Here is a 288,358-nt window from a genome sequence, read left to right as displayed (position 1 = left end):
CGATTAATCTAGTAGTTTAGACAAGCATAACAAAAAGGTAATACTTACCTGAAACACTAAAGGTTTTAACATCAATTTCTCCACGACCCCATCATCAAACAACATATGTGACTTTTTCAACCAAAAGGTACCACATTGTCGCTTGTCGATAAGGTTGATTTCTAATTAAAGCTATGGAAATAGCGCCTTACTGACAAGCGACAATAAGTACCCTTTTGATTGAAAACGGTACATATATTCTACTCATCCTACTCTGGGAGTAATAGGACAAAATATATCAATTTGTAATTTTTTGTTAGTTGTTAATAAATCAAGTAATAATTATTAACTTTTTATCTCCTCTACACGATGGGCCATCGTACTGGCCCACTTAGATAGGCCAGCGTGTAGAGGTTAGTGGACTTAGTGGTGTCGGATGGCTTATGTTGCGGCGGGATGGCGATGGGATGGCCACGGTGTCAGTTTTTCGACGGCACATCAAAGGTAATGGGCCAGCGATGGTGCGTACGTACGTGGGCCATTCCATAGTGCATGGTCTCAACCATCACATGGCCATCTCGCTGGTCCAGCGCGGAGCAAAATCCATCGTGTAGAGGAGCCATCATCATCATCATCGTCATCCTGTCCTGGCCGGTTTCGGCCACGGCGACTGATAGGTTTGTACTGGCTAGTGAGAGCGACGATCGTGAGCTCTCACGTGGCTGACGTAGCCTATTTTTGCAGTGAATGTACGGCCACATTCACCGCAGGTCATCACCCCTCCGACAAAATTGTAATTGATGACCGCAGGTGGTCGGGCCTTTAACTCGTCACGCTTCGCGTCGAGTTCCACTCGTCTCTGCTCTTCGAAGGCCTGCACTTTTGTACTCACTGTATGCCTCCACTTCGGCCGATCTTGTGCCGAAGTCTGCCAGTGCAATTGGTCAATGTCACATCTCCGCATGTGGCGCTTCAGTACATCTAGAGGAGCCATAACCATCGCATGGCCATCTAGCTGGTCCAGCGCTGGGCCATCGTGTAGAGGAGCCATTAAACAGACTTCCAAACACCTGTTAATAGTTCTACAACGACCCCTAACCCCAAATATCGATTCCAAAACTCCCGTAAACTCTGACACGAAAGCCTCTTAAAATGAGAGAGCAATACTATGTCCTTACCTATAACTTAGCGTAAAAAACTAAAAGCAGGATTAAGCGCCCCGGGGCACCCTTTTTACGAAAAAGGTAGTAAGTCGTATAGTAAAACCCCGATAACATGGATCTCAAAGAAATCGCTCAAAAATTCGTGTTTAACGTTCGTATTATGTAACCATGATTCCTTTTTTTTCGTACAATAAAGTGTTTACTTGCTTACTTATGATGAAGGAAACAGTCTTAGAGAAGTTTTTGCTGTTTTTTTGTTATTTTTAGCTCTATTAAATAATTTAAAGTTACAGATGTGAAACCATTAGTTGTTTTCTCATTTTGGTGACCATTATATTCTTTTGAGTATTGTTTTTCTTTGAGTTACAGAGAATCTTCAATATGGGATTTTAATAGACTTATATTGACCGGGATATAGACCGTGATTACCTTTTGTATTATTTGTGAGCTCCCGATATTGCGACGCAGTTACATGCATCATGTTCACGGGTGACTGAAGATAGCGGGTGGGTGTCAAAGTTGTGTAGACAGCGCTCTTCGGGAGCGCTTCTTCTCTCATATCGGGAGCTCACAAATAATACAAAAGGTAATCACGGTCTATATCCCGGTCAATATAAGTCTAGTGAAACTAACAGTGAATCATTCAAAACTCTAATGGGATTTTAATTTTTGTATATAGGTGTTGTAGAGGTATGATAGTCTGTTATTTTTAGTTATGTTAATATATATTTTTCTGGATTAGCATCGGCAAACCGTTAATTAAGTATTTCCTCTTAGTCACATCACATATTTTGAGTACCTAAGGTTTAGGCCTTTGAGCGAAGGAAAAAGCATTCCACTTCGAGTTATTGAACTTTAGGTTTAGGTTTAAGATTCTTTATTCTCACTAAGAATTTGACAATTCACTTACATGAGAACTTAAAACTACACAAATACATTTATTTTGCATGAAATTAGCGAAAGAACTAATAACATAGAGGGTATTTAAACATACAGTAAAATAAAATCGGCCGACTTTTAACAAAACAAGGTGATTAGTGGTTAACATTTCGTCTACTTGAGATGTACACAAAACGTTTTGTAGTTGACAATAAGCTAAGGCCCAGTTTAACTTATTTCCGAGATTCGTAATAACTGTGCGTCAGCGGGGATCATCCCTGTACTGGTCAGTATAATGGGTAAGTAGACCGTAGGTGTCGCGAATGTCGGGACTGGTTTTTAGTTGCTATGAGTTTATTAAATATTCAACTATCGATCTTATTACCTAGTTATGTTAGGGTCTTTTTTTGTAATGGTCATTTACATATTTTATTTATCGTATGAATGGTACAATGCAGTGCAGCAAGTACGCTAACTTACAGATACTGGAAGTGGCAATGTTTTTATGTTTTATTACAATTATATTATAGTTTTATTACAGTTATTGTTTTTATTTTATTTATTAGGTGTTCAATTTTATAACTCTAAGCGTTCTTGGTAATGTGATATGTAGATTATATACACAATGATATATTATAAAGGTGCTATTTAGGTATATACAGACAAGATTAAATTTTAAATGGTCAATTTTTTTTGGTAATTGAAAAAAATTTGGTAACTTTTCCAACTTAAAAGGGATATTTTGTAAGGTTTGTATCCGATTTTTTTAATTAAATTTTTAATCGAGGTTCAATTTATCAAGGTTCCACTATATAAGGTAACTTACGACTTTTCTCTAAGGGAGCGGATTCATTTTCCCAGCGCCTACTTAACGGTAGCCTCAGAACTACCACTATAACTATGATCCCCGTTTATATAGAGATTATACAGACCGACGGATCCATACTAACTGGTTTATGGTAGAAAGTGGTAGGCAAGTGGTGTGGATGTGAGGCGAACACGTGAAACCACTCAGTGGTGGCTATTAGTGGCTTGGAGGCTTTTTAAAGTTGAGCTAATACGAGAGTTTTCTAGGTTCATAGTTTTTTGAAGACGTTAAGTATTTTTTCTTTCAGGTGGTTTTTAGGATTCCGTACCCAAAGGGTAAAAACGGGACCCTATTACTAAGACTTCGCTGTCTGTCTGGCTGTCCGTCTGTCACTAGGCTGTATCTCATGAATCGTGATAGCTAGACTGTTGAAATTTTCGGAGATAATGTAATTTTGTTGCCGCTATAACAACAAATACTAAAAACAGAATAAAATAAATATATCCCATACAACAAACGTCATTTTTTTTGCCGTTTTTATAGATAATGGTACGGAACCGTTAGTGCGCGAGTCCGGTTTTTTATTTTCTATAATACCTTCACAATAAAAATATGCCAATTCTCAGCTACATATTATGACAGCCGTTTTTTTTTTTTTTAATAGGCCTCCAACAGTCACCCGTTGACCACGAACGCTGTAAAGGGTTCGAAACGTTAAGGGTTCGTTCGGGATGTATTATAAAGTCAATATACGTGATATAATCCGTTTTCATAGTTTTATTTCATGAGTAACTATCGCGGTAGAAAATATTAGGCCTCCAAATTTCAAAGGATTTAAGCAGTTTTCTACAGACCATTTTAGACTAAAATTGCAACGAAAAAAGTACGAATAAAAAAAACTGAACGGCCATTGAGTAAGGTTTGTTTTCGAAACAATTTCATCGCGAATGTACCTACCTGTAATTTCATAGCGAGTGTACCTACCTGTAATTTCATCGCGAGTGTACCTACCTGTAATTTCATCACGAGTGTACATACCTGTAATGTCATCGCGAGTCTACCAACCTGTAATTTCATAGCGAGTGTACCTACCTGTAATTTCATAGCGAGTGTACCTACCTGTAATTTCATCGCGAGTGTACCTACCTGTAATTTCATCACGAGTGTACCTACCTGTAATGTCATCACGAGTGTACCTACCTGTAATTTAATCGCGAGTGTAGCTACCTGTAATTTTTGATACCAGTAGGCCGAGCACATGATTGACGCGACAGTATCTCGCCGCGAGATAGACTACCCGTCTTTAACTAACTGTATGAATTAAAGGGGGACGAGTAGTCTATGTCGCGGCGAGATACTCTCGCGCCAATCATGTGCTAGCCCGGCTGTAACTGTAAATGTCAGCCACATTTCTCCTTTAATACGACCTGACCTGAAAAAATTACAGCCCATAATTTCTGCACATTTTTAGCCCAAAAATATACGCCAGTTTGACGCACTTAATTATGGATACCAATTTCAAAAAGTCTGTAGCATTCCCTTGGCTATATATACTACTAAATACATAAATGCCCCATTTACAATATAATTTATATTGTACCATCACTTATATTGAACCTGGAGGCTCGCAATATCTATGCTTACACTGATACTACAGTTAGATAAGATAAGATAAAATTTATTTAATTGAAAGTTGGTTTACAAACTTTTTAGTACCTATGAATTAAGGTGATTTCTCCTTATAAATGTGCATATTAAAATCTTTTATTTCTTAAATCGTGTATGGTGAGTCTTAGAAAAAATGTTGCAAACCGGGTAACTTTTGTAAGGTCCACAGAAAAGACGCCGTCTTTTACCCGAACGTTTTTGATCTACTTACTCGTACATTTAAAAATAAAAATTAAAATCAGATTTGCGACAAGAAATGAACCTAAAAAATTCCTATAGTAGTTATTATCACAAACCTATAGTAGTTATTTTTACGTTATGAAGTCACAAATCATACAAAGGAAGTCATACAATATGTTAGTTTTGACGTTAAATTAACAATATTCACAATTTTTCTTTCAAAATAGTAGGATACAATAAATTTGTTAACTTTATAACGCGTGACGTTCTGAGGAACGGTATAATTAGATATCGTCCTAATATTTTCGCCAATAAATAATAGTTTTACGAGTTAGAACTTATAACAAAATTCTGTCACATTAATTGGCGTTGTATAAGATTGTTATGACCTGTTTTTTGTATAACATATAAGTAGAATAAAACAAAAAGACAATGCAGGGACCAAATAGATTACCTAAATTTGTTTTTTTTCTCTAAAAAATAAAAAAAATTTAAGTGTGATTCTATTTTTAGTAAGTAAAGTTTCCCAACAAATAATCCAAGATGAATAATTTTAGAATAATTTACATTTTTACAAAGTTTTTTTTTATCATTCAGTCAGCCGGGTCAGCCCTATTTTCTCGTCACATTATGACGTACTCGCGACCTTGTTTGCGACTTACGACAAGACCGCGACCGCGACAAAACGCGTCGCGACAAATAACTAGGCCAGAATGTAGGGTGATTAAGAAAAATTGGATTAACACGGAAAGATGATTTGTGAGATGTAAATAAAGGAATTCACGTTTTTACTGTTTATTTCGGGATTTTGGTGTCATTGAAATGCGAGCTTGTAATATTTTATCTAGCTCGTTATGCTTTGACATGATTTTTCCTGTGAAGATTTTGGCAGACGCTAGTTCGAATCCAGCATTGGGCATTTTTCTTTTGTATACATCACATATTTTAATTTTTAACTATCAGATGGTAGCTATAATGTAAGGTGGCTAAATTTAGTTCGTGTGTTTTATCCAAAAAATAGGGCCGTGTCATTTTGTAAAGACAATCAATTTGATTTTGTGATTCATCCTATACCTACTAGCTTCTTCCCAAAACATCGTCTGAGTGAAATGATGATGATGATTAATGAAAGCTACCGCTAATCGCTTCAGCGGTTTAAGCGTCAAGAGGTAACAAACAGACAGACAGAGGTACCGTCAGCTACAGAGAAAAGTCACCCCCCCTGCATACACTTACAAAGTTCTGTAAATTGGTATGGACGTGGGGTACCTTTTCTTTGCAGCTGACGTACTATCGTAAATATTTATTATAACTTTTCCCCGCGGCTTTGTCTGCGTAGAGTTAGTAATTTGGGTAGCTTATTTTTTATCCAATCTGCTTTTTACCGATTCCCCATACAAACTTCCACCCCTCTTTTCACCCCCTTAAAGGATGACTTCTGAGACAAAAACTATGTTCTTACCCAAGACTCAAACTATGTCTACATATACCAAATTTCGACTAAATTGTAATTAATGTCATAACCGGGTATAACGCGATTAAATTTTATTATTTTACCTTTTTTCCGCCGTTTCAGCTAGGTTGCACTAGCTGTGGTCAGGGAAGACTGACGTCCCAGCAAAATGTCAAACATCAAACATCAAACATTTATTCAGCAAATAGGCCACAGGGGCACTTTTACATGTCAATTTCTACAACCAATACAATTAACCAAAATTTACAAAAAACAATTACAAATATGGAATTGAGATTTCAATTTTCAACTAAATCGGTTCATTGGTTTAAGCATGAAGAGGTAACAGACAGACAGACACACTTTCGCAATTATAATATTAAGTAATTATGGATAAATACTATTAGTAGGGATTATAACCCACTTCTATGTAGATAGCAGGAGAAATAAACTACTTATTGCAATGGCATATTTTTTTTCTCATTTTAGTCTATTAAAATTCCTACAAATTGAATCCCCAACAACACGGCGAATAAGCGATATTTCAACTATCGCTCCTTTGTGCATATAAATTAGTTCGCTTAATGACATCCTAGGCCGATCCATCACGCCGCTGCAAGGGACGGTATATTTTACGCGTGCAAGCGGCGATTTATTAAGCTTACTTTATGGCTCCACACGATTTATGATGGCCGCGAAGATTATGCACTTGTTAGGTTTTTTGGAATGGTTTGGGAACGATTGAATCGTATGTCGCTAGTAGAAGTAGTACCACTACCTGTAGTAACATTGCCTCTTTAAAATTCTTCATAACAAAAAAGATGATTAATTTTGTATCAAACAGAAAAATCTGCGAACGACAGAAGTCTGCGAGAAGGTATCTGTTTATTTCTAAGCTTAATATCATGGAGACTATATAAAGGAGCCAAATCTCTATGTATGAAAAGTGTCCATCAAAAAACTTAGGCGGCGCCACCATACACCGAAATACTACCAAAAACAACCTACGTAATTTGGTCGAGTTATTTGTTGGTTCATGTTATACTCATGTCCCAGAGCCTAACTAGCGCCACCGGAGAGATTAGGAACTATTATTTAAAGCTGAAAGCGGTCACTTTTGCAACAATTCTGCCATAAGAGATTGGCATCCTTTCTATACCATCCATACTTAATATCGTTCACAGACTTTTCTGCTTGATGCTTGATAAAGAATTAATTTAGTATGGGATAGCGCATCGTTACTGGTGAATTCACAATATGACTTGGAACTCCGGTAGCCGTTTAAGAAGTGTAACACTCTTACGGTAGATGTCGCTAGAGGCTCCCTAATGGCTAATATATGGTGGAAATATTCGCTGCATTGGGTACGGCTTGGTGGCTCAGATGGTAGAGAGATCCAGTGGTCGTCGGTTCAAGCCCCACCCAAGACAGTGAATTTTTCCATTTTTAATTTATATCTGTGGTGGTCATTTATGTCCTCAAGTGTGCCCTATAACGGGTTGAAGGGATAGAAAACCTTCGAGTAGCATTGGATTTTGGGTATTAAGTCTTTTGACAGATTTTGGCATTACAAATGTAGTGCAAATGACCTGAATTTCTCATTGAACTTTATGAAAACGCTTTAAATGCTGTAGCATTGTTACATTGTCACAAAAATTGTTACATTTTACGAATACATTAAATTAAATTAACGATTTGACGAATCATGATTTATTCGAATTAAAATCACAGTGTATAAATTTACTGTATATTTCAAAATTAATCTCATTACTGATCGTGATTTGTACAGCATCTCAGATATATAAACATTTTAGACCACGCAAAAGCAAGTGCGCACTAGTATGCCTAAAGTTCACCCAATCTATTGCGTCATATTTATGTGATTAAGTATCAAACGTGCAAACTTCCTCATCAAATCGCTTCCTGCGGTCTGTCTGTCCCTATGTATGCTTATATTTTTAAAACTACGCAACGGATTTTGATGGAGTTTTTAAAATAGATGAGTGATTCAAGAGGAAGGTTTATATGTATAATATTCATCAGCATTGCACCCGTGCAAAGCCGGGGGGCGGGTCGCTAGTTTGTAATAAACTCGGGATTATTCTTCTAACTTCTAACTAGCCCACCCTACTTTGGGTAAAAGTTTAAACTCAGATCAATTAACAGTAACGTAACCACCTAAGGCGTACCATACAAAATAAAAATACCATTTGAATTTGAAAGCAATAGTAAAATAAATATGGTTGAATTTCTTTTCTTTTGCAGAAATGCAACTTATTGAAAACGGTTCAGATTATATTGAAGTATTCAGTACTACAGGCACGTCTGGCCTTACGAGGTGCTTTTTATTTGTTTATTTATTTGTTTATTTGCAAAAGTCATGTACATGAGATGTTATTGAAGTTATATATATATATTATAAGCTTCCATAACACCCTGTCAGGGCACACAAAGTCTTATATCTAGCTTATTACTAAATTACATTTATAGGCCATGCATGCTATTATTTATAATTAATAATTGAATTAATGTATAATTAATAATTGGTTAGAGAGATTTTGAGGTATAAATAATTACAATAATAAATTCAATATCAATATTTGCTGAATTGCTATGCTTGATAGTTAATTTCTCTTACAGCGACTAGGTTTCCTCATTTAAAAGCTCCTCCACTGAGTAGTAACATTTCTGTATGAGAAAAGTTTTTAATTTTTTGTGAAACTGTTTGTCATTTGGTTTGGTTTGGTTTATGCGACGTCTATTTCGATCTATGTCTGTGTACAACATTTAGTTGCCTTCATATAAACTACAAGATTAACCACCGCGTTAAACTGTTGGCATCATACAAAGGCACTTACAATGTTGGCAATAATGCCACTAAGCGACTGATAAAATCGGACTAATCCCAATAAGGCTTAGTTTTTCTCTGGAAAGGGTGTGGAGGGTCAGATGGCAGTCGCTTTCCTAAAACTAGTGCCTACGCCAATTTTTGGGATACGTTGAGCGGACTGTAGCACACAAAGCTGGGACAACGCTTGGAAGGTGATTTATTTAATCGTATGGCATGCATATTTAGGCAATCAGAGTACAGCTCTGAGGTTGTTAAGCCAGGTAACCACGTCGGGTGTCAGGGCATCCAGGTCCTCAGCTGGGCCACGATAGGAGTGAAGAGGGCAGCGCCGAAATATGTGCTCAGTGGTTTGGTCTTCTTCGCCGCACTCGCAGAGGGGAGACTCCTTCCAACCCCACTTATGTTGAGAATAATTACAGCGGCCATGACCTGTTCTCAACCTATTCAGACGACAAGGAAGGTGATGATACGTCAGTTTGGATATTAGCACATATAATTTATTTTTCTAATTTAGAAAGCGCTTTAAAAGCGCTGCAATTCTGGCTTCTATTCATATTGTTTGTCTGTGTACAACATTTAGTTTCCTTCATATAAACTACAAGATTAACCACCGCGTTAAACTGTTGGCATCATACAAACACATACAATGTTATTTATTGTCATTATCATTAACCACCATGCCGTGCCGTGTGGTTGCCGGCTTAAGAATAGCCCACTCCGTGCTTATCCATGGATGTCGTAAAAGGCGACTAAAGGAGTAAAAGGACAGTCACCTAAGTCAACTAGGGATTCCCAAGGAGGGTTAACGTCAGGCAGGCGGCCGGTTGTAAAAACTCAATGCCAAATCCTTTTAGCAGCATGAGTATCGGACTAAATGAGATGAGCGACAGGGCTAGGGCGTACCCCGCAGGCGACGCGCAGGGGCAGCACCCGGCTCCGGTGGGAAATGGACAAGGGTTGTCGCACCAGCCCGGGCGGGGGCGACGTAAGAAGCGAGCCCGGGAACCTAAGTATGTGAGATTGAGGTATGCCAGCTGGAATATAGGGACGATGACTGGGAAGGGGAGAGAACTAGCAGATGTAATGAAAGGAAGAAGGATAAATGTAGCTTTTTTGCAGGAAACAAAGTGGAAGGGTGCGAGGGCTAGAGAGATTGGGGAAGGATATAAATTTTATTACTGTGGGAGTGACGGCAGGCGAAATGGTGTCGGTATAGTACTCGATCGTCATCTAAAACAGAATGTCACAAATGTTGACAGGAAGAGTGATAGAATCATAGCGATGAAAGTGATGCTGGAAAACGTCACACTCAATTTAATAAGTGTGTATGCACCCCAGAGTGGATGTGACGATGTAGCGAAAGAGAAGTTTTGGGAGGATTTTGACGCAGTGACCATGACTATACCGGCAAATGAGGAGATATATGTGGGTGGGGATTTTAATGGACATGTTGGAAGAATGAATGTTGGGTATGAAAGAGTGCATGGGGGTTTCGGTTTCGGAACACGTAACACACAGGGTGAAGCATTGCTGCAAGCAGCTACTGCCTTGGACATGGCAATTGCCAATACCTGGTTCCAAAAAAGGGATGAACACCTGATAACCTACAAAAGTGGCAATCACGCCACGCAGATTGATTATTTCCTTGTGAAGCGAAATAAGATCAACTGTATCAAAGACAGTAAAATAATACCAGGAGAACACCTTACTTCACAGCATAGGCTGCTTGTAATCGATGTAAACATTAAAATCCAGTTTTGTATCAGAACCGAACGGCCCCCTGCAAAGATAAGATGGCATATGCTAGAGAAGAATGAATGTGCTATAAAGTTTAAAGAACGTGTGATAGATAAAATGATAGAAATGAATGGAATGGAAGGATTGAATGCAAACGAATGTTGGAACGAGATGGCAAATTATATACGAAGAGTAGCAAAAGATGTCTTGGGAGAGTCGAAAGGGAAAGGTGTGATAGATATGGAAACGTGGTGGTGGAATGAGGAGGTACAGGGAGTATTAAAGAAAAAGAAGCAGGCATTTAAAGAATGGCAAAGTGTTGAAACTGGGCAGGAAGTTGAGAAGGAAATGAAGAGGACAGAGTATATAGAATGTAAGAAGAAAGCAAAGCGTGCAGTTGCTATAGCCAGAACCGCAGCACAGGACAATTTGTACGAGTCTTTAAATAGCCCTAAAGGCGAAAAGCAGCTGTACCGCCTAGCGAAAGCGAGAGAAAGAAGTTCTCGGGATATGGCTCATATAAAATGTGTGAAAGATGATGCAGGTAAGGTGATTACGAAAGATGAAGCGATAAAAGAACGTTGGAAAGTCTACTTCGAAAGGTTGATGAATGAAGAAAATGAATGGGGCAGGGTGCTAGAGCACAGGCTGATAAATATGGGTGCAGTGAAAGAAATATGTATGGATGAAGTAAGAACGGCTGTGAGAAGTATGAAAAATGGAAAATCGGTAGGACCAGATGATATACCAGGAGAGGTATGGAAGTTATTGCGTGAGGATGGATGTATGTGGCTGACTTTATTCTTCAATAAGTTGTTGCATGAAGAAACAATCCCCGACGAATGGTGTGACAGTTTGCTGGTGCCCATTTTTAAAAACAAAGGGGATGTACAGGAATGCAACAACTATAGAGGAATAAAGCTCATGTCACATAGCATGAAAATATGGGAAAAAGTGATAGAGAGACGCCTGAGAGATGAGAGTGATATAACACAAAACCAGTTCGGGTTTATGCCGGGGAGAGGTACAACAGACGCCATTTTTGCAGTTCGCCAAATGTGCGAAAAATACAGACATGCTAAAAAGAACCTGCATATGGTGTTTGTTGACCTCGAAAAAGCATACGATCGAGTACCCCGAGAGGTTTTGTGGTGGGCTCTGAAAGAGAAATGCGTGCCTGGGAAGTATGTGGAGCTAATCCGGTCAATGTACAACCGATGTTGTACACGCGTCCGGTCAGCAGCTGGCACCACCGACAGGTTCAGTGTCACAGTAGGCTTGCACCAGGGATCGGCTTTAAGCCCTTACCTCTTCCTGCTAGTTATGGACGCACTGTCATCGGACATACAGGAGGAGGCACCTTGGTGTATGCTGTTTGCTGATGACATTGTGCTTGTAGGTGAAAACGAACTAGAGGTGCAGAGCAGACTTGAGAAATGGCGGCAAAAATTGGAGAATGTTGGTCTAAAGATCAGCAGATCTAAAACAGAACACATGTTCTGCGATTTTGGTGGTCTCTCCAGTTTTGCTGCCATAGAACTCGATAGCGTTACATTGCCGGTCTGCTCCGACTTCAAGTACCTCGGTTCGCTCGTACAGTGCGATGGCGATATTGACCGCGACGTGAAAAACCGGATTAGCACAGGATGGATGAAATGGCGACAGGTTACGGGAACCATTTGTGACGCCCGTATGCCCCTTCGGTTGAAGGGTAAAATTTATAAAACGATCATAAGACCTGTCGTCATGTATGGATCAGAGTGTTGGGCCCTAAAGGTGAAGGATGAAAAGAGATTGCATGTAGCGGAGATGAGAATGTTAAGGTGGATGTGTGGCGTGACGAGAATGGATAGGATAAGGAATGAGTATATAAGAGGAAGCCTGAAAGTTGCACCCATAACAGAAAAAGTAAGGGCAAATCGCCTAGCATGGTACGGGCATGTGATGCGGAGGGATGAAAGTCATGTGACGAGAAAGGTATTAAGAATGAATGTGGAGGGAAGTACGAGGAGAGGAAAACCGAGGAAAAGGTGGATGGACTGTGTGAAAGATGATATGAAACTAACGCAAGTGAATGATGAGATGACGGGTGACAGAGATGTATGGAAGAAAAAGACATGCTGCGCCGACCCCAAGTGAATGGGACAAGGGCAAGCGAATGATGATCATTAACCACCATCTTGCTTTTAACGAAACTATTAGTAGGCGACGATTATGCAATACAAAGTAAGGGATTATTGAGAGGGGACAGGAAGATAGATGATAATATTTATTTACGATACAAGTGCGGAAAAGAGGAAATTCGAAACGAGTGGCGATAAATTAAAACACGACCGCAGGGAGTGTTTTAAATCGACACGAGTTGCGAATTACCTATTCGCACGTGTATCGTACAACGTTTTACAGTACATATGGCCCTTTAAACTTTCGACATATGCACGAAAAGTGCTCTTTTCCGCATTAGTGAGAGAAAGTAGCACCATATGTACTGTAAATACAATTATATACTTAATATATTTAAAATTGGATCACGACATAATGGTGATATTCGGATTGAGACTGCAGGTTTTAAATGTTATTGGTGCTGCATTCTGTCGCGATTAACGTTCAAACCGTCAGTCATTTTATCAAGAAAATTGACAGGAACGTAGCTCATTTCTCGCTGCTGCAATGCTAATGTTGCTGCAGTCAGAATCGTAATGTTAACTGTAGGTACGTGAATGTCAATGACAGTCGGTACTAAACAACTATAACATTTAATTAATGTTATTACCGGGTCTAACGCGATTTTTCATTATTTTACCTTTTTTCCGACGTTTCAGCCAGGTTGCACTAGCTGTGGTCACGGAAGACTGATGCCCCAGCAAAATTTCAATGGAGATATTGGTAAACAACACTAAACTACCCGACAATAGAAAGAGATCCCTGAAAGGGATAAGTTCGCCATTGTACAAATGATGCGTTTTTCTCTTGTTTTATGTTTCACATACATACATACATCCATACATATAATCACGCCTTTTTCCCGGAGGGGTAGGCAGAGACCACGGATTTCCACTTGCTACGGTCCTGACATACCTCTTTCGCTTCCTTCACTTTCATAACATTCCTCGCCGGTTTAGGGTGCATCAGAGAAAGTCCGCCGAGGTCTGCCCCTTCCAACTCCCGTTTCTACCTCTCCCTTATACACTCTCTTTGTTAGTTTTATGTTTCACTTTGTATAATAAAGAGTTTTACTACTACTACTACTACAATAGTTTATATAAATGTTAGGGGTGCCGTGGATAATAAACATTAAACAAAAACGGGTAAATCAATTTATTTGTCTACCCCGAACATTTATATAAACTAATGTCAGGTAGTTTAGTGTTGTTTAACAATATCTCCATTGACATTTTGCTGGGACGTCAGTCTTCCGTGACCACAGCTAGTGCAACCTGGCTGAAACGTCGGAAAAAAGGTAAAATAATGAAATTTTATCGCGTTAGATCCGTTAGTAACATTAATTATGTGTACAAAACGCGAGAGCTTAAAGTGTTACTATAACATTTTAAAGAAGAAATAATGGATTTACTAGATACAGTCGAAGGAAAAAATATCGTTCCAGACAAATGGCTCAAAAATATATTAACACCACTTTATTGTCTAAGATATAAGAGCGTACACATATTTTTGAAACTTTGGGAATGTATATATATTTATGCCCTTGACTGTACATACCAAACACAGAGTACATTTACTGTTAGGAATATAATTGCTACATATCCCAGCTCTTTAAACAGTTATCTGCCCATTTAGCGAAGCAGTTATGGTAATGGCACCTTAACGCAACATTTGCACGAGAGGTGGCGACACACGTTTACGACAAATTTAATGTTACGAGTAGACCTGGCGAGATACGGAAATCGTATTTATGAACAGTTTCTAAGTACGATCAAATGTGCCATTTTCAACCAAAAGGGTACTTATTATCGCTTGTCAGTAAGGCGCTATTTCCATATAGCCTCAATTAGAAATTAACCTTATCAACAAGCGACAATGTGGTACCTTTTGGTTGAAAACGTCACAAATACAGAAACATGTGGAAACGCTCATGAAACTTATAATAGCTGTGCCCGCGGCTGCAGAACCCGGTATAAGAATAACCAAAAAAAGAAGAAAAGAGCGTACTACCTTCTTAAAGGCCGGAAACGCACTTGCACCCCCGAAAAAATCACACATTTTTCACAATTTGGACTGTGATTCTAGTTCTTAAGGGGCCCACTGATTATCAGTCCGCCGGGCGATATCAGCCTGTCAGTCAGAATAAAAAATTGACAGTTCCGAACAACTGACAGGCCGATGTCGTCCGGCGGACTGGTAATCAGTGGACCCCTTTAGCGGTGGTGGTAAGCCTGGTGGGGTAAAGGCACCATTACTGTGGTTGTACTGTTATGTTATTGCTCTGTATTAGACCACTGCGATGCTAATAATTATGCATACGTCAGTTCTTGATATCGTGGTCTAGGGTTCCTATTTATTTTGTCCCTCTCACCGAGTCTCATATTTTTAACGAATTTATTAACTTTTCTACCACTAAGTCGCATAAAATTATGCGTTGCGACTAATTAGTCGCACATAACCGTAAAGCTCTTAACACACGAGCGGTAAATCGAGGCTGCACCTGTCGTGTGTGGCGATGGCTTTTATTGCCATATTTTACCTATGCTATTTTAAATTGCTACTAAAGATAAATAAACGAAAACACTTAGGGAATAATGCATAAGTTTATTAATAAATGTAGAGTCCGTGTAAGCTAACTTTGCATCAAAATGAATTGAACAAAATGAGGGAGTGTCATTACAATCATAAAGGTCATATTTTCATAGAAATTTGACATCAGTGATGACATGGTCACACTGTCATTGTAAATACAATGCAGAGTTAACTTGGTCCGACCCTAAGCTCTAAAAAAGCATTAAAAGGCGCCTATATTTATTTATGGGCGCTCTCATTAGGCTCCCGTTTTTACCCTTTGGGTACGGAACCCTAAAAAAGGTATTCTGGGATTCATTTTGAAACTATTCCATTTTGAGATCGAGGAATTACCCGCAACACCGCAGAGCAGTTGTAAGTGCGTTGCAGGCTTTTAATATGGTAGTACGGTTATTTCTTGAAGGTTTGAATGCCGAATCGGTCCGGGAATACCGCGTGCACAGGGCAGAAACGCTATACCTACATCAAAAATCACTTGCGTTTCTATGTGTGTACACGCGGCATGCGTCATTGTGTGAGTAAGTTGTTTAAAAACAGTACTGAGCGGTCGGCAAAAGGTCGTGAATCTGCTGTCGCGGGGCGAGGTAATTCGAATCGGGGCGGGGTGGTGCGTGGCCGTTCTGTATGATAATACTATTACTTATTCTGTGCCGCGGGCGACAGTTTATTCCGCGGTTTAGCTGTGTGTGATTGTAACGACAAACCAGGTGCGCAGACCGTTCCTGTTGCATTTGGCGCGCTCCGCACCATCGCCATCCGACACCGCACAAATGTTATTCGGTGCAGATCTAAATAAAGAACTATTACAGTGTAGCTTGGTGTAAGCCTACTCTTTAAACTTAGGCCTAAATGTAAAACTTGTGGACATTAAATAAATATTATGGGACAATCTTATTTCAATTTAATCTAAGCTTTGTGTATGGTACTAGAGAACAAACGATCAATTTAAATCCATTTAGATTTATAAAAATATGCAATTATATCTTTGGCCCAGCATACCTCAGTCCCTTCAGAAGCTTAATAAAGATAGGTATTGTGGATACTTATATACTAAACATATAAATGAGGCTGATGAGGCGTCGGAACCAATTACATGAGCCCAGCGCATCATCGAAATAATTAGTTTTAATTAGTTTTTAGGTATTTATTGTTTTACTACATAGTGTACATACTAACATAGATATAGGTAGCATATTATAATTTTTGTACTAACACTATATGTGTTCTCCTCTGTGCCTGAAATAAATATTTTCAATTTCAATTAATAACGGGTCACTCACGTACTCTCGGTACGGAGTGAAACGTGCAATGTCAAAAGTGCTTATTAATTTATTATTAAGCCTACTTTAATAAACGATTTTTGAAGTTGAAGTTGAAAACATGTCGAGCGTTTTCGACTTGAAATACGTGAGTGACCCGTTATTAATATGTTTAATATGTCTGTGTCTCACGGAAGTTTTGTTATTAATAATTATATACTCGCAAATAGAAAACACCCATAACACAGGAACAAAGTGTGATATACACACATATAAATGCCATATTCTAAACTAGGCACTACCGACTGCGCTAGAATCCATACAATCCGCAATACAAACTAACACATACTCCATCATAAACAGATTAGCCAATATACCTGCAGGGTTGCCACATGTTGCAATTACTAACAGCTGACAACCCTAAGCCGGTCGTTGTCGCCTAGGCACTACATCAGATACTATATCTTACACTATAACCACTTAATCAAGCCAATTTTAAGCTTATATGTATGGTAATAAGAGGGTGGTAGACTGCACGTAATTGCCGGTATGCCATTAGTAACTATTAGTTAGACTAAGCCGAGTAATGAAGACTAATCGACGATTAAATCAACAGGTTAACTGGATTTTCCAGATTTAACGCGTTTAGTGTTAAAAGGAGGGGTTTGGAATGTAAGGAATTGCCTTGTTTGGAAATGGAGGTAATTTTCTTTTATTTAATTAACGGTATGATATATTTCTTCTCTTACCTTCAGTTTAATTTTTCTATATTTATTTCATGTTTTAGCTTCATAATGTGGTCAATTACGCTTCTGTATCTTCTACGGGTACGTACAGTTCGTATGATTCATGGATAATTTAGACCATAGACATATATATTACTTCGTAAAGACTGGCCTTACGAGCACTACGAATGTGGCCGATATATTAGAGTCAAAATCGCATTTAGTTACACCAGCGCGCTCAGTCCTGTGGCGAATTGCGCAGTGGTAAGGTCGATTCGTTCGGTCACAAAACAGTCATTAGCTGTTTAGGGGTATTGTTGACCTGTAATTTGCTTGGCACCGAAAAAAAAGTACGGTCGAAATAATCCAGTCGTGTGTTAAAGTCGAATAAAAAGGGCAGATGAAATCGATGTCTCTTTTCCGCATCCTTAAGCTGGCTATACACACTAGGGTACGCCTGCGCAGTTTTGCCTGTACAGTTCAACTGCACAGTCGAAGCTGGTTAGAAAACTGCACAGTCAAATGCCACATACGCTACGTTTTAACTGCGCAGGCATACCGTAGTGTGTATGGCCAGCTTTAGGCACTTCTAAGAATTACCGCAAGTCTGGCGTGTTGCTACAATGTACCATCGCACAAACTGTCAACTGACAGTTCGTAGACCTTATTACGAAAGGCATAAAGTCCACCGATGGAGAGTTAAGTGTATTGCTGTTTGTACGATCTTTGTTTAGACGTGCGAGAATAAACGGTATGGACGGACCACTATTTAATACGGGAGTTAATGTATCTCTTTATCCTAAATTCAACAAAGTAGGCAACTGCAACTACATGCATATATTAACTCTTATCTTATTAGATTATTTTAAACCGGGTCACTCACGTATTATTAAGTCGAATAGCTCGACATGTTTCGGTCCAATTTACGAGGACCGTCTTCACGGAGACACGACACGTCTTCACTGGTCGAGGGCGCGGCGTGTACTGCGGGCCAAAGCCCGACTCGCCCGGCCGCTCACGACAGACAGATAATACGTGAGTGACCCGGTTTAAAATAATCTAATATGTTTGAGTCTCACGGAAGTTTTATAGTTAACTCTTAACTGTCCAATCTATCGGTCCTTATGACTGTGCAGCAAAAAGGTAACGTCAAAATAGCCATGTCAGATGAACGTCATTCCATGCATTGTGTATGACCATTGGCCGACTATTTTCGACAGAGGCGAATGCCGGTAGTAGTAGCCATTAGGCTACTCCGTTATTGACTGATTAACAGACACTATTAGAAAAAAATCCTGAAGAAAGGCCAGGTCAAGAGCACCCTAAACCGGCGAGCGTGTATGAGGAATGTTATGAAAGTGAAGGAAGCGAAAGAGGTATGTCAGGATCGTAGCAAGTGGAAATCCGTGGTCTCTGCCTACCCCTCCGGGAAATAGGCGTGATTATATGTATGTATGTATGTATTAGAAAAAAAAACTAACCAGTACGGCTACCATCAGTTTGGCACTGACATAAACGCTAGGGTGAACGCAACTTACTTTCTATGCATCTCGTTAGAGTATTATGTCAGTTTTGACACTGTCAGAGTGACTCATGATACGGGTATTGATCTGATTAACTCACTGTGAACTTGTTTACTATATTTTATGTCATTGCAAAGTTATATTAAGTCTACTTTTGATTTAGTAGTTAATCTAACCCCGTTTGTAACCGTCGCAACTATTTACAAATACTGTTATTAAGGCGGTTCCCTGAGCCAGAAGGCGAAAAATCTCCTTATATAATCATGTATTTCTAAGAGGCGTTGATATTCGTAGACGTGGAAAAAATATATGTAGTTCTTGACTATATTATCTTTAACAATATAGCTTCCGATACACGAATTATGACACTTCGCTCGATACAATTAATTCCCAAAGTAACCTCTAACTCGGACTTTTAATCCTACTTTACTCGGTTATTTATTATGTGATACTATAAACAAAAAAAGAAGAAAAAACAATCTTAACATAAATAGTAATTTCATAGCTTTATAATTTCGATATTGTAGGGTAACGTTTTTAAAATAAATAAAAACCGACAAAATTCGATCAAATTTGACACTTGGCGCGTATGTTCTTTCCCGTTCTTTCTTGCGAAATGTGACAAAGACAGTGGCAACCCGATGGAACGGCCTTAATAGCCAATTTCACTATTAATAATTATGATCTTTACCGATGATGTATGAGGTGCTTTGTCAGGCGTAGCGAATTAAAAGTAGTAGATTTATCGTAGGTACATAATAGATCATAGTGCAAATTATACTTTGCAACTAGCAATTTTCAACAAAATTATGCAATGGCAGAACTGATGGCCGGTGGGGCCGGAAGGTTCTGGAGTGGCGTCCGCGTACCGGAAGACGAACTGCCGGTAGGCCTCCAACGAGGTGGAGCGACGACCTGGTGAAGGTCGCGGGAATTCGGTGGATGCGAGCGGCACAGTATCGGTCGGAGTGGCGAGCCTTGGGGGAGGCCTATGTCCAGCAGTGGACGTCTATCGGCTGACATGATGATGATGATGATGCAATGGTTGGCACAAAAAAAGTACAGTTAATTATTCGAAGTAGGTATACAGGGAGAAATTATATGCTAAGTTAATTACGTCATGCCTTATATAACAAATACACAATGAAAAGAAATGGAATGTTTGCTTAGATAAGTATGTGCACTCAAAATGCAGGAAGATTCTTGCAATTTTAATAACAAAACTTCCGTGAGACACAGACATAAATATATTAATAACGAGTCACTCACGCATTTTAAGTCGAAAAACGATCGACATGTCGCTGTACGGAGTGAAACATGTCAAGCGTTTTTCGACTTAAAATACGTGAGTGACCCGTTATTAATATATTTAAGATTCTTGAAAGTTTCTGGAAACGAAAGATAAAAAAGATAAAGATAGTTTATTATTCAAGTAGGCATTACAATGCGCGATCGTCAAATAAAGCTACGGCTCTAACCCTACACCTCTCGAGAAGATTTAAATCCCCCCTCAATTGGAGGAGGGTATCCCAATATGGGACCGGCAACAAACTCGGCGGGACACATCTTTTCAAAACATTACATCGTATAATTAACAAGCATTACGAGTAAATAAGAAAAAATACAATTTAAACAACCGTTTGTTTTATTATTTTCAATGAACAGATACATGTGCCATTCTCAATCAAAAGGGTACTTATTGTCGGTTTTCAATAAGGCGCTATTTCCATATAGCTTCAATTTGAAATCAACCTTATGTACAAGCGACAATGTGGTACCTTTTGGTTGAGAATAGGTGTCTATGGTTAGAAATCTGCATACATCTGTGAAGAAATTTAAAGCTGTAACTATCCACACTGGTTCATAAGTGTATTTCTTTTCTGATCACGGAACAGCACTAACCACAGTATTCCGGACATTTGGGACACGTGCGAGAAGCCGAAGCCAACACGTAGATGTAGATACGGACAAGTACGAGCAAAATGCACGATAACTGAATGACATCAGTTAGATGTAGTTCTGATATCAGTGTACATTCGAATTTGCCTATCTGTCAATCTGCAGATAATGTGCCGCCGGGAGGCAAATTAATTCCTTTCAGGACGAGGTCATCACCCATCATCATGCATGGCCATATGAAATAATATTACTTATACTGTTGTATATTTAAATTGTATTCATCATCTTCCAAGACACTATATCTTTTCAACCTAGGTACCTTATCGCATCCACACTCGTCGACAATTTCATAAAACAATAAACTAAACTACAAGCGCCAATTAGGGTTGCCACAGCGATTATTTTAAGCCGTCCATATCCGTCCCAATACCACTTCAACGTATCTAAGTTTACCACACGTACATCAGTCGCCATCAGATATATCGGAGCAGTCGAGGTGCTCAAAAATATCTGAATACTCACTCTAACGTCTTGACAATAGAGGCGTGTTCAGATATTCGTGAGCACCTTGGCCACCCCGATATATCTGATGGCGATTGTACGTATGTATATAAATAATATACCGCTGTTACCTTGAGATAAAAGGGCTTATTCACTCGTGAAACAGGTTGTCTTAAGTTTAGCTTGACAATAATAACATGCGTGTAACATAGCCTTTAATAATGGGGGAGAAGGTTGCAAATGCAAGGAGTTGGAGGTGGGTGGGAAAGAATAAACAGTAGAGTGTATAGCGGGTGTGTGCTTGTTGTATAATTTCGTTTTGTGACAACCCTATAGTGTTGTGTTTGTGTGTCATCGACATGTGATTTTTATTTATTTATATTAATTTTAAAGAGATTTTTTCAGGCAGTCTAAAAAAATCGATCGACGCATCGAAAACTTCTGGTCCATTAAGGCGCTAATGAAGGGCAACCTTCCACCGACACTAAAGCGCAAACTCGTCGACATGTGTATCCTGCCTATCTTGGGATACGGCCTACGGCGCCCAAACTTGGTCATTAACGGAAGCCCAGAAGTCCCGACTCCAGATTTGCCAGCGAGCATTTGAGTGCAGCATACTAGGAGTTCGAAGAACCGATCGAGTTAGGGACACGGAACTGCGCTCCAGAACTGGTATCGTAGCTAACCTTAACGCGGATTGGGCGGGACATGTCTGCCGTATGCACCCAGATCGGTGGGCCAAATTGGCTACCGAATGGACACCGCAGATTAGCCGGGGCAGAGGCAGACCAAAAAAAGAGATGGCGGGATGACATCGACACTTTTTGCAGCGACTGGCGGGAGTATGCACCATACCGTGATGAGTGGCGGAAGAATGGGGTGGCATTTGCCCAGCAGTGGGACACAATATAGGCCATTAAAAAAATATATTTTTATAATTGAAACCCAACATTGAATGCAACCCAGCAATAATATAAATCTTTTTTTTGGATTTAGAAATTCCATAGTAGCTGAAAAATAACACAATATATGATTTTGCCATTTAGCACATTAAGTAAGTTATGAACAATTATAAATATATATCATCATCATCATTTGCTTGCCCTTGTCCCATTCACTTGGAGTCGGCGCAGCATGTCTTTTTCTTCCATACCTCTCTGTCACCCGTCATCTCATCATTCACTTGCGTTCATTTCATATCATCTTTCACACAGTCCATCCACCTTTTCCTCGGTTTTCCTCTCCTCGTACCTCCCTCCACATTCATTCTTAATACCTTTCTCGTCACATGACTTTCATCCCTCCGCATCACATGTTCGCATGCATTATAAACATAAATAAAGATGCTTTTATGCAAGTTAAAAAATGCAATAATTCTCCAAATATTTACCTTTTCTCCAGTTACCTCCTGTTTACCGGATCTGCATTGATTTATGTTTTACAAACTGTACGTCAGCTGTCATACAAAATTCTCCATTTGCAAGCGGATGTTGTAAAAATCAAGGTGAAATAATTTTACTTCGCTGTTTTGAATTCGTGGGTAGTGAGAATCGTCTATTTTAGTAATTCCAAAGAAGCTTTTTTATTTGATCTACCTAAAATCTTATTGTAAAGAAATAAGGAAAGCTTGCTAATGTACTAATAATGCACCTAAAATGGACTTATCCATAAGTGTGCTAACCTGCGACGGTAGGGGTAAAATTCAACGAGTTAAATAGTGCCCAGTTTGAGAAATACAATGCTACTTACAACACTGTACCGTATTGCTCTATATCAAATGGTAAATCTATCAACCTAATAAAAAAAACTAAAATTAAACGTCCCTCAAGTTAAGGACCAAGTTATCCCTTATCCCATTGGGCAATATAAATCGATAGTTCCCAATGGACAAAAAAAATATCGATAGTTCTAATTGCTTTGGCCCCATCACTACGCGGTTCATTAAGGACGTAAAGTGCGGAGTGTCACACACATCACTTGCGTCTTGTTTAGTTTTGCCCGAACCGCTTCAGGTAATCGATTCGGAGATATAACATAATTTAATGCGAGTTTTCAATTATAATGGAAATAACAAAAATTTTATGTAGAATAGAATAAAAATAATTTATTCGTGAGCACAAACACAAAAATAGATAATTGTACAAAACAGAAAAACATAAAAAGAGAAAGTGCCACGAAATGGTCTCACCTCAGCATGTTGCTGGCGACTTCCAGCGCTGATCTTCCTTTGAGACCATCCGGTGAAACTTTCAGGCTTCCTCTTATATACTCATTCAACAGTTTGCATTCAAAAGTATCTGGCATAATCTAATTGTTCTACATAATTAAAGAGACACATTTCTTTTTGATAAGCTATTAGATAATGATGCGCAAGGCTCCTAGCTGTGTCCAGGCCAGAGTCGGGACAATGGCTGCACGCCTATCCTTCACCCAACACCGGCACATTTATCGACCCAACTACTCTTATAATTGCCATCGGTCTCCGGGTCGAGGCTGATGTATGTGTGGACCACAGCTGCGCCTCATGTGGAGCCTCCGTTGATCGCCTCGGCCATCACGGACTAGCCTGCTCCTCGGGCGCCGGCCGCCTATCCCGTCATGCCGCGCTCAACGACATCCCGAGGAGAGCGCTCGTCAGCGCCAACGTCCCTGCGGCTCTGGAGCCCCAGATCGCAAGGGATGACGGCAAGCGTCCCGACGGGATGTCGTTGATCCCCTGGCGGAGGTCGCGCGCTGGTGTGGGACGCCAACTGCGCAGACACGGCGGCGTCCTACATTTCAGCCACCAGCAAACAGGCCGGGGCGGCGGCTGACGTCCGAGAACGCTTCAAGGCGAATAAATATAGTTGTCTCGGAGCACACTACGAGTTTGTGGCTTTTGGCGTCGAGACACTAGGCCCTTGGGGTAAGGGGGCACGGGGGCTCCACAAAGCGCTTAGCAAACGCCTGAGGGAGGCCACAGGTGACCCTCGCGCGGGCGGCTTTCTCGCGCAAAGATTGGCTATAGCAATCCAGCGCGGGAATGCCGCCTGCGTGATGGGCACCTTGCCTAGGGGACAAAATTTAGAAGGGCCTTTTATGTAAGTATTTTTAAGTTTATTTTTACTTTAGTATTATTTAGTATTATTATTTAGTTTGTAATTTGTTTATTGTTAAAACAGTATGTCAGATGTCAGGCCAAGTCGTCTGTGACGTCTGTCAAGTTTGTGATTGTGAAACATGGCACCTGAAGGGTCTCTACAAACCTCATTAGATAATGGTATAGATAATTTTGTCTGAAAAAAAAAACTGGAATCGGTATCTAATTGTATTTGTATTGTTTGGTTAAAAAGGTGATGTCTCAAATTAAGACTCGTATAGGCAAGTTTTTTTACCTAGTGCCTAAAACAAGATCTAAGCTTATATCATCTACGACCTAGAACAAGATTTCGAAATGTAAAATAATAATTCAAAACTCTTTCAGCCGCGATTTCCTAATATTTTTATTATGGCATACGCTGCAATAAAAGCTAATCAGACCGAAATATCGCACACGAAAATAAACACCCGCCGGCTGTGAATTACCTGGCTGAGCTGATCGACAGTTGAGGTCAAAGCTTCTTGATACTTGATATGAAAACTAAAAAACTAAAATATTTAATTATATTGAGAGTTGGATTAAGGGCCACCACACACTAGCGTTTTTTGAGCGTCAGCGTCTAGTCAGCCCTAAAGGCCACCCCACAATTGCGTCTTTTGAGCGTCAGCGTCTAGTCAGCCCTAAAGACTACCCCACACTAGCGTCTTCCGAGTGTCGGCGTCTAGTCAAGTCAATGGCTGCTGCTGCTCAACGCAGCGTTGGCGCAACTACGCTGCGACGCCAATTTCCATATCGCTGACTAGACGCTAACGCTCAAAATACGCTAATGTGGGGTTGCCCTAAGGGGTTAAGCTAACACGATTTATATTTGCACTCATAATTTTAAACTAAAACGGTATCTAATAGTGTGCAATTTCTTAATTTATAATGCCTGGCGTTTCAAACGTGACGCATTCGTAGTCACAGGCAGACTGGCGAGGAATCGTATCAACTATAAAATCTTTGACTTTTCTGACAATTTAACTTGTTTAAATATTTATAAGCTCAAGTATCAATAATATTATAGCGCCGTCCTAACCATCTGTTTCTCGTCGCACGCGCACGCCGCAATCACCATTACCTGTGTGTATTTTTACACAAGCTCGATCTCGAGGTAAACTCATGTTCGATTACAAACTAACAGCCGCATTATATTTACTTGGGTAACATATATTTTTAATAGAATAGAATAGAATAGAATTTCTTTATTTGCCAGAATACGTGTATAAGATGACAACAGAAAAGGTTTACATGTATCAGTATTCAGTCGAGGACACGACATGCAAATAATTGACAATTTAATAATTTTAACATAAAATAAAGTACAATATAGAAAATATTACGACAGAAATGAAAACAGTGGGTAATTTTTCCTGTTAAAATAGATTTTTTGCCGACACTTTCGACAATTGAACAGGCTATTAGGCCAATCTGAACGAACCTACACTGATATCAGAATTGATATCTAACTTATGTCATTCAAATATCGTGATTTCGCACGTACTTTTCCGTACATGTATTGGCGCGGAGACGCATGATACCTACCTAAATAACATGATTTAAATATCATTCTAATGTCAGTGTACGTTCTAATCGGCCTGTATTTAAGTCGATAAGAACTGATAGTACGATGCATACGCCTTAATACCATTCGATACGATTATACGATTAAACGTGGCATAGGTGCCTCAAATGAAGATAGTTTTTTTTATACCACGTCGGTGGCAATCAAGCATACGGCCCGCCTGATGGTAAGCAGTTACCGTAGCCTATGGACGCCTGCAACACCGGAGATATTACACGCGCGTTGCCGACCCTAACACTCCTCTCCCTCGTTGAGCTCTGGCAACCTTACTTACCGGCAGAAACACAACACTACAAATTGATCATTTAGCCTCAATGTAAGGCGTTTTCCTTCTCCTCAATCCAACGTCTGCCTTTGTGTCTATCGTTCTTGTATACATTTTTATTATAAATACAACGTGAGCTACAAATCTCAGGTTCCATTTCCAACGCACTCGAAAAGCACTACCTATTAATGAAGTGGAACTGCTGTGATGGACACTAAAGAAAAGTCTCCAAGAGTTTTTTAGATTTAATGCTTATACCTAAATATGATCGAGTTAAAGTGAAACTGATCATAGAGACCATAAAATGATCAACTGGACTTGGTAAATAAATAATACATAGAAGCTATTTTTAGGCTACTTGTATAATGTATATTGGTGGTAATGGTGGTGGATACAAATCTCGACCAGTGCAGATGAATTTCTTGGATATAGATATACACGAAATACTAAATATTTGAAGTTAAACGAAGAGTAATTGTCTTCTATAAAGAATAAACAAGCCAAAATCATAGCTTAAAATTGACCCTAACTCCCTTAAAAACAACGAGGAAAGCGATACGATTCAGCGACGCATTGAATAAAGTTTCAAAAATAGATCGCTCTGCAATCATCTCACCTTAGCACATAATTGCGCGCGAGTTGACACCGATCACTCGTTGCTAGCGCCGGCGGCCAACGCCCAGTATTCAGGGTTGCCTCTATCCATCGTGTTAAAACGGTTGTTCCTTATGTACGTGTATGTGTTACTGTAACACAATCCCAGGAATTGGCGCAGACACTGATTATACTTAAGAAAGCGTTATGTGAACTGACTGAACGCCGCAGTGAGCTCGACAGGAAACGAGATGAGCTTAAGGCTCGGTCGCCAACCTCGATTCCCTACAACTATGTAGGTGGTGCGCTGACGTGCCCAAAATGTGCTCGAGTATTTAGCAAGAAGATAGGGTACGTGAGCCACCTAAGGGCGCACCAGAGAGCGGATCAGCTACACTCTAATAACGCGAATTAAAAATTGCCTACTCCAGAGCACACAGTCGCTGTGGCCGAAATCGGTCAGGAGAGAGCAGCATGTGAATTTTTAACATTAGGGTTGGTCTGTCTTCCTCTCGATATTTTCCTCCACAAGGTAGATAAATTTAGCTTGGCTTTTGTTTAATAATAGTATTTTTGCTGTTACCTATCTATATTATTTGATTTATTTGTGTCTTGAATGTTTTGAACAAGATAGGAATACGGTCGCTTCCACAATTTTCTAACTTAAGATCCGAACCGAAGACTGAACGAGTACGAAGGGCGAACAAAGTGTAGCTTATCCTGCTTGGACAAAAATGCTTTCGTATCAGCTGTTCTCGCAATTCCAATAATTTGGTATACCTATGTTTTATTTGTCGATTTAGATTTTGTATTTTTTCAGAATGACTGCGCCCTCTATGACTCCTCACTCTACAGCTGATAGAGCTACTATAGTACATTTTATATTGTTAGCACCGTTACTGTTACCCCTAACCGCCCAGCGCGCGGCACGCGAAGCACGCACGTGGCTAAACCGCAGCGGGCACGCCACAAGCACGCAACAAGCATGCGACGCACGCGCACATCGACGACAGCACGAGCTTATTGCGATTTATCGATCGAATGCCTCGGTAAAGGTGAGAGTTAAAACGGCTGGAGAATTGGAGCTAGGTTGAGATTGGAATGATTGATTTAGTGCTTGGTAATTGATGCAGGTGGAATGCTCACGCCCTGTAGGTAGGAATTAGATCACCTGAGACTATATTTGTGTGTGGGGATCAGATGACGATGAGCAGTGCACCACTATTTCTTGACACGTGGCAAACCGAAAACAAGTGGGTATCTCGCTCGTTTTTGCCCAGAACGTGAAAGTTGTGGAATGAGCTACCTTCTGAGGTGTTTCCCTTGCGCTATGACATGGGGTTCTTCAAGAAGCAGGTATTTAGGGTTCTCAAAAGAGGGCAACGCATAAGTGGCTCCTCTGGTGTTGCTTATGTCCATGGGCGGCGATGACAGCTTCCCATCAGGCGGCTCGTCTGCTCGTTTGCTTCCTTTTACATAAAAAAAAACTATTAGATATATGGAGCCAAGCCTTCGACCATTCTATAGCTGACGCCTCAGTAAAGCGGGTGTACCTACCTTTACTAGTGGCATCAGGCATTATTTTGCGAAGTCAAAAAAATTGAGGGTGCCGTCTAGTCAGCGCAGCTATGAAAAGTGACGTCGCTGTGCAGTTGCGCACATGTTGCCTCGCTCGAGCAACAGCCATACAGTTGACTAGACGCTGATGCTCGAGAGACGCTAGTGTGGGGTGGCCCTTTGACCCCTGCGTATACATTTTTGTACATATTCTACAATCTACTTTGAACTTTTATCGTCTAACTAAGGCCACTAAGGGTCTAAATTAGAAAATAAAACAACTACTTATGGGTAACAGGAGGACAAAAAACATCGACATCATCAGCCAAAACGTATTAAAAAGTAATTTTTTGGGAGGGTAATCCCTTAATAAATATATTAAATTTACGTCACAAACTATAAAAGAAACTGTATCTTTAGGTATTTAAAGAAAAGTAAACCAAATCTACCCTCAAATGGCTCCTTAAGCCAGTTGAGGGTAGTTGAAAACATTACATGATCAAATATTGTAGGTTAAAGTCAGGTCGTTCAGTGACAGATCCAAGCGGTTTTGTATTTGGTCGGTTAACCAATAAATGTTATAACTACCCGAAAAAATACAAATCGTTTGTTTACTTTTATTTACCTAAATAAACAGAAAATAAGGCTAAGAGTTTAATAAACATTCTGTATTAAATAGAACGTAAATAGAGAGTCAAATCACGCTAAAGTGGCACTTAAACTATCGTGAGACATATTTCAAAATATTTATCAGTACGGTTTTTACTCACTATTATTTTTAGTCGCTTTTGGCGACATGTTTCGGATTCTTTGGGAATCCATCCTCAGGCACGAGTGTCCGCGGCGGTTGTACGTCGTGCACTGCCCGCGCCGCCCGCCTCGTCGTTCGTTGCGCACGCGCTGATGGGGCGGGGGCGGGGGGCGCGGGGCAGTCCGCAGATGGAGTCGTCAAGTGAAGGTCTGGTAGGGCGGCTGTATCGAACGAAGTCAAGCACACTGCACTCACTATGTCCCCGCGATCGTCACAACACACTTGCCGCTTGCTTATTATAGTAAAGTGCTACATCAAGGTATGGATCTTAAAGGGATATGTAGACATTCTTACTTCTATGTTTGTGAAAAGTTAGCGTGGTCAGAGTCTATTTTCCTACCGTATTTCTTAGTACCTAATAACCTTTAATTGTTTTATTTATAAGTCATCAGGTGTGCGCTATTCCGAGTGTAGCCGTTAGCAATGTGCTGCACGTTTTGTATGGTTGTTCATTGTTTCTGTTTTTAGTTGAGGGTTATACTGCACCTTTTATAGGCATAACAGCGTTTGTATTACATTTACATACTAAAATACTGTGCCGAGAAATGGTACTGATTGCGTTGAAAGAAATGTTAGTTAGAAAATGAATTATGAAAAAAACCGGCCAAGTGCGAGTCGGACTCGCGCACCGAGGGTTCCGTACATTTTACACGACTGCCCAAAAAAGAGAGTGTAATGTTTTTAGTATTTGTTGTTATAGCGGCAACAGAAATATATTCATCTGTGAAAATTTCAACTGTCCAGCTATCACGTTTCATGAGATACAGCCTGGTGACAGACAGATAGACGGACAGCGGAGTCTTAGTAATAGGGTCCCGTTTTTACCTTTTGGGTACGGAACCCTAAAAATTAACTTTTTGTATTTCTAACCTCCAATTTCATTCAGGTGTACAAAATCGATGGTCTTACTTATCAGGCTTAGTAGTTTTGGCGCAACACTACAAAGATAACACGTTGCAAAGATAATTATCCACCCGCGTAGGTGGGTATAGTGGGTATTAGGTATATAAACAGCTAAATTTTTTTTCTTTTAGGATCTGTATCTGGTATAAATAGGATAATTGGCAGAAAACGAATAAGAAAATTTACAATACAATACAATACAATAATTTTATTTGCAAAAAAAGGGTAACGTTTACAGGTGTTAATGTAAGTAAACAGTGGTTTGTTTCACCTTTTCACTTTTTCTTTGTGTACAACAACATGCAAATCCACGAAGGCATCTTAAAAATATGTAATTACTTACATTTGAAAACTTAATAACTAACAACAACTTAATAACTAACAACATCTTATTAATATTATCAAATATTATATAATAACAGCCATTCATATATGTAGTTACTTAGGAAACACTGCCAAAAATCCACATAAAAAAAAAAGTTGCTCAATATTGAAAATATACTTTTTAATTCCACGATTATACCTACTTGTATAAAACATATATTTCTAAAATAATTTAAAACAATTTGCAGTAAAAATTATATGATTATGTAGCCTATTTCGCAATTTTCACATTCATTATTTCCCCAATTTCCATTAAAATTTAAATTAACCGTAACGTCAACCCTCTCGCTGCCGTATAATTTTTCGGTACACTTTTCGTAGGTAGATAACGTCGGTACTTTGTAAATTACCCCCATAACGCCATCTTGATAAAACTTAAACCATCCGCGGAAAATTCACTTACAAAATTGTAATTGCGGTCACAGTTAAAAGAGACAGTATATATATTGATCTAAAGAATGGTCGGCCATATTTGAATTAAGGACTACGCTAACAAAACGCTTTAATATTGTCTTCGGTTACCGCGATAGTTACGCATGAAATAAAACTATAAAAACGGATTATGTCGACTCTAATGTTAGCTGGAAGAGATCCCTTATTTATATGAATTTCATGTTAACCATTTTTTTTGTACAATAAAGTGATTTACTACTACTACTATATCGCGTATATTGAATTTATAATACATCCCGACGTTTCGAACCCTTTACAGCGTTTGTGCATGGTCAACGGGTGACTGAGGAAAAGCTACAAAGTGCAAATTCAATATTATACGCGATATAATCCGTTTTAATGCATAGTTTTGTTTAATGAATACGGTTTTACTCAAGTATGAGTGACTAAGACATATACAGTTCAAATTCGATTAATTTAGGATTACTTCATCTAATGAAATGATCTCATCACTATGTTGTTTTGACATCAATGGTCATGTGTATCTGTGACATAAGTGTATCTCGCTCGTAGTTTTGTATAGTCGTGCAAGGTAAAAGAGATACACTGTACATAATAAATAGTAAAACGAAATAAATTTATAAAATTCAAAAGGAATTTAGATACATTATTGTGTTCGGATGCCAGGCTGAATATTAAAAATTTTAAATTTTTTGATATAGATAATAGGTACAGTCGAGGGCATAAATATATATACATTCTCAAAGTTTCAAAAATATGTGTACGCTTTTAAGGTGTCTTAGAGAATAAAGTCGTGTTCACATATTTTTGAGCCATTTGTCTGGATCGATACTTTTGCCGTCGACTGTACTTGCATGTTTAGCGTCAAATATCTAAGATAAAAGAAAAATGGCTTCGCGTCGACTTCACTTCACTTACGAATACGAATTTGCACTAAATTGGCTTTTTGATGTCGCAAATAAGTACCTATATAACTTTAGAACATAGGTGAAATCCTAACTAAATGGGATTTCGCGTTGTTTGCAACAAGCACTTTTTTTTTTAATACATCAGGGAGTTAAAATACTGTCTAAAATATTTAACCAACAAAACGGACGCTGACGAGATTACCTTATCTTTGAAATTGTAACTTTGCCGAAACAGGTGAACTTTTGGGGCAAATTGAAAATTTCTCCAAGGTTGGAATTAATTGTGTTATCAGATATTAATGGTGGCCGCTTAATTACCGTGTTGGAAATTGTGTACTTTCCGTGCCGGGAGTTAAAGGTCCCTTTTTATAGTTTTCAAAGTTCCGTACCCAAATGGTAAAAACGGGACCCTTATACTAAGACTCCGCTGTCCATCTGTCCGTCTGTCCGTCTGTCTGTCTGTCACCAGGCTGTATCTCATGAACCGTGATAGCTAGACAGTTGAAATTTTCACAGATGATATATTTCTGTTGCCGTTATAACAACAAATACTAAAAACAGAATAATACAAATATTTAAGTGGTGCTCCCATACAACAAACGTGATTTTTTTGCTGTTTTTTTCCATAATGGTACGGAACCCTTCGTGTGCGAGTCCGACTTGCACTTGGCCGGTTTTTTTTTCGTTAATAATTACCTCCAGTGTCAGTTTCACGTGCTATTTTTGGGACACCGTGTATATCTATTTTGTAGGAAATTTTATATAGATTTACGTATAAGACTATTTATTGCTATGGGGTACCGTTTACGAGTCATTACAATATTTATTTGCGTGCATATGTAGGCATAATGGTTGTTGTAGTATGCGTAACCACTGAAGACGACCCCGCGGCCTGACTACGCGGATGTAGGATCCTACATCCGATATCGCATCGGACAATGTGGAAACGCTTTGAGACGAAAACGCGCATATTTCTCTAATTGCGTACTCTCTTCATCAATACGTTTGTTTGCCAGCATTTGCATATCAATATTTATTAGTTTATCACTGTATGTAATTAGACTACTAATTAAAAAACTGTAACAGATGTCATATATTAAAGAAAAAGTGACGAAGCCCTCCAGTGGTGAAGGCCGGATTCGAACCGGCGTCCTTAGCTATCGCGGCTAACGCCATGAACCCCTAGGCCACCCCGCCACGGCGGTGCCCGTCCGAATTTCTCGACTATATGCCATCTTAGTAAGACTAGGCTTCTTTGACGAGACGAGTTGAGTTTTTGAGAGTGATTTGTCTTTAATAAAATAATTGGATTTGTTCCCAAACTTGTTCATAGACTATTACTAATTGTTGGTATATTTTTTAGTGTGTGTCCAAAATGTATTAGGTATCTATAGCAAAAATTTTTGTATTAGCAAGAATATTGTCTGGAAGAGAACGCTCTTAAGCGATACGACCGCCTGTTATTACCTCTACCCAATTGTCTTTGTTTATGTTACTGTACATTTATTATATTTGACGACCGGTCTGGCCTAGTGGGTAGTGACCCTGCCTGTGAAGCCGATGGTCCTGGGTTCGAATCCCGGTAAGGGCATTTATTTGTGTGATGAGCACAGATATTTGTTCCTGAGTCATGGGTGTTTTCAATGTATTTAAGTATTTATATATTATGTATATCGTTGTCTGAGTACCCATAACACAAGCCTCCTTGGGCTTACCGTGGGACTAAGTCAATCTGTGTAAGAATGTCCTATAATATTTATTTATTTATTTATAAACTATGTGAGGTATGTAATAAGAGTATTGTATTGTAATATTGTTTCTTCAAACAATTATAACCGCCTCTTTTAACACCATGGGTGTTCTGAAAGTTTGTTTTATATTTCAACCCCCACATCCTTAAACAGGATGCCTGATTCACACTCTTAAAATAACCAGGTAACGTTCGGTAGAAATAACCGTTATTTTAAAATCGCGGTTCCAATTATGTAGTTTGCAGTGAAGGTACAGTCAAACGAATAAAGACGTTAAATTTAGAGCGCGGAACACCTGGCGTCGAGTGCACGTTTTGACTGTATTTCGAATACTTAGTATACTCATAGAGCAGCCACAACAAGTTACACCTACATAAGTACATAATCAATCGATCAATCAATTCAAATTTAATTCAAAAACATAATGTCCATAGCTGTTAGTAACAAAAGTTTAATTAGAGCTAGTGTTAGTACCTAAAATTAATAATTACATACACACCTAGCGACCCGACATATAAACCTTCCCCTTGAATCACTCTATCTATGAAAAAACCGCATCAAAATCCGTTACGTAGTTTTAAAGATCTAAGCAAACAGACATCCATCTAGACAGCAGGAAGGACTTTTATACTATGTAGTGATGATAGTGATATCACAGTCCAAAACCATCATACATAACCTAGTGAGCAATGTAAAAGGTTCCAGTGCTCCTGGAAGCGCCCCTCACATCGATCTGCAATGGTGTTTAGTATGATGTTTGGGCTGCCCCGCAACCTCAATAATGAGTAGTTCATTTTTATATGATTAAGAATCACACGAGTCTAGTCGAGAAGTTACGTTCTCATTTTAAAACGATATTCTGAATTAAAAATAAATTTTACATGAACCATTCAAGTTACGTACCTATCATATATACAGGGTGGCTAAGAAATAAGTGCATTCCCGTTGCCAGGGAGGTTTTGGGATTATACTGAGCAACTTTTACTGCGGGACCAACCACGAAATCGCAAAAAAAAAAATTACCCTCATAGAAAATGGACCAGCCAAAATGTATGAAACAGCCAAATATTCCTTCGCGATTTCGGGGTTGGTCCCATAGTAAAAGTTGCTTAGTATAATCCCAAAATCTCCTTGGTAACGAGAATTTTTTAGCCACCGTTGTTGCGAACGCAACCTTTTATGTGTATAATGCAGTAGCAAAACGCAGCCGTCGGGCTCGCTTACTATGCGGAGGCTTATTTAAATGCACCAATAGGAGCGCTCCACATAACCTGTATCGCGGCCTATTAGAGGCACCTAAATTTATTAGACTACCATTTTAACATTCAAAATTAGCTAATTACTATCGCATCAGCCTCCATACTATTACCACCACTTCTACACCTTTAACCGTTTACGTCAACTGGACCTTGTAAAGCAACCAGCACCTATATGATTACACGTTTACTTCAAATCGAAGTCTTTTTATTTGTCGTCGAGACCTGCACGGCGGCTATAACCGTGTATATCTCTATCTGTAAATATGTTATGTAAACGTTCATGACAAATTTCATTTAACTTCAGCATGTCGTTTTAAAATGGAAGCGTAACATCTGTTGTATGGGAGTGGTTTTTAGCGGTGAGTTCTTGTAGCTCTTGAATATAATTTAAATCATTCAAAATTTTATTGCGCAACAGCCGAAGGAAGTCACAAGATTGTAAAGGTGGTAATATCAGCTCTATACACATGTATCACACATTCCACATTTATTCCGGTAACCTTACCGAGAAACCTTCGAGACGTTGTAAAACTGGATACACTTACATTATTTACTGCCCGCTTTTATTGACCGACTGTACTTTCGTTTCATAGAATTTTTATTGGGTCGAGTGTATTTGGTGATACAGTTAGCATTAAAAGTAACAGATCAGACTACGCGTCAAAAGTATCTACGACCTATATATTCTCTGATAACAATTTTTCGTACAGTCAGCTGTATGGCTAAAAATTGTTTCAAAAGGAAAGATTTCGCATGAATGAATGAATGAATAAATGAATGAATATGTATTTATTGCCACAATAGCGAATACAGAAAACAAAAAAGAATATCAAAAAAGTTACTTAACCTAATAAACATTATACCTAAAATCCATAATCATAACCTAATATCTGTAACTTAATAACTAAACATTTGCTGTGACAAGTGGTTTGGGCGTCAGCATAATTAATTTAACTAAGTTTGATTTGTTTCAGGGAAAAAACAGACTAGAGTTAAACCAAGATAAGTCTGCAGAGAGTTTGACAACACACGCAGTGCAGGTGTTAATTTAAACGTCAAACTTCTATGAAATTGTATAAATATGTGCTGTCAAAATCTGTGCAGACTTTTCTTGGTCTCACTCTATTACTTTTAATTATTGTATATGTATAATGGCTCAACTGCACTTTAGCTGACGCGGAGTTCAGGGCTCATATTTTTTTTGTAGAAAGTACACATCATAAGCAATCTCCCCACCAAGTCCTATGGTGCGGAACCCCATAGATTTCGAGAAAAAAAATCTTAAAGTTCCCATACAAATTTAAAACGGCTCTGGCGCATTCAGTTGTCAAAACTGAATACTACGCATCTAAGGACAAGAAGAGTACCATAAGCACTGGCACCATAAGACTTGGTGGGGAGATTCCTTATGATGAGTACTTTCTATAAAAAAATATGAGCCCTGAACTCCGCGTCAGCTAAAGTGCAGTTCACAAAAAAAATAAAAAAAATACAGTTCGTACAATTGTCATCAGGAGCCCGATTACGATTTATCAATTTGTGACGGTTTTGATCTTATTTGGATACGACCTTATAGATCGTTCACACGGATTGGATCATTTCAGATTACTGGTCATCACTGTATCTTAAATAACATACGAATACATTTTATACCATCGTTAAACCTAGATTCATAAGATATAAATGTCAAATCTAGGTCGTCCATAGCTTACCTAGTTAACGGTGTCCGTAGGACATAAAACGTATAACATTAGTTCAAATCACAAATTCATGTCACACTTAATATAGCTTATAATAATTTAGTATTTGGTTTATGATTATTAAACAGTTATTATTAGGTGTTCTGTGAATTTTGACAATAAATAGTTACAAAATACACTTTATTGCATACATAAGGAAATAGAAAAATAAAGTAAATGGACTACGATTTTAGTTTCATCGCTCAAAAAGGTCCCTGTTGCGGATTAAAGAAAAAAATTCCAAATTATTCTCAAACTGCCCGGGATATAGAAACCAAAATTAGGTAACAACATGGGTATTCAAATATTGGCCACTTAAATAAAACTGTTACCATTCGCCTACTGAAAATTATAGATTAGATTAGATATATATTTCCCTGTATATTCATCTAAATGCAACAAAAGTCCTTGCAGTTAAGCGTGTGATACCTTCATTCTCCAAAACCACAACAAAACAGCTACAGCCGTTAATTACAATGAAATAAATCGTTTCTCCATTTTCACGGTCGAAGCTAGATCAAAGAGTTCTGTACAGCCCTCCACATACACCTGTATACATCTCAGGGTATTATCACCTTTAAAGTTAAGGAAATAGAGGTGATAGGTGGGATTAAAGGTGAGTGTAGTGATGGTGTGTGTATTAAGGGAGAGACCCTCTGGACTGTCCACCCTTGTTTTTGAGGTATAGCTTGTACGGCAATTTAGGGTGCGTAGTTTATCCTCGTGAGTCTAAATGTACATATTCGTTGCAATCTAATTTGAACCTTTCATGAAACAAATAAAGTTGCATTTCTATTGTTTCATTGCGTTGTAAAACAAACGAAATTCGTTCCAATTTACTTATAGAATAAGGTTCAAATTAAAAATTGGAAAACTTTCTATGGTGGGTCTTACGAGGTTAAAATACTTATAGCACTGGGTATCTAGCTTAAAAATGATCAGCTTGTGAAAAGAGCAAACACCCGTTTCCAAATGCTTTTTTCCTCCAAAATATTGCATTCTGAACCTAAGGAAAGATTATTTTTAGGGTAAATTAAATAATTATTCTTGTTATTTAATTAACTATTTTGCTAACCAAAAAAACTATGACTACTATGTATAATAGGTATTTCCAAAAAAATATTAAGATTTTCTTTACAATAAATTACTTTTTTTTTTTGTTTTATTTTGTTTATTTTTGATAATAAGTATATTTGTTATTTAAGATAAAGTTATTTACATCCTCATCATCTTCATCTTTCGTTTCTGTATCTTGGTGTTGCTGTTGTCCATGGGGGACGGTAATCGCTTACCAACAGGCGATTTGTCTGCTCGTTTGCTTCCTCTAGGACACAAAACATAAAAAAATATCAATTCAGTACACTTCAAATACCAGGTAAAAGGTGACGCTCAGGTAGCAACTGTAGCTGCATTACTGTTGCAACATTTTTGCTGCGGCCTTAACGCGAGCGCTGTCTCTGTCAATTTCCTTTATAAAATGAGTGACGTTCGGAGCCCCGTTACTGCCGCGATTATAATGTACAATCGATCGCTCATTTTATCAAGGGAATTGACAGATACAGCGGCGGTATCCCAGCAGTAATGTCGCAACAGTAATGCAGGTGCAGTTATTATCCGAATATAACCTTTAATATTGACGACCGGTCTGGCCTAGGTAGTGACCCTGCCTATGAATCCGATGGTCCTGGGTTCGAATCCCGGTAAGGGCATTTATTTGTGAGCACAGATATTTGTTCCTAAGTCATGAATGTTTTCTATGTATTTAAGTATTTGTATATATCGTTGTCTGGGTACCCGCAACACAAGCCTTCTTGAGCTTACCGTGGGACTTAGTCAATTTGTGTAAGAATGTCCCTATAATATAAAAAAAACTGGTAAATCCAGGGATTCCAGGGTTGTCAAAGGCGCGCACCATGTTTCCGTGTACGTATCGTACGCAGTCTAATGCACGCATCTCGATACGACACCTGAGTACACTGCACCCCTGTAGGGGAACGTGTGACGAGTGTGGAGACGGCTTTTAGGGACCTGGCTTTTGTTCTATATCGTTGCTTAATTCCGCTGGAGACATATATATTCAAATTAATACATAATAAATAATTCTTAAGGTACATAAAGGTACAAAAAATACAATGTTATATACCAAAAATGCCTTAACATCGTATTAGAAAAGAGCTGATACTCTTTAAACTGCTGGATCGATTTTTATCAAACATAGCTAAGAACCGCTGCAAGGATACTCGCTATTACGTAAAAAACCGCATCAAAATTGGTCCATCCGTTTGAGAGCTACGATGCCACAAACAGACAGACACTGTAATATATTTATAATGATACGCAATTAATTAATGCTTCATTCTTTATTTGCACTATATAAAAACGATCTTACAGTCAAGACGCCATATTGGAGAAGAACGAGACCTACCACAGATTAGAGTGACCAGATGCACTTAAGGCTGACATACACGGGTATACCACAGACAGACACGCTGAGGGTGCACCAGCTACAGTCGCGTCACTATGCGCACTTCAGTTCGTTCGTGGTCCGCGGCCGCTGCAAATTGCTGCATTGGATACTATCCAAGCGCGGACTTCAGGCCGAAAGGTGTGCTGTTTCGGTGGTACCGGAGCAACCTGCCGAATCCTAAACCAAGTCAGACGCAATGGAGCCACGCTGTTATAATAATATTTTCCGTAATGTCAATACACAGGGAAGAAAATCGGGACTACGTTTGTACAAAGATGCTGTCGCCCACTATCTACATAACTAGGTATGTTAAAACTTAAACTATCGGACCACTCTCTCTCCATTTTACAATCACACTCTCCTGTCAATCACAATGCAAGCTTATCGCACCATCAGATTTACTGTACAAAATACAAAAAATACAAAAAAAATACAAAAATTCTTTATTTAATAAATTAGCAATATATAATGATTTAAAGGGATGGAGCCGCCCAGTAAGCATAAGAATGCCTGTGTCGGGAGACACCGCTCTTCCCTAACTATGTTTTTACATAGAAACAATAACACGACTAATACAATCAATTCTAAATTTAACATGCTAACTATAAACTATAACTATGTAAATAAAGTAACCTAAACTAAACAAACATATACATTAATCTAACATTTTAGAATTAACATTTATATTACATTAGGAATTAAAAGAAACACAATTTAAAAAGTTACATGAAATATGAAATAATATGAGCGTAAAGAGAGATCTTTTCTGTGTGTGTGTAAGAGCGTGTGTGGATGTGTGATGTGAGTGTAGGTGTGTATGTGCGTGTGTGTGCATGTGCGTGTGCATGTGTGTGTGTGTGTGTGTGCGATTGTTTAGATTCAACGTAGTAAGTTCTCTGTCTCATCATATGATTTAGTTTTTAGCCAATGTGCTAGGAGCTTTTTACACTCATGGTAAGATTTGGAGTGTATGTCTAGTAATTTATTAATTTTATTGTAAAGGTGTGCGGATTTTATGTTAAACTGTGAGCTAGCAAATGAGGTTCTAGTTTTAGATGGATTAGCTATATTGACGATAAATCTTTTCTTTTTGTAGTTTGGGTTGAATGGTAGAGTCCTATGTTTTTTAAGGGAAGTCTGCAGAATGTACAATTTTCTGACAGATAGAAGTCCACTAATTTGGTATAGTAGTTCAGTAGGAAATCTATTCTTTTTGAAATACATGATCTTGATAAGTGCTCGTTGTGCTCTTTCAATGTCTATGAACCGGCTTTTAGCAGCACCCCCCCAGACAGTGATGCAATACATCAAGACAGACTGTACCAAGGACGTGTATATTTCATTTAAAATGTTACGACTTTTTGTTTCTTTCGTGATTATTGTTACAGGCACAATATGTCTTAGTGTCTTAAATATCCAGAGTAGCTTTCTGATCCTAGATATTACCTGGTCTATGTGCGAGTACCAACTTAGATGCTCATCTACTAGAACTCCCAGATACTTGATTTGTGCAACTTTTTCGATAGATGGGCATCCACAATTTGTACCAACACAAGATTGATCAAAATGTATTTTGATATCCATATTCTGTTTGGGCTGTGAGCTACTTGTAATACTGAAACACATATATTTTGTTTTTCCGGTGTTCAGTGTCAATAGGTTCATTCGCAACCATTTAGAGATCTCGGTCATTCCTAGTTCAGCGCTGATTTTCACTAAGTCCCATGATTTGCCGGTATATACAACAGCCGTATCATCCGCGTACGAATAAAGTTTTGCGTTAGGAATCGTCATGTTACAGAGATCATTGATGTATATTAGAAATAATGTAGGTCCTAAAACACTTCCCTGGGGTACACCGTAAGAGACATTCTCATCAGTACTGGTGCGTTGTGATATTTTAACTCTTTGCTTCCTGTTAGTGATATAATTTTTAAGTAGCAAGAGTGGTGTACCTCTTACACCAATTTTCTCAAGTTTTTGTAGAAGAATAGGGACAGAGACGGTGTCGAAAGCCTTCTTAAGGTCTAGGAAGACTGCCAAGCACTTGTTGTTATTATCAAGATTATCTACTATAAGCGATGTGAGATCAGTTACTGCGTCTTCAGTAGACTTTCCGTGCCTGAATCCGTACTGTGCGGTAGATAGGAGATTAAATTTGTTTAAATAGCTAAGCAGTCTAGTATTGAGAAGTTTTTCTAGAATCTTAGATATTGTAGGCAGTACCGATATTGGCCTATAATTACTGACGTCGTCTCTGTCCCCACTCTTGTACACGGGTGTAATCAGCGAATGTTTCAAGGACTGCGGGAATATTCCTTGGTTAAAGCTAAGATTAGCTAAATGTGTAATGATGGGGACTATTTCTGCAGAGATAAATTTCAAAAAGCTACTAGTGATGTTATCCCAGCCCGGTGCGCTATTAGATTTAAGGTTAGTCAAGGTATTGTAGACTTCATCGACAGTAGCAGGTAATAATACAAATGATCCAGTTTGAGTAGGGATACGACTAAGGTACTGGTTGATATCGTCTTGCGGGTTGGGGACAATTTGTTGGGCAAGTTTTTCCCCAATGTTAGCGAAGTAATTGTTAACAAAGTTTGCTGATTCGGCAGCATTGTCTTTTATATTCAATAGCTCTGAGTTGACTTTGTTAGATTTGTTAAACGTTAAATTTTTTATATTTTTCCATAACAACTTATTATTATTAACAGAGTTAACGAGGAGTTCCCTTTCAAATTTTCTTTTTAAGTTTTTTATAAGTTTGTTGCAGAAGTTTCTGTATCGGGTATATGTAATCTTAATAATATTGTCGTCAGGATTATTACGTGCCTTTTTTTGTAGCTGATTTCGGTTTCTTATGCATCTCAATATTCCGGGGGTTATCCATGGTTTGATAATACGTTTTTTGCTTGGTATCACATTAGTTTTAGTATTTTCTGCTAAGGATTGGGTAAGCATGAATATTAAGCGGTCTGTAAGAGCGTTGGGGTCATTACAGAACCTTAGTTCCGATATATTATTTTCCCTGAGGTATTTTAATGCGTTTTCAAAGTTAATAGTCGTTTTGGTTTTATTTATAGGAGGTGTATTTTTAATTTTAGAAAGTGATAGAAAAATAGTGAAGTGATCTGTTATCGTGGTTTTTATAATTGCTATAGTAGGGGAGTACAAAATTTTGTTAATTTTTAAAATGAAATGGTCGAGGCAGGTTTTTTCCCTGGTAGGTTTAGTATGACCGGCTAAGAGTCCAAATGCCGATAAGGTGTTTAAATAATTTATTCTATTTTTAAGTTCGTGTGACGGTTCTAGTGTTTTTGGATTAATATTAATGTTTATATCACCTGTGATTATAATACTATTTCCCGACTTTAATGTTTCTAAATGGGTCCTTAGGGAGTCAATAAAGCTCTCTGCGTTTTTATTTGCAGGAGAACGATAAATACAGAGTATAGAGTTTTTAAGTATACTGTATTCCACCTTTAAAATTCACCTCCGTAAATTCATACTGGCTAAGCAAAAATGCAACACTTAGGCAACCGTGCACACTCAGTCACTCACACACAAATCGCATAGACACTTACATACATACATACACACGAACATTCATAAGACTTAGGTATAGGCTAATTTTAATTAAGTAATTTGATTGTTATTTTTATTTAAGCTTTCCCTTATTTATTTTTTACATTGTGTTTACTAGTCCATCTACTGGGCCTTACTGAAAATCAGCGTCGCGGAGTGTGCCATGTTGGCTCACACCGTGACACCAAGCTGAGTAAGGACCATTTAGCGCAACCTCATTCTGTTTAATTATTTCTAGTTTTAGTCTTGTTATGTTGTGCTAATAAATGCTTTTTCTTTATTCCTTTCGTATCACAAAACCACAACACAATCCTATTCCATACTAACCATTTAAACATATTCTATCACGCATTAGGGGTGGCCAGCGAAAAAATTGTCGTACGAACAATTATGCGGCATCTGGCAACCCTGACGCTATGCGCCGCCGGCAGCTGAAGAAAACACCTTCGAGTTTATGCTTTAAGTAGTGGTGATAAGGTTGTTTTTGGGTTGAGATTATGAGATCTTGCATTATCAGTCGATATGCTGATTGGATTTACACTGCATGAGTAGAATAAATTAAGAGAACACACGGGGGATGGTAATAGGTTTTTTGTTTCGGATTGAATGGACATGTGTTGTAAAATGTGATGACCTTCGAAATCCTATAAGTAAATTATAAAAAAACTAATCCAAGACTTGCTTTGGGTCCAAACTTAAAGAAGCAATATACGTATCATTACAGAAATATAAAAATTAACTACAAAAAATGCACCTACCACCAGTCTGATCAAGATTTAACAACTAAATATTCCGTAACAGCAACTTAGATCTTATTTTAATATGAACTTGAAGATTACGCTGATTGATGAAAGTCAAATGAAGTAAAAATCATCATGTGCGCCAATCGTCAAGTCTATCATCACAGTCAGTATCAAAACCATAACAAGATGTTAAACTTGAATTGGGCTCCAAATCAAAGCAACTCAAACCATAGACATAGACATAATTTGTGGTATTTCCTATAAAAAGGGACCATATTGCCGATGGCGCTTACGCCATTATAAACGATGCTCCGATATAAATACAATGCCGCGCGACGCTGTGCGGCGTAAGCGCCATCGACAATAAGGTCCCTTTTCATAGAAAATGCCCCATTTATTGGTAATAAGGTATTACAGGTAACAATTTTTAACTTATTTCTACACATCTTACATATTTTATACCCCTATTATACCCCTAAATACCTAACTACCTACGCTTACCTAATAGAACATGATGAGATAAGGTCAGCATAAGGTAATTAAGCTCAGCAACACTCGGTGCTTGATTAATGCGTGCTAATCACAGCAGTCGCTGCACGCGTGCAGTGCATTAGTGCACCTATGCACTATGTGGACACTGCCTTTTGACCTCATTCAGAGTAAATTATTTCAATTTTAGAGTATACCTATATAGGTACCAAAAAGGCGTGTTTAGAGTTATGTATTTTAATTACATATACATACCTATGTAAAGGATTTTATCTTAATTATTACAAAATTACATTTTCCTTATTTAAAAATAGGTTTGTAAATAAGCCAGCCAGAAGAGGGGCGCGGACCCGGCAGGCCCAGACGGAGATGGCGGGACGACCTAGACACCTTTCTCAACAACTGGCCGGAGGAGGCACTATATCGGGAGTCGTGGAAGACAAGGGGAGAGGCCTTTGCCCAGCAGTGGGACACCATAATAGGCTAGTAAAAAAAAATAGGCTCGAAAACAGGGTACTTTTATTACAGAGAGTCGAATTATTATCATGAGATTTAGTCGAGAAACTGACGACAGTACAGAACCTTAGATGATCATATTTTACGTATTTATTTATTTAACATTTATTGCACACTATAAAACTGTACAAAAGGCCATGGAATAAAGACAGCAAAATCAGCTCTGTCTGCAATTTCCTGTTCTTATCAGTTTGCACTAGAAATTAAAATAAACTTATCATAAAGTTCAGACATTTTTCGTTTAAAGGCTAGGCGATCGCCATGAATCAACTAGCGTCGAGCATTCGCGCTAATTAAGGAGACAAATAGCGACGCACGCGCGTGCGCTTCGAGGAAAACTGACGTGAATTCATACAACACAAATTTTTACTTCATTTGAAATATTTTTTTACATTCTTTCATTTAAGACGTCCGAATTGAAGGAAAAATTGTTCAAACATATGAACTGTAAAGTATTACATCGCTATCTGTCGCTTTTCGATGAAAAATAACATAAATACCTAATTTTGAAAGCCACAAATCCTAATAAGGTCTTACTCTGGGTTTCTTATATATAGCTATCCTTACTCAGTCGATCGTGAATCGTACGTCTGATTAAATTAATCGTATCGGGTTCGGATTCGATTAATTTAATGAGATGATTAGATAAGAAGATATTTTCCGTTACGGAACCCTCGGTGGGCGATTATGACTCGCACTTGTCAGGATTTTTTTTTAAATATTAGTATGAAACTAATCGTCTACAATCGGTCCTTACAATTGAAGTAGTAATTAACCCTTTTTATGTGCAAATAAATGATTATGATTATGAATATTATGATTTAAAAAAAAAATGTACGAAAACCTTATAGACAACGACACTCATGAACATTTTCGTATCACAAATAACAGTGAAGAAAACGCAACAGACTTCAAAACTTTTATAGAAAAACATTTCAATCTAAGTTTTCTTGAAGATCTTATCAATTTAAACGAATTGATAGAAGACGAAAACTCTATAGAATCACCAAATTGGAGCGAAGCAATAGAGTTTATCGTAATAACAATTCTATGGTTTACTGCTGCGACTTCTTCTCTTGTTTTGCAGAAAATTGTTACATAAAATGTAATGTTTCGCAGAATTTTCATTTCATAGAAAACATATTTTTTCACAAAGTGTGACAGTTCGAACCTAATCTAACCTACTTTTCTGTTAGACTGGGTTCTATACAATGACCTTTTAACTGTACCTAAAAAGTTTTTGAAAAATGAAATGAAAATTCTGCGAAACACTACATTCTTATGAAACAATTTTCTTTGAAAGAAGCGAACACCCTGCTTTTCTTCTGGCATTCATCTTTGGTATTGATTGTGATCTGGAAATTCATAATCAAATGGAGATTCTTCAGAAACTGTATTTGTCAACATAAGCTTTGCGGCCACTGTGTGTGCATTTACTGTGCCATTACTAATTTTTGATTCGTATTTGACTACGATTTTTCTTAAATGGAGTAGGTTGTCATTCATCATTAGTTACTAGCAGCATCTTGTATTACTTTTTATGTTGACATTTTGAAAATATTTACGTCTTCTTGTGCAATTGCGCATTTAGCACCTTCACCCACGGAGAGTTTAACTTTTTTGTGTACATAACACCTTCATAAACTAATTCGCATGACTACGGATAGAACGGCATATAGGCATAAGGTCGCCAACCTCTGGGATGAAGAAGGCACTAGAAGAAAAAGAAGAACACCTTCATCAATTGGATTTAAGGCTTTTAAGGCCTAGAAACATGAAATCTAAAAGTATGAAGCTATTCATAATAGTTTCAAATACATATTTATCGTCTTAAATCAAAATCTTAAAAATATGACATAGCGCGTTCATCCACTCACGTCTTCAATTTATTAAATTAGAATGACCTCCAAGTACAAAAATAATATTAATAATAAAATCGAATTTAAACTGTCGTGACTTACTAACATTAAATAATTTTACGGTTTAGACTCGTTATTAGTCTCCAAAACATGTCGCGCGAGTGACTAAAAACAAGTGAGTCTAAACCGTAAAATTATTTAATAATAATATCAATACAAATCTTGAACCCATGTGAAATGCGCCCTTAGTATAGGTTCACAATTAGAAAGCATTGTCTCGAATGACTAATCAGGTGTCGGCGGGCGGTTCGCGACATGCATCTAAACGTGCGGAACGCTTGTTACATTAATAACTGCTAAACTGGTACATTTAACTTTCTCATACTTTATTTTATTAAAATATGTTTTGAAGCAGGAGCATTCCACAAAACTGTCTACCGTTGTTCCGTTATTCTACAGGTTTGCAGGTATAAGAGTAATTTGTTTGCTACACCCGATTTAAAAGGGCTCATAAAATACATTCGCTGAAAACAAGAAAATACACGAATTTAAATGCCTTAGGACCGGCCCCAGCAGTGACAATTAGCTCAGATAACACTTTTAACATAGATTACATTATATAAAATTATAACTAATGAAAAAAGATAATACTATTTATCGAAAATACACATTAGAAATCATAAGTAATAAAATGCACTACTTAATGACTTTATGACTTTGAACGACGTAGCCATATATGTTTATATTATTTATAATTAATTAAAGTACCAAAAGTTATCAAGTTTTCGTAATAAGTATAGATTATTTCCAATCTACATTCATACCGCATATATCGATTCTAGAAATAATACCCATTTTACCTACATTCATATCAAAGTAATAGATTTTATCACCATCAATGAATACAAACCCCGAACCATCAACGTAACCAATACATGCTCAAACACCAATACAATATTTATGAAACACACCCTTATTCTGATTTTATCGGCAACTAAATCGTTTTTCGGCAAAGTATCGTTTTTACAACGACTGAAATTACCAACATAACTTTTCCACCCGTCAAACTTCCCAACCTTTAAAACTTGATGAATACAGTTGGTTACAGGTTGTTTTATGTTTAGTCGGTTGCAAAGTTAAGTTTGTGTTTGTGTGTAATTGTCTAATGCCCCTACAGACGTTGTATTACCATTTTAACGCAGTTATTGAAGTGATCGCGATATAAAAAGCTTATTTAGCTGCGTCTAGACGTCACGGTAGGGAACGGAGGTGTAGTAATGAGGTTTGGAGGAATTAGTCGATGTCATTTCGTTTTATTGCCTTTGGAGTGGTTCTGTGTTGGCTAAGTTGTGTTGGCAATTGATGCTGTTTTCCAGAAAATAAAATGCTCATTCATTTAAAATGTATGTAGGTACAGTGTGCAATAAGTATATTAGTTGGGGTTATTTTAGTAATGATTGATTAATATTTTGTAGTAACGATAACTGGTTACTTTTCTGCACTTATATTTATAGCTAGCTTCTGCTTGCGACTTCGTCTGCGTGGAATGACGATGATAATGATTGATAAAAAAGTCCTACGCCGGGCCTCAAACTATCTCCATACCAAAATATCATCTAGGTACCTGAATAAGTTTAGCGGTTTAAGCGTGAAGTTACACAGACAGAGTTACTTACGCATTTATTTATAATATTATAAAATAGGGATTCCGACGCCTTATATTTTTGAAACTAAAGTAGCCCGATATTCAAGATAAATATAAAGATCTTAAGTAAAGATAGTTTATTTTTCAATTAGGCATATTACAATGCGCTTATGAACGTCAAAATAATGCTACGCCGGCTCTAACCGTAGGGTTAGAGCATTCTCACGCAGAGGTGTAGACCTCTACTCGAGAAGATTTAAATTCCTTCTTAACAAGCAATTATCAACATTTTTAATGAATATGCTTACACTTCTTGTAACTAAAATATTGATGCTTCATAAAACTCTCATATTTTAACAGTCCTAGTTTTTGACTGATATAAAATACTATTTATAAATTTCCTCGTGAAATTGTCGTATCAATTCATCGTTGTGACTTTCATTAGTTATTCTTAAATTTTAACCTTTTCACTACCTATTATTAATGTATCCTAACTATCAAGGAGCCACTTACTAACCTAGTGACAAAACAATGTACTTTAATCTCTCATTAAAATCCATCGAACAAATCGCCTCTATTCACAAAGACAGATCATCGATAGGTGCAAAACATCAAAGTCGCTCAGCGGCACCGAACTTAGACCCATAGGTAACCGCGCAAAGTCGAAAGTGCCTTAACGTTGTAATGAAAGCGGTGTAATGACAGATTAGAAAAGTAAGAACAATGTCAAAGATATCTTTTTCAGCTTGTATAGTTCCTATTACGAAGTGTTAAAGTTGAAAAATGTGTGGTTTAAGAGTTTGAAGGATCTCATTTGACCAGTGGCCCATCAATCAGTTGGACAGTGATGGAGGCGTGTAATCCAGTTTGTCGGCTGTCTGTCCGTACCTCGGCAAACACCTCGTGATGTTATTTTGAGCAGGTGCCTTTTGGGGTATTGCAAAGTTCAGAGTCCTGAACAAATACCGTTATGTTGGATATTAATCTGATAATCTGTCTTGTCGTGTGACATGGAAACTGATGAGTTTTGTGTTAGTTTTTATCGAAATATTTTTATACATATTAAATACTGTTTCATTTTAGATTTTAGACTAAAGTTGTAAGGATCTCCGTACAGTTTCATTTAGTTCTAATCTTTAAGTTATTGATAAAAATTCTATTAGTATTTCAATAGGTATTATTTATGTGACCTTTTTAGCCTAATGAGTTATAATAAAATTCGTGTATTATTAGTACCTTTTATAATAAAAACGTATTTAATAAAGGAGATTTTATCAAAATGAACCCAAGAACATTATATTAATATAAAATGATTCTGCCTTTTCAGAAATTGGAGAGTATAATAAAACCTTATAAGTTCCTTACTTCAGTTTATTAAAATTGAACCTTAGTCAATTTACCGTGTAAATTACGTTATTGTACAAAACATACGTGTATAAACCACATAATAAATCTTATATAGATTGCTACCAAACGCCACAGTATTCAAAAAGCTCAATCAACCCTTGTATTAGGGTTAAACGTTCGCAGCCCCGGGCAATCATATCGAGTGCCATTGTTGAGATAAAAAGGTGAAAAACCGGAGCGTGAGGGGTGGAGGAGGTTGTATATTTCCCATATGGGCATATGCATGTTATTGCTGATGTTCCGATATGATTAATATACTTTTTATATCTAGTGTTTGTGATGTATTTAAATAAATTAATAGAAATTAATTAATAAAAAAGATCCAGATACGTAAGTTCCATGTTTTATTTTCGTAAATTTCGAATACGTTTGAAATATACTAAAATATAAAGTCTAAAAATAACATTTTATTTACTAGATATTAATGAGGTAACTTTAAGGTCTAAATAGTACTTGATATACATATATGCCACTATTTTTACTAATAACCTGTTCAGCTATCCATCAGCGTAATCTGTATTATAACAAGAGCCTTTATAATAGGAAAGGAACCTATGCAAAACAAAAAATGCAGTAAAACCTGAAGATACTGTTAGAAGTATTAGAACAAATTAAATTATTTACAGAAAATAATTTAATTTGTTTTTATTTTAAGTAGAAACACTACTATATAAATTATAAACTGAAATAAATGTCATATTACTAAGAGAAAATTCCAAACCAAAAATTCCAAATTCCAGCTTGGGGCACTGGAGGCCTTGGTCATTTTTCTTAGTATATGACATTTATTTCAATTTAAACCTGAAGATCATGAAAATTTTAATGATATATGAGTTTCCATACTCATCCATCATCCATATTATCGTTTGGTTTGGTTAACATTGAAAACATTGCCCCAGTATCAAACTTACCCACCCGTACCCACGCCACGCGCCACGTTGGCCCTCAGGCCACGGTATTGTATGCTTTTTGTTCCCGGGACAAAGGTGTATTAAATGAAACCACTTCAACGTTCAACAGCCCATCTGTCTGTAGGTAAGCTTGTTTGAATTGATGCAATTTTTAGTTAAGTTTGGTGCACACTAATTTATATTCTTTTAATGTTGTTTTTTTCATTATCTTAATCCCAATATACTTTTAATACTATCAGTAATAATGATATAATTTTTTACAGTTTAAGCCATGCACGTAAACTCAGCCCCTGAATTGCGAATTCTCGCGTTCTCGCCATATATATAGGACGGCCTGTTAAATATGAAGTTTTTCGGAACTCATGTACGAAATATGAATTCATATTAACCAGTTGCTTTGTATTGATAGAACTCGTCCGTCGACAACGAACAACTAGAAAGATGCTTCCTATTGACTAATGATTGAAATTAAATTAAATGACATTAAAATTAATTTGCCAAGATACATTGATTATCGCACGATAGTTTCTGGACCACAAAAGAACCAGTACTGGTCGGTCTTCAAAGTGAAAGTTAATTACTCCTGTAGGTACCGAAAATTTCAAAATGCATCCCCAAAGCCACATAAGATACGTGGGCAGTTTACACGAGTGTATTTGCGGCGAATCGCAAAAAGGTGAAAACCTCAGCCGCAATCACACACTTATTCAAACATGTCCTCTGGGGTAACATTCCGAACGCTTTGCAGTTAGTATGCAAGTCGCAGAACATTCTCAAAATTCCCAAATATTTCTGGAAACTTATAAGAAAATTCTCATGTAAGTTTCCACTTAGAAAATTTCCGTTCAGGTGGATTACTCAATGTTCTTAATTGTTGTCGACTGTTTCATTTACTATTTAGGTACGTCACTCATTGGTCTATATTTAAAGTGTCATAGAAATCGAAAGTAACTGTAAGGTTTGGCAATAATAAGCGCGCACAAAAAATACCTGACCTGATTTTTTTTTACATTCCTTTTGGCACATTGTTATTTGCAGTAGATAGTCGCCATATTTGTAGTTGTGTTGGAGGTTTGTCTTGGACGACAACTTCGGCTGCGTTAACTCTCTCTTTCACTCCTTGGTGTTTTAAGTTTTTTTTTTGGTGGTTCCCTCATGACTCAACCCCGATCTTGATGATCACTAAGTAGTCTACATTTAGAGGCTATGATTTGATTTACTCATCTTTAACAACTGAGAAAACTAGGAGGAAGATGAATCCTTTTATAAAGAAGCGGACCATCTGATGGTCGGAGATCGACCTCTGAGCATTTTCCAAACAAAAATTGTAAATTTTCTTCTTACAAATCTGGACTTTCTTGGCCTCATTTTAGTCAAAATCTTCAGCAGTCTACCATACCATTAAAAAAATATTTTCCTAAAATATCCGTTCCATTACGTCACCTTTTAGTGTGATTTTTAGGGTTCCGTACCCAAAGGGGACCCTATTACTAAGACTCCGCTGTCCGTCTGTTCGTCCGTCTATCCGTCTGTCTGTCACCAGGCTGTATCTCATGAACCGTGATAGCTAGACAGTTGAAATTTTCACAGATGATGTATTTCTGTTGCTGCTATAACAAAAAATACTAAAAACAGAATAATATAAATATTTAAATGGAGCTCCCATACAACAAACGTGATTTTTTTTCCGTAATGGTACGGAACCCTTCGTGCGCGAGTCCGACTCGCACTTGGCCGGTTTTTTCCACTTTTATGTGCGTTATAATGAGGGCTCAATTCAAACTGGTTACCACACGGATTTGACTAGCAATATTCCTGAGAATACGAAAGCTAGGCTACAAAGCAGTCTGCCGCGTAATAACGCTTTTGAATGCGTCCATGTTTTTTCGCGACATATCTGTAAAGTTGCGTATTAGGGAGTTAATTAAAAACGGGTACTGGTGGTTTTGAATGAAATTTTGTGCATTATAAATCTACAAATATATTTTGAGAATAAGTAGTATAATATTCAAAACTGCTGTAAATTACGTCAAAGAAGGTAAATAATAGAGTTTAAGAACGTTAAAGACAATCAAAAAGTAATTGATAAAGTTATAAACAATATTTGTAATTGTTACCAACAACAATCTCTAAGTAAATAATAAAATTACATACCTTAGGTAGGTATGTAATTGTATGGGCGTCATAATAGCAACACACGCAATCGTTACAAGGAAAGACTTGGACTACCCCATCCACAAACTCTCTGATAGTCGATCGGTACTACAATCTCTGAAAAGTTACACTGTACCTCAGGGCTAATCTACGGATGCTATAAAGCCCTGTCAGAGGTATGTACCTACCACCAATAAGTAGTGTAACTCTGCAGTGGATCAAAGGACACAGCAACTCGCGAGGTAACGATGCAGCTGAAGGTGGCAGAACCTGAGTCAATTCTACCTCTAATATCTTACGCCTGGCTCCGCAAAATTAAATAGTAATGCCTATGGCTGAGTGGGGATCCTATTTTAGTGTCTAACGTTTTTTATGTCTGCATTTCTTCTTTTTCTTTATGTAAATACTAGGTATATCGAGGTGTTTTAAGCAAATGTTTTTCTTTCTAATATTTTTTTTTGTTTATCCTAGTTTTTATCAGTTCCATAGATGGCTATTTATGTGGTAATTTTATTACCCGGAAATGACAAACAAGCCATTATCAACATCTAAACGAAACTCCCCAAAAACAATAAAAATTATAAACAGCCAAAAATCTTTTCAGCACAATTAAACACAGCCCATTTGCATACCGCCAACTTCTTAATTACCTGAACCGTAATTATTTTACCAAACAGACTTACCTAAAACTCATTAGAAGAAGCGACAATCTTCATTATTTACCTTAGACTTTAATTAATTCCTTGTCATGGTTTTTGCTTCGAGTTATATCTTCAGGAGGATGACAGGATGAACGAAACAAAAGATACGAAGCTTTATAAGAAAGACCAGGATGGATGTATGTCTCCGGTACCTGATTAACATCTTTTAGCAATTAGTAAAACACACAAAACTCCACCCTGGCCGTGTTCTGCTCCCCTGGTAGGTGATACTTAATATTCCCTCGTAAATTACTTGAAACTTACTGAGGTAGTGTAGATTTAAATTTAAATGCACTTGCGGAGTCTAGATAAGGTGGCCGGGTAATTAATGTAACAAGTTGTTGAAAAATTGCGGTGGGTTTTTGGTAGAGTTATGGTGTTTATTGAATTATGATGGTAAGGAATATTAACGGAGGTTGCTATTGATTGTGGCAGTCAGAGAGTTCTGTCATTTTTTACCTAACTGACGAAGGAAAATAGTTATGTGAGTGTATGTTTATTAAAAATATTTATCAGTACGGTTTTTACTCACTATTATTTTTAGTCGCTTTTGGCGACATGTTTCGGATTCTTTGGGAATCCATCCTCAGGCACGAGTGTGCACGACGTACAACCGCCGCGGACACTCGTGCCTGAGGATGGATTCCCAAAGAATCCGAAACATGTCGCCAAAAGCGACTAAAAATTATAGTGAGTAAAAACCGTACTGATAAATATTTTGAAATATGTCTCACGATAGTTTAAGTGCGATGTATGTTTATTGTTAAATATTTTTACGGTTTAGACTAACTTGTTTTAGTCACTCGCGCGACATGTTTCGGAGAGCCTAGGTCTCCTTTCTCAAGCACTAACAGTGCGAACAGCGTTCACGACGGCCGTGTATCGCGACAACACAACAACGCAACGCAACGCAACAAACAACAACAACAAGTGAAGTTCTAAACCGTAAAATTATTTAATGTTAGTATGTCTCACAACAGTTTAAATTCGATTATGTGTATTTGCAGGTATGTGTTTTTATAACTTTTCTTGTTTTTAAGGTTCCGGACCCAAAGGGTAAACGGGACCCTATTAATAAGACTCCACTGTCCGCCTATCATGCTGTGCCTATCATGAACTTTGATAGCTAGACAGTTGAAATTATAGCAGATAATGTATTTCTGTTGCCGCTATAACAACAAATATTAAAAACAATTGATAATAGTACGGAACCCTTCGTGCGCGTATTTAAATCAAATGAAGTGATGTCACTTTTGAGTTTTTTGGATATTAGTGTCCCAAATAAGATTATATGTTGGAAACTTTAATACGTATATTAAGTATTATTTTAAAAATCTAACTTTCAACATCCTGATCTGTTCTGTCAGTGATTTTATTTAAAAAATGTACAAAATTTCGTAAAATTGTCTTTATATTCTTGCCTCGCCTTAAATACCTATCATGTAATATAAAATTTAGCCTATAACTCCATTATACAGAGACTCAGACAAAGTCAAACCTCGAATCCTAACCCAGATAACACAACCCTACAATCAAATTTAAAACTTTTAAATCTTCCTAATTTCGTTTAATTAAACCGCCCCACAACCGCACCAAATATCCGATTTCCAAAATAACCTTTTTAAAACCAATTGAGGATTTTCCACGCGGTCAAATGTGAAAAAGATACGATTCACAAAAGTGGAATTAATTTAAAATTACTGGCTCAGAGGCTCTGGAATTCCGTTGCGAATCGTATTGACACGTATTGTTTTACGTTGTTAAATGGCTATTATTTGTGTCAGTAGGAATGATCAAATAACTAGGTACATGAATACCGAAAAATGTGTCTACTTTGGTCCCCACAGATCCGATCCGGTCCGATCCGATATCGGATGTCGGAAAGAAGTAAAATGTATGATATATTATATGTGTTTCTCTGTATTCATTTATGCATTTATTATTATTCAGTAAGCAGGCAGGCCGAAAAATGTGCCTACTTTGGTCCCCACAGAGCCGACCCGGTCCGATCCGATATCGGATGTCGGAAAGAAGTAAAATGTAAGATATATTATATGTGTTTTTCTGTATTCATTTATGCATTTATTATTATTCAGTAAGCAGGCAGGCCGAAAAATGTGCCTACTTTGGTCCCCACAGATCCGATCCGGTCCGATCCGATATCGGATGTCGGAAAGAAGTAAAATGTAAGATATATTATATGTGTTTCTCTGTATTCATTTATGCATTTATTATTATTATTATTCAGTAAGCAGGCAGGCAGTTGTGACAACTGATTTAGCCTGTATCCAGTTATCATTGACAGTTATCATTAGATGGTAGATGTAGAGGTATGCTTGTCTAACTTGTTTTTTGTTTTTGATTTAATAAATCATTACTAAAAAACGACAAATAACGCAAAAAGGCGGATTTAATGCCAATGGCACTGTCGTGCAGCTGTTTTTGTTAAAGGCGCCTTCCGACATCCGATATCGGAAAGGCGCTTCCGATAAATTCAGCCATGTCGGAGCCCCCCGTCAGCTATTGGACCGATAATATTTGTTACACAGTGCGTATGTGTACGCATAATGCTTGTTGTAGTGTGTGCCCCCGCGGCCTGACTACGCGGATGTAGGATCCTACATCCGATATCGGATCGGACAATGTGAAAACGCTCTTACGCTATCAGTGTAATCAATACCAAACTTCAGTGTGGTCCCTTTTTTCCCAGAGGTAATTTCATTATACCATTTTTCTAAATCCACTAACAAGAATTCTCTATTTAAACTTCCAAAGAGTTTAACGGCTGACTAAAATCCTAGCCGTCAACCGTGTTCGAATTTTGAATCCAACGGATAGATGCGTCTACTGCGAAATGAGGCGTGTGCATCGTGTGTGGCGATCTTTACATCTACTGTATCTCTTACTTAAAACTACTAATTTGAGTCTTAATTACATCTACTTAAAGTGCAATTTAAAATGAGTTAGGGTTCGATTTAGATTAGATTCTTAGCGATTTTAGACTTTAAGTTCTTTGAAATAGAGTTGCGAGAAAATGGTAAAGGTGAGTTTGATTTGAATTATTACAAATATAATTAGGACTCACAGGTGATTCGTAGAATGTTTAATTTGATGCGTAATGGTTAAATGAGAAAAGATTTCATGGTGATTTGTATGAAATGGCTGTCGTGAGTAAGTGTATTTTCACATTAAACTGATTGAATCACTGAAAAGGACTAACGCGCCAAAATACTACACAAACCTTGCTTGTAAAAAAAGCCGGCCAAGTGCGAGTCGGACTCGTGCACCGAGGGTTCCGTACTTTTTAGTATTTGTTGTTATAGCGGCAACAGAAATACATCATCTGTGAAAATTTCAACTGTCTAGCTATAACGGTTCATGAGATACAGCCTGGTGACAGACAGACAGACGGACAGCGGAGTCTTAGTAATAGGGTCCCGTTTTTACCCTTTGGGTACGGAACCCTTAAAATGATGTCGCGTAATTTTTACACCTTTTTATGAAATATTTGCGAGTGAATGTCACCTTTAAGGTTACATTCGGATAGCAACTACAATAACTTTTAGGGTGACGTTTGAATATCAACTGCAGCTGCATTACTGGCGTCGTTGTTGTTGTCGCCACTTGCCGCTGTATCTGTCAATTTTCTTGATAAAATGAGTGTCGGTACAATGCTGGTGTAGGCAACCACGATAACGATAGGGATACCTACTTATAAAAAAACACACAAAACTTACGGCCCAATTAGAACTTTAAGATATTAGGTCTACTCTAGCCTCCTAAGTCCTGCGGTACCAAATTTTGTACATAATAAAATTCACCCTTCAGTCCCAGCATTAAGTAAAGTACTATAGTAATAAACATAATTTCGGTACAAATTGTTTAGATGCTTTCAAAATAGGAGGCTAGATACGATATAGATCGGATATGTTAGTATCAAAAGTGACATTTCTTCAAACAAAAACGTCACATTTGGCACTGACCTAATCCATATCGTATCTATACCTAATATTTGACGTATCTTAAAGCGAATCATGCCGCTAGTTTGAATTTGTCGAGCGTCCGGACTCCGGAGGGCAAGCTATACGCTACACGCTAGGGGGCGTTATGACGCGTGTCCCCGTAGTCCACCCCGCTTCCGGCCAGCAATGTCTTGTGTCTTGTGTTTTCTTTGTGCTTTCCTGGACACTATTCATAGGCAGATGATTTGGTAGCGAGATTCATTTTAACATGCATTTGTTTACAGTTTTGTGTTAGGTGATTTGAGTCTGCTGTGCGAATGGGAAAACCGTAATTAAGTGTCTTGCCTGTCTCTAAATTGATGCCAATTGATCTTAAGGGGGCCACTGACTATCAGTCCGCCGGACGATATCGTCCTGTCAGTTAGAACAAAAATTTGACAGTTCCGAACAACTGACAGGCCGATATCGTCCGGCGGGATAGTCAGTGGATCCCTTTACAATTATTAGCATAGGTCGGACAAATTATCGCAAAACCATTAAAAATCATTTATATCTCAAATAGGACAATATTTATTAAACTCGTATTATGTAGGAGTTTTGAATAAAATTTCCAGATTATACTCAAAACTGCAGTTCAAAATTGTTCAATTTTTTTTTAATCCTGTTCCATGCCATATTTATTTTTGCGATAATTTGTCCGAACTATGATTATTAGTTTAGATAGTATATGTACCTTGATTCCATCAATAAGCTTTCGCATTTTAGTGTTATATCGCTGCATTCTAGGACTTTGAGGTCCATATTATCAACGTAATCCCAAAAAACTTATTTAACTAATTACGAATAGAATTAATCAAGTTTCACTCTTCAAAACTCAAAAAACTTTAATCAAGTTTCATCAAGGTGTTTTCCTTTGAGTTAGTCAGATGAGTTTTTGAAGTGTTTTTTGTTTGTTTTGTTTTTTGCGGTGTGCACTTCCCATATATGCAGATCGTCGGTATCGGCCATCTATATCTGTCAATTTCATTTATAAAATGAATGACGTTAACATAAGGAAACAACTCAAAATTTGCACCTGATTACTTTGCCCCACATGTGGATAAAATGCCACTTTCTCATCAGTATTTGAACAATCTAGAGAGCCTTTACCAGCTATTGTGGTAAAAATATTTTTAAACAGATTCGCAGTATGAAAAATAACTTGCTACACTATGTTTTTCTATAACACAGGCCTAGAAATTTCCGGCCAAAGTTATTGTTGGTCTGAAATTTACCCCACCCCTGCTCCAAGAATATGATTATGTAAGAACATGCGCCGGGTTTATGATCACCTCGCCGGTGACCGCTACTCAGGGTTGCCAGCACAAAAAAAATTTTTTTTCTGATTTATGAAATCGTGAAGTTACGCGAAACTCCAAGATTCCAGTAGGAAGGCAGTATTCACCACTTCTTTTGGCCATTGGGCAAAATCGCACGCGCCACATGTCACTATGAAATGTAACTACACTACTACTACAAACTACACTAAACACTACACTACACTACACTACAACAGTACTAAATGTAACTTTTAAATATATGTAATTTAATTTTAAGTTTAATAATATGTACTTCTATGGATATAAAGCCTGATATATGATCATTGCCAAGCGGGCGCTGTTCATTCTCATGTATAGGGTGACAGCTCATATAGTATGAAAAAATTAGTTCCAGTGAAATTCCGCAATATGGCGCGTGATCATATATTCCTGGTCAGGCTTTAATTATAATCCGAAATAAAAGCTTTTTAATTTAATTTTTATTTAGTATCAGTCAGCCTGGAACACTCACTACACAGATTTTTCGACACAATCCTCGGACATGACGAAGTTTCAAAATTTTTTTGCAATTCCATTTGAGGTTCCTCGAGCATCAATGTTAAAAGGACCGTATCAAAATCAATCAGGTTTTTTTTTTTGAAAAGCAATCTTGCGCGTACGCAGCCACTGTAGTGTGCATGCCATAGAATTCAATATAAAAAATATAATTTTATTTGAAATTTAATACATTAACAAAATATATATATATATTTCATACTTTTAAAGAGACAAAAAACAAAAAGCAAGCATGATCCATCCTAGACTGCATCGGCACTTACCATCAGGTGAGATTGCGGTTGTAATAAATAAAAAAAAAAGCAATACAAAAAAATTAAATTTGATTTATTCGGATTTTTTTAGTCCCCGGCAAGCTCGGTTCTCCGTACAAACGTAGTTACGCTCTCATTTTAAAACAACTAGCTAGATTGCTCTGAAACTTTGTACTTACAATTAAATAAGGTATATCTATGTCTGTAATTAGTTTATGTAGCTTCAGATACCATAGTTAAAACAATACAGCGAATTTAAGTTTTTCAAACAAAACTGGTTTTTGCTCTATTTCGTTTGTTTTATAAAACTTGCTATATAAACTAATTACAGACGTAGATATACCTCATGTTATGGTATATGCAAAGTTTCGTTACAATCCAACACGTAGTTTTAAAATGATACGGAACAGCATTTGTATGGGAAGGTGAAATTCGGCCGAGCTTGCCGGGAACTCTTAAGAAAGAAGTTTTTTTACAAATTTAAGGCAGCCCTGCCTAGCCAGGAAGTTTGTCCGCAGATTCTTTATATTTATATTCACCTTGTCGCGGCAGATTTATTCACTTCTTTAGAGCACGCGCACTGACCGTGTCCACGGATCGCCCCTTGCGTGGCCACCCTACTAGTATACGCACTGGGATTTTTCTGATTTTGATTTGCTAAGAAAACAAATTTTATTTATTTAATCTTTATTGTACATAGGAAAACACATTGTACAAAAGGCAAACTTAATGCCATAAGGCATTCTCTACTAGCCAACCTTTAGAAAAAGAAGATACGTTGCAGGCGGTGCTAAAATATGTATAGATGATACAATTAGGTAATTTTAACCTGAAAGATAGCAATTATTGAGGATCAACAACAAAACGTGATATTTGGATATGAACAACAGAACTAACATACCCAATGTTTGTATTATGGCATAATTTAATATTTATCTGTTGTATTTTTCAAAATATCGATAAACATTTAGAATATGTGTTAAGTAGTATTTACTTATAAAATTATATTCATTTATCTTTTTTTACGATAATTAATATATTACATAAATATGGACTGACGAATATAAATGTCTTTGAAATTCCCCAGATAGCATAGAAAACAAAAAAACTAAGTTAAAATTATATTTAATATTTAATTTGATAATAGAACATATACTATATGCATGTTAGTAATAATCAAGTAGTAGGTATAGCAACTTCGTTGTACCTAAGTAATACATATTTCTACGCCGATAGAGGCAGAATATGACGCACTTATTGTAATTTGACCATCTTTGTACCATATTCCATGAAATAAACATTTGTATTTGTATTTTTGTAATTGTATTAAAAAACTAGATCCTTCTGATTTTTTTATTAAGTACCTATATACAAGATATATACAGTGGTACTACGTAAACGAAATTAATAACTAGCTTAATTCTAAAATAGGCCCTTGAGGCATTGTACCAAGGATGCTGGCGGCATTTTCCCGCTGTATCGCAATGCTGATACGTTGTGCGAGAAAGCCGCCAGCTCTTCGGTCACCAAGACCTATATAGTTGTAAAATTTCCACAAAGTTACCTCCAACCCGCACAGTGCGTATCCCTATACCCCTGTCCACTATGATATGTGTTGCGTAAAATTTTGTTTTTCAGAAGTCGAGAAGGCAAAGGTATCGCTGACAAATGCCGGACAGTTTATTACGGGACCGTCCGACATGAAAGGAGGGTCACCCTACCCCTGTTTTGATAGTTCTTGGAGGATTAACTTGTAAGTATGTGTGTTTTTTGGATTTAGATTTATGCAGATTTAGGGTTTGTTTTGACACATTTGTTATACAAATATATCAAGGTATATACAAACCATTTTAAAGACTTCCGGTTCGAACGCCATCTTGATAGTAGCCTCGTGATTAATTCCTTTGTTTTTTGCTCATTAATATTGTTTAAAGTGTAATATCGATAGCTTTATTATACAATAATCTAATGTGGTAGTGTGCAGTGAATGGAGAATTAATCTCAAAGCGTGTTTAACCACCATTTTGGAGTCAACGGCCGGTAGTCCACGTGCTTCTCGTAAAATCCAGCTATCGGTTTTACGAGACAACTACAACAACCACCGAACAGCGTCGTGCTCTAAGAGCATTTATTTTGTTCCTACCCTTTTACGTGACATTGGCTACGGGCAACACCGCCCTCAAGTCCATCAAGAAAAGAAAGAACTATTTAAATTGCGCATCCTTTTATAGTATACTTATCATCTTATAGACGCAGAGAAAACAAGCACAACAAGAATCTATACTTTTGTCGTGTTTAAGAACCGTATGAGCTCCGGAGATGGGCACGCATTTTAGAATGATTAATTTCTAGTTATTTCACATTTTTCAAGTAAAACACAAAAGCACTTAGGTACCTACTAGGTATATACTCATCGTCAAATTTAAAGGAACGCAAAAAAGAGGGGGGTCCTTTCGTTTGACATAATTATTGAAAGTCATAATGTAATGATTGTCATATTATCATTAGTCATAATTCTGAAACCGTTAACTTTTCAGGATTTTCCTCAGGTTATCCTATAGATAGGTTAGGTTAGGTTTGTTTTATGGCAATCCTGAAAAGTTACGCGTTTCTGAGAAAAATCAAATTATGACTAACGAAAATGTGGACAAACAATACATTATGACTTAAAACTAAATGGGAAACAATAGAGACCCAAAAAAAGGTTTAATTACTGGATTATAGCACCTAAAGTAATTTCAAAATTAGCAATTAAACTCTTTTTTTGCGTTTCTCTTGACCATGAGTGTAGGTGTTTCTGTTTAACGGTCTGTCTTTGTTTGGTTGCCTGTCGTAAATTGGTCTAATTTTTTGTCTTTAGGAATACGAACCGCTTACCACGGTGTAAAATAGCGTAGTTGAATTTTATTCCTAGAAATATTCTCGATGCACCAACTAAATTGATACGATCGTCAATGTAACTATAGTTATCCCAATACAAATTGCATCTCAGAATAGCCGGCGTTTGCGAGTAGCGAACGCGTGAGCTGTATACATCACCGATGAAGCGCGACTAGATATAATGTCGATTGTTAGGGGTGAACATGGTGAGGTATCGATATCGAAAAATATTAGTATATAAAAATACCCAAAAATACGCACGAAGCGTTTCGCTTCCACATTTTTTATGCGAACTGCCAAGGAGTGGAACGCCTTACCCGAGTCTGTGTTTCCGCATGAGTACAATCTGGGGCTCTTCAAGGCAAGAGTTAATGGGTATCTCATAGGTAAGCGTGCTCCACCGTAGACCGCATCATCACTTACCATCAGGTGGGATCGTGGTCAAACGCCTCATTAAAAAAATATCGATTTGATGTCATTAGGATGAAAAACTGATGAAAACAGCTCATAATAAAACAGAAAGATGAGAAAACTTTCTAAGCATATCAAAATGGTTGGGAAGAGTTACTAAGTAAAAACAGAAGGGAGAAAATGAATACAGACTAATAATTAAAATGGCGAAATAATCAACTGCAACTGATGATAAATGTATCACTTTAACTTAAAGTGCTTAGATAGCTTTTTAGCGATAAGACCGCCATTACAAGTATTACCAAGATTTTTTTTATTTGCTTTGTATTTTTACATATAAAATGTAATGTTATTAGTGTAATAAAGAATATTCACTTACATACTCATACATACAGCGAACGTGAGCTGTATCCTACATCACCGATGGAGTGCGAGCGCGAATTTAGATATAACTAGCGACCCGCCCCGGCTTTCCACGGGTACACAGGTAGCAAAGTTACGTCGCTGACGTCATAATGACGTGTAAATGCTACCTGGGTAGTAACACAAACTAGATGCAATGTAATCCCTTTAATTGAAAGATATGTGTAAGACTTACGTCGCTAAGCTTATTTTTCGTAGGCGACGATAAAGTGAGCCATGGTAAAGGATAACGCTAGGAAATATCGATACGTTTTTCCTACCGAACACTCCCATCCCTTAAACTTGTCAATGGGTTCGTTTTGTCCCACCTCGGTAATGATCCATCATTAGCCACCTTTATTGACTCCAAAAATACCTGTTTGATGATAGTATCGGCCGTTTGATTTATGCCATAGACTGTACTTTGAAACTATTGTTTCAGTCTGCAAGATTAGAATCGTACGAAGGAAAAGTCACCTTATTTTGATTGGCTAAGGTAGCTATTGGTTTGGAAAGGTTGTGAGATAGGATCACGTACCCGATCAAATGTCAGTATTAAAGAATTAATTAATATTTATAGATAATACATTTATACATTACGTAATCTGCAAGTGCAAAGTAAGGCGAGATATATATATACATGAAATATCGGACCTTTGATATTTTTTTACTAGTTAGAGTTTGGTGAATGACAATATATATATTATATATTGGTTATATTTGGTGTAACTAACCGTTATGGGCCAGTGTTGACTTAAATAAATAAATTGAAATTGAATTGAATATCGTCAGAAAACCTGTGTAGGTACACACAGGTTGGAAAAAAATTATGGGTCCTGTAGGGCTAAGATGGTCGCCTTTCTATCATTTGTCACCATTCTTGTCACGTTCTAACAAAGTATTAAAAGTGCGAAAGCGACGCATGACATGACAGGTGATAAAAATGCGACCATGATATCCGTGCAGGAGGGAAAGTGCCTTAAAACCTTAAGTTAGCTCATTTTACTTAAAGGAAACATTCTTTTATTTTTAAAAAGAAACAACACCGCATTAACAGTATTTTCTTTTTTTTTTTCAATTTCGCTAAATATTCGATTTTATGGATATTTTGTACGAAAGACGTGTAAGACCTAATGTTTCTTGGAGAAATGTTATCATTAACATTAACTGTATCGACTAGTAGAATAAAATAGTAAGTTTATTGTTTTGGAATTTTTAGTCGGTTCGATTCCCGGGCCAGACAAGCGAATTAAAAAAAACTGAATGCAGTTTTTTTTTTTTTTTAATAACTAACAACGTGTGTTTCCAACACTAATGTATTCAATGTCAACAAATAACAACTGTTAAATTTTTGTAGTTTTGATCTTATATTTTATAATCGTTTCTAATAAGGAGTAAACTCCAGTCATGCGTCGGAGCTGACACACAGACACTTTTTCTTCTGAAATAACATAATATCCATACTAATATTATAAATGCGAAAGTCTGTCTGTCTGTCTGTCTTTAGAGATACGTTGAGTCCCTGAGAAGGACATAGGATAGTTTTTATCCCGAAAAATCATCCCTTCAGAAAGTAAAAAGCGGGGTGGAATTGAGATAATTAATGAAGTGCCTGCTAATTTGTGTGCATAATGTGCTCAAATTGAATGATTGCTATAAGACTATCTCCAGGCGCTATTCTTACTTTAGCTGGGGTTACTAAGTCCACGCAGACGAAGTCGCGGGTAAAAGCTAGTATAACAATGAACAGAAAAAACCAACTAAAGAAGTTATGAAAGGGTACAACTTCCATACAACCTCAAAAAAATACAAAGCTTAATTTTATAATTACAAAATCATGTAACACTTAGTGTACAAAAACAAGTACTTAGTTAAAACTTAAGAATGCTATGTCTCACGGTTAGAAAACACCACACATAATATATTGAGGCTTAACCCTTCGTATGTCAAAAAAAAATCGTTTATTTCAGACGTACGTCCATCGGATTCAGTATCATTATTCATCATCATCATCATCATGTCAGCCGATAGACGTCCACTGCTGGACATAGGCCTCCCCCAAGGCTCGCCACTCCGACCGATCCTGTGCCGCTCGCATCCACCGAATTCCCGCGACCTTCACCAGGTCGTCGCTCCATCTCATTGGAGGCCTACCGGCAGTTCGTCTTCCGGTACGCGGACGTATCATTATTACTAAACTTAAAATTATGAAATTGCCTTCGGTTACCGCGATAGTTACTCATGAAATAAAACTATGAAAACGGATTATATCGCGTATATTGAATACTCCCACCCGTTGACCACGAACGCTGTAAAGGGTTCGAAACGTCGGGATGTATTATAAATTCAATATACGCGATATAATCCGTTTTCATAGTTTCATTTCATTAAAATTATGAATTTAAAAATCCATTGTTTAATTCATTAGGTTCAAATTCGTTCGCACTGATCAGTGCTTAGACATACGATGATAAGTCTATTGATCAGTAATTCAAATATTTATTAAAGAGTTGTTAATTCATTTTAGTTGAGTTTGAATTGTATTAGAAATCAATTAAAACAACATTAGGTCCAGAGCAGGGGCAGTCAATCCGGACAATGCATCGATCGGCTATTATCTCTAATCGCTCCCGCGGTGGACGGCTGCCCTATTCTGAAGGGTGCTGTTAAATTGTGAGGTGGGTAATAATAATACGGATATGGATAATTTAATTGATTTTTTAAACTAGTTTTTTTTAAAGAAGATTAATTTGTAGTAAATCGTGGCATTACACACGTGGCGTAACAAATAGTGTCTTCTCATTTACTTATAATTTTACAATATATCGTTAATCATTCTTCACCACACCAACTTTTAAAGGCTCTCTTTATTCTTTAAACTGTTGAAAAAGTTGCATTTTATCCACAAGAGTGGCAAAGTAATAAAATGCAAGTTTGAGTTGTTTCCTCGTGTTGGCTCGTGGAATTGAGTTTTAAGTGATGATCTTGAATAGCATCCAATTTTATTTGTAATATTTTACATTTAATATATTCCACGCGTTGGTGTAATCAAAAAACCGGCCAAGTGCGAGTCGGACTCGCGCACCGAGGGTTCCGTACTTTTTAGTATTTGTTGTTATAGCGGCAACAGAAATACATCAATTGTGAAAATTTCAACTGTCTAGCTATCACGGTTCATGAGACAGCCTGGTGACAGACAGACAGACGGACAGACGGGCAGACGGACAGACGGACAGCGAAGTCTTAGTAATAGGGTCCCGTTTTTACCCCTTGGGTACGGAACCCTAGAAATAGTGTTTCACTCTGTAGCAAAGTTTGTTTAACCCTTGAAACGCTTGTAACATTTCACTTTTCGAACCACACGCTGTGGTTCGAAAACCGTGGTTTAATTTTGGGAAGCTTGCTAAAGTATCAATACAAAATGTTAAACAAAAAAATCGCCCTCTTGTAAAACAATAAACTATTGTACGTACAAAAACAAAAAAAAACCCTCTATATGCCAATAAAGAACCATTTTAGGTTAAAAATGCCTTATATCATTGTGGAAAAGAGCGGATACTTTCAAACTACTGGATTTATTTCTATCAAATTAGCTAAAAACTACTACAAGAAAACACGTTTTCACTTAAAAAACTGCATCGAAATCGGTCAATCCGTTGGAGAGCTACGATGCCACAGACAGACAGACATTGGCGTCAAACATATAACACCCCTCTCTTTTTTTTAGAGATCCCTGAAAGGGATAAGTTCGCCTTTGTAAAATGATGTGTGTTTTTTCCTGTTTTATGTTTTTTTTGTACAATAAAGAATTTTACTACTATTTAAGTACTAAGGTGCGTTGGGATAAGATTGAACGGGTTTTTCATGAGTAAGACAAAAAAAAATTTTTTTTCTTCTTTCTGTGCATGTTTTCTATAATGTTTTTTGTGAAATTTAAGTGGATTGTGTTTTTTTTGTTTTGTCTCTTGTGCAATGTTTTTTTTTTCTGGTATTGGTATTGGCAATAAAACTTTTTTTTTATGTTAAAAAAATCGTCCGTATGCCGAAGCATTACGGGTGACTGTTCATCTTACCCCACATGAAAAACCTTTTCAATCTTACCCCAACGCACTTTACTACTTTATGCGTCGGCGGTTTAAATTTGGTGATTGTACAGAATTGGTGCCCGTGGTTTAATCCACCTGGCGGTAACCGGATTGCGGCGTGATTGGTCGCGCGCGAGATTACGCCGGTAAGCTTATTGCGTATCAAAACATGATACAATGGATGCAGTCATACACGCTTCGGGGAGCTGATTCCTGGCGCTCATTTCACCAACTTCACTATAAAGTTTAAAATAAATAAATTAAATGTATAATAATGTGGAAATAATTGTCAATTGTCAATCGCTCTCGCAGACTTCCAAGATACAGGCTCATGTAAACAAACTTTATGATAATAAACTATTTGTATTTGTATTTTGTATTTGTAAATAGAATAAAATAGAATAGTTTTTATTCGTAGACACAGACAATCGACATAAAAAAGAACATAGTGAAAATAAAGTGTCATGAAATGGCCCCATCTCAGCATGTTGCTGGCGACTTTCAGCGCTGATCTTCCAATGAGACCATCAAGTGAGAAATAATCACGGAAGGTAACAGAAAAAAGAAAGAAAAATAAAAAAAACATAAAATAAGCCGAAAAATAAATTACATACAGATTACACAAACTAATACAAAAAAGATATACAACATGACGACATAAGTACATGACACTAAGTTTAAGTAGAAAATTGCACGGATCAGCTCTTTCATTCATCCATTCATTCATAAATGACAGCTAATGTTGTTTTTAAATAGCTTAAGCTTAGCTTAAAAGTTTTTAATTAAATGATATTGTTAATTATTCATAATTATGACTTCCGCCGCGATTCGGGAAACGAATTAGAGATTCACTAAATATGAAATAGTAAAGAAATGTGACGTTCCACGGCAAAAGGTACGGCGTTCATAATAGCGTAAGCCCCAACCGCCATAAAGGTACCTTTATCTGTGGGACGTCACATATCTTTACTATTTCATATCTAGTAAATCTCTAATTCATTTTTTTTAATACCACGACGGTGGCAAACAAGCATACGACCCGCCTGATGGTAAGCAGTCACCGTAGCCTATAGACGCCTGCAACACCAGAGATATTACATGCGCGTTGCCGACCCTTTAAAAACCTGTACACTCCTTTATTGAAGAACCTTCATTTCCCGAATCGCGCCGTTCAATTGTTTAATTTGTTATATTGTTTATCTGAATGATCTTAAATAAATCAAATCAAATTTTTATCTACTTGGAGTATCTAGAGCCCTAACAGATACCTAGGTGTCCACTGTAGAGCATGATTTCTAAACTTATGACCGTAAGCTGTAATATATTTGGTCCGTCCGTCCATCCGTCACGCCGTAGGTGAGCGGGGGCCAAATATTATTAATGGAAGGGGTGAATAATTACAGAACAGATGAAATGCAAAGGGTTATATTTAACGGTGAACTTACTTACTTTTGGCCTGCGGCTTTGCACGCGTTACATGGGGACAATACCATTTAAAGGTACTCTTTTTAGGGTTCCGTACCCAACGGGTAAAAACAGGACCCTATTACTAAGACTCCGCTGTCTGTCTGTCTGTCCGTTTGTCACCAGGCTGTATCTCATGAACCATGATAGCTAGAAGTTGAATGTTTCACAGATGATGTATTTCTGTTGCCGCTATAACAACAAATACTAAAAACAGAATAAAATCAATATTTAAGGGGGGCTCCCATACAATAAACGTGACTTTTTTGCCGTTTATTGCGTAATGGTACGGAACCCTTCGTGCGCGAGTCCAGTCATACAGACAGACTGACAGACAGACAGACGGACAGAGGAGTCTTAGTAATAGGGTCCCGTTTTTACCCTTTGGGTACGGAAACCTAAAAAGTATGACCCGTAAAAATTTAGAGATTTAGAAAGAAGCACCACCCTACCTTGCACCTTGCATCCTACGTCATTCATATTCCATACCACTCATAACCTCATCTATTACAAACAATAGAAAATTCACCAAAACTACTTAAAAATCGAACACGAACAATTAAACATCTTGTATCTACTTCACTCATAATTACCATTCACTCAAAATCGATCCATTCGATCCCTCATTCGTTCACTTATTATTACTACCCCAGGCAATAGGGGCCCAACTATTCTTGTAACCACATTAAAATACCGTTTGTTTCAGTCTTATAGACTTTTAAATAGGGTTGAGAATGGTTTAAAAGAGGTGTATAAGGGTTTAAGGTATTGTTCCACTTGAACATTTTAATTTGAACCCACGTAGGTGATATTTATTTTATTTGGCAAATAAAACGGTGCCCGCGGCGTAACGGTCATCGTTATGAGATTTTTTATTTATTTACCGGGATTATAGAGTAATAAAGGTGAATGTAAATAATGTGGCAGATGCGGATTATTAAAACGATCGGGTTATGTTTTAAATGGTGAATTCGTTAAATTGAGACCCGAATAGATTGTTTCATAGAAAACATATGTACAGTCAAGGGCATATATATATATATATATATATATATATTATATATATACATTCCCAAAGTTTCAAAAATATGTGTACGCTCGTAAGAGTGTAGCTCGTGAGAGGTGTAAACCTTAGACAATAAAGTCGTGTTCACATATTTTTGAGCCATTTGTCTGTATGGATATTTTTGCCTTCGACTGTAAGTAAGTACTATGTAAGCTAGTAGGTGAGTGATACAACCTTAAAATGTAAAATATTTATAATAAGTACGGAAGGAAAAGGCATTTATTTACAAAAATGATAAAACAGTACTTTACAGTAAGGATATAAAAACTTAGATACTTAAACAATAAACATATTACAAACTAAATTAAATGATAATACTAAAAATAAGAATAAAGTGAAAATAAACTTAAAAATACTCACGTAAAAGGACATACGTTAACATTACGTATATTAAAATAATTTTATACAAACCCAAATTTTGATAAATAGTTTTTTATGCATACTCAAATTCGAGATATTACATGTTTGCCTTTCAAGGCAAATAAAAGCCTAAACTGCTTTAGCAGGTGAACAAATTCTAAGCTTGGTTATGGTTATAAGCAACATATTTCCTAATCTTAAAAAGCATACACGCTGGAATCACGAAATTGCCATAATTTATCTCGTATAAATACTTCTTAGAAATAATATTTTTCAAACTAAAATAAATATTTTTGTAATCATTCATTTTTCTCTATCGGTCTCATATATTTTGTTGTTTTATTTCACCGCAAAATTAATCACAAAATATCTCAGCAGCGTGAGAATACCACTCATTTCCTAACGCGCGTCGCATCTCCCAGAACGTGCTAAAAGTACCGCTACTCGCCGCTAGGGGCGCTGGCGACATGTAAACAAAGCGCTCGAACCAATAATATGTTACGCTTCCAATAATTTCATAGAGAATTTAATCCTGTATTTTTGTTTCACATTTTTTGAGTAAATGGAATTTGGTAATAGCTATAATAATAGTATTACATTGTGTGAGTAGATTTACACTTTTTAGTCTTAAAGGTTCAATCTGAATCACTTATATTATCAATAGATTTAATTAATTATATGATATGATATTGCTTACCTATTCTTATATTGTAATGCATTGTACTATAATTTGACGACCATTACGAGATACCTAAGTATAACTAGCCATATTGACATCTTTTTCGTAACCATGCTAATATTGACATCGTATATTTATTTCCCAACATTTATTTGACTTTGTGATGAATTTTTATCTGTATTGACATTTGTATATAATAAGTGACGATCATAATATATATTCGTATAGATTAAGTTAAAATAATTTATAATGTAATTTAATATTATGAAATAAATAAATCTAAATCTAAATCTAATCTAAATCTTATATATTATTAGCGAAATAATTGATGAAATTCAATTTTTACAGTACCTACTTTAACTAATTTTGATATTTATTTTATATTTTTGTTAATTATAACACGACGTTATAATATTATAACACATTATATTATATGCAAAACATTTCTTCCGGTGACGGAAGTGAATTTATTTATTTTTATTTTATTTCCAAATATGCAAGTTTACAGTTCTGAACCAAAGCACTTACATACTTCAATGAATCATATATTATTATTAAATAAGTGTATACAGTTTAGCTTTACTAGATTAGTTTTAATTTTATAATATAGATAGAGGTGTAATTATATAATAATTATTAAATTATATTAAATCATGCATGTCAAACTATAATTTAAATCTTTATTCTTAAACTATTAATTGTACTCAGTCATAGGTAACTTCTCCAGTTACATAGTTAAAGTAGACTATAGTAGACTGAAGTAGATTATATGGGCATCTCTCAAGATTTTTAACTATACATTTTCCTATAGATACATAGGTATTTCGGCTTTATTTGTCTCACGGTGAAGGAAACATCAACGCAATTAGACCCGAGATTTGATTAAGATGGATCGAGCGGATATCATTATTCATCGAGATAATTATTTAATTAATATCGTAACTTGAACACGGAGATTTTAAGGTGTATGTTTAACTATAAATAACTAAATCTTATCTTTCGGGGGCCCTTGCGAATACACTTCGACCCCGAAATAACTAAAACTTATTATAGAAAAGTTTTGCTTTTAGAACGTCACTCATGATGATCATGGATGAAAGCGAGCCAATTGAAACCACAGTGTAAAAAGATAAAATAATTTAACAGTCTTGAATTATTCACGGTTAGTTTCACTAGACTTATATCGACCGAGATATGGTCCGTGGTAATCCCGGTCCATAATGTCCATGTACATATAAGTCTAAACTAATTTAAATCATTACACCTTAACTTATAAAACAAAGTCCTCCTCCGTGTCTGTTTGTGTGTAGGTATGTATGTTCGCGATAAACTCGAAAACTACTGAACGGAATTTCATGCGGTTTTCGCCTTTCCCTTACAGCACAGACTGATACGATAATGCCTTGGACTGAAAAATTCTAGCTTTGACCATATTCACGTTTGCCGCTTCAGAACGATATCGATCGATCGTGTATTTGATTATTATTCGCTTTGAATGCGGTCTGGCTATATTTTGGGGTCAGTAACCTGTGGAGTGAGGGTCAAGCAAGGACGTGCTCGTGACGGCCGGGAGGACAAAATGTAGGTAGCTATAAAATCCTTTAATTTGTGGTTTTATATAATATTGAAATTGAAATTGAAATATTTATTGCAGACCGTGGTCCATAGTGTGTTAGTATAGGTACATTTAATATTTACATGTAGGTAACATAGGTAATTAAATTATGGTTAGTTATTACATAGGACACAAAACAAAACAATTACAAAAAAATATTAAAGTTACACAACATAATATTACATCCTAGACTGGGTAGGCGCTCTAACATGAAGCTCCATGCAGTGCTTCTGAAAAGGACAATATTACATCCCTTTTTAATTAAGAAACATTGTTATTTTATATAATAATAAGAAGATCAGTGTACAGAAAGAAACTAAGGTATTTATTTGAGCGTAAAGTTATAAAGCACGATCGTGCGTGTCAGGACGGAGTTCGTCAATTTTTATTGTTTTTGCGAATTCATATTTTATTTATTTTCGCCTAATTATTGGCGGAAATTATGTTTCTGTATGTAATTAACTTCCTTGAATCCGACTTTGATGATTAGATACGTCGCAACTCAAAAAAATATGATCATGAGACCAGTTCAGAAAAAAGTGACGATGAAATTCAGACTGACCCCGAGTCCGATCCGACATAGTTCTGTAAGGTCGGTCTTTTAAACGTTTTTTAACGTTTCGTCGTGTTGGAGGACGACAATGGCGTTAACCTATTAGAACTCTCATGCCGTGACGACTTCTTTACACCATCCGATCTGAAGAATTTCTGGTGTGGTCGGCCTTTTAACCTATTAAGCCTTTCTTGATCAAAATAGAAAACGCTGCACTGTTTATTATGTAGGTTACGGCAGCGATGGCGTCAACTACCGTGCGGAGACGATCTCCTCACATCGTGCGATCCGAGAAATTCATAAATAATCTGTGCGTACATGTTGAGTGTTTACGAAATTACACATCGTTTGCATAATGACAAATTTGTACATTAGAAACAAGAAACACATTTGCCTTACCACCGCGCGTAATCGTCATGCGTTCCTCACATAATCGATAACACACGACACATTTGCCTTGATATTTGCATAGAGTAACTTACGGAGTTATATCTATTTTTGATATTTGTAATGTTGGTGAGTTTTGTTTCTCATTTATAAAAAGGCCATATTTGTTTCTAGTTTCGTGATCCTCTTTACATCAACTACAAAACCCCGTACCTTATAAACGGCCCCGCGAATACCCACGTACCTTAATCAACCCCGGCAGGGGTGGAATCAATTAATTAATATTTCTCGCAAGCTTAATAAACGCTAAGATTTCGGGAAGGGGCTGTGATTGATTTGTCATCGTAATGTAGTAATTACTGGGTTATCTTTCTTAGCTTTTATTTTCGGGGTGATAAGGTTGGTTTTCGCTTGAAGTTTAGGTACCTGGTTTTGATTCTGTGGTGTTTGAGTTGTTTAAGATAAATTCGCTGTAAATGATAATGTTTTGTATTTTCTAAATATTTCACGTGGTTTTTAAAGCATGTAGTAATTACGTTAAGTTTTTGTAATATAAATCTACTTAACAATAATTCTACCAAATATACCTAATGTTATTGTAATGAAAGACTGTCGAAGGTTGGTAGATAAAAAAATAGATAAATTTAAAAGTGGAAAAAATACTGCCTTGGGTGAGACTTGAACTCACGGCCTCTGGATCGATACTCCAGCGCTCTGCCAACTGCCAAAAATTCATTTATTTTTTGTTAAAAATTAATTTAGAATGGGTAGCACATCGTAACTGGTGAATTTCCAATATGACTTGGAACTCCGGTGGCCGTTTAAGAAGTGTAACACTCTTACGGTAGATGTCGCTAGGGTCCCCTAGACCCATATAGTGGGAAGATTTGCTGACTATGGATGAGGTCTTGGTGGCTCAGTTGGCAGAGCGCTGGAGTATCGATCCAGAGGCCGTGAGTTCAAGTCTCACCCAAGGCAGTAATTTTTCCACTTTTAAATTTATTCTAAGCTTAATAGCATCGATCGCAGACGTTTCTGCTTGTTAAAAATTAATTTAAAAAAATAGATGTTACGTGAAAATCTGATAATAAATTTGTGAATAAGCAGAATACCAATATTAATGCATGATTATATTGAGTATAGTTTTAATGAAAAGAGCAGTAAAAACACCGAATAGTATTATCAGTTTCATGTGAAGCTAATAGGTACAAAAATATTTACCAAAACCATTCATATGCTCACAATACCGATTGATAGCAAAAAAGTTGTCGTTGAAATATTTTCGCAATTCGAGTGCCGCCTTGTTAATTGGTACCAATTACCAATTATCATAATACTTAAATTGTTTTATGTATATATTCTCTTAAATAAATAACCTCGCTTCCCACCTGTTAAAAAAAGATGCCTAAGCCAAGCAAATATGGATCATATCCCATTGACTTAAGTAAAAAGAACAAGCAGTGAATGACATGTCTAACAAATTAATAGTTAGGTGTCTACATAAAGTGGTAAATGATTTGTCTTCAAATTAACCGTTTATTTTAAACGACCGTGAAGCCGTTAGGATTATGAAACGTTCTCTAAAATAGTTTTTTTTTTTTTAATTTTTACAACAATTATAACAGTGGGTAAACAATGACAAACTTAAAGGGGCCCACTGACTATCAGTCCGCCGGACGATATCGGCCTGTCAGTTAGAACAAAAATTTTACAGTTCCGAACAACTGACAGGCCGATATCGTACGGCGGACTGATAGTCTGTGGGCCCCTTAACACGTCTGTGGACGGTAAGTGACGTCATGTGTGATAAGCCAAAAAGAAACAAAACTACGCAACTGCTGCTATGTCCGCGAAAGATAATGACATCTTAGCAAAGATAGATATAACTCCGTAATAGATGGATACAGTCTAAGGAAAAAACGTGCCTCGAAAATCACGAAAATTTGATTCTCGATCAGAGGGCGCTACTAGCTTTGGCCTACTGTCGTATAGATGGCGTTGACGGTTTCGTTTGTTATTTAACAATTTTAACGCATATTAGTGAAAGAACATGGGTTAAAATCATAAAAATAATTAATGCAAATAAAAAAAAAACATTTATCCATATTTAAATACATTCTATCGTATTTTTATAAATATTCATTTTCAGTTTTAAAGTGTGTCGATAGATGGCAGTGAATTTACAGTGGTTACAAAATTTACTATGACAGTACCGCTCTATCTTATTATATCCTTTTTGATTTTAGCAAGAAGTCATTATCTATTTGTGACGTTTTCAACCAAAAGGTACCACATTGTCGCTTGTCGATAAGGTTGATTTCTATTTGAAGCTATGTGGAAATAGCGCCTTACTGACAAGCGACAATAAGTACCCTTTTGGTTGAAAATGGCACATTTATTTAGTCAAAATACTGCAATGAACCTAGTTTTAGACAGTAGGTATAATTTAACTACTTTTTGCCATAGGCATCGATGAGATGTTATAAAAGCAAAAAGAAAAATAAGTGTGACATAATGACATTTACAGCACATATGGTGCTACTTTACCGCACTAGTGCGATAATTAGCACATTACGTAACTATGTTGAAAATTTAAAGGGCCATATGTACTGTAAAACGTTGTACAATACATGTGCGAATAGGTAATTCGCAACTCGCGTCGACTTAAAACACTCCCTTCGGTCGTGTTTTAAAATTTATTGGCACTCGTTGCGAATTTTCTATTTTTTGCACTTGTATCGTAATGTACTATTGTCGCACTTAAACTATCGTGAGACATATTTCAAAATATTTATCAGTACGGTTTTTACTCACTATTATTTTTAGTCGCTTTTGGCGACATGTTTCGGATTCTTTGCGTCAGGCAGTTGCTACGCTCTCCAAAGGACAAGGACCCGCTGGGGAGCCCGGGGGTATACGAGATACCTTGCGATTGTGGTAGGGCGTATGTCGGTGAGACCGGAAGGAATGTCTCCACTAGGTTGTCGGAACACATACGCAGCGTAAAGAACATGGACACCAGGAACTCAGCTGTGGCAGAGCATGCGAACGATATAGGCGCGTCCCATTTCATTCGTTTCGATAAAGCGAGATTACTGGTACGGGAGAAATGTTTTGTGCCGCGTAAGATTCGCGAGGCGATTGAAATTTCACGCCGCCCTAATTTCAATCGGGACGGAGGCTGGATGTTGCCACCTGCATGGAAGCCTATAATACCTAGGGTCAAGCGGCAAGTGTGTTGTGACGATCGCGGGGACATAGTGAGTGCAGTGTGCTTAACTTCGTTCGATACAGCCGCCCTACCAGACCTTCACTTGACGACTCCATCTGCGGACTGCCCCGCGCCCCCCGCCCCCGCCCCATCAGCGCGTGCGCAACGAGCGACGAGGCGGGCGGCGCGGGCAGTGCACGACGAACAACCGCCGCGGACACTCGTGCCTGAGGATGGATTCCCAAAGAATCCGAAACATGTCGCCAAAAGCGACTAAAAATAATAGTGAGTAAAAACCGTACTGATAAATATGTACTATTGTGTAAAAGTAGCAAAATCTTGAAGTGCGTAATTTTTAGTAGCAGACGATAATTTATTATTTATGTATACTAAACAGTTTTATTACTTAAATACTGACAGGCAACGCACAGTCTTAAACGTTAAAAGGACTGATATTTATACCTTACACGTATTCACACTTTGTAGAACATAACTAAAAGCTTTTTTGAAGATTGTTTAAATGCGGACAATGTCAAAGATTTCTGGTATTATAATCCACACTGTGTTCATCCTCACAGCCTCACACCCTAGAACCTAAATGGTCGCGTACTGTGGTTTAAGAGGAATTTCCTCCCGCGGACGCTTCGGCTGTGGAATGAGCTCCCTGCCGAGGTTTTCCCGAGGGGCTACAGTATGGGGTTTTTAAAGGTTCGGCAACGCGCGTGTAATATCCCTGGTGTTGCAGGCGTCTATGGGCTACGGTAACTGCTTACCATCAGGCGGGCCGTATGCTTGATTGCCACCGACGTGGTATAAAAAAAACACTATTATATTATAAATGCGAGTCTGTCTGTCTATCGGTCTGTCTGTGTGATACCTCTTCACGCTTAAATCGCTGAACCGATTTAGTTGAAATTTGGCATAGATATAGTTTGAGTCCCGGGGAAGGACATAGGATAGTTTTTATGTCGGAAATCATCCCTAAAGAGAGTGAAAAGGGGGGTAAAATTGAGAGATTTAATGAATTGCCTGATAATTGATGTCAAGCAATTAGGCGTATGCTCAAACTGATTGCTATTACACTTTATCCAGGCGCTAAACTTACTCTAGCTGACTGATTCCACGCAGACGAAGTCGCGGGCAAAAGCTAGTATTATATTATTTGTAGAAAGATAACGGTAAGTTAAAGCTTAAAGCCTACTTCACGTCAAGCACCTGACAATGACAGGCGTAGACATTGTCTTAAAGAGCTTTCAGAACTTTGTGAAAGGTGTTGCCTGAGTGAGCACGGGTTTAATCCTTGTTATTTAATTTATAGTTAATTATGAAATAAAACTATGAAAACGGATTATATCGAGTATGTTGTCCTGTCACCCGTTCACCACGAACGCTGTAAAGGGTTATATACGCGATATAATCCGTTTTCATAGTTTTATTTCATGAGTAACTATCGCGGTAACCGAAGACAATTTGACTAACTTAGCGGTTTCACTCACGTTTTTTCCCGCTACCTCTACTCACTCAGGCACTGTTAGTGCTTAAAAATGGAGACTAGGCTCTCCGAAATATGTCGCGCGAGTGACTAAAAATACGTGAGTGTAACCGCTAAGTTAGTTAAGTTAATATGTCTCACGATAGTTTAAATTCGAAGACAATGCATGGACAATCATCAATGCATCTTTGTCCTTAAACTGCGTCCGGACCCGGATATGTCCTTAAACTACGTCCAAAATAGAGGAATGGGCACTGTGAATGACATCTCGCTTTGTGTGGTAGGGCACAGGACAGCGGATGTCATTCCAGATCTAGAGCAGAGCCCAACTGGGGAAGTACCTCCACCTTACAGAAAACCGCAACCAAATAACACTAGACCCTACTCATAGTGTTGTGTTCCTGCCGGTGAGTAAGATTGCCAGAGCTCAACGAGGGAGAGGAGTGTTAGGGTCGGCAACGCGCGTGTAATATCTCCAGTGTTGCAGGCGTCCATAGGCTACGGTAACTGCTTACCATCAGGCGGGCCGTATGCTTGATTGCCACCGACGTGGTATAATTTTTTTTATAGTTAATTGTATACAAGGTTTCGATTATTGGTGTTTTTAGAGGCATTCTGTTATTTTATCTTATTTTGTAAAAAGACAACACAAAGTGTAACAAAAAGTATTCGTTTTTAATATTGATTACGTCCGCGCAAATTGCTAAAAATTTTGAACCTCATTTCTGCCCTTTCAGTGGTTGAATTTAGAAAAATCCTATTTCAAGGGAGCTCTACAATATTTTTAAGAATTTAAATAATAATATAAAATTTCGAGAGCTGCTACTCAGTCAGTAAATAAACTTAAAAAAAATACTTACATTAAAATTATTTTATAAACAAAAAATTACAAACACATAAATGAACACCAGCGGCCGTAGCACGGTCTCATTTTTATCACCCGTCACCATGCCTGTCACGTTCTTTCTAACAAGTACGTAAGTGCGAAAGTTACAGGCATAGTGACAGGCGATAAAAATGGAGCCATGCTGACACGGTGACACAGCTGGATTTTTCTAAAAACACGCAGACAGTGTTACCGATGACATTCGTAAACTAAACTACATCTACGCATTTTTCTTTACTTCCCTAACGAAAGATACACCTTACAAACTTACCACGATCAACTAAAATTTGGTAACTCAAAACCAGTCCAAAATACACCTAACAACCTTGAATATAAGGGTGTGAAGTTATTGGAATGAAGGTAAAATTAAGTTGGTAATCGCGACACCGTGATATAAATGCATGCGTCACAGAAAGTCACCTGAGAGTTTTATATTTTTTTGAAATTAGAACACGTCTGTTTGACACAGAGTAAAATAAACGTTCCAATTTTAAACGCTTTGATCATGGAATTTGATTTATTCGGCTAGTTTCCTGCATTTTATTAGTGGCCAGTGAGTGAAAACTGTTAAGGTGGGTGGGTCGTGTTTAAGTGGAAAAAGTTGTAGTTTTCTTGTTAGGAATGTTCTAGTAATAGAAAGTTGGTGGCACATAATGTTTTTCTATATTTGTCAGATTTCAGTGAGTTTTTAGGACTACAATTTTTTTAATTAAAGGAAAAATGTAAAAATATCATCGTGCTAGATTTGAAATTGCGATTATTTGGAACACCGGTCTAATCGCTCTTAACCAACTGATCTACCGAAAGCCTACCAGAAGCGTGCGAATTTTTCCATGCCTTCCTTTGGTTTTGTTATGATTTTTTCCTTAAATTTAAAAATTTGTAGTTTCGGTTGCAGATCTATCTGCTCGAGAAACAATATTTTTTTAGACTACATTGTAAATTATAAAATAGATTGTATCTGTTTAAGATATATACTTTGGTCAATCTTTTCTGCATATTTTGAACTGCGCGCCTTTTTTAGACTACTAAAAATAAACAATCGTTAAATGAAATCACGATGCTTCCCTACTTCAAATACAAAGTGAATTAATTACCTTAAAATAAAGATCTCTCCCTGATTACTCCGTGTACAGATAAGTACCTTTAAGATACAATTTCAAAAACATGGGCCAGTTTCTCAAGCCCCAGTTAAGGCGGAATTAAGTAGCTTAACTAAATTTATAGCGCGACCGCGAGATTTAACTTCTAGTTAGTCTTATCTTGTTCTTTTCCCGGTTCGAGGTTTGGGGCTGTTGCTGATGGCAGTTAAACGAAGTTAAAAGTTTGATTAAATAAATTTTTTCATCCCTACTAAAATTATAAATGCGAAAGTCTTTGTCTGTCCATCTGTGTGTCTGTTACCTCTTTACGCTTAAACCGAATTGGATGAAATTTGGTGTGATATAGTTTCAGATCCGATGATCATAGGATAGGTGGTTATTATCAATCATCATAATCATCATCAATCCACACAGACGAAGTCGCGGGCAGAAGCTAGTCTTTAAAAAAAGCAGAGAAGGGAAACCAAAAAGTGTAACCTAAAGAGACAACTAAACTATGTTGTAGCAAATACGAAAAATACGCGATGTGTTTATTATATTGTAGACAAGTCCAAATCATATTTATATTTTAATGTTAAATCGGAATAATAATCAGTCTGACTAACAACTGAAATACTAATTAATTATGTACATACAACATCTTCAAAGTTCTATATCGGTATCGGTAATAATATGTTACACAACGCCGCAAGAATGAAAAGTAAAAAAGAAAGAAAGAAGGGAAGAAGAGGTGGAAAGAATGAGTGAAAGAAGGCTAACAAAGAGAGTGTATAAGGGAGAGGTAGAAACGGGAGTTGGAAGGGGCAGACCTCGGCGGACTTTCTCTGATCAGATCGGAGAAATTCTGAAGAAAGGCCAGGTCAAGAGCACCCTAAACCGGCGAGCGTGTATGAGGAATGTTATGAAAGTGAAGGAAGCGAAAGAGGTATGTCAGGATCGTAGCAAGTGGAAATCCGTGGTCTCTGCCTACCCCTCCGGGAAATAGGCGTGATTATATGTATGTATGTACAACGCCGCAAGGCCGCAAAAATATCGGACTGGATCTTATTTGTAGAGCCATAAGAGCGTGTCATATATTTTTGCGGCCTTCGAAGAGTTACATATTAATGCAGGTGACTAGCTGTACCCTATGTGAACGGTTTTGGATTACCGTGTGTAAAAAAATCTTAAAATTTAGGATGTTTAATGACACAATCAAGGAAAATCAAGATTTACATGATATATCTATATTTTTTTCTTGGCCTACTTTGGCCATATGTTTTCATGTAGGTATTAAATATTATAATTTTTATTACTTATAGACCCTGAGCATAAGCAGTTTGAAGCTAACAGTCTCTCCAAACTGCTCGCTATTCAACTCGCCCTGCTTCAGTTAAACATCGTTGTACAAACATTCAATTAAAATCCCCGGTTACTGAAGGTGGTTCCACTGGCCTATAACCGAAAAGACATAAGTACAATACATTCAAATATATTTTACGTCTTTTTTATAAATTTCTTTGCGATTCCCTGTTGTAGTAAGGACATAAGTAAATATTTTTAAGAATGAAACAAGGACTTTTGTAGATTTATAGGGCACTGTATCTTAGTTATTCAAAGACGGAGTGGTAAATATTGACTTAGAAGGTAAAAGGTTTTTAGGAAAATCTTTGTCTTGTTAACACTTCGTTAACTTAACAATTCGTTGGTCTCGGGCTCACACGAGATCATTAACCCGGCCTCAGAAGCTGGTCTCGGGCTCATACGAGATCATTAACCCACAGAAGGGACAGGGTCACCTTCCCTGCCCTCCAATGTGGTAATACCTGACCGGCGCGAAAATAAATCGCTTCGAGCAAGATTTTTAGTCGCGACGCGAGCTTTCGGGAGACCGTATAACCGTAACCGGTGGTATTTCGGTTATACGGTTTACATTAATAATTGTAAATGTTATAAGTATTTAATTTCATATCATTTATTGCAGAACCATGGTTACATTAAGGTGTTAACATGTATTAAGTGCATGCATGGTTACCCTGTCAGGGCATAGCAATACAATTCTAATTAAAAACTGATTAGGTACTAAAGTAAATACATAATTAAACATAAAATAGCTTTCAAGTAAAAGCTAGGAATTAATTACAATACAAATAAAGGAACAATACAATATTAAACATTTCAAATAAGTATAGTAGTTATAGTCATAAATCCAGATTCAAGTAAAAATTGTAAGACATAATCATAGTACATGTAAATTGAAATTCATTATTGAATAAATTTATGATAGCTACTGAAGATATAATTCGTAAATAAAAACTTAAAATAAAACGACACACACACACACACACACACACACACACACACACACACACACACACTACTATGCAACTACTACTACTACTTGGCAAACTAGTTAATTCATTATAAATTTATAATGTTAATGTTAACTTTATTTACTTCTCTTAGTATAGATTTAAAAAAAATGTAATTCTGGAAGAGCGAGGTCTCCTGATACAGGTACTTCATACCTAATAGGAGGACTCGACCACTATGTATTTACCAACTAAGATTGAAATGAAATAAATTATTATCTTATCTTATCTTATCTTATCTTATCTTATCTTATCTTATCTTATCTTATCTTATGATAGACCTAATTCATAGGGTTCATAATTTACAAATAATTAATACATTAATCAAAAAAACGAACAAAGGTTCTAATAGTGTGTTCCTGCCGGTGAGTAAGGTTGCCAGAGCTCGAGGGAGGGGAGTGTTGGGGTCGGCAACGCGCATGAAACTCCTCTGGAGTTGCAGGCGTGCATAGGCTATGGAGACTGCTTAACATCAGGCGGGCCGTATGCTTGTTTGCCACCGACGTAGTATAAAAAAAGGTGTAATTTCTAGGTCAAATCATAAATTTGTATCTGTCATAAACTCTTCGAACTTTAATGAAGAATAAACGCTGTAAAAACGCTGTGTTAAATTTATATTTATCATGGATAGTTTTGTTTATCTTTAGTACAACTTAGCACGAAAACATATTTTCTTATTTCATAATTTAAGTCATTATTCGTTCACGTTAAGAATGCAGTAAATACCTACATCATTGTCCGCCGGCCTAGCTAAGCCCTAAGTATGCCTTCAATTGGTCACTGTGAACGCAATGACTTTCTAATTATAGTCTGTCAAGCTGGATATGTCAGTAGTAAAGCAAACTAAAATAATTATGGTATCCCTAGGAAACGAACAAAAAGCAGCAGTGTACATCGAACAACTATAAACTGTGAACAAAACAGCTCCACAGATAAGATAAAAATGACACGCGATTTTCGAACAATTCAAACGTAATGTTGCTAACCCGCGATTTTTCAGCCGCCTTTTTCTACTGACAATATTTGCTTGGCCAAGTATATGAACGATTTGATTGGTTACGGGCGTGGCTAGGCTAGGACAGTGATGATATTACTGCGTTCTAAACGCGAACGAACTATTATATACATAGTGTTGCATTAAATCCGTGGTAAGTCAAGTTGCGGACTCGAAGTCATTCATAAAGCTTAAAGAAGCAACCACACTTAATTTTACGAAGATCCTTCTTAATACAGGGAAGTAATTCGTTGTAACGAAGTGAAACAAGTTATTACCTACACACAGAATGCTCTCGACTCGACTTTCTTGTTAAAAAAACCGGCCAAGTGCGAGTCGGACTCGCTCACCGAGGGTTCCGTACTTTTTAGTATTTGTTGTTATAGCGGCAACAGAAATACATCATCTGTGAAAATTTCAACTGTCTAGCTATCACGGTTCATGAGATACAGCCTGGTGACAGACAGACAGACGGACAGACGGACAGCGGAGTCTTAGTAATAGGGTCCCGTTTTTACCCTTTGGGTACGGAACCCTAAAAAGTAAGTGCAAATGTAAATAATTTTAAACACCTTGCTTGCTTAGCTATTTAGCTACGACGATAGCTACGACCGGTCTGGCCTAGTGCGCCCTGCTTGTGAAGCCGATGGTCCTGGGTTCAAATCCCGGTAAGGGCATTTATTTGTGTGATGAGCTGATGAACGCAGATATTTGTTCTTGAGTTATGGGTGTTTTCTAATAGTATTTATGAATGAATGAATGAAATGAATGAATGAATGAAATCATTTAATCCAGAAAATGTTTCCATATAAGGTTAAAACATTTAAAACGAATTACATAATAATATATGATTAAATTAAATTCAGAGATTTATATATTTAATATTATATATATCGTTGTCTGAGTACCCATAACACAAGCCTCCTTGGGCTTACTGTGGGACTTAGTCAATCTGTGTAAGAATGTCCTACAATATTTATTTATTTATTATTTATTTGTAGCTGTACCTAAAGAAAATATTCAGCATTTTCGATATGCCACATGTCAAAATTTAATCGATCGTAATGTTTGTTTGTATTGTGGCCGTGCGCGTTGGAGGGTCTGCCATCTTGTGGCCGGAATCGGAAACATAAACTGTACATTGACACTTCACGCCAAAGCAGGTGCTGCCCTCTACAGTTCACGTACGTTTTCTTGTGCATTGTAGGTTCTGCCATCTTGTGAGCTACATTAGAAGCTTAATCTTTGTAATTTACACTTCGTGCCAATAAACAGAAAGCCCATGTGCTGCCCCCTACAGTTCATGTACGTTCCCTGCCGTATAAAACAATGGATGGAAAAACAAAAAAAAACCGGCCAAGTGCGAGTTGGACTCGCATACGAAGGGTTCCGTACCATTACGCAAAAAACGGCAATAAATCACATTTGTTGTATGGGAGCCACACGAATATTTATTATATTCTGCTTTTAGTATTTGTATTTTTATTTTATTAGTATTTGTATTTTAGTATTTGTATTTTTATTTTATTAGTATTTGTATTTTAGTATTTGTATTTTTATTTTATTAGTATTTGTATTTTAGTATTTGTATTTTTATTTTATTAGTATTTGTATTTTAGTATTTGTATTTTTATTTTATTAGTATTTGTATTTTAGTATTTGTGTCGTTTAGTATTTGTAGTAATCTTCAATAGCGGCAACAGAAATACATCATCTGTGAAAATTTCAACTCTCTAGCTATCACGGTTCATGAGATACAGCCGGTGACAGAAGGACAGACAGACGGACAGACAGCGGAGTCTTAGTAATAGGGTCCAAGTCAAGTCAAGTTAAGTCAATATATTATTTATTCAAATAGGCCTAGCAACAAGCACTTTTAAATTGTCAAGTCCCGTTTTTACCCTTTGGGTACGGAACCCTAAAAAAAGACTGGTACTAACATAATTTAATATTAAATTTAAAAGTTCTAATGCCTCATTTTCCATCACAGGAGTTTTCAGGTGCCCTATTTTGTTACGCGCTGTTACTTACATTTGTAAAATCTCATTGTTTATTAACAAATACAATAAATTCTAACCCCCATTAAAGTGCACTTTAAAGAAAATGAAATTGCCTCATTTAAAATCAATTTACAGCACTTATGGAACGGTGCTTGTTCGGAATCGAACCCCCGTTGCGGGGCGAGCGGCCGCCTACTGCGCACAGTGGTCAGCGGATAATGGGTACCTTTTGTCTACAACGTCCACCTTTTGACAGCTATTTATATGCGTAAAATAATAAAAATATAAAGGTTTAATTGAGTCGTGAATTGTATTGGAAATACAATAGACATAAGGTTTTTGTGGTGGACAATGCATTATTTTTTAAATGAATTAAATTTTATGAATTGGTCATAACAAAATGGTCTTTGTACGTTCGGATTCGGATGTGGTATGCATTTAAATATAATTATAAGTAAGTGACGGTTTAAAACAAACACATAAAATACCTAATTAAAAGTTATACAATCGATCGTTCAAAATATATCATTGAAACTAACACACTACAGCCACAGCACACACTACACACACACACACACACACACGCACACACAGCTACACTACACACACAGCTACACACACACACACACACACACACACACACACACACACACACATACTACACAGCTACATCAGTACTACTATATAACAGGAATACGAGCCATAAAGTTGCCATCTTTTTTTTTGCCTGACAAATAAGATTCAAGCTTCACGTAATCATATTCCCGAGTCCCTTGTTTATTAATCTTCAACACATACCTTCGCGTTAATAAATAGTTCTAGGGCAGAAAGCCAAGCCTTACGCACCCCCCGCGGTCAGAAATATGGAACCTATCAAACGAAACACAGACAGTATACCGAATGACCAAATTTGTTTATGTACCGCAACACATACGTTTTGCATTTGTACAATTTTTGTAATATATGTTCAGTTGGAGCTATATTTTGGTGCAGTTTTAGGTTCGACGGGAAATATTCTTTATATTTGCAGTTTGGTCTGTAATTTATTTTGTAATGTTACAGAATATTTTATAAATGCGGATATTCGTATTTTGAACAGAATATAATTATTTTTTGAATAAAATTGTGAGGGATCGCTTATAGGTGTGAGTTGTTGCCCAAACACATGCACATCTAGTTTGCAGTTCCTTGAAAAAAAAAATTCTTCACTGTCTGTTTGTGTGTATGTAGATAATTATGTTCGCGATAAACTCGAAAACTGAACAGATTTTCATCCGGTTTTCACCTATCAATAGAGTGATTCTTGAGGAAGGTGTGTAATTTGTTAAGTTTTTGTGTAACCCGTGCGAAGTCGGGGCGAGTCGCTAGTACTTAATATTGCGGAGCGGAGAAGATGTGATAATGCAGGTTTACTAATGTATTGCCAAAAATCGTTTCCCAAAGTATTACTTCCCAAACTATTTTACGCAAATTATCATTTGGCAAAATTTCATTTCGCAAATTTTCATAATCCAACCTTTTTTTTTTTCCGTCAGAAAATGCTTTTACGCATACCCGGGCTTGTAGAGGGAGCCCGGGTTATGCAGGACTTGACGGGTGTATGTTGCCCGTAATACCTGCTAAAAACTGACGTTGGCCGCTTCGCTGGCTTTAGGTGGGAACACGGGTCCACTTGCGTATTCTCCGCGGACCCACCAGCAGCTGACTAGTAATGACTAGAACAATAAAGGGGGGAGAAATCACACTTCCCCCCCGGGCTGACCTAGCAGAAACGCGCTTTGCCGAGCTTCCACGCGCTTCCCGCTCGAGGGGATCAGCTTGGAGCGACGGAAACCCTCCATCTCCGCCGCCCGCTACCCTTATTTAGGGTGGGAGATTTCGGTCGTGCGCAGCGCGCCTCCTCCCTACTCTTCGACGGCGAGTGGAGTCTGCTTCCGCCGCAATCTCCCTTTCGCGCTCATTTTTCTCTTTCTGCGCCACCACTTCCTCGCAGAAGGAGAGCATCGCCTGCCACGCCGTGTCTTGCCTCACCATGGCAGCAATCACTGCCGGCAAGGACAAGTCCGACCCTACTACAGGAATGAGTACGGATCGCTGCGAGCCCCATGCTGGACACACTTCCAGCGTGTGCTGGGCCGTATCTTGTTCCGCTCCGCATTCGTGGCATTCAGGGGTTGGTTCACGACCCACAATTTTCCACAGGAACCGACCAAAGCAGCCGTGCCCCGACAGGATCTGGGTCAGACGGAAGGTCAGGACCCCATGCCGCCTTTCCACCCAATCTTTTAGGACCGGGCGGATGGCTTCTATCGTACGGGAGCCAGCTATTGGCCGCTCTAGACGGCACTCCCAGGTTCCCATCGCGTCATTGAGAAAATCAGCGCGTCGAGCCTCAATCTCAGAGGGAGTAGGCCAATGATCTCGCTCCCAAGCCGCCACTCGCCAGAAGTAAAGTTCCGCCAGAACTTTGGCTTTCAAGTCCCAGGGTAGGGATCCGGCCAAAACGCACGCAGCATCAGTGGATACAGTGCGGTACCCACGCACCGTTCGCAGCGCCATCGCCCTCTGCGATCTCCGCAGATGAGCTGTGCACTGTCTGCCAATGGCATCAGCCCACACGGGTGCGCCATAAAGGGCTATGGAGCGCACAACTCCCGTGTATAAACGGCGGCGTGTATAAACCTAACCTAACCCAACCTAGTACGTCATTTTCATTTCGCAATATGGGGTTGGGAAATGAAATGGTTGCGAAGTAAAAAACTTGCTAAAATTTCATTTGGAACATGAAACTGATGCCATAAGTTTGTTGGGAAGTGAAATTTGGCGAAAAATATTTTGGCTAAACGACGGTATCCCGCTAATGCAACCAATGCTATTTGTTGATTCTCGCACGTCTCCCCTCATCACCGCTCATTTTCATCAGTGGAAAGGCAATCTTAAACTGCTGATAAAATTTGCGTTCATATCATATAATTCTCATGTTTATTCATAAATAAAATAATATGATTGGTCGACTCGGTATGTTACATTACCTACCTACAGTATCTGAATAGTTTAAGAAATTTCCACGTGCCAAGGTGTGACCGTTATCTGTGGGCGTGAAATTCCATGAAATTCAGCCCTTGCCCTTGTGTTTAAATATAATGTCGCCCATTCCCTAACTAGCGAACATATGAAACTAACGTTTAGTGTTCTACGCAGAGGCCGATTCTAACAACTTAATAAAGTTTTGTTTTGATACTACTCGTCATTAGACATCTTATTTGATTGATTGACCTCTTAGCCCAAGGAGAAATATTGGCTCTATGTATGTACAACGCTGGGGAATGATCGGAATAACATTTTGAATTGGTGCCATGTGTCGCGATTTTATCACCGCAACTTCCGCCAGAAGAGCAAAGCTCCATCCCACTTCTTAGGTACACGACACACCAAGAATAAGCGGACTTCTCGCTCGTTTCTTCCTATAACGTGCAGAATGTAAAAGAGAAAATCGGACAAGTGCGATATAACTATTAGAGACGACGCACCCAAACAATGAAAGTGTCGCAATCACAACATGTACCACGCAAACAAAACGTTGTAGGCGCCGTATCTCATTTCATTTCATTTCATTTATTGCAGAACCATGGTTACATTAAGGTGTTATCATGTATTAGGTGCATGCATGGTTACCCTGTCAGGGCATAGCAACACAATTCTAAAAACGAATTAGGTACTAAAATAAATACATAGTTAAACATTCAGGTAAAAGCTAGGAATTAATTACAATTAAAATAAAGGAACAATACAATAATAAACATTTCAAATACAGTAGTTATAGTCATAAATCCAGATTTAAGTAAAAATTGCAAGAAATAATCATAATATATGTAAATTGAAATTCATTATTGATTAAATTTATAAAACAGACATAATTCATAATTCATAAGTACATTATCCAAATTTTATTATAATTTATTTACAAGTAATTAATACATTAATCAAAACAAACAAAGGCGTAATTTCTAGGTCAAATCATAAATTTGTATCTGTCATAAACTCTTCGACTGAGTAGTAAGCTTTAGAGGTTAAGAAGTTCTTCAGTCTATTCTTGTACACGTTGAATTCGGTCTCGTTCTTTATGTCTATTGGGAGCTTATTATAAATTTGTATTCATGGCGCGTCACTGTCCGCTTCTATGATTTGATGCCAAAACGGCAGCAACTCATGGCGCGAAACACTGGTTCTCTGTACCGGTTCTATACCGGCTCAGCGACCCAAAATGAGACTTGGCCTCCGACACAAGACAGCGCCACTTTTCTCGGTCCTGTGCGACCTCTCGCCAATTGGTTGATTGGTTCGCGCAGATCCGCCTCCACCATGTCGCACCAGCGATACCTGGGGCGTCTGACAGGACGTCTTCTTGCTAGGCGGCCCAGGTCTGCTCTTTTCACGTTCCTATCTTCATCCATTCTCTCAAGATGGCTCAACCAACGGAGTCTGTGAGCTTTAGTCTCTCCCATGATGTTAGGTTCAGCCACTAGGTCTTCAATCTCATGGTTCCTAAGGACTAAGGACTGTCCAGCTTCCATCCGATCTTTAATAATAATAAACCGTACGGTACGGTCCGGTTAGTAATAATAGTTCAATGTATTTTCGATTGCTTATTTACGTTTCTATGGGCGATTTCTATCAACGATTGGCATCTTGGCCAAACCCTGATATCAATAACAAATCGATAATCAGAATCGGCCCCATGGCCGCTATTTGGCACTACGCAGTATCGTAAAACTTCTCTTTGATATTTTATAGCGTCGCTAGAACATATATTGTTTAGCTTTAGTCGTATATCTCGGGTATATTATTTACTTTGTTCAGGTGCATAATAAATAGCGGCGCTTTTCAAGAAATGAATTAGATATGAAAAAGTAAAGATAAGTGACATTTCACGGCAAAAGGTACCTTATCCCGGCTGGCGATAACGTCGCATAGCATAATTATTGCGGCGCTATGCGACGTAAGCGCCATCCAATATTAATTGAAGCGGCGTTAATAATAGCGTAAGGTCCAACCACCATAAGGTACCTTAACCCGTGGGACTCTTTACTATTTCATATCTAGTGAATCTCTAATTCATTTCCCGAATCGCGCCGTAGGTATATGGGCGTTATCGACGGTTTGAGAATGTTGAAATTACTAGCTTATATTTAAGACCACTCGTTTTGAGTCAATTAATGATATTGCAATTATAATCAGAGATGGCGCTGACGTGAGTGGATGCGTTTGGTGATAGATACGAGTAATAAGGCCGTGTTGTACGGTTGCGTTCGTGGCCCACAAATGGTCTCGCTATAAGACGAGCGCTGACTTTGGGGTTAGCATTATGCTGAGGCGGGACCATTTCGTGGTAAACTATATACTTTTGGTTTTAAATATACTTTTTCTTTGTAATACTTTTAAGTATGAATTGTAGTTTGCCATGAATAAATGAATTACTAATCAGTTACTGTGGAACTTAGTCAATCCTATAATATTTATTTATTTTATGTGTTTATCAGTGTCACTAACGGGTTGTTAATAAACTAGGGTACATAAACAAACACTACTAAAAATGTTGGCTTGTTATAACTAAAATTGTGTCATCTATTGGTATTTCTTTCGTACGCAATAAATATAAGTAAAAACTGTTTACTTAAGCAATGTTGCTTATGAACATTGTTAATATTAATCGAATTTAAACATGTCGCGCGAGTGACTAAAACAAGTGTCTAAACCGTAAAATTATTTAATCGTTAATATTCTTGGTTAAGAACATTATAGTCGAATGTAAAGCCACTTTAAGAGTTGTATCATATGTGCAACGTTGCCTTGACAAGCCTAAATGCGAATTCGAACGTACACTGACATCAGAATACACAATAATATATTTATATAGCTCATAATATATAAGGTGTAGGTTTAGTTTGTCTAGAAAGAAAAGTATATTGAAAATTTTATAAATTATATCAAGTAAACATTTTACCTAATCGAAAGCCAAATTCAACACCGATCAGCTATATTATACCCATTTATATTACCCTAATGAAATTAAGCGTAATCGCCCAAACATTTCACCCACATAAACAGTTTACACTACTACAATAACTGCCCAGTGTAAAGCTCATAAATTTCGCAACAACTTCAAACGCCAGCAAAGAGATTTCCCTCAACGGCCGGCCAGCAAAAGTGCATGAGAACGTTTTCACACCTCCGCTTTGCCGGCGCCGGGGAGACAAAACAACGAAAATAAAACACTTAATGCGCTATCTATCATGCTCATGCAATTTTTGTCGACACGCTGGCCAAAACTAACAGTGTTATGGGAAAGAAAACGTGAATGATTAGATTGGATCGAAATAGGTGGTGATTCGAGTTTTATGTGGGTGTGTGCTTTATTTTGTTTTGGTAACCTTGTTGGGTTTGAAAGTTTAGATTTGAAGTGTGTGTGATGTGTTGATGATGGTGATGCTGTAAGCTTTTTTACTGGGTGTTATAAGTATTTTTTACCGTATTATTATGAACGTGGCACGATGCGCTCCAGGAAATCATTTTGGGTAGAAGTCCAAAGGTGGTTTTAAAACGGTAAATAAATAATGAAAAAAATTGCACGTATCGTCGTCATCAATCTAAGTTATCGCCACTGAGCTCGATCGTTAGCTCTCCTCCTCTAATTACTGCCTGGCTGCCTTCCGGATATCATCGCCCCCAATAGTTACAAGCGCCTATTACTGTGTATGCCGTCCCGTGGTCTCCAATCGAGAACCAGTCTGCCACAGCGGCCATTAGTTCTTCTTCGGCATATATGGCTTGCCCACTGCCACTTCAGCTTGCTAATTCGTTTAGCTATGGCGGTAACGGGTCTCTGACGAATAACTTTGGTATTGGACGGATATCTAAGAATACCTAAAGTGGATGAACTATCTGAAAGACTAAGAATGATGACCAGCGAGGTTCCGAAGAAAAAAAATGCTGATACGAGGGCAAAGCCAAGTTTTTATACAAATAAAATTCTCTCAACATAATTTCGCAAGAATATCATCACCTATCCCCAATTGCTTCACTTCAGTGTAAACCGTGCGATACCGGTTGCGCGAAGGTAAACAGCTGTCACGTCAATCATCTGTCGGCGTTTTTAACGCCACCGGAAATACGTGGACTCAACGTAACTAGGGGCTCTCTACAGTGGGCGCAAGATGGAGATCCAAAGAAGTCGAAACCAGCAGGTTTAGCATTTCTTTTATGATAGGTATAGAAGACAAAGCAGATGAATCGCTTGATGGTTAGCAATGACCGTAGCTCATGAACTCCTGCAATACCACAGAAGTTATTAGTGCGTTGCCGGTATTTAAGAGTATGCTCTTTTATTGTAAGTTTGAAGGTTGTATCGATGTTTCTTCGAATGTTCTCGCTTATTGTTCATGATGTTTCTTTGGACAGTGATTATTAAGGTAAAGGGAGAAATAAAATAGAATATGATCAATCAAGGCAAAGGTATAAGGAATCAGATATATAACATAGATACTTACAGGAGGACATATGCTACATTTTGTCATTTTTTTGTATTTCGACATTTAAAGACTGGATACATCTCTAGTAAAGTATCTAATATTTCATTGGTTCCATATTTGTAATAGTGTTTTTGTAATTTTTTGTTAATTTAATTGCTTGTAAAAATTTACATGTAAAAGTGCCCCTGGGTTTACTTGTGACACGGCCATAAAATGATACCAGCGAACTCCATATTTTCTTCTCTATTGCTATCTATTTTGCAGTATCAAATGAAAATAACACTATGTGCTATGTGCTAGAAGTATGCTTCTAGCACATTAAAAATCAAATAAATATAAAAATACTGCTTCAATTCTGCGCCCACTGTCGAACATCCGCAGCAATCACGCCGTGTTTACATCTTCAATTCGCGTTTTAATTCACCTCACAAATGCACCTTTCATACTGTTTGGCTAACACAGATACCTACCTACTGGCTTCCGATGCTATTTGCGGGCTTTGCGCAATGGAAATATGCAATGTGAATGAATACTCCTACCTCCTACGTACATATGTTAAACAAACAAAATACCTACTTATTATGTATAAATACAGTCAGAAAAATATAGGAAGTCTATCCCGTACTGGTATAAATAGGTATCAGTAGACTGTTTGAAGACTAAGTCTACTTACTTACTTACTTACTTCGCTGGCTCAGCGACCCGAAGTGGATCTTGGCCTCCGATACTAGGCTTCGCCATTCGTTCCTATCCTGTGCGATCCGACGCCATTCAGCCGCCTGGATGTCACATAGGTCCTTCTGGACCTCCTCGATCCACCGGTACCTAGGCCTTCCGACCGGACGTCTCCCAGTTAGTCGCCCCAGATAAGCTCTCTTGGCCGCACAATCCTCTCCCATCCTCTCCACGTGGCCGAGCCAGCGAAGCCGAGCAGCCTTGCCACTTGCTTAAGTCTACTAAATTACCTTATTAAAATATCTCTAGTCTACGAAAATCAGAAATTCGGCGATCTCCGTATAATATATGTGGACTTTAAGACGCAGTATTTCAGCCTCATCGGCTCATCGGCCTATAAAACCGAATCACCGTTTATACGTTCCTCGAATATTACCGGCTAGCACCTGGGCAGTAAACGTAGTGTAAACGGACATCAAAACACGGTTAATGGGGTTTATTTATGTGGATAAAGGTGAATTACGGAAGGATTCAGATCAGATTCAGAGAAATTTGGTTCAGAGTTCGGTAGATCACTGAAGCATACAAATCACCTAAGAACTATATTGGTAAATCTCTATCGGAAATATTTTCCGTTGGAGAAAGACTAATGTGAGCAATAATGGTCACGCTTGTACCTTCTGTGACTTTGGCCATCACTGTCTAAATAGCTATGTGAGAGTAATGTATGTCACGGTACACGATAAATGTGTAACCATCATATATCCATCATCATACCAGAAAGCTTGGGAGAGGCTGAGAGCAGTAGAAAGGCCAAATAAATGTTAGCTGGATGTCACATCTCAATGGTGCCAACAATTCCATACAAAATGATGCCGTTCTATTGGATCATTCGAAGTGGAAGAGAAAAATTTAGTTCGAAGTGGAAGAGAAAAAAAATGTAGACACTAGACTTTGAAACAGTAGCCGAGGATGTAACTGTGTTACCTAATTGCTGTCAGCAGAGAAAAAAAGAATTCGGTACAGAACAATACATATGATAAAGGAAAAGTGTTATTTGTAGACTGAACGAAGATGAAGTGACAAAAATTGAGAAAGGTATGTTAAGATGGTTTGGATACGTGGAAAGAAGAAGAGGCTAACAAAGAGAGTATATAAGGGAGAAGCAGAAGCGGGAGTTCAAAGGGGTATCACCTTGGCTTAGACAAGGGGTAGACCTCGGCGGACTTTCTCTGATCAGATCGGGGAAATCCTGAAGAAAGGCCAGGTCAAGAGCACCCTAAACCGGCGAGCGTGTATGAGCAATGACAGAAATGTTATGAAAGGTAAGGAAGCGAAAAAGGTATGTCAAGATCGTGGCAAGTGGAAATCCGTGGTCTCTGCCTACCCCTCCGAGAAATAGGCATGACTATATGTATGTATTTACTCGTACAATACATATGCTATATTACCTATAAATGGCACTACAATTTCTCTCATAATATTTTAAGAAGCTAAAATTGTACAAAATAAAACTGTTGCAGATTTCCTCGTAAATAAGACTTTACAACCATAGTCGTATCATAAATAAGCTGTTGATTCTCTGCAATCGGAACCTGATTGTGGGTTCACCTTGAAAGTAGGCAGATTTTGTAAGCCACATAAAAATAGATCTACAAATCGACATGCGCTTTACTGTAGGCACTACAAAAATGGAAGCAGCAAACGAACGCATTTGTACCGCAGTTCCCCACATCAGCGCCATCTTTAAATAACAAGTTGTTCGAATATGGAATGCGCCGGGAATAGAAGTCAGGTACGGGCATAAATCGAGCCCGCCTCACCCACATTCCGGGCTAAATATACCGAATTAAAACACGAATAAAGCGTTAGAGAAATCTAGACTTATATTGACCGGGATATAGACCGTGATTACCTTTTGTATTATTTGTGAGCTCCCGATCACCCGTGAACATGATGCATGTAACTGCGTCGAAATATCGGGAGCTCACAAATAATACAAAAGGTAATCACGGTCTATATCCCGGTCAATATAAGTCTAGTGAAACTAACCGTGAATCATTCAAAACTCTAATCGTTAGAGAAATGTTTGTTTAACATATACATAAGTAAAAATATAAGGTTAGGTACTCGTTCTATAATATTTAAATTTCAAAACTGAAAAATTCAATCGTCAAATTCTAAAATCGTAATCGTAATGCATAACGCGTCCTACTTTTCTTTTGATTTCTGTATTCTACATCAAATGAAATTTCTTTTATGAAATCTGTAATATAATTCACCTCAAAACAACAGGAAACAACGAAGTTACGAGTCTTACGACTGACGAGACTGACGTTAATAATACCACTTTAAAAAGTTCAAACTAGATCCGAGTATATAATATTAAACTACCCGAAATACATGTAAAAAATTGCCCAAGATTATCCAAAATTATCATTTTTACTAGTTTTATTCTCGCGGATCCGCCTGCGTGGGATTCAGTCTGTGTATTTTTATTTTGCCATACTTATTACAAATCATTATTGATATACCACCAATTTAATGGAATGATCAAGTTTTAGTTTTTTTTTTTTCAAGGTGCCAATGTTCTTTCCTGTTCTTTTCCACATAGGGGTGAATTTCCAAAAAACAAAACAGCTTTGTTCCATCCTTCCATCTAAAGGGCATGTTTTTACTCGCCAAAGCATAGTGAGTCAGAAACACAGATTTATTTTTGCGTCCATGTTGTAGGTACTTATCTACTATTATATATTGGAAATAATTATTACTTCATTTCATTTATTCGTAAACAATACAATTGTCTCTGAATTACCTAAATAAATCATGCCTATTTAAAATTAATTTACAATTTAAAGATGAATATTTACAATTTTACAATAATACCTATAGTCATTTACATAATTGAGCCTATTATTAATACTTATTGTACATAGTACGATATAATACTAGCAAGTTTTCAGTAAATAGTTAAAATAATTCATTGGCATTGTCTGTTCTCATTATAAGAAAATGTGTAATACCCATTTGCGAGAAATAAATTCTGTGTTTAATCTTCTGAATCCTCGCAACTTTCCTCAGCAGCAATGAAGTATTTCACGGGAGGTCCCATACAAATGTACTTTAAGTGTATTGGAACTTTTTTCTGCTTTTAAAACCGATGATTACTTTTTTTTTTCTGTGCATATTTTCGACCATTTGTCACAGAAAAATAAATTCATATATCTGTTTCTCTTCAAACACGCGTTCGTACGGGACAAAGTTTAACCAATTTCATGGAATGCTACAGTGAGTCCACTTCCAGACTTGGCTGCTCAGTTAAAGCTCTCCACCTAGACAGAGCGATCGCACAGGTGCGCTCACGCACATGATTTACGAGGAACGCATTTATCATTGCCGCTCTAATGGCGGCAGTCACCTACGGGATTGGTTTCATTAACACTTAAAAACAAAGTAGAGTTGGAGCTAACTCTTAATACTTTGTAGCGACAGTATGTAGAATGTAAAGAGGGCAATAGAGTACTCTCCCCAAGCGGGTATTGTACCTGCGGAGGGGATCGCTGCCGCAGTCCAATGAGATTTTGTATTTTTATGTATATTGCAACTGATATTCACTACTCCGTATAGATAAGTGCGATATTACTGTAGGGTTTTTTTTAAGGGATTTTTATTAAGCCGGACAGCAAGCACCCTTTGGTCGTCAAAATTGGTGCAGAGTTGACTGAGGAAAGGACTCTTGGTTCCGTGTAAATTATATACATTCAGCTAAATTATTAGCTAGGCCTTTTGTAATAAAGTTTACGAACTGTCAGTTAACAGTGTGGACGATGGTACCCCTGCATAAAATATCTGTACGTCAAAAAATTAAATACCTAAACTATGACTAAGGCGCCAGCTAAGTTAAATAAGATTATAAAAATAATACTACCGTATAACATAGGGGTAATTAATTATAACTCATATTCCTTATAAAAATATACCAGCACACGTCGAATCTCATATTTGTTTTCATAGCACTCTCAAAACAAACGCTTATGATATCATATTTTGATATCTGGCCACACAGAAAATAAATGAACGCCAAATTAGATCGCAACAAAACGAATTAAAAATAAACACTAAGTTTCACTATCCAATCATTTCCGTTTGCGTTCCCGAATTCGAATTTGAAAATAGAACACCGAATAACGAATGACCGTGGAGAAACGGACATTTACCTACGTCTAGTCGAATTAATAAAATAAAAAATGTTAACATCTAACCAGCGCATGATTTCGAAATAATAACCTAGAAAATTGTCACAACATTCATTTTTTAATAGTACATTACTGGCTCTGTAGTAACAACATTTATCAATTTGACTGGACGGAGAGCAATGTATATTACGCGCTTTGAGATTTTCAAGTTTGTAGCAAAGGTAATTCTCGATTCGGCCCACGTATCCAACTCTTTTGACTTGTTACTTTGTTTGACAGCCCACAAAATTGGGTGAAAAGTAATTAATATGTGGACGTTGCGTGAATTTTAAATTTAAAATGGCCGTTGAGGTATCGGCGGTATTATATTTTATGACTGGTTCATAAATTGAGATGATATTTGCTGCAAGAAATTGCAATGTTCTGGTGAGTATTTATTTTATGAATGCCTTTTCCGTTGCTGTTGGTAATAAAAGTACTAGGAAGGCAGAAGATCGTAGGTAACCAAAAATAAAGCTAGTGCACGATTGGTTGTACACTGCTACTAATGATGATGATGAACTGCCTCATTTTTTATTTAAACATAAGTTTTAAAATTGATTTTTGTTGTATAACACCGAATCCCACATTAACTACAACGCTATAAAATATTTAGTACAAGTTATTTTGATAATAAATTACTACTACTGATACAGAAGTGCTTGTTAGCCACACGAAAACATTGTGACCGTTCAAACTTTAAAATGATTCATTGTGGATTCCTCATATAATGAACACGGCACCTACGTTTTTTCAAAATATGATTTATCTTGACATAATTATAGGCATAGTTTTAGACTAAATTGCAAAGATCAAAAAGAAATATCTGGCGTGTTTTAAGTCGAAAACGCTCGACATGTTTCACTCCGTACCGAGGAGCGTCATCAGGAGCTTGCGTCGACGGTGACGGACCGGCGCAGACTGCGGGCCGCAGCCCTCCTCCTTCTCCTCCTCCTCCTGACGACGCTCCTGATGACGCTACTCGGTACGGAGTGAAACATGTCGAGCGTTTTCCACTTAAAACACGTGAGTGACCCGTTATTAATATATTTAATATGTCTGTGTCTCACGGAAGTTTTGTTATTAAGAAAAATCTGAAGTACCTAATACATATTTTATGGTAGGTCTACTTTTTAAGACAATTAAGTACCTACAGTTCTTGTTTTTAGGGCTGTTTATTTATGAATATTCTTCTATGGGAGCATGTATGTATGTATTCATCGTTCATACTTTTAAATGGCAATTCTTAAACTTTATCGTAAAGGCATAAGAGTTGGGCCAAGCTAACTCTGCATGGCATTTGCAATGCCAAAGTGTGGCAATGTCATAATTAATGCCAAATTTCTATAAAAAATGACGTTTAAGGTACCATTCGGATTCAGACGACACCAGCATTACTGCTGCATGTCAAAAATCCCGACAGCAACATCTATTTAGATATTTGCGGCAGCAAATTAAACGATAGTAATGTCACACTGCAATATTCCTGCAATAATACAGCCGACTGCATTTCTGCTGCATGTCAAAAATCCCGACAACAACATCTATTTAGATATTTGCGGCAGCAAATCAATCGATAGTAATGTGTCACTCCAATATTGCTGCAATAATACAGCCCACTGCATTACTGCTGCATGCCAAAAATCCCGACAGCAACATCTATTTAGATATTTGCGGCAGCAAATTAAACGATAGTAATGTGTCACTGCAATATTGCTGCAATAATACAGCCGACTGCACTACTGCTGCATGTCAAAAATCCCCACAGCAACATCTATTTAGATAAGATAAGATAAGATGTTTATTTGTAAAAGTCATGAGATGTTATTAAAGTTATACAGGAAGCTTCCATGACACCCTGTCAGGGCACACAAATAGTCTTATATCTAGCTTATTACTAAATTACTTAGATATTTGCGTATCATTTAGATATTTGCGGTAGCAAATCAATCGATAGTAATGTGTCACTGCAATATTGCTGCAATATACAGCCGACTGCATTACTGCTGCATGTCAAAAATCCCGACAGCAACATCTATTTAGATATTTGCGGCAGCAAATTAAACGATAGTAATGTGTCATTGCAATATTGCTGCAATAATACAGCCGACTGCACTACTGCTGCATGTCAAAAATCCCCACAGCAACATCTATTTAGATATTTGCGGCTGCAAATTAAACGATAGTAATGTGTCACTGCAATATTGCTGCAATAATACAGCCGACTGCATTACTGCTGCATGTCAAAAATCCCCACAGCAACATCTATTTAGATAAGATAAGATAAGATAAGATAAGATGTTTATTTGTAAAAGTCATGAGATGTTATTAAAGTTATACAGGAAGCTTCCATGACACCCTGTCAAGGCACACAAATAGTCTTATATCTAGCTTATTACTAAATTACTTAGATATTTGCGGTAGCAAATCAATCGATAGTACTGTCACACTGCAATATTGCTGCAATAATACAGCCGGCTTTACTCCATTAAACATCGAAAAGGTATTTTCATCGAGATATTTATATTATTATAATATTAGTATAAATTATATAATTTAGTTATTAGACGATGCCTTGGTCACAGTTTTGAATGATTCACGGTTAGTTTACTAGACTTATATCGAGTGGGGTAGAGGAAAAACCAGATGCAGCTTTTAATATCAAGTGAAAGAAAAAGTAGGGGTCGTGTTGTATCAAAAAGTCAAATAGCTAGCCAGCAGCAGCAGCTATCCTGCGCCAGGGATAGGGAAAGCTGGATTATACTTCACCAACAAGAGAATAACTTAAGTTCCTCCACCTCCTTGCTTCGTTCTCCTCAGTGCTACGGATCGTCACCTCCTACGTGGAGCACATGATTCCGGATAGCAGATTTCCAGGTATTTCGATTTCTTACGACTTCTAAGGCATCATGGACCTTGATGGATAGCGATTTGCTAACCTGGTAGGACCACCGCGTTGGACTGCGGCCCCTTCTCTTTCCTTCCAATGAACCAGTGACCATGAGTTTTTCCAGGTTGTCTCCAGTCTTCCTGGCTATGTGACCGAAGAAATCAACTCTTAAGTAATGATGATGATATCGTCCGGGATATGGACCGTGATTACCTTTAGTACTGTGTATTTGTTACTAAAGGTATGGTACGGTCCATATTTTCGTTGATATATCCGCGTCGATATAAGTGCCAGTTGCACCATCCGCACTTTACAGACTGATCATCGTCACCCGGCGCGCCGCGGCGGTTTACTATGAAACTCTCCATACAATAGATTTTAGCGAACTCTTTAACGATCACAAACAGTTGGTGCAACCGACCCTAAGTCTAGTGATCCCTTGGCCAGTCAAGAATGTTGCTTTATTAGTTCTCTTAACTATATTTATTGTAATATTTACATTCTTCTAAATTCCATCTATATTCAAATTCGAATCGAAGGTCACTTCACATAATAACAAATCCGTAATCATTACTATAAATCTAAACATTTTCAGTAAATCATTACGGATCAACGAACCTTAATCACTTTATAGGTGTTATGCCGGAATGTAGGTATATCCGCAGTTAAACCCGTAGAGTTTTTTAGTGAACGATTCCGCCTACGCGTAACGATAGATCCCTAATCTTTTGGCCCGCGCTCAACTGAAGCGCGGGAGTCTTCATATGGTACGTTTGTCGTAGTCGTCTCGTATCCGTAGTGCATATGACTGTAAATAATAAATTATATAACTTTAAAGTCTATTACGTCACTGTTTTTTAGGGTTCCGTACCCAAAGGGTAAAAACGGGACCCAATTACTAAGACTCCACTGTCCGTCTGTCTGTCTGTCTCTGTCTCTGTCTGTCTGTTTGTCACCAGGCTGTATCTCACCGTAACTGTGATAGCTAGACAGTTGAAATTTTCACAGATGATGTATTTCTGTTGCCGCTAAACTAAAAATAGAATAAAATAACTATTTAAGTGGGGCTCCCATACAACAAACGTGATTTTTTTGCCGTTTTTTGCGTTATGGTACGGACGGAAGCCTTAGTGCGCGAGTTCGACTCGGACTTGGCCGGTTTTTCTTAGTTTTATTTTCCGCTTACATACCTTCACATTCGTTCCTAATAGCTTTATTAAAATAAGCAAAAAATAACCTGCAAAAACCATTCCTAACGTCTGCAATACATCAACAAACGGAATGAAAAAAAAAAAGAGTTCAGCAGGTAAATTAACTATCTTGTCGTAGCGTGATTGTATAGTCGTAAATTCCCTGGTTCTAAAACCAGCGGGCTTAGCACGGTAGCATTTTTATCGCCTGTCACCATGCCTGTCGCGTTCTAACAACGAAAAAGACAGGCACAGGTGATAAAAATGCTACCGTGCTAAGCCCGCAGGTGTCCCCAACTCTCGCGGAACGCGCTGCAAATTTTTCGCATCAGATCAGCGTGTTGTAACCGCAGCCAGACAATATATCAACCTGCACGAGATCTCTGTATATTTGGCGACTTTGGCGTTATAACATGAATTTAAATGCAATTGTTGCGAGATAGTATTTGGTCTAAATACTTTGGTTTCCTGAGATAGTAGTCAAACTTTGACAGTGTAGAGGCGATGTAGCCTGTAGGTCATTCGGGACTTCAAAGGTGTGTTATACTGACATTTTTACGCGACTGTACTATATTCTACATCCACTTTTATTATGGCAGCGACTGAAATCACAAAAATCCTGGTTTCCAAGTTTCCATACCATACATCGTGTATCGTGTCCAATTAGCTGCTTTCTTAAAAAAAATTGGTAATATTAATGGGTAGGTATAGTCGCGGCATATCATATCTCTTGTATCACGTAAAAATTAACGTCCGTGACCGTACACTTGTATTCATTGAGTAAGAATTAGTAACGAATACTTATAAATTTTTGTCATTCAAATTTTTTTTGTTTGAAGCCAGCCAGCTCCATCCATTTTTTGGTGAGCTGATTAGTTTTTAGGGTTCCGTACCCAAAGGGTAAAAACGGGACCCTATTACTAAGACTCCGCTGTCCGTCTGTCCATTTGTCCGTCCGTCAATCTGTCTGTCACCAGGCTGTATCTCATGATGCGTGATAGCTAGACAGTTGGAATTTTCACAGTTGATGTATTTCTGTTGCCGCTATAACAACAAATACTAAAAAGTACGGAACCCTCGGTGCGTGAGTCCGACTCGCACTTGGCCGGTTTTTTATATTCTCTTTAAAACCTTTACTTTTTGTGGTAAAATTGTCTTTTGTCCCACCATTCTTTCCCCGAAATCTTCTCAATCCGAACCAGTTCTGAAAATAGTTGTTTTAAAGAAACAATACGTCTCTTAATCGCGACAGGTGTGACGCGCCAGGAATAGAACCCGCTATCATTCTTTATGTCAGCATCAAGGTATTTCCGAGCTTCATCTGTTCCGTTAGTAATGTTGTCTAGGTTTCTTTAAACTTTATAGTAAATTTTTATTTAAAATAACAGTCATCAATTAAACCAACTTACAGCTAGTACGAACAACATTAATAATAAATACCTAAAAACTAAGAAATAAAAAATAGCAATTGATTCTAAAATATAATAATAATCTATATACAATTTCAATAATTAATATTATACAATTAAATCTAAAATAAGCCGCCCTGGATCGTACCCGGCTCAAAGGTCCCCATTATTCCCGCTGCGTTTCCCTGCTGAACTGAAATGGATACCTGCTGAACCAGCGGGCTTAGCACGGTAGCATTTTTATCACCTGTCACTATGCCTGTCACTTTCGCACTTACACACTTGTTAGAACGTGACAGGCATGGTGACATGCGATAAAAATGCTACCGTGCTAAGCCCGCTGATTCTTTAAACTCAATATTATATGTGTCTTTTACTACATATTTTCTTCTGTTCTCCGTGTAGAAAACGTCATAGTCAAGTTAACTTACTTGGAGCTTGTCTGATCGTCAGAGGAAGCGAATTCCAGAGACGTATTGCTTGTACGGTGAAGGAAGAATAAAGAAAACCACTATATTGTCTTAATTAATATATAGGTAGATGACTGGTGTAGGAAGCATAGTGACCGAAGAGCTGGCGGCTTCCTCGCACAACGTATCAGCATTGCGATACAGCGAGGAAATGCCGCCAGCATCCTTGGTACAATGCCTCAAGGGCCTATTTTAGATTTAAGCTAGTTATTAATTTCGTTTACGTAGTACCACTGTATATATCTTGTATGTTAATAAAGAAAATATATAGATTTATTTTACAAGATTTCATAAGAAAAGCATCGCCATGGGGGTTGACTGACTCGTCTTATAGTGAGTTGTACACCTAGTGAGTATATTTTTGCATAGTTTAAAACTGAAAAATTGTGTCTCCGCCATTAAAAAAAAATCATCAATTGAATCGATGAAAAAAATCACAAGAATCTGTTGAGAAATGCAGGCCGCTGTAGAGGAGAATCACTGGACATATGAAAGCATTTTTGACCAGCGGGCTTAGCACGGTAGCATTTTTATCGCATGTCACCATGCCTGTCACGTTCTAACAAGTATGTAATCGAAAGAGACAGGCATAGTGACAGGTGATAAAAATGCTACCGTGCTAAGCCCGCAGGCTGAAATAAAGACGCTTCGCTCTTATATTACACTTGTAGCAGCTATATTAGATCCTAGGTGGTCGCGTCTGGATGTAATTACTGTTCAACGCTACTAATTATTGGCTCGTCATGGCGCCAACACTCCAAACTGAACATGTGAACCTTATGTGAATAATAATAAGGTTTAAGGAGTATTTAAACAAATTTTAGATCACCCTGTCCTATTTGTGCATTGCTTTATCATAGAATTATATGGCCATTGCTTTACGAACTTTGCAAGTAATTAGGTAAATCAAAATAATAGTTTGTTATAATAGCAATCACTTTTTTCACCACTACAGTAAGCAAGCAGATGGAAATCGGTGTCCGTGGTCTATATTTAAGGGGCCCACTGACTATTAGTCCGCCGGACGATATCGGCATGTCAGTTCATCGGAAGTGTAAAGGGGCCCACTGACTATCAGTCCGCCGGACGATATCGGCCTGTCAGTTAGAACAAAAATTTGACAGCTCCGAACAACTGACAGGCCGATATCGTCCGGCGAACTGATAGTCAGTGGGCCCTTTAAAATTTTTGTTCTAACTGACAGGCCGATATCGTCCGGCGGACTGAGAGTCAGTGGGGCCCCAAAAGATGCGTTCAAAAGTAGAGCGTGGCTAACCCTATTACTCTGCACATTTCTTAAATACCGTAATCTCATCACTTCATAAATTATGTTTGCATGCATGCTTGGTGGTCGCATCCCTAATTTGCAATTAGATACTATTTGTAATTACTGTTAACATGTGTTAATTATTGGATCGCATTGGCGCCAACAACATATCTACAGATACAAGTACATGTAGTTTAAAGTGTTTCATTTTGACGACGACGAGTGTTTTTTGACGACCTGTCTGGCCTAGTGGGTAGTGACCCTGCCTGTGAAGCCGATGGTCCTGGGTTCAAATCCTGGTAAGGGGATTTATTCAATGATGAACACGGATATTTGTTCCTGAGTCATGGGTGTTTTCTATGTATTTAAGTATTTATATATTATATATATCTTTGTCTAAGTACCCACAACACTAGCTTTTTTAGTAAAAAAACTTCCGTGAGACACAGACATAAAAAACATAGAGGCCGGTGTCGATTTTAGTCGCAAAAATGTAAAATTGATAGATTTAGTCCGTGAAATTTTACACCTTTTGTTACCTAATTGAAATAACAAGTACTGGTTTCTATTAGCACGTCTTCTTATCTTACCTTTTATCAGATCAGTTTTTTGAAAACATACTCACTAAATTAGTAATGTTTGCTTTTCTGATGGACGTTTAGGTAAACGCGCATAAAGCACTGATTTTGTCGCTCTTATTTGTAAATTTCGTAAAGTTTGGACGGCTAAACATGGTAATTTTGTATTACACATATCCTGTACCTGACGTTTATCAGACTACATTTTTATTATTATGACTTTGAAGTAGTGTAAATGAAAGTTAGACGAAATCGATTTTCTCCAGAAATTACTTCAAAACAAGTGACAAATTCTCTAAAAATCGAATTAATTTCAACGTAATTTTGATACTTAAACAATCTACAACATTTGCTGAAATTATTCTTATACATCAATTTGTATAATTTACCACCATGATTTTTTGATGAATTTTTAAAACTGCCCCTTCTCTTCATGCATTACCGGTGACGCACGCTCGCGACCCCATTATTAAAAGGCAAGATGAGAAGACGTGCTAATAGAAATCAATACTTGTTATAAAGATATTACGTAACAAAACGTGTATAATTTCAACGACTAAATCTATCAATTTTAAATTTTTGCTCCAAAATCGACTACGGCTTCTTAATAACGGGTCACTCACGTATTATAAGTCGAAAACGCTCGACATGTTTCACAACGTACCGTACCGTATACGTGAGTGACCCGTTATTAATATGTTTAACACTAGCTTTATTGAGCTTACCGTGGGACTTAGTCATTTTGTGTAATAAAGTCCTATAATATTTATTTATTTTATTTATTTATTCCTATGCGCAAGGTGCCAACAACATACAGTTACAAATATACATATCCATACTAATATTATAAATGCGAAAGTCTGTCTGTCTGTCTGTGTGTTCCCTCTTCACGCTTAAACCGCTGAATCGATTTAGATGAAATTTGGCATAGAGATAGGTTGAGTCCCTGAGAAGGACATAGGATAGTTTTTAATCCCGAAAATTATCCCTTAAGAAAGTAAAAAGCGGGGTGGAATTGAGATAATTAATGAAGTGTATGCTAATTTGTGTGCATAATATGCTCAAATTGAATAATTGCTATAAGACTTTCTCCAGGCGCTATTCTTACTCTTGCTGGGGTTACTAAGTCCACGCAGACGAAGTCGCGGGCGAAAGCTACTGTATAATAATGTTTACAATACGCTAAGCATTAATTATTGGCGAAATATTGCCTAGAGAATTAATTTGCACACCTTCGTTTCGTTAGACAAAACAAATTAAATAGTTCATGGAGTTTAGCCAACAATTCTTCAGTCGTCCGCGAGGACTAGAACCGTTATAAAAAAACCGGCCAAGTGTGAGTCGGACTCGCACACGAAGGGTTCCGTACCATTACGCAAAAACGGCAAAAAAAACATGTTTGTTGTATGGGAGCCCCACTTAAATATTTATTTTATTCTGTTTTTAGTATTAATTTGTTGTTATAGCGGCAACAGAAATTCATCGTCTGTGAAAATTTTAACTATCTAGCTATCATGGTTCATGAGATACAGCCTGGTGACAGACAGACAGACAGACAGACAGACAGACAGACAGACAGACAGACAGACAGACAGACGGACAGACGGACAGCGGAGTCTTAGTAATAGGGTCCCATTACCCCTAAAAATACACGATTAAATAAAATAATTATGTATGTAGCAAATTTAAGTGGAAAAATTGCTTCAAGGTTCACCCAAGGCAGTAATTTTTCCACTATTAAATTTATTCTAAGCTTAAGAGCATCATTTGCAGATGTTTCTGCTTGTAAAAAATTACATACATACATACATACATATATTCACGCCTATTTCCCGGAGGGGTAGGCAGAGACCACGGATTTCCACTTGCTACGATCCTGACATACCTCTTTCGCTTCCTTCACTTTCATAACATTCCTCATACACGCTCGCCGGTTTAGGGTGCTCTTGACCTGGCCTTTCTTCAGGATTTCCCCGATCTGATCAGAGAAAGTCCGCCGAGGTCTGCCCCTTCCAACTCCCGTTTCTACCTCTCCCTTATACACTCTCTTTGTTAGCCTCCTTTCACTCATTCTTTCCACGTGTCCAAACCATCTCAACATACCTTTCTCAATTTTTGTCACTACATCTTCGCTCAGTCCACACTTTTCCCTTATCACACTGTTCCTAATTTAAAAAAATGTGTTGTAAAAAATTAATGTATGTATTTACCTATTTAATGCAGGAAACATATTTAATAAGTACAAATTACAATAGAAGTTTAAGCATCAAGCTTTTCGCGTAGGAGGAAATTTAAAATTTTCATATAAACGAAAAAATATTAATTTGTAAAGTCATGCGTGAGATGCACCGATCACAACGACGATTATCAAAGTAGTATCAAAACAAGATTAAAACCATATCAAATTCTTAAATTAGAATCAGCCTCACGCATAAAATCAAGGTAATTTCAAATGTCAATATATAATACATGTATAATAGCCTAATGACCATCACAGTAGAATTTGCAATAACAGTAAATAAACATAGTCTTAAACGCACAGTAAGAAAACAATCAGTAAGAGCGGTGCAGTAAACAGCGTAATAACGGCTCGAGTGACCGTGTGGATGGTCACCTGGGAATCTATGGATTACATTTTTGGGATTTTACTGTGACCATGTTTGAGAAAATTTCAGGAAAGTCTCATTGTATTAAATATATTTTAGTACTTTTTATCAACAACATTTGATTTCATTTATTGTAATATCAGACCGAAAACGTTTTCAGGCGTGTCATTGTGAGCCTCTACAAGGAGCCTTTACAAATACTTAAGTGAAACGAATAAATGGGTATTAAATTTTATATAAGTACGAAATATAGGTAAAGAGCTCATTCCGCTAAAGTCAATTTTTTTCCAATGAAATTTAGAACCACGGGTTTTATACGGGTGAACGTGAAATAGTTTTATTTCAGATTTTTCTGTATAATAATATAGTTATCCTCCTTATTTTGTATCATAAAAAACTGAGACAGAATCAAGCATAATAGGACATTTTAATGTATACAGTGCATATAGATTAATATTCGAATTATCTCCAAAACTAATTAATTCCCCCGGGCGGACACGGGTATGTCCTTAAACTACGTCCGGACCCGGATATGTCCTTAAACTACGTCCAAAAGAGAGGTATGGGCACTGTGAATGACATCTCGCTTTGTGTGGTAGGGCAGGACAGCGGATGTCATTCCAGATCTAGAACAGAGCCCAACTGGGGAAGTACCTCCACCTTACAGAAAACCGCAGCCAAATAACACTAGACCCTACTCATAGTGTTGTGTTCCTGCCGGTAAGTAAGGTTGCCAGAGCTCAGCGAGGGAGAGAAGTGTTAGGGTCGGCAACGCGCGTGTAATATCTCCGGTGTTGCAGGCGTCCATAGGCTACGGTAACTGCTTACCATCAGGCGGGCCGTATGCTTGATTGCCACCGACGTGGTATAAAAAAAAATTGATGTAATTGCGATTTTCTGAATACATAAAATTGTTAAATTACAATAACATAATACATTAAGTAATTATTTAACAAAATCTGATATAACTGAACTTGCAGCATTAAGCGAGGTTTAGACTAGCAAGAACTTGCATCCAATTTACGTTACATTGCCGACTACTAAGGTAAACTTCATTCAAAAGTTTGATCAGATACCGCAATGTAACGTAAATTGCATGCAAGTTCTTGCTAGTCTAAACCTCGCTTAAAGGGGCCCAACTGACTATCAGTCCGCCGGACGATATCGGCCTGTCAGTTAGAACAAAAATTGAACAGTTCCGAACAACTGACAGGCCGATATCGTCCGGCGGACTGATAGTCAGTGGGCCCCTTAAGCGGTCAAATGCTTGCCTTTTGTAATAAAAAAAAAAGTGGTTTAGCATTTTTGATGAGATATGACAAAAGTACTTAAGGAATTTTTAGATTTTAACAATGTTATTTATTTACACACTTGTTCTCTTATAATGGTGTGGCATGGTGACCCCCGCTATTGGCGCGTCGCCTGGCGCGGCGCCAACGCGCTATTTGCTTGTAATTCGGAACCAATATGCCAGCACACGTGCGCCGCTATTTAGCGTGTAAACGCGTAACGCGACGGTAATTACGCGCAAATGCTACCGGTGACCATACTGTACAACTTGATAATGTCAGGGTACGTCATTTCGAACACACACTAACGTCAGAATGTTAATTTGAATCATGTTATTTGTATATGTATTGGAGCGGGATGCACAATAACAAAATAAAATGATTCCAATATCATTCTTATGTCTGTGTACGTTCTAATTAGCCTACACACCTACCTACTACTTATTAGGGTTCCGTACTCAAAGGGTAAAAACGGGACCCTATTACTAAGACTCCACTGTCCGTCTGTCTGTCTGTCACCAGGCTGTATCTCATGAACCGTGATAGCTGGGTTAATTTTTAACGATGATGTATTTCTGTTGCCGCTATAACAACAAATACTAAAAACAGAATAAAAAGAATATTTAAGTTGGGCTCCCATACAACAAACGTGATTTTTTTGCCGTTTGTTGTGTAATGGTACGGAAACCTTCGTGGGCGAATCCGACTCGCGCTTGGACGGTTTTTAAACTAACAAGAGGTACGTGTCACATTTAATTTTTTGTGTTTCACTTGGTTGGTGTTTCACAAACGCTACGCTCGTGATTTAATTTTGGAATCTTTCACTAGCTCGGGTATCAATATTAAATATTAAGCACGAGTAATTAAACAACAACTTTTCCTTTTGTTTTTTTTTTATACTACGTCGGTGGCAAACAAGCATACGGCCCGCCTGATGTTAAGCAGTCTCCATAGCCTATGTACGCCTGCAACTCCAGAGGAGTTATATGCGCGTTGCCGACCCTAACACTCCTCTCCCTCGAGCTCTGGCAACCTTACTCACCGGCAGGAACACAACATTATTAGTAGGGTCTAGTGTTATTTGGCTGCGCTTTTCTGTAAGGTGGAGGTACCTCCCCAGTTGGTCTCTGCTCTAGATCTGGAATGACATCCGCTGTCCTGTGCCCTACCACACAAAGCGAGATGTCATTCTCAGTGCCCATACCTCTCTTTTGGACGTAGTTTAAGGAGTTAAGGACATACCCGGGTCCAAAACAAATGACTATTTCTATTTCCTGTATATTTTCCAAAATAGCGTACCAGAAAGCTATTGACATTTGATTATTACTTTGAATCGAAACAATGTAACTAACTGTCAATTTAGATGTCCTGTGATACAAAAAGCAACCTTTTCTCACGATGATAAAGTGAATTTCCCTTCATACAAATGATCACTGTAACGATTAGTAGCTTTGCACTGGAATAATATCAACTGAGCGTTAGCTATTTCAGTGCATTAACTGTGACATACGGACAGACGGATTGTAGACGACGGCCTCTTTTTGATATCTTTATACTTAATTCTATATTTTTACTTGTCATAAATTTTCTGTCACATGTCTATTCAATAAAAATTATACTTTTTTTGCAACATATATTTTTAATAGCGAATTAGCTCAACATCTTTATTGGTCCTTCGAACCCGGATTTGAAACTACATATATCTCATTTTTACCATTTTGGCTACAGAACCCTTAAAAGTATGCATGGTTCTAAAGGATCGGCAAAGCACATGTAATTGTAACATGAATATTAATTAATTAATTATTTCTATTCTATTCTATTATAGGTAGAGGCAATTATGTCTCTTTATGTTAAGGCCGTTCCATTGGTTTGCCGCTGTCTCAATTTTGATCGAATTTTGTCGATTTTTATTTATTTTAAAAACGTTACCCTATTTAAGTTAAGATTGTTTTTTCTTCTTTTTTTGTATATAGTATCACATAATAAATAACCGAGTAAAGTTGGATTAAAAGCCCGAGTTAGAGGTTACTTTGGGAATTAATTGTATCGAGCGAAGTGTCATAATTCGTGTATCGGAAGCTATGATATTAAAGATAATATAGTCAAGAACTACATATATTTTTTCCACGTCTACGAATATCAACGCCTCTTAGAAAAACAGGATCATATAAGGAGTCTTTTCGCCTTCTGGCTCAGGGAACCGCATTAAATTATTCAATAATGGTAGATACTTTTGACGCGTAGTCTGAACCGGTGATCTGTTACTTTTAATGCTGACTGTACAACTCAAAGCCGGCACAAACAGACGGGCTAATTCAAAAGAAACAGTTTAATAACGCCCAGAGAGCAGACTGTCCTTATTTCCGTCGCTGCTAAACACAGACATTGGGTTTTATTAAAAATGCCCGCTGTCGGTTTAAAGAAAGATAAAACGCTGTAAACTAAAATTATTCTGCAAAACAAAGAGTACGAGTACCTAAGCGCTTAAGGGATTATTATAATGTGTCCTCATCAGGTATTGGCTGTTGTACATATTTATAAATGTTGCTATGTATTTTTCATTTCACCGTGATCTGGCCGTGACTGTTTTCTGGTTTCTGGTTAATAAGACTAGACTTAGACTAGACTTTTGCCAGCGAGTCGTCACAATTTTTTTTATTGCACCCATTTAATGTTACCTACTTACCTTAAGCTATTAGTTTAACATTTCATTTCATAGTAATTTTATTGTCCAGTTAGGCTTTCGTTTTAATTGCTTATTTTATTGCTATTTGTATGAGATGCATGTAATTACCTAGACTTAAGAAAATTGAGTGCCTTGACAGGGTGTCATGTACCTACCATCCTCAAACTGTAACACCTAATGTATTATGAACATGACTGCAATACAATAAAGAATAAGAATAAAGAATAAATAACTGCAGTACTTTGTAACATGCTAGCAAGAGTTTACACACTTTGAAAGCTTTGGACGTCTGAATAAAAGACGAATTTTATAAAATATCCGCAACACTTCTCAGGGCTTATTGGAAAATCCCGATGCTGCTTCCTCTGGCCTTATTGCAGGAAGGTGGGACGGGCCTTGTTATTATTAATAAGCCCAGTGAATGAAAAACTGATGCGGAAGAAACATAATCTTATAATAAACAGGAGTAGTATTCAGTTCATTTTGCTTGCAGCAATAAGTGCGAGCGATTATGACAATTTCAGTAAGGTGTATTCAGATATTTCACATAATGTTATTGTTAGTGGGCCTTTTTGAGTGCCACATCGACCAAGCATTGATTGATTAATTGAAGTTCACTACTAATGCACGTTGAATCTATATAGGGAATTCCATATTCTTAGGACCTTAATGCTGTATTCGGGCGCATGTAATATCTCTAGTGTTGCAGGCGTCCATAGGCTACGGTGACTGCTTACCATCAGGCGGGCCGTATGCTTGATTGCCACCGACGTGGTATAAAAAAAACCGACTACAACTTCAAAATGTAATGTAAATGTGTGATTAACATATATCTGATATTGGAGTCAATTTATGGAATTACCCGACATTCTTAACTTTTGTGAACTACCTACTAATTTATTTATGTGTGATGATGATGATTGACAAAAACTATCGTGTCCTTCCCTGGACATTTTCATACCAATTTTCATCTAAATCGGTTCAGCGGTAAGCGTGGAGAGGTATTAGACAGACAGACCATTACTTTCGCATTTATAAGTTAGTTATACATATGTATTAGTTAGTTGAAACAGCTGCGCACAACGCATGGTCAGACGATAATCGTCAAACTTTAATGCCCCAGCATCGATTGATCGATACTTAGACCACCCGCGTTAAGTGCTTTCTGAGATATAGGTACACAGTAAATCTCACGTCATGTTAAGGGGCCCACAGACTATCTGATCAGTTCCACGGACGATATCGGCCTGTCAAAACAAAAATTTTACAGTTCCGAACTGACAGGCCGATATCGTCCGGCGGACTGATAGTCAGTGGGCCCCTTTAGTCACTTTAGATGCTAAAGTTTAGCACATACGGGATGTTTTTCCAACCTTTAGTCAAATTTTGGGTATACAGGGAGGATTATTGAAATGGGACACTGAGGGCAGCTTTCGGATCCCGTGCTGCTACGTTAAAATCGTATGACATACCCTAATTTTTTAATGAATGATTATACCAAAGATAGATATAACTCCGTAATAGATGGATACAGTCTAAGGAAAAAACGTGCCTCGAAAATCAAGAAAATTTGATTCTCGTTCAGAGGGCGCTACTAGTTTTGGCCTACAGTCGTATAGATGGCGTTGACGGTTTCGTTTGTTATTTAACAATTTTAACGCATATCAGTGAAAGAACATGGGTCAAAATCACCAAAATAATTAATGCAAATAAAAAAAATCATTTATCTATATTTAAATACATTTTATCGTATTTTTACAAATCTTCAATTTTAGTTTTAAAGTGTGTCGACAGATGGCAGTGAATTTACTGGGGTTACAAAATTTACTATGACAGTACCGCTCTAGTATAAGTTACTCTATGATTATACTAACATTTACAGATTTTGAAAAAATGTACAATCATCGTTAAATAATTCTGAATTTTGAGAGCAGATTTGAAAATAAAATCAAGTATATAGGAATTAACTATCTGGGAGTATATAAATGATAATCAGGAATACTTAATTAGAACGTGTATTTCTTATTACACGGACGGGGAACAACTGACTGGTAAGCCGCGAGGGGGGCATTCCGTATAGCGCGTCTGTCCCTATAGTCGTCCCCCCCCCCCAATTCAAATTAATGAAGATTGGCGTTTACAGATTTTGGAAAAAACATACAGGATGCGAGAAAATGGTCATTTTTGACAAACTTTTTTTTGATGCCAATCTTCATTAATTTGAAATCGAAGGAAGGTCTCCTAAGACCATTTTCGCCTAGCAACACGGGATCTGGTAGCTGCCCTCACTGACCCAAAATCTATTTCCACCCTGTATAGTAGTTGTGCCATTGCCAAAATAATAAGCATTACACAACTGTCAATACTTTCGTTATACACATAAGCGTCCGCATAACCTCATCAACACATTTTACTTACGATAAATAGACCTTATCACAATGACTTTAAGTCCATTAAGAGTGTTGTTGTGAGTACAGTGATCCATTCACAACTTCAGGGAAATTGACATTTCCATCTCAGTGGGCGGTTAACCATAAATTTTGTTTACCGGTTGGCATATGTAGGATAGGCAAGTTTATGCAAATACGCACCAGATAATTAATGTATAGAAAATTATGATGATTTGATGATAGTTTATAATGCACAGATTTGAGAAATTAATTCTGAATATAGAATCCAATGAGTTAATTGAATGAGATATTAAAAATAATTTATTTATAGGTTTAGAAATAACAACCACCGTTCTGATGGCTACTTGTAGTATAAAAGTAAGTAATAGTAAAAGGATTACTTAGTATTATAACTAGGATAAACATAATTCGCTACCATCAGTTTAGGTATAACTAGTACTGAATTACGTACATGGATGATGTTTTTTCTCTAGTAAAATTGTAAATTCGGGAGTTTCAGGACCAGTCCTTGATGAAAGGTAAGAATACAATTTGTAATATTCTATATATTTCTTTAAATATATACACATGTATTTTATTTTCCTCGTATTCGAAATTAAACGTAGTTCAAGGCACCATTTTAGTCTCGGACTATTGGCGTTCTACTCTACTGACTTCGAGCATCAAACTACCTCGATTGAAATGAGTGCTTTTCTCTTGTAACAATCTACTATTTCTACCTTACCAGAAAACGGCGCGGAACCATCCACGCGCCGCCATAAATAAGCCGGTATCCGGCTCGGTTCCTGAACGCCTCTCCCAGATTTATGCGCGCGCGCATGGCCTTGAAAAGGTTACGGGAAATAACCTACTTCGTATAAAGACGAGGTACTGTAGTAGTAAAATATCGATGGACATTTACCGGTTGCGGTCGCTCTTTGGTGAAGGAAAACATTGTGAGGAAATCTGCATCTTAGAAAAAGTTGGCAGTGGCCAAGTATGAAAGCAGAAAATCTGCATCTGGGAAAAAAATCGGCGGTCACCAATTATGATTTCGTTCCGTGTTTTGAGCTTGTGTAGTATGATACCTTATTAAGGAAAGGAATATGTAATTGGACGAATTCTGAAAATAAAAACAAAGTGAATAAACATCAAAATAAATTTATGAAATCCTGTTACTTCTTATGCATTGCAATAATTGCAATCTTCAATGGTCATCAGTAAATATTGCGCAAAACTTAATCATATCCAATGCGGCCAAAGTTCCTTATTTTCCTTTTACGCTTCTGCATGCCGACGGCGTTGTACATCTTCTTGATGGCGCCAGTTCCCATCTGACGTCGGCTGTGGACCTCACTGGATACATGTGAAGTTAGCAACACTGTAATGGGAAACGTTTTTTTTTTAATTCATGTGGTTTTCAGGAAAAAAGTTAATACTTTTGTTCTAAAAACTAACAACTTTTGGGATATTACAAATCATAATTTACGAAGACTATTGATTGAAACAGTAAAAAAATGTCCCCAGATTTTGAAAATAAAATAAAATTTGGTACTCAGTTTTGTGTGAAAATGCGTCACAAAACTTTTTTTGTAAGGACACTATTTTTTTCTTTTTTAAAGCGATAGTCCTCGTGATTCCAAATAGAAAATAACCCAAAAGCTGATGGTTTTAAAAAAATAAGGAAATTGTACAATTTTAAGTAAAAATTCCTTCATTGAACTCCGCAAATACCGGCACCGTCAATTGGAGACAAATGGCTTTAGATGGAGAAGGGAAGATGGTGTCGGAGGCCAAGATCCACTTCGGGTTGTCGCGCCACGGTTGCTGTTATTATAGCTATAGGAAGTAAGCCATAACCAGAAAATTCATTGAATATTTGAACCAACTGGCATCAGATTTTCGGATAGTGGCGGCGTAGAACTAATTTGACTTTCTTTATAAGCTTAAAGGAAATGACCCGATCGACTGAAATCAAGGTAAAACGGTGGAAATCGAGTTATATGGACGATTTATACTGCTAGATTTGTAACACCAGATTTAACTAGCATAATAAAACCTATCGTCTATGGATCGAGATCGTTGAGATCGTTGGTTCTAATTTGAAGAAAACCCTCGCCGTCTAGCTATTTAAGTACGTTGTTACCACTATGTATAACATAATTCGTAACATCTTGATCTTTCTTGTGATTTTATTTAAAAAAGAATTCTCCTACTCTTGTTATCCGTTTATTTTTCTACCTATTTATTTCTTCCATACGGTAAATTCTACTACCTGAAGGTTGTCTGTAAGAGATCGCTTTTTAGCGATAAGACCGCCTGTTGTTGCTTAGTTCGCTATGTTAATTATAATGTATCTAAATTTGTTTTAATTATGCACAATAAAGAATATATGATGATGATGATCTTGGAAGGAAAAATCGACGGCAAAAGGAGCAGAGGAAGGAGAAAGCTAACCTGGATAGACAACATTAAAAGCTGGTCCAATATTAATGACACTGCCAGTTTGTCTAGACTGGCACAAGATAGAAACAAGTTCCGTAAGATGGTCGCCGACATCCGCTGAGGATATGGCACAAAAAGAACAAGAAGAAGTTGCCACTAAATCGTGTCTACGAGAAATAGATACTGCTCTACTCACTGCCTCTTTGATTTGACATTTATATAGCTGGTTTGGTTTAATCGTAATCGATTTTTCTGTTATTTAAAGATCTAAAACAATTAGCCTCATGCATGAAGTTTATATTTGAACGGAATATGTTTTATTCGGATGTTTGTTACCGTTATATCATGTTACAAATGCATTTCCGTTTTTATATTACCATTTAATTACTTAAAATTATAAATAAAAAGTACAAAAATTTGCCCGCGAAAAGCTAGTGAGCGAAACGCTCGAAACGCCACGTGACGTCACGCGTTCGACAGATTAGTGTCATTAGTAGCAAACGTCAGTTGGGCCGCCCAACGTGTGACGTCATCACGCTCTGTCGAATTCGCGCCAAAAATTATGAGCGTTTCAACCGCTCAAAAATTTTCAACATTTTAAATATTTTTTAATAAAATAATGTTAAGGTTTACAAAAGTATTTTTATCATTTCCGGTGTTCCAACGATATAAATTATGAATCCAAAAATAAAAATAAATTCATGCATGGAGCTAATTTCAAGACATATACTCACACTCCATTAATATTATGAACAATAACAGCGTTAATTTCCAAATTGATTGCATGACTAGGAGCAATGATAACTAAGATCTCTTCGGACATGTTAAAATCTTGAAACATAAAATATACACCGTAAAGTAGGTGATACAGCAACATGGTATTAGCCATTTTTTTAAATAGCCTATTTTTTTTACCACTGTATGCTGGACAAAGGCCCCCCTCCCTTCCCCTTTCTTCAGCCACTAATCATGGCGTCCCGCCGTCTCTTTTTTGGTCCGCCTCTGCCGGCTAACCTGCAATAACGATAGATAAAAGCGTACTCCCATCTTAAAGGCCGGCAACACACAACCCCTCTGGTGCTGCAAGGTGTCCATGGGCGGCGGCAATCGCTTACCATCAGGTGATCTGTCTGCTTGTTTGCCTCCTATATCATAAAAAAAAGATAACGATAACAATAACGTGAAATAACGATAGATGTAGCGATTTATTATTTAAAATACAGAATATACTAATATAATTTGTCGATGTAAATTCAACACGTGAATATTTTTTAGATACAAAAGGAACTAATTTAATCAAGATCAAATCATAAAAAACTTTGAAATGTTAGCACATGTTGAAGACTAAAGTAGACATCCTAAAAGTCCCAATATGCTGAAAATGAATAAAAAGAATGAAAATGATGGATATGTATCAGATTATTTGCAATTCAAACCAAATTTTTGACCAATAGCCTTACAGTAAGAGCAATTAAAACAAAAATATTCAATTTAATTCAACCGAAATAATTGGGTCATGTATTACAAATTCGGGAAATTAAGGGGACATTTCCAATATGGTGGAGAGTACAATTTTTCTATAATACGAATTGTAACTATAGGTAGATTGTCTCCAATGTAACACTATCCTTAATTGCAAGATAACATCAATCAAGTACAGTGAAATCAATTTTACGCAACGTTAATTAGGCATGACGATACACGAAGAACAAAATGCAAGACAAATAAGATAAATAGATGTAGCTGTAATATGTTACAGCAAGTTGAATACTTAGATAAATGAACGAATGAATGATGCTTTAAAATATTTAGATCAGTACGGTTTTTACTCACTATTATTTTTAGTCGCTTTTGGCGACGTTTCGGATTCTCTGGGAATCCTTCCTCAGGCACGAGTGTCCGCGGCGGTTGTACGTCGTGCATTCCCAAAGAATCCGAAACATGTCGCCAAAAGCGACTAAAAATAATAGTAAAAACCGTACTGATCTAAATATTCTGAAATATGTCTCACGATAGTTTAAGTGCAATGATGCTTTATTCGAAACACATATACACAACAACATTAAAATAGGCTTTAAATCTAGGTAAATTAGAAGTTACAGTGTTGCGAGTGGATCCAGAAAAGGATAAGACTCAGCATGTGACGCAGCACATGAGTAGTGTTAATTACGACTGATTTTCAGTGTACCCATTGACACGTAAAACAAACACAAAACACCTTACAGACCTAGATGTAGTTTACTGTTCAATTTTTTTTGTGCATATTTTCTATAACGTTTTTGTGCGATTATTTAAGTGTATTGTGTATTTTAATAACAAAACTTCCGTGAGACATAGACATATTAAATATATTAATGACGGGTCACTCACGTGTTTTAAGTCGAAAACTATACGTCACTATATACGTTTCGATAAGGTAACTGTGCTGGCGAAAGAAAAGTTTGTGATTCAGCGAAAAGTACGGGAGGCTATCGAAATTGGTCGTCATCCGAATTTTAACCGTGATTGTGGTTGGTCAGTGCCTCCGAGCTGGAAAACTGTTTTGGGTACTACGTCGGTGGACAGTGTGGACGAACCATTAGCGAATGACGTAGTGAGTGTTGTGTGCAACCCATCATTTGACAATAATGCCGTAAACGAGGGTAGTTTCTCGCCCCCCCTGCCGCCACCGGCGCCCGCGCCGAGTCATCGGGCGCGGAGGGCTGCGGCCCGCAGTCTGCGCCGGTCCGTCACCGTCGACGCAAGCTCCTGATGACGCTCCTCGGTACGGAGTGAAACATGTCGAGCGTTTTCGACTTAAAACACGTGAGTGACCCGTCATTAATATATTTAATATTGTGTATTTTGTTTTTTCTCTTTGTTTTTTTCTCTTGTGCATCTTTTTCTGGTAGTGGCAATAAAACATTTTTATTTTATTTAAAACAACACAGAACATAAAAACAAAACCGAAGCAAAATACAACAGAATGTGCAATTGGCACGGTAATTTATTTATAATATAAGAAAACTGAGACATGTTTATTAAGATAGGTTAGTTTTCGGAGGATTACCTTTTCAAATTATATTTGTGTATACATGTACCTACTTCAGTTTCGGGAAACTCATCCGTCCTAAGATATCCGGCTTTTATTCGCTCCAAAAGCATTTAAGAAATGCAAAATAAATAACACGCAGCAGTAAACAATTCAGGGCAGTTGGTGACAACCTCGTTAGCTGCACTGAGTCCAACAAAACTTCACATTTCACGCGTGTCTGTCTGTCTGTCACACCTTGCATGATTCAGACTTGTCTCTTTGTCCCTCCTTTGTGATTATTTCGATCGCAGGTGTATGTGTGTTTGTATGTCCCCTCGCAACGGCTGAATCACGAGGTATTTTTGAATTATCCCTGTTAGGTGTTCTTTGTACGGATTTGGAAGTGTAAAAACAGTGTAACAGAAAGTTTAAGAGTGACATCGCGAAGAGTGGTAAATCCTGGAATTGGTGATGTCATGTGCTAAATTTAAAATGATTGCCTAAAACACTATGTTTGTACTGATTGTACTAGAAGTAGGTAAATTTGTAAAAACATATCCAAAACTTTACACAGTTAAAGAGTGTATGTAGTTTTAATACTAGATACCCTACCAAACTTGTGCTACCTAAAGCAAAGTCGAAATTATGCAGCAGGAATTGTTACTGCATGGCAATAAAAGTATTCAACAACATTCCAATAGAAATAAGAGAAAACCCACCACCACTTAGAAAATTACATGAATGGCTTATGAACAAGCAATTTTACTCCCTTAAATACTATTTGGCATGTAAAGGTTTGTAGTAGCATGTTCTTATAATTTAATGATGTTTTTTTATTTATTTATTTGCTATTTTATAGTTAAAGCTAAATGAATTTAGTTTGTAGTTTTAGAATTAAGATATATTGCGTGCTGGATCTTGGCAGATTGTGATGGACTTTTGTATAAGTATACCTTTTGTACTCACTTTCATGCAATAAAAAAATTATGAATTATGAATTAATTACTGTAAGTGCTGTTTAAGAATCGAGTCTTGTGATCCCTCTCTGCTTTGGGATTCGACTGTGTTTTAAAACACATATTATCATAATTAAGTCGAAACACGATTTTTTTAACTTGTTAGACTAGATTTTTTATTACTTGACACTAAATACAATCGAATCTGGCTACGAGAACACTGGATAATTGAGAAAACCCTATACAGGCGACCACAATAATCAGGTCCCATAATTTTTATCCATTTACAATAGGTACTACCTATTTTAAAATAGGTCCGATTAAATCTCGCTTACCCAAGTATGAAAATATTATTTTTTCGCGTTGTTTTCTATATTTGGTATTTCTTTTGGTCATCATCATCATCATCATGTCAGCCGATAGACGTACACTGCCGGACATAGGCCTCCCCCAAGGCTCGCCACTCCGACCGATCCTGTGCCGCTCGCATCCACCGAATTCCCGCGACCTTCACCAGGTCGTCGCTCCACCTCGTTGGAGGCCTACCGGCAGTTCGTCTTCCGGTACGCGGACGCCACTCCAGAACCTTCCGGCCCCACCGGCAATCAGTTCTGCGAGCAATGTGCCCCACCCATTTCTTTTGGTATTAATAAACATATATAGGCTGGTAAAAATGTTTACAATTTGAGGTCTACTGACATCTTCTGAAATTCTGTTAAAAAATACGCAGGTACATTAGCCCAAATAGGTAATATACGCCAACATTTAAATTCATTGTTCGTCTTTTTATTGATAAGCGCTCTAAAAAAGGTTTATTGTTTGTAGTTGGCTCATAAATTAAGTCTGATCTTGCTACAAAAGGCATTTAATTCCTCAGTTCCATTACTCAGGTAGCGCACCAATACCGCCTGTCTCAATAAATAACTGCTGCGTACAAAAAGTGAAGCACTTTGTCGCTGGAAATAGCCGCGAGATGCGTTTACATTTATGGTGTTCACCTTGCCAGGACTAAATCAGAATTCTCTAAAATGAACCAGTCTCTTAATTTTTTGTAAAAAATGTCTGAACTAGCGGAGTGGGGTAGGCCAATATAATATATAATGATATATTCTTGTAAACGAAAATGGCGTTTTTTTCAGAATTTAAAAATGTCGTTTACAGTTGGATACAATTTTTTTTGGAGGAATCAGGTTTAGAAGGTTCTATCACATTTTAACACAACAACGGCTTTAATCATTATTATTTACAACGACGGGACTTAATCGCGTAAAATAAGTATTAAACCCACCTCCGACGTTTCGAGGACGGCGTTGTCCCCGTGGTCTCGGAGAAGACTCAGTGAAAGAAATCAGTGTAACGGCTTTAATGTTCTGCCACCCTCAGTCATGAAACTCATGAAGAAACCAGAAAGAAGATCATATAAGGCTCAATATAAGACCACGAAAGCATTTCAAGCAAGTTGCAAAAATATTGTAAAATGCACTAAAAAAATGATAAATCCAGACCGGATGTAATCGGATGCTAATGTTATGAATTGAAAGTTAATACGAATAGTGTTGACATTTGGCTGTGACTACAGCAAATGTCCACCTGTCATTATGTGTGTCACGTCCCGCTACCAAGTCACTTATACACGCCTCGAATTCATCGCTGCTACACCATACATTTCTTCTTTAACTCGAGTAGTTACTAATTTGAATATTTCGAAGACAGCAATGATTATCTCTTTAGCTTTGTGGTCGTTTTTAGTAAGATTTCATAGTCGGTGCAAAGTATTAGTGTTGCATTAGTTGAAGGTGTAAGTTTTCGCACGTCTGCTTGTGACAGGACGATGATTTCAGTTCCGGGGACGCCACGGTCAATTTATTTTGAAACCAGCGAATTGAGTTTACGATTGATTGATTAACAAGGAAGCTAATGTCGGCGATTGATTGATTAATATTGCTGATAAAAAAACGTAATTTAAAAAAAACGAACATATAGAGTTCAATAGCCATAACAAGCACTATTATATTGAATCCTATGTTTTTGTTAAGGTGAGCAACAAAGAGTAATTCGTATTTATCATGCACAAGTAGTTATTTTACTTTGTTTTCAGAGTTCAATCTTGATCTATGCTTATTATCAAGTCACGTCTTGAATTACCGATTCACTAAGCATTCATTTTTCAGGTCAGGACCTCTTTATGCATTGACTAAATTTCAAGCCATACAAGATATACCTAACATAGTTAATTTTTAAGTTTTTTAACACGCGTCATCTAACTGAACCGTTTCCTTTTGAGTTAATGTCCTCAATCTATTCTTAAGTAAAAGGTATATGCTGGATGAGCATTATGATAATCACTAAAGAAGTCCAGCAGCCATATTTTCGATACATTTTTGTATTTTCAACCTATATACACTTACAACACGTTTAAGTCAACTAATATTACCTGACTCATTCACATGTTCTCCATTCACCACGCCACGACAATTACCAATACATCCGCCCACCTCGTCGAGATCAAAGTTACCGGCTGTGCTATTTTTAGGATACAGGTAACAAGAATGCCCCTTTGAAACGCAACACTTCCGCTCGTAACCGGCGCGGTGGGCAGAGAGCAGTGGGTTTTGGGAGGGGGTTTGTACCTTCTGATATTGTTTCTCTCTGAGGCACTTCGGAAGATTCAGAATAATTATAATTGACTGAGCAATATCGTGGATTATTAATTTAAAATACATCCCGACGTTTCGAACCCTTAACAGTGTTCGTGGTTAATGGGTGACTGAGGAAAAATATAATCACTTCTGTCAAAATTACAATGTGCAAAACTATCCACATACAGAAATAATGAAGAAAAACTATTAATTTTAAGGCTAGAGTTACACATGGAAGATTGACTCATAAAGCTAGTTATACATTACAGCTAATTTTAGTAATATTACTATACTACAATTTCTTCCTCCTTTTTTTCCTTCCTTCTTTATCTTATCTTTATCTCTTTAATCGAAACTAAATAATGGAAAAAGTCACCTGACTTTTCGTAGCGTCTGTCGCCCCTAGACAATGTTTTCGTTTATCGATGTACGTTTGTCGCCTTAAAAAAGTAAGAGCGAATCGCCTAGCGTGGTACGTACATGTAATGCGGAGGGATGAAAATGAATGTGGAGGGAAGTATCGGGAGAGGAAAACCGAGGAAAAGGTGAATGGACTGTATGAGAGATGATATGAAACGAATGCGAGTGAGTGATGAGATGACGGGCGAGAGAGAGGTATGGAAGAAAAAGACATGCTGCGCCGACCCCAAATGAATGGGATCAGGGCAAGCGAATGATGATGATGTACGTTTGTCACCTTGGCTAGGCCACCAGAGCTATCAACGTATAAAAGTAACGGATGATGATGGCTTGTCTAAACAAAATATTCTTTGCCCAACCAAAAATACCTCATGCCACGCCAATATTTTATACATTTTACACTGATGGCAGAGTTCTTTGCCATCGGCACTCGTCCCAATTACTAATGCCCATGTGACACTTACGACTCAGCCTTAGTTCTTTTAATAAATAGGCCCCTTATTCATAAAACTTTACGGTCCTGGTTTAGTTAAATTATGTCTTATCCCTGACGAGGACTAATAAAATAGGTTTTATATTATTTATATTTTTTATACCTTTTGTCTATATTTTGTCACTTTATTATAAATTGTTTTATATTTTGTTTTAGTTGTCAGTAAAATCTTGCTCTGGATGTCACGTTTTTCGTTTTGCTCTCCTTAGCTATCCTAAATTTATTTGAAGGGTACACGGAAAGAACATGTCTAGTCACTTTAGTAACATTTTGAGTAATCGCGGTTTTAAAATTTGGAACCATGTCAAAATGTATGGTAATTCCGTGACCAGGTTTTTATTAACTAAAAAAAAGTTGTGTTACATATATTATACAGTGATAGCAAAAGATATAACTAATGGTTCATTAAGAGTTCTACATTTGGAAATGAAAATATCTGTACAATGCAAGCATCGCACATTTCTCGCGTCAGCATTTAATATAATGAATGATTGCTGTTTATGCGATTACGCTTTAATTCGATTTATATTTCAGTTTACGTACATACGTGCTCCTAGCTAGTACTCATTATATACCTTGGTTATAAATAAAGACATATACATAAATCAGTGTTTCCATCAAGATATCAATCAACCATCAAGATCAAGAATCATATCAACTCAGATGTACAACCCGTACATCTTTTGGTCCTTCGAAGCTTATCAGTGACTGTGGCAGTGAGTTCGTCCAAACGGCCTCCCACAAGCGGGTCTCACCGTGCGGATTGTCATTGTCATAGGAGTATCAGTTCATCATCGAAGATCATCATTATCAAGATTATCAAGAAACGTCTGCTATCAAGCCAAGTAAGAGAAATCTGCTACGGCAAATAAAATCAATATCAAACATCAAATCAGTGGCCACAGTATTATCAATTATTTATTGATTAATACTTATTATCAATATCAACTTTAATACCTATCAATCAATCAAGATGAGTTTAGAAAAGGAAATGGAAACAATTCGCAACGAACAAAATCAGCTCATGGCCAGTATGAACAGGCTATTTGAGAACTACAAAAAAGATGGTCCAAGCCGCCGAACTGTGTCTAACATCAATAACAAGTTGACCGGCCTCGACGGATTTTGGCAAGAGTTTCAAAACAATCATGCAAGGTTGGTAGCATTCCAGAACGAAGATTGCACTTATTATGCCGAAAAGATTTATAACAAAACCAAAACCTTCTACGAATCAGCTCGGTCTGTATTGCTAGATCATTTGGATACAGCTAAAAAGGCTCCTCTATCACCGAGGCCTAGGCCAATCTCACCGAAGCGAGCAGAACGTTCAACACACCCTTCGCCAGAAATGTCCAATTGGGCAGAAGAAAAAACAATAAACACTAAAAATGAAGAAGTGCACCCTGAGCCATCAAATCACCAGAGCCGCGCCGTCCCTCAACCACAACAATCTGAAAATCAAGAAGAGACGGACATCCGGGCTCCAGTCAATCCAGGGTTCGCAATTCCACCTATTTTCAATTTCACCGAAAACCCAAGCGTCGATGCTGCCAAATTATCAGAGAAGATGAGAAAACAACAGAGCAACTTCAAGGCCTTCGCGCGTACTTTACATTACATCGACCTGTCCACCGTCAATGAAAAGTGGGAATTGGAAGATTTACTCAAATCAGTCCAGTCTCGTTGGACAACAATTGACACTCTTCACTGGGACATCGACAGTGAACTTTTCGAAGATGACGAAACCTACAATCAAACGTTCTGCAAATATGAGAAGAAATTCCAAGACATCAAAAAATCTATCAATTCGAAAATATGGTCCATGGCTCACCGGGAGAAATCAACCCCCGTCATGGACATACCGCCGTTTAGTGGGAATTACCAACAGTGGGTTTCATTCAAGGATCTATTTAATGAAGCCATACATCAAAATCGCTCCATGTCCAACGCACAAAAGATGCAATTCTTGAAAAATAAGGTCAGAGGTGAAGCTGAAAAACTCATTCAACATCTAAACATCAGCTCAGAAAATTATGACACCTGCTGGGAAATCCTAAACCACAGGTACAACAACACAAAACTGATTTTCACCGCCCACCTCAATAACCTGTTGTCGCTATCAACAATGCAACAACAATCGTATCAACTAATCAAGCGTCTACATGACACCACCAACGAGTGCCTAAACGCCATCAGGAACCTCGGCGTGGACACCTCGTCATGGGATCCGCTCATCGTCCATATTTTATCACAAAAGTTGGACGCGGAAACTCATACGGAGTACGTCGAATCATTGAAGAACCCACGTGACTTGCCGACCTTAAAGGAGTTTCTAGATTTCCTAGAAATGAAGTTCACATCATTTGAAGCAAGCCGCCGCAAGTTGGACACACCAAAAACACTCCAACAATCAGAAGCATCAAGAAAGCCTTACTACAAATCATTTGTAGGCATTAAAGATACATCATTATCACAAAATAATTCAAATGATGTTAAATCAAGTTATTATCAAAGAAAACATTGCCTAGTTTGTAATAAGAATCACGGCATATTTTATTGCGAAACATTTCAAGGTGCAAAGCCAGAAAGCAAACGAGGCATTATTGCAAGTTTGAATTTATGCAAAAATTGCCTTTACAATCACTACGATAAAGAATGTATTTCAACAAGTCGATGCCGCACGTGTCAAGGAAAACATAATACGCTCGTACATGATGCCTACAGTCAGAAACAAGATACTTCCGACCTACTTAATAAACGGAAAACTGTTGCAACAATTACGCAAGAATGTAGGAATAATATAGAAGTTTTATTAGCAACCGCCCTCATCAAAGTAAGGGCAGTAGATGGAACTTATCACATTCTGAGAGCCTTTATTGATCCTGGAGCACAGATGTCACTGATCACGGAGGCTGCGGCTCAACTTCTACAAATACCCCGAGAAAGCTGTGAAGATACTATGTATGGCCTCGGCATTAATGGAAACACCTGCAACGGTGTTATAAACGTCACCATGTCATCAATGCACTGTGACTATCAATTTGATGGCGAGTTATTTATCATGAATAAACTCACTCTTCCACTCCCGAATCAAACCTTCGTCAAACCCGATCTGTCGCACTTAAGAGGCCTTCCACTGGCAGACCCGGATTACAACATCAGCCGCCATATCGATATAATCTTAGGAACAGAAATCTACGCTAAATTCGTCCAAAATGGAACAATAATAGAAGGCGACGGCCTCCCTGTAGCCCAGAAAACAAAACTTGGGTACATCATAAGCGGGAAGGTCCCATTGCCATCGTATCAATGCTGCACCGTCGTCAACAACATGACTGATATCTCGCGCTTCTGGACTATAGAAGACATAAATGAAACATCAAATTTATCATCAGAAGATCAACATTGTATAAACTTCTACCGCGAAACTACATTTCGACAAGAGGACGGAAGATACGTCGTTCGATTGCCCTTGAAGCCAGAGATGGAAAATGCTCTAGGACATTCAAAGAACATGGCCATAGCACAGTTCAGGCAACTCGAGATCAAGTTTCGAAAGGATCAAAATATCGAGAGAGAGTACAAGAAGTTTATTCAAGAATACATAAGTTTAGGCCATATGCGCGAATGTACAGACGAAATCGACGGGCCACCCAATTCGACAATAGAGTGCTTTTTGCCACATCACTGCGTGAAAAGACCTGAATCAGCAACTACATCTCTTAGAGTTGTGTATAACGCGTCTTCCAAAACGTCAAATGGAACAAGTCTGAACGACATCATGTTCAGCGGACCCAATTTACAACACGAATTATTGTCACTCATCATTAAGTGGAGACAATATAAGGTCGCGTACGTTGCAGACATAGAAAAAATGTTTAGAATGATTGGTATAAACATTCAAGATCAAAAATATCAGAAGATCATTTGGAGAGACAACGAACATCAAAGGTTTCGCGTATACGCATTAACGACCACAACCTACGGCACCAAAGCTGCCCCCTGGTTAGCCATGATGACGCTAAGACAGCTAGCCAAGGACGAACGCAACAATTACCCCGAAGCGGCTAAGGTCGTAGAAGAGAGTTTTTACATGGATGATCTTCTACACGGCTGTCACGATCTCGAATCAGCAAAGAAAATGAAACAAGATTTGATCGACCTATTAAAATCAGGAGGGTTCAATCTTCGCAAATGGGCATCAAACACGCCCGAATTACTGCAAGGAGCTATCAAGTCTCAAGATCAGCAACAAACTTTCGAATTCAAAGATCAAGAAACAACGAAAACACTGGGTCTACGCTGGCACCCCCAAGAAGATATATTTACTTTCCAACTAAAAATAACACCACTATCAACTCAAACATCTATCACAATGACAAAGAGAGAGTTACTGTCGAGTATAGCGAAAGTATTCGACCCTCTGGGGTGGCTGTCGCCAGTAACCACAAAATTGAAGTTACTGTTTCAAAATGTCATATCAAATGACATTGGATGGAACGATCAAGTACCCCCTAATATCAAGAAGGAATGGTACACAATTTCACAAGACCTACAAACTATCAAAGAAATCAAAATCCCGCGTTGGCTAAATACCTACAAGAATCAAGACCTTGAACTACACGGTTATTGCGATGCATCGACTAAAGCATACGCGTGCGCAATCTACTGTCGTGTCGTCTCTACCGATGACAAAAAATCAACGCCGCCGCCAGTACTGATAGCAGCGAAAACAAGGCTCATACCGTCCAAAAAATCGGTGACCTTGCCTAGATTAGAACTGTGCGCAGCTCTACTTCTATCAGCCCTCATGGAGAAGATCAAGCAATCCCTATCTGAAAACAATATCAAATTGGTCTGCTGGTCGGACAGTACAGCAGTGCTGGCCTGGCTAAACGGCGAACCTAGCAAATGGAAGCCATTTATAGCCAACAGGGTTACGAAAATTACAAAAATCATACCGCCGACTTGTTGGAACTACGTCAAGTCCGAAGAAAACCCGGCCGACTGCGCTAGTCGCGGAATCACGGCCCAGCAATTACTAAAGCATCCTCTTTGGTGGAATGGTCCAAACTGGCTATCAACATACAGTGAAAATCAAGAAAGGCCCACATTCACTACGGATCAAGAGGTTAAAACATCAAAACAATGCCACGCGGTAACATGTAAACAATCAGACGGGGACATTATCAATGAATTAATAAACAAGCATAGCAACATGACTCATTGCACCCGCGTACTCGCATGGATACTACGAGCGGCTTCGCGGCGTCAGCAAAACTCGAGTTACCTAACAGCTGACGAGTTAAGAAGCGCTAAAAATAGAATAATCAAGTACGTGCAAGAAAGAGAGTTTTCAAATGAAATCATCAATTTGAAAACAAATCAATCAGTGGATTTAAAAAGCAATATTTTGAAATTAAGACCTTTCCTGGATCAACACGGAATGTTACGCGTTCGAGGACGACTTCATAACGCACACATCAGCTGGGAAATGAAGCATCCACTTATCGTTCCATATAGAGGTCGCCTGACGGAGCTGCTTATAGATCAAGCACATAAAGCTGTTTTGCCCGGAACCGCCAAACTCACTCACTCCAAGCTAAGAGAATCAGTCTGGATTGTAGGAGGTAATAGAGCAACGAAAAATCTCCTACGCCGTTGCATAACGTGCCTTAAGCAGAAACCTCCAAAGCTATCACAACTCATGGGTGACTTACCTGAATCAAGGTCAAATCCATCAAGGCCATTTTATAATACCGGTGTAGACTATACAGGATACGTATCAGTGAAGGCAAGCAAGGGTCGCGGCATCAAAACGACTAAGGGCTACATTGCTGTGTTTGTCTGCGTGGCGACAAAAGCTGTGCACTTAGAGCTAGTTTCAGACCTAAGCTCAGAATCATTTCTGGCCGCTCTACGCAGAATGTCCGCCCGGCGTGGAGCACCCCGTCACATCTTCAGTGACAATGGCACGAATTTTACCAAAGCCAACAAAGCAATAAAAAGGGAGTATGAAGAGATCACTGCCTCGCTAGATGAATCATTCTTCAAAGCCATCAGCGATATGAACATCAGCTGGCACTTCAATGCACCTTCGTGGCCCAGCGCGGGCGGCCTGTGGGAAGCCGCCGTCAAAAGCCTCAAACATCATCTTCACCGAGTGCTGGGAGAACAACACCTAACCTTCGAAGAATTTTCGACTCTATTAGCACAGATAGAGGGTTGTTTGAATGCACGTCCACTGTGTGCATTGACCGAAGACCCTGACGACTTGGACTATATCACGCCGGCACACTTTTTAGCAAGTGGTCCGACTCTCCACATCGTTGAGACTGAAAAGTACGAGCGTACACGGTGGCGCCTAACACAGAAAATATTCCAAGATATATGGAAAAAATGGCAAACTGAATACTTGTGTCAGTTACAATCACGCTGTAAATGGACGCAACCCAAGCCCAACATTGAGATCGGCGACGTCGTAATCATTCACGACTCAAATCTACCTGCCGGCAAGTGGGCCCTTGGCAGAGTATCAGATGTTCATGCAGGAAAGGATGGTTTAGTCCGTGTCGCTTCAGTAAAGACAAAAAACTCAATAATCAAAAGGCCCATCATCAAGCTGTCAAAACTGCCAGTATCAGAAAATGAAGCATCAATCAGTGAAGAACAGAAAGAAAACTTATCGGCCACGCCCCCTGCAAGACAAACAAAGCAAAGAAAACCAACAAAATCCAAACTCATTGGTTACATCACTATGGCGCTTATGCTGTTTATGTTATTTATATCGCCGGCACAATGCACTCATGACGTATCACGTTTCAAAGACGGTCAAGGCATTTACTTTGATAAAATAACAAATATGAAACTGGCACGAGACGAGTGGAAACTTGTAGTATATTATGACATCAATCCATACTGGGAAGGATCAGAACTATTTTCCAAATACATCAAGCACTTGGAAAATATGTGTCACGCCATTAAAAATAAACAACAGTGCAACATCGTACTCAATCAACTGCGACACGCCTATTCGGAATTAAAATACTACGACAGCATGCTACTCGGTCAACGCGTCGAATCACCACGAAAGAGGAGGGCATACTTCAACGCCGTCGGTTCGGCGTGCTCGACGATCAATTCGCCAGACAATACCAGAAGGACATCGAACTGACCAGAGCTAATGAGAAACACTTGGCTGGAGGAATCAAACCTCGGTTATAGAAGCGGAAGCCAACCTATTAAAGAGAGTTGAAACATCAATGCAAAATCAGCACAAAACTTTCGACCGAGCACAATCACATTGGACAACCCCCTGAGAGACAAGATCATCGCGTCGCGGCAACTGCGCTCAACTCTACAAATACTTCTATGTTTAGGGGATTTACTTCTATCAAATAATTTCATTCCACTAAAATGTTATTTCACTCTAACAATCAGTTTTACATAAAGATATCTCAGCATCTCTAATCAACTTCTCATCTCCTGGCGGGGAATATGTACAATGCAAGCATCGCACATTTCTCGCGTCAGCATTTAATATAATGAATGATTGCTGTTTATGCGATTACGCTTTAATTCGATTTATATTTCAGTTTACGTACATACGTGCTCCTAGCTAGTACTCATTATATACCTTGGTTATAAATAAAGACATATACATAAATCAGTGTTTCCATCAAGATATCAATCTTAGGAACAGAAATCTACGCTAAATTCGTCCAAAATGGAACAATAATAGAAGGCGACGGCCTCCCTGTAGCCCAGAAAACAAAACTTGGGTACATCATAAGCGGGAAGGTCCCATTGCCATCGTATCAATGCTGCACCGTCGTCAACAACATGACTGATATCTCGCGCTTCTGGACTATAGAAGACATAAATGAAACATCAAATTTATCATCAGAAGATCAACATTGTATAAACTTCTACCGCGAAACTACATTTCGACAAGAGGACGGAAGATACGTCGTTCGATTGCCCTTGAAGCCAGAGATGGAAAATGCTCTAGGACATTCAAAGAACATGGCCATAGCACAGTTCAGGCAACTCGAGATCAAGTTTCGAAAGGATCAAAATATCGAGAGAGAGTACAAGAAGTTTATTCAAGAATACATAAGTTTAGGCCATATGCGCGAATGTACAGACGAAATCGACGGGCCACCCAATTCGACAATAGAGTGCTTTTTGCCACATCACTGCGTGAAAAGACCTGAATCAGCAACTACATCTCTTAGAGTTGTGTATAACGCGTCTTCCAAAACGTCAAATGGAACAAGTCTGAACGACATCATGTTCAGCGGACCCAATTTACAACACGAATTATTGTCACTCATCATTAAGTGGAGACAATATAAGGTCGCGTACGTTGCAGACATAGAAAAAATGTTTAGAATGATTGGTATAAACATTCAAGATCAAAAATATCAGAAGATCATTTGGAGAGACAACGAACATCAAAGGTTTCGCGTATACGCATTAACGACCACAACCTACGGCACCAAAGCTGCCCCCTGGTTAGCCATGATGACGCTAAGACAGCTAGCCAAGGACGAACGCAACAATTACCCCGAAGCGGCTAAGGTCGTAGAAGAGAGTTTTTACATGGATGATCTTCTACACGGCTGTCACGATCTCGAATCAGCAAAGAAAATGAAACAAGATTTGATCGACCTATTAAAATCAGGAGGGTTCAATCTTCGCAAATGGGCATCAAACACGCCCGAATTACTGCAAGGAGCTATCAAGTCTCAAGATCAGCAACAAACTTTCGAATTCAAAGATCAAGAAACAACGAAAACACTGGGTCTACGCTGGCACCCCCAAGAAGATATATTTACTTTCCAAACAACCCGTACAATATCATTTTCAGAAAAAAGTGACTAGATATGTTCTTTCCGTGTACCCTTCATTTAATGTACACAATTCCCGAACAATTCCTTTCTTACAAATACATGTAAGTCAAAACAGAAAAAGACCAACGATTCATAGCTAATTTAGGCCAGTATCGCGTTTATGAATAACGCAATACTCGCCATAGGTAGCTAAAGGCTGATGTAGATAGATAACTATTAAAGAGACGTTTATGTCGTTTACGCGTTTTTTTGTTTGTTTTTACGGTTTTTAAAGAAGTTTTTATTTTATTTGCGTTTAAAGTTTGGTTAAATTATGTTACCGGTCTATTAAAATTAGTCTAAGAGGTTGGAGGCTGATCGTAGGGTTCCTTCCCCAAAGGGTAATAACGGGACCCTAGTACTAAGACTCCTCTGTCCGTGCGCGAGTCCGACTCGCATTTGGTCAGTTTTTTTGTGTTAAATCCACTATTTCGTTAAATCTATGTAGTTTAATTTATTTATGCATTATTGTCTTCTTCTAAATGATTTCCTAGTAAATAGGTAGCAAGTCCGTTGCCGATTCTTTTAGAATTCTAGACACCGATTCATATTAACCAATTTGTTACGGTATTGATCTTTTTGATGCGAACTCAGCGATCCCTCACCAAATGAAGTGAAAGTTGTGGAATACAATGACAAGACAATATTTTCAAGGTCATCAACATATTGTTTACATTAAACGGTTTTATCCTCGGCGGACTTTCTCTGATCAGATCGGGGAAATCCTGAAGAAAGGCCAGGTCAAGAGCACCCTAAACCGGCGAGCGTGTATGAGGAATGTTATGAAAGTGAAGGAAGCGAAAGAGGTATGTCAGGATCGTAGCAAGTGGAAATCCGTGGTCTCTGCCTACCCCGCCTGCCTGCCTGCCTATCCGGGAAATAGGCGTGATTATATGTATGTATGTATGTAAACGGTTTTATGTCTTTATTTTTTTGACTTATGGGTCTATATGTCTGCAATTAAAATCACAATTTCAAAACATTTATACCTAAATCGCTAACGAGTAATATTACACAATAATCCACATTATTTAAACATAAACATTCAATGTTTTTTTATTATTCCCTTGAGTAACATGCGACATTGCTACCTCATTTACTCCGATACAAATAGACAGTGTGCACGTTTTAGGTATTACCAGCCTCTTAAATCAAAACAAGGCCTAAAACAGATAACTAGTGTTCATATTTAACCTGGGTGGGCGGGTTTATCGCCGGTAGTTTCAGACACGGAAGCTGCGGCCTTAGTAAAGCCGTTTACGATATGTATGTCCGTCTGTCTGCTGTAAAAGCTTTATTAGATGATAGTGAAGTGTTTGTTGATATACAATGTCTCAAATAAATTTTCACAGTGATTACCTATCTGATGTATAAATCTTATATCAAAGAAAACCTTATTACGATAATAAATATACTATACAGTCAAATATTATAAGTGATAATGATAATAACAAAGTTCTTTATTAACAACGGAAAGATATCACATTGATATGTTTGTGTGCGTCATACTTACGCACACAAATTTATGTATTTTAAATTGATTAAACCCTTTAACTGACCAGATAAAAAAACACAAAAGTCCTTAAACTTTTGAATAAGAAATTATACAAAAACCGGACAAATGCGAGTCGGACTCGCCCACCAAGGGTTCCGTACTTTTTAGTATTTGTTGTTATAGCGGCAACAGAAATACATCATCTGTGAAAATTTCAACTGATAGCTAGATCACGGTTCATGAGATATAGCCTGGTGGCAGACAGATGGACAGACGGACAGTGGAGCCTTAGTAATAGGGTCCCGTTTTTACCCTTGGGGTACGGAACCCTAAAAAGTTGTTATAGGGTGGTAATTTTTGCCGTATAATATTTATAAGTGTGCCCTATAAAGCGTTAACCCAAAAGTTAGTAATGTGCAAGTTGCAGAACAAACTCAAAATTCCCGAAATTTTCTGGAAACTTTCGTAAACATTCTCATGCAAGTTTCCACTTAGAAAGTTTCCGTTCATATTAGACATTATTACTCAGCTGTCGACGATTGTTTCATTTAAAATTTACGTCATTCATTAGCGTCTATTTCAAGTATAATATAAATCACCCGGACCCGGGTATGTCCTTAAACTACGTCCAAAAGAGAGGTATGGGCACTGTGAATGTCATCTCGCTTTGTGTGGCAGGGCACAGCACAGCGGATGCCATTCCAGATCTAGAGCAGAGCCCAACTGGGGGAGTACCTACACCTTACAGAAAACCGCAGCCAAAAAACACTAGACCCTACTCATAGTGCTGCAATCCTGCCGGTGAGTAAGGTTGCCAGAGCTCAACGAGGGTGCGGAGTGTTAAGGTCGGCAACGCGCATGTAACTCCTCTGGAGTTACAGGCGCACATAGGCTACGGAGACTGCTTACATCAGGCGGGCCGTATGCTTGTTTGCTACCGACGTAGTATTAAAAGAAACAAAAGTAATTGTAAGAAGGTTTGGTAAAAAACGATAAACGCGTAGAAAAAAATACCGAGAACATTTTCATGGGAACTGCAATCCTTCAAAATTATCTTTGGTACCTACAAGGTATATTATGAAAGCCAATTTCACGAGCACAAATCAAATTCAAACTGGAAATAGGACTCGTAAAGCACCTGCCGCAACTAAAGGCAAATAAAAAGCTAATTTAAATGCCATTAAACCGAAATCCGGACTCATTACTTTCCCGGAGGAAGCCAGGAATTTGCTGCTGGGATTTTATTGTATCTCGTTCTTGGCTGATAAGCTTTAAATAAGTTAGTCGTAGTGCTCTTTCTTTTTTTCTGGATTCCGTGGGTCTTTCTGTAAGAAAATGGTTTAGCTTTAGATAACTTTGAACAAGTAGTTAGAACAAAAATTTGACAGTTCCGAACAACTGATATCGTCCGGCGCACTGGTAATGGGCGGGCCCCATAAGATTGTCCCATAATATTTTATGAATAAACAAAGCCAGAAGCACCGCAGGACCTACCATCTGATATCCGTACCTACACGCATACGAGGTGACGAAAGACTAAGGCCGACCCCTAATCTGCCGTGTCGGCGGCAGGTTCCGCCACTTCCGGTAGATAAGTGGCCGCTCGCCCAATTTCCGGTTGCACATTTCATAGATCTCGCATGATAATTGGGTAAAAATGAAGTTTTCAGGGATGTTGTTTCCACAGGGGTTTGGGTACAGAAAATGTTCCGTATTTCAAACATTCTTAAAACATGTGTCCACAGCATGTGTCAAAACATTAATGAAACGTTAACGTCAACGCAAAACGTATTTATCTATTAAGTTTACCTATGATAAAATGCATTTATGCATGAATGATACAAAACTACCTCAGACATGTAAAAAAAAAGTTTTGGTTAGTACCTATATAGTAAATTAATTATTATTAAATGCCTAAGTAAGTAATATTTACTTGAAATTAAACTATCGTGAGACATATTTCAAAATATTTAGATCAGTACGGTTTCACTCACTATCGGTTTCGAGGCGGACGGCGTGGGCAGTGCACGACGTACAACCGCCGCGGACACTCGTGCCTGAGGAAGGATTCCCGAAGAATCCGAAACATGTCGCCAAAAGCGGCTACAAATAATAGTGAGTGAAACCGTACTGATCTAGGTATTTACTTACTAGAAAACTTTTGCCCAGGTACTTGCATTATATACCTGCCTATCCAGACTCTAGAAAATGCCAATGAAGGGTCGAGTGGAGAAAACGAGCGGAAGCCTTTGCCCAGCAGTGGGACACTAAAAACAAGTATCAATTGAATAACTTAAAATGATGTAGAAAGTAATAGGTATTACATACATATTAGGTACGCAAACCTGGAACCAGCATACGATTTCGTTCCGGTCGCGGTGAAAACGGCTGGGCCGTGGTAAAGAGGTTGGTTAGAGACTTGGGGCGGCGTCTACGTGACAGAGGGTGCGATCCCCGTTCAGGCTCCTGCTTGGTCCAACAGATATTGCTTGCCATCCAGCGCGGTAATGCCGCTAGCATATTTGGCACTTTTGGGCTGGGTGGGGGTCGGAATGGGGCTGATAGTATAAGTAGGATAGTATATCAGTAGTGCTTTTTTTTTTTAGTTAGTTTTAGTGTCTTTTTATGTTTTTTTTTATGTGCATACGTTTGTGTTTTAGATTTTAAGGATAGGTATTAAGAATACATTACATTTATATTATTTCAACTTAATTTCCATGTCTAATGGGCTCAGAAAAACACCTGCACCCATAACACAACACAACACACAACACCACGCACAGAACCACCAACCATCGACACAAGACCAGACGATTCAACGGAGCCACGCCGTTTTGTCGACTAAATAGTGTTTAGTTTCTAAGTTTATAAAATGCATATCTATATTAGTCTGTAAGGTATTCGTAATATGGGCCTTTTTTCCAGATTTTTTTTAAATAAATAAATAACTCTAATTTTGTCCGTTTTGACACAAGACACTAAAATAATTATTTACTAAATATGATTACACATATAACTTATCTGTTTTCCTAAGCAGATTAGTACATCTTGATCAATATTTAACGGCCGGTAAGATCAAAGCAGTTGACGATAATGTTTGAAGTGACCGGATATTGTGACAAACGGGCCTGTAGCCATAAATATTTACACATAACGTATTTACATCTGAATACGGCCGATTTAATACATCTCGGAGAATTGATTTGATGACCGGACGATCGTATGCTGTAAAATTAAGAAGGAGCACTCAAATTTGTAGTTATTATAGATTTTATATACGCTTTAATAAGAAAAAATGCTATGAAAATTCACATGTAAACTAGACTAAGTAGGTATATTTGCAGTGCTTACAGTGCTTTAATACATACTTATATAATACTAGCTTTTGCCCGCGACTTCGTCTGCGTGGACTTAGTAACCCCAGCTAGAGTAAGAATAGCGCCTGGAGCAAATCTTATAGCAATTATTCAATTTGAGCATATTATGCACACAAATTAGCAGACACTTCATTAATTATCTCAATTCCACCCCGCTTTTTACTTTCTTAAGGGATGATTTTAGGGATAAAAACTATCCTATGTCCTTCTCAGGGACTCAACCTATCTCTATGCCAAATTTCATCTAAATCGATTGAGCGGTTTAAGCGTGAAGAGGGAACAAACAGACAGACAGACAGACTTTCGCATTTATAATATTAGTATGGATTTTTTATACGCTTTAATAAGAAAAATGCTATGAAAATTCACATGTAAACTAGACTAAGTAACTCCAATAAAAATCTTTTAAAAATGGGTCGTCGGAAAAAAATCACAATTTAATAAATCTTAGAACTAATTTTCTATCAGAGCCTTCATAAAACTATAGCAGCTGAAAAATAAGCGACTTCCCTATAAATAATAAGTACCTACCAAAGATAGATATAACTCCGTAATAGATGTTTACAGTCCAAGGAAAAAACGTGCCTCGAAAATCAAGAAAATTTGATTCTCGTTCAGAGGGCGCCACTAGTTTTGGCCCACTGTCGTATAGATGGCGTTGACTGTTTCGTTTGTTATTTAACAATTTTAACGCATATCAGTGAAAGAACATGGGTCAAAATCATTAAAATATTTAATGCATATAAAAAAAAACATTTATCTATATTTAAATACAATTTATCGTATTTTTATAAATCTTAATTTTTAGTTTTAAAGTGTGTCGACAGATGGCAGTGAATTTACTGGGGTTACAAAATTTACTATGACAGTACCGCTCTAGTATAAGTTACTCTACGGTACCTACAGATAATTTGGATGTGTACTCTACACTTCTACTGTGCTTTAATCCATACTTATATCCATACTAATATTATAAATGCGAAAGTCTGTCTGTCTGTCTGTCTGTGTGTTCCCTCTTCACGCTTAAACCGCTGAATCGATTTAGATGAAATTTGGCATAGAGAAGGACATTTATCCCGAAAATAAAAAGAAAGAAAGTAAAAAGCGGGGTGGAATTGAGATAATTAATGAAGTTCCTGCTAATTTGTGTGCATAATATGCTCAAATTGAATTATTGCTATGAGAATTTTTCCAGGCGCTATACTTTAGCTGCTGTTACTAAGTCCACGCAGACGAAGTCGCGGGCAAAAGCTAGTAATATTATAAATGCGAAAGTGTGTCTGTCTGTCTGTCTGTCTGTTACCTCTTCACGCTTAAACCGCTGAACCGAATTAGTTGAAATTTGGTATAGAGATACTTTGAGTCCCGGGGAAGGACATAGATTAGTTTTTATCCCAAAAGTCATCCTTTAACGGGGTGAAAAGGGGGGTGGAAGTTTGTATGACAATCGATAAAAAGCAGATTGCATAAAAAATAAGCTACCCAAATTACTAACTCCACGCAGACGAAGACGCGGGCAGAAGCTAGTATATATTATGTAGACTGATGACACAGACGAAATTATGGCGCGTGTCGCCATTAAAATTGACTCCCAATTTCCACCCAACTTATTCAAACCTCAAAACTAAATAGTCATAAGTGTATCTTAAACTCAAGGGCTTTCACGACCTTTTACTGTTTTGCAAAGGGATGTCCTGCGATCCCCTATTAATAAGTATTTTCGCTAATTAGGGCCTGTCAGGTATTACAGGGCTTCCACCCTTTGAGGCTATTAAGGTTTGATGGAAAATAATTTGTTTTGTGATGGACTGACTTGTGGGATTTTAAGGGCTATGTTTAAATTGGTATTTTATGCTGACTTGTATACTAATACAATATCTATATACTAATAGAGAATTTATTGAGCTTATGGTATTTGTTTTTATTACATTTTCTTGAAGATGAGCAAATTTTTTTTTTTTTTTTTTTTAATATTTGCTCATCTTCAAGAAAATGTAATAAAAATTAAAAAAAAAATTAATAAAATAATAAAAAAAAAAAAAAAAAAACATTTTACGAGTTTGTTCCTCATTGGACAAAAGTTGACTAACTTCCTTTGCATATAATGCGGAAAATTTTAATCTGACAGGTTTTTGACATACTGTGGCACTTTCCAGCGACAATTAATAGTCTTATGACATTCACCGTTGAGCTACGGTCGTAGCGCTACGTTGTAGCCGATAACATGGTTTTCCCGGTATGTAGCGAAAAGGCTTCGTAGCGGCAAAACGACAACGTGTCGGATTAGCATGGAATGGGTTAAGTTGCAGGTAGGGGAGACTGAGGTGAGTTGTGACAGAGGAGAGTTGTGACATCGTCATTTTTTTGGAATCTATTCTAATAACCTTGTAAGCTGGCTAAGGCTCTAACAGAATCTAGACTCAGCCTCAAAGAAAAGTGGTCTTCTGACTGGCAGTCAAAGACAGACCGATCTGTTAGTAGCCTTATCTCACCCGGTGTGAAAGTGAAGGGGTTCAGTCTCCCGCGACACGAATGGTGCAAGCTGAATAGAATGCGGACATGGTTCGGCCGTACCGCACATTTTAAACAGCTTTGTGGATGGATCGAATCGCGACTGTGGCGCCGAGTCGCAGACTGTCCAACACATAGTCCAGGAGTGCCCCCTCAGAGCCTACCCCGGAAGCCCCGATGACCTGTTCTCACTTACCTCTGACGCAGCCCAATGGCTGAGAACCTTGGATATTAACCTGTGACATACCTGTTATATTTTCGATTTATTTGTGACTTTTTATGCCATTCGACTACATAAATAAAGTTATAAGCTACCAAACGCGCACTGTTGCGAACTCGCTAACAGTTAATAGGTTCCAAAAGATTGACAATGTCACAACTCTCCTCTGTCACAACTTACCTCGGTCTCCCCTACTCACTCAATATGTTCGTATTTAAAAAGCGAAAACAACTACGTCGGTGGCAAACAAGTCGTAAGCGGTTACCGCAGCCTGTGTATGCTTGAAACTCCAGAGGAATCGTAATTATAACTATAACTAGAATAAGAAACTGTTCGGGAGTTGCTATGCCCCCACGGGGACCATGTGGAACTACCAAGAATTTGTAATACCTATAAAACCATGGTTGCAATAAATAAATATGAAATATGAATCTTAGGATTAATTTAGCATTTTCAACATTCATGAAATAAAACATAAAATGATTTACTCAGGTAGGTATTAAAAGTAAAACACTTTTGTAAATATAAAACTCGCAAAACAAATACAGATCAACATGTCCTATTAACATTAGCAATGATTTACCGCGCACACTCATTAACAAAAAAGATAGATAATATAACTCCGTAATAGATGGATACAGTCTAAGGAAAAAACGTGACTCGAAAATCACGAAAATTTGATTCTCGATCAGATGGCGCCACTAGTTTTGGCCTACTCTCGTATAGAAGGCGTTGACGGTTTTGTTTGTAATTTATAATTTTAACGCCTATCAGTGAAAGAACATGGGTCAAAATCATATAAAAATAATTAATGCAAATAAAAAAATCATTTATCCATATTTAAATACATTTTAACGTATTTTTATAAATCTACATTTTTAGTTTTAAAGTGTGTCGATAGATGGCAGTGAATTTACAGTGGTTACAAAATTTACTATGACAGTACCGCTCTATCTTATTATATCGACGATATTACATGCCGCGTGTCGTACCGCGGCATGTCGTGAAAGCCAGCTACTTCGCGACGGTTCATTCGCTGCTGCAGTACGGTGTGGAATTATGGGGGCGCGCGGCGGACTGGCAGCGCGCTTTCAGACTTCAAAAAAGAGCCGTGCGTTCGGTTGCCCAGGTGTCCCCAGATACCTCGGTGAGGCCTTGCTTTAAAGAATTGGGTATCCTAACTTTACCCTCACTACTAATATACCAGATAGCAATCTACGTACACATGAACCAATCTGAATATAAAACACGCGCGGACTCCGGTCGCCCTTTACGGAACCCAAGCAGACTGCTTCCGGTACAAAGAAGACTCGCACGGTCGAACAAGGTAACACACGTAATGGGTCCAACTATTTACAATAGGCTACCAGAGACGGTCACTTCAGCTCCTTCATTGATTAGTTTTAAGTCAAAACTAAAAAGTTGGCTTCTCGAGCACACGTTCTATAATTATGACGAATTTTTAAATGTTTAACTAATTATTTTATTTTATTAACCCATTTACAGTTAATAAATAAATTGTATCCTGATTTGACATGTTATATTAGAAATATAATAAATAATATGAGTATGAGTATCCTCTTTGACCGTGGTATAACAGTGAATGTTGTTTTGTTACTTTTGAACGTATTTATACATGATTATTCACTGTTCATCACCTGTTGATTATAAAACTTTATAACAAAAGTCAGTAAACTCACCTTTTTATGGCACCATGTGATGAAAATCAGGTATTTACTTAGGTATTCACTTTACACTTTTTACTTTATGATTTTGGCTAATGACATTGATTTATTTTGGATGGTTTTATTGATATTGACTTTAAGAGCTCCGTGGGCGTAAGCCCATTTTATTTTTATTATTCATAAAGTCTAATACGCCAGCTCAGTATCCACCTAAACCGAGTTCTTACTGTAAACCAAAATTACATTCTCATGTTATTAAGAATAAAATAAAATATAATAATACATTTTACAACTAGTGTGAAAAGAATGTCTTTTTACCACTAGTACCGAGGTATCGGTACGAGTGGTAAAAAGACATTTCACACGTGTTGTAAACGACGTTTTTTTAATACAATTGCGAAAAAATAATAAATTAATATATCATTAGTAGAATTATACCACCAAACCAAACCAAAACCAAAAGTACCTATACAGCCCGCGATACTTGAGCTGCCGCAGCCCGCGATACCTTCATACTCGTGCGCGCCCCGGCCGCGGCCGCCGCGGGCCCGGCGCGGGTTGGTCAACGACACCTCCTCATAACTCATGAGGCCCTGGTACCTGCTCCGCGCTAAATTCAATTTTAACTGCGTTTCGAAAGTATAGTTTGGAACTAAAAAGTAAAAAGCACTAGTTCAAGAAATTGAGCTTCTCGCACGCTACGCAGCCACAAAAAGTACCACTTTTTGAGCAACTGTATTAAAAATGTTTTTTTAGGAATCACAGATTTTTCAAACCAGGTGATGTTTAGCGTATTACGTAAATATTTTTTCTAAATATGGAATAGAATAGAATAAGATTTTATTCGTAAGCACAAACAAACAAGACATGACATAATATAAAAGAATACATAAAATAAGATAAAAGTGCCACGAAATGGCATCTCAACATGTTGCAGCCTTCCAGCGCTGATCTGCCGATGAGACCATCAGGTGAGAAAAATCACGGGAGGTAACAGACAAGAAGAAAAAAGACATAAAATAACATACAATGAACACTCTATCGATCCGGTCCAACCATACCTTGGCTGAATATTACAGCTACATATGCAACTAGCACCAACGGTAGCTACACGAACTAAAAGGCAATGACAAACCAAACCAAACCAAACCGATATCGAGCGTTCATGAAATCAATTTTGCACGTGCCTTCCTAAACCTTGACGTTGGCGAAATCATCGACAATATCGATGGAGCCATAATACCGAAAGATTGATTGATTGGTTGAAATCAATTTTATATAATTTATTAACAAGACAGCATCAGAGGAAGACGAATACTAACATAATATACTGTCGCTATACTTACTAAACCTCATATCTGCAACAATCATTTGATGGAAATGTCGCTTTTCATTCATTCGGAATACGGGTGTTTTTGTCATCAAATGAGTGTTGCAGATACGAGGTTGAGTAAGTATAGCGGCGAACACGTTTCCAGGTATCGGTACTCGGTAAAATCGGTCACTATATTACTATACCACACATTCCTTCACTTCAAAGAGTGTAGCAATTCGCGGTACTCGAAACATGGGTGTTGACAGGTGCGTGTTTTTTTTGGTCTACACTTTACTCTTATTAGTTCAGACATGACATGTTTGAGCGATTGGCTTGTCTGACTTTGCAAATATTTATACATAGTTATTACGCCCACAACAGTGAAAATCTTTGAGCGATTTGACCGCGCGGTTAACCATTATTTTTCTTATGACGTTACAAAAATTGTTTCTATGCTCGTGGGACGGCGACGCAGAGTACACCACTTTTCTGAGAGCAAAAACGTATCACTTTCTGCGTACTTTTTAGAACAACAACGACATACTTTCAGAGCATGAGATATGAAAAGTAGTGTTTAACTCGGGTGAAAGGCACCATTTCCGTCTACATACTACAAATTTCTGATGTAACCTTGATTCCTTTCTTTTTCGTACAATAAAGTGTTTACTTACAACTAAGTATTAGGGTGATTTGGAAAATGGTAGGCAAACTTTGCTGCTGAATGAAATACAATATTTTTCACAACACCAACTCGAACAATACTAACTGTAAAACATTATAAATCAAATCCAAGTAAACGCTATTAAATATTTGTGGTATTTTCTATAAAAAGGGACCTTATTGTCGATGGCGCTTACGCGATTATAAACGATGCTCCGATATAAATACAATGCCGCGCGACCACCGACGCTGTGCGGCGTAAGCGCCATCGACAATAAGGTCCCTTTTCATAGAAAATGCGCCATTTATCATCATATCAAAATCTATATTTAAAAGTCAATTCTCCACTCTTGTAGATACAATGAACCTTTCTTATCAGTTTTTGAATAACAATTAGAGCTGTTGTGGTGAAAATATAAGTTGTCTTCCTCTTCTCTTCCCTAAAGTTATATTATTTTACTATAAATATTATTTACTATAAATTGTTCAGGTTATTTTTATTTGTTATTAAATATGACACATTAACAACATTAATTGAACAAATAACCATAATTTTGATACAAAACAAAATTACATCATTAGCATTTGAGTCAAATTGTTTACCTACACATACAAGAAAAACACAAACCCAATTTGTTTCAGTCTAAAATAACAATTGATGCAACAAAAAAATTAATAAAATCTATACGTATGTCACCACCTAAACCGCAAAAAATAAAAAAGAGTTGAACAAACGAGAAAAAAAAAACAATCAACACCGCACAGCGCGAAACCCGCATTTCTACCTCCGAACAAAATGCTCATTTAAATAGACAAAAGGTACGCGCCTCAATCTGTCACGTCAGCTGTCAACTGTCAGGCACCTCCGTGGAGCGGTGTTCGGGTTTAAAAAATCTTAACTCGATTTGTTATTGAAACGATATATTATGAACTTTAATACGACTCAAAGTGTATGCCACTTACGCTTATTTTTGCGCGCGAAATGTGTTAAATCCAGTTCCAAATACACGTTAAAAAATAGAAAAAATATTCTGCGAGTATAGTCTGCATGTTCTCAAATGAATTTTTCGTCTAAGACCCTAATTTGTTAAACAAAAGCCATTGTTACTTTTATGCGAGCGGTCGGCTATTTTGTGCCATTATGAAACACAATGGCACACAATGGCCGACCGCTCGAATAAAAGAAACAATGGCTTTTGTTTAACAGATTAGGGTCTTAGACGTCAAAATCATTTGAGAAGATGCAGACTATAGGCCAAACACCCACCACAACCAAATACAAACTTTCGTAAGTTATTATAAATTGACAGTCACAAAATAGAGTAGAATGGAAAACAAATAGCAACATTTATAAATACAGCTAGTGCCTGGTACATTATTATTATAATCTTGATAACGAACGAACTATTGTATAGTTTCTGTGGTTAAATTTGAATATTTTTGTTGTTTATAAGGATAATTTGGTTTTTTCATACATTCAATAAACCTTTCCTTCCGCACCAATTTGATGTCTCTGTTTGGCCCTGTGGTTGACTGGTAAAGAAATTGGCATTAAATCCGCGATTGTACATTGTCATGTTATTTTGTGCTATGAAGTTTAAATAAATAATGAATAAATAGTGCCAAAAGTATCATATTAATGGCAAATCAAGTTGTTGTAATGAAAGTTGAAATAGGCCATGATGGCGACGGCGCAGCGCTTGCGCCGCCCGCGGCTACACCTGTCGGGCAGACACTTTTGGGGTGTTTGTTGAAGTTTAATTTAAATTTCTTTGCAACCTGGAATTGTAAAATGGGGATTGTATTTTTTTATAGAAATAGGGATTATTCGGTGGAGTTTTTTCAAACGATTGTGTCTTTTAATCGGACAGAATTAGTGGATATGTGATAAAACTATATCTACTAATGTAAGTACCTACTTTAAGACTTGAATTTTTACCATTCAGAAAGCATATTAAATCACATTCACGATCAAATCTATCGCGAATTTGTTTTGTTAACTTTATTTACCGACGTTTCGACACAGGTTTCACTGATTCAGAAAACGCTACAATAAAATAAAAATTTAAATAATCAACATATCAAATTAATTCATCCAAATCCAAACACAATATGTCTTTTTGTTTGGTACTTACAATTCTCACCTCTTTACATCATCTTCCTCGCGTTGTCCCGGCATTTTGCCACGGCTCCATGGGAGCCTGGGGTCCGCTTGGCAACTAATCCCAAGAATTGGCGTAGGCACTAGTTTTTACGAAAGCGACTGCCATCTGACCGTCCAACCCAGGGGGGAAACTCGGCCTTATCGGGATTAGTCCGGTTTCCTCACGATGTTTTCCTTCACCGAAAAGCGACTGGTAAATATCAAATGATATTTCGTACATAAGTTCCGAAAAACTCATTGGTACGATCCGGGGTTTGAACCCACAACCTCCGGATTGCAAGTCGCACGCTCTTACCGCTAGGCCACGAGCGCTCTCGCTAGGCCACCAGCGCTCTGTTTCTGAATTCTCACCTCTTTACATACTGTACTGAATTCGGTGCTTTGTTTGACATCTGTATTGAGATTTTAAGCAATATTCAAAAGGTATTACGAGATCATCGGTGTTTTACGTTGTAAGATTTCTTATCACTAGAAAACAGGAAGTTAGGTACAAGTGATTTAGGTGAATTGTGTATTGCATTGACTCTCTACATTTAGTACAAAATATTACAAAATATATAATTTCGAATGAAGTCCTGGCAATATTCCAATCCCTTAGACAAATGCTTGCATGCACAGATGCTATATGTAATTATGTTATATTTTAAAAACTGTAATAGATGTCATATATTAAAGAAAAAGTGACGAAGCCCTCCAGTGGTGAAGGCCAGATTCGAACCGGCGTCTTTAGCTATCGCGGCTAACGCCATGAACCCCTAGGCCACCTCGCCACATGGCTTAGGGCCTAGGCCTAGGGGTTCATGGCCATTTGGTGACCCCTGGCCTAGGGATTTTTTTCTATAAAACCCTATCAAATTTTATCAAAATCAGACGAAAACATAAAATCGACAATAAGAAAATACCACATTTTAAGCAGCGTAATCTTAAGATAAAAATCTGCCTGATTGAATCCAAATATTATCAAATAAGGACCGCAATTCAGTAAATAGTAATTAGATTTCCGAAAAAGTTCTACTTTAACTACCTGATAATTATTACAAAGCAATAGCTATTTATGCAACAAGTGCGGAAATCATCTTTACGCAAGTGTATCATACAATGTTGTGCGAGTAAATAAATAAATAAAAAAACATATCATGGCAAATAAGTTTAAATATTAAAAAATTTAAAACAAAAAGCACTAGTGTGGAAAAGTGCTCTTTTCCGTACTAGTGCGAGAAAGTAGCACAATATGTACTGTAAATAAAAATTGAAAACAAAAAGCACTTGTGCGGAAAAGTAGTACTTTCCGCATGATATGGCTCCGTAGAAAACGCACTTTTCGAGTAAAATATACAACTAAACAAAAAAAATTCTAAACAATTAAATTTAATTCTAATATGACCAGCACAATTACTTAATACAAAAACAAATCTAGTTCAAGCTAATTTACACTTTGACGTAAATTTCGTTCGTCTACACCTTTCTGGCGACGCGCCAAAAAATCTTTGGCACAGACTTTTTAAAGGTAACCTCCCGTAAATATAAAATCGAGGCAACAGCTGGTTGGACACATTATATTATATGGGATTTAGGGAATTTAGAAAATGCTATTAAACTGTTTTTTGTGAGAGAAATGTTAAACAAGTGTCAATGGCCTCTAAAAGTGCCAATTATTTTTTGTATAATCTGTATTGGCGATCGTGCTCTTTTTGTTACAAACATAAAGGTGACGCTCGGTTGTAAACTGCCACTGCATTACTATTGCATCTTCGTTGTTGTCGGCGCTTTACCAGTAAATTTATTTTCACCTGAGCAGCTCGAACAAGCCTACTTTCGTCACTCCCTGGAGTGAGGAAAGTAAGACTTTCCTTACTCCAGGGAGTGAAGAAAGTGCGACTTTCCTTACTCCAGGGAGTGAAGAAAGTGCGACTTTCCTCACTTCAGGAAGTGAAATAAAGTTGCTTTTTAATTTAGTGAAGGCCATGAACTGCCACTTAATACTTTTATTACAATTTTTTTTTCTGTATTATTCTGTGTAATTCGAAATACATTTTAACCTTTAATATGTTCCCACTTGACTACTGAGGTAAAAAATTATATGTGCAACACGAGAGCAAAGTTATTTTACATCTCGTGTTTTTGAGTCCCTCGCTACGCTCAAGATTCTAACTTCTTTTAAGAATCTTTCGCTTTCTAGGGACTCAAAATAAACACTCGCAAGAAAAACCGACTTTTCTCTCTTGTTGCACAAATAACTCTACTATCATTAAATGAGTGATGGAATAAAAATGCGGCGGCGAATGTCACTCATTTTGTCAAGAAAATCTATACATAAATCGTCGGCAACAATGACGCTGCAATAAATGTACCTGCAGTTGAAATCCGAACATCACCTTTATGTATCTATAATAATAATGATGTTGTAGTCGATAACGAGCTGACCTGCTTTTTATGCCAGTTCGTTCAATCACCGTAAAACTGTTGAAAATTCGAAATACTCAGAAACTATGTGAATTATTTAAATAAATAAAAAGTGACAAGCGTGAAACAGCATAATTTACTAATTTATTTGATCTTTAGGAATACATTAAAAGTAATAGAACAAACAAAAACACACACGAGGACAAAGTATTTCATTTTCTCCAAAAAAAAAAGAAGTTTTCACTTCTCATGCTCGTAAAGTTCTCCTTTGTGCTAGATGTAGGCTGCACAAAATGCTACTTTTATACTCTAGTGCACAAGGTAATATTTTTTTTAAGACTAAGACAATCAAATCACTGCCATAGTACACAATAAAACATAATCGGATAATATTGTTATTCCACTTAATTTGGCCCGTTTTTTTAATAATCCGTGTTTTATATATTACCAAATCATTAAAATCTTACAATACAGCATAGTTGTTATAGAAATAAACTACAAAATGTAGTTATAATTTGGCAGTATGAATAAAGATTTAAAGCTCCATCCACACGAATTGCGGCGCGAAGCCGCGAACGCGAGTGTGGACAGTTCGCTAATCAGCGAAATCGACACCACACTCGCGTTCGCGGCTTTGCGCCGCGATTCGCGCACGAGTGTGCAGTGGGCTTAAGGTAAATGTCTAGTGTTAAAAATTAAAAAAAAAAGAATATTGGCGGGAAGCTCTTGTTGCGGCTTTGCAATTTGTGTATTTTATTTGTTTGCCATTGTTTTATTTTACTCACAATCTAAGTGAAAAGCAGTGTGTATAACTCAGGCACAAACGCCTATTTTTATCCTTGGCTAAATTTCCTAGTGTAGGAATAAATCGCTTTGTGCCCTTGTTGTACAATCTACTATTCTCATTAGGCTATTGCATTTATTCAAAAGTTATGATTAAATATGGTATAGGTAACAAAAACAAACAATCCACTAAATCGATACAATCTTTTTTAAATCTCTAAATAGTTTGCCCTTTTCTTTATTAATCGTTATACCCAATGTACCTATATAGTTTTATAAAAAACACTTGTAATAATTTCAGTTGTGTTAAGTAAGTACAGTAAATACTTGAGGATTAACGTTTGCTCCATTTTGAGTCGTTTTTCCATTGTTTGCGCAAATTAATCAGGCTTATTTAAACATAACAATTATCAAGGTACTTCCACTGACACAGGATGGCTTGCGTGTTTGTTTTTATGTTCCTTTTATCAACCTAATGGCGTGTTTTTGTGAGAAATGACTCTTTGTTAGTAATTACGTTCTTAGCTGCAGCGTGCCAACATTACCTGTTCATTTAGTTTTAAAAAAAATTTGAAACAGTTGCAGCTTTTAAATTAGTTGAAGATATTTTTAAATAAGTCTTTTGAAAATGTATTCCCAAGACACAATGCACAGCATAGCAGTGAGAGGTAAATAAATTAGTACAACGCTTGTATTTCTTCGCTTATATTAAAGCTTTCCGCGCGATTTTTCATAATGAATGAAAAATTTACTCATTTTAATTTTCGAAATGAACATTTATTTAAGTACAAAAATAGCAAGTTATTGTTAGTTATTGTATACCTCAAACTGTTTGAGATGAGAGACAATACATATATACAGAAACATAAACAAAGTCAAAAATTGAGGTAAAAATAAGCTTATCGCTTAAGAACGACTGAATCATTAAGAAGCGGAGAATAAAATTGAATATTCAGTAGGTGACAAAACTTCAGCGAGACAGACATATTAAATATATTAATAACTGCCGATCCGTCACCGTCAACGCAAGCTCCTGATGACACTCCTTTGTACGGAGTGAAACATGTTCAGCGTTGAGGTGGAATGGCTGGTTCAGTAAGGCGAGGAAGGAAAGCCCGTCTTGATGGTCACTATTTATTATATTTAAAGCACACACAATGTAAGCACCTGTAAGGTGAATGTGAAGGATAGATTCTAATTGTTATATCGTTTACATGGAAACAGAAACAAGTAAAATAATAAGAGTGTAAAAAGGAGATAATACATAATATTACGAGTATGTTCTGTTGGACCTGCCAACAAAACATGTGAGCGTTTTTCGTCTTAAAATACGTGAGTGACCCGTTATTAATATATTTAATATTCAGTAGGTGGTTCAAAATTTAAATCTATTTAATACATTTAACTCTACATTTTACAAAATCTATCCTCTGTCAAGTATTTATAAAATAACAAAATAATTAAATAAAACAATATTACAACATCAGCAAGAACGACAACCTGACATTAGGTATATGTAATAGGTCCCCGTCACCATAAATTCCTATCATTTTGTTACACGACAAAAGCACCCAAGTTTTTTGAGTGAAGGTAAAAAGGCGATCACTACCCTCGGGCAGAAAATTGCTCAATCTTGCAACCCCTGCAACAGTGGGTAATAACCGGGGCTTATTGGATCCCTCTAAAAAGATATCGAATTATGGTTTGCCACACGTGCAAGGTAGATTTTTTACGGGTTTAGGTTAGTTTGATAAGATATTGCAACGTACGAACCAAAACGTGTGGAATTGGATTAAGATGATTACTAGTCTCACGAACTCCGCCAAAAAGCCGCTTCCATACAATCGAAATAGGCTCTCATTTTAAAACGACAAGCTGAAATAACATGAAATTTGATATGAACAATCGAGTGACATTATTATTCACAACGACGGGACGGGACGGGACTTAATCGCGCTTCTCCGAGACCACGGGGACAACGCCGTCCTCAAAACGTCGGAGGTAAATTTAAAACTTATTTCACGCGATTAAGTCCCGTCGTTATAAATAATAATGAGCAAAAATCGAGAAAGTTCAAATCAGAAAGTGACATATGTCTATGTCTGGTATAGGTACTAGTTTTTGTTGATAGAAATTATATCCTCCTACATTTACAATTTGGACTTAAGAGACCTACAAAGAAATTAGAGCGTGTAGAAGTTACTAATGACACTATAGTAAAACTAATTTAGTTCTACACATCATAAGTGCCGATCCCCATAAGGAACCTTTAGCCGCAGAACACCACAAATTTAAGCAATCAATCATCGCCTTTGACAAATTAACATAAAGCAAATCTTTATCCTCATATAAAGACGTAGGTAAAGCGTATTTAGGTACAGTCGCCATCAGATATATCGGAGCGGCCAAGGTGCTCACAAATATCTGAACACGCCTCTATTGTCAAGGCGCTAGGTGCGTGTTGAGATATTTTTGAGCACCTCGGCCGCTCCGATATATCTGATGGCGACTGTACCTATACTAAATACGCAGTAGACAGCCTACATTTCTTATAGGCGCCGAATAAAAAACGTGTCCACCGCAGTAGTGCCAAGTCTAAAAATGTAAAACAGAAAATGCAATTTAGTTGCGCACGAGTTGTCAGAGACACCTTTCAATAGCGTTGTTTTTTGATTTGCTTTGGCAAACTTGGCGCCTACCTACGGAGAGTTAGTGATGGGATATGATATTATCGATACTTTTCATTTTTAAATCACAGACGTTTTGTTATTACACACTTTTATTTAGCTTCACTGCGTATATACCTTTGTAAATATAGTGCTTCAAATCTTGTAACTAAAATTTGAACCACTTCCCGGTATCTGATTCAGTTGAAATTTGGAGTACTGTCGTAATTCAATAATATGCTAACATGGAGGTGTTCTGATGATGCAGCCGGTAGGTAGCCAAAGGAACTCCTAGATGGGAAAAACACAAACACATCAAGTTTAGGCTCATTAGAAAGGTCTTAAGAAGTACTCAATAGACATGCAAATGAGAAGAAGTACAGACAGCAATAAAAGTGTGTCACAAAAAAAAAATTGTCAGTTTTTAATTTTTTTTCTTCATAAAATGTCGCTCAGGTATGGGTATGATAATAATCTACATTATAATAAAGCTTAAATGTGTAATCTTTGATTTTTACTGTAAAGTTATTACTTCATTAGGCCGCTAAAAACTTATTATTATTACTTAAAAATATATCTGATTAAAATTAGACATTTTACTAGACCGCGTATCTCGCTTGTAGTAAAATAGGTAAGTAGGTAGATATTGTATAGATTCTATTCTTACTCCTAGTGGCCAATTGTTATTTAATAAATTGTTTCAGTTCCGATCTTGTTATGACACGACTGACACAATTTATTGTGCATCTCACGCGCACCAATAACTAAGTACGAGCGAGGTGCTTTATCACAAGCCTCATTAACCTCTTCTGGCCGAAGGATGGTGTTTCGGCGGTTTCGTAGAAATCTGCCGAATCCTACACCGCAACAGAAAGCTGTGTCGCCGACATGATTTTTTAGCTTATGAGATGTCTATGGGCCTTAGTTGCCTTGATATTTGATACGTACGTTCATCGATAGCTAGTCGGAAATGGATGATGAACTACATTCGCATTGTCGACAACCGACTATCGACATTCCCCGTCCCTTTCCCACTAATGACCGACGCCGTCCAGGTGAGACGTTCACACGTCGTTACCACTCATTACGTCCGGATTTCCGCCGAGCTTGGCCGCTAAACAACCGTGTAATTTGGAATTCAGATAACGAAATGAGTTCTGTGAATGGATGGGAATAGAAATAGTTTTCTTTAATTGCGTTGCAAGGAAATGAATGATGTTTTATAAGTTAATTTGCAAAACGCATAACCCTCGGAATCAACTTTTTCTTGTCGTTCATTGCAAGGATCACTTTTAAAAGCCTGGTTTTATGGTTCATACGATTTTATGGCAGTTATAAGCCCTTTCCATAACTTAGCATGTCAGTTGAACTACACATAACATTTCTTCACCATTATGGATGGAGTGAAATAAAATGACAAAAAATGATCCACCCACCTAAAAATGGCCGTATACTTGAACACAAACAAACCAATCTTATCATTCAAAAGACACACCTGTGCGGCCTGTGCCCGACTTTATACTCAGGAGTGACCGCTTTATCATCGATCGGACTATAAAGATTTTAAAGATGGCCGTACACTCCAACGCAAACAAAAAAGCACTAATCTTACCCCATCCTTTTTTTAAGACATAACCTGTGCACCACTTTATATTGGAAACTCAGGTGTGCCCGCCTTATCATCGATCGGACACTATAAAGATTTTAAAGATGGCCGTACACTCCAACGCAAACAAAAAAGCACTAATCTTACCCCATCCTTTTTTTAAGACATACCCTGTGCCCCACTTTATATTGGAAACTCAGGTGTGCCCGCCTCATCATCGATCGGACACTATAAAGATTTTAAAGATGGCCGTACACTCCAACGCAAACAAAAAAGCACTAATCTTACCCCATCCTTTTTTTAAGACATAACCTGTGCCCCACTTTATAAAACTGGAAACTCAGGTGTGCCCGCCTCATCATCGATCGGCCAGGTGCGCAGCGCGCTGATTGGACAAGCCGTGAGGTGAGACAGGTGTCTTGGACGATCGACCAATTAGAGGCCAGCATGTAAAGGTTATATACAGATTGAGATAAGATTTAGTTAGAAATGTAAAATGTAAGTATTTTTAGGGTTCCGTACCTCAAAACGAAAAAACGGAACTTTTATAGGATCACTCGTGCGTCTGTCTGTCTGATGTCTGTCACAGCCTATTTTCTCCAAAACTACTGGACCAATTAAGTTAAAATTTGGTACACGTATGTAAGTTTGTGACCCGAAAACGGACATGTAACGTAAACAAATTTTAAACATAGGGGTCACTTTTGAGGGTAAATGAAAATTAAAAAATTAAGGTTTTCGAACTATATCGTGTTACATATCAAATGAAAGAGCTCATTTTGCGTTGCAAGTTAAAAATAATTAATTTAATTTTAAGAAGAAAGAAGAAGAAAGACATTTATTCCATAAAGCACACATGCACAGGACAATACAATGAAAGAAAAAAGATGTTTAAAAAAGGGAACATAAAAAATAGCAAAAACAAAAACAAAAATTAAATTATTTACACATTAAAAACATAAGAATTACACACGGGTCCAGCAGTGTGTGCAGTAGGGAAGAGGCCCTGTCTCAGCATATTGTTGCAATTTGCAAGCGAGGCAAATTCGAACGCTGTTATTCTGCCAATGCCTTAGGGAGTGACATATAAATATTAATAAGATGTATATAAATATATATATAAAAAAAACATAATAAATGAATAGTCATTGAATGAATTGTAATATTTGTAATTTTTATAATTTGAATGTCAAAAAGTATTTCACGCAGTTTCCGTTTCAAACCGAATTTGGAACAACAGTTTCTAATAGGCGGCGGCAAGTCATTCCAGCACTTGGTAGCTTGGAACCGGAAGCTGCCACGGAATGCAGCACATTTACATTTCGGGGCAATGAGCGGCTTCAGGTTAGCAATATTACGATTGCCTTTGTTGTCGCCAAAGCAATTTCTCCGAAAGATAGGACGGCTTGCCTTATTTAATTACATTTTCGCAAATGGTTATATATTTTTCAAACTCATAATCTTAATTTTTCTATCAAGCCATCTAAAGGTTTTTGTTGGAGTTTGCCCTTGCAAATATAGTCTTGTTTCCGTGTTTTTTAGGGTTCCGTACCCAAAGAATAAAAACGGGACCCTATTACTAAGACTTCGCTGTCCGTCCGCCTGTCTGTATCTCTGTGTCACCAGGCTGTATCTCATGAACCGTGATAGAATTTTCACAGATGATGTATTTCTTTTGCCGCTATAGCATCAAATACTAAAAACAGTATAAAATAAATATTTAAGGGGGCTCCCATACAACAAACGTGATTTTTTTGCCGTTTTTTGCGTAATGGTACGGAACCCTTCGTGCGCGAGTCCGACTCGCACTTGGCCGGTTTTTTATAGTATTTAATTTGTGCTTAAATCCTGTAAAAAATTATAATAAAAACTACAATTTTGCCTTAGTCCCTTCCTAACTGTCACATAACGTTGGTCGCGTTTTCTCATTCTCAGATCCGAAATCCTTTGCAATTTAACTACTTCTCATAATTCAGTTTTGCATTCCTGAACATTACAACCCGTGAAAGTGGACTTACAAAAATGTACTTTAACTCCGCGGTTTAAGGTTCAAGATCAAACGCGAATCCTAAGTGCCGTCAGTTGAAGTATTACGCTTCCAAAGCGCATCTATTTAGTTGTGCCATATGAATATCAACCGAAATAGTTTGAGAATAGAGTTGAAATTGCAAATATGATCAGTGTAAGGTAAAGTGGTGTGGTAAATTTTAGATTAGTACTAAAGGTGTACTAGGAACTCCTTAGATCTAATGTTACCTATTGCCAGGGACCAGTTATTAATAAAAACTCGCAGTATTAAATACAACACAATATTATAAATACTCTTTATTCCATACCTCAATACAGAAGTCAATACAATAGATATATTCACCAATTCAAGAAGAGGTAAGCAACAGGCGGTCTTATTGCTAAAAAACTATGTCTTCCAGAGTTCCAAACAATCTTAATATAAACAGATCTTATTTCGGTAGTCAGACTTATGTTCCTCAGTATTGTCAAAGATAGATATAACTCCGTAATAGATGGATACAGTCTAAGGAAAAAACGTGCCTCGAAAATCAAGAAAATTTGATTCTCGTTCAGAGGGCGCTACTAGTTTTGGCCTACAGTCGTATATAGATGGCGTTGACGGTTTCGTTTGTTATTTAACAATTTTAACGCATATCAGAGAAAGAACATGGGTCAAAATCATAAAAATAATTAATGCAAATAAAAAAAATCATTTATCTATATTTAAATACATTCTATCGTATTTTTATAAATCTTAATTTATAGTTTTAAAGTGTGTCGACAGATGGCAGTGAATTTACTGGGGTTACAAAATTTACTATGACAGTACCGCTCTAGTATAAGTTACTCTATGGTATTGTTTATATTATTTTATGTAGGTTTCCGAAAGATGGCGTCTTTTGTACAACGTGATTTCAATTCCAGTCGTTTAAAATTATATAAAGGTTCTATTTCAAAAAAATTATTCGCTATTGATAGGTATGTACCTACTTTGCCGATGTAAGTACCTACTCGTACATAAACCATTTAATATTATTGTGAAATTTGTTATAAAATATCGACCATTATTTATATAGATTTTAAGTTCTACTTTTAAACAAAAGTAAGTTTCGATAAGTATAATGACTTATCAAAACTATGCAATAAAACTATGAAAACGGATTATATCGCGTATATTGAATTTATAATGACATTAAGTGACACCCGTTGACCACGAACGCTGTAAAGGGTTCGAAACGTCGGGATGTATTATAAATTCAATATACGCGATATAATCCGTTTTCATAGTTTTATTTCATGAGTAACTATCGCGGTAACCGAAGACAATATTATCAAAACTAATAAAAATACTATTAGAGTCAGACCAAGAAAAGTGCAACGATTTTGATAGCATACGCAGTGCAAGTGTTATTTTAAACGTCAAACTTCTATGACATTATGACGTACAAAAATGACACTTGCACTGCGTATGCTATCAAAATCGTTGCAGACTTTACTTGGTCTAACTCTAAAACATCCTCTTCGATATTTTTTTTTATTGACACCAGCCAAAATAGATTTGAAGGAACTATCACAGGAACTATCATTCGACGCGAGAGTTTTTTCGAATTTTTTATTAGCCTACTTTGGTGTCACACTGCTGGGCAAAGGCCTCCCCTCGTTTTCTCCACTCGACCCTGTCATCGGCATTTTCCCACCATTTGGGGTAGAATGCGTTCAAGTCGTCCCGCCATCTCCTTTTTGGTCTGCCTGAACCCCGGCCCGCACCGTCTATAGTGCTCCGTGGGTCCCACTCAGTAACCATTTTGGCCCACCTTTCCGGGTGCATGCGACAGACATGTCCCGCCCAGTCCCACTTAAGCTTAGCGGTCTTGACGCCTACATCTGCAACTCTAGTTCTGGAGCGTAGTACAAACACGCGAGAGTTATTGCAGTCTTTATTTTCTACCTATCCCAACTAGTTGTAAGTGTATTACCTATTTAATTTTACCGTGTCGTGGACATAAAGTGATTAGATCCTCTTTGAAGTGTGTTTTATCGTCGCGCGATATATGACGCGATATATTACTGCAAACGGTAATTATTAGGTATTAAGTTGGGTCAGCTTATTATTTACGATTTTGTGTTTGTTTGCCTTTTATTGTGCTTTGGGTGGTCTTGTATGATGTCATAGAGTATAATTTATTGAGTAGGTAACTGTCCTAAGAATTAGGAATTAGAAATTAGGATTAGGAGGAATTAGGAGTAGGGAATTGTTGTTCTTATGTAATATAATATATATAAAAACCGGCCAAGTGCGAGTCGGACTCGCCCACCTAGGGTTCCGTACTTTTTAGTATTTGTTGTTATAGCGGCAACAGAAATACATCATCTGTAAAAATTTCAACTCTACCTATCACGGTTGATGAGATACAACCTGGTGACAGACAGACAGAGTCAGACGGACAGTGGAGTCTTAGTAATAGGGTCCCGTTTTTACCCTTTGGGTACGGAACCCTAAAAGGAATATCATGTTAAAATATTTTGTCTACTTTATTTCGTCGTTCCAAATGTTCCAATACTTTAAGACAAATAGTGAAAAATAAATTGATAATAACATCGAAAAAAAAAAAACAAAATTACATTTCATTTCATAATAAAAATAGACAAGTTATAAATGCAGTAAAAAGTACTTTTTTACCCCTGGTGGGACTCGAACCCACAATCCCCGGCTTAGGAGGCCGATGCCTTATCCATTAGGCCACAGGGGCTACGGCGGTGGGCTCGAAATTATGCATTTAATGCTAATGCTACGTTGTACGACTTACTTTCGGGACCTCGTATGTTATTGTGTTGCATAAGAAAAGGGACTTTGTTGAGTTGAAATAAGGTTTATTTTTGAAAGTGTATATAGTTGTATGCATTTTCACACTACAAACGGTTTTCATCGGTGCATTTGAATGACATTTGATGTCAAATAAAACAAACTAGGTTAACTAGCACATAGTAGGGCGGTGGAACAGGTTTTAGGTTACTTTTCGTTTATTTCATCTCGGATATAGGTGAATATGGTATCACTGCATTCAGTTTGACATCAAACTGAACACAAATTTATCATTGTCACAAGCGCGAAAGTTGCAGAGCAAGGATAAAACAAGGTGTGCGGCAGGGTTGTCCACTCTCACCCCTTATTTTTAATATATTTATAGAGTGTGCCATTAGAAAAATTTTAGAAGAAACTGAAGGAGGAGTCAAATTTAATGGGGAAAGAATAGTATTTATTAGATTTGCGGACGACATAGCAGCACTGGCCCCTAGTTCAACTCAATTAAAAAGAGTAATGGAACAGATGGATTTAATCTTTACACAATTTGGACTCAAAATTAACACTAATAAAACTAAAACACTAATTGCTTCAAAATCTCACCCGGTTAAGGAACAAATTGACATCAGAGGGACACACATAGAACAAGTAAACAAATTTAGATATTTAGGCAGCTTAATTACACAAGACTCCAGATGTACAGGGGAAATAGTATCAAGGATAGCAATGGCGAAAACAGCTTTCAACGCCAAAAAACATTTGCTTAAGGCTAGGATCTCTAAGAGTACAAAAAAACGCCTAATTAAGATATACATCTGGAGCATCGCTTTGTATGGGTGTGAGACGTGGACAATGCGGCAGAAAGATAGGAAGCGATTAGAAGCTTTTGAGATGTGGTTGTGGAGAAGAATGGAAAGAATAAGTTGGACGGAGAAAAAAACGAACGAGGAAGTGCTTCGAATTGTGGGAGAGAAGAGAAACCTGCTGAGAACTATAGAAAATAGACGAGGCAGAATGATAGGTCACTTGATAAGACACGACACTTTCTTTAACACTATATTAGAAGGCAAGATAGAAGCGAGAAGAGGCCGCGGAAAACCACGAGCAAGCTACACACAACAACTGAAAGCGAAAGCAAATGTCGTGTCTTACAGGGACCTAAAGAACCTGGCCGAGGACCGAGAAAACTGGCGCATACTCCACCGACAAGAGCCATGCTCTTAAATTATGAATGAACAAGCGCGAAAATGGTAGGGGTAGTTACTGTGACGTCATAGTTGGCAGTACAAAGTTTTTAGATTTAAGATGAAAATATAGTATTTTTCGTACTATATTGTTTTTGTATAATATATAGTACAAGTGACTAAAATATAGTACGATACTATATATTAAGTATAGTATGGGTGGCAACCCTAACCCAAAGGGTAAAAACGGGACCCTATTACTAAAACTCCGCTGTCTGTCTGTCCGTCTGTCCGTCGTTCCGTCTGTCTGTCACCAGGCTGTACCTATCTCAAGATACGTGAAATTTTCACAGATGATGTATTTCTGTTGCCGCTATAACAACAAATACTAAAAAGTACGGATCCCTCGGTGCGCGAGTCTGACTCGCACTTGGCGGGTTTTTTTTTAAACGCCCAAATCGGCTAGTAGGTAAAAAAGAAGTTTGACTTCTCTTCCGATCTAACATACTTATACGTAGATGTAGATACTCATGGTCAAACATGTATCACTCGTATCTAATCTCATCCCATCGGCACACGTAATAAAACCCCCAACCTGCCGTAAACGTGTCAACCCTCCCGCTGCTGATTGCCTTTTTATTTACCTATTTGCCGCAGCCCTCTCTATATGTTAATCGGAGAGCCTTAATGAATTAAACAGTTCGGTTTAAGGGGTCTTAAGATTTTAAGGGCTACTTTAGTACTTCCTATTCAGAATTAGAAAGAGTAAGTGACAGTGGTTTCAAAAAATATTTGGTCATTATATTTTTATTGCAAAGATTATTTTAGCTAGCCCATTTAAACAGTTCAAGAACTGTGCATAGTATTTGGTCAATCGCCTGACTTCATTGTACACTGTAGTTAGCAATATATCGAATATTCGAAGTTCTTGAACCGTCTGCAACGTTATGCTGGCTGCCGTCCATCAACCCACCAACGGAGCGGCAGCTGACGTGCAGACCTTCGCCCTTAACCAGGCCCGCGGCCTATTAGGTCTGTCAAGCACCAACATTAAAGTATACGCTTTCTTTCTGAGTTAAAAAGGTTCAGTAGGCTCAACTATTAAAGTTAGTGACCCACAAAGTTAAGGCCTTGTCTAAGTGCGGTCGAGAAGATATTCAAACCTCGTTCATTCAACGACCATCATCAAAATGATTCTAGATCACGCATAGATTCAATAGATTTTGAGGTCAAGATACACTGGTTTATGTAAGCAAGAAATGGGAGTATTAAGAACAGAGGTGTCACGCGAGCTTAGTTGATCACGTTTTATATAGACTCCGTATTATGAATGATATACCGGTTGGGCCCTATAACACGAGCAAACAATTAAAACATAGATTGTACTACTCAAACTATGACACTTTTGTTCAATGACTTTTATAAATTACCAGAGAGAGAGAGGGAGAGGAGAGAGAGAGAGAGGTATGCCAGGATCGTAGCAAGTGAAAATCCGTGTTCTCTGCCTACCCCTCCGGGAAATAGGCGTAATTATATGTATGTATGTATGTACTTTTATAAATTAACATGAAGTCTTTATATTTCTTATTCTTCATACAAATTAAATATTGTCTTCAATGTACGCCATCATAGTTGTAATTATCGTTGCTTGTCTGGCACGACCATTCTCGAGAACTCTGGCGCAGGTAAATACTTGTAGTACGGTACTTCGCGGTCCACAAGGCCGTATAGAAGAGCAAGTTGCTGGTGAATAATCCTTGCTATGAGGTTATGTATGTGCAAGTACTCGCCGTTAGCAAGATAAGAACAACCGGAAATAATATGCCAGTGACTCTCCTGGACGGCGGCATGCTCGACAAATGTCGACCGTACCGTCCTTCAGGATATATTTCCGATAGTTGTTCGTCATCATAACTATACGTCGTTATTATAAGCCTATACGGTGTCCCACTGGCTGGGAAAAGGCCTCCCCCTCGATTTCCATTCGTATTGGTTTTGAGCAATCTCCGGACAGTCGTTGAGATATGCGTCCACGTCGTCCCGCCATCTCCGTCTGGGCCTACCAGATCCTCACCCATCTTGCGCCATCCATACCAGTTGGTATGAGACACGTAATTTATCTGCAGTTTGACCGCTGTCGTTAAGACGTTGTCATTGTGTTTATTTATGTGGTTACCGCGATACTCCATCTAATAAGTGATCTGTGGAGTCCGGTGATCAGGCCCAGGAAGCTGGTTTCCGGCGGCCTTCATATCCGGTCAGGCTTTTGTTTTGATGTCTTGCTAAATGATTTTGGGGCTTTGGAAGGCGTGTTTGGATCATTGAACTATTTTTATTATTATTCTCGGGATAAAAACTACCCTATGTCCTTCTCCGGGTCTATCTCTATGCCAAATTTCATCTAAATCGGTTCAGCGTTAAGCTTGAAGAGGTAACACACAGGCAGACAGACAGACTTTCGCATTTATAATATGTATTATAATTATTTGTATATAACCGACACAGAGAACCAGTATTTTGCGCCATGAGGTGATGTTGTTTTGACATCAAACCATAGAAGCGGAGCATATCTCGCGACCTAAACGCGTAAGCGCCATGAATTTTACGGCGCTTACGGCGTTTGGTCGCGTGTTACAGGTTGCGATTGCGACAATTTCATTGTTTGGTATGGCTTCTCTATAGTAACTCATAATTAAATTAAATTAATTAAATTAAATTGTCATTTATTTCAGGCCTAATACACCCATATGTACCTACATAGCTAATAAAAAAAAAAAAACAATGGTTTGGATGTGCGCTATTTTTTAAACGGTTTGGTGAGATTAAAGGTCAGTTTGACCTAGAATGGTGACACTATGAAGCTGGTGGTCATCTATTTATTTATTTAATTATTACAATACCTACAAAGTAGCAACAATTCGTAAGATGGAAAGCCAATTACAGGTTCACACTTGTAGCTACATATACATTACATTCAAGTTTTATTATGAAAAGTGTAGACGCTCGGACACAGCAAGACAACGTAAAAATTCATACAATAAGTAAGTAATAATATTAGGTAGAATCCAGAAATGACAAAATTTGATTTTTTTTTAATTATAATAATACATAACTAATTAACACACAATACACAAATCATAAAAGGTTAATCAGTTCAGTTTTTAGGAAATTGTAAAACCAGAACCCCTAGGTGTAAATTTCATTGTATAGAGTGACGTGGAAACGCGTTTGCGTTAAGGCGGTTCCCTGAGCCAGAAGGCGAAAAATCTCCTTATATGATCCTGTTTTTCTAAGAGGCGTTGATATTCGTAGACGTGGAAAATATATATGTATTTCTTGACTATATTATCTTTAACAACATAGCTTCCGATACACGAGTTATGACACTTCGCTCGATACAATTAATTCCCAAAGTAACCTCTAACTCGGACTTTTAATCCTACTTTACTCGGTTATTTATTATGTGATACTATAAACAAAAAAAGAAGAAAAAACAATCTTAACATAAATAGTAATTTCATAGCTTTAGAATTTCGAAATTGTAAGGTAACGTTTTTAAAATAAATAAAAACCGACAAAATTCGATCAAAATTTACACTTGGCGCGTATGTTCTTTCCCGTTCTTTCTTGCGAAATGTAACAAAGACAGCGGCAAACCGATGGAACGGCCTTAAGTCTCATTTTTAATGGGATTTTGGAAATTAAAATTTCATACAAAATGAGACAACACAAACGCGTACGGCACGTTACGCTATCGAATGAAATTTACACTTCTAGGGGTACTGCTATAGTCTGAATCTTCTGAAATGATTTTTACGCTTAAGACGGTAATCTGTTAAACAAGAGCCATTGTCTTTTTTGTGCGAGCGGTCTGCCATTGTGTGTGAGCGGCGCACGCGCCGTGGCACGCGCCAACACACAATGGCACACAAAGGCCGACCGCTCGCACAAAAGAAACAATGGCTTTTGTTTAACAGATTACCTTCTTAAAAGCGTAAAAATCATTTGGGGCATTTTCTAGGAACAGGGACCTTATTGTCGATGGCGCTTACGCCGCACAGCGTCGCGCGGCATTGTATTTATATCGGAGCATCGTTTATAATGGCGTAAGCGCCATCGACAATAAGGTCCCTTTTTATAGAGAATACCACATTTGAGTAGGTGCAGGCTATAAACATAGATAGCTACATTAGCTACATTTCATTGTTCTCTCCAAACTCAGAATTTCATAACACAATATTTCGACGATCAACGCAGTTCGAAAAACCCATTTCGCGATAGTCCAATAATTAATTGCCTAATAAAAATATTTATCGAATTATAAGACTTGTGCCACCATCATGAAGGCAATAAAAATTTCAAAACATACACATGTGCAGTTTTAAAATAAACTATTAATTCGGTCCGGGAGAGGTAGGTAAATCAATACTGAAATAGATTTTTAGGGTTTCGCGGCAAAAAATTATCTTTTCTGGCGTCAGACTGTCTGTCATAATATGGGGCATTTTCTATGAAAAGGGACCTTATTGTCGATGGCGCTGCCGCACAGCGTCGCGCGGCATTGTATTTATATCGGAGCATCGTTAATAAGGTCCCTTTTTATAGAAAATATCACATAATAGAGATCAACTAGTCAAAATACATCGTAACCTTTTCTTATTTTCATAAGAGGAAAGTGGATGACGTCTCGTGACCGCTTCTGCATATCGTAGTCCCCATTTTGCTTTTTCGATATTATCATTATAAATAATATTTTTACGTAATTTGATGTATAACTACAGCTATACAGTTAGACTTTTTTCGATTTTAGGGTTCCGTACCTCTACAGAAAAAAACGGAACCTTTATAGGAACACTTTGTTGTCCGTCAGTGCGTCTGTCTGTCTGTCCGTCTGTCCGTCCGTCCGTCTGTCTGTCAAGAGTTCAAGACCCTATATCTCAGAAACGCGTGGAGGTATCGAGTTGAAATTTAAACCATATACTCAGCTCTACAGCTCTTAGAAGAATATAGCCGTTGAAATAGAATAAGATATGGCCGGTTATGCCGCAAAAGACATATATCGACACTCTCAAATGAAATTTGGCAAATAATATAGTCTTACATCACAAATACAGGAAAAATATAAAAACTGTAAATTTTCAAGAAAAAAACGAGTTACATTTGTACGGAACCCTCGGTGGGCGAGTCCGACTCGCACTTGGCCGGTTTTTTTATTATTATAACAGTTAGCTTCAAAATATTGTATGGAATTTATTTTTCGATTCTAACTTTGCCCGAATGCCTTCCTAGCCTTCTAAATAAAACGACGAGTCAACAATTTGTATTTAAATTTGACAGTTTCTCTCTTTAATTTTCGTTTCGAGACAGTAAAAATAAATTCACTTTACGTGCTTAGGCAGTCCGTGTAAGTAGGTAATTGTATTCTGCTTAAAATTTGGCACATAAAATGGTTACATAAAACAAGAGGAAGACATATTTTACCAATAATTGACGCGTATTTTTTTTTATCAAATAAAAATTCCAACATTAAAACTAGATAATTATTTACAATGTTAGTAATCAGATGTATAGGTAATGTCGTAAACTGATTAACATCCAGAACTTTAATCATAAAATAACGATTTAATTATCAAGTCATTCTTGAATAGACGGAACCCACAGCACGCGAGTCCGGCGCATACTTACCCAGTTTTTATTATTCCGCCTCAGACATAACATGTGCACACTATAAATATTTACAATGTCAGGACTATGCGTGTAATTGTAATTGGCTGTACTCGTGTACAGTCGCCATCAGATATATCGGAGCGGCCGAGGCGCTCACAAATATCTGAACACGCCTCTATTGTCAAGGCGTTGAGTGCGTGTTCAGATATTTTTGAGCACTTTGGCTGCTCCGATATATCTGATGGCGACTGTACGATATAGAAGGTAAAATAAAATGTCACAATTAGTGCCATTTTTTTCTATTTAAGTTTTTTTGCGCTCCGGATGACAAGGTAATAAATATGATTAAAGCATTCACAGGTGGTGGGTATGTGGTGGTCTCCTAAATATAGTTGTATTTATATGGTGACAAGATGTCGCCCTGTTTGTGTATTTAAAAGCGTTGTGGATGCTGATTTGATGATGTTAAGCAGCAAACTTTCCTTAATTGCAGGGAACATATTATATGGCGGACTTAATGCCTTACTATCATGTATTGTCAAATATCATGCAGTCTAAGAAGCATGACCTAGAAAGGCAGATTATCTTGGGTCAAATGGATGGAAAGCGCGGGCGAGGAAAAGCACCCACGAGATGGTCTGATGGTATGAAGAGGGTGGTTGGCGGCAACATGCAGTGCGTGACTCATGTGGCTTATGACCGCACACTATGGAGACGGAGCATACATGGTCGCGATCCTCAGCAATGAGGGACCGAGGAAGAAGATCATGTATTGTCCAGTAAAAATTAAATAAATGATTTATCAGTTAGTAATCAAATGTCATGTGTAATCAAACGTAGGTATCTTCTAATTATATTGCAGTGACAAAACGTCTACTAACAACTTTTAAACGATAAACAAATGTTACTGTAAGGTGACTAAACTTTATTATTTTTCTTCCTAAACACTATTTAGTTTGTAACTTCCTGTGTTTGTAAGACAGGAAGTTTTTTCAACACTCAGTAATATTTTGCAAGCTGAATTATACTAAGTTTATTCAACTTTCATACTAAGCAACTTTTTCTATGGGAACCGAAATTGCAAAAAATGGATATTTCCTACATTTTAGCTGATCAGATGTCTGTTTTCTTTAGGAGAGAAAACCATCCAAACTCCGACGCTCGCTGCTCACTGTGGCGGAGGCGGTGTCCCCCGCCAGACACATATGTACCAGTGTCGGAGCACTTACCACCCGGCCACAAAGAACCATGGCCCATCTGGAAGGCGATGAACAGGCTCAGGTCTCAGGTTGGCCGTTGTAAGCAGAGCATGGCTGAATGGGGACTGCTTCGTGGCCACTCTACCCAATGTGCTTGCGACACAGCACCGCAAACTATGGTGCACCTGCTGGACTGCCCCGCGTGCCCGCACTCCTGCTCTGAATCCGACCTGAGAGACGCCACGGTCCGGGCTGTCAGCACCGCTGCTTTCTGGGCATCCAATGTTTAGGGGAACCTCGACACGAGATAAGAAGAAGGAGAGCAAACATTTTTTTTGTGATTTCAGGGCTAGTCCCATATTCAATCAATCTTTGGGTATTATGGCTACATCGATATTGTCGATGATTCCGCCAACGTCAAGGTTTAGGAAGGCACGTGCTTATTGAAGACAAGGCTGGTGAATATCCACGACGCAGTTCACTTAGATGAGAATCGAAAGTAGATCTACCAGGACAAAACAAACATATATTATTAAAACTAACTAAAATTTGCTCAGTAAGTATGATGTATATTCACTTCGCAAAGGTTACCGCTTCAGTTTCTATGATTACCGCCAATATTAACTATTAATCTAAATCCATGTTTACAAAATCTTATGCACCTCCACTATGAATACTAGTATATTACTTTAATATATTTATAATCAGGCCGCATATTATGACCGAGAACAGGCGGACACGGCGCATAAACCAAATGTCATAATTGTCTCTTTGATCTCACAACATACCAACTTACTCACACACCTTCTATGAACCTTATGTTACAGTTTTAAAGTTGGTTATGGCTTGAGAGAGAGTAATTTATGTTTATGTACACTTACAATATACCAACTTACTTACACACCTTCCATGAACCTTATGTTTTAGTTAAAAGGTTGGTTTTGGTTTGACAGGGGTAACGTATGTTTGTGTAAATATATGTGTGTATTATGATTTATGGATTGGGACACACGGTGATGTGAGTGATTTGCGTCAAATGTCGTTGTGTTGCAATAGTTGTATCTCTGTAGGAAATGAGTGGTTGCGTTTTTATAGTGTTATGCGTCACTCTTGCACTGGCTTATATACATGAACAACAGTTAACCAAGGGATGAAAGGCAGTCATTACTGCTGAGGTTGTTTGGCGCTCGAACGTAGTGGGAGCGGTAATAGTCCAAGGCTGAAATTTGCATCATAGCAAATATATTTTCTCACTGAGTGAGACAAAATGCAATTCAAGTGACCACAAAATTCAAAAGTCAAATAAAATTATAAAAAATATATATATTATATATTATTATTCACTAAATTATATTTCTGTGCCTCATTTATGTATGAAATAATAGCTTATCTATTCTAGTGGTCATTGACAGTCTAAAATAATTCCTAAAAACTGTTAAAACCGTCATAATTCCACAAATATGCTTACAGATTTAAAACATATAAAGATAATGTATACCCATAAACGTGCTTAGGTTCGAGTCCGGACCCATAACTTTCAACCTTAGTGGCGATTTGCACGAAACTGTTGCCGTGGTTAGGCAACAGGAGAGACGAGTAAATAGAAAAGACTGCCAATCACCACGCAATTGTAAAAAAAAATTGCCGCTACCTATGCAATGACTGCGCATAACATTATGCTGATAACGAATATCTACATGGCGCAGTCATTTCATTGCATTATCTTATCTTATCTATCTTATCTTAGGTAGAGGCAAAATACACACACAATAACACAAATACACAATACACACGGCAATATACACGGAGATCACAGAATTTGGTTAAGATAAAGCTAAGAAGTCAATATTGTTCATCTTAATTTCGCCTTCCCCGTTTCGTCATCAAAAATAATGCGTAAAGCTACCTAGCGAAATCTCAGATACGTAACGTAAGTATATTTTATAAATACTCGTAGTCGTTTAAATTTGACATCATTATTTTATTTTCTCACGTTTAGTTGTAGAGTGTCCCCTACCTAGTCAGCTAGGTAGAGCGCTTGACGGAGGGCATTAGTCATAGTCTTCTAAATACATATATGAAACAACAACAAAACGTCGTTTGACGGCCCTATTCGAACGTACATTTTATTTATCCGTACATGTATTAAACGGGTGAGCGGGTTAACGAAAAATAATATGAGCAACACCAGCTGGCGCGGACGCGTGCGACGGATTTTACCTACAATGGCACCTGCATGCGTGCGCCCGCTCCATGCACCCGCGCCAGCTAGCGGGCGCCCTAAATAATACGATTCAAATATCATTCTAATGTCAGTTTCCGTTAGAACTGGCCTGTATGTCATATTAAGATATATAAAGGTCTTAAATACCTTATGATAAAGAACGTGCTTCGGATGAAAATTACCAATCTTTATTATCAACTGATCTTTGCAATAGGATTAGCCCTAATGCTAGTTTTTACGGCTTCGTAAGTAGGCCGAAAGGATTGTAGGTGCGTATTTATATTTGCTATGATGTAAAAAATGGACTATAAGCGTCAGCACGTTCGGTTTTAGTACCTACTATTAATACACCGTGCATGTTCAGAAATTTAGTTTGTTCAAAAAATATCGAACTTCTGATAATGTGGTCTCATGAAATAAAACTATGATATCGAATTATATCGCATATATTGAATTTATAATATATCTCGACGTTTCGAACCCTTTACAGCGTTCGTGGTGGTGACTAAGGAAAAACTACAATGTGCAAAAGTACCCACATACAAAAATAATGAACAATAATAAACTTAAGTAACTTAGCGGTTTCACTCACGTATGTTTAGTTACTCGCGCGACATGTTTCGGAGAGCCTAGGTCTCCATTTAGTTTAAATTCGATAACAATAATAAAGTTCCCCGTGTAGTTTTTCCTCAGTCACCCGTTGCCCAGGAACGCTGTAAAGGATCTACTACCTCCTCTTCCTCCTCCTCTTATCTTCTAAAAGGATTAAGTACCCGGTTTAAATCTTTCGGGTTCCTCATGAGCACGTTGTATCATTATTAAGGTGTATACTTATTGTTAACTGCTTTTAAATTAGAATTCTGCGGTTGCAGATTTCACCATCTGAATGGTTTGACGTTTAAAAATAACACTTGCATAGCGTGTTCTATCAATATCATCACAGACTTATCTTGGTCTAACTCTAGATGTAGCCGTTCCTTTATTATGGAACTGAAAAAGCAATCAAAGTACCTATGTGAATGACGAGTCAGCTAGGTGTACCTACCTTGAGTTTAGAAATGAAATTTACAGAATTTGTTTTGGACTTTTGCGAACTAAAGGCATGTTCTGTTTCATAATAACACCCAAACACCTCCTACTAACCAACATTGTATTTACCATATTCTTGGAAATAAAGCATTGAATTGAATTGAATTTAAAAAACCGGCCAAGTGCGAGTCGAACTCGCGTTCCAAAGGTTCCGTACAATTTAGACAATGTATTTTTTATGTGAAACGTGAGTGAAATGTATTTAAAAAACCCGTAGGGGTCGGATCAAAAACGAATTAATTAAGTCCGACTCACGCTTGACTGCAATTCCTAATAGGTTTTCCTGTAATCTATAGGTAAACATCTATTTTGTGTATTTTTGTCAAAATTTTAGACCCAGTAGTTTCGGAGCTAAAAGGGGGAGAATGGTCATTTTTTGCCTATTTTCTTGAATAACTTCTAAATTGTTTATCCTAAAATAATAATAAAAATATTTGAGATTCTCACAATGAGCTCTTTCATTTGATATAACACGATATAGTTTGAAAAACTTTATTTTTTAATTTTCTTATTTACCCCCCAAAAGTTGCCTCCATGTTTACAATTCATTTGTTTATGTTACGTTTCCGTCTTTGGGTCACAAACTTACATATGTATACCAAATTTCAACTTAATTGGTCCAGTAGTTTCGGAGAAAATAGGCTGTGACAGACGGACAGACAGACAGGGGGTACGGAACCCTAATAACAATTAGCGTTGTTGCAGTCGCTATCGGAAAGCCACCTTATCGCTTATTTTTTATTTATTTATTTATTGGAAACCATGCTAGGAATACATATATGAATAGAAACATGCTTATAAGCCTGCCGCTTGCTTAATAAACTTATTTTAGGCTTATAAACAACAGGCATTTCTATTTATCTGTGTATCATGTCTGTTCTGTTGTGTTTTAATTTTGGAGGTATGTAAAGAGTTGTTGTATTGTATGAACCTGGATTAGATCAATCATGAGGGTTCCCTAGTTATCCAGAGAACTGATGGGGATCAATTGAGAGGGTTCCTTACTTCTCTAGAGAACTCCAAAAGCAGCAGTTGCGTGTATTGAATTGAATCGAATTTATAAAACAAATAGCGATTTAAGATGTTGCAGTCGCTATCAGAAAGCCACCTTAACGCTTATAAGCCTGCCGCTTGCTAAATAAACTTATTTTACGCTTATAAACAACAGGAATTTCTATTTATCTGTGTATCATGTCTGTTCTGTTGTGTTTTAATTTTGAGGTATGCAATAAAAAGTTGTTGTATTGTATGAACCTGGATTAGATCAATCATGAGGGTTCCCTAGTTATCCAGAGAACTGATGGGGATCAATTGAGAGGGTTCCTTACTTCTCTAGAGAACTCCAAAAGCAGCAGTTGCGTGTATTGAATTGAATCGAATTTATAAAACAAATAGCGATTTAAGATGTTGCAGTCGCTATCAGAAAGCCACCTTAACGCTTATAAGCCTGCCGCTTGCTAAATAAACTTATTTTACGCTTATAAACAACAGGCATTTCTATTCATCTGTGTATCATGTCTGTTCTGTTGTGTTTTAATTTTGGAGGTATGTAAAGAGTTGTTGTATTGTATAAACCTGGATTCGATCAATTAAGATGAAGGATTCCCTAGTTATCCAGAGAACTGATGGGGATCAATTGAGAGGGTTCCTTACTTCTCCAGAGAACTCCAAAAGCAGCAGTTGCGTGTGTAAATCAACGCGGCCCAGGAAGCGCGCGACAGCGTGACAAATAGCGTGACACGCGCATTTATTTATACTAGTTTTATATATACAGATTTATTGCTTGGGCTTGGGAAACTTGAGAAGATTGGGCTAATTTTTAAATATTTTGATTAATTTCTCTTAAGATTAATTCGTCTTAAGGATGACTCTTGTAACTTGAAGGTAAATCTTGTAACAAAATGGCCAGGCCCAGCTGGAAAGAGAAGAGCGGGAAGGCAAAGAAAAAGATGGGCAGATGACATTGTACAGGCTGCGGGAAAAAAATGGATGGATGTTGCCACCGACAAAGAGAGGTGGAGACAGATGGAGGAGGCTTATACCCTTGGGGACCACTAATGTGGGATAAAGCTAAATAATAATAATAATAAAGGATGACTCACGTTAGACCGGGCCGTGTCCGGGCCGGAGCTTCCGGCGCTTACTTTTCTATGACATGACAGGTGATCACGTGATGCTTTCCATAGAAAACGACGCGCCGAAAGCTCCGGCCCGGACACGGCCCGGTCTAACGTGAGTAATCCTTTAACGTCCGAATGGTACGATTTTTTTTAAGTCACATTCAAATATAATATTATCTAATTATGTCGAACTTTGCTCTCATTAACCTTTGATGGGATGAAACTTTCGTATAATGGCAGTTCGAAAAATATGTTTACATATTTCTTTGAAAAGTCAAAACAGTACAAAAATTGGTTTGGTTTCATTTTCGTTTTGTGATCTAGGTATTTTGTGTGTAAAACGAAATTAAAGTTTATAGGTACCTCAAAACGGAATAGTGTCAAAATGTCTCAATTCCAGAATGGCTAATGTAAGTCGTATTATTCAATATTATCGTCTTTAATTTCAGCAGACTGTTAAAACTAATTGTTAAAAGGACAAAAATTATAAAATGCACTTAAGACTTAGTTAAACTGAATAAATTTAAAAAAAAAAGCGATTTGATATTCAGGATACATAAGTACACTGGCATTATGATATTTAGGTGCAATGATACCAAAGCGAAAAACTAATAGCCAATGTTAGAGAATCGCACGATATTTGTATCCCGAAATGTCAGTAGCTGACTCGGTCGGTGTAGGTGAGATTTAAATACAATATCCGTCAAACGCCGCCCACCGGCAATTTGTCAACTGCCAACCTGCGCCTTAATTACACGCTGCGCCCGCCCTAGGGTCACTCCCCGCTCTACCCATGTACTATCTTGTCATAAAGACATTTCTAATATTACCTGATAGAGTCTGACTAGAATTATTGACCGGGATATAGACCGTCATTACCTTTTGTATTGTTTACTTACTTACTTACTTCCGTTGGCGCTACAACCCTTTGTGGGTCTTGGCCTCCTCCACAATCTTCCTCCAGTTGTCGCGGTGCCTGGCGACCTTCTTCCAGTTGGTAAACTTTCCCATCTTCCTTAGATCTTCCTCTACACAATCCATCCAATGCTTCTTAGGCCTGCCATGTGGTCTTTTTTGTTGCGGCGTCCACCTTGTCATTACTTTTGCTGCCCTCTTGTCCGGCATCCTTTCAAGGTGACCCGCCCATCTCAGCCGCTGCGACTTACAGAACCTGACGATGTTCTCGTGCTCTATGAGTAAATCCAACTCGTGGTTCATGCGTTTACGGTAGATATCATGTTCTTTTACACGACCATAGATCTTTCTGAGCACTTTTCTTTCGAACACCGCAAGTTTTAGTTCGTGTTGTTTAGTTTTGTATTGTTTATGAGCTCCCAATATTTCGACGCAGTTACATGCATGCAGTTACATAGAGACTGGTTGTATTGGTTCGCATATAATCCACGATTCTCCCTTCCTGCAGAGACACGAATTATAAAGATCTAATATCTCTTTAACCTTTTTGACGGCAATGACGCATATATCGGCACAGCAGGTCCAACGCCAAAGATCGATTAATCTGTCAAAGACTACAGAGAAACATATACCTACGTGCATGTGCATAAAGCACAATTTCAGTTTTGACACTTCGGTGCCGTGGCGTCCGAGTGACAGCTTTTGTGTTTGACACGGTGTCGAAAAGGTTTATAATAGCTTTCCGATGGCTCATTCTGAATGAAAATAAGTTAGGAATAGCCAGTGACATTATTTTTTTATACCTACCTAATCGGCAAGTCAAAAATTTATAGAAATTATTACGTTTTTCGATTGCAGTTGTGACACATTTTTTACTTGTGGCATTTACAATTAACACCTTAGCTGACAAGTGACACAAGTCGCTTTTCATCGGTTCCTAATAAATCCCAGCCCCTTAGCCGCAGTCATACTTACACCTAACTTTATCAGTGTTTGATTTACATTATTTAATTATTTAATACAATTCTGGTTTAACGGCATTATAGCAAACACCAATGCGCCGAGAAACTTAACCTAGCAGAAAATTTCATTTCCAGAAAAATATAGTACAAAAGTAGGTACAAGATACAAAATACACAGGAAGAAACAGAAATATCACCTCACATAACATAGTATTATACACCGACTGTGGAAGGCCTATCATCGATCGTCTCACAATACTTCAGACATTCACGGTACACAGTCGTCCATCTCCATGCAAACAAATCACAATCAGGTGCTGACGTCAGGAGCGCATTGAGTAATGTCAGTGCTCGAGGGAGCGGCGAATTTCTGCGTGACACAGTGCGCGCCGCCGGCACCGCCAACAGTGGGCGCACCCGCGGTCTCAGATTAATCCTAGGGATATCCGGTACGTGCAGTCTAAGTACGCGACTCACAAGATCAGGGCAGTCTGATTCGCCACGCAGCATGCGACAAACGGTAGCAAGTAAGTTGCAGTTACGCCTTACTTCTAGAGAGTTGTAACCGAGTGTTCCGAGCAAAAACTTGGTTGGATATAAAAATGGGTAAAGCCCATATATTTTCTTATACAAAAATCTAAGAAAAGCCTTTTGAATCTTCTCTAGAAGTAAGGCGTAAGTCGACTCATACGGGTTCCACACAATTGACGAGGTCTCCAACTTGCTTCTCACCAATGCGTTAAAGACAAGCTTTATGGCCTCAACATCACGGAAGTCCTTGACGTTGCGGATCACGAAGCCTAGTCTTTTGAAACAACTATCGGCTAGCTTACGTATATGATCGTGGAACGTAAGACGCGAGTCAAACACCACCCCAAGATCTTTCACAGAAGAGACTCTGTCAATCACATCAGGTCCGAGCGTATACTGCGCAAGAAGAGGTTCTGCAGCTCGGCTGAATGAGCATACATAGCATTTGGCTACATTAAAGAGGAGTTTATTTTCAACGCTCCACCGCATCACAGAATTAATATCATCCTGCAGAGAAATACAGTCTACACTATTTTTTACACCATAAATCAACTTCAGGTCGTCAGCATATATCAAGCATATAGCAAAATTGATGTTGCCTACCAAACTTGACAACCGAAATACAGCTTGCTACAAGACATGATAGACAAACTGAAAAAGTGAGACTAAAAAAGATTTCCTTTCTCATGATATACAGCCAGATTTGTAGTAGTTTTTAGTTTTAAGATTTTTGCTTGCTAGTACAACCTGTATAGTACAAATAGCAGAATAAGCAACCAATTGTCACTTACCATCTAAGACACTATTGTAACTACTTATTATTTGCAAATAAATACTTACTTACTTACTTACTTACTTACTATGATAAGGACAAAAATACCCCTATAAATGACTATCCAGTACGATCTTGTAATAATGTTTTACCGACTATATCACGTTTATGCTTTAGCAGGGGTGCGAAACTCTTCCTTTCAGGGATTCTTGGCTCCGTTTGGCTCAGCGTTGCTCCGAGCAATTAATAGGGTTCGCACAATTTGACGTCCCTTTGCGTGTACGACCACAGATACGAGTAAGAATTTTGACAACCCTAAATAGCCGAAAGGGATTCGTCACTGAATCGCTGTCAAACTTCGGTTTTGTAAGAAGTTTCCTTTCTGTACAGTAGTACTATTAACTTATCTGTGGCTTTAGGTATACAGCAGGGCCTCTTTAATCCGTACCCACGCTAATACGAACGCCTCTATAATCCGAACGACCCCCCTCTCCACCCGCGCAACCGCCGCCGTTTTGCTCAGTTTCTGCCTTGCAGTCACTGCAGTGCCACGCAGTGCGTTTTCTGGTGTTAAGGGGCCCACTGAGTATCAGTCCGCCGGACGATATCGACCTGTCAGTTGTTCGGAACTGTCAACACTTCCGAACAACTGGTTAACTGATAGTCAGTGGGCCCCTTAACACGTATTGTTTTATCGTTCGGAAAAAATGCTGTTACGTACATTAAGGGATAAAGCATTTTCTATGTCGCTAAAAACTTCTCGTCAAAGCACCATAACGGAATTCTTCAAAAATACTGAGTTATTATTATGTAGAACCCTTTGTAACTTACTTAAATATACGATAATTGTCAAATATGCGTGTTTTATTCCGAAAAATTTCTATGAAAATTTCTCCATACTATAATTCGAACGCTCCGTGAGTCCGAACAGGGTATAAATTTTGGGTGTTCGGATTAAAGAGGCCCTGCTGTATTTAGTTTGAAAATTATTTCTATGGTAGAAATGGGAATCACGAAACCCGCCCGCCCTCGGACACCTCGATTAAACCGATCTATAAATAGCGCACATAGACGTTTCCGCTCATGCCCTTAAATCTCGTAATTATAGACAACTTACCTCCGACGTGCGAAGGAAGTGGTATTTGTGTCCGTTTTGTAAATACTTTGCCATAAATAATAATAGTCTTTCAAGTGCCATACGTAATTTTTGAGTTGTTGGAATTTCGATTTTATTTAAATTAATTAGTAACCGACGTCTTGAACAAACATTATACTATTATGAGACCAGTGCACGTATGATCACGTTTTGTTTTTCAATAACACGGCTAGAGGGCGCCGTATGTCCTCAAGGGATGCATTTACCAGAGAAAATGTAACCCATGCCGCTGTGACCCGGCTGGTCGAGCGGTTTTAGGCATATGCCGCTGGTTCGATTCTAGATTCCTTTTTCTTTCATTGACATTATTTTCAGTTAATTATACGTCTTGTTTACAGAGGAAAAACCGTATTGTAGTATACGCATAGGTCATTTTGCAAATGGGTTGCAAATCCAGCACACGTCGCAATTACCTGTCGCGCGACATTTGTCACCGTCGACGGCGTGTCGCAACAATGTCGCGCGCGAATCGGTTGATTTACGACTTATTATGTCGGCGATATGTTTTGGAATAGACGGTTTTAAATAGTGCGCTATTCGTATTGTCTGTGTGGATTTGGGCTTCGAGGAACTGGTACAGTTTTTTCTTTTTTAATTTAATTAAAATTGGGTTCGGATTAGGTACTGTGAAACGGAAAATGTTAATGGAATGATGACCGCTTTCGGATGAAAAGCCCTGGCGTCCGTTGGCTCGTTGGGTGGACGGCATCCGGAAGATTGCGGGTCATTTCTAGATTAGCTCAGGACCGGGACAAGTGGCGTACTGGAAGAGAGGCCTATGCTCAGCAGTGGGCGATAAAGGGCTGATATGACGATGACTGCGAAACTTGGTGATGGTTTTAAGGTAACACGGAAGTATTTTTTTAATACAAAATTGCCTGGTTAGAATTTAAGGTCATGAATTCTGTGTTCAGCAAAAGAAATGCATTTTTACTGGTCTGTGATACACAACGTTCTCTTAGTATCTACGTGATAAATTAAACGTAACTTTTTAACACCATGTATGTATTGTGATTGAAAGGTATAGGTACAGACACTGGTCAATAATGTCAGTATTAGGGTTCTGTACCCAAAGGGTAAAAACGGGACCCTATTACTAAGACTCCGCTATCCGTCTGTCCGTCTGTCTGTCACCAGGCTGTATCTCATGAACCGTGATAGCTAGACAGTTGAAATTTTCACAGATGATGTATTTCTGTTGCCTCTATAACAACTAATACGAAAAAAATCATAAATATTTAAGTGGGCTCCCATACAACAAACGTGATTTTTTTGCCGTTTTTTGCGTAATGGTACGGAACCCTTCGTGTGCGAGTTCGACTCGCACGTGGCCGGTTTTCTTATCACGTTGTCATGTAGACAACTAAGTATGACCATCACTAATATACATAACCTTTTCGATATCTTCTTTACATTTTTAAAATTAATACTCATCATTCGCTTGCCCTTGTCCCATTCACTTGGGGTCGGCGCAGCATGTCTTTTTCTTCCATACCTCTCTGTCACCCGTCATCTCATCATTCACTTGCGTTAGTTTCATATCATTACTAAGTATGTTTAATATATGTTAATTGTTTGTGCTTAAGTAGTGCATGTGTTACGCGACATAAAACGATATTTCGACGATCACTAAAACTAGTTTTAATGACTCGCTACTTGCCTATCACATTTCTGTAGCCACCTGTAGATTTAAATGAACATTTCAATTTAGCTTAGCACTTAACATGTCCAGCCAAAACAATCCTCACCTTACTACTAAATGTACCACTAAATCAACCGACAAAGTCCGCGAACAAATAATACTCCTCCCTTTGAAGTCTGACTGACGCCAGTCGCTCGCCACTCGCCTATTCACTAGCACGTTTAGTTACTAGTCACTTGAAAGAGCGTTTAGTGCTCAAATAATTTATAGCAAAGAAAAAAACTTTAACACACTTAACTTTCTTTAGATCATCGTTCAAAAATCAACTTAGCTGTTACGATATTAAAGTTTAAAGTCCTTTGACTTAGGAACAATTGATACGGTGTTGAGAAAGTTAGTTGGGATTGGGAAGCTATTTTGGTTACCAGGTGAGAGAGCAAGGCGGCTGATAGACAATTGTTTTGATTTGACGTTTACGAGCTGGATTGCTGGTTCAGAGAGTTGCTTAGCAGATATTTGTGGCTACTTACTGCGCTGAATCATGAATTCATATAAGTACCGATTTTCTTATAGTATCTAGATAAAGGCAGATATTTTTTTTCAACTTGCAACATAATAAAGTAAATAATAATTTTTTTGCAGTGTTAATAATTATGATTGAATTATTAAATACATGCGTTTTAGGCTTACATAGGCCACATTGAATAAAAGTTGTACTTTTCATTTAATACGAAAGTGGTCAACCGCCCCGAAACCTCTTTTCCGTACAAACGTAGGCACCATTTTTCTCTATGGATATTAACATTATAATTTTTTTGGACACTATTTGATGTATATAAACCACCGCTATGCCCCTTTGTTTGATTACTTAATTAATTTATTTATTATAAGTATTAGGAGCATTTAAAAAAATTTATGAAACTTTTTTTCGCTTCTTAGGTAGGTAATCGTGAAATGATGTGTAGCTTCTTCTCCAATTCTATGTCCATTAACAATATTAGTAGGTATAACATCAATATATCAGCCATAAAATCACGCTAATAAATTAAATTTGGTGTTCACTGAGCGTGCGTTTTCCTACAAATGAGTAATGTGTGTTCTGCCTAAATCGAATAAAACACATATCACTGCGAAAGCTGTAAGGAGATACGAACGATTTAGTGTCGGATGGGAGTGTGGTGTTTGAACCCAAAAGAACACATATCGCTGCGAAAGCTGTAAGGACTTACGACGGTTTGGTGCTGGATGGGAGTGTTTACCTGAATCCAGCAGAGCACATATCACTGTGGAAGCTGTAAGGACATACGCCGTTTTGGTGTCGGATGGGAATATGGTTCCTGAATCCAATAGAACACATATGCCTGCGAAAGCTGTATTCATACGACGGTGTGGTGCCGGAGAGTGTGGGGTTACGGAGACGGATGGAGAGGGCTGCGAGTTCGCGGAACGCGCGCACCTGGCTACATGTGCGCCGGCGCAGGATTTATTGCGAAACGCGTGTACGTGGACGTATGTATCGTTCCTTCACTGAAGAAACGATGAACTTCGCTGTATAAAGATTACGTTGTTTTAAATTTACATCGGTGTTTTTATGTCTCCCTCCTCCTCCTTGCGTCGTATTCCTCAGTATTGAGGGTCGTGACATCCCTTTTGTATCACTTTCTCTGTTACGATCTTTCTCCATCTGCTTCTGTCTTTGGCGGTGTGGAGAGCCATGTGAACTGATGTGGAGTCAAGAGCGGAGTTTTTATGTCTAATTATTTGGTGAAATACCTAAACTTTAAATCACTCATCATCATTCACTTGCCCTTGTCCCATTCAGCGGTCGGCGCAGTATCTTTTTCTTCCATACCTCTCTGTCGCCCGTCATCTCATCATTCACTTGCGTTCGTTTGATATCATCTCTCACACAGTTCATCCACCTTTTCCTCGGTCTCTCCTCGTACCTCCCTCCACATTCATTCTTTATCATTCATAGTATTCTATACTGTACCTTCAAACTATATTAAATATCGGATACATAGAAGAAGCACCAATGGTTTAACATTGCCTGGAAAAGTAAATGAATACACGATTACAAACAAACACTTCGTCTAAATTATTGAATTTACCACAAAACGGCCTAGCCATACCTTGTTTGAACATATTTGCATTGTATGGGTATTTATAAGGCTACTAGTAGATATACAGGGTGGCAGAATAACAAAGGAAGGGACGGCCCGTGGTCGAAACTCAGCCTTTGTTGGGAGATCACGCCATAGAATAATAAAATTGTTTGTCGGTGCCAGAGAGGTCGCGTATTATACTTGAATTTGAATTTAAAAGAAAAAATATCAGAACTATAGAATTGCATGCTAATAGAACTCCAATAAAAACTAATTAAACTAACCTCACAGACATGGTACCAAATGTGTCATAACATTAATATTAAAATTAAAAAAAATGGGTGCAATTACGAAACAAATGCATAATCAGATAATGAATAAGTACTAATTATTTGCTAATCACAATTATCACGTTTTTAGTTATTTAGAACATCAAATAATAAACCTAGGTATATTATAATGGTGCCATTACAAGTTTTATTGTATCAAGTACTTACACTTATTAAATCACATTTAGAAACGGGTCTATCGCGAATTTATTTTGTTACCTTTATTTACCGACGTTTCGACACAGCCGCGACCACGACCAGTGAAACCTGCCCGCGCAGCATGGTTTCCCCTATCACTAAGTCCGTCACTTTCGCACTCACATACTTGTTAGAACGTGACAGGCATGGTGATAAGCGTACCGTGCTACGACTCCTGTGTCGAAACGTCGGTAAATAAAGGTAACAAAATAAATTCGCGATAGACCCGTTTCTAAATGTGATTTAATATGTGTTTAAACCGCGAAAGTTTTAAATGTTATATTACTTACACTTAGTTTTTTTTTTTCGTATATTTGAGATGAGAATAGCTAAAAGTTAACCGGGACTTTACTGTAAAATTGACAAACAAAAAGCTATAGCTTTTAATCGTATGTTTAGTATTTATAGATTTATTTAAATACTTGATACCTTGTCTTATCAACGACTCTAATTCCCAAATCAACTCTAATAGTCTTGGCTAAAAGGAATATTGGTTTAAAAAAGCAACAATTGTATCACATCAACCACACATTTGGATAAGACATTTCTTTATTATATAATACCTGTCATCATTTGCATGTAACATCAATAAAATGATGGTTTAAACAGCGTCCATAAGAGGGCGGCACTTCTGCAAAGGCGAGAGCGGCAGCCGCGACCGCTTAGCTGGCAGAAGAATGCCGTGCCCGGTGATGATGGTGGGAGAACGGCGCGGCGCGCTGGTATCTCAGTTCTCGCCTAGTGTAAAGAATAATACCTATATTAATTGCAACTATAATATATATTAAGAAGAGCTATTGGTCAATGAAACACCTGATGAAGGGAGACCTACCTCTGTCACTCAAGCGTAGGCTTATGGACATGTGCGTACTTCCAGTTCTCACCTACGGTGCTCAGACCTGGTCCTTGACGGAAGCTCAGAAGTCCAAACTCGGGGTTTGCCAGAGAGCTATGGAGCGCAGCATATTAGGTGTAAAATTAAGAGATCGAGTCCGAAACACCACGCTGCGCTCTAAGACTCAAATAATAGACGTAGCTCGGAAAGCGGCCAAGTTGAAATGGGACTGGGCTGGTCATGTCTGCCGAATGCCGGATGACTTGTGGGCCAAGTTAACCACGGAGTGGGAGCCCCACGAGTCTAACCGGGGATCCGGCAGACCTCGTCGGCGATGGCGGGATAACTTGGACTCCTTCTTGACAGGCTGGCCGGATATAGCATTAAACAGAGACGAGTGGAAAAAGAGGGGGGAGGCCTTTGCCCAGCAGTGGGACACAGTGGGCTCTGAATAAATATAATATAAATAAATAAATATATATTTATTCCTATGCCCTACCTGCGACGGAATTATCATTCCAGTTGATCTTTGGCATAGACAGAATGGATAAAAGGTGCCGCGGTGCGAATCAAATCTACCTCAGCACAATACAATGCTTTCATACACATTAAGATTCGGGGATTTACGGATTCTCACAATCATGCTTTATACCTATATCTAGTTATCAAGTTTAGGTTACGAGGAAAGCGGTCGGGGATGTTTAGTTATCATCAACATTTAAGAAGTAACGCTTATTAATTAATCAGTTCAATTGAATGTTAGTAAAGCCCGTCATAGACGAAGGGATAATATATCGGCAGATACCGTAAGATACATGCAGATACCGACAGATATCTTAGAGATAATCTAAGATATCTATAGCACCACACACGCCAACGATCTCTGTCTAGCAACTACATTGTGAGACAGACGATATAAACTAAAATATATCGTAATTGATAATAATGATCGGTAATATAGGTACCGAGCTATAATATCTTAAGGTGTCTTAAGATGCCTTGCGATAAGATATCGTAAGATACCAAAATATATTACAATTTATAGCTTCGTGTGTGGACTCTGTAAAATAGTACGTAAAAGATATCGTAAGATGCCGTATCTTACGGTATCTGCCGATATATTATCGCTCTGTCTGTGACGGATTTATTTAAAAATTTCGTCATTTTATATACATGTCTATAATTTATCCTGGGAGCGTGGGGCACCATTTTTATGTTTAAAAGTGTGTCATAATTTTAGTATTTCTTATAAAAGTGTTCACACAGCAAGACTATTACCACAGAACTTACCCTAAAAGTTTTAGTTTACAAGTCTTTCACCAGATTGTAAATCTACGTTTCTAACATGTGCATAGAAATAAAGCAAAAGTAAATAAATAACGGCGGCCTGTTTATTATGAGAAAGTCAGATGATGGCGGATTATTACTAGAATATTTTACAGGATTACATCGTTTGATTTAGATTGCATTTATAAAAAGTTGTATAATAAAGGCTTCCCTGTTGCGCAGCGTGCAAGAGAGTACCAACCCTGACACCAGATTCAGGAGACTGTTGGTCCAACAGTCTCCTGAATTTGGTGTCAAGCTATTGCAGTCTGGTCTGGAGGCACTGGAATTCCATTCTCATGCAATCAAGAGGTACTGTATATAACATATTTTAAGTGTGTGTAAATTGCTAACGTAGAAAATAAGTTTTGTTTGTTACTAACATTTCTATGGACTAATTATGTCTGATGCAAATAAATTGAATTGAATAGGCTAGATGACAAATTTTCATTAATGGTATCAATCGATCAGGTTTATTTTTAGGATTAAATGTCTATATAGGACCCATTGCATTAAAGCAATACAAAAGTCAGAAATGATAGTCAAAGTCCGACAGCCATACTTCACTAGCGAAACGCTCCAAACAAAACTATAAGTAAACGTGACGTCAAGTTCACTGAGAGCCCATTTTGAATGTATGGACAAAATAAGAAAATTGCGGATTTGTCGGTGAAATATTGCATTTATGTATATAGTTGCCGTACAATCTTATTTTGGATAAAATGTACGTGATCGAATGGTACCCTTACCTTTCCTTTTTGGAAGTTGAAAAATTACTTAAATTTTAAAATTCCTGTATTTTTGTATTATTTCCATATATTATTTTAATATCTACATTATTACGATAAATTGCTCATTTGCTATCTATGTTACTAGATTTTGTTATAAAATTCAACATGTGTCATCATCCCTATTGAATTAAATAAAAGTGAAGCTTGGCCGCGCCGTGCGGTCGGCAGGAGCGGCCGCTGAGGAGGCGGCGTCCCTAAAGAGCCAAGTTGAGCCGGGCTGTCAAAATTCTTGTTCGTTCCGCTTGCCGTGAAGACGTATGGGTGCTGGTTGCGCGGAAGAGGTTTTTTTTTGTCATGATATAGGAGGCAAACGAGCAGACGGATTGCCTGATGGTAAGCGATTACCGCCTCCCATGGGTAGCAACACCAGAGGAGTTGTAAGTTTTTATTTGTTTTAGTTTGTGTTTCCTCTAAAACCCCCCAAGCCATTCACACTGTATGTATTTTATTTATAATTTATTCATTAATATCGAAACACTTGTGCACTCACCAGTACCGGTGAGAAGTGAAAGCGGAGTGGGGCCGTCAATTGGCGCTGATTGGTCGCAATTGCCTGCAACGAGCGCCCGCGCAGTACAACTTAATGGCTTTACGTGGATAAATCCATATGCTGCCGTGTCACGCGCAACTCTACATGAGTAACTTTAAAACATGAGTTTCGAGATAATTATGTTTAAAGTTTTAATAATTCAAATCCTGTTATTGTTGATGATTAATCGTAATTAATTTTTATTTTATACTGTAGATGTAGGAAATACGGTAACAGAACAAGGGTTTTTTTTTTCGTATAATTGAATAGTTTTTATTTTATTCGAGTTAAGGGTCCCTACCCTACCTACCTACCTTATCTCGAAAAATCAATAGCATAATGCCCATCCCATATAAGTCCCTGCCTGTGTCTATTTCAATCGGGTCATTCCCCCTCAATTCAAAGGTGTGGCAATGCTTGCGCATGCGCAGGTTCAAGGCAACACGGTACCATACCTTTATTGCTAGCAATTGCTAGGACGTTGATCCCTGAAGTTTCGACTATACATTCTGTAGTGACATCCGTTGTCCAAAAGTAGATTATGGAGTATTTATCTAGCCTAGGATTAGCATTTGTGCTGTGGGAAAGATAGTGCATAATGTTTTTGTTAGTGTTTCTTAGTAGCACTTTATTGACAATTTTCTAGGTCATTGATTTCTAGATTTTGGAATACATGAGAGTAGGTAGATCTAAATTGCGTTATTGATAAATGTTTGACACGGAAATCATCATTCTAAGCAGATAAAGTCGCGGGCAGAAGTAAGTTTACAGACGAGACCCTACATCAACTCCCGCATAAGTTCAAGGCGAGGTAAACGCACCTTTATTGCCACAATTGGAGCATCCTGGCGACATCGACCTGTGTAATGGGTGATAGTACACGTCACGGCTATGTCAGGGCCTTCCTGTATATTGCTATGTTTCTTGTTAAGCATGCTCTTACATCCTGCGGACGTTTCTGTATTATGGTGTTCATAATTTGTTGAGTATGCTTGAACATCCTGTGGACTTTTTTTAGAAAATGGCAAGTTGGCAAGACTTCTCAAAATCTTCTTTAGACAATATATGCCTTTTGGAGATTTTAAAGTTCTTCGAGCTCGTACATAGTTAGCAAATCTGTCTGCAAATCACTGTCTTTCCTGATTTAGGAACTTAAATTTTCATAAATAATTACTAATGGTTGAACGTCCGTCTAAATCTTGAGTGCAAAACATCTTGACAACATAATATTAGAAGCTAAACAATTCATGCAAAACATTTAAAATACTTTCTAAGATGAATTATCAGAAACATATAATACAGACACTTCGAATAAATTCTAAAAAGAGTTAACATAAACCATTTTGCGTGACTTGTTACCTAGATTATTTATTTTACTTGAAAATATGGAAAACGTCTTGCCACTTGACTAAAAACGGTTCAAAATGACTTGAAAACTACAAATGTTCAAAAAATTCAAATCCCAGGTAATGGGAAAAGGCTTGGGTGGAAAAAGAAGAACACTACATGAGATTCGTTTTCAGCAGTGACTAAGCAAAACACTCCAGTAACAAGCGTTTACATTGACACAAAAATCATGCAAAACTACTTTGGCCACCGAAAATTCGTAGTTTCCAGTTTATAAATTTCCTGGTCACCTTTTCCCAAACACAACCAGCAAATCGTCGCTATACTTACTCATATCTGCAACAATCATTTGATGGAAATGTCGCTTTTCTTTCATTCGGAATACGGGTGTTTTTGTCATCAAATGAGTGTTGCAGATACGAGGTTGAGTAAGTATAGCGGCGAAATGTTTGCACGCAAACAAGCCATTTTCCACTTGTGTACGCGACTGCACCAATCAAGGGTACAGGTCTACCACCTTTTATTGCCGCTTTCATATCTTCGCCCGGTGTCCGGTTGCCATCCGTGGTACAATTGATTGCTAATTTTGAAACTGTCTTATGTTGCAGCGGTGTTAGAGGAATTTAAATCTTAACGGTAAACTTTAGGGTTTAAATTTAAGTGGCCATGATATGCCAGACGTAGCAAAGTCCTATGTGATTATTAAGTTTAATCAAATGTGTATTGTGTCCTTGAATGACAAGAATGATTTTGAATGTGATAGAGAGTAAGAAAGCTTCAATTAGTGTGAGTTTTTTTTCCTTGCTCTTTTCGCAATGCTAAATACTTATTTCAATAGATTAAGATGAGAAAAAGTATTGTATCTAAATGTAAAACGATGGCTTTGGTTTGAGATTACCTTACTTTTATTAACTGTGTTACATTTTTATAGTATTTCCATGTGCATTGTTCTACATAATGTAAGACAAATATACCTATTGCCCATATTTTACTGGGAAACTATAGTTTTAAATAAAATAAATATATTGGCTTTGTGCGAAGGAGAGTGTTGAATACAAGCGATTCCAATGCATGAGGTGGTAAAAATATGTTTTTTTTGGACGAAATCTTCATACTACATGGCAGCTGTCGAATAAGCTATACTAGCTATGTTCCACACCCACTAGCACGGCGCCACAGTTATGCACAAAGCGAATATTGATATTTTTAGGGTTCCGTATCCAAAGGGTAAAGAGGGACCCTATTACTCCGCTGTTCGTCTGTCCGTCTGTCTGTCTGTCACCAGGCTGTATCTCAAGAACCGTGATAGCTAGACAGTTGAAATTTTCACAGATGATGTATTTCTGTTGCCGCTATAACAAATACTAAAAAGTACGGAACCCTCGGTGGGCGAGTCCGACTCGCACTTGGCCGGATTTTTTACCTCCACCAGTCCTGCACTAATCTAAAAACTCTTCCATCTAACCTCATCAAGGGCTCATAGTCATTCCTACAAAACTTTCACAATTTACGGTGACCACAAAGGCCACATTAGCCACCCAATAAAAACACCAAAACCTCAACTAAACAACCATCCAATACCTCTTTAACACTGAATAAATACTTAATGATACTTAATCGCAACGCAATGGATAGTAAAGCTAAAGAAAATGTAGAAAATCAAGAGGAAACGGGATCACCACTTCTCTATACAAGCGTAGTCCTCATTTTCCTCTCTGGATATTGACATTATAGAAAATATTTCTATGCAATTTGATGTAAGTACATAACCATAGCTATTATTAGCCTCCTTAGGAGCGAACAAAAAATTACATACAAATTTTTAAATGCTCCTAGCAGTCCTAACTCAAATAATTAAAAATTCGAAAAAAAAAAACAAGCTATGGTTGATATACATCAGATTGTGTCAAAATATTTTCAATAATATTAATATCCAGAGAGGGAAATGGGGAATACGTTTGTATGGAAGGGCGGTTTCGGGGCGGTCGTTCACTTTCGTCTCAACCATTGAAAGTTGGGAGGAAGTTGGGCTAACATGGCAATGGTTCGGTAATAGGCAAAGTTAGTTTTTCATCGGTCCCGCTAATGCGAATGTTTGATATATGAAATAAAATGACCACATTTCTGAGTTTATTTTATTTATTGTAAGGTGATTACAGTTTTTTGGGACTGTTATTATGTTTTATTTGTTTTGATTTCATGACCTGTTTCACCTGTTCAGTCAAATTATCTAGATTCTTCATAGCTAATATGTATACATTTTTAGGGTTCCGTACCTCAAAAGGAAAAAACGGAACCCTTATAGGATCACTCGTGAGTCTGTCTGTCTGTCTGTCTGTCTGTCTGTCTGTCTGTCTGTCTGTCTGTTTGTCCGTCTGTCTGTCTGTCCGTCTGTCTGTCTGTCCGTCTGTCACAGCCTATTTTCTCGAAACGACTGGACCAATAAAGTTGAAATTTGGTATACGTATGAAAGTTTGTGAACCAAAGACGAACATGTGACGTAAACAAATGAATTTTAAACATGGGGGCCACTTTTGGGGGTAAATTTGAAAATTAAAAAATAACGTTTTTCAAACTATATCGTGTTAAATATCAAATGAAAGAGCTCATTGTGAGAATCTCAAATATATGTTATCTATAATTTTAGGATAAACAATTTAGAAGTTATATTGTCAATTTTTAGTGACAATACAAAGTTAATGTGCTATGTGGGCATTTATGTGAAATACAGACATTTTCTACGTAAGTAAAGACCATGATAAGAACGCTGTACATAAGCGCGAAGGAGGCGTTAATACAATGTTTTCATTCTAAATACAAATTAAAAGTTACTAAGATATTCAAAGATAAATATTGTAGCAAATTACAGATGTATCCATCATTATCTCTCATAATTTTAAAAACCTATTAATTCCTAAATTCATTGTTTAAGTTTATTTACTAAATAAACTTTTACAGCTGTCACTTGCCATTAATTATAAAGTGGACGGACTTCTAAAGTGAATTAAAAATAACCAAAACCTGGAGAGACGAAGTGCAGAAAGACCTCAGCGAACTCGGCGCCGTCGACTGGACAGAAACGGCTTTGGACAGAGTAGCGGCGGTCTTTGATGTCGGAGGCCAAGATCCACTTCGGGTCGTCGCGCCACACCAGTAAGTAAGTAAGTAAAATCTTTTTTCTATTATACTATTTCAACATAACCAAAACCCAAACAAAATCTCGCACCTCCAAATCTTTCCCCGCACAATCGCAAGATCTGCACCGGAAATTAAGACATGAGGGCAGCCCCCTTGCCCTTCCGGTTCCGCTCGGACATACCTTCACCGTGCGCATTATCATTATCATATTTCAAACGTAGGGTCAGGGTTCGGGTGTGATTTGAGTGAACGATTGATGGTTTAGGATAAATAAGGGATATTCCAGTTGACGTGTCAGATTATTTTTGGGTAAAATAAAGTATTATTAAAAAAAAATTGTGATAAACAATTCCGTACCCAACCTGTCTGTCTCTCTGTCTGTTTGTCTGTCTGTCTGTCTGTCACCAGGCTGTATCTCATGAACCGTGATAGCTAGATAGTTGAAATTTTCACAGATGATGTATTTCTGTTGCCGCTTAACCACAAATACTAAAAACAGAATAAAATAAATATTTTAGTGGGGCTCCCATACAACAAACTTTTTTTGCCATTTTTCGCGTAATGGTACGGAACCCTTCGTGCGCGAGTCCGACTCGCACTTGGCCGGTTTTTTTAATAGATAAAGTGAATCAAGAAGAAGGTTTATATACATCAGCATTGCACCCGTGCGAAGCCGGGGCGGGTCGCTAGTTTTATATCAGGCGGGCCGTATGCTTGTTTGCCACCGAAGTAGTATAAAAAAATCCACACGGAAACTTAGCTTACACCTATTTACTTGGAGTAAACTAAAACAATGTTAAAAAGCATAGAAATTTAAATCTTGCAGAATTATACAAATTAACTAGAAGATAAAACAATTAAATACGCCCGCTTTCCTTTTTTTACACATCTAGGGAAATTGAATACTAGTTTACTTCAATCCAACTACCAATATAGCCTCTTATCGAAGTAACGAAATATTTTTTGCTAACCAAGATATGATATAGGTAAATAACAAGGTATACATAATATAACCACTAATATAACATCATCATATCAGCCCTTTATCGCCCACTGCCGAGCATAGGCCTCTCTTCCAGTACGCCACTTGTCCCGGTCCTGAGCTAATCTCATCAAGAAGTGACCCACAACCCGCAATCTTCCGGGTCTCGTCCACCCAATGAGCCAACGGACGCCAGGGGCTTCTTTCATTCGAAATTCCGTTAACATTTAAACCGTTAAGATAACATATAAACTGTCTAGTCGTTAGATTAGACCGAGAACAATAAACAACACCCATAATATTGTTGGTACCTACCTATATATCATCATGTTTATTTCTTTCTGTCACAAATTCCAAAACACAAAAACTAAATCTGTCTAGAACATTAACGATCCCAGGCACCTACAATAAAAGACATACAATTTGGTCCCTCGAATAAGATAGCAATCTTACGATCACCTTATATTTCCAGCTCCATCACCCCCCCTTGAGGGGGGAACCGATATTGGAATATTTTTCATACAAACACTTCGGTACGTGGACACTTCTACTAGATACAATATTGCCACAAGAGAGCTTGGTTCACATGGAGATGTGATTAAAGTCGTATTACATTTTTGCCACTCTTTATCAAGATAGCTTATATACTTAAATTCGTTACAACTATTATATAAGATTGTATTATGCTATTACTTTTCTAACACGTAACAATCCATGTAATGACAGTTTTTGTATAAACATATTATTTTACAGTACATATGGTGCTACTTTTCTGCACTAGTGCGTAAATTAGCACATTTCGTAACTATGTCAAAAATTTAAACTGCCATATGTACTGTAAAACGTTGTACGATACACGTGCGAATAGGTAATTCGCAACTCGTGTCGATTTAAAACACTCCCTTCGGTCGTGTTTTAATTTATCGCCACTCGTTTTGAATTTCCTCTTTTTCGCACTTGTATCGTAAATAACTATTATCAAATTACATACATGTAAATGATAACGCAAAAATATGTTTAACTCCTTAGATACTGACTTACACAAATACCGAGAACATTTCATGCAATTTTTGAAAATCCTCTTTGGCTCATTGCTCCTCAGGATTATTATTGAACTTCAAATCGCGCTGGTATTGATATTTAGTCATCTTTACCCACTGTAGTACCCACCTATGAACTTTTAACGTAGCCATGTGTGTATAATGTCTCTGTATTACAAAGTTTGGCTGCCATCTTTAAAAATATTCAATCGGCATGAAATAGTAAAATTAATATTTACCTATTTCTATACTGCTGGGAGTGCTGGGTATTCACTACCTTATTTATTTATTTATTTGTTTACAAATATTTTTACAGTACATAATTATGGTGCTACTTTCTCGCACTAGTGACGATACACGTGCGAATAGGTAATTCGCAACTCGTGTCGATTTAAAACACTCCCTGCAGTCGTGTTTTAATTTATCGCCACTCGTTTCGCTTTTCCTCTTTTCCGCACTTGTATCGTAAATAACTATTACTTAATAATTTTATTTGAAATAAAACTATGAAAACGGATTATATCGCGTATATTGAATTTATAATACATCCCGACGTTTCGAACCCTTTACAGCGTTCGTGGTCAACGGGTGACCGCGGAATTTTATTTGAATTTTAAATAATAAATGAAAAAATCCCTTTCCCACCATGTAACCCTCCCCGACCCGTGTGGCCGTCACCGTCCAGCCAAACTTTATATTTCATATGTTCACCCGGCCGCATTTATTATACCAACCCGCCCCAGCCTCCCCTCGCTTAAAAAAAATATCACTTTCAAAGAGGTAAGCTTGTTATGACAACAATGAGCTGGTTTAATATTGTCTTAGGGCTGTTGTAATTTTAGGTTGCGTTACGGTTTATTTAGTTAACATTGTATTTTGTTCACTTAAAACTTAAAGACAAGATTAAAAAAGCTTTGTCTGATATCACAAAAACCTGTTGGCAATATTTTTTGTATTACTACATCAAACAAATATACTGTTCGCCTAATGGCAAGCGGTTATTGTAGCCTATGGACGCTTGCAACTCTAGATTTGTCACATACGCGTTTCAGATTTTAACCTGAAAATATTATGAAATAAGATCAATATATGAATTTGAAAACTAGTTAGTCTTTAGGGTTCCGTATCCAAAGGGTAAAAACGGAACCCTATTAGGTACTAAGACTCCGCTGTCTGTCTGTATGTCGGTCTGTCCGTCTGTCTGTCTGTCCGTCTGTCACCAGGCTGTATTTCATGAACCGTGATAGCTCGACAATTGACATTTTCACAGATGATGTATTTCTGTTGCCGCTATAACAACAAATACTAAAAACAAATGTGTTTTTTTGCCGTTTTTTGCGTAATGGTACAGAACCCTTAGTGCACGAGTCCAACTCGCGCTTGGCCGGTTTTTATTAACACGAACACAGTAAGCTAAGATATCCCTCTTTGAATTAAGATTAGGTATATCCAGTAAAACCACGTGAGATTACGTATATCCAGTAAAACAACATATAATATAATAAGTCTAAGAAAATATGACATTCTACTTTACAGTACCTATTGTACCACACACACACACACACACACATACACACACACACACACACACACACACACACACACACACACACACACACACACACACACACACACACACACACACACACACACACACACACACACACACACACACACACACACACACATTTAATGTACAACCTACTACCTTGTAATGTAACATTTTATTAATGTAATAAAATATTTTCATTTAAAAAAAAAATCATTTTCATTTCACCACCATTGAATTACAAGTAAAGTGCTGAGCTGATACGAAGAATATGATGATTCCCAATCTCACATGAAATAATTCCACCACTACAAATACTACAGATACAAAAAGGCTTATTCCTACATACGACTGACCTTATATACGACCTTTTAGTACTGCCAACACTTGCCTTTAATAATGAATGGCGACACGGGGTCAGTTTTACGACGAAACCACCTTTCTTTAATAAAAATGTCACGTCAAATGTCTCGTAAAACCGTCCTCAGATATGTATAAGGTTATATAGCTGCGGTTTAATATGAGGTTCGTTTATATGAATTTATGATTTATCATTTCATATAGATTGCGAAATATATACCTACGCGAAATGTGAGGATTGGCCAAAGTATTTGATGAAGCAGTCTAGTCAATAGGTAACACAATTTTTTCACCACACCTGCTCGTAAAGACTTGATTATTCAAACATGATGAAAAAGTGGCATTGTATCCACAAGTGCCAAAGTAATTTGATGCAAATTTTGAGTTGTTTCGTCAAGTTGGCTGGTGGAATATTGACTTTTAAGTGATGATTTTGAATGAATGAATGTTTTCTTTATTCAGGCAATAGACCCATTACATAATTTTAAAATACAAATAAAATAAATTTAAAAGATAAAAAAGAAATCCATTAAAAACTAAATAAAATAAATAATCACTAAAAACTACTTACGGTTCGGTTGCTGATGCGCGGACAACCAATGCAGGAATAACACATTTTGGTAAATGTTTTAATTTACAGTCATAATTAGCCTATTAAAAATTTAGAAATGCGTACCCTGTTTTTTCCAGAACGACGCTATTCGTATTTCATTTGTAATGTTTTAGAATTATCATTGTCCTCGGGTCGGTGTGGTGAAATTTATGTGATTCAACCGGTAGCAAAGTTTATTTAACCCTCATGCCTTAAAACACTACGATTGTGGTTCAATTTTGAAATTTTATGCTTGATCTGGTACGAGTATAGCACGAGAAGTTAAACGAAAATTTTGCCATTTAGGTAAGAGATTTTTCTTTGTTAAAATGTGTCCATCTACTTAAGTATCTAATGTAATCTAATATAAAGTTGCGTCTGCTTATAGAGACAACGAGAGTTTTAGATATATAAATTATTACTACACTTGACATTTTTCAAATTGCTATTATTAAATTTTCTATATCTTGAAACGAAAAAATTCTAACTCGAGTAACATGTCAAAGCCGTTTTACCGGCCCCGTTGTGCATTTAAATTTCCATTTTCCAAAGCTCTACAAAGAACCTTCATCTAATTTAGCCATACCACGGCAAAAAGCCACAAAAACCCACTAAAGAACGGTCATAACTGTCAGCAAAAATACGGCAAAAGAAGGAAGGTGGGCAAAAGTGGACAACCCAATAAAAGCAATAAAACCGGACGGCGACATGTGGCCGGCTACTTGAATTTTTTAAAAATAAAATTTGCATACGTTTAGGGTTCAGATGCGGATGTTTTCGGAACGGTGAATAATGGAATCGGTTCTGGAGGTATGTTTGGTTAAATTTGGATTTACAATGAGTCAAGCTAACTTTCTTTTTGCTTCTTGGTGTTCCTTCTTTGCCTTTGAAAATATTGTATTTTTATTTTGAAAATTGTAACCGCTTTATTAAAGGTGCGAATGGTTGATGGAAACATTTTCAAGGCTATCAATTGTGAGTAGGATAATTGTTAATTCTACTGCAATTCTAAATTCTTAATCAAGATAGTGACCCAGTTAAATTTGCCAAAATATGTGTGTCAAAAACCAAGTTATTTAAAGTCGGACCAAGCTAACTCTGCATGGCAATTGCAATGACAAAGTGTGGCCATGTCATCATTAATGATAAATTACTATGAAAATATGATGTTAATATCGACACTCTTCACCTTGTACTCTTCAAGTCAGTACCAAGTAAGCTTAAAGGACTTTATCATTTGAACAAATAAATACTCCGATCACAATCAAAATTGTTGCCACGCCTGCAACTTGAATAGTTAAATTAGTAAGTATTAATCAAGAAACAAAAAGACTATCAATGGGCGGCTCCCTCAATGAACTTTAAGAGTTCAAAGTATCGATATCCCTAAAAATAGCCACATAATATCAGAACCAAATGCTACTTTAATTGATAGTTTAATCGCTGTGAACCGCCATCTCCCCTGTTCTCACGTCTGTCACTGTGTAATGAAAACAAAACTGTGAGTATTGTAACTACTTAACTTTTCAGTTTCATTTGTTATTGGAGACTAAACCCTATTTATAATTTAAACTACAGTCTAATTTAGAATGTTTTTATGGAATATCAGTCCATATGAATGTCAGACTTGTCAGAGTAGCTATGGGATTTTGTTTCTTAAGAATTCTTAAGGTTGATGACTGATATAGGTGATGGGTGATGGGGGAAGATACAAATTGAAAGTGTCATTGATAAGGTGGAAGGTACTTTTGTCACATGGTTAGGTGTGGTGACATTTTGATGCAAAACATTGGGACAGATTCTCTTAAATATTTATTATTTAAACATAGTACCAACATAATATATAGTTCGTTATTTAAATAGACGCGTTTTACCTACCATTAAAACGCATATTAATTTACTTACCTTATTCGAAGCTTATTTAATCGAGATAGGCTGCACGTTTCCCGCCGGGTATTGCTATCTCTTTCTATACCCCTTCTACGTTTCTCCCTCCACCTGGCAGTGGGGATGACTTTGGTTCATTCCCAGATTTCAGTTTGTTCTTCATTGGATCGAAATTAAACCAGGCAGAGTTTACTCATAAGCTTCGAATAAGGTAAGTAAATTAATATGCGTTTTAATGGTAGGTAAAACGCGTCTATTAATTTGACTTGACCGTTATTCGAAGCTTATTTAATTGAGACATGTTTGTTATCGCCTGGTGGAGGACTTAAGATGCCAATGTGACAATGGTTCTATAAAATGTAAGTATACCACTACACTTGTGGACTGAAATTTTTTTGCTAGATTGTTTGAAAATAAACAAAAAGATTATCATACTTCTGTTTTTAATGAAGAGTTCATACAACGATACATTGTACAGTTTCGGTAAATTAATTAATTGGGTATACATTGTAATACATAGAGCAATAGTAATAAGAACCTATATTTTTGAACACAAATAGCAAGTATTGCTACTTTGAACTTCAATGAATTAGTACTTCGTAACCAATGTAAGATTATTACATTTTTAAAACCGTACAGGTTGTTTAAAGTAATCAATATCATTGATACATTTCTCAATAAGAGTTCTTGTTAACACCAAGAAGTCCTAAATATGTATAACAATCAGAATATCTTTAGGACTAACTAGTATTCATTGATTATTGTTGAATTATAATAGAACTAATCAACTGCTGCAAACAAATTTGATATACTCATGGCATTATTCAAGGTGGGCGCAGGCATGACCTCGCGTCTGTAATATTTTTTAAACGTATTTTCAGAACGCCAATTACCTCGTAACAGAATATCTTCTACAGAACAATTGTCCACCCAATTCTTAGAAGCTACAGCAGCACGTATGCTCCCAGGTGTTGCCGTTATACCTGCCTCCCTAAACACGGATTTAACCCATCCTGCAATCAGCGCACGCGATGCAGCTTTGACATCACCTCTCAGAGAAATAAAGAGGCTATTACAATCAGCGGATTCTCTTCTACCTTTTAATAGCGAGAGTGTTTGTTTAATCCAAAAAACAGGGTCAAGGTTTTGACACGACTCGTTAGTAAGTAATCTCCACCCTGATTGTCTGTAATCCGCGCAATCAGTTTTAGACCCGAACATAGGCCAAAAAATTATTGAACTGTCCGTGAATACGCAGTGATTACAATCAATACTTAGCAACGTAAGATCATGTATTCTTCTGCCAGAGCAGAGAAGGAGTAGCAATGCAGTTCTTCTGCAAACCTCAAAAATATTGTCATGGTTAATTTTAGATTTTCTAAGATAATCAATCAGGATTTCCACATTCCAAATCGGAGGCTTTTTATCTACTGGATTTCTTAATGCTATGGATTTTAACACATGCTTAACAAGGACATGAGTACTTAATTTTTCCGCAGACTCCGTATTACATAGAGTTGACACTACAGATTTGTATAAAAGAATTGTCTTGTAAGATAGTTTGTCGATCAAATAGAGGTCAGTTAAGTATTTGGCAACATCTGCACCCGAAGGTTGTGTAGTATTTACTTTATGTTGTGTGGACCAAGCTACCCACTTCTTCCAGGCTGTATTATACGTCTTGCGTGTAGAGGCGCGCCAAGATGATTGAAGAAGGGAAACTTGTTCAGAGTTCCAACCCGTTAGACTTTCCGACCACCCCCACACTTCCAGACTTCTAGCGTCATTTCGTAAACATTCGGGGGCGGTAGGTTTGTGGTCACGTCCAGTAAAACCTTGTCCAGGTGACGTAGTGTAAAGGGAGCGGCTATGGCACGAGCCTTGAGATCCGCACGCCAGAAAACACGGTGCCATCGAGGAACTATCATTAGAAATGTCCCTGAGGCCTGGTTCAGGTGAGCCAGCACCTTCGGTATCAAGTACGGGGGTGGAAAAATCCATGCCAGATCGAAATTCCAAACCTTTGAAAAGGCGTCGTGAAACAGATCGTTTTGGTCTATCGATACATAGTTGATTACGACATGAGCTCTCGCCGAAGCAAACAGATCTATTACTGGCACTCCCCACTTGGAAAAAACTCGCTCCGTGCATTCTGGAAGAAGATGCCATTCCGGAGGTGCTCGCAATCTCGATAGATGATCCGCGTGACTGTTGTACTTCCCTGGTAAGTAAAACAGGCTTAGTTGAATCTGATACTGGTCCAGCAGTTGGAACACTTTGTACGTTAGCTGCAAGAGAGGTGTTGACCTTGTTCCCCCTTGATTGCGGAGGTAAGCTATAACAGTCTTGTTGTCGCTCTGAACGAGGACCGTCGAGTGAGACAGGAGCCGACAACGATCTTTCAAAACATTTAGAATGGCGAGCATCTCCTTTTGATTGCCGTGCAACTCTTTTTCCGCAAATGTCCAGAGACCCCAGAGAGACTGATAATCTAGTTGCGCTCCCCACGCAAGGTCTGATGCGTCGGTTGTCAGAAAATGAGACGGAGGTGGCACGTGAATTGGAGAAGGGCAAAGACAGTTGTGCATCCACCATACTAGATCGTCCCTCGCATATATCTGATTCGAAACTTCTGGCATCCGATTTAGGAGATTTAACAATGCTCGATAGTTTAACCTTCCCAAGTGAACTACGAAACTCGCAAAGTTTAGGAGTCCCACCAATTTCTCCAAGTCCTTCCGGTTTGTCTTGTTGGTGTTTAACATTTGACGTATCTGCGAAATTAACTTGGGTACTTTGTCTTTCGGCAGATGCTTCTGATTGGACCACGGGTCCCAATAAACGCCCAAATACACCAGCCCTCTCTGAGGTTTCAAGACTGATTTCTCGTAGTTGACTATCCATCCCAGTGATTCTAATCTTGTCAGGACTATGTTGATGTGGTTGACAAGAGTATCTTTGACTTGGTGGGCAATCAAGAAGTCGTCGAGGTATACAACTACTCGAATATTCTCCCTTCTCAGCGTCTGAGCAATCCAGTTGGTGATTGACGCAAAAACCTTGGGCGCTGTGCTTAAACCGAATGGTAAAAAGGTCATTTCTAGTAATTCTTGCCTGTAGATAAGACGCAAGAATCTTCTGTGCGCTTGGGCAACTGGTAAATGGAAATAAGCCTGCGACAGGTCTATTTTGCACAACCAATCTCTTGGTTGAAGAAAGTCCGGTATGCGATGAACGTTTAGTAAACTGAATCGTTCTGCCAATACGAATCTGTTTAGGGCCTTTAGATTGAAAATGGGACGAGCAGTGCCGTCGCTCTTTGGTACAAGAAAAATTGTGGAGAGAAAACTGGGTGAGGGCTCTGCCACTTCCAGTACACCTTGAGTCTTCATTTGATTGATAACAGCTGTCATTTCGGTCGAGTGTGGGCACTCGTAATTGCTCTGATGAAGACTCGGATAAAGGAGAGGCGGTTTTTGTATGAAAGGTATGCGATACCCTTTTATTATCCGCAACAAGAAGTCTGGAGCATTCATTCCTCTCCACATATTGTAATAATTTGCTAAACGGCCGGCCCTGAACTGTATCGAGTCAATATCTCCTTCGCTTGTTCTGTCTCTGCCCCGCGGGGGAATGAGGGCGCTTACGTCCTCCTCGAGCTCTTTGCTGATAGTCCCTTGGCTGTCGGTCTCGAAAGGAGGACCCAGAAACTGGCCTTGTATTAGAGCGAGCAGGATTGTATGTATTTTGATACCCTTGCGAAGGATACGGATGATGGTAGCCACCCCGCGAGGGTGGGATATTGTTTGCACCAGTATAGCCATGATTCTCGTAGTTACTGCCAGCAGCATGTGCCTGATAATAGCGAGTACCCTGCGAGAGTATTTTACGAGGCGCTGCACCCTGCGAGGGTGCGCTTGCCATTTTTGAAGGGCCTGCTTGCGAAGCAGGAGTCTTAGGTAATGGCCAGAAACATTTTCGTACACCACCATATTTTTCAACTGCAGCCGTAAAGGCTTCAGCGTTAAACAGTGAAGTTTCTGATGGAGGAATCTTACGTAAACCGGATTTAACCAACTTATCTTTGACATGTTTTGTGATTCCGTTACGTCGCATTTGAATCACTTCCGCTCTGTGGCCACATATAACCTGTAAAAAATCTTCAGAAACCTTGTAGTAATCACCACCGAGAAAAACACTGTTAAGTTTTTCACGAAGAGTCTCGTGTGCAATTTCCGTGCCTCCCTGGGCCCAGGCCAGCACATCCTTCACAGCTGCGTGTAAGGCCTCCTGCTGTTTTATCATGCAGTAAGTTAATGCACCGAAAGCCCTATCTGCCTGCACTAAGTGAGGATTCTGATCATACTCCTTAACCTCGTCGTTAGTTTCTAAATCAGTATAGCCTGGAGTGTGATTATACACTTTTTGGATCTCTGCATAGCGTAAATTAAACCATTCATTATGATTCAACCGCTGTATATCACACAATAGCTTCAACTCACCTTCTGACGTACCTGGCATAGCCGGTTCTTTTAATTTGGTACCGAGTCCAAAAGCAAACGGCTCTGGTTCCAGGGGCACAGGCGGTGCCTGGTCTGATTGATTTTCCACATTTTCCACATAAAGATCACGACTGCAATCTGAAATATCTGAAATATTATCGTACGGGCGAACACATTCGTTTGATCTTGCTATTTGTGCTTGCAAGCTGTGAACGAGTTTTGTCAATTTAAGTAACTCCTTTTCTGTGCCCCCCCTCTTCTTTGACTTGCGGTGTCGTCTTCGCCTCGGGCCTGACTTGGAGGAGCTAGAAGAACTGCTACTACTACTCGATGAACTGGAACTGGACGACCGGTCACGATTTCGTGTAGGTTTTGCCTGAGAACCAGCTTTGCTACACTCTCCCTTAGTATCGTCCATGATTCTAAATAAAATAACCGTATAAAAATGCTATTCAATAAACAAAGATCGAACGGCAAAACCGTTTAAGAATTTTATTATCAAATAGAGGGTAAGTGCATTTTTCACGGCAAATACTTAAAGTTCCAGTATTTAATTCTTATACAATTGTTATATCACTTGAGGGTAGAATAAATAAAACGTATTAACTTATTATCCATTTAGAAAATGGATATAAATTGCATGAATATTGATCTTAAAAATTGTTAAGAACTTACGTGTATTGTTGCACACAATTCGTAATGTAATTCGGTCTTAGTAGATACTATACCGTGTAATAATAACAACTTAACCGTCGCGCTTGATATCCAAACTAAGAAATAAATTCCAATCCTTTGTTCTGGATAATATTTTTAAAAGCGCGACCAACCGCGGCGGGAAACTAGACGCCAATGAAGAACAAACTGAAATCTGGGAATGAACCAAAGTCATCCCCACTGCCAGGTGGAGGGAGAAACGTAGAAGGGGTATAGAAAGAGATAGCAATACCCGGCGGGAAACGTGCAGCCTATCTCGATTAAATAAGCTTCGAATAACGGTCAAGTCAAATTAATGGAAAGTTAACAGATTTCGACAGATAGCTGCCGACGCCATATTTAGCTATAATCAGCCTGTTGATTATAAAACGTGGTGAAACCCGTGTTTTAATACAGACTGGTGGAAATGATATGGAAATGTCTTTGACAGAAAGAAACGTCTTAATGTTACCAATGGAATCAAGCCAAAACATATCGTCGTTATACTTACTCAACCTCATATCTGCCACAATCATTTGATGGAAATGTCGCATTTCTATCATTCGGAATACGGGTGTTTTTGTCATCAAATCAGTGTTGCAGGTACGAGGTTATTTTTGATTGCAGTAACTACATATGGATTGAGTTTAAATTTTAAATCACAAAGGATTACATAACACAATTGTAATCAAAACTATGGATTTCAATGGTACTTTGGTACATTTCTGCTGTTATGCTGCATCTTTCAGTTTAAACATTATGTCCAGAAACATACAGAATCCAGTCAGATTCATACACAAGTCTAAATATAATCACGTCCGGTCAACCGCCGTTTTTTTCTAATCCCTTCCCACGTCACCTTTACCTTATTTCAATCCAAAATCAACCCTATATTTTTTTCTTTAAGTCTCAATATGCATTGATTGTAGTAACCTTAACCACTCAAACTTTAAACTGATCGGAATGTGAGTTCTATACATTTATAACTACAGTATATTTCAGATTGTGTCTTATTTTTTAAACCGTAAAATGTACAACATTTAGGTGTGGACACGTTTACAGCCAAATGTTGAGCACACCTGGACCGAACGTTTTTATTAACGCTAATGCATATTCCTGATATTTCAGTCACAACATCGTTCTAAAAACAAACCTTTGGTTTGATTTATTCGTCGGCATTGTTGGCAATTGCTGTTGCAGATTAATTTGGATCACGTTGTCTTGTAAGTTTTTTAGTTACACGTGGAATAAAAAATGCTATTTGTCCTTGTCTTTATTTCCTGGCCAGTGAATTTAACTGTCTCTCTATTTTAGAACGTTCATGTTTTGGGTTTCTGTAAACAAAATACATTCAGCTACGTATGCAAATATAAAAGCTTCTATCATATGCATTTGTGTAGACACATATAGGTATATAGTTCCGTTCCTCGCATAAAAAAAAAAAAAACGCACATTTATTATTTATTTATTTAAACTTTATTGCACAATACATGAAGGTACAAAAGGCGGACTTAATGCCTTAAGGCATTCTCTATCAGTCAACCAATGGATTAAACCAGAAAGATTAAGTAGGTGCAGTGACTTTTAAAGTAAATGAATTTGTAACCAAGACTAAATGAATATAAACTATATTAATAAACTTACACATATACTTAATACAAATAAACATACATACATAGATACTATACATATTTATATACCTAGTGCATTTAATGTGCGATTACAACGAACTAATTATAATGTCACTTTTGTGTATAACATCCAACTTTATTTTATTTCTTTGCAACTTTATTTCTTTTCAGGCAATTAAGACCCATAAATACCTACACACTTTAGAAACTAACATATATTAATTATATACAATAAAAATCTTATAAGCTAAACTAATCATGTCGGCGACACAGTTTTCTGTTGAGGTGTAGAATTCGGCAGAGGTGTGGGATTTTATTTTATTTTATTTTATTTAAAAGGCACACTAAACAGACAACATTCAACATTGTTACAAAGAGTACATGAGTGGTAGGTATTACATAAGAATGCCATCCAAAGCAAGCATGCACAGCAAGAAAGAAATATAAGGAGCAAAAACTATCCTAAAATTATAAAAAAGTATCCTAAAACTACTCAAAATTACACTAAATTACAAATTACAACATTTCGCAAGTACTTAATAATTACATGTCAAATTGCGTACTATTATTGAGAAGTGTGATGATGGCCGAGAACCCTAAGCACCTGCCTCCTAAATACTGCCTGCCGTGAGTCGAAAATGTCAATATCTTTGTGTTTAAATATGGATGGTATAGAAAGGATCGCAATCTCTTATGGCAGAATTGTTGTAAAAGTGACCGCGTTAAGCTTTAAATAATAGTTCCTAATCTCTCCGGTGGCGCTAGTTAGGCTCTGGGACATGAGTATAACATTAACCATATAAGGCAACAAATAACCCGACCAAATTACGTAGATTGTTTTTGGTAGTATTTCGGTGTATGGTGGCGCCGCCTAATTACTGTTTTTTGATGGACACTTTTCATACATAGAGATTTGGCTCCTTTATACAGTCTCCATGTGTTTAAATACCAATTTATTATACTGGCGACACATTCTGACGATTGGATTGTAAAAAGAGGTATTATTTCTGTAGACCTGAAGGGCGAAAGTCTTAGGAGCACGGGATCTAAATCGAGGAGTATTTTGACGAATAAAGAGATACTTTATGAGTTGGTGTCGTGAAAAAGAACTTCTACCTCATTGACACACCTGACACTCCGTTGACAACCATTTCAAAATCTTATTTTCCCACGAAGCAGCAAATTCATCAACGTCACTGTAATATTGCATAACAGTACGTCAGTCAATACGGTTCACTCGTTTGTTTTTTTCGGAGCCTAGTCATTAGCGAGTTGTCTGTAGTGATTTATTAGTTGCACCTAGTGTTGTTATGATTGCTTACAGAGTTCAGGAAATCGAAAGGTAAGACAAACCAGTAGAAGTGAGCTTTCGGAATAAACAGGAGTGTCTTTTCACTACAATACAAAAATAAGCCATTTTAAAAACACACTCCTATTAGGTATAGTCAAGTGTAAAAATATGGGTGCACAAATCATCTCAAAAATATGTCCCATAGCTCTTATGTCAGCGAATTAACAACTATAGGACAAATTTTTGAGTAAGTTGCCTACACCCATATTTTTACACTTGACTGCACCTACCTACGTTGTTCAGAGGATACTGGTCTCCATCTCTACCAAACTTTTTGGAAATTGGCGATGTTCCTATTTCACGACAGTCTCGATTTTTTTGATTACTTAAAAAAAAGAACAAGAGCTTTAATTAAATAATTTACGCAATGTTTGGACCGTCACATATTTTTATTTATATTAACAATTTACAAAAAAAACGCAACAAGGGGCACAAACGTGGTAAGAAGACATCCTATGTCCGATAAGATCCACTTCAGGTCGCTGCATAACAGCAGTAAGTACTTAAATTCCTACTTAAGTACAGTACTTAAGTAAGTTATCGAAATTAAACTAACGTGGGACATATTTCAAAATATTTAGATCAGTACGATTTCACTCATTAATTTTTTAGTCGCTTCTGGCGACATATTTCGTATTCGTCGGGAATCCTTCCTCAGGCACGAGTATCCGCGGCGGTTGTACTCCGTGCTTGTACTTAAGTAAAATCCTCTTAAGCATCGATTTCACTCATTAATTTTTTAGTCGCTTCTGGCGACATATTTCGGATTCGTCGGGAATCCTTCCTCAGGCACGAGTATCCGCGGCGGTTGTACTCCGTGCTTGTACTTAAGTAAAATCCTCTTAAGCATCGATTTCACTCATTAATTTTTTAGTCGCTTCTGGCGACATATTTCGGATTCGTCGGGAATCCTTCCTCAGGCACGAGTATCCGCGGCGGTTGTACTCCGTGCTTGTACTTAAGTAAAATCCTCTTAAGCATCTTCAGGTCAAAGTGAAGCTGGTTGCCTTGGATATTTGACTAGCCTATGCTCAGTTAGCAATGAGAATAGATAGTCGGCTGACTATCGATAGAGGAGTTGGTTCTGAGAAACGATGTGGTAGGTTGAAGTTAGGTAGATCAATTGTCAAAAAATCAAACATAATTTTAAAACTAACGCGGCACTTAATCGCGTACAAACTTACGTTTATTTATGGCCTGACGTTAAATGTGGAAATCGTGTTAGTTTAAATCAGTACAAAAAATCAAACGTTAAATTAAATTAAAATTAAATATATCTTTATTTCAGACCCATAAGTCCATATATGGTTAGTTATATTAACTTAAAAGCTATATTAGTTACCTACACTAAGTATTTTTAATAACATTTTTTTTACACACCTAGGTCACTTGACATAGGTCATAGTAGACCTAACCTGCTCCATCCAGTGCCACATTATGGGGCAGCTAAATCTGTTCGCAATCACCTGAATGCTGTTTCGACTTTCCCTTACGCGACCCATTAGCGACGTGATTTTTTTACGCATAATTGCGTTAAAATCGTCCGTGTTAAATTATGTAAAAATATTTTCCATAATGTCAATATCCAAAGAGGAAAATGGGGACTACGTTTGTATGGAGAAGCGGCCGTCCCCTTCCCTCTTAAAGCGACAAGGTAGCGGTTTTCCCCTTTCCTTGATTTAAATAAATTCCTAACTCAAGCATATTACCTAAAATAACAAATACCTACTATCGGTTCGTGTCCCTTAATCACCTAATTCATTCAGACATCACCTTCTACCGCAGACTTGCAACCCATAGATACCGTAAGTATTTACATTTACCAGAGCGGTACTGTCATAGTAAATTTTGTAACCACATTAAATTCACTACCATCTATCGACACACTTTAAAACTAAAAATGAAGATTTATAAAAATACGATAAAATGTATTTAAATATGGATAAATGATTTTATTTTATTTGCATTAATTATTTTTATGATTTTGACCTATGTTCTTTCACCGATATGCGTTAAAATTGTTAAATAACAAACGAAACCCATAAAGCTGGCTCTCTTTTACGAATAAACATACTCAGGGGTTTTGGGTGCGGGAATGTTTTACAGTAGCCAAAAATAGTTAAAAACTTTAGAGTTAATTTGAATCCCGGGGAGGGATATAGGTACAGGCCAATTCGAGTTTTAGTTATTCGATCTGTTTCCAATATGTTTATATAAGTTTTTTTTATACAATTTTGGTGTTTGACGATCCTTTTGTGAATTCTTATTATTAAGTTTGCCATATCTATAATAATTCAATGTTTTTAAGAATAATAATAACTGCATCAATAAATTGCTCTGATATTTAGATTAAGGTAATATTTAAAACTTGACAATTTAAAAGTGCTTGTTGCTAGGCCTATTTGCATAAAGAATATATTGACTATTGACTATGATACTGATTTAATAACTAAAACTCGAATTGACCTGTTAGCCTGTTTGGTGGAAATGATCATTCGACGCGTGTTTCACGCAGTCTATTATGTAAGTGTTCTGTCTTCTACGACCATTTAAAACGTATGTTTACACTATAAAACCTCGTGTTGGCATTGACTGATGCCGCCATAAGCGCCAACACACCTGTTACTGTGGAAATAGATTTTTTTTTAAATGAGCGACAGGGAAAAATGGCTTACGGCCCGGCCACGACATAGCCAGGCGGCGATAGGTGGGAACGAAAGGTCCGATCGCTGTCTCGCTTCAACCTATGGCCGCCGCGCACCGCTGCCGCCGCCGCGCCGTAGGCTGACTGGTTTGCGTATTTTTTTAATGCTTGGAGAACAAGACAGTTGACTGGGTTTTCGTTAACTTATCACTACATAGTAAAAATAAAGTCGCTTTCCGCTGTCTGTCCGTCTTTCCTTATCTATGCTTAGATCTAAAACTACGCAACGGATTTTGATGTGGTTTTTTTAAGAGATAGAGTGATTCAAGAGGAAGGTTTATATGTATAATTTGTAAAGGTTTTGTGTAAATTGGTTAAACTACCCATGCGAAACCGGGGCGGGTCTTTAATACACTTATAATACTTATAACATTTAGGTAGGTGAAATTGTGTTTTTGTCGTATTTGTGTTCTCTAAAGTTTTGGACATTATATAGTTTCTAGCGTAGCCATTTTTTTCATTATTTATCTATATTTACATGCAAACTAGCCCGTAACGTTACAAGTAAGTTTGCGTCGAAGTTATGAAAGATACTTCCCTACATCAATCCCAATTTCAACCTCGAAGAGAATAATTTAACTTGAATATACTATTTATACGGAAAGGCCCATTAAGGATGACTCACGATAGACCGGGCTGTGTCCGCGCCGGAGATTCCGGCGCTTCGTTTTCTATGGAAAGCACCACGTGATCACCTGTCATGTCATAGAAAAGTACGCGCTGGAAGCTCCGGCCCGGATACAGCCCGGTCTAACGTGAGTCATCCTTTAGGCAAAAGAGAAGCAGGAAGACCAAAAGAACGGTACGGCAGACGAAATATCGAAAGTGGCCGATAAAAACTGGATGGAGACAGCCAAAGACCGAAGTTGCTGGATAAAGTTGGAGGAGACCTTTACCCGAAAGGGGCCTTAAATAAAATAAAAAAAACGACTATTATTATCTTCAACAAACTTTAATAACAACTGTTTGTAAAAGTATTATAAAAAATATAACAAATATAACAAATATAACAAATATAACAAATATAACAAATATAACAAATATAACAATATGTAACAATAGACTAAGTTTACTTAAGGAATAAAGAAGGTTTATAATAATAATATTTATACGTATAATACACTACTTACGTATGTAGTACATATTTATAAAATCTGGTTGGGTATTCGTTCGTAATTTTATGAAATAAAATGAAAAAAATTAATGAATGAATATAAACATTAATTCATTAATTTTAATCTAAAGTTCAAAAGTTCAAGTGGCGTCCGCGTACCGGAAGACGAACTGCCGGTAGGCCTCCAACAAGATGGAGCGACGTCCTGGTGAAGGTCGCGGGAATTCGGTGGTTGCGAGCGGCACAGGATCGGTCGGAGTGGCGAGCCTTGGGGGAGGCCTATGTCCAGCAGTGGACGTCTATCGGCTGACATGATGATGATGATGATGATGATGAAAGTTCAAAAATTCAAATGTCAAGCACTTTTATTATTGCAACCATAGAAAACAAACCATACTTGCATAAGGCATTGTTACATTAGTTATTTGTGCAACAAGAGAGGAAAGTTGGTTTTTCTTGCGAGTGTTTATTTCGAGTCCCGAGAAAGCGAAAGATTCTATAATTGAATCACGAGCGAAGCGAGTGATTCTAAGGTAGAATCTTGAGCGTAGCGAGGGACTCAAAAACACGAGATGTAAAATAACTTTGCTCTCGTGTTGCACACATAATTTTTCACCTCAGTAGTGAGAGCATATTAAAGGTTAAAATGTATTTCGAATTACACAGAATAAACAGTAAAAAAAGTATTATAATATACATGTACGATACGATAAGATACGATACGATACGAGACGAGACCGGATCGGACCGGACCGGACCGGACCGGACCGGACCGTACCGTACCGTACCGGACCGTACCGTACCGTAGCGCACCGCACCGCACCGCACCGTACCGCACCGCACCGCACCGTACCGTACCGTAGTATGAAGTTCATGGCCTTCACTAAATTAAAATGCTACATTGTTTCACTCCCTGGAGTGAGGAAAGTCGCACTTTCCTCACTCCAGGGAGTGACAAAAGTAGGCTTGCTCGAGCTGCTGAGGTGAAAAATATCTTTCGGTAACAGAGATATTTACATAGACATATGTAACTTATCCACACCAGAAATGAGATAAGCCACAGAATCGGAGCTAGCACCAATTTCAATGATTTACTCCATTTTTTCACGCCTCTAATCTAAGCAATATCTTTAAGTACCTATCCCTGATAAATATCTCAGCTAATAAACGCTAAGATAATAAAATGGCGTATAAATCTTCTTAGCGGGGAAGAGCGAATATATATAAAATATAGGCGAAGCCGCGGGCAGATTTATGTGTGTGAAATATTAGCTATTGTAGTTTCGTATTTATAATCTCACGCGAAAATATGGCGCCTATAAGATCAAAAGAAATGAAAAAAGTAATTATTGATAAACAATGTAGTTTGCATATCATCATCATCGTAGAATTTATTTACAACAAGTGGTTGTGTGAAAAATTTAAATTATATCAAATTATTAGTTCTATTAAATTTTGTAGGTAAATTCAGACCAAGAAAAGTCGCAACGATTTTGATAACACACGCAGTGCAAGTGTTATTTTAAACGTCAAACTTCTATGAAATTATGACGTACAAATAACACTTGCACAAAATCGTTGCAGACTTAACTTGGTCTAACTCTACCTACTTAAAAAAAATCTTAATACTTACACTTTGGTTGTATATTGCGAATCCGGCTACCACGTGACAGGCATAGCCTAGTGTGGGGCCACAGGATAATATCTAATGTTATTAAGGTTTTTTCTTTTAAATAAATTTTCTTATTCTTATTCTTACACCCAAAAAATAACACTTTATACTCTCGCGTTTTGTACACATAATACTTACAAAATAAATAATATTAAATTTATCAATAACATAAAATTGATAATAAGTGATTTAAATGGGTCCAACGCGATATAATTTCATTATTTCTACTTAAGGTAAAAATAGAGAATATGTGTACCCAAAAACATACCTAGACTACAACGTGTAAGTTATTTAATACTTCTATAGCGGTTATCCGCTCGACTGTTTTCTAAAGAACATCGCTCCAAAGACAGATATTTGTTTAGACTGCATATAAGTACTCGCGATAATCTCCTCCCTCCTCCTACTTAGCGGTAAAAATGTTTGTTTACGAAAGCGATCAATCCGAGTGAAGATGGACTGGCCTGGCGCCAGCGCAGGACTATTGGAACTTTAGAAATCTCATCTTGTTTTGATATTATTATGCATTAACCGACCTTATAGCCGGAGTAACGTAAAAATTGTTTTTTTAACAGATATGATTTGTCCCTTATAAACAAGTTTTGGAACAAATCAAATTGTTTTGATTTGTGTTCGCTATAACGTAATTCCGTAAGGAATTCGTTTAGGAGGTGCAAGTACGCACTGTTTGCCCTTAGAGTTGGTCAAAGACGCCTAGTCTTACTAAGATGGCATATAGTCGAGAAATTGGGACGGGTACCGCCGTGGCGAGGTGGCCTAGGGGTTCATGGCGTTAGCCGCGATAGATAAAGACGCCGGTTCGAATCCGGCCTTCACCACTGGAGGGCTTCGTCACTTTTTCTTTAATATATGACATCTATTACAGTTTTTTTGAATCTTATACTTATATAAATTAAGCTAAAGCTATCTGTCAAAAGGTAGATCTTAGCTTATGTAAGTGTGAAGTTATAAACTGTCAAAAACATATTATTATATTACCCTAAATATAACATGACTTGTAATGCATCTCTTAAATAGCAATTCGTAAGCACTTATACGGGATGTTTTTCAATCGATGCGATGCGAGGTCGGACGCATTATCGGACGAACACCTCTAAAAATGCAGGTATAGTTTGTCAAAGAACTGTCTCATTTCAAACATAGACAGAGAGAATCATACTATCTTTGTCTTACACTAGTACAAGCAGCCAAAAGAAAGGAATGAGTATAATTTTCCTGGTTGTTACTGACTGACAAATTGGTTTGACCAACTATATATAGAGTAGAATGACTGCTATAGTTATTTTCCACTACATAGTAATTGACCACTCTTAACAAATAAAAAAAAAACAAGGCAATTGAAGCCTTATTGTTAAGAGGGGCTAAATACTATACAGGTAGGCTAAAATATAAGTGCATTCCTTTGCCAGGGAGGTTTTGGGATTATACTGAGTACTGAGCAACTTTTACTGTGGCACCTACCACAAAATCGCGATCAAATATATTTTTTCGTAATTTCGGGGTTGGTCCCATAGTAAAAATTGCTCAGTATAATCCCAAAACCTCCCTGGCAACAGGAATGCACTTATTTTTTTGTCACCGTGTATAGTGGTCAGTAAGTCCAATAACTATAACAGTCACCCTAACATGTATTTTATTTTGCCTGCTCAAAATATCGATGTTGTATAAAGCCGCCAATTTTAAAATTAAATTGAGATTTTTAAATTTCGAATATCTTGGTCTAATATTGAAATTACGTTAGATACTTGGAGAAGTAAACCACTTAGGTACAGTTGTCTCATTTTTTTGCTAAGATCATGTGTAGAAATGATCTTGTTGTTTTAGTTTTGAGGTGCTAATTTTAGTCTTATAATATTTAAGCTATATTTGATAAGACTATAGTCAAATGCCTATAATTATACATATCGCAACTCAAGAATTAGGACATTAAAAAAAAATCACCTGCTAGAAAGTGCCTTCAAGCAATAATTCCTTTTATTTTGGCATGAAGCTTTTATTTTAAATCAAAAACATTAGATACCTATACATAATGAAATATTATTAAATTAATATAAATAATAATATTTTCTTTATAAATAAACTCTAGTTGTATTTAAAAAAAAAAAAAAAAAAAAAAAAAAAAAAAAAAAAAAAAAAAAAAAGTATCCGACATAAGGTAGATATATCGGATCAAATAATGTGAAAATGTATTAAATCACATTTATAATCGGGTCTATCGAGAATTTAATCTGTTACCTTTATTTACCGACGTTTCGACATAAGTTTCACTGAACAAAGGTAACAAAATAAATTCGCGATAGACCCGATAATAAATGTGATTTAATATGTGTTCACAGCGCGAAGGTTTTAAATGTTATAATGTGAAATGCTCTTGCTCGAGTATTAACTGTATTCTAAAGTTTTTGCTATTTGGTTAAATTTTATGGCACGGCAAGCGTTTACTGGATACAAATATCAATCTGACTCAACATAATGGCTACGTTCCATCCATCAGCCGTGTACCTTTCACTGGAAATATCCGAGGTGAGACGTTAAATCTTTCCTGTCATAATATGTTAACTATAATTATGCTAGTTTTTCTGAGCTGTTTTCACACGCGTAGTTTAAACTGCTAAAGCTGCCAAGTGATGAAAAAATAGGTGTGTAAATGTAATAAAGGCAAAAGTCTTGTATGGGTACCTAAGTTAAGTGTTTATGTGTATAAATAAATAAATATTATAGGACATTCTTACACGCAGATTGACTAAGTCCCACGGTAAGCCCAAGGAGGCTTGTGTTATGGGTACTTAGACACCGATATATATGAATAGAGATCCCTTATAGGGATAAGTCCGCCTTTGTACATTGTATATATTTATGTTCTTTTATTGTGTTTGTAATCTGTCTTATGTACAATAAAGTGTTTACATACATACATACATACAAATATATATACATAAATATATAGAAAACACCCATGACTCAGGAACAAATATATCTACTCATCACACAAATAAATGCCCTTAGCGGGATTCGAAGTTCGAACCCGTAACCCACTAGGCCAGACCGGTCGTCCGACCGTCGACCGGCGACCGTCGTCTTATATATTTAACTTTTAATTGCTACTTACAATAGGGACATAGGTCACATAGGGACTTGTTAGGACGTGACGTCACCAACGGTACACGACAAAAGCGAGATCATTATAGGATCACACGATGATTTCAAAGATTTAAAGATAAACCACTTCTCAAATATTACGTACCTATCGTAAGACTATTAAATTTTGTCACCAACGACTAATAATTGCCGTTTCATTTATATAGAACTCACCTAATGGCTCCTCTATACAATGGGCCATCATAGTGGCCCACTAATATGGGCCAGCGTGTAGAGAGGGTAGTGGTGTTGGTATTGGATGGCTAATAAATAAATAAATATATATTATAAGACAATCTTACACAGATTGACTAAATCCCACAGTAAGCTCAAGAAGGCTTGTGTTATGGGTACTCAGGCAACGATATATATAATATATAAATACTTAAATACATAGAAAACACCTATGACTCAGGAACAAATATCTGTGCTCATCACACAAATAAAGGCCCTTACCGGTATTCGAACCCAGGACCATCGGCTTCACAGGCAGGGTCACTACCCACTAGGCCAAACCGGTCGTCAAAACATAAATATATAGAAAACACCCATGACTCAGGAACAAATATCTCTACTCATCACACAAATAAATGCCCTTAGCGGGATTCGAAGTTCGAACCCGTAACCCACTAGGCCAGATCGGTCGGTCGTCCGACCGTCGACCGGCGACCGTCGTCTTATATATTTAACTTTAAATTGCTACTTACAATAGGGACATAGGTCACATAGGGACTTGTTAGGACGTGACGTCACCAACGGCACACGACAAAAGCGAGATCATTATAGGATCACACGATGATTTCAAAGATTTAAAGATAAATCACTTCTCAAATATTACGTACCTATCGTAAGACTATTAAATTTTGTCACCGACGACTAATAATTGCCGTTTCATTTACTCGTATATAGAAGAATAGCTCCTCTACACGATGGGCCATCATACTGGACCACTAATATGGGCCAGCGTGTAGAGGGGGTAGTGGTGTTGGTGTTGGATGGCTAATAAATAAATAAATATATATTATAAGACAATCTTACACAGATTGACTTAATCCCACAGTAAGCTCAAGAAGGCTTGTGTTATGGGTACTCAGACAACGATATATATAATATACAAATACATAAATTGGATTTTGATTTTATTGTTAAGTTTTGTTTTTATTTTTAATGTATTTACTAACACATAGGTATAACGATGGCACTAACAATATTGTATGGAACTTTAAAAATAAAGATATTTTTTTATTTTTTTTATTTATAAATATATAGAAAACACCCAAGACTCAGGAACATCTGTACACAAATAAAATGCCCTTTCCGGGATTCTAACCTAGGACCATCGGCTTCACAGGCAGGGTCACTACCCACTAGGCCAGACCGGTCGTCAAAATGCTCATGCAATGGTCGGCTAATGGCGCGGCGGGATGGACACGGTGTTGATTTTTTTCTGCAGATCAAAGGCGGCCAGTGGGCTATGGAATGCCATAGTGCGTGCTCTCAACCATCTCATGGCCATCTCGCTGGTCCAGCGCTGGGCCATCGTGTAGAGAACCCATAATGCATTTCTCTGAGAAATTGGTTTAATATTTACGATACGAGTCCACTTTATCGTATTTTGATTTCCTCCTGAAGTTTTAATTTTTGAGCAGAAACTGTTATTTCTTAGGGTAAGTAAACATAATAAAGTAACAAAATTTAGTTTCTCTTTAATTTTTATATTCGCCTGGTTGTACAATAATTTGTCAAGCGCGATATACTGCTCGCTAGAATCGCTAGATGTCGCTGGACACGCATAAATCTGGAGATTAATGTAAACGAGGGAAAGCGCGCGTAAAAATGTTTGAATAGCTGATGCTCTGCGGCCATAAGATAGGCGTCACGTGTAAGGTTGACGAAATATAAAAGGAGCCGATCTCTTGAACAAGTTTGAACAAGATTGGCTCACTTTATATTTCGTCAACTTTACACTTAAAGTTATTTTGCTAGATACTTTGTCAGTAAGGACGTTAGAAGTTCGCACAGTGACCTGTGTGTTCTAAGTTTCAATCGTGTGTCGATAGATGGCAGTAAATTTACTGTGACTACATTATTTACTATGACAGTACCCCTCTATCCTATATAATAAAAATAATAATAATAAAAATATTTATTTCCAGTTAATGTTACAACAATAGGATAATCTTTTACAGCAAAGGTTTAAAATCTAGATGTTAAAGCCTAAGATTAACGGTGGTCTCCACACTAGGCAAAGCCTGTATCGTGGTTACCAGTTTAAAGATATGTAAGTACTTAAATATATCAATTTTGACATCTTTTTTTTATTTTATTTTTTTACATATATTGCCAATTACACTATGTATCTATTTATTTAAATTACGTGAGCAAAAAGGTGCACAAGTTAATAGCAGGTAGGTATTTTAAAGTTTAATCGTGTCTGGATTGGTTACCTACGTGACAGGCCACGCCTAGTGTAGGAACCGGTGCAACCGTCATTGTAAATGCATAAATGTACATAAATTGTCCCTTAGTTTTAAGACCAGTTAAATAAATGATTTTAACTTTAACTTTAATCTAAATGTAAATACAAAGGTTAGTGTGTGTGATGATATATTCCCTACGATCTATCGATTCGATTTCCGAGCCACGTTTTTTCCTTAGACTTTATTCATCTTATACGGAGTTACAATGTCGTCAATATCTTTGATATAATCCACCTGCCTAATCTGCAAGTTAGATCCGATGGTGATGGTGAACTTTACTATTTCAAACATGCATCAATAATTCTTATATTTACACATTGGTTTAGTGGCCACACAAAGACAGACGGATTAATCAAAGTCCCGCGCACACCTCAGCGCGTCCATTATAACTCGGACAGGAATAGTCTAAGAGCTCAACAGTTGTAACCGATGTACGTTTTTAAGTGGCTAGTCGTAAAGTGCAGCTTGAAAGTAGCATAAATTAAACAGGTACCATGGTAGCAAAGGTTCAGTTAACCAAAATAACACCCGTCGGTTTATTGGTATTCATATTTATGTATGTATATTTGGTAATAAAATAGTTGTATACGGCATGGTATTTTGCCAATCTCATTGTCTCAAAAACTATTTTTTGTGTATGTCAGGTATAAAAAATATTTGAGATGTCATTTAATTAAGAAATATTATTGCGGGCAACTTTTCATCTTACCCCTCATGAAAAACCCTGTCAATCTCACCCCAACGCACTTATTAAAAGTTTAACACTTCGTTTATTTTGTGACATTCAAATGCAAAGATTTGATAGTCTTTGTCTTTCATTTTAAATATTCAAATTAAGAGTCCGCAGCAAGCTCGGTTCTCCATACTAACGTAGTTAAGCTCTCATTTTAAAACGACTAGCTAGATTGCTCTGAAACTTTGTACTTACAATAGAATAAGGTATATTATTATCTAGTTCCATAATTAGTTTTTGTACCTTCAGATACCACAGTTAAAAAATACAGTGAATTTAAGTTTTACATACAAAAATCGTTTTTCTTTATTTCGTTTGTTTTATAATCTGGAACTATATAAACTAATTACAGGCAAACTAAATCACGAGACGATGGCAAGAGACCCGACGGGATGTCTTTGATCCCGTGGAGGATGGGACGTGTGCTCGTGTGGGACGCAACTTGTGTTGACACGCTAGCGCCGTCCCACCTCCACGGTACTACACAAAGCCGGCGCGGCAGCGGAGGCGGCCGAGGCCCTCAAAAAGCGCAAATACGGGAGTCTCGACACCAACTACAACTTTGTTGCATTTGGAGTCGAGACTCTTGGTCCGTGGGGCCTCGCAGCACAGGGCCTATACCGGCCATTGGCGAAACGGGTGGTGGATGGGACCGGAGATAAGAGAGCTGGCAGCTTCCTCGCCCAACGCTTGAGCATAGCGATCCAGCGCGGAAATGCTGCCAGCATCCTCGGCACCATGCCACGGGGGCCCATTTTAGATTTAGATTTTTAGTTTTATAGTAGTTTTAGTTTAGTTAATTGTAGTTTATTTTTTTCTGTAAGGCTTTATTTATTGTTTCTATTCCAATTGATTTTAATTTATTGTATAATATATTATACACATTACATACTCATTACACATAACATTTTTAATAACGGGTCACTCACGTATTTTAAGTCGAAAACGCTCGACATGTTTCAACTAAATCATATGAGTTCATATACCTCATGTCATTATATATGCAGTTTCATTACAATTCAACACGTTCGTTTTGAAAAGAGGTAGAAACTCCATTTGTATGGGAAGGTGAAATTCGGCCAAGTTTGCTGCGGACTCTTAAGTACGTTATCTAACTAAGGGAACGAGCAAAACTTTATTATTGAATGTTTTTATTTGTGCTTTTTTAATAATTAGTCACACTACTGTATACATATAAATTATATGAACTGTAGTAGATGCCATACATAGACTGAAGAAAAAGTGACCAAGCCCGCCAGTAGACCTCAGTCCACTTTCTTTACTAATATATGCGACATCTATTTCAATTTATAAGTATTTTTATCTTAATTATAATAAAAATATTTAGGTACATATACAATACACATACACTTAACCTAACTTACACATACACTTAACCCTAGCACCTAAATGGTCGCGTACTGTGCGGTTTAAGAGGAATTTCCTCCCGCGTACGCTTCGGCTGTGGAATGAGCTCCCTGCCGAGGTTTTCCCGAGGGGCTACAGTATGGGGTTCTTCAAAAAAGGAGTGTACAGGTTTTTAAAGGGTCGGCAACGCGCGTGCAATATCTCTGGTGTTGCAGGCGTTCATAGGCTACGGTAACTGCTTACCATCAGGCGGGCCGTATGCTTGATTGCCACCGACGTGGTATTAAAAAAAAAAAAAAAAAAAAAAAAAACTTAATGGTGCTAAGTTGGTTTATTTCCCAGGTATTCCTCAAGAGTAATCTTCATTCCTCATTTTTCATCCACAATAACCGTACAGAAATACACTAATAGCCAAAAATACTCTCATTTTTACATTTCAATCTCACGCGACATTACCCCTACCGTCTGTCAAGCAAGATTAATATTACCTCTGCCACTTCCATATACATGTATACACACCTATACCTTATGCCTACGACTTAAGGTTGAAAAGGGTTCACTTTTTTATGACTGTGTGATACCTTAGCTGTCAACGGCTTTACAGGACAAATGATAGTAATGCATTAGAGACGTTTAGGTAAATGAAAGGTTCATTTGTAAAAGTCGTATGGTACCTATGGAATTGAGCAAAAATGTTAAATTATAGGTGATGCATTTTCTCTAATGGTTAGTTGAAGAGTTAAGTAAAAACAATACATTGACCAACAAAGCTTTGCTATGGGCACAGGGCGGACACGCCATACATCAAAAATCATTAGCGTTTCAATGTGTGAAGTTCACACATACAAACACTGTGAACGGCACGTCTGTACACGCGTCATGCGTCATTGTGTGAGTAAGTTGCTTAAAAACCGAACTGAGCGTTCGGCAAAAGCTCGTCAATCTGCTGTCGCGGGGCGAGGTAATTGGAATCGGGGCGGGGCGGTGCGTGGCCGTTCTGTAGGATAATACTATATATTACTTTTTCTGTGCTATGGGCCCTATAAAATACCTCATTCGTCTGTAAAGTCTAGATATGGAAGATGATTAGTTGCAAGTCCGAGTAAATAAAATTAAAATTGAAGCCACTCTAAGGTGGATGAATAAACCAATACAAGAAGTCGATTCTGATCTAACAATTCGTTATAGTTTTGAACTGGTTTTGATACGACCTAGACGATCGTCTTAGTGATAGGCGTGCATCTGGATTATCTGGAAGTAAAACGACATATATATGTTTCTCTGTATTTATATATGCATTTAATAAATCATTATTACTATAAAACGATAATTAATGCAAAAAAGGCGATGTTAATGCCAATGGCACTCTCCTGTAGCTGTTTTTGTCATAGGCGCCTTCCGACATCCGATATCGGAAAGGCGCTTCCGTTAAATTCAGCTATGTCGGAGGCCCCGTCAGCTGTCGGACCGATAATATTTATTTGTGTGCGTATGTGTAGGCATAATGCTTGTTGTAGTGTACGTGACCGCTAAGTACGGCGCCCGGGCGCGCCCCCGCGGCCTGACTACGCGGATGTAGGATCCTACATCCGATATCGGAACGGACAATGTGAAAACGCTTTCACGCGCGACTTTTAATTCATTTCGCATGCACCAATCAGCGTGAACAATCTTCAAGATCGTGTCAAAATAATATCAAAACCATAACAAATTGTTACATGCGAATCGGGTTCCGGGGGTCATATTCTGATTGTGCCGTTTCTGTACCCAAAATTTAAAAAAACCGATGAAACAAATTTCCACTATTTTTGTATATCACAATTATCACACAACCATGTTATGATTTAACGAACCAAAAAGCTCCTTCAATATTGTGAACACAAAAATAAAAAATTTTTTAATGTACTTACATTTAACTAATCATTATATTTTTGTAGGCGTTATGAAAGAATGCTCGAATAAAATAAAACCAACAAACCTCTGTTTACATTTAAAACTCCGCACATCACCACATCACCCACGCTGTATCACAATCTATCTCCACCGTTGTTTCTTAGGACACACATCAGATCTCTTCACCTACGTCAACACCCTATATAAAAACATATTTTCCATCAACCCGTCAAGATCATCAGCTCGGTCACAGATAAATTACTTACATTAGTCCCCGCGCTGGAACTATTCATTACGCTAATGTATAACGCTCGATCATTTTAAGCTGTGACGCTAACTAGCAGGTTTTTCTTGGAAGTTGTAATTAGTTGACAGGAGTGATCGCTGGAGGTACGTTTAAGTGGGTTCTGTAATTAGAATGTCAGAAAATGGAAATTAAATTAATACTAGATTTATTATTTTTAAAACTCATGGAAGCCAGAAGAGGGGCGCGGACCCGGCAGGCCCAGACGGAGATGGCGGGACGACCTAGACACCTTTCTCAACAACTGGCCGGAGGAGGCACTATATCGGGAGTCGTGGAAGACAAGGGGAGAGGCCTTTGCCCAGCAGTGGGACACCATAATAGGCTAGTAAAAAAAAAACTAATCCGCTACAAGCATTAGAACATTTAGAACATGCATAGTGATATGGGTACGAAATATGAATTGACGAACCGTACGACAAAACGCAATGGATAAGATAACGGTAACATTTGCTTAAAGAAGAAGGGGAAGAATATGATATAGAAGGCAAACGAGCAAACGAATCGATTGGTCGTAACTAATTACTATCGCCCATGGATACCTGCAAAACCAGAGGTTGCAAGTTCGTTGCCGGGATTTAAGATGGAAGTACGCTCTTCTCTTAAAGGTGGTATCGGTCCGCAAAATAACGCAGGCGATAGATCATTCTACAGGTTAGCTGTGCGAGGCAGGAAGTTTCAGCACAGCAAACGCACAGTGGGACAAGTTTAATACTATAAACTGAAATAAAGAAGAAGAAGAAAAAGAAAGAAAGAAAGAAGAAGAAGTAGAGGAAAGAAAGAAAGAAGAAGAAGAGTGAAGTTTAATACTGGTAATACTGACCATATTATCAACTAATAGACAGAGCGTATAATTTAAGACAACCTCCCGGTCAACATACATACGAGTAGGTAATAAATTAGTACGGAGCGCGCATTTTAGTTGTGAGTTGTGACTACGTTAACGACCAATATCCGTGTAGATTAATAATATTTACAAAATGTAGTTTTAAGATTGAACCTGGGATGTTATAGTAAAAAAGTGTTACTCAAATCGTGGTATTTTATAGGTAAGTAAAATTGCATCTACTCGTATGTGTGATAACCTCTCAGTCCAATGTGATTTAAATAAAGGACATATTCCATTTTTAGCAAGTTATGAATGAAAAGCTTGGATAGGTTGAGTTTACACTGAAACTTTTTTTTTTTACTTAAAATGTGAAACAAAGGAAAATTAACTCTTTTTTTTTTCAAATACCTAATTTGGTTTACTCGTAAATTTCAATGGCTTAAACTTGGTATGGTGGACAGAACGAGGGCACGAGGGTAATCGCTTCATAATGCAGTGTCTGTATAGTCTGCGACTGAAATGATGAAGTTCTCTGCGTTCTCATTAACCTTGGACTACAAAGAACCTTTTTCAGACTCAAATTAAGCGCCTAAATTTAATGAACAAATTAGACAAAATTAAAGCCCAGTATTCACATCCGAAGCTCCGTAAGCTCCGTACCTCGAACATGAAACGATATCGGAGCCCTGACAGCAATGCATTTAAGGTTTAAAAGCGAATCAATGTAATCCGCTCTGTCAAATATCATTCATGGACACATGTCTTTATCAGCTTTTCTAAACCTGAGTTAGGCACCAGATGATAACTGATTTGTTTGACTCGCTGATTTGGAAGCTACCCTTCAAGCTGTAGGTACTCACCATTCTTTTTTCTTCATTACAACTTCATCTTCAAATCAATTTTAAATCTCCTAGCGTCTATGGCGTCTCCTAACGTACGTAAGAACTATATTATTTAGTCGTTCTCTTAATGCTGCATGAGAATCGTGACATCGCGTCCTTCTGTTGGACACTAATTAAAAAATTGCGTAGGTGGTGATGTGCCCCATCTAGATGGGGTTCCACCACCTACCACTTGTCAAGAATGCGCGCCATCATGTGACGTCACACTGTCACTGGATGACGTAGCCCACGTTAAGGACGTTGATAAATTTCGTGTTGCTTTAGGTAGATAGGTACCCGTTATCAGCATTCCCACTATATACCTATAAAAAGACTTGGATACTCCAGTATGCACATATCTTTAAGCCCTTTCGCTCACCATCTTGTGATGTCACACGGTAACCTGATAATGTAACCGCCCACATTGCTGATGTGTCTAATTTTTGCGCTGCTAAAGGTAGATACTCGTTATTACTCCCACTATGTCTGCCACCCACCCTGCCACTATGTATGTCTCCCACCTATAAGAAGACTTGAATACACCGGTGTGGACATATCTTTAAGCTAGCTTAGCCCAAAGTAACATTAGCGCCGGATGCGCGTCCGGCGCGCACAGCGAGCCCTTGTGCGCGCCATCTTGTGACGTCACATGGTAACTTGATAAGGCAATAGCCGCCCACGCTGAATTGGTGTTGCTAATCTTTTGATTCTTGCGCTTAAAACTGATGAAAGCGTGAAAAGATAACATTAAATACGTAGGTAGATATTACTTATTTCCAATTACGTACTTTACTTTAATATAAAATAAAAAGTATAATTAGTATAATTTAGAACAATCATTTTACGATCTTTATCAGTATTTATATATCAACTTCACTAATTGATGCAAGGGAGCAAGTTATTATAATATTTTATAACTCAAAATGTGCCCTATTTCAAGATTTCCTACCATTTCTCCAGTATAAGTACCTAACATCATCAAATCCAGAAAAAAAAATGTCCCGTATAAATTATTAATTGAAAATAGTGGATATGGTGTGGCGCCTGCATATACAGAAGATGCTGTATTATTGATAGTGATAGTGTCACTATTTCTTTCGCAGCGTAATGAAATCAATGTTCAGTTTATAATTGTCATTTGTAATTAAATTTTCCAAATAATTAAGCTTTCAACGGCATGTGTATGCGCATCCGGCCCGCGTGCCAAATCCCGGCGCTAATGACCGCGACTTGTTCCTGTGTACGACTAGTGTACTAATTAATATTGTGTAAGTACTTACACATAATAAATATGTTATTATATACCTACATGACTGTGTATGTAGCTGTTAATGATATTACGATATATTGTGTTCTCCGTAGCCAAAAATGTGCCATTGAAGAATGCATCGTAATAGTCAGTGCTATCTATGCCAAAGACGCCTAAGACTGTTTTCACATTGTCCGTTCAGATATGTCCAATTCGCTTTACAACCTAATTGGTATAAACGTACAAAAATGCACCTAATGTAAGTTACCGTAAAATGGGGTGAGTAGGGTTCGCGGGGAGAGTTGGGTTATGAATGGGGAGAGAAGGGATGAAAGGGGGTGAGATGGGATTTTAAGGCTACTGCTACAAAAATAATGTATTCCAATTAAAAGTGGAGCTATAGTAATACTCATAATTGAAAAAAATCGATCCAACAATCATCCAAAATCACCTTTGTATAAAAACCCATCTCACCCCAATTACGAGGGACTACGGGGTGAGGTGGGATTTCCTGTTTATCGTCAAAGTTATGAAATGGAACTACCTAAAATAAAATAAAAACTAAAATACAAACGTCCGGAACACTTATTATATCACCATTCAGTTTGCATATGTAAAAATAAAATGTTATCGAGGTTTGAATGTCAGTTTTACTCCTACTTACCCCATTTTACGGTACTTTTAGTTTGAATTGATTCAGTCGATAGGACCTTACCTAGAATTCTGTATGGTAACCTTACCTAGGATTCTGTACACGAGGCTAGTTATGTTTCTGGATCGTAGTCTACAAGGTCTAAGGTCTATAGGTATATACCTATACCTAGGTTACCTATCGTATTAGTCATCTTTTTTTTATGTAGTAGAAACCAAACGAGCAGACGAGCCGCCTGATGGGAAGCAGTCATCGCCGCCCATGGACATAAGCAACATCAGAGGAGCCACTTATGCGTTGCCAACCTTTGAGAACCCTAAATACCTGCTTTTTGATAAACCCCATGTCATAGCGCAGTTTATGATGAATTTATTTTATTTATTCATCTTTAGGTATTGTATGTATGTACATATGTCTTGTGTGTTGTTGTGTGTGCGTGTGTGTGTGTTTTGTGTCCGTGATCACAGCTAGTGCAACCTAGTTAAAACGTCGGAAAAAAGGTAAAATAATGAAATTTAATCGAGTTAGACCCGGTAATGACATTAATTATATGTCTTGTGTCCCATATTTTGTTCATATTTTTTAGGTATGTGAAATAGGTAGGTCACATTTTAAACTCGCATAACGTGTTCTCTAATAATAAATAGGTCTATGACAAACAGCTCTAATTAGAATTTGAAATATTACCGTTTCACGTTTTGTTTCAATTTATAAAGATGCAGTGTGTAGCAATTTATCTCCGTTAAACCAAATTATAAATTCTAAGACAAACTAATTAGTCTACAATTATAAAAATAAAATTTTAAATTAGCGTCGCGACACAAAAAATACATAGGCAACATGTTTTAATCTAAAAGTCATTAACCCCATAGCTATAGATAGCATCAATATTACCTATAGTATCTAGAGCGCGCGATCTGCCCCAAATATCGTCGGCTAAAATGCCAAAACTCGTAATTCTATTTTATGGACATTAGGATTTGCAACTTTAGGAAACAGTACCTAAAGTTGCAAACCGCTTAACTCTTTTGGAGGAGATAAGAGGTTTACGTTTTTAGCCGACGATGTGACAAGGCATATTACCTCGACCACATTGATAATTGATATTTCGTAAACCTTATTGCCAAGACTTAAAGTCCATTGTCGGTCAGTTAAGTGTTGCTCTTACCAGGGACTAGTAAATATTCAAGATGAACAACCTCCATACAACACCGTGTTTCTCGCGTGCCTTTTTTAATATTTTTCAATTTAGCTTTATACGTATAAAATTGTCACCGACTGCTTTTATGACTTTTCGGCGTAAAATCTGACTTCCCTGACCCTAATATTGTTATCATACGCACAAAAGTAGAAATAAAGTGTATTAAAGGCATTTCAGGCATATTCTTATCTAATGACGCCGCGGCGCCGTCTAGTTTTAAGATTATAATCCTTTCAGAGAGCTTCAAATGCTTTAAATATTTATTCATTTAAACTTTAATGCACAATAAAAATGTAAGTATAAATGGCGACTTAATGCCTTAAGGCATTTCTACCAGTCGAAGCAAAGCAGAAATATTATAATATATTCTTAAATACTTAAATTGTATTGTATCTTTGTATTTTTATTTGTTTTGTAACCACAAAACACAGTAGTATTACTTGGTAGTAATACTGTAATACTGTGTAACTAATTTGAATAATAAATAAATAAATAAAAAATATTTGTGCTTTAAATAAATTTTTGTGACTCAAACAGCGGTCAGTAAATTAGTATTGTAAACGGCAAACGGCAGTATCGTAGCAGTTTTCAAACGAAATTACGTTCTCTAAAAAAAATCTACAATATCAACGATTCTCACTGTTTATTGTTTATTTAATACAGTGCAAGCTTACAGTACTACACCAATTCACTTACACCCTAGAACAAAAGATATATAAATGTCAGGAAAATTAAAAAAAAAACATGCAAACAGATAAAATGTCAAGAATGATATTTACAAATTCAGTCAAATAATTACAATGTTAAGTATAGATCGCTGTATAGAACCCTGTCAGTTTTCTTTATTTACTAGTCTATGCTGTTACCTTGACGTCGGTCAACTAGACGTCGTAAATCTGTCTACGGACTTCACCTAAATACCGGTACATTTTTAGGGTTCCGCACCCAAAAGGTAAAAACGGGACCCTATTACTAAGATTCCACTGTCCGTCTGTCTATCCGTCTGTCTGTCCGTCTGTCTGTATGTCACCCGGCTGTATCGCATGAACCGAGATAGATATTAATTATTCATAATTATGACTTCAATTGTTTTTTAGGGTTACGTACCCAAAGGGTAAAAACGGGACCCTATTACTAAGACTTCGCTGTCTGTCTGTCTGTCTGTCCGTCTGTCACTAGGCTGTATCTCATGAACCGTGATAGCTAGACAGTTGAAATTTTCACAAATGTATTTCTGTTGCCGCTATAACAATAAATACTAAAAAGTACGGAACGCTCGGTGGGCGAGTCCGACTCGCACTTGTCCGGTTTTTATCGACCTAGATCGCACTAAATAATGGTACCTATTTACGTAATGTATTTTATTGAGATTTTTTACACGATGAAAAAATTGAATCGTTGTGACTATGAGAAAGTTTATGTGGCACAGTACTTATAGCTTTTTAGGGTTCCGTACCCAAAGGGTAAAAACGGGACCCTATTACTACGACTCCGCTGTCCGTCTGTCCGTCTGTCTGTCACCAGGCTGTATCCCATGAACCGTGATAGCTAGACAGTTGAAATTTTCACAGATATATTTCTGTTGCCGCTATAACAACAAATACTAAAAATTACGGAACGCTCGGTGCGCGAGTCCGACTCGCACTTGGCCTGTTTTTTTATTAAATGTTTGTTTAATACGTATCTTTAAATACTCAATAACTGTATTGGTATAAAAATTGGACAGTAAGTCTTTTTAATCATCTCCATTTACATTTTTTTTTCTTTAAGTACGCCATTTAGCCAAGTAGCCATTGAAGTCTAATTAGAGGTGGATTGAATAAGTCTTAATGCATCTTTTACAAAAATCTTCAGTATTAAGTATTTACAAGGTACATTGGTACCTACAACTAATTTTATAAAAACATGCAGGTACCTATTTTTTTATATAAAATTGGTTGTTTTTAGGGTTCCGTACACAAAGGGTAAAACGGGAACCCTATTACTAAGACTCCGCTGTCTGTCTGTCTGTATGTCCGTCTGTCACCAGTCTATCTCACGAACCGTGATAGCTAGACAGTTGAAATTTTTACAGATGTTGTATTTTTGTTGTCGCTATAACAACAAATACTAAAAACAGAATAAAATAAATATTTAAATACAACAAACGTGATTTTTTTGCCGTTTTTTTGCGTAATGATACGGAACCCTTCGTACGCGAGTCCCACTCGCACTTGGCCGGTTTTTTTCTGTTTACCAAAGATATGATATCAGAAATCAGATATCTTTGGTAAAAAGAAAAAAAAACACCCCTGATACTTATAGTTTGTCAAAAGACTGTCTCATTTCAAACATAGAGATAATCATACTATTTTTGTCTTTCACTAGTACTAGTACCCAAAAGAAAACGATGAGTATAGTTTTTTTTTGTTCTTATTTACTGACAATTTAGTTTGACCAACTATAGGTACCAAAAGTAACAAACAATTTTTAATACCTACGTAGGTAGGTACTTATAAACTTCAAAGACCCTACTTACAATTTACATACACTAAGAAAATCCATTCAAACTACATTTAGCACACAAACAATATTATTTTAATATACGAGGTAATAAACGTTTAGCAGGAACACTGAATTATATACACTTAAACACACTCGATAAGTTTAATATTTACGTTTATTTATTTACGTTTTTAACTATGAAGCTATGAACAAAGTTTCTTAAAATTTAATTTCAGTAGGTACCATCAAAGATAGATATAACTCCGAAATAGATGGATACAGTCTAAGGAAAAAACGTGCCTCGGAAATCAAGAAAATTTGATTCTCGTTCAGAGGGCGCTACTAGTTTTGGCCTACAGTCGTATAGATGGCGTTGACGGTTTCGTCTGTTATTTAACAATTTTAACGCATATCAGTGAAAGAACATGGGTCAAAATCATAAAAATAATTAATGCAAATAAAAAAAATCATTTATCTATATTTAAATACATTCTATCGTAATATTGTCTTCGGTTACCGCGATAGTTACTCATGAAATAAAACTATGAAAACGGATTATATCGCATATATATATATATATATATATATATATATCTTTACTTGAAAATAATTGTAGTGTATAACTAGCCTTATGAACCGATTTTGCATGTACAACCAGCCTTAAAGTTTGTAGTCTATGATTGTTCATTATTTTAGTATGTGGGTATTTTTGCACTTTGTAATTTTTCCTCAGTCACCCGTTGACCACGAACGCTGTAAAGAGTTCGAAACGTCGGGATGTATTATAAATTCAATATACGCGATATAATCCGTTTTCATAGTTTTATTTACATTCTATCGTATTTTTATAAATCTTCATTTTTAGTTTTAAAGTGTGTGGCAGATGGCAGTGAATTTACTGGGGTTACCAAATTTACTATGACAGTACCGCTCTAGTGTAAGTTACTCTATGGTACCATTAAGTACCTTGTCACAGTGACAATCAATATTAAGCGAGGTTTAGACTAGTAAGAACTTGCATGCAATTTTCATTACATTGTGGTATCTGATAAATATTTTGAATGTAGAAACCTTAGTAGTCAGCAATGTAACGTAAATTACATGCAAGTTCTTGCTAGTCTAAACCTCGCTATCATAGAGTAACTTATACTAGAGCGGTACTGTCATAGTAATTTTTGTAACCCCAGTAAATTCACTGCCATCTATCGACACACTTTAAAACTAAAAATTAAGATTTATAAAAATACGATAAAATGTATTTAAATATGGATAAATGATTTTTCTTATTTGCATTAATTATTTTTATGATTTTGACCCATGTTCTTTCACTGATATGCGTTAAAATTGTTAAATAACAAGCGAAACCGTCAACGCCATCTATACGACAGTAAGCCAAAGCTAGTAGCGCCCTCTGAACGAGAATCAAATTTTCTTGATTTTCGAGGCAATTTTTTTCCTTAGACTGTATCCATCTATTACGGAGTTATATCTATCTTTGCTCGCTATAAAGCCGCTAGGGACTTCATACTATTGTCACTATGCTAGGTACTTCATACTGTTTAATTGTCAATGTGACAAAAACTAAATGGTACTGAAATAAAATTCCTTGACAACGCAAAAAAAATGCAACGCATCTTTATCAACGAATCTATAGTTGGTCAAACAAATCTCGTCAGTAGAAAAAGGCGGCAAATTAATATAATGTAGGCGGAAAGGATTATCGTCCCATAGAAAATTTGAATTGAACTTTTTTTTACTGACAAAATTTGCTTGCTGACTATATAATTGCTCAGAATATAATATATTTTTAAAACGAATGCAACTAATTCATAAACAATGCAATATGACTGTCCCTGTCGGTACTTTCTGATTTTAAAATATATGCGTTACATTTCCTTCTTTTGAACTGCTTTCACTACGACAGAGTGTACTTAAAACACATAAAACGTTGCATTTTAATCCATTTTATTCCTGTTATTTTCTAATAGGTAAACAGTACCTCGCTAACGTATTAATTTTTCATTAAAAGGAAGAAATTAAGTATCAAAAAAGCAGCGCTAGTTTTTTTACTCAACGTACTGAAACGAGAAACAATGTACATTGTTTCTCGCACGGCATCTTACCGCTATTAGTACTTCTACTTGGCAACAGAGGGCGCTAGTAGTACTTACGAGATGTAAACTTTCGCATTTAACTTTATGAAACCGGTTGTTTTTATTTATTTTCATTTAATTTCATTTAATCATTTAATCCAGATAACATTGATCCATAATTAAAACATACAAAACATTTGCAATAAAAATAAATAAGATTAAGTATAAAAGATAGATCCATTAAAATTAAATTGACTAAGCATTTGATAATTGAATGATAAAATATAAAAGATCTTGACAATTAATTGATGGGTAATAATTAAATTAATTGATTATTAAAAAGATAAAAAATTTAAAACTATAAAATTGAAATTAAGAAATTAAGTAAATGTATATTTTTAGAACCTATATTTATTTATAGAATGAACTTTATGTTTTTTGTATGTAGGTAAAGGTATTCTGTATAAATAGTAACGAAAATAAAATTATTTTTCGGTAGAAATACAAAATTTACAAAACAATGTGGATGATATTAAGAACAAAATTCTTAATATTGTCTTCGGTTACCGCGATAGTTACTCATGAAATAAAACTATGAAAACGGATTATATCGCGTATATTGAATTTATAATTCATCCCGACGTTTCGAACTCTTTACAGCGTTCGTGGTCAACGGGTGACCCGTTGACCACGAACGCTGTAAAGAGTTCGAAACGTCGGGATGAATTATAAATTCAATATACGCGATATAATCCGTTTTCATAGTTTTATTTCATGAACAAAATTCTTGTTAAACATACTAAAAACTAATACCTATACGATGTAATCAGAGAGGTATTACTTTGTCTGTATAAAGTTACAACTGAGAAAAGTCTTCTCAAAAGTAGAAATAAAGTACCTCACAAAAATTAATTATCCCAATACCAATGTCGTGTGAGTCGTGTCATGTCATGTTGGTTTACAAACTACTTAAATCAAAAAATCATTATTTATTTAGTATTTTTGGCGGAGGTTGTTTCTTAAATTACTTAACTAATATTAATTAATTACATACTTCGGTATGAGTATGTTACATTTAGGTAAACTTCCCTGAACCCGTCACTAATTACCGATTCTCCGAACCACATGTGTGTCAGGACAAAGGTCGCTTTTTATACAGTTTTTATAAGAAACACATTATTACCACTATAACTTTACACATATGCCAACCGAAATTCAACCTTGTTTCTAAGTTCTTTAGAATGAAAGCGACGACACAGTTATGTTTGTAAAATTCGAAAAAGGAATAGGTTCTTTATAGTAGCCGCTTTACCTGCGAAGGTAAGGCAGAGCCATGTGCGTTGAAACAGCTCAGTGCTAAAATGTCATAAGTGAGCGTAGTTTTTCATAGAGTTGTGTCTTTTTAATTAGACACCGTAGTTTGGATTGTATTCCTGTCAAAATAGCAGCCATGTTGGGTTCCGAATTCGAAATCGGAATATGGTGAGAAGCGTTTTTTGTAGATCAACCATTTTGAATATGTAATTTGAATTCATTTGAAAATATTGGACAAATATAAGTAAAGCCTGGAATATATCAGTTGTTTTGGTTTATAATAGGTAGGTATTTATCAGTTTTATCACCATACGAGTTATATTTTATCAACATTACGCTGGCTGCGCTGTCGTAAAAATTAGAGACAATAAAGGTGGTTATCATTGACCCCTTTATCAGGCCACCCCGTATCATCCGACGTAGTGATAAGAATTACTTAGCAACCTACATCAAATAAGTATAGGATTTTATTTACTCACTACAAAAAAAAATCTTACATTATTTTTTCCGATATTATAAAAAGAAACGTTAAAAATCAGGTACCTACGTCTGAATGACCACAAATACAGTAAAAAAAATATATGGAAAAATTTACATTCGCAACACACCTTTGTTACATAGACATAAAGATGAGTAACATAACGGATTATGTTTAAACAAGTTTAGAAATTTTGATTTGTGTTTTTTAAGTAGTCACACTGCATTATATAGTCGAGAAATTGGGACGGGTACCGCCTTGGCGAGGCGGCCTACGGGTTCATGGCGTTAGTCGCGATAGCTAAAGATGCCGGTTCGAATCCGGCCTTCACCACTGGAAGACTTCGTCACTTCTTCTTTAATATATGGATTATGTGTGGCTACTTTAGTATAAAGTGATTACTACTACTACTACTAATATTTTTTTAATACAGTTGCTCAAAAAGTGGTACTTTTTGTGGCTGCGTAGCGTGCGAGAAGCTCAATTTCTCGAACTAGTGCTTTTTACTTTTTAGTTCCAAACTACCTATATACTTTCGAAACGCAGTTAAAATTGAATTTAGCTTGAGCAGGTACCAGGGCCTCATGAGTTATGAGGAGGTGTCGTTGACCAACCCGCGCCGGGCCCGCGGCGGCCGCGGCCGGGGCGCGCACGAGTATGAAGGTATCGCGGGCTGCGGCAGCTCAAGTATCGCGGGCTGTATAGGTACTTTTGGTTTTGGTTTGGTTTGGTGGTATGATTCTACTAATGATATATTAATTTATTATTTTTTCGCAATTGTATTAAAAAACGTCGTTTACAACACGTGTGAAATGTCTTTTTACACTAGTTGTAAAATGTACTATTTTGAAACGGACTGTACCTAATCATTAATATTGATTTAACCATTTTTCTCTAACAGTACCGCAGCCATATAATGGTAGAACGAGGTAACAATCTAATTGATTGGAACGAAGCCCTACAATGTCACCAGCTACATTAAGTCGTATAGCAGCACTATCGTGACGTTTATATGACGTTTCGGAAAGTGCTCGATAGCAGCTAGTTTAAAGTGCTTTTTATTTAATGATCTATTAACTGAAATAAACGCAACTTTGTTGGATTGAAAGCTTAAGTGGGAATGTTTTATTAGTAGTTTAAGAAGTCTTAAAGATTCTTCTTTCTCTTCGTGAGAAAAATATCTATAAACGAAAGTATCATGCATAAGCATCAATAGTGTCAGATATAACAACTCGCCGAAAGTAACTACCACTATACCTACCTAGTTTTACAAATAGAGATTTCCTATTTAAAAATATCTAACATAATAGGTAACTATATATGTCAAAATGACAGATAAAGACACACGATTAATAACTAATTGAGCGGCGCGCTTATGAATAATACTGTTGTTGTCTTAAATCTATATTTAGGACAAAAATAGTGTTTATTCATAAGCGCGCCGCTAAAAAAATTGCCGCGATTTATAAAAAAACCGGCCAAGTGCGAGTCGGACTCGCGCACGAAGGGTTCCGTACCATTACGGAACAAACAGCAAAAAAATCACGTTTGTTGTATGGGAGCCCCATTTAAATATTTATATTATTCTGTTTTTAGTATTTGTTGTTATAGCGGCAATAGAAATACATCATCTGTGAAAATTTCAATTGTCTAGCTATCACGGTTCATGAGATACAGCCTGGTGACAGACAGACAGACGGACGGACAGACGGACAGCGGAGTCTTAGTAATAGGGTCCCGTTTTTACCCTTTGTGTACGGAACCCTAAAAAGCCGTACCTCTATTATAGGCACTCTACCGGCTTATAAGATCTTATAAGAGCTATTTAAACTCTAGAAGCGGTAACACAGGTTATATAATAGTTCTTAATCAGAATTAAAAACTTGTTAACGTTTTTGACATAATATAATATAATATAAACAATCATCAGAGATCATCAGAGGTTCATCAGAAATTTCCCAATTTCCCGGGATTTCTCGGAACTGGTCCTGACCCAATCCCGGGAAATTTAAAAAAATTCCCAAGACTGATATTGCATGCCCTAAGTGTTACCCAAATATACCGTTTACTAAACATTTAAAACTAAACTCATTTCACTAAAACAAAACTATCCTCTAAACGTTCTTCTTTACCTTTAATACATACCAAAGATAGATATAACTCCGTAATAGATGGATACAGTCTAAGGAAAAAACGTGCCTCGAAAATCAAGAAAATTTGATTCTCGTTCAGAGGGCGCTACTAGTTTTGGCCAACTGTCGTATAGATGGCATTGACGGTTTCGTTTGTTATTTAACAATTTTAACGCATATCAGTGACAGAACATGGGTCAAAATCATAAAAATAATTAATGCATATAAAAAAATCATTTATCTATATTTAAATACATTTTATCGTATTTTTATAAATCTTCATTTTTAGTTTTAAAGTGTGTCGACAGATGGCAGTGAATTTACTGGGGTTACAAAATTTACTATGACAGTACCGCTCTAGTATTATATAAGTTACTCTATGATACATAAACAAAGGCAAACGTTTGTTAAAATATCAATATGTCACTGAGCGCAAGTCGTTTTATTAAGGTAGGTACCTAAACTTAGAATCAACTTCCATGTTAGGTTGAAATCGTATAAAGGTATGTACACCTACAATTACTTAGGTAGGTATGATACACATAACATATCTGTTCTCATAAGAGCTGCCATAGCACCTCTGGCTGTAATGTGCAGCGATGACGTCACGCGACAACCTGTCGCCCGCGCGTGTAATTAAACCCGCCTAGGGAGGGGACATATCGACAACTTCTTTATTACTCTAAGAACAAATTAAATTATTTTCTATGAAAATATTTTAGCGGTTCAGGCACCTGTCCGGTAAACAGGGGACGCTGGTTCGATTCCAGCTCTGGACACTGGAGGATTTGGTCATTTTTTCCTTTGTATATGACTTTTATTTTAACTTCTTTATTGTAATGGTTAGACATGAAATAAAACTATGAAAACGGATTATATCGCGTATGCCCTTTACAGAACGTTCGTGTTCAATTCAATATATGCGATATAATCCCTTTTCATAGTTTTATTTCATGAGTAACTATCGCGGTAACCGAAGACAATACTGTGGTTAGACGTTACGTATACTTGTTTTATGGTTTACATGCAACATGGTTCGGATAATCCTTCCTGCTGGCTAAGCACGGTCGCATGTTTATTGCCTGTCACCATGCCTGTCACGTTCTAAGTATGTAAGTGCGAAAGTGACAGGCATAGTGACAGGCGATAAAAAGCAACCATGCTGCCACCGCTGGTCTCAGTGCTTATAAATAGAAACCGGACTCTTTGAAATATATCGCACATAGCGATTAAATACGCGCAAGTAAAACCGTAAAATTATATAATACTTCTTATCGACTCTATTTAAACCTTAAATTTGAAGTCTAAACACATAAATTAAGGGATTATCATTTGGTACCTATGGCATCTGATCAGTTGTAGGCTCTGGTTTTTTAATAAAAAGGTACCTACATCCGTTTATTTAGGTTAAAGTGTTAGTTTTAAAAAGTACACGTCAGATTAAACACTCGAGTGCTACGAAAGCCGGAATTTAATCGATCATTTTAATAACCAAACTAAGCTGCCTTACTTGATATAAACGCCTTTTTTTGTGCCTAATATTTCGTGACCAGATCATAAACTTTGATAATTTCACGAAATGCCATTTTAGGATTGATCACTTCATGATATGGTTAGGTTAGGTTTGACTTTTTTATGATGTGATCAGCCGATCTGGCCGATCATCATGAAATGATCAAATATAAATTTGGCCATGACACCTACATCTGCTCGTCATACCCGTTTCGTTGTGTCTTATTCAACACCTATTGCTTTATCGATAACATTCCATCCCTACTCCCCCCGCAGAATGCTGCGGTACAATGGTATTGCGTTTTTGTGCCCACACGTGCTTAACATAACGCTCCTTGTAAAGATCTTTTTACCTATCACTTTATCGATACAAGTTAATCGATAACGTCCCATCCCTACCCTCCCCCGCAGCATTGTATTGCGTTTTTGTGCCCACACGTGCTCGCCATACCGCTGCTTGTGAGCGTCTTTTATATACCTATTGCTTTTTTAGTAAAATGCACTGGGAGCCATTCGTTATTCGTGACATTTTCAACAAAAAGGTACCACATTGTCGCTTGTCAATAAGGTTGATTTCAAATTGAAGCTGTATGGAGATGTGGTCAGCCGATCATCATGAAATAAAACACCTACATCTGCTCGGCATACCCGTTTCGTTGTGTCTTATTCAACACTTATTGCTTTATCGATACAAGTTAATCGATAACGTCCCATCCCTACCCTCCCCCGCAGCATTGTATTGCGTTTTTGTGCCCACACGTGCTCGCCATACCGCTGCTTGTGAGCGTCTTGTATATACCTATTGCTTATTTAGTAAAATGCACTGGGAGCCATTCGTTATTCTGTCTGATTGGTAATTTGGGCGTGAGAACAATGCTTTTGTTATTTGTGACATTTTCAACAAAAAGGTACCACATTGTCGCTTGATTGATTTCAATAAGGTTGATTTCAAATTGAAGCTGAATGGAAATAGCGCCTTATTGACAACCGACAATAAGTACCCTTTTGATTGAAAATGGCACATTTGTACTTTGACTATCGTATAGTCCGGTACTATGACTTATTCTTTACTATTTCAATAAGTAGGGTCTTGTGTTTAGGGTTCCGTACCCAGGGGTAAAAACGGGACTCTATTACTAAGACTCCGCTGTCCGTCTGTCCGTCTGTCCATCTGTCCCTCTGTCCGTCTGTCTGTCACCGTCACCAGGCTGTATCTCATAAACCGTGATAGACAGTTGAAATTTTCACAGATGATATATTTCTGTTGCCGCTATAACAACAAATACTAAAAAGTACGGAACCCTCGGTGCGCGAGTCCGACTCGCACTTGGCAGGTTTTTTTTTTAGGGTTCCGTACCCAAAGGGTAAAAACGGGACCCTATTACTAAGACTCCGCTGTCTGTCTGTCCATCTTGCACCAGGCTGTATCTCATAAACCGTGATAGCTAGACAGTTAGAAATTTTCACAGATGATGTATTTCTGTAGCCGCTATAACAACAAATACTAAAAACAGAATAAAATAAAGTGGGGCTCCCATACAACAAACGTGATTATTTTGGCGTTTTTTGCATATCTTGGCCGGTTTTTTCTTTACTTACTTCGTTGGCTCAGCGACCCAAAATGAGACTTGACCTCCGACACAAGACAGCGCCACTTTTCTCGATCCTGTGCGGCCTCTCGCTAATTGGTGACTCGAAGCTCGCGCAGATCTGCCTCCACCATGTCGCACCAGCCATACCTGGGGCGTCCAATAGGACGTCTTCTTGCTGGGCAGCCCAGTTATGCTCTTTTCACGTTCCGATCCTCATCCATTCTCTCAAGATGGCCCAACCAACGGAGTCTGTGAGCTCTGAGTCTCCTATGATGTTAGGTTCAGCCACTAGGTCTTCAATCTCATGGTTCCTAAGGACTGTTTAGCTTCCATCCGGTCTTATTTTGGGGCCCAGTATCCTTTTCTTTAATCTATTAAAATATTTAGCCTTAGAATTACGGCATTCAAAAACGCCATGAACCTCTAAGCAGTCTAGGCTACCCCGTCCGGCGGTACCCGTCCTAATTTCTCGAGTATAATATACTGCATATAGTGCATATTATAATATGTGTAATATGAAATATTATTATAAATAAATGAGTATGAGTATGAGTATAAGTATGAGTATGAGTATGAGTATGAGTATGAGTATGAGTATGAGTATGAGTATGAGTATGAGTATGAGTATGAGTATGAGTATGAGTATGAGTATAATTATGCAACCTTGAAAAGACTAGGCGTCTTTGACCAACTCTAAGGGCCAGCAATACGTGCAACGGGAATTAATAAATCATAATTTTGGTTAAACTATTCTCTTTTACCGTACCAGAAGACGAACTGCCGGTAGGCCTCCAACGAGATGGAGCGACGACCTGGTGAAGGTCGCGGGAATTCGGTGGTTGCGAGCGGCACAGGATCGGTCGGAGTGGCGAGCCTTGGGGGAGGCCTATGTCCAGCAGTGGACGTCTATCGGATGACATGATGATGATGATGATGATGATTCTCTTTTGAAGTGAGTTAAAAAGAGTTACCATCTCTAATGGCTTAAATGCGGTTCGGTATTTTACGAGTGGAACTTGCCAGTGACATTGTGGCTGTGGCAGTAATAAAATAGAAAATAATACGGGCGAGATTGGAAAACTTTAGCTAGGTATCGCTTTATGGCCGACTTCGGCTGGGTTGCCATTTACTGGAAATTTCCTAAACACTAGGGAACTGAGAATATGGAGGTCCCGGCTTTGAATCCTGGTAAGGGCATTTATAAGAGTCAAAATATTCTTTAGTCAAATCATGGAGACTATATAAAGGAGCCAAATCTCTATGTATGAAAAGTGTCCATCAAAAAACAGTAATTAGGCGGCGCCACCATACACCGAAATACTACCAAAAACAACTTACGTAATTTGGTCGGGTTATTTGTTGCCTTATATGGTTCATGTTATACTCATGTCCCAGAGCCTAACTAGCGCCACCGGAGAGATTAGGAACTATTATTTAAAGCTGAAAGCGGTCACTTTTGCAACAATTCTGCCATAAGAGATTGGCATCCTTTCTATACCATCCATAATTCAAATAGGCCTAGCAACAAGCACTAAAATTGTCAAGTTCTACAAATATTACCTTAATCTAAATATAAAAATGTGTGTATAGGTATATCACACAAACGTATTTGTTCCTGAATTATGTTTTTTTTCTATGTAAGTATATAATTATATATTATGTGGCATCGACACTGTTTAGGGGTCCGTACCTCAAAATTAAAAAACGGAACCCTTATAGGATCACTTTGTTATCCGTTCGTTCGTCCGTCTGTCTGTCAAGGCCCTTTATCTCGGAAGCGCGTGGAGGTATCGAGTTGAAATAACATCATTTACTCAGGTCTACAGCCCCTTGAAGCTGTAAAAAAAAACAAACACGGCCGTTTATGCCGCAAAAAACGTATATTTCCACACTCAACAGGGAATCAAAACTTTCCGTTGACCTAGAACTATGAAATTTGGCAAGTAATATCGACTTAGGTACTCTACAAGTAAGTACCTATAGCGAAAAATCTAAAAAACTATAAACTTGTAAAAAAAATGTACGTTATATTTGTACGGAACCCTCGGTGGGCGAGTCCAACTCGCACTTGTCCAGTTTTTTGATATTTGCGGCAGCAACGGGGAAAATAAATATTGAAAATTTTGACATTTTAAGTTGCAGCTGCCCAGTAACAAGTCCTGTAAATAATATATTACTAGCTTTTTCCCGCGACTTTGTCTGCGTGGACTTAGTAACCGCAGCTAGAGTAAGAATAGCGCCTGGAAAAAATCTCAAAGCAATCTAAATTTGAGCATATTATGAACACAAATTGGCAGGCACTTCGTTAATTATCTCAATTCCACCCTGCTTTTTACTTTCTTAAGGGATGATTTTCGGGATAAAAACTATCCTATGTCCTTCTCAGGGACTCAACCTATCTCTATGCCAAATTTCATCTAAATCGGTTCAGCGGTTTAAGCGTGAAGAGGGAACACACAGACAGAAAGACAGACAGACAGACAGAGACTTTCGCATTTATAATATTAGTATGGATATGGATTAGTATGGATATTAGTATGGATATCTTTACAATCTGCATAAACAAATGAAAATGCCTTCATTTATCTGAAACTTAAAACAACACACTTATTACATCTGTTTTAAAATTCAAAGGTTAGGATTATTTTATTTTTACATCTGGACACCCTAACTTCGACAAACTCCGTCAAACTTCGCGCTCCCCACCTATGATTGGGTTAGATTTCATCTTTATTGAGGGCGAACGTGAAAGTTCTAGTACCTATTCCATCTAGTTTAATTGTTTTGAATGATTCACGGTTAGTTTCACTAGACTTATATTGACCGGGATATAGACCGTGATTACCTTTTGTATTATTTATTTGTCGAAATATCGGGAGCTCATAAATAATACAAAAGGTAAATTTAATCACGGTCTATATCCCGGTCAATATAAGTCTAGTTTAATTGTTATTGGGATAGAAGTGTATTTTTTTTAATACTACGTCGGTGGCAGACAAGCATACGGCCCGCCTCATGTTAAGCAGTCTCCGTAGCCTATGTACGCCTGGAACTCCAGAGGAGTTACATGCGCGTTGCCGACCCTAACACTCCTCTCCCTCGAGCTCTGGCAACCTATTTATGTATTTTACCTTTTAGAGCAGTTTGGAGTCATATAGTTACTTACTATACCTAAGTTGCAAACGTTCGTAGAGAGGATGATAGGGTATACCTATTCGATATCGATATCGGAACCCCTAGTGTTAATTTCAATCGATAGCGTGATGTGAGAACGCGTTTGCGTTAAGTCTCATTTTGTATGAGATTTAGAACAGCGCGCCAAGCGGGACGTTTTGGTAACTCAAAATCCCATACAAAATGAGCCAACGCAAACGCGTAATACGTCACGTCACGCTACCTATCGAATATAATTTACACTAGGGTTACTGATATCTAGTTTAAACTAAATGACTTATAGTACATTGTGCAACATGGGGCGTAAGTTAAATATTGCAAACGAGTTTACAATATTATTACGCCCCGATTTACACACAATGTTTTTCATCACACTTGCGATACAAAAATGTAGCGATAATGTAATGTGCGATAAAACGCTGTTAATTATAATACTAGACACTTGATAACTCCATAGGGAAAACGCTTTTTCTATAGTTCCCGCTAAGCCTGTGTGCAATTCCACATTTACTGACCGAGTGTGATTAAAATGACCTTTTCACAATGAATGAATCTATGAATTAAGGACGTTAGTAGAACGTTATACAACATTGCTTCTAACAGTTCTAACAAACTGTGCTACTATTGTCCAGTGGCTGATAGGACACACGAATAACAATAAGAAATAGTGGACCCACCCACATTCATCATTCGTTTCATTCGCATCTCCTTAAATTTATTACAAACATAGGTGTACTACTTTTACTGTGCTGGAGTTTCAGACGTCCATAGACTACGGTGACCTATATCATGTGAACTTCCATGTTTGTTTGCCACCGACGTATAAAAAAAAACTACGTACGTTTTGAAACCGTTACTTTTTAAATCAGTCGTTTCAAAGTCGGTAAAAAACTACGACGTAACATATTCCCAAAAGTCCCAAAACTACACCTTCCCGCGCCGCGTGCGGAATTCATTCCAACTTGTTGACAAAAAGGAAAAAAAACGGAATATGAAACACGGCGGGAAGTTCACTCTGGCGGGTTTTCTGGAGCTACGTGTTTCGTGTAACTATAGTTAATCAGTTTTTTGCTGTGAGCGCATCATACTTACTTACTTACTTCGCTGGCTCAGCGACCCGAAGTGGATCTTGGCCTCCGATAGGTTTCGCCATTCGTTCCTATCTTGTGCGATCCGACGCCATTCAGAGGCCTGGATGTCACATAGGTCCTTCTGGACCGCATCATGATGATTATTAATAAGGTACTGTTTGTATTCAGACTTCACCAGCATTACTCCAGCAGTATTGCAGCGCGATATTACTGCCGACTGCATTATCGCCGCAAATATCAAAATAGGTGCTTACATTTAATTTATACGTTCCATTTTATCCGTTAAACCAATAAAAAGGATGCTTTTCACTGCCGTGTATTGCCTAATTTTTTTCCCGAAAGTCTCCAATGTACCTAAGCGTATACTGACGAGCTTACTCGGGCAGTGAGCAATATCTAATTTTCTACTATAACTTTTAGTAATATTGTAATATTAGTAAAAGTAAAAAACTCATTCCATTGATACACTGTCGTTTCTCACTTTTATCCCCAAAACTTTCGAATGAAATCGTACACTGGCGAGCTTATTAATCTTATTATGCTCGGGCAGTGAGCAATGTCTAATTTTATACTATACGTATATAACCAAAACACTCATTCCATTGATACACTGTCGTTTCTCACCTTTTTTCCCGAATGTCTCCAATGAAACCGTACACTGGCGAGCTTATTACGCTCGGGCAGTAAGCAATGTCTAATTTTATAATATACCTATATAACCAAGACTCATTCCATTGATACACTGTCGTTTCTCACCTTTTTTCCCGAAAGTCTCCAATGAAACCGTACACTGGCGAGCTTATTACGCTCGGGCAGTAAGCAATGTCTAATTTTATAATATACCTATGTAACCAAGACTCATTCCATTGATACACTGTCGTTTCTCACCTTTTTTCCCGAAAGTCTCCAATGAAACCGTACACTGGCGTGCTTATTACGCTAGGGCAGTGAGCAATGTCTAATTTTATACTATACCTATATAACCAAGACTCATTCCATTGATACACTGTCGTTTCTCACCTTTTTTCCCGAAAGTCTCCAATGAAACCGTACACTGGCGTGCTTATTACGCTCGGGCAGTGAGCAATGTCTAATTTTCCGGTGGCGACCGCGCAGATTGCACGCGGCCCGCGGGACGATGCACGACACTGTACGCGGATGTGGCGGCTGACAGACAATAGAGGATATTACTGCAATGTTCTGCCACCAGAGTGCAGCACTAGCCTTTAGTAAACCATGGAGTAACTTATACATACTGTACCTTTAACAGGTTTTGGACGAGTTTTCAACGATAATAAATTATGACATTGATGCATCAAGGTTTGTTTATAGAGGATCTACCGGGAAACGCGAATCCGAAATTTCGCCTCGAATCCGAAATCTGCCTCTTTATCGCTCTAATATGCAAGAGTGACAGAGATGTTACTTAACGAAATTTGGATTTTCTTGTTTCGCGATAGACCCTCAGATTGTGGTAGTGTAATAGATTCGTGTAATATTTCCTATTGTTTTGATGAGATGACAGAAATGTTACTTAGGAAATGGGATCTGTGAAAATCGTGGAGAACGATTGAACGAGATTGGACGAAAGAATGAACTGGAAATTTGTCATATCTGTAGGTCATTGCATGGCTCATTTCTAATTAAATTTGTTCCAAATTTGCGTCTCGATGCGTATCGACATAGTAAAAATTTGTCAGTGCCAAAATAATCGGAGGTAGCGAACCTTATCCCAAGATGTTAAAATTATTTTTAAACGGGTCACTTACGTATTATTAAGTCGAATAGCTCGACATGTTTCCATACAATTTACCCATTTACCCGTGAGTGATCCGTTTTAAAATAATTTTAATATGTTTGGGTCTCACGGGAGTTTTATACTTATCCAAACATGTATTTTTGAATCATGATCGAGTAAAGTTGTATGTATTACCCACAGTTGTAGGCACTATTATAACACTTCAAATCATATTTTTGTATGGTACATCGGAATTGACCCGGCAGATGCACGACAGTGTATCTACGCGGAGACCTTTATTTTGCATATTTCATCTCTCTATACTTAGACCGGGATATAGTTGAAAATACAACCTTTTGCAAACTGCGGTCTCCCGAGACGCATGGGTGGATTAAATTTTAAGGTACCTATTTTTAAATCCTCTTTTACCACAATAATCTTCAGAGTAGTATATTAGTCTAGGAAAAAACTTCTAGCAATGGATCACGAATATAATGTTATGTTTTATCCTTAGCAGGGAATATTAGAATGCTGAAAATCATATTTTGTAAGTGTAAATATCCGTAATAAAGTAATTAAAAGTATTTAAAATAATGCCCAGCATCACGTGACTGCAATTCTTTTGTGGAATACAGATGTAGTGCATATTTTTTTGTGGAATAAGTACAGATGTAGTGCATAATTGTTTGCCATCGTATTCTTGGAAACGTTTGTATTCATCATGCTACTTCTGTCAACCCAGTACTTATTGTATAATTAACGCTATCTCTACTGAGCTAGTTCACTTACCTGTACTAACAATGGCATTCTGTTAAACAAAAGCCATTATTTCTTTTGTGTCAGCGCGTGGCCTTTGTGCCAATTGTGTGTGAGGCTCACACACAATTGGCCACGCGCGCAGGCACAAAGGCCACGCGCTGACACAAAAGAAATAATGGCTTTTGTTTAACAGAATGTCATTGTTAGTACAGGTAAGTGAACGAGCTCAGTAGAGATAGCGTTAACTATACAGAGACAGACTGAACACTCGTGCGTTTCCGTGAAAATATGATGGCAAACAATTATGCACTACATCTGTACTTATTCCACAAAAAAATATGCCACTACATCTGTATTCCACAAAAGAATAGCAGTCACGTGATGCTGGGCATTATTTTAAATACTTTTAATTAATTTATTACGCATATTTACACTTACAAAATATGATTTTCAGCATTCTAATATTCCATCTGTACTCACGTTAATGTGAATGTGAAATACCTATTGCGCTAAACTCAGTGTTAAAACAAACAATTGAAAAACGATAAAAGTTTCTGTATTTTTTGTTCTTTCCTTCTCCAGGAAAAGGTAGTCAAACAAGATCCCGCGTGGAACAAGTTGGTGCTAAAACCAACAATTGAAAAAAGATAATGAACTACCACAGACTACACAGACTACGCATTATGAAGCGTTTCCAAAGAGCACGAGGTCATCACACATATAATTGGTCAAGCAAATCTGGTCAGTAAATAAGAACAAAAATAACTAAACTCATCCTTTTCTTTTGGGTGCTAGTATTAGTGTAAGACAAAGATAGTATGATTCTCTCTGTCTATGTTTGAAATGAGACAGTCCTTTGACAAACTATAAGTATAATTTTACTTGTAAAATGCTATGATTCGAGCAGCATAATTATAGGTTGTCAAAGGACTGTCTCATTTCAGACATAGACAGAGAGAATTATACTATTTTTGTCTTACACCAGTACTAGCACCCAAAAGAAAAGGATGAGCATAGTTTTTTTTGTTCTTATTTACTGACAATTTGGTTTGACCAACTATAAGTTGTATTCTAAACCATAATTTTATTATAAATAACTATACCTGGTGAAGGTCGCCGGAAACCGCTGGATGCGGATAGCGCAGGACCGGACGTTGTCCAGTTCCTTGGCCTCCCCATTCGTCCAGCAGCGGAAGTCTCTTAGCTGATTATGATGATGATGATGGCTAGACCATATTTATACTATAACAGCCCAGGAATACCCCTAAAGCTTACCTAAGATTTGGAAATATTTTTAATTTACTCAAGTACTGGTCATAATTGTGGTTATCGATACTCGCCGCTACGATAGGTTAGGTTACGATTGTTTTATGGCAACCCTGAAAAGGTACGCGTTTCTGAGAAAAGCCAAATTATAATTAACGAAAATGTGGACAAACAATACATTATGACTTAAAACTTTATAGGAAAAAATAGAGACTCGCACAGTCTAGTAGTTGAGGTGGTCTGTGCATTTTCACACTGTTACCTGATCATTCATAAACTTTATTTCAAACACCATAAGGTCCACTAATGATGAGTTTAGAATGTTGCTGTTTTAAGGAAGTAAAGGTAGTCAAACAAAGCGGGCAAAGTTTATGCCAACAAAGCGAAAGATTCGCCAGGCGGAGCGAAAATAAAGTTCGACGATACAGCTGAGGGCCTACCACGAACCACGTTCGACGTGTTGGCTCTCTGTCGCACTTGTATATTCGTATGTAAGTGTGACAGGGAGGCAACACGTCGAACGGTGTTCGCAGTAGGCCCTCTGGTCGGTATTAGTTAGGTACCTATACACAATGGCTGCCTTGCCACGAGTTTATATTCGGCATCTTCTCAAATGATTTTTACGCCTAAGACGGTAATGTAGTTAAACAAAAGCCATTGTTCCTTTTGAGGGATGGGTCGCCCATTGTGTGCCATTGAGTCAGAGCGCGTGCTACGGCGCGTGCCAATGTCAGACAATGTCATAAATCATTTGATAAGATGCAGACTATACCACGGACGTATTTGCTGCGACTACGAATAATGAGTAGGCAAATATTTATACCTTTGCTACTATTAATTAAATGGTTTTCCGTTTACAGTATTTTAAAATTCAACAAAAGGAAGTATAGGTGCAATGGTATAGGAAGATAACATTATTCCGAATTCCGATGACACAACGGAAGATTTAATTGGGTCCAGATTTTTTGATTTAGGCTGGTAAAGGGGTGTAGGAAGGTAAAGTGCCGTTGGTATGTCAACTGCAGCTGCACTACTTTTATGGCTTCGTTACTGCCACCGCTGCACGCTGTATCTGTCAATTTCCTTGAGAAAATGAGTGTCGTTCGCCGTCGCATTACCTACTGTCACTATCATGAGTGATTCCATTAATTCCGTCCCTCATTTTATGAAGGAAATTGATAAACACTTTATAGAATATATGTAGGTAACGTACCTATTTATTAGGTCCTTACATATGAAGTTGGCGTTCGGCGAACTGGCCACTGTTTCAAAATATCTGGCGTTTAGCTAGGAATTCCAAATTCAAATTTATTTCAAATTTAATCTAGCTTACTTGTGTGTTTAAATTTTGAAATAAATTTGTTATCGCGTCATTTGTTTTTTTTTTTGACATCGTTCTGTTCACAATATGGTGAACTTAAAATATCGCGTTATAGTTGGTCAAACCAAATTGGCAGTAAATAAGATAAAAAAAAAACTATACTCATCCCTTTCTTTTGGGTGCTAGTACTAATGTAAGACAAAGATATTATGATTGAAGTATGATTCTCTCTGTGTATGTTTGAAATGAGACAGTCCTTTGACAAACTATATTTACGAATACGAGTTCCACTGTGGCACCAGTGCTGCAGAAACGACTCGCAGGATTAATGATGTGTATGGGGCAGGTAATGTAAAAGAAAATATACGATTTTGGTTCCAGCGTTTTTGTTCTGAAGATTAGACCAACAGAACAAGCCCCGTGCACGGCCGGAGACCCAAGTTGATAACGAAGAATTCAAAGTGATTGTGGAAGCGGATCCATCGCCGTCGTCGGAGTTAGCGGCAGCCTTCGGTGTGTGATAAAACGATTTTGATTCACTTGAAACGAATTGGAAAGGTGAAAAAGCTTGAAAAATGGGTACCGCATGAATTGAGCGACGCAAATGAGGACAACGCTAGACCATACACGGCACGTCTCGGCCGCTGAATTAAGGGAGCTATGACTGGAATGGCTTCAACGCCTTGCTCCAACTGATTACCACTTTTTTCGGAAAGACAAACTTCATGCAAGGACAGAAATTCAACTTGGTTGAGGCCGTCCAAATGGCCTTCAAAGATTTTATTGATTCTCGCTCTAACAATTTTTTCTAATGAATCAATTAACTACCTTTGAGATGGCAAACATGCAGATAGCGATTGTATATTACTTTGATTTAAATTTTCATTAAAAAAATATGTTTGGAAATGGCAATAACCATATTGCCATATAAATCGCCAATTCAATATGTAGGGACCATACATATTTATAACTAGTTTAGATAAGATTTATCATTATTTAGATAGGTACCAAACAAAAGAAAACAACACCTAGCAATATAGGTAAGTATTTACCTATTTAGGCAGTAAATTTAATAATTTCAGACTAATTTTTTAGTTTCAGACTATTTCCACTTAGTGATGTAGGTAAGTATAGATACTTATTTTTACAACTTCTAAAACCCTCAAGGCTTTATGTTTAATAAATGCCTTAAGAATTTTATAATTTCAGGGCCTTCTTACCTAGAATACTAAGCGAGCTCATAAAAGCTTAAAAAACCTACCCCCAGCTTTATTAAAAAATAAACCTGACCGAAGACGTCATTCCGCCGCCATTTTTTCCACCCTCCCCCCTCCACAATTTGTCTTCAAACTTGCCTCGACCTGCGCCCCCTACCCCCGTAATCAGGGTGGGGGGTGCTTATGTAGGACCCTAGGTGGGTTTATGTATAAATTTAAAAAGGTATGGTTGGGTGGTAAATATTTTTAAATTACGATTTTGAAAGGGTCTCAAATCAACGTTAGGCTTAAGTAGGCGTTTATATTAGGCACCATTCTAGGTTACCTATTACGATCAGGTACTAAGTAAAGTAACATACATAAAGGTTTATATAGGCATACCTCAATACATAGATGAGTTATCGTTAGGTATATATATTAGACTGAAAAAAAATGGTGATTATACATAACGAAACAATAAAAGTATTGCACTAAAAAATCTTAATTCATCAGCTGAACCTTCAGTTCATGTTAAAATTGAGAAGACATATTTCTTATAAACAACTACATACAAAGCAGGTATCCAAGCGCGCAGGTACATAACGATCTTTATCGCTATGTAAGGAACGCCGCAGTCAACGATCTGACCTACATTTGCGACCTACATATCCCGACCAATACACCTGCGTTATCCCACCTTACCTGTCAGGTAGACACTCCTACAACGATCCAACCAACCACGGCACACCTGACAGCACCTGTATACACCTGAGCTATATCGCCGCGCGCACCACGCCTTTATATCGACCTGCGCAGGTAAGATGCGCGCTGATTGGTCGAGCCAAGGTAAGTGCAGGTAAAACTTCCAATCGTAACAGGTGTGTTCTTGCGGCTCAGGTTTGTGCCTCAGTTGTGATAGTCTAGTTGAGATGAGGTTTGTGAGTAAAGGTGTGTCGTGTTGTGCGCATGTGTTGGTGCGATTGATGTTTTCTTGAGGTGAGGCGAGGTGGGCGCGTCCTTGGAAAGGTCAAGGAGGTAGTGAGGTTTGAATGTTTCGTAAGTTCCTTCTTATTCGTGATGCCAGATGCTCTTTGGTACTAAATAATATTGCCGCAGTTAATGTATATTTTTTTGAATTTTTATCTACATAGAAAAAATATATTTATTTATATTGAAATTTAAAATCAGCACTTCTGTGTTCCTAGAATCTACTGAGAGCTTATATTTGTAAGCAGGTTAATAAAATAAAATAAAATATTAATGCATATACCTACCTACCTATAAGATATTCGTAGCCAAGTTTCATATACAGGTACCTAAAAATTTGATGCCAGTATTAGGCTGAATATTGGCATTTTGCCATTATTTAGGTACAAATACCTATCGTTTAATTTGACCTATTTTTGTATAATGGTTTAATTATTTTTTATTTTAATACAATTATGGTTCAACGGCATTACAGCAAAGACCAATGCGCAGAGAAACCTAACCTAACAGAATATTTAATTTCAAGAAAAATATAATACAAAAGTAGGTACAAGATACCTACAAAATACACAGGAAGAGATAGAAATAATAATAATTGGCATTATGTAGCTAACAAGTCTTCATCTTTTATTATTTTTTCCAATAACTAGGTAACTCAGATAAGCAAAGATACGTTAGAAATCAGGTCACACCTTTCCACCCGAGTGAGTAAAGTACGTAGGTGCAGTACCTCCGTAGAACCTCCGCCAGGAGCCAACTCTCGATTAGGTAGTTAAGTGAAGTCTTGGCACGGATAACCTTGCTGAAATAAAACAAGGCCTTGGCACTTTCCACTTTTATTGTTCTTACCTTTAGGTTGTAGAATTCAGGGATTTGATCAAATTCTTGAAGAAATTTTACTGGTACTTGGAGTAAGTATCTAATGTTATAGGGTAGTATTTAATTTAGATAATTTTAAAATAATCTACAGACGTGTTCTTTTTGTTGTAATCAAAATTAAGGTGGGCTTATAAATGTACCTACATCTCATGAATTTCATCAGCCACTAAAACAAAGTATATATATGTACAACCAACATTTCGTGATCGACCACCCACATATCTGATTTACATATTAAGCAATCTAATTATGAAATCTCTGATGGCTTAGTTTAAAAATTGATCACCTTTTTACATTTGGCTAGAATTAATTTTGGACACTTCACACTCTTAGGCACTTTTTCCACTGACTACACTACAAGGTAAACTAGTTGCGAGTCTGCTTCAAAATCTGTACAACTTACAAAATAACTCAAACACTTATAAAACTTAAATTAAAGCAGTAAATATGAAATCCTGTGCAGCCGTCTGAAACATTTCAGAGCAACGAACCCATTACCCCGCACGCTGAGAGCTAATTACCAAGTCTAGGTAATACCTAAATACCTAGGACCTAGGTGAAATCGTCCGTACCAACTACCTATATAAACAGTTTTATTGCATTAACAACCGTATGCAAACCAGCTAAGATTTATATTTGAAATGAAGTGAAAGAGAAATGAGATGATAGGGATTCGAGCAGTGAAAATTAATAAATAGTGTACCTAGAATGTTGCCTTGGGGTACACCTGCTTAATAAGGAAATGTCTGTTGAACAAAGCTTCTTACAGATATTCATACTTTTAGTATGAAATGCATTTAATCTTGTGCAACAAGTTATATCATTGTTTTTACTGTATAGTGGCAGACTGTTTTTAAATTTTAGGAATACATACTTTTATTTTGTATCCTCAACTATCCTGTCTCCTTTTGTTGCCATTCTCTTGTCTCCTTTTTGTTCTAATTTTTACTTTAAATATGTTGTGCCTACTTCGCTCATCTTATTTGAAACTATTTTAATCTTTGTTAATTCAGTTTATAGATGAAATTTCAAATCATATTCTAGCCTGAAATACAATAATTAAAATTTAAACTAAGCCCTTTGACAGCGCAGAATTAAATCCAAAACCCCGAGATTCAACCCGAGATAAAACTACAAGTCTAGTTACTCCCAGGGCACCTATATACCGGCTTTTATACCTAGTAATGAGCCCGCTCTCAAAGGACGAGGTGGGGGTGGGGGGTGGTTTGGAGGTAAAAGCCACTCTAATTATGAAAGAAGATTGAGTGGCGATATAATGCTTTTGAGAGGTATCTACGGTATAAAATTACTAATTTTGGTTGCTTAAATAGAAAATTAGTTTTAGTGAATTAAGTTATTTTGTCTGCCATTTTAAGTTTAACTTCTTATTCATATTTGAATAAACCCAGTTATGTTACTTTAACTTCAAATGACAACAAAACTTTATTATAGCACATCGGTGGCAAACAAATACGCTTACAGCCCGTCTGATGGTAAGCGTTTGGAGTCACCCATGAACGCTTAATTATATGTGACGTTTTCAACCAAAAGGTACCACATTGTTGCTTGTCGATCAGGTTGATTTCGAATTGAAGCTATATGGAAATAGCGCCTTATTGACAACCGACAATAAGTACCCTTTTGGTTGAAAATGGAACATATATAGTGTGTCGATCTACACTATGGTTCCAAAACCTGGACTTTGAATTTTGTGATCATAGAAATCATACTCATACTGCACACATTTTAAACCAAATCTTGATATACAAAAGACACTTCTTCATTTCGCTATTTATTTAATCTATCTATTTATTACATCTGTGATTAGTTAGGTAACAATAATAATTTAAACATCAGTACCTAGCAGTTTATAGCAACAACTCAATACGAGGAATTCACTATATTTACCTCGTTTAAGTTGTATAAATTCTACAAAATAAATAACCATGCTAGAAAAGCTAATAACATACAAAATAGTTCTCTATTCTATTTACTTTAAAAAAAATAGTAACACTAGCTTGACATTGGTTTGTCCCACCAAAGTAGAGCATATTGAATACCAGAATACCACAAGCCTAATTGCTCCAAATAAAATTCTGATCCACTTCAGAAAATCGCAAATAGGATTGCGACTACATAGTTGCGACCATAAAAGCGTTCTCACACCTAAGTCGGGGAACTTTCACACTAGACGTAATTTATGGCCTCAGCCAGCCATAAAGCCACAAGGTAGCGTTATAGAGCGTTATTCATACATACAAAAGTTTTATGTTATGTCGGTCTTCAGTTTAGAGTTTGGAATGAGGGAAATGAATAATTTCCAATACGGGTACGGGTATGTGATGTGGAATTTATTTACTGACGGCAACATTGTTTGGGGCAATGAATTTTGATTTGTGTTGTGTTTCAATAATATCATCAGATCTTAAAATTGTTAGATGTAAACCTGTACGTAAATAGTTAAAAAAGAACCTTTTTTTGTCCATTAAAAAACGGACTGTCCTATTACTGCTACATAAGTGTGACGTTTTCAAGTAAAAGGTACCACTATGTCGCTTACCATAAGGACGACATTTGCTTATCTTTATACTAATAGCCTGTCAGAACGTTCTTATGGCAAGCGACAATGTGGTACCTTTTGCTTGAAAACGACACGAGTACACAACAATTTGAAAAAAAAATATTGTCCCACGTTGGGCGCCATCTGAATTCTTATAACAATTTCTTCATCTTTGCGTATTTGGTTTAGGAATCTGAGTACGAAGTAGACTAAGTAGGTAATCACAACCCATAGCGCTGAAATAATATGACATTCATATTTATATATCATTATACATTTTTTAAGCCCCACGTTGGGCTCCACCGTTATGCAAAACTAACTCCACATTTTTTGCCTGTAATTCCACTAGTTTCCATCAGATGCGCCTAACTCGGCCGAGAACTCGGTAACTCAGTTCGTTCGCTGAATGCTCGCAATTTGCAGCCTGAATCAATGTTTGGACTGCTGGAATAAACTTCTAACATGTCTCGTACCTTGCTTCTTGTACTGGCAACATGTTTAACATGTTTTACCGTTGCGTATCATGTTTAAATCTAATATTTACTTATTTGAAAATACTATAAAATATTATTTCTTGGGAAACAAATTATTTTCATATCAAATCTCAATCTAAAAAGGTTTTGCAATTAAGCGTACAGACACATACATATGTTTTTTCGCATTTTTAGTAGTAGTAGTGATTTCCATATTAATTATAGACTTATTCCACCAAATCGAGCCCAAATATGAACTACACTTAAGTAGAATCGATTATGACCTCTGATTCATCCGAGCACTTTTAGGGTTGTTCATAACGCACGTGAGTAATCTGCGGAGGGTCCCCTGTTGGTTTTCTTGTTTATCGAGCCTCTCCGCCGTCAACAGTGTTTGTGGTGGACAATGATTGTGTTCAAGTCAGGAGCGAGAGCTATACAGTTTTTATATTTGTTGTTTCGCGATAGCACCTTGTTAAGAACTGCAAAAGTACATTGAAAATGAAAACATATAAAATGATATTATTAGTCAGTCAATATAATTTTTTACTAGATGTTGTGTTGTAAAACTTCTCTTTCTCAGGATAAATTTTCATTAAGATCTTCTAAGTAAATTGTACATATTAAAGCACGAAGTATTTGAAAGATTTTCAGATCAGCTCATGTGATCTAATTCGATACCTACTTGTGACCCTCTGTATCATTATGGTATACAAAGATACAACTATTAAGCATGCTTTGTGCTAATGCCAGATAAGGCAAACATACACGCACACACACAGTAAGAAAACGATGGTCTCTCGTGCCTCAGTCCACTGCAGACTGACGTGAGCAAACACGCAGGGGAAAGGTGTGGCGTTACATTTAGCTGTCCGTGTTCGACATATCATTTTATGGCACCAAGTTCGTCTACGAGTATTATAATATTCAGAATGAGTGCTAAGTATTAACATTAGAAAACGATGGTCTCTCATGCCTCAGTCCACTGCATACTGACATGAGCAAACACGCAGGGGAAAGGTGTGGCGTTACATCCAGCCGTCCGTGTTCGACATATCATTTTATGGCACCAAGCTAGTTCATCTACGAGTATTATAATATTCAGAATGAATGCTAAGTATTAACATTAGAAAACGATGGTCTCTCATGCCTCAGTCCACTACATACTGACGTGAGTAAACACGCAGGGGAAAGGTGTGGCGTTACATCCAGCCGCCCGTGTTCGACATATCATTGGATGGCGCCGAGTTGGTCGATCTACGATCTATGGCAAACTTTAATAAATTATGGTACAGGACCTGATGATTTATTAAATTGTTATCTACAATTTGCGTGCTCGTTTGACTGTTAATTCTTCTTAATAATAATTTATAATACTCCTTACGCACAGTCAATATCACAGTGTAATAAATCTGAAGCTTGTATGCGGGATGGTTCACTTGTAAAAAAAATTACCTGTAATAAATTGACTTCATTAGAACATTTTTGGTCTTCTCTTCAAACTAAGTATTAATTAAGATCATTATAAATTCCTTGCAAATTGCCCTAAACACTATTTGGCGCATAAGTATAAGTATATTTTAATAATACATATACATAAATCTAATACAAATATATTTTTATAATAATATGTAAGTATAACATAATCCTTATCATAACATTTCTAACCTTTTTTTTGTAACCCCAAAAAAATCTTAAAATAGTTCAACGATAACAGTGACTGTACCTCTAGTCTGACCTCTGAAGCTCTGACTGAAGCGACTGATCAGAAGTTTTCTCTATCAAACGCGATATCGGTATCCTTTCGTTTTTCTAACCTCAAAATAACCTTTCCTCGTTTTAAAACCTTTCAAATAGCGGCGTCACCTCATGTTTGAGGTCGCTGTTTGCGAAGCTAAAATGTTTGCGGATACTCCACTGACCTAGAGGGTTGGATGTGGGCCTTGTGTTTTGGTTTTAAACGTGCAGATCCAATTTCTATATTTTTATGTGATGAAATTATCAAACGCTTTGGGTTATCAGGTAGGTAGGGTATATTTGTTAGGTAAATATATGCCGTTCTCAGATTATATACAGTACCGGCCAATAATATAACCTTTGAGTGTTTTTGTATGACCTTGTATAGAGTAAACAATATAGGTTAATTAGTAGATTGCATATTTTACTAGTCATTTTATACAAATATATGATGAATACTGCAATAAAATACTCAGCATATTACTAAAAAATCTGTGCTAAAAAAAATGAAGTTGACAATACATTAAAAAAAAACTTCTATGAAAAAACCATTATATGAGGCCAATTTTTCTCATTGCCCGTACAAAGGAATACTACTAGACTACCTGTAGCAGTGAGGTGGAAATCACTCACAAATATATAAAAAAAGTTATTCCGTAAAAACATGGAGGTGATATATTATTGGCCGGTACTGTAATATGTTTATTTCATGAAATGCCAATTTAGAATTGTTCACTTCACACTTTTTAATTTTGTGGCTAATTTCATGAAATGATCAATTCTTAGATCTGACCACGACATAATGTACATTTATTTTATGTATATATTTATATCAGGTTTATAGAAAAAAAGCAATATTTTTTTGGCAGTTTATTTATTATAACGTACTTTTATTAACGGGCCGGGGTAAAACAGTTTTTTATAATAAATAATATTAATCGCACTTAAACTATCGTGAGACATATTTCAAAATATTTATCAGTACGATTTAAACTCACTATTATTTTTAGTCGCTTTCGGCGACATGTTTCGGATTCTTTGGGAATCCATCCTCAGGCACGAGTGTCCGCGGCGGTTGTACGTCGTGCACTGCCCGCGCCGCCCGCCTCGTCGCGAAATCCGAAACATGTCGCCAAAAGCGACTAAAAATAATAGTGAGTAAAAACCGTACTTCAGCCAAAAATGCTGAAAACGCAGGTCTAGAAATTTAAGTCCATTCTTGTTTTCTTAACAATATGCACGATATTGGTTTCAGATTATTAATTGTAGTTACCTGTATGTACTATGTGATATCTGAGTGGAAGGGAGTGCTTGAAAGGATGCAAGACAGATATTTTTAGACGTAAGTTAGTTTTTAATTAGTAAATAAGTAGTTTTAAGTCATGAATCCATGTAACGCTTTGACGTAAGCTGTAATGTTATAACTTATAACTTGATTCAATAAGTAAATAAATGTAGATGTAGAGCACATTTAGTGTTTCTACTTATAAACAAACATATTTGTTTAAATTACACAATTTGTTTCAAACACTTTTTGTCTTAAGTCCATTATCATTTAGAAACACATATCGTAACGTATCACGTGTCCTGATACACAAACAACTAATTAACAAACTACTACTTGTGGGTATAATAAACGTTCCTTTCTTTACCAAATGTTGGCAATTCATTTTTTACAAGAACTTCCTATAAAAACTGCTCTAATTTCCCCACTTCCTTCAGCAATGCACTCAACAAGCACTGTAGCAGAAAAATAGCGCCATCATTGCTTTATTATACACCACAATTAGTCCTGGAGCAAAACCGGATAATTCAGGCCATTATCATCAAGGAAACACCCGGTATCTCGACTCAAGGGTGTAGCACAATCTACATAATACATCTGGTTTACAAATTGTGACACCATAATGTTCGGTATAACAAGTGTAGTAATGTTTATTTCAATAAATAAGTTTTTGGCAAAAATTTCATTTTTGGTACAAGCTTTTATCGCTGACTGTACTTTTCTTTCCACGAACAACTAATACTCATCGAGACAATTCTAAAAACCCCAAACACAATTAGGTTGCGTTGTTTTATCACAGAGTTCCTATGGCCACGTCCTGTCTCCATCATCAGATCAGCTCGATGGTACCATAATATTGCATTGTCACCCGATTTACATATGTATGCAAATTTTCAGCTTCAACGGAAACCGGGAAGTGGGTCAAATTTAACTTGCAAGATTTGACCCTTACAGACATGTTACATACATATTTACATAGGTACATTGCAAGTTAATAAAAAGCTTGTAAAAATATTACTTTGGGTAAAGTTGCAAAGACACGATCACCGTCATCATCTTCCTCGCGTTGTCGCATTTTGCCACGGCACATGGGGGCCTGGGGTCCGCTTGGCAACTAATCCCAGGAATTGGCGTGGGCTCTAGTTTTGAGGAAAGCGGCTGCCATCTGACTTTCCAACCTAGAGCAACTAGGCCTTATTGGGATTAGTCCGAGTTCCTCACGATGTTTTCCTTCATCGAAAAGCGACTGGTAAATATGAAATGATATTTCGTACATAAGTTTTGAAAAACTCATTGGTACGAGCCGGGGTTTGAACCTGTGACCTCCGGATTGCAAGTTGCACGCTCTTACCGCTAGGACACCAGCGCTAAAGAAGGAGATCCGTTAATTGGACGTAATTAAGGGAAACAATTCTATCGCACAAAAAATCTGTCAATAAACTTTTAACTTTCTGTCATAACGAAAAATCATTCATTTTATTATTATTTTCGCGAAACTACGTGCAATTTAGCTTAGGCCCGTCAATATTAAAAATGAAAAGTTTTTAAAAGTGCTTTGGCAATTACTATGACTGACAGATAGCCAATTAGATCTTTGCTTTAGAAAAATACCTGAACGTCACTAAAAATAAGTTAAACCCTGACCAGAAATATATGATCATTGTCAAGAGGGCGCTCGGCTGTTATTCTCATGTATAGGGTGACAGTTCAGCATAGTATGAAAAAATTAGTTCCAGTGAAATTCCGCAACATGGCGCGTGATCATATATATTCCTGGTCAGGCTTTCTCAATTTAGACTGACAGCGCCACATGTTTAAAACACAATGAAGGTATTTCAATAAACAAATCTATCTGAATTCCATTTTCAATATTTATCTCCATTGTTTCTAGACAACAGGAATCCGGAATCCGAGTAGGAAATATATTTTAGGCGGTAAACACATCTATTCCTGTAAGGTTATCAGATCAGCTGTCTCCGACCATTGGACACACGACCGAAAGTATTTCACACATTTATGCTCATACATAACACGTAAGTGACATTCGAAAATTCATTCAATTGTATATCTTATTCTCTTGCAATAAATTTCAATTTCAAATTGAGTTTCTACTGTCACATACGGTTGTTTATCGTATTACGTAGATTACGCGTTGCCTGTCGCCGCGCCGTGTCAAAATAAAATATTATATCCGGTGTTTTAACAACAAAACTATGTTTTATATAAACATCTAAAAGCATTAAATCAGAAAACGATGCAGTCTAATATCGATTTAGTTGCCTTTCAATTAGATCTAATTTCTTTTGTTTTTATACGGTTTTAATCCCTTTAAAGATGATATATTTAAATGGAGTGATTTATATGTTTGACATACGCATTTTGACGAAGCTTTCGCCCTTGTACTACACCAAAGTTTGCATTCCTAATAAATTAACTAAATAATACCTAATAATATCACATACTTATAAATGTGTAGTGTAAAAACCGGCCAAGTGCGAGTCGGACTCGCGCACGAAGGATTCCGTACCATTACGCAAAAAACGGCAAAAAAATCGTATGGGAGCCCCACTTAAATATTTATTTTATTCTGTTTTTAGTATTTGTTGTTATAGCGGCAACAGAAATACATCTGTGAAAATTTCAACTGTCTAGCTATCACGGTTCATGAGACACAGCCTGGTGACAGACGGACAGACAGAAAGACAGACAGCGGAGTCTTAGTAATAAGGTCCCGTTTTTACCCTTTGGGTACGGAACTCTAAAAATTAGCTTGTTATTACGCGAAAAGTTAAACATACAAATGTGTATGACCCATGTGTCGTTTCTATTTTCTTTGACGTAAGAACTCTATCACAACTCTCCACAAAGCACTATCTCTAGGTAGAGTAAACTAGCAGCACAAAGAGTCTAATCGCGAGAGCCGCATGATAATCCCGGGCCTGATTAGCCCCGAGAGCCTTTTAAAAGCCCTTAAAAGGTACTGCCGGGAAGCGACAAAGATTATGGAAACAGATATCGAAACACTTTGGAGAATCTTGTACTAGTGGACATTTTTCCTATAAGGCGGAGATGAGAGTTCGAGACGTGCGTCAATTAACCATTAGGTACCAATGCTTTGTTGACTGCCTGTTGAAAAAGTAAAGGTTTTTTTATGGTTCCGTACCCAAAGGGTAAAAACAGGACCCTATTACTAAGACTCCACTGTTGGTCTGTCTGTCTGTCACCAGGCTGTATCTCATGCACCGTGATAGCTAGACGGTTAACATTTTCACAGATGATGTATTTCTGTTGTCGCTATAACAACAAATACTAAAAAGTACGGAACCCTCGGTGGGCAAGTCCGACTCGCACTTTCCCGGTTTTTGTTAACACGCCTTAGGGAGACGCACACATGTTTCGTCACCATGGCTAGTTAGTACACATACCTACATGATCTGTCAAAGTTTTCACATCACTGTAGAGTAAATAGGTGGGTATTTGTTGATTAAATACATAAATTAGGTTGCCTTTTTCACTGAGTTTCACTGAGGCGGAGCGAATAGTAGACCGATAGTGGGACCATATTTTTGACCTTAAAGTTATGATAATTCTAAAGAAGGAAAAGTGATGCTTATATGGCAGGGGACATGTTTTTAAGCATATTTGTAATTTAAGACGAAAAGTTAGAACGAGCGTTAGGTATAAATTAGGTATTTATATATTTTGATTGATGCTTTTTGAATATTGAATTAAAGTGCAAAGTTTAAGCTTCATCGTTTAAATTATGTATGACTCTTTAAACTGTTACATTTTTAGAAAAAAAATTAACGTGCTTCTTTGTCAAACTAAAATTAGCTTATTATTTTGTCGATATTGAATTAAAGTTTTAAAAATCCACAATAATATATCTAAATTCTTAAGTTAATAGACAAGGCCGAAAAATTAGAAAAATAGGATTGCTGCTTAAATTTTAATATGCGTTTTTTGTCCTGTAAGGTCCAATATTGAATTAAAGTCTATAAAGATAAGTTTCATACTATAAAATAATATATGCAACCATATTATGAAAAGTAAGAAATTTCTGTGTATAGCTTCCATTGTTATAGCCAAATCTATTTAAAAAGGCGCGAAATTCATACATACGCCGCGCTGGTCCGTCAAGGTGCCGGCGCGGCACGCGGGAGCCTATCGTAGCATTCGTATCTATCTATACCTATAGGTACCTCGCCCGGTCGGTTTCTTGTCATTCATTAGTTTGTTTACCGTGCACATAAATTAGATGCCGATATTACGTGAAATTAATGTAATTATGACTTCAAAATGAGTACAAAATGTTTGTTATGTGGACTGATTATTTGTAGTTACTTAGTGGTCCGAGAGCTGGTAGACATTTTGGAGTAGGTCCTTGAGGCAAGCTGAAAATTTGCCTGATACTTCTCCTATCATACCCTAACTCAGCACTGGAGGTCTGGCTGCAGGGTAGCGGGGCTACATCAACCCTTATATTTTTTAAGATTTTTTAGAGCTCCAAAAAAGTTCGTGAGGCAATCTGTAATTTTTACAGGTTGAAGTTAAGTATCTAAATAGTCACAAAAAAATAAGCCTGAACATTTGGTCGGGTCTTTGACCTTGCCAGAAGATCTAAAAAGTAACCGTATGGCACTTACTCGTACGTAAAATTAAGTTTGTCTACTATAGTAATTGTATGCATTACAAAGTTATTTTTGTAGTACAGTAAATTAAAGACTACTAGGTAGGATGTACAGTCAGCAATACTATTCGCTTAGCACCGTTGCATACAAACTTCTTTACAGGGGTGGTATCTTTTCTCTGCAGCTGACTGTACAATGTGATTGTAACTATGACGATGGTGTATATTTATGATGTATGTTATTTATTGTGTTTTTTGTATGTTACTTAAGGGCTTCTGTTAAGGGAACGAAAATTTGATTATTTAAGCCCTGTAAATATTTTTTTCTGTTTTTTTTTTCTATTTGTTTTTTTTTAATGTTTATTAAGGGTCCACTGCAGGCGAACGAAAATGTTTATTATTTTGCGCTACGGCACACGGTTTAGGAGATACAGAATTATAAAGGTTTTTTGTGTTTTTTTTTAATATATTAATTAAGGGTTTCTTAGTGGAACGAAAATTTGATTATTTTTGCGCTCCGCTGCACGGTTTAGGAGATACAGCCCTCTAAAAAAAAAATGTTTTTTTTTTCTTTTCTTTTTAAATGTTAATTAAGTTGAACGAAAATTTTATTATTTTACGCTACGACGCTATTATTAAATTATGTTAGATTTTGAAATTTTTATATTAAATATATCTACTTATATATAAAGTTGAAGTTTGGTTATTGAATTTTATATTAAATAAATATACAAAAAAAGAAATATAGGGCTGTATCTCCTAACCCGTCCGTCGTAGCGCAAAAATAATAAAATTTTCGTTCCCCTTTAAAAACACTTTTAATATACAAAAAACACAATGAAACACAATAAGAAAAAAAAAACTCTACACGGCTGTATCTCCTAAGCCGAGCGTCGTAATATTAAAAAAAAAAAAACCAAAAAAATCTTTATAAGGCTGTACCTCTGAACCGTGGGTCGTAGAGTAAAATAATAAAATTTTCGTTCAACTTAATTAACATTTAAAAAGAAAAAAAAAACAGAAATTTTTTTTTTGAGGGCTGTATCTCCTAAACCATGCGTTGTAGCGCAAAAACAATCTAATTTTCGTTCCCCTTTGTACCCCTAAGTAACATACAGAAAACACAATGAAAAACTAAAAAGAAAAAGAAAGAAAAAATCTTTATAGGGTTGTATCTCCTAAACCGTGCGACGGAGCGCAAAAATAATCAAATTTTCGTTCCATTGCAGTGGACCCTTAGTTAACATTAAAAAAAAAACAAAAAAAAAACAGAAATAGTACATTTCGATGCTAGTGCGGAAAGTATGTCATACTTTACATACTTTCGAAGAATGACATTTCCGCACGTGTATCGAACGACGTTTTTTAATACCGTTGCGAAAAAATAAGAAAAACAACAAGTAAGGTATTCGAATCTTTTATATTATTAATTCTGTGACATTATTGACATTAGACTTATATTGACCGGGATATAGACCGTGATTACCTTTTGTTTTATTTGTAAGCTCCCGATATTTCGAAACCACCGTGAATCATTCAAAACTCTAATTATTGACATTGACATTATGAAGAGGTGTTTTTATAGCTTTTATTCGACTAGAATGGATTTTGTTATTATTATTGAACCCCTTTTATACAACATTATACACATTGTATTGTTTTACAAATATAAAACATTGTACTATCATTACCTAAATATCGTTATTAACGATTATTTCAATACTCAATACTCAGTAATCAACATAAAAACCTACTGTTAAAGTAAGAATACGAAAAATATAAATATTTCATATTTTATTACTTACCTCTTCATCATTATAACACGTCTATTTTTTTAAATATTGAATATTGAAAAACCGTTCTTAATAAGTTGTCTGAATAGAACGGAATGCCTGTCAAAGGAGAGGCGTTTTTTATTTCTGCTTTAAATTTCCAAAGGAAACATTCGATATTGTTTTTATAAATGTACGATACACAAATAATCGTAATTAACGATATTTGGGTAATAATAGTACAATGTTTTATATGTACAATTGTCTTATAGAACATGCATTTAAAAAAAAATCTTTCATTGAAGTGGGTTCAATAATAATAACACCCAGCTAAAAAAACACCTCTTCATAATGTCAATGTCAATGATGTCACAGAATTAATAATATAAAAGTTTCGAATTCCTTACTTGTTGTTTTTCTTATTTTTTCGCAACTGTATTGAAAAACGTCGTTCGATACACGTGCGGAAATGTCTAATAATGACATACTTTCCGCACTAGCATCGAAATGTCCTATTACAGGGCTGTATCTCATAAATCGTGCGTTGTAGCGCAAAACTAATCTAATTTTCGTTCCTCTTTGAGAAACCCGTAAGTAACATTCAAAAAACATAATCGAACAACAAAGAAGAAAACAAAAAAATAAAAAATCTTTATAGGGTTGTATCTCCTAAACCGTGCGTTGTAGCGCAAAAATAATCTAATTTTCGTTCCCCTTTGAAAAGCCCCTAAGTAACATACAAAACACACAATGAAAAACTAAAAAGAAAACAAACAAAGAAAAAAATGTTTATAGGGTTGTATCTCCTAAACCGTGCGTCGGAGCGAAAAGCAAAAATAATTAAATTTTTGTTCCACTTTAAGAAACCCTTATTAATATTTAAAAGATACAACCCTATAAAGATGTTTTAATTTTTTGTTTTCTTTTTTGTTTTTCATTGTATTTTTTGAATGTTACTTACGGGTTTTTCAAACGAGAACGAAAATTAGATTATTTTTGCGCTTCAACGCACGGTTTAGGAGAGACAGCCCTGTAAAGATATTTTTCTGTTTTTTTTTGTTCGTTGTTTAATGTTAACTAAGGGTCCACTGCAATGGAACGAAAATTTTATTATTTTGCGCTACGATGCACGGTTTAGGAGATACAGCCTTATAAAGATTTTTTTTTAAATATAAATTAAGGGTTTCTTAAAGTGGAATGAAATTTTGATTATTTTTGCGCTACGACGCACGGTTTAGGAGTTACAGCCGTGTAAATATTTTTTTCGTTTTTTTTTTGTTTTTTCTTATATTAAAAAAGGGTTTCTTAGAGGCAAAGAAGATATAATAAGATAGAGTGGTACTGTTATAGTAAATTTTGTAACCGCTTTAAATTCACTGCCATCTATCGACATACTTTAAAACTAAAAATGAAGATTTATAAAAATACGTTAAAATGTATTTAAATATGGATAAATGATTTTTTTATTTGCATTAATTATTTTTATATGATTTTGACCCATGTTCTTTCACTGATATGCGTTAAAATTATAAATAACAAACGAAACCGTCAACGCCATCTATACGAGAGTAAGCCAAAACTAGTGGCGCCCTCTGATCGAGAATCAAATTTTCGTGATTTTCGAGGCACGTTTTTTCCTTAGACTGTATCCATCTATTACGGAGTTATATCTATCTTTGTTAGAGGGGAACGAACATTTTACTTTTTTTGCGCCCGACGCACGGTTTAGGAGATACAGCCCTATAAAAAGATTGTTTTCTTTGTTTTTTTCTTTTATGTTTTCATTGTGTTTTTTGTATGTTACTTAGGGGCTTCTGATAGGGGAACGAAAATTTGATTATTTTTGCGCTATAACGAACGGTTTAGGAGATACAGCCCTGTAAATATTTTTTTTGTTTTTTTTTTCTGATTTTTTTTTTAATGTTTATTAAGGGTCCACTGCAGGCGGACGAAAATGTTATTATTTTGTGCTACGGCGCACGGTTTAGGAGATTAAGCCTTATACGGATTTTTTGTGTTTTTTTTATACCTATATTAATTAAGGGTTTCTTAAAGTGGAACGAAAATTTGATTATTTTTGCGCTCCGTCGCACGAATTAGGAGATTTAACCCTATAAAGATTTTTTCTTTGTTTTTCATTGTGTTTTTTGTATGTTAATTAGAGGTTTCTCAAAGGGGAACGAAAACTAGATTATTTTTGCTCTACAACGCACGGTTTAGGAGATACAGCCCTCTAAAGAATTTTTTTCCTTTTTTCTTTTTTTTAAATGTTAATTAAGGGTCCACTGCAGTTGAACGAAAATTTTATTATTTTGCGCTACGACGCACGGTTCAGGAGATACAGCCTTATAAAGATTTTTTCGTTTTTTTTTTAAATATTAATTGAGGGTTTCTTAAAGTGGATCGAAAATTTGATGATTGTTTTTGTGCTACGACGCGCGGTTTAGGAGATACAGCCGTGTAAAGATTTTTTTTTCTTTTTGTGTTTCATTGTACGACCGGTCTGGCCTAGTGGGTGACCCTGCCTGTGAAGCCGATGGTCCTGGGTTCGAATTCCGGTAAGGGCATTTATTTGTGTGATGAACACAGATATTTGTTCCTGAGTCATGGGTGTTTTCTATGTATTTGTATATTATATATATCGTTGTCTGAGTACCCATAATACAAGCCTTCTTGAGCTTACTGTGGGACTGTCAATCTGTGTAAGAATGTCCTATAATATTTATTTATTTATTTATTGTGTTTTTTGTATATTGAAAGAGGGGAACGAATTTTTTTTTATTTTTGCGCTGCGACGGACGGTTTAGGAGATACAGCCCTATATATATTTTTTTGTTTATTATTGTTTTTTTTGTATGTTATATAATATAAAATTCCATAACCAAAATTCAAATTTTTATATAAGTAGATATACTCAATATAAAAATTTCAAAATCTAACATAACTTTTAATAGAAATGTCCTCATACATCATAAATATACACCATCTTCATAGTTACAATCACATTGTACAGTTAGCTGCAGAGAAAAGAGACCACCCCTGTATAGGTTTGTATGCAAAGGTGCTAAGCGAATAGTATTGCTGACTGTACATCCTACCTAGTGGTCTTTAATTTACTACAAAAATAACTTTGTAATGCATACACTTTGTTTAGTAGACAAACATAATTTTGCGTGCAAAAATAACTGCAATGCATACGCTTTGTATAGTAGAGAAACTTAATTTTGTGTGCAAAGATAACTTTGTAATGCATACAATTTGTATAGTAAACAAACTTAATTTTGCGTGCAAGTAAGTGCCATACTTTTTAGATCGCCTGGCAAGGTTAAAGACACGACACGACCAAATGTTCTGGTTTATTATTTTTATGACTATTTAGATACTTAATTTTAACCTGTTAAAATACAGATTGCTTTTAGAACATTTTTTTGAATTTTGTGAAATATTATTTTGCACGCGTCTAGCAAGGTTAGGTTACCCGCTAGCCCGTTGATCTATATACCGTTGATCTACCTATATATCAATACCGTTTGATCGCTGCCTCGGCGGCGCACAGCGCGGCGCGCGCGAACATGCCGCGCGTTTGAAATGTAACGTAAATATAAGCACGGAATGCATACGTATCAGTATTTAGTGACGCACAAATTTTATATTTCTAATCTTTTGTGTGGGAACTAAGATCATTGTCATGACCGTTTAATATTAACTCTACAAACTTTAATTCAATTTTGGCTATACTGCTTAACTAGAAATCAATATCTAGAGAAGCACATTGTCTACATTTCTAATTTTTTACAAGTATAATAAGCTGATCCATAATATCGTAATTTTGCAATATCAGCTACTCTAATTATTTATTTACAAAATAATTCATGTTTTTAAGTTCACCAGAAAGCACATGTTCCAGATTTCTAAAAACCGAATATTGTGTATAAATTAAAGTGGTATTGAATATGTTAAAGTTTTTTGTAACTTTAATTCTATATTTACAAAGTTATTAGCAGAAATTAAAATATTTCAATATATCCGAACGCTCACCCTAAAAATTTCTAACTTTTTACGAAAGTCTTATTTAACATGCTAACAATGACATATCGAAAAAGAAAAAACTTTAATATTATCTAAACCCATTTTTGTTCTACCGCTGGTCTATAGTATTGGTTGTAATCCAGCAGAGCGGAGAATTTCCCTGCATTTCCTGCACGTCTCCTCTCATCTCCACCTCAGTGGAAAGTCAGCCTTAAATACATTCCATCCTACAATTACCTTGTTCTGTCCACGTACTATGTAGGATCTCACGGGCGAATTCGAACAATGATCTAGATATGAACTATAGATATCCACTAGATATGAAACAGAAACGATAACGAGATATTTAAGAAAGTCATGTCAAATTTGACATTTCCGCGATTCCGAATGTTCTCTTGAACGATCTCTAAGATTTGCTTAACATATTACTTAGACATCCAATGGATAGCTAATGGATATCCCAAAACCTCACAATAATTGTAGCGTTAAATGACAATTGGTTTCTCGAACCGAAACGCAAAAGATAACTAGTTGAGAACTAAACTGTAACGTATCTATTAGATCTCGTATCGTTCTCGTATCTAGTAATTGTCACGTTGTTCGAATTTACCGGTATGTAGGATCTCAGTTTCTGACAAGTTTGTCGGAACCGGATTGATAGCCCTCTACAACTGTATAATCTTTGCCCTGCCAGGCGTTCTCATTACGCGGCGTAATGAATGCCCGCGCACGACCACACGGCACCTCCGCATGTTTGCTTCCATATAGGTATCCATATATTATAGGTATCCATATATTATAGGTATCCATATAGGTATCCTAGGTAAATACCTAATTTAGGGTTAGGTACACTTTTGACGTCTTATTAATGTATCACTCAATCATATCATATCACACCGCTCTTAACCAACTGATTGTTAATTTTTGTAATAACTAGTTTTGTCTGCGTGTAATGACCATTTCCGTAAAACGCACTGATAAGTCCTTCCCGGGACTCAAGACTCAAGACTCCATGCCAAACATCTAGGTATTCCTAGTTATGCACCAACTCTTAAAAACAACTGCTGCAGCAGTTTAACCCTCAAGGCCCATACAAGAAAAAAGTCCAATATTTACCATTGAAGTTTGAACCTATAGGCACAGGGCGGACACTCACCAAAAAAACTCATCAAAAATCACTTGCGTTTCTATGTGTGAACGGCACGTCTGTACACGCATCATGCGTCATAGTGTGAGTAAGTTGCTTAAAAAGTTAAAAACAGTACTGAGCGGCCAGCAAACGGCCGTCAATCTGCTGTCGCGGGGCGAGGTAATTCGAGTCGGGGCGGGGCGGTGCGTGGCCGTTCTGTATGATAATACTATTAATTATTCTGTGCTATAGGTAATGTAGGAAATATGTGGTATTTTCTATAATCAGAATCATCACAAAGGTGCCCTGATTCTACCTCACTGACCTCAAAAACTAAAGTCCACCGTCAGACCTCCGTCACCGCTCAAAAGATTCAATATGGCCGGGTTCAATTAGTACGTTAATAAAGAGACCGTTTAGGGTTTCATTACATCCTGTATAATGGCCCGTACAAATATTTTTAATCCGCTGCCTCATACATCTTCCGTAGTTCATTTTGCTTGGCCATGCTTTTATTACGTGACCATTCCGAAACTTAAACAACCTAAAATCAACCTTAATATAACCAGCGACGATTTAAATTTGACCAACAAAGTTTCACGACCAACGCTAAGGAACATCTCGCAGTGAAGTGAACTTTATTGGAATATCATTAGGGTTGGAATTAGAATGTAGTTGGAAGAAATACATCAAAAGCCCTGAATAGGTGGACTATGATGGAAATTCCTTTTTTTAATGTGTGGATATTGCTTGGACGCCGGACAGGTAAATATTTTTTTAATTTGACCGTATGTGAATGAATGGATTTCATTATCCCTGTTCGTTCGTTGTACATTCCTTTTGAGTGTTTTGTTTTTGAGTGTTTGATGTTAGGGTAGCATGGCAAGTTTTATTTGTATGGCATATAATTATGTTATTTAGGTTTATCAAGAATTTATTTTTACATTCGTTGATGTTACACAAATAAGTAAAACAGCAGGGATCTACCCGTTCAATGTTAAGTAGCCTTTTTATACTTAGTATCTCAAAATTATTCCATATACCCTAATGTATTTTCTGCCAAAATAACATTATTTGTTAATAAATTAATTTTATATGCCAACCATTATCGATATCCGACAGCGATACTTTTTGTAATTAATTATCCTCCCTCAAACGTTCTCACACGCTCCGAACAATTAATTTAGCCATTCACTCATTCACTTCCACGCGAGCGGTCGCGAATGGGCACGCGCTCACCTTCCGTTCCGTAAGATGCGCACTGAATGAATGAATGGCAAGCGTAATTGCAACGATCGCGGCGCGTGGCGGCGTGTGCGATGCGCTTTATACTGAAGTTCCAAATTCAAATAAAAGACGAAATGCTATCGATTCAACTTTGAACTTTAAGTATATAAATATATGATTGATATTTGAGTGGATTTAGAGGGGATTTAAGTTGTTAGGTTAGGGAAGAATGAGAGGAAACTGTGACAAATGAATGAGTATGAACTTTGAAGCGGCGAATGATTTTGAAGCAATGCGAATGACGTTTACGCTTTCATAGACATTAGAGTGGTTACAATAGTGTATATAATTGGGAAATAGGATTCATTTAAATTGTAAAGATAGATAGATAGCAAGAGTAGATTGCTGTTTGTAATTTGAAGATCATGAATACCCAATTAAAAACCGTTGAAAGACTTTTTGTTGTGAAAAACAAGTTACTCAATTATATAAATTAGCAGGGACTTATAAATACAACGATATGGGTAAACTATTATGTAACTAGTATTTCATTTTATAGTTAAATTTATAAAGTGTGGTTATTTTTTTCATAATTATAATCCGCCGCACCTATATCTATATACCTATCCGTTCCCAAAACATGACCCGTTATTCATGTCTTGTTCAATCAGTAGCATAATAGATAGTTGATGTAGAATTAAAATTAATACAGACTTATGGCGTTATTCATAAACGTGTTATTGGCCTGAATTAGCTAGGAATCGTTTGTCTTTATCTATCATTTTGACATGTATTTGTAAGTAAGGGATAAAACATAATTTAACTAAATCAGGCCCGTAAAGTTTTAAGAAGAAAGAAGAAGAAGAAAGACATTTATTCCATAAAGTACACATACACAGGACAATACAATGAAAGAAAAAAAATTTTTAAAAAAGGAAATTTAAAAATAAGAGCAAAAACAAAAACAAAAAAAAAAACAAAAAATTAAATTATTTACACATTAAAAACATAAAAAAACATAAAAAAAATTAGAATGAGGGGGTAATTTTATCGTCCTTCACATGGTAACGCAATCCTTACTCATTCGTGTTGGTATATACAAACAGCAGTAGTAGTAGCAGCAGTAGTTGCTAAGCAGTCAATGTATTCAAAATAAACTGAACAGTGAACATCGCTCTGCTCACAGTGTAGGTAGATCACTTTAAACCCTCACACGTGTAGTCACTTCTGCTGCTGGTTAAACTAGAATTAAGTATATATAGTTGTCAAACCCATCAAATCTTTCAGCTTCTTAGCCATAAAAGAAAGTGATAACATGAGCAAACAGATAGGTAAATCAGCTAACCTCTTTCAGCCATTGAAATGGAAACAAACCATAGGAAAGCAATGACGCGCGAGCCATTCTATACAAATGATCGATTAGAGATGGGATAATCGCCGAATATCTGTTTATATTTTTCGGCTTTCGTTTATGTATTCTGTTGCGATTGAAACCTGATAACGACATACTATACTCGACGATGACTATACCGAGACCGAGACGATGTATATACTCGTTATCCTCTCAAATGCGAAATACAATGATAGCTACGAGGATTAAGTACTTAAGTAGTACCTAAACAAAAAAATAATAGTGGCTAAAATAATATGAAAATACTTAAGGTTTAATTAACCTTCCCCGGCCCCTGAAGCCTCGGAGCTCGGAGTAAATTACGAGTACAATAAAAAAATAGATAGAATAACAAATATGTGTTTGTGCAGTAAAATGGATGACACTCAGCGAGACCGCTGATTTTCGGTCCCCAACTAAAAACTAATTCTTAGCTAAGTTATTACATAAATAACTAACTTTAATGAGATCCATCTAAGGGTTACACTTACACCCAGCCTAAAGAAACTCATCTGTGGAGTGGGCACTCTAAGGGTCGATACAGACGGACTGCAACCCGACTGCAATTTGTATAGGAACTACACGACGACTGCAAGCCAACTGCAACATCGGCGTGCAGTTCCCATACAAGTTGCAGTCGGGTTGCAGTTGGCAGTCCGTCTGTACCGGCCCTAAGCTTAATTATTTCTCTATTTTTTCGGCTATAGTTTAACCAAAACTCTCACATCCCTAATAAAAATAATTATATGTCTGTCTGTAAATCGACACGGGCTATTAGCAGACGTGTGAGGGATTGGAGGGGGAGGGGGGGCAATAATAAATATTCATCTCGGCTAATGCCAAAAGGAGTAATGACGTGGGAGCGGTTTATGAACATTCACGGGATGAATAGCTTGAGCTGTTATGTAAAGAGTAGTAAATATCGTACCTTTTTAATATGTGTGGAAATGTCTGTCTTTTTTATTAAGTATTGTATCACCAAATAGGTCAGCTAAAAAATGTTCTATACTGTTTATAGGGTTCCGTTCCACAAAAGGGAAAATCACTCGGTCGTCTGTCCGTTAGTCCGTCTATCACAGCCTATCTATGTACTGCGAAACTACTGGATCAATTAAGTTGAAATTTGGTGCCCATAATATATGTAAGACTCATCTTTTCATAACAGGTGTCACAGACAGTCCTATGCAGAGGATGCAAGGAGACAGAAGAAACAGTCTCTCACGTGGTGCTGGAATGCGAAGTGGCCCCATTATACAAGGCAAAACTCGGATCCCCGAGAGACCTCCCCGAGGTCCTACTCAACATCAAAGGTTTGATAGGATTCCTCGAGGAGCTGGGCTGGCAGGACTAGCCCACCCCCCCATGTCACGCAAAATAGGCGCCAGTCGTCGAGTTGCGGAAAATCGCCCGAACTACAATACAATACAATATGTAAGACTTCGACCCTATGATAAAACCCTGATTTGTTTTTACTAATAGGTATTTGCTAACCTCTATTAGGTACAGTGAGGTTCGAAATGCATGGAGAAATTATCAACGAATTCCATTCATAATTTCTCCATGCAATTTCTTATCACACTGTACCTACGCATAACATCGAATACAAAACTCTTTTCTCCCTAGCAAAGGGCGTGAAAAACACAGGACATATAAAAAAGACGTTCATTTAAACAAACCTTAGAACCTACTCCAATAATCAGAAAAGGCAACAGCCTACTTATGCTAAAAACCTCGAAATCACCGTCGAGAATTCGACCATTAAAGCCCTCCTTTACATACTCTCAAATAAAAAGAAAACAAAATATTTTTCATTAAACCCCGCAAACAATGACAATTGAATTGCTCGCAATACCTTTGGAGGATTACGGCGGACTTATTGCGCGTCGGCAATATCCACCACTCCGCTCAAAAGAATAATATGTCTTTATAAAGGCTCCGGGGCTTTCCTTGCCTTACTTCTTACACATTCTTCAGTAAAATGTGAGAGCTCCTGAATCTCGCGAAATATAGTCATTGCATTTTGAACTCTATCTCATATATTCAAAGACAGTTTTCGCTTAACATGTCACTTTCAAGAATAGATTGCATTGTCTTCCAACGTAAATCATTGCGGAATAAGATTCTGTCGCGTGCATTGGAATGTCAACTCAAAACCGTTAATCTTTAGATCGAAACTTCAATGGTAAAGCTACATTTATAAAACTTTTTACATTGTCCTATAATCCCACGTGGCTAAAGGTTGTGGTTTTGACAGATGAATTAAATCTTAATTGAAATGCAATTGTGGAAAAGCCTTACGTTTCTACGAAGAAAGGAAAAGCTAACCTAAAAGCGCGGGAAACTAGAAGTTATATCGTGCTAGGGGATAAAACACAAATTTTATTAGGACAACACCTCGCCTCGATAAACATAATCTTTCATTTGGGATTTTTTACGACACGGTCACTGTTCCATCCTTTTCTTTCTTAAGATGTTTTTTGTCCCCGTCTTTGTCTAAAAGGTGCGTACGACTTTGTTGCGATACTTGCGATAATAGTGAAAATGGAAAAGTAAGTTATCATACATACATAAATAGGACGCATTATATTTGCCTCCGAATATACGACTCCGTCAACAATTTTGTAGGTTTTATCTAGATACAAGTAACTTTAAAACAAATTGCGTTATGAATTGTACATGAAGACTTGATTTTTTTGTTATAAAATGACCACTTACCATCAGGTGGGATCGTGGTCAAACGCCTGCCTATCCATCATAAAAAATAAAAGTTTTCTGTAAAGGGCTCAATTCTGTAAATCAGACTCGGTTCTCTAAAAAGTTAAAAGGAACTAGAGTTTCGACTTAATATGTCTTAATGAGCACTACACACCATTGGATTTGACCTCTTTCGGGTTTATTTACGATATGTACCTCTTATACTCCCGCCACACTATGCTCCTGACGCAGCTCCTTCCGCGATATTGCCCTCTCTGGCCACAGTCTTGTGCCAAAAAAACCGACAAAATAGGTAGGCGTGTACTTACATGACAGAAAGCATGACGAGTAACGTCCACACTGTCTCTCTGCCTACTTTCCTAGCTACTTCCCATGCCACTCGACCAGTGGCATGCCTACCTATTTTGTCGGTTTTTTGTGACAGGACTGTGGCCAGAGAGGGCAATATCGGGGAAGGAGCCGTGTCAGGTGCATAAGATCAGTATAGGTAAAGGTAGGTAGGTGTGGCGGGAGTATAAGAGGTATAAAGGAATTTAAACTATCGTGTCGTGAGACATATTAACTCAGCTAACTTAGCGGTTTCACTCACGTATTGTAAATGGAGACCTAGGCTCTCCGAAACATGTCGCGCGAGTGAAAACACGCGAGTGAAGCCGCTAAGTTAGCTAAGGGGTTTCCTACTCTCATTCTTTCACTGTGTCGTCCATTTTTATCGCAGGGCAGCGTAATGATGATTGGTTCTGGCGGTAAACGGAGGTGGCGGCGACACACGAATTCACTTAGCCCTTAACGCTTGCTTGCCGTGTTCGCATTAATATCAATCCGAACGCACTTTCATCGAATGGTCATTAAGGCAGAGAAAAAAAAACATCACTATACTTTTCAATGTTTTGCATTGTTACGCTTAACAAACTTAAATTCACTTAGCCCAATTATTGCGTTTTTTAAACCCCAAAGGGTAAAAAAGGGTACCCTCTCTGTGCTCTGCTGTGACTCCGCTGTCTGTCTGACCGTATGTCACCAGGCTGTATCTCATGAACCGTGATAGCTAGACAGTTGAAATTTTCATAGATGATATATTTCTGTTGCCGCTATAACAACAAATACTAAAAACAGTATAAAATAAATATTTAAGTGGGATTCCCATACAACAAATGTGATTTTTTTTGCCGTTTTTTGCGTAATGGTACGGAACCCTTAGTGAGCGAGTCCGACTCGCACTTGGCCGGTTTTTAAAGGTTATGTGGTTAGTGATTGTAACACTTGTAACAATAATCAATTTTTTAACATGCAGATACGTCTGCGAGCGATATTCCAAATTTATTATATTAAAGGAAAAAATGGAAAAAGTTACACTTCCGGCAGGATTTGAACCCGCAACCTCCGCAATCCGTGCGTTGCTCTTAACCAATTGATTGAGGCTTCCGTAGCTCAATTGGTTAAGAGCAACGCACGGATTGCGGAGGTTGCGGGTTCAAATCCTGCCGGAAGTGTAACTTTTTCCATTTTTTCCTTTAATATAAAAAAACTTGTAACAATGTAATCAATTTATCAATGAAAATGACAGTGACAGTGACAGTGACAATGCTTAGGTAATGTAACGTGTAAGTAAGTAGGAAAAATGTTCCATAAAATATTTGTCAATGTATTTTGAGCCACCCTGTAAAATATTAGTACGGAATATACGTAAGTACCTATCTAGATTACTTTAAATTATTTTGGAAGTACGTACGAGCACATTTAAAAACCGCTTTACAGGGCGGCGTCCACCTTTTAATACCAACACTTACAACAATACCCAGCTTAAACCACACTGAACAAATCTTTTCTCACGGAAGCAGGGTACATGCGCCCATAGTGGACAATTAATAATGTTTGCACAGAAAGGTTTTCAATTTCCACGGCTTAGAAAAAAAATATGCAACTTCAATTTTATTTCATTCAAATTTAAACCATAGGCTATTGTAGTAGGGTTCTATATTGAATGTAGAGTATTTTGGGCTTAGGGTGTAGATTATTTGAGCTACAGATTTGCATGACACGTGTCGGTGCGCGTGCGTCGGATTTGGGAATAGATTCCAGTCTCTATGGACCTTATTTATGCCTCGTTGTTGGTAATGGTGTAAATAAACTTGAGGTGCTTTTGTTGAAGCTGTTTTAGTGTTGTGTTATTAGTGAAATATTGTGTGAAACTAATCGAAAAAGTCGTACTGAACACAAAAAATATTTTTTTTAATTATTTACAATTCGTAAATTCCTTCGATACTAAAAATTGTAGTATCGCTCGTAGACGTACTTATCTGCTTGATAAAAATTAGTTTAAATATTCACATTTGATCCGATGGTTTTGATACAAAAATTTTTTTTTAAATCTATTGTCACTTGATTCGAAAAGTGAAATTTACATTAACCCTTTACCTACGGGGACTTTGAACACCCAGTCACCTCTCAATACGGGCATGTATTGGCGAGAGTCAGCGGTTCGACATAATTTCACTTACTTGTAACTTTTGAAGTATTACAGCTACGTGCTTGAAATTTCACACACACATTAAGTATAATATGTTTAGTTAATAACTAATCACTTGGTGTATTTATATTCACTAAAATTTGTTATTTCAAGCTTAATATTAATCACTAAGAAATTGAAGAATTTTAAATTACTATTAGCGGATTTCTCAAGATTAAGTTTTAAAGTATTAGTTTATTATATATGTAACACAACTAAATACTTAAATGATGATAATTATTGAAATATTGCAAAAAATCAATTACTTAAAATGTTGCATAGAAACAAATCTCTGCTACTGACGAAAAATAGTGATGTGCGCATATCGATACAACTGTCGATATTTCTGTAAGTACGGGATAGAAGCTCAGCAAGTTATGTTTTTAGTAAAAAAAAAATATATTCCAATTTTGTAACTATTTGGACAAAGAAAAGTCAAAGAACTAAAAATAACATTCAAAACACCCACACGTCTCACTCCTACAACAAGTCGATGAAATATAAAACAACACTAGGACCGCCATATTGAGTTCAATTATTTGCGCTTCTGCAGTACGGGTGTCAACCCCAGTTGACAGCAAAAAAGCGGTAATTTTAAAAATATGTTTATGTCAGAGTCATCTACCGAAACATTATGATATTTTTTTCTTTGCACCTATATTAAACCCAATGCATAATGTGACCGCTATTACCAAGACACAAGGTCTCGTTTTGATTAAACAAAATATTGAACATGAACATATCTTCGATCAACTATAGTTGACACCCGTACTGCAGCGGTGTTGCCTTACTGGCAACTCTGGTTGACACCCGTAGGTAAAGGGTTAACGATAAGCAATTAATATTGCCTTTATTAAGGCACATAATCCAATAACATATCTATAATTTTCTATACATATCTATTAATTTAAAAGCATTTATGGCTTGTCATTTGAGCAAGAAAAGTACCGACAAAGCTCTATTTTTAATATACTTACGAATAGTTAAAACATAGTATTTACTTTATTTCAGCACTTGCTTCTTGCTTAACCAATATTGGTTGAAATTCATTCCAACACCAGTGCAAAGAAGTAAGTCCAAATTCAGAAAATAAAGTCTAAAAACTAAATATCTCTACGACTCACGAAAAAAAATCACAATTAACTGTTACACGTAAAAAAAACTAACAAAAAACCTTCGCTTTTTCCCGATCCCAATCAACTGACCATGAAGGGTCACGTAAACACGATTGTGCCAAACTGGCCATTCGCATTTTCCCGCCAATAGCTCGCTTCCCCCGGAAGCGGCCGCCGGCCAACAACAGGAGCGCTTACCTTAGTTTTTTATTTGTGACCAGATTTATGGCTGTTTTGAATTTGTCGCCACTTGCGCCAAGCGTTCGACGCAGGAAATCTATTTTTTGGCTGGTTTTGCTTGTGAATAGAATGTTTTAGTTAACCTAGTGGTTTTGTTCTGCTACGTTGTAAAATTGTAAAATAAAGGCGCATTTTGTTTGATGCGGGAATATCTGCCCAAGAGAGTAGTCTCGATGGCCATATTATGAATAAATTTCGTTCAAAATGTGTCCATGTAATTTTTCAGCTCGCTGTACATTCATTTTTTTTCGTGAAATAAATTCTCATCGTCATCAATATGTTTTACGTAGTACCTAGTGTACTTACGCGTATTTCTCATTGGCATTCATCTACATTAAAATTTATACTATTTATGTGTTAGTAACGTAAGTGCATCGCGTCGTTGTTAACGTAACATCATACAACTGAGTGCTGGAATAATATCCCCCCACCATTAAGATGCCTTAAAACAAAAAATCTTTCAAGTTTCATTTCAAAAACCACCTTTTAAATAAACAAAACTTAGGAATTCCGTACTTGGTTGCAGATTACCGGATCTAGTCTGTATATGCATGAATATCTCATCATATGGTAGGACGTTCTCTACTGCTGTATTTCATATTCATATTCATATCTTTATTGCTATCATGTTCATCATAATACAGGTGTTACAATAAATACATTTGTAGGTACATGACACCCTGTTAGGGCACTGCAACATTCTTAAATCTAGGTACATTTTTACATTTCTAGTACTTATCTTAATATGTACGTAATTAAAATAATTATCATTAATACATAAATTGAATAAAAAACGAATTATTAAATTATTGAATATGCGTCGAAATATTAGCTTACAATCTTTATTGTTTATAACGAATTCAAATTAATTAGAATATAGTAATATTTGACTTTTATTCATGCTAATATAATTTTGTAACAACAATTAGAAATACATATAAAACTTAAAAAATAAATAAAACTAATCTTAAAATAAATACCTAAAAACTAATCCCCTGCGGCACGCGGCATGGTGCCGTAGATGCTGGCAGCATTTCCTCGCTGTATTGCAATGCTTACTCTTTGTGCGAGGAAGCTGCCAGCTCTACGATCACCAGTGACGTCTATAATTTTTTTAGCCAATTGCTTAAATATTAGAATTATATTTTAAAATTATAGTTTTAATTATATTAGGTACTTGTTAATAATACACATACGCACCAACACGCACCACACCTTTACATCCCTTCGACACTTCTATTCTATTCAGACATTATAATGGCAATTTTATTAGAAATAGGCCAATTATTCATTACTATTATAACATTATTATTTTTTACATTAATAGTCTGTTAGTGACCTGGGTTCTTGCAGAATTACCAGTGCTTCGCTCTACAGAGTGGAGTGTACAACTGAGCCTGAACCCTTTTGTTTTGCTGCAACGCACACAGCAATCCTGATATTTTAAGTTGTTTTTTATCTTAATGTTGCTTTTTGTATCTCTACTGTTTCTTTTTTATATCTTTTTTATATCTCTATTATGGCAAACGAATAAATGGTTTATCTATCTATCTTAGTTAATTTGAGTATGCTTTTTGTCCCTTGTATTATTCTAATCCTTTCGTTGTCCATCTTTAGTCACTTCACTGTTGTAAATGTCTCTAAGGTAAGGTGGGTTAAGTTAAGACTAACATAGTTTATTTTGCTTAGGGCAAAACAAGCAGTATGAGCATTACATACAAGTGATAGTTTTATTGCTATCATCATCGTTAATTTAAGAGCCTAGCTCTTGTCGGTGGAGCAATTTCCATGTATCTCTTTCCTGAGCCTTTCGTTTGACCGCCTGATACGTCACGACGTTTATCTTTTCCTTTAGTTGGTCCATGTATGTTCTTCTTGGTCTCCCTCTCTTCCGCCTTCCTTCTACTTTCCCTTCCACAATATTTTTTATGAATTCATCGTGTCGTAACAGGTGCCCAACCATTTTCCCTCTTCTGCTCTCAATGATTTGCAACAGGGACCTCCTCTCCTGCACAAGGTTAAGAACTTCCTCGTTAGATTTTCTCTCGGTCCAACTAATCTTCTCCATCCGCCGCCAGCACCACATTTCAAAGGCTTCAAGTCTTTCTCTGTTCCTCTGTGTCATTGTCCACGTTTCACACCCGTATAACGCTATGCTCCAGATGTACACTTTGATAAGCCTTTTCCTGATTTGGCGAGATATTCTGGCTTTAAATAGGCAGCAGGGCAGCAGGGCAGGCTTTATTGCTATAGTATAACTAAATTATATTAATTACTCTAATCTGGCTAACCCGTTTAATGTTAGAGCTAAGCTGTTTTCGTTGATAATATGATTTAATATAATTCATATTGTAATTTCATATTACGAAATAAATAAATCTAAATCCATCTAAATAGTAGGAAGTCTATTCTTTAAATTCTTTGATATTTAATCTCCAGCATACCTCCAAAACTACATCAAGCCTTAATAATTCGCCAAATGTTCCCAGACTAATTTTAATCCCATAGCACACGTCGCGTGGCGATGGACAGATAACCTTAATGAAAAGATCCCCAACACAGATACGAGTAGCATTCTTTGTGACATTGTACAGGAGGGCCAACTCAACTGGCAGCATTGATTCGTAGTAAAATGTGAACGTCATCTGTCGCATTGTTTTAACTAGAAAAAGAAGAAAACTTACACTTACATAACCTGGACTATGGATGGTATAAAAAGAATGCCAATCTCTTATGGCAGAATTGTTGCAAAAGTGACCGCTTTCAGCTTTAAATAATAGTTCCTAATCTCTCCGGTGGCGCTAGTTAGGCTCTGGGACATGAGTATAACATGAACCATATAAGGTAACAAATAACCCGACCAAATTACGTAGGTTGTTTTTTGCAGTATTTCGGTGTATGGTGGCGCCGCCAAATTACTGTTTTTTGATGGACACTTTTCATACATAGAGATTTGACTCCTTTATATAGTCTCCATGACGTGAACTTTACTTATAAACGTTGATAATTCCAAATATCTGATAAAAAGCACTGCCAGAATTCTACCATCATATGTTGGAAAAATGCCAAAACTGATAAAGATATGGCACAGAAAAAATCTCGAGATACTTACTTTTAGCATAATTTTAGCTCTAACTGCTATAATACCTCAACTGTTCATCTGAGGCCTAAACCATGTATGATGAAGTTGATTAGAATGGAAAATGAAGCATTTCTTTTTTGGGAATCATACTTCTAGCGTCTATAAGCGGTAAGAGCGTGCGACTTGCAATCCGAAGGTCGCAGGTTCAAACCCTGGCTCGTACCAATGAGTTTTTCGGAACTTATGTACGAAATATCATTTGATATTTACCAGTCGCTTTTCGGTGAAGGAAAACATCGTGAGGAAACCGGACTAATCCCAACAAGGCCTAGTTTCCCCTCTGGGTTGGAAGGTCAGATGGCAGTCGCTTTCTTAAAAACTAGTGCCTACGCCAATTCTTGGGATTAGTTGCCAAGCGGACCCCAGGCTCCCATGAGCCGTGGCAAAATGCCGGGACAACGCGAGGAAGATGATACTTCTAGCGTCTATAGTTTGCGAGATATGGACGCTGTGTCAACTTATCTATGTGTTAACCTACCTAGGTCTCGCCTTTACAAACATTTAGTAGGTATGGTTATTACTTTCTCTCGAAAAAATTATAACTTATTGCTTATTTCAATTCAAAATCATAAGGACTATTGTCAAAACAAAATCAAATAAAGTTAATACAATCCGTGATACTGATTGATTCTACGATATCCACAAAAACCACAGCCAATATAACAAAAAAAGTAGAAGTCATGAGAAAATCGCCAACAAATGGTTAATAAAAGCGTGCAAAATGCGCGCACGGAGCGTGCCACATGCGTGCGCGTCACAGATTACCGTCATACCTATTGTTTTTCTACCCAGTTCAAAAACAGCTTAACTACAACGATTTCCCTATAAACATACGCCGTTTCGTCATAGGCAATCTTTTGATGGACACATTCGAAAAAAGAATAAGTACGTCATTTTGACATTCCGTATACGTCGATTTAAAATGAGTAATAGTGTCCCTCACCTATTGTACCCCAACGTGTGGACCAACTATTGTCTGTATGGAATATATTTATTCTTATTTAAATCCTGGATTGGGAAGAGGGACGTATGTGACGCGTGTGAGATTTTGAGGGTTGAGGTTAAAATACTAAAAGGTATAATGTTGGTCATTTTGATAAAGTTTGTTACATGATTACAAAACAAAATAAGTATTTATTGAACTTTTGGTTCGATATTCTTATAAAGCATAATTATGTTTGAAATATCTAAAAGTTACAAAGATATGTAATATTTTACCTACATACAAATGGGTGTTTATTTACATACATTATTGGGTACAATAAAAAAAAAACAATCCTTAAAACATATGTATTGTATAAACGTACCTATTACCGTGTTACTGAATTTAAAAAAATAACCACAATATCAATATAAGATACAAACAAGATAGTGATTTGATTGATTTGAGATGATTTCATATTTTTTTTTATTGGTATTAAGGATAACAACAGCCGTAAATATAACTAAGACATAATTATGTTTACATAAAACAAGGCCAATAACAGTCATTCATTGAGTTACATTATGTAACGATAAAAAAAAAAACAAAAAAAAAAAAAAACACGAGAATGTACATTACATAAACACAAATGCTCGCTGCGCTAGAAGTACTACATATTGATTGTAAAATATTTAATTAATATAGTTTAATTTACTTCTTAAAATTATTTTAATTTCACTTAATCTAATTCTGATACAAAAACATGAAACATGAAACAAGTCAAACATCAGCCAAAATCCACAGAATAAGCACCTCATCCCATTTATATTTTTTTCGTTATTTAAAATTTGTTAAATTAATTCATCTCAATTGGTTAGAGAAATCCATTATACTAGCTTAAGGAAAAAAGTTGCAAGGTGTTAATATATCCCAAAACAAAACTTGATTTTATCTACAATACAATGTGCTTTTCTGGATTTTAGCCTTGTAGCATCGAATAATAGGTATTGTATAAACAAATGCATATGATTTTCGCCCGTGAGAACAGCATTCGCATAACGGTAATACTACCCCAATCCATAATTAAATATAAAAGCATAATCAGATGAAATATCGCCGTCACCAGACAATAAGTGCAATTTTACACACGATAAATCTTATAATAATAATATTTGACTCCCGGCGAATGTAGGTTCAGTTATGATGTACCCTTTTCATTTTTTTTGTTAGTGACGCGTGCTACACCTTGCTATTGTGTCGTCTCCCTAAGTTTTCTACCAAATTTACACCCAAAAGGTCCTACGCTCTTACATGTTTCGCAGTGATAGGGTTTTTTTGGGTCTGTACGGAGTTGAGGTGGGGTAGGTGAGTATGAACAATAGAGTTGGCTTTGACAGTGGGAGCTTTAGGGATGGACGTGGCGCGTGTGTGAATTGTCGTTAGTTCGTTTCGAAATCGTAGATTGGTAGTTTAAAAAAATGGGCTAATGATTATGATTTCATTGATGAGTACCTTATTTTATGTTTTCAGCTTAAAGTAAGCATTCACATTGTTAAATGTCAAGTAGGTATCCAACTACTTAATAAAGTTAGAATAAATTTGAAATGAATACATAGATTCAAATTAGGTAGGTAATGCATAAAATATTAATAAAACCCTTCGTGTTATATTAAAGTATATACTGACTTGTGGCAAAATTTAACGTGTTTTATTACGATAAGAAGTTTGAGATAAACTGATAATCTGCTTAATTTTTTGGCACAAAAAATGCATGGAGATTCGAAAAAGAACAACATTGATGGTAGACTAGACAAAGGGAGAAAAAGCAACTCAAGTAGCTTATTACGATTAAATTATGACATTTGTGACTCATCGAACTTTATCGGACTTATCCAACACAAACTACGATCATTATTCAGTCACCCAAAATACTTACATCAGATTTATTGAAAGTCACCGAGAATCCCGTCCGCGCGAGCAGGCCGGCACAAAACACCGGTGCTGGGGTGATTCGGCACGCGTCAGATCGATGCTCATTATTAACAGTTATGAGTAGTTTTGATGACAGTTTCGGGTGCAGATGCAGGAGGGATAGGTTCGCCATTTTGTCAACTCACATTTAGGTAGGCAATTGCTGTTATTCAAGGTCTAGTGACGCAGTTGCGAAAAGCAGTTAATCATAGCTATATCCGTAAAAGACATGTTTTTAATTAGAATTTTTCGTAGGTGTGTTAGATATTTACATTATTTACCATGTAAACATGTTGTAGTGAAAAAATATGACCCAGCTGGGGTGTTTTCGAGTGATAACAAAGAGAGACACATATTCGGAATGCATTTGTGACACCCGTGAGCTTGTCTGCAATACCCAGATGAATCGAATACCTACTGTAGTAATCGTAAGAGTTAATAATTTCCATAAATTTCTTGCTGATTTTATACACAATACTGCTTGCCTTACCTCATATAACTTTAAGGTTATGTATTCTACCATAATTAGGTGTGTAGTTACTTATCTTGCCTGTGTTTTGACTTATAAAGGGGTAAAACATGCCCACATTTATACGTGATAATTCTATTTTGCTGTGCAAAACTACAGTCTTATCCCCTTCTGAACAGTAATGTAATAACAGCAGTTTATTTAGATGCGCCTTTGAATCAAAATTTATGTCGCAAATTTAATTATGGTTATAAAATGCGTGGAAAGTATAACATTATGGGACACTTGCTGCGTTATTTTGATGTAGTTTTATTGTGTACTTGAAAGTTTTAATGTTATAACGATGGTAAGGGTATCCGGAGACTTTATCAAACTAAAATAAGTGGGAAGATTTGAATTACTCTATTATTAATCGGAATATTGTACCTACTAACCTTCATCCCTTACACTTTTTCAAGTATTTCGAAAAGTTCTTATGTTCGATAGGTATATAATATTATAAATGCAAAAGTATGAAAACAGACATGCTTATGAAAACACACAAATCACCGTACATGTGCCTTTAAAATTTGAGGAGTTCCCTCAATTCCTTAGGGATCCCATCATCAGATCAGAACCAGATTAATATGGGACCAACTTGGAAGTAGCTCCTTTCGAACAAAAAAAGAATTACTCAAATCGGACCACGGGTCTCGGAATAATCGGTGAACATACATAAAAAAAAAATATATAGCCACAACCGAATACAGAACCTCCTCCTTCTATGAAATGTTTCATGTCTGTCTGTTACCTCTAAACTGATTGTAGTAAAAATATCCGTTAATCTTACGCAGTTGTCGAACTAGAAGAAAATGAAACACTGGAAGGAACTGCACCAAAAAGAGATTATATTTTGAATAAAAATAGAGAGTAGAATTTTATTTTGTCTATTCAGTTTTCTTTTTTTTTTTCAAAATGGCGGATTTGCGAGAATCGCGATTTCTACTACAGCTCACAGAGCCTATAGTTTACCGGTTTATTTAGCCTGTACGATAAAATTGTTAGTACAGTAAAAAAACTCACGCCAGTCAGGAGTCTACCTGTACATAATAGTTACGCAAGATACCCATTAAATCCTGCTAATGTGCGTCAACACAAAAGTTTAATTTTACCTCCCAACTTAATTTACTGCTCACAAAGCAAACATCCATCACATCTCCATTTCAAAACAACATTCACCTGACTAAACTCCTTCACCCCAAATATTAAATTAACATAAACAGAGCAGCACTCAAATCGAGACGAATCTATGTCTTGGAAGTCGTTAATTCTATACCCTTTGAATACACCCTTCGTGAATGCTAACAGCAAAATCTCTTACCATCTATAAACCTTAACGTCTTTGCAATAAGATTTACTATGTGTCAGTTAACAACGTGGTTGGTGTTATGTAATAAGTCAGCAGTAACTTTAGAATACATCCGCTCTTCTTAACGAGACGAATGCTGCACTTAACTTAGGAACAAAAAGCGTAAGTTCATAGGTTTTAAATAGCATATAAGCTGTTTTTAATGAGTAAGATGTGTCAGGAATCTTTGATGATTGAATTTAAGAAGGTGAGGTGGAGTGTGAATTTGATTGTGAAGGTGTATGAGATTGAAGGTTGGGGATGATTGGGACATGTTCATTTGAAAAGGTATGTTTAAATGGAACTATATTCAATGTAAATAATAATGAATATTCAAGTTTCAAGTAGGTAAACTGAAATAGACATCATACACTAAAGAAAAAGTGATCAATTCCACCGGTGGCCGAGGCGGGAATCGAACCCGCGTCTTCAGCTTATGTGGCTAACGGCGTACGATATGCGCGTAAGCTGTAGTAGTGTAGTGTAACTACTTAAAAAATAGAAATCAAAATATTTCATGCAATAACTTGATTTATTCCCTAGTTTCAAGTAGGCAGGTAAAAAGTAGGCTACAAATCAGTAAGATTGACTTGATTTTTCTATTTTAAATATTTATCGATTATATTATACTAAGCTGATTACATGTCCTTTCCCAGGCCTCAAACTATCTTGATAACAAATCTCATTTAAACCCGTTCAGCTGTTTAAGCGTGATGATAACAGACAGAACACACTGAGTTACTTTCGCATTTAAAATATTACTAGGGATTAGGGAAAACATTCCAGGCAATACAAAGTTTTAAGTCCCAAAGGATGTGAACAGCACTCAACATAATCACATCCGTTTATGAATATCACCTCCAATTTGACGATGCAGTAAAAAGCGTACAACCTCCATAACATTAACAACTAAACGATTAATAAAAATTTCATTAGTATCACAATACGATCGTTTTGTGGCCACGTAATGCAGATGTAAAATGAGCTGTTATTTATTAAACAACCGTTTTGATGTATCGTAAAAAAATATAGTAGTATTATTATGACACCATTGCGAATATTTTTATTTTTAATCGTATCTAAGACACCTTAATGAAAATAAGCAGGGGTTTTTTGGAAATTTTTCATTCTACAAATACATATCCAAGGCGTTATAAAATATACATAGTAATTTTCGTAAATGTATGGCGTAGTACCAGACTATATATAATGAATCATTCTTTATATAAGGGGTGTTTATTTTATTTCAGTTTTGGACTTTTAATCATTAATAGACAGAGTTCATGGATAAGTAAGATAGGATGAAATATCGGTAAGTATAATGTTTAATATTATGATCTGTTTCTTAAACCCTTGAAGGTTTGTAACGACTTTTTACAACATGATATGTTAAAGGGTAACCATTTGTTTCACTAAGCTTTATTTCCAATAAACCTTTTCTAGGAAAACTTTTCTGCAAACTAAATACCTTAAATATTGTAAGTAAAGAATTCGCAGAAACCTCCAGAAAGGTAAAAGTAACACGAAGTTGCCAAGAGGCCATTTAGACCTTGATGACTTTGAAAGAAATTAAAAGAACCCACTTCTAATCAAGCTAAGTCCCCCAGTGCAGACAACATAGTCAAATCGAACTTTATCGACGGAATAAAAGTGCATATAAATTTTATGAAGTATAAACGGGACATTTCGTAAAGTTTATGGTGTACACTCAGGGGGGTGAAAGCACCTACCCTATCATATTCATTATAAGTATTATAACTATATCAATAACAATTCCTAATATAAAATATCATCCATTACTAATTTTACTACGCACTGAAAATTGCAACTCGAAACAAGCAAGCAATGTATAAGCTTTACAGTCACTGGTCGCTAAGGTAAGCATTTCGTGGTAAAGGTGTTACTGTGACCATAAATTGTAGTTAAATTAGAGACATATCCTTTAATGTGCATTTATTGAAGTGTTTATCGTAGGTCCGTGCAAAGTTGCCGTTAAGTGTTTAATGGATTGTCGTATGGAGTTGAGGTTATTGATAAGTTGGCACTTGAGAACAGTATAATCTTAATGCGTGTGTGTTGAAACAACTGTTAAGTGGTTAACAGGGTTTACTATGACATGACTCGTCTTCATAATTGAAAAGACGGAGAAGTCTTTAATATATTAAAAAGTAATTGTAATGCATAAAAAGTCATAGTTTGTTTTTTTTATTCTGCTCCGTTGCGCATAGTCCAGTAAACATGAGATTTAGTAAGTTTAAGTTTTTGTAATTCCACTAAAGCTATTTTATAAGTTAAATATAATAAATGTTTGTAACTAACAGCTATGGATTTATGTCCGAAATAAAAATATTTTATTTTATTTTATTTTATTTATCTATTATTATTATAAGTCAACGAAACAAAATAGGTAAATATGTTTTTCGATTACAATTTGATGTTCCAAATGTAAACTTTTATGTGAAACTTGTGAAAGGTGAAAGAAATAAGATGTGTTCAAAGAAATTAAGGGAACAAAAACGCTCTGATATACCAACATACCAGTATCTCTAAACAAGTAAAAACAAAAAGAAAAAAATAATAGTTCCTTGACTATTAAAAAGCTGCGTAAAATAAGATACTAACATTTTTACCTAGATTCTACCTAAAAACTTCAAGAATTTTTATTTCAAAATGTTAAATACATAACTTTCCCCGCCCATGCACACATACAAAGTGCTCCCCTAATCATCTAAGCTTCACCGAGACTCATCACGGCCTGTCCATGGCATGCATTAATGCTAGACAAATGACCATTTTATGCAAACTCGCCGTACTCCTTTACCCACCATCAAAAACCTTAGACTCATGGTTACCCTATGTGAATAAAAATGTTCCTACAATCTAAGACGTAAGCTCATGGAAATAGGGAATATAATCCCGTGATAAATAAAATTGTCTTACGTCATTCTTAATGTAAGGTACGCCATCAGATATATCGCATCGGCCAAGGTGCTCACAAATATCTGAACACGCCTCTATTGTCAATGCGTTAGAGGGCGTGTTTAGATGTTTTTGAGCGCCGTGTACGCTCCGATATATCTGATGGCGACTGTACAAAAGCCTTGTATTCTATTTTAAATCTTATCCTCCTTGGAATAAGATCGACAAGGTATAAATGTCATTAGAGGTGACAGTATTGCAATATCGATGTTCAGTTTTTAATACCTGGAGCAGATGCGCTATGGTTTTCGATTTAAGCTCACTTTGGCCGGACGGTGTTTAGGTTTTTGAAAATATTAGATATCGGACATGTTGTAACGAGATGTGAGTTTTACACGATTACGTAAACTTACGAGTGAAGTATAACGTCAATTTGATCTATGGAATGGATATTTTTCCAAAAATATCGGGTACAATATTGTATTGAAACCCTTTTTAGGGTTCCGTACCCAAAGGGTAAAAACGGGACCCTATTACTAAGACTCCGCTGTCCGTCTGTCCGTCTGCTGTCCGTCTGTCCGTCTGCTGTCCGTCTGTCCGTCTGCTGTCCGTCTGTCACTTGAATTTTTCACAGATGATGTATTTCTGTTGCCGCTATAACAACAAATATTAAAAAGTACGGAACCCTCGGTGCGCGAGTCCGACTCGCACTTGGCCGGTTTTTTAATTTGATGCTAACTCGACAGCATATACCTCCACTTGAAAGCTAACATAATATGAAGTCATTAATTGAGTTTATAAACTTAATGGTTTTGAGTGGTAGTTTGTTTGTTTCTTCATTTATTTAGCACACCCTATGACCTACTTACAGACAAACGGACTGACAATTTGATTAACAAAAATATACTTTTGAAATCCAATCACTGCCCATGAAAATTTACACATACGCTATTTTGATTGCTCTTGAGAGTAGTCAATTTATAGATTATATCAATCTTGTAAACATGATAAGATGGTAAGGCTTACAAATAAAAATCATCAATAGTTAAACGATAAAACTCTATTTTTATTATGACAAGCTCTATCAAATCAGACTATACCTATACACTAAAGTGAAATATGAACATCATATACCATCGCTAATTCAATATTCCCCATAATTTTCTTTCACCAACAAAAGGGTTCATACAAATGATATTAAACTTCCATTCCACGTGATAGTGTGCCATAAGTATTAATCAGAGTAGGGTAACAAGGTTTCTGGCCGTAATCGGATAGTCTCAGCAGGGCGCTGGCCAGTTTATTAGATTGTCACCCTAACCTGAAGCAAGGAATTGCAAAAATAGTGGGATTTCTCCGTGTATGAGATTTGGATTTAATTTCCATGACGTTAGTGTTGGAGTTATCCAATTTTTATATGTTAGTGCTGATAAAATCTTTGAAAATAAATAAGGTAGGTATTAACAGTAGGTATAATATAGGTATTAAGTATTAGTCAATATATTTGGAATAGGGTAGTTGATACATGTTGAATTTTAAAACTAAATCTAGTTAAATTGATAGAAAATGAGCAATTTGTCACAATAAATCGGAAACTTAAAAAATATATCGGTATAATAAAAAATACACGACCTCAGTTTAAAAAAAAAAATCTGTTTAACTTTCAAATAGGCAAAAAATAACGGTACCATTCGATTCCTTACATTTTATTTAAAAATAAATTCTATAGCAAATATACATAATCGCAACATTTCACCGACAAAATCCCTTGTTTTCCATACATCTAAAGTATCGAAACGGCTCCTAAGCAAAGTAACACAGTGACGTCACGATGTGTTGCCATTTTGTTAGAGCGTTTCGTCAGTAAAGTGCGGGTGCCAGACTTGGACCATCATTTGTGACAATTGTGACTTTTGTATTGCTTTAAGACAATGGGTCCCATACAGACATTTGATCCTCAAAACAAACCTGATCGACTGATACCATTAAAATAAATTGTCAACTAAATAAATACCCAATTATACCTGCATCAAAATAAAGAAATTTAGCATTTTTAGGGTTCCGTACCTCAAAAGGAAAAAACGGAACCCTTATAGGATCACTCGTGCGTCTGTCTGTCTGTCTGTCTGTCCGTCTGTCACAGCCTATTTTCTCCGAAACTACTGGACCAATTAAGTTGAAATTTGGTACACATAAGTAAGTTTGTGACCCAAAGATGAACATGTAACGTAAACATATTAATTTTAAACACGGGGGCCACTTTTGGGGGGTAAATGAGAAAATTAAAAAATAAAGTTTGTCAAACTATATCATGTTACATATCAAATGAAAGAGCTCTTTGTGAGAATCTCAAATATATATTTTTTATAATTTTAAAGTAAATAATTTAGAAGTTATTCAAGAAAATAGGCAAAAAATTACCATTCCCCCTTTATCTCCGAAACTACTGGGTCAAAAATTTGAAAAAAATACACAAAATAGATCTTTACCTATAGATCACGGGAAAACCTATTAGAAATGTGCAGTCAAGCGTGAGTCGGACTTAATTACTTAGTTTTTGATCCGACCCCTACGGGTTTTTTAATGACATTTCACATAAAAGATACATTGTTTAAATTGTGTAATGTACGGAACCCTTGGAACGCGAGTCCGACTCGCACTTGGCCGGTTTTTTTTTCACTGACAATTTTACTTTTGGATTATAAAATTGTATACGTCGAATATTCCGAGTTCAAAAACTTGTTAGCACCAGCTTGTTAAGGGTTTTGTATCCCAATGATTTTGGTAAATTGGTAGTCGAGCTTGATTTTACCAATGAAAACTTTAACAGAAATTACTACTGATATATTTTAGGTAGGTACCTAATACTTGTAAAATGTTGATGAAA

The 288,358-nt window shown here is 37.2% G+C and overlaps 1 long non-coding RNA gene and 1 other non-coding gene across 2 annotated transcripts; one reads left to right on the top strand and one right to left on the bottom strand.

Annotated features, from left to right (window-relative positions):
- Positions 1 to 62,368: 62,368 nt before the first annotated feature.
- LOC134743440 (uncharacterized) lies at positions 62,369 to 270,849 on the top strand. Its single transcript, XR_010128012.1, has 2 exons — positions 62,369 to 62,544; positions 270,804 to 270,849. It is a non-coding gene; the product is annotated as an uncharacterized LOC134743440 (long non-coding RNA).
- On the bottom strand, positions 158,824 to 158,896 carry Trnar-ccu (transfer RNA arginine (anticodon CCU)). The gene has a single exon. It is a non-coding gene; the product is annotated as a tRNA-Arg (tRNA).
- Positions 270,850 to 288,358: the final 17,509 nt, after the last annotated feature.

The sequence above is a fragment of the Cydia strobilella genome, chromosome 8 (assembly GCF_947568885.1).
Source record: "Cydia strobilella chromosome 8, ilCydStro3.1, whole genome shotgun sequence".
NCBI classification, from domain to species: Eukaryota; Metazoa; Arthropoda; class Insecta; order Lepidoptera; family Tortricidae; genus Cydia; species Cydia strobilella.
The sequence above is the reverse complement of the archived record's forward strand: the minus strand, read 5'-3'. Positions and strand labels throughout refer to the sequence as shown.